We start from the raw sequence: 268218 nt of genomic DNA, 5'->3' as shown, positions 1-268218 counted from the left end.
CCGAGCCTGTCCCAGCAGCCACGCCCTGCCCCGTGCCCGCAGCAGTCACGCAAGCCCTGCACTGCCACGCTCCCATTCACGGCTCTGCCACTTCATCTTGCTTTTCAAGCTTCGGGGAAGATTTGGAATGAGTGACCTGAGGTCAGGATCTCTCCCAACATCATCTGCTAACCCCAAACAGGGAGCTCCCAAACTTTGTCTTTGCTCCGTCTGAACTACCCACAAATTCCCTGCTCAAATTTTGCACCATCTCCCTGAACTAGAAGGACAAACCAGGAAATCTCTACTCTGTATGCACCAAATTTAGCCCAGATCTTCTCTGTACCCTCCACATCCTTCCCTCAACCTGCAGCTTTAGGAAAACTGCATTTTCTACGGGCTGGCTGCCACCAGTGGGTTAATCCCGGGGGGTTACTGGGAGGCAGTGATGAACTGGCATTTAGCACGCCAGTATGTCCTAATTGCTCCCTCTCAGGAGCAGGCTGAAATGCCAAGAGAACTTCCCTTCTTCGCCCTCACGCAAGGTCCAACCAGTCAGACTGGCTCATCAAAAGCAGGCCCAGGGAGTTAAATAAACTCTGGCAGAGAGTAATCACGGAGGCGACGTGTAAACCCACAAACAATAACACCACTGCCACAAAACTGAAGCCCTGCCAACTTTAATTATGTTTGGGTTGGACAGGGCATCTTTATTGTTAGCTAATGAAGGCAATAAAATAAATTAGCCCAGGCCTTTTAATATTAAGTAAATGTATTTTACAGCTGCCTGGGAAAAGAAAAAAAAAAACAACCCACAAGGCAGATATAGACTAAACAGTTTTGTGACATGCAGGGCGACACTGGGTGGATAAAAACACCCAATAGAGGGCTGAGCTAACTGTCCAGAAGTGAAAGAATGAGTTTTTCCCCCAAACAAGCCCTGTAATGCTGCTGGGATGCCCAAACGCTTCCCAAGCTTGCAGTGGGGCAGGGAAAAAGGAGAGGGTTGATGTTAGAGGTGCTCAGTGCTAAGGTGTAAAGCCCCATCTTTTCCCTTGGCTATTTCAGCAGTTCTGTAGTTCTGGTTCTCTGCTAAAATAAATCCAGGCAAGCTACAGGAGTGCATCAGATAAAACTAGACTCAGGATCTCCTGAAAGCTGTCCTGACATCATTAACTCTTTCCTTTGGCAATAAATAATGCCAGGTGCCAGAGCCTTGCAGTCTGACACTCTGTTACTCTTGCCCACACCAGGCACATGGGGCATTCACTGCTGCTAAAGCTGGAACCACCTGCCTGCAGACTCAGCAAAACACACTTACTGCCCCTCAGACACCAATGATTTTCTCCACAACCTTAAGGGTTGTTTTTGCTAATCATCATTATTTTTAATTACAGCAGATCCTGCGGGTGATCTGGCTGACCTTCCAGTGAGCCTCTCCCAGCATTAGTGCACAATTCCCTCCAGCTGAGCAAAAAAACTGCCAGAGGGACAAAGGAAATCTGCCCCATGCCCACTTTGTTTGCTCCTGCGGGTGGATAAAGCAAGCTTCATTTGCACTCTCCTCAAGCCAGCCCTGAACACTTCACACACTCAGTACAGCCAGGGCACTCATCCAGCCACTCCAGAGCTAAAAGCTGCAGAGAGGAGAAAAGTCACTCAAGGACAGGGTGCTCCAAAGGAAAAGCCACACTGAGGGCATCATCCTCCCAGAAAACACCCAGCCTCAGTTCTGAGCTCTGATCCTGGCACAGAAGCTCTGCCTGCTCCCATTTTCTTTCAGCATCTCCCTGTTGTGAAGAAAAAGGGTTGTTTGAAGGACAGACCCTCCTGCAAACTCCTCCGAGCTCCAACATTCCCGCAGAACGTTGGCTTTGCTGAAAGAGCTGATCCCAAAACACAGTGATGGTCAAACACGGGAGTTTTAGTGCCAGCAGGAGGAACAGAGACAGACCTGAGCCAACACACATGCAAATTCTCCAGCTGCACAGCTCTGCATGTAGAAAAAGGCAGCTCATGCAAGGATCAGCCTTTCCAGGGAGGCAGTTTTTGCTAAACAGTTGCATTTCCCAGTAAATAAAGAGAGAGGTAAGAGCAGCCAGTAAAGATCAATGATGTATTTAGGAGGGATTCACGTGTGGAGCCCCTGGGATGGACTCAGCTCAACCGTGACCAAAGAGCTGGTAAGCTCTACTAGCTCCAGGTTTTCACTTTTGATTGGAACAGATTCCCACCTTCTTCATTCCCTGCTTACTTCCAAAACACAGGGTTGTGCCTACTCGACAGCCTGGCTCCACAAAACCAGCTCTCAGAAAAGCATCCCAGTGGGCTGCAGTGTTTATCCTACACACTCCAACTTATTTCAGTCAGCAATAAAATCCCAGGCTGTGAGTCCTGCAGATGAGTCTTCTGGGGAACTCAAATAACTGACTCAAAACTGACATCAGCAGTTCAGTTTTTCCTCTGCACCGTGCTGGTTATTTCCTACCTCCATGGCATAAAAAAGCAGGCAGGGATCCAGAGAAAGAAATCCCACAGTGACAAGAGCTGGATATGAACTCCCTGCCAATCTCCAGCATCAGTTTTGTGCTGGTGCAGCAGACAGAGAATCACTGTCTCAGTCAGGGCTCTATTAACACAATCATCTTTCAGACTTGCCCAGGGTGGAAAAAAAAAATAGGAGAAAGAAGTGCTTTGTCACAACTAGGAAGTGCTGTTTGCAAGTGGAGCTTCCCTTAGGAAACCAGAGAAAACTCTGGAGGGAGAATCCTGCCACAGACACATCCAAAATCAAGGCTTTTGGAGCTCTTGGCACTCATTTAATTACAGCAGCTGCTCTTTAAGCCACTAAGAGGCAGGCTGCCTACAGCTCAGCATCCTCCTTCCAGCTGCTGGACAAAGGGATTTGGGATGGGTTTTTTTCCAAGAGAAGTCCATCATTACTGCAGGCACACTGTCCCTCTGACTGCCAGAACAGCAGGCAAGCTACAACCGTTTACAGGAGCCTCTGCTGGATGGCCAGCAGCATTCCCTGAGCAAGAGGAAACTTCCTCAGTGGACACAAAGGAAGTCACCCTGTGTGGGAAAACATGCCGAGGCACAGCCCTGGGACACTTCTCACTGCCGGGCCTGCGGACATGCCAGGCTCTGCCCCTGGTGTGACACGCCAGCCTTTCTTCCAAACAGACCTACAATTCCATGGGGGACACTCATCAGCTAACAGCAGCTAATGAGGCCAGCAGGACACTGCAAGGCCTGGGGGGAGTTGCTGACCACCCTCCCTGCCAACAGCAAAACAAGACATTTTTCCTTTCACCAGGCTCCCCTCAGCACGCTGCAGACCAGGAGCTCAGAGGAGAGGATGATGGAGCTCAGCAAACAGCATTGGGTTTTCACCCCCAAATTTCCTCACTGCTGCTTACTGCATGGCAGTTTTCCTCCCAGGAATTCTGCTAGAATCCCCTATCAGCCATCCTGCTCAGACTGGCTGCCAACAGTGGCTTAGCTTTTGTTTCAGACTAGACATCCACAGAGGCCCTGTCTCCTCTCAAACAAGCCAGCTGGAAGATGGATTGACAAGTAGGAAATTTAAAAAAAACTCCACAAAACAGATAGGAAATCACACAGAAAATGAAGAGGTGCTCATTCACAAAGCACATGGGCAATCAGTGCAGCTTCTTCCACAGAGAGATGCTGAAAGCTCGGGAAGATGTAAAAAGCAAGAGGTTAAATTAAGCAGAAAAAAAGAGCCATTAATACTGAACGTGCACTGCTGCCACAGGAAGCCTTAAAATTGTGAAAGACAAAGCAGTGGGGGAAAGTCTCACTGCACGTTTCTTTCACTTTTCCTTAAGGATCCCTGGAAACTGAGCTGCTACAACCCACGATGTTTGCCTGTCACTCGAGAGCAGAATGGAACAATAGGAAGAGGAATGACAGAAATGGAGAACTAGGACACTGTTAAATACCAGAACCATTAGGAAAAGGACTTTTCAAAACTGAAAAGCAGCAAATCATTACAAATCCACCAGCTTCCTCCCTGAAGCATTTCACACCCCAGATGGAGTTCCCAGGCAGAGGATGAATGACAGCCCAAGGAGCTGCTCACACTTCTGCTCAGGCCACCAGCATATCAGTTGGTTTGTGTCCCTGCAAGAAGAGCTGAAATCTGCTTTTATTCTGACATGGAAAACGTTCCCAGAATGCCGAATTTCCTTCACCCCTACATTGTGCAAGTGCTTAAAATCAAAGGCAAGACATCCCGAGGAGACTAAAGCTACCTGGAATTAGGAGCTAAATGTGCCATGAGTTGTTTCCACATGAACTGTATTTAAACCCGTGCAGAAATAGAGAACTATGATCCAAGGACTAGCAGAAGCACAACAATCTCCTGGAACCACAAACACACAAATCCCGAGACCATCCCTCTGCCCATCTCCAGAGCCAATTATTGAGTCCATGCGGGTTCACCAGGCTGCTAAAATCAAAGCAAGGATTCAAACACTTCTCATTCAGTTCCCAGCCATCATCTTCACTCCCTACTGGAACACTTACCTTGCTGCCCTCTCTCAATATTTGTTACCTCAGAAACCCTGCAAATAAAGGCTGTGTGTAGACACACAAATCCCACCTTACATGAACAATAATGCCCTTGCTTGGACCACATCAAGCTGACAGACACCCCCAAGAACAAAAATCCACCAAGCATGCCCCCCAAAAAGCAGCACTTTGGGTCCTTATCAGGAGGGGAGGTGGCATACCCGTGCAGAATTCCTTGTTAGGGTTCTGGGGTACCACAATCCTTCTGTAGACGATGGGCTCTGACTCCAGGATGTTCTCATCGTGCCGGTAGCGGGCGGGTTTCTCGTTGGGGGTCCCTCGGGAGCGGGTGCCACTCCTCCTCTCGTAAGTCTCAATCTCTTCAAACACAGCTGCCTTGTCAAAAAGGGCCAGGTTGCCCTCAAAATCAAAATCAGTGTCCGGGATTTCGTCGATGTCGTCCCCGAAGCACTCGTCGTCCTTGCTCTTCATCTGCCCGTTCTTCAGGCCACTCTTCTTGGGGGTCACCTGGTTTGGGTGGCGGCTGCTGGATGACCCTAAAGCAAAAGGAAAGCAAGTTGAGAGTGTGTCCTAAATGGAAAAAGGCACTTTCTCAGCAAATTTTTGAGAGAGGGGAGCTCCTGCTTACAGTCTCCCTACTCAAGGGATATTCCTCCAGGAGCTCATCCCTGGTATTTCTCATGCCCAGCTAAGTCAGCAGAAAACAGAACAGGAGCATCAGCACAGAGACTTTCAGGGACTTCCCACCAGCAAGGTTAGAAAAACAAGCTTGCCCATAGGAGCATAAGAGGTGTCTCTCCACGTTTGATTTAATCCCAGCCAGTGTCACACCAGTGGCAATCAGCTGTGACCTGGGAGCTCATGTTCGTGCAGGTGTGCGGCCCAAGCCCTACTTTAGAATTTCCCTAAATTTCAGAAGCTACTGTAGGTGTTTCCTTCCAGGTTAATGATCTTCAGAGGAGAACTTCAAGCCCTGAATATAAAGGATCTCTTTTTCCTCACCCTTGATATAATTTCTGCGATGTGACACAGTCCATTCCCTCATTCCTTATTTTATTCTCCTACTCAATCATCACCTTGCATGTTGGAATACCCTTCCTTGCAATCACAAGTCGGTGGGAAAGCCCAAATTCTCTGGAGTGAGACTGAGAAAGTCTCCTGCTTATGGCTGGAGACTAAGAAATCATGTAAATAGACAATCATGAGGTCAACATACCCTTTACTTGCTTATTTCTTCTGTTATTCTTCAGTTCCAGACAAGATTAATCTGTTTGTCAATCCTACTGTTACATTTGCAATTACTAGAAAATATTTCAGGCCAATTCCTGCAGTTACAGGAATCACCTACAGCGTCCAACAGATGGAGTAAGTTATCAAGCCAGAACTGCTTGCTCTACTAAACTATTTCCTGTTGTTTAAGATAATCCCCTTGGTGAAGGATTTACACAAATGAGTTTCAGAGAATCTGTTTGATAACACAGAAACTAAGCATTTCAAGCCATCTAAGGAGACTTAGCAAACATCCCAAAAGATTTGCAATAGGCACAAACTCCATGAGCACCCTTTAAGTCACCTGTCTCCTTTCTGAGTGCAGCCAAGTCCAGTTTCAGCATGTCTAACTTCAGTCAGGCTGAAAGGTGATTTGCTAAGGATGTGCACTTGGTTTATTCCCAGTCAGGGATGCATTGCCTCAGCAAGGATTTATTTCAGACAGTGTGTGACTTGGTTTTTCTAGAGAACTGTTTAATGACTAACCTAAAAGCTTTGCCAGCCCCCACTGCAAGATGCCAAATCTTCCAGGCTTGGCAGAATAACCATTCCCCATAAAGAAAAAAACCCAAACTTGAAGTCCCTTCAAATGAGAAGGGACTGTGATAATACACCTTCTGTCTTGGAAGGACTGACAGCAGAATTCCAGAATCATGGTGACAAAATAGGAATTAGGAGAGGGGAAGGGCAAGGCTCCCCAGTAAAGAAAATTCCAGTAGGTACACTGTGACCACTCACTGATGTGCACAGTTTTGAAAGCTTTTTGGTAACAACTTCCACTCTGTCCTAGATCAAGGGTTCCCAAACCAAAGGTGACATATAAACCACCCCAAGGTTGGACAGGACCTGGTATGGAACTAAACTGCACTGCTGAGGGAATCACAGCCACAGCTGCTGCTACAAATGAGGAAAATAAGAAATGAAAACAGAACAGGCAGAGTTCTCCCAACATGCAGGAACTGCAGTCAAGCAAAAGCCAAGGGACTCTCAAGGTTCAGATGAACAAGCTGGAGCCTGCACTGTCACAAAGGCAGACCAAGCCTGCTCCTTGTGTCAGTGTCAAGTGTTTGGCCAGCTCCTGTCACACTCCTTGCCAGATCCCTCTGCAAACAACTCCACAAACAGCTCCCCTCAGCTGCCCTGAAACTCAAAAAGTGGGGCCAGACCCTGCCGTGCAGCAGGACAGGAGCAGCTGATGTGAGCAGTGTGTAAATGCTGATGGAATAAAGAGCTGCCCCAGAAAAGCTGGAGAACAATGGCTGGAAAGCTCCCTGCAGCCACAAAGAATGGGAGCCAGGAGTGTACCTCACCAAAATGGGCCATTGTGGGGGGCAGCTCCCTAATCCATCCCAAGGGGTGCCAGCTCTGGAATACTGCTGACCCACACAGCCTTGCCCTGGCTGCCCTACAGCCTCCTGACAGGAGCTGCACAGAACATTGCCTCCAACAAACTGGAAACTCCTAACTCCAAAGTTAGGAGTTGTTCTTGCTCAAGCATCGACCTCTAGACAGGCAAAAACAACAGCTGGTTCTGTTCAGGGAAAAGAGAAGAGCCAAAGTAAGGGCAAGGGGAGGAAAGAGAAGCCAGGCTACAGAAAGCCAGATCTCCTATTCCAGCTGCTTTGGGATCACAGCTTCCAGTGCCTCTGCCCTGCACCAAGCTTGCTGAGGAGAGCAGCTCCACTCCAAGCTGGCAGCCCTGTGCCGCACAGAACAGCACCTCCCTCACAAGATAAACAATCCTTCCCGGGCATTTTTTGTTTCTAAGGAATAAAAACCCTTTCATGTATGGCACACAAGCAAACAAAGTCTGCAGCGAGCTGGCTGCCTTCCTGAGAGATCCCTGTGGGAGTGTTTGCTGCCAGCCCTGGCACGAGGAGCGCGGTGCCAGCACGGCACCGGAGCCATTGCTGGGAAACCTGCGCTGGAGTTTGTTGTTTATTGATTCCTGCCACACCAGTGCTCCAAAGGGGAATTCTGCCCCTCACTTGGCACGCTAGGGGCCAACAAGAGGTCAGCTTTAGCTGTAGGGCTGCACCTCTAGATGACTTCTCAGTCCATTTTTCCCTGCACTGCTGCACCCACCACCTGCACAAAGCCATTTCCATCCCCCTCCCAAGGCTCACACATCATTCCCTCCTCTCCCTGCTCTCCAAATACACACATTTTACAGGGTAAAACATCCCTTCTCCACCTCCTTTACTCCAAAACGAACCCAAGCTAACAATCTACAGCTAGGACCTTGCTAAACCTGCCTCAAAGCTTGTGAAAGTGACTTTGTTGTGCTCATGTAAACCCAACACGAGCTATGTGTGAGTTAAAGCACACTCTGCTCACCCCAGATCTACCAGACACCATGGAAGGAGTGAAAATAACACAGCTGGTAGTGAGGGAGAAAGAATTCCAGAGAGATAGGGATTTCTCCCCAAAAACACAGCCTTGGATCTTTTATACTGCCTGGCTCACCTTTGTTTTGTTTCTTTTCTAACTGCAAGGGGGGAAAAATGAAGTCATGGAATTACGCTGGATGCATACTGAAGCTTCAACAATTAAGTCATGGAAAAATGTTGGATATATCCTGACATTTCATGAATTGGATGGTGAGGATCTGAAAGGAAGATAGCTCAGGGGGCTTTGAGAAAAAAAGTGAACAAACCCAGTTTTGGCCAAATTTTGAAGATTTTATCAATAGAAAATAACAAATGTTTGACTTTGGGATGCTCTGATTGTATCTTACATCACCCTCATTAACTTGCATTTTCAACAACACAGCCAAAAACCATTTGTGATTATGTACAGGGTGATGTTGTGACAGGTTATGGGTATACAGGCCTTAAATAGGAAAGCTTGATATGACTGCAGTTTGTTTCCAGCTCCTTTTAGAGGAAAAGGCTGGAAGCAGGGCAATCTTCAAATAGCAAAATGAGGAAATCTTTAGAAGGGGCACTAGACATTTTCTATGTGTGCAAAAATATATTCTGTTTCAGAACAACACACAGGTGGCACAGGGAAAGTTTCCAGCGCCACTTGCAAAGCTCTTGCAGAAGAAAGGAAGCCACTGGAGCAGGAAAGCTGCAGGATAGCCCAGATACTCACAGGAGTTGTGCCTCCGACGGAAGCCTTTGGATTGGGTCAGCGTTTCCATGTGTCGGTCCATGTAGCTCTTGGAGCACTGCTGCTGTGGGGAGATGACAATGTCCTGGTTCTTCATGTCTGTCCTCCTGGGGATGTTCTGGGGGGCACTGCTGGACATGGGCTTCTTGAGCACCTTCCCAGTGCCATTCTGGCTGGGTCCCACCTGGCACCCGACCCCAGGGACGCCAGTTTCCATCTGCTGCGAGTCCCCGCATTGTCTGCTGTCCCCTGGGCCTGGGATCTCCAGAATCTTCAGCTCAGTGATGTCACCTGCCCTGAAAACAGCACGAGAAAACCACGTGGGAATTTAGCTAAAGTTCTGAGGAAAACCATCCAGCCTTTTGCAGTGGGATTGTTCTGATGCTGTTATCGATAGAAACAAGGGAATAAAAGGATTTTAATACTCAAACACACAGGGCGTTTCCACAGACATCAAAATGCTAAACTGAAATGGCAAATCTTCAAAATAACCACTTCAGTATTCCTACAATGCACCTGGATTTTGCTGGAAAGATTCTGTTCCCAGCTGAAACACGTACCAGTTGAGCAAAAAATGGAAGCAACTGGCCCAGACCTTGGCAGAAATCTGCATTAACAGTTTCTTGCTAATTAATTCTCTCAGCCTTGAGGCTACTATTACTTTTAATCCATTTCTGCAGAAAGCTACCATTGGATTAGTGGAGTTCATGCTCAGACAAGGATGGTACTTCCCATTTCCACAAAAAAAAAAGGATAAAGAAAACTAATCTAGCGCTGGGCACGAGCCAAAAGGAAACAAAGGAGTGATTATAAAGACCTCCATTTGCACTGACTGCAAGAAATACATCAGGAATTAGACTCTTCTAGTTTTAACTTAGCATTTGTCCAAGTGGGATGTGAAAGAAGAGAGATTTCCACACATCTCCTGCAAGGATGTGGTGGTTGTCTTTCCCCAGTGTGTCTCTACAAAATCCAAGGCAAAAAAATAAATTAAAAGCATTGGCTTTGTGGACTCAATCTTAGTGTAAAATGAAAGACTCAGAGCCTTAACCACAATATTCCAGGGAACAAGAAAATGTCCAGTGACGAGTGCCTCTCATTTATATTTTTTAAGCAGTGTTACCAGGAACTGGTGGGAAAGAACTGCTGAGGGCAAAGCTTTTATGTCAGCCCCCTCTGCTATCCAAAACCCAACAACAGAACGTATACACACAATAATATATAAATATATATTTGTATATATACACACAGCCTGACCCCCACATAACCTCCCAGGCTGAGCCACCCCTCTCTAACTCCAGAATCCGAGCCAGGAATTAATCTCCTGCACACAAACTAACACAAACACCAGAGGCACTCAGCAGCAGCAGCAAGGAAATTTAGGGCAAAGAGGTCATGTCTAAGGGAAAAAAAAACCATCCAAAGCATCCCCAGCCCTTGGCTGGGAAAAGTCAGGGGGAGAAAAGGCAGGCACTAACCTGAAGGTGACTTCTGGCACGAGGCATTTGACCCCGTTGTGGAAGGGCCGCGTCAGGGAGATGGTCTGGCTGACCTGATCCACGGCAGACACCCTGCCTTGGTAGACTCCCAAGCTCTCTCCACAGTTAATTGACACAATGCTGCCCAGCCAGTCCGTGGCCATATTTCTGGCACTGAGTTGCTGTGAAGAGACGCAGGCCTGGCTGTAACGAGAGGCACACAGTGACAACCTGAATCAGCATCAGCCGCAGCCCCCAGCCCTGGCTCCCTCCCAGGCTCCGGCTTTGTCAGCTCCTCTCTCCTTTGTGGGGAGGAAACAACATCCCTACGGACACCAGCGATCCCAGCCAGAGTGTAAATCCCTGGATGGGGCCTTGCCTTTCCCATTGTAGCACAGAGCTTTGTTTGACTGACTGAATGCAGGACTCACAGCTTCCAAGAGATGTATTATTGAGTGTTTAGTATTTAGGGGAGATTCTCCCTGTGATTTCAAACTGGGAATTTGTCTTCACTTCCCTTTTTAAAGTGTGGGCATATGGACACTGGGGCAGAACAGTGAATATTCAGCAGTGAGAGGATTGATCTCTGCATGAGCAAATGAAAACCAAAGCTTTAAGGCAACAGAGAAACAGGGCAGGAGAGGAACCCCAACCAACACCTTTGAAGGAACACAGAGATACAGGAGGGGTGAAAATCCCAATCACTGGAGTCCAACACAAAAGTGCCCAGGCTCTGCAGAGGCAGGATTAGTATCACTGCCACAACTAAATAAATAAATTTAAAAATAATTGCTCTCCTTCCCAGCACTTGAGTCCTGTCAGAATCAGGGAGGAAAAACTCCAATTTGTTAAGACAGATGTTTCCAACACTCCTGGAAGCAGCTAAACAGCTCCTTTGATCCGAGATTTCCTAGTGACAGGCTCGTGAGCATCACGGAGAGCGAGAGACATGACAAGCTCCTAAATGTATAGATTTGCCTTTCATGCTGCAATCAAAGAGGGAGAATGTCTGATATTTGCTGTGAGCAGCACAAAGAAACACAGCAGACAACCCGGGGAGATCAACACCCATGCATAAATCACATTGCTGGGAGAGGAGGTTGGATTCTCTGCAAGCTGAGCCTCTTGGAAAAAGATGCAAGGAGAAAAGAAAACCTGGATGAGGGAAAAAATCTCACTTCCCCCAGCTTTCACAGGACTGGAAACAGGGGATGCTTCAAAGGGAAGAAAACACTAAATTTGGTCACTAAGCTGTAAATTCACCAGGAGCAGCCTCCTCTCCTTCCTGTGGCTGTGTGTTTACATTAACCCATGATGACAATGTCTGCATTCCAAGGAGATGGCTGATAAGAAGCACTCTCAAAACACAGATAACACATCCCTGAGCAGCCACAGGAAAACTACAACTTCGTTCCATTTCCTGTTTTCTTTTTAATCTCCCTCAGGAGATAAGGGAAAGAGCTCAGCACACATCACCACCTTACAGGGATCCTTTCAAAAAACACGAGACTCCTTTTAGCAAAACAATCCCCCAAAAATCTATGTTTGAGTACAAATATAAACTGAACTAGCCCAGGGATGGATTGGGGTGGGCTGTGTCCAGCCTGATCCCCACAGGAAAACACAGGGGACTCCACAGGTATACACAGGGACCCCAATATGTAAACACATGGAGTTACTACAGGTAAACATATGGACCCCTAAGGTAAAAAGAGAGACCCTCAATAGGTAAACACAGAACCCCCACCACAGGTAACACATGGCCACCCCACAGGTAAACACAGACACCCCCATGGGTAACACAAAAGCCCTCCATAGATAAACACAGGCCCCCCACAGAGCCCCCCAGTAGGTAAATGCATGATCCCCATAAACACAGACCCCATAGGTAAACCCAGCTCCCCCCACAGGTGAACACAGACCCCCAGGGGTACACACAGGGCACCCCATAACACAAGACCCCCCCGTAACTAAACACAGCCTCCTCCCCACCGCCCCGACAAACACAGGGCATCTCCACAGGTAAACACAGGGAGCCTCCCAGGCAAACACAGCCCCCCGTGAGTAAACACAGGCTCCCCCACAGGTAAACACAGGTTCTCCCCGCCCCAGACAAACACAGGGTCGCCACAAACAAGCACAGGCTCCCCACAGGAAAACACGGGGAGCCCATAGTTGAACACAGGCGCCACACAGGCCTCCCGCCTCCGTGGCTCCCCCGGCCCCACCTCCCCACCGCGGCCCGTTCAGGCCGGGCAGGGCCTGGCGCCGCGGCCGCGCCTCACGGGAGCCCGGGAGAAGGCCAGGCCCCCGGGAATGCGCCACGCCAGCGCAGCCCGCTCCCTGCGGACCCCCGCAGCGCCGGGCCCGGTCCGCATCGCCCCGTACCCTCAGCGCCGCCGCTCCCGCCGCACCGCGCTCCGCCGCCTCGCCGACGCTCGGCCTGACGCCACTTCCGGCCCCGCCCCGTGCGCGCGGCGCTCCGGCCGCCGGCGGGACCATAGAGACGGCGTGGGAGCAGCGGGGCGCGCATGCGCACTGCCTGCACCCCCGCGGTGGGCGGGGCGGGGCCGAGCCTTCCGGCACACCTGTCACACCTGTCACACAGCTGTCAGTCACCTGTGACACCTGTCACACCTGTCACACAGCTGTCAGTCACCTGTCAGTCACCTGTCAGTCACCTGTCATACACCTGTGCCACACCTGTTACACCTGTCACACACTTGTCACACCTGTCACACACTTGTCACACACCTGTCACACATCTGTAACACATGTGTCAGTCAGCTGTTACACACTTGTCACAGACCTGTCACACCTCTCACTCACCTGTCACACACTTGTCACACCTGTGCCACACCTGTGCCACACCTGTCACACACCTGTTACACACCTGTCAGTCAGCTGTTACACACTTGTCACACCCGTCACACACTTGTCACAGCTGTCACACACCTGTCACTCACCTGTTACACACTTGTCAGTCACCTGTCACACACCTGTCACACACTTGTCACACCTGTCACACACCAGTCACTCACCTGTCACACACTTATCACACACCTGTCACACACCTGTCACTCACCTGTTACACACTTATCACACACCTGTCACACACCTGTCACTCACCTGTACACCCTTGTCACACCTATCACACACATGTCACACACCTGTCACACCTGTCACTCACCTGTTACACACTTGTCACACAACTATCACAGACTTGTTACTTCTGCCCCTCCGTCCCTCCGTCATCCCTCCATCCCACCATCCCCTCCATCATCTCCATCATCCCTCTGTCACCTCTGTCAGCTTTCCATCCCCTCCATCCCCTCCATCACCTCCACCCCCTTCATCCCCTCCTTCATATCTCCATCACCTCTGTCACACCCCCATCACCTGTGCCACCTTTCCATCTCCTCCCTCAGCTCCTGCCTCTTCATTCCCTCCAGCCCATCTCAATCCCCTCTGCCACACCTCCACACCACCTCCACCACCTCTGTCTCCTCCATCCCCTCGCTCTGACTTTCCTCCGGCTCCCGCTTTTTCCAGGCTCCATGAGCTCCGGCGGCTGTTCTGCTCGTTCCCGGCAGGAAGGAGCTTCTCTGGATCCCTGTGCCGCTGACCTTCCCGAGGCTGGGGACAGTAATCACAAACAGAATCATTCTGATGGCAGCCGGTGACAACCTGCAGGTGAGCGGGGTCATGGTGGGAGCAAGGCTGCTCTGCCCCACGGCAGCTTTCCACACCACAATACCAAAATTAACGATAATTCCATGGTCTGGCAGGGCTGGAAACCTTCGAGGGCTTATCCCTGAAGGGATGCCACTTGGGGATGCTCAGACCCCAACTTTCCATGTTATTTCCATGGGAATTTAGTATTTATTGCCTTTTTTTGTCTGTTTTTTTAAGGGAAATTGTGAAAAGCTTTGGATTTAATCGTGCTCCGGGATGAGGATGAGCAGAGCAGGTAACAGCATGATAAACATCCCCCCATGGATGGCTCCCTGAAAGGCTGGGTTTGACCTATTGATTCCATTTTTTCAGGGATACAAAGGTTCCTTCTGGTTTTTAGTGAAGCCCTGAACTGGTCCAGAGCTTGGCAACGTCATCCTGTCTATCCCAGCTGGGACTTTAGGAAGGACAAGAACCAGAATCAGCTCCCATTGGGACTAAAAACTTCCCCCAATGCCATTGGGGTCACAGCCTACTCCTTTCCCATCGGAAAAACCCTGATCCAACACACCAAGTCAGATTTTTAGGGATGAGAGAGAGGTGTAGGGTGCTTTCTCCCTCCCCCCAAAAAATTTTCCCAGTGGAATAAGACCAGAAAGAGACTTTAAAAAATTTCATATAATTATTTATTGGGTTAGAAATATTGTGTGGCTTCCATCCCAGCACACAGCTGCATTCCATACAGACACAAACAGGCAGGAATTGCTGCTCCATTTGCCATGAGGCTTCACCTTCCCACTGGCTAAAGCTGAATGCAGCATAAGGCACCTCCTGCAGTGCTCAAACCCTTTAACCAGTCTGCACACAGAAATCTATTGCTTGATAAGGTAAAAAAACCCTGATATTAAAAAAGGCAGCAAATACACAGTTAGTCTGAAAGCCAGGAGTGTCCTACTGTTCCCTGTTCCTTTTTCCCAGCCCTTTGCTATTTTCCTGGAGGCTTCATGGTAGGAATTTATTTAATATCTCAGTTTGTGAGCAGCACTGCTGGTGGCTTTTTTTTTTCTTTTAACTGAGAGGAACACTCAGGAACTCAATCCATGAGTTTACATTCAAGGAATTCATATGTGTGGGTGCACCCAGGATGGGTCCCTCAAGGTGGGTGCTGGCACAGCCTCGAGAGCCCTTCTGAAGGCAGTGGGAAACACCCATTCCCATTGGTACAAGGAGCTGGAGGCTTTGGAAAAGAGGCTTTCAGCCCGTAGGATAAGGCTGGTCAGGCATCTCAGAGAGAAATCCGTGGGTTTATTTATATTTGGATGGAGGGAGTCGCCTGTGGCAGGTGGAGGACATCCCACCACATCCCACCCTGGAGCATCCTCCTCCCTTCTCCGGGCTGTGATCCCCCTGGATCTCTCCAAGAGACCTTGGTGAGCCTCCACAGGGAATGGAGTGATGAGGCTAGTTCCAGGGGCTGGATAAAGCCAGCTTTATCCCTCCCTGCTCCCATTCCCAGGAGGGGAACAAGCCTCCAGCAAAGCAACACAAGGAGGGGCTGTGCCTGAGCAAAGCAAGGCTGAGTGTCCGACTGCAGGGCTGGAGCTACAGAGAGGATTTCATGGGAAAACGCTGCTTGATCTGGAAGGCCTCACACTTCCTGTATTTCATGGTCAGTCCGTACTGGGGGGTGATGTCCACCGGCTCCCCTGGCCGCAGGCTGAAGTGCAGCTGCTGCAGCAGGGTGCTGAGGAAGAGGAAGATCTCCCAGCGGCCGATGGTCTCCCCAAGGCAGCGCCTCTTGCCCAGGCCGAAGGACAGCACCTTGTCGCTCTCGGCGCGGTTCAGCTCAGTCCCCGTGGCGTCCAGGAACCGCTCGGGCCTGAAGGCTGACGGGTCCTTCCAAAGGGTCCTGGGGCAGAGGGGAGACACTCCTGAGGGTATTGTTTCATCACAGGATCGCAGAATGGTTTGGGTACCTTAAAGCCCATTTCATCCCACCCCCTGCCGTGGCAGGGACACCTTCCACCACCCCAGGTGGCTCCAAGCCCTGTCCAGCCTGGCCTTGGACACTTCCAGGGATGGGGCAACCACAGCTTCTCTGGGAATTCCATCCACCCTCCCAGTCAGGAATTTCCTCCTAATATTTAACCTAAACCTGCCCTTTCCCACTTTATAGCCATTCCCTGTGTCCTGTCCCTCCATCCCCTGTCCCCAGTCCCTCTCCTGCTCTCCTGGAGCCCCTTTAGGCACTGGCAGGGGCTCTAAGGTCTCCCCAGAGCCTTCTCTTCTCCCAGCCTGGCTCCAGAGCAGAGTGGCTCCAGCCCTGGGGCACAGTGACAGCTTTCACCCCCTGCCATGGGGTCAGTGACCAAAACCTCTCCTTGCAGAGAGAAGCTGTGCAGTGCTGTCTCATTCCACCATCCCAAAACCCCTGGCAAGCTCTCTCCCTGATCTAAAAGGCCAACTCTGTGTCAGACTCCATCAGCTCAGTCTATTGAAACCTCTGTTTCAGACTCGGGCTGTGCTTGCCTGGGCAGACACCGGAGATGGATTTAATTCCATGTACAACAGCCAGAGATCCTGCAGCCTCAGCAGACAGAGCAGTGAGCAGCCCTTCCAAAGGGAAGGATGGAGACTAGAGGGTTTTCCCTCTGAATCCTCTCAGCAAAACTTGCCAGCCTGTCCCAGACTGGCTGCTGGGATGTGCCAGGTGGGATTTAAATGGAAATTTCTGCTTGGATATGTGGAATCCTCTCTGTCCTAAGGACAACATTCCCACTCCATGCTCACCAGAGCACGCAGGAGCAGGAGTATTGGAAGGTTTCTGGGCTGTATTTGGATACAAACATCTTGATCTTTGATCCAAAATGCCCCATCTGGTATCTACCTCCTGTATCAACCCTAAACCAATTTGCTCCACCCTGGAATGTCTGTGCTGGGAAGCAGTGGAGGGCAGGATGGGGCTCTGGTTTCCAGTCTCCCTGTCCTTCCCAAAGCTGATTATCAGCAGTCACAACACAAGCCTGTTGAGTCTAACAAAGTCACATCACAGCATTTTTCTCCCTTGAAAAGGGAAACAGGCAATTCCCACTGAGCACATCCAGAGCCACCAAGCAGATCACAGGATCTGCTTGGCAGGAGGATCAGCTGATTCCTGATTATCCAGCTGCCTGAGCTTTCACATAAATTGAGTAAGCCCCAGTGTTGGGGAGCTGCTGAACTGGTGGCCGAGTCAGACCCAGCTCCATGGCCAAGGCTGGGCTCAGCATCAAACCCACACCATTTTAAGTCTGATCTGCCTTTTCCTTTGTGATCCATTCAGGTTTTGGCACAATGATCAGCACCATCTCAATGCCAAGAGAGCCCACAGCAGCCCAGTTGAGCACAGGGGGCTGGAATATTGGAGTACTCACTCATCGTGGTTCACTTGCCACTGGTTGATGAATACACAGGTGTCCTTGGGGATGTAGTAGCCGTTCAGCACAGTGGCTTTTGTGGTGCTGAAGGAAACAGGGGTGGAAAGGGATGTTAGACCCACAGCTCCATGGGAAGTCAAAGCCTGGCAAGTCCTGAGCGGGTTTCATCTTCAAAGCCCTGCTTGTGCTTTTAGAACTGTCTAGGAAATACCCCAGATTGTATTCGGGAGATTAAATAGTCTCGGTTACACTTTATTCCAGCAGAAAATTCCAGTTTCATTTCACAGCTCATTCCAGATGAGTTGTGATGTGGTTTCTCCCAGGGCAGGAGGATTTATAAACCCAGGGGCTTTCTGCCAGCAAAGGCTTTTGGGGTGAAACTACCCTCAAAACAAAGCATTCAACCCCAGAAGGGCAGCAAGCTGGAATATTTAGAATATTTTCCCCTTCCAGGGATCAATTCCTTGCCAAAATGGCACCTCCCAGAGAACCACTCCAAAAAAAAAACCCCAAATAAGGCGCCAGCCGCTGCAGCCCGTACCTGTGTGGGATGGTGAAGGGCACGAAGGAGGAATGCCGGAACATCTCCAGGATGAAGGCTTCCATGTAGGGCAGCTTGCCCCGGTCCGACAGCCGCGGCCGCCTCTCCCGCCCGATGGTCTGGTCTGGGGCAGGTGGAGAGCAGGAAGAGGGTCAGGGTCAGGGCTGACCAGAGAGGTTTTGGCCCCAGAGGAAGGTGGTTCAGGGACTCACCCAGTTCTTCCTGGATCTTCCTCTGGATGTCAGGGTACAGGGCAACGTACATGAGGCTCCAGGACAGGGCAGTTGTGATGGTGTCAAAGCCTGGATGGACATGGAGAAGGCACTGAGTCACCAGAAGACGACAGGTGAGAGGGTGTTACAGATTCCACCACTCCAGGTGTTCTTTCCCCCATCAGCTGCCGCCAAAGAGCTCTGCTCACTGCTCAGGAGGGCACCTGACAGCAGCCCCATGTACCCAAATGTGACCAAGGCGTCACCCCAGCAGCTCCACATCCCCACCCAGGCTCCAGCTGTGCACTCAGAAACATTCCCACCTGCCCCAAAGAGATCGTTGACGATGTTGATGATCTTCTCATTGGAGAGCTGGACATGGGTGTCCTCCCCAACACTCTTCTCCTGGCAGTGCCCGATCAGCGAGTCCGTGATGTCCCGGATGTTCTCCTGGGGAAGAGCCAGGGGCTCAGGGACACCATGGACACTCAGGGATGGGGAACCCACCCCCAAATAATGCTGGCTGTTAACTGCAGCCCTGAGGGCTCCAAGGGGCTTTCCTGGGCAAGGCAGGGGGACACTCGCAGGCATCTCCACCCACTCAGAAGAGCATGCCGGCCCTTACCTTATCAAAGCTGGTGTAATGCTCCTGCACAATCTTCTCCACAAAGATGCCGAGGCGCCTGTTGACATCCTTAAAGACCTCCATGGTGCGGCTGGGGAGGTACCGGAGCAGGGGGATGAAGTCAGCAGGGTTGCCATTCCCTGCCACCTCCCCAAATTCATTGCCGAGGTTCACCAGGCTGAGCAGCTCCTCGTCCTCATGCTCGTAGCGCTTCCCGAAGCACATGGCGCAGATGACATTGGCCACTGACACCACCAGGTACCTGTAGGGCTCAAACCTCTTCTCCTCCTCCATCAGCTGCAGGAACTTGGTGACCAGGTACTCAGCCTCCTTGGTGACGTGCTCCTCCAGCAGGCAGGAGGAGGACGAGGTGGGGCTGGGAGCGATGGAGAAGCTCTTCAGGGCTTTCTGAGCGAGCTTCCTGAGAGCTTTCCACACCTCCCCGGAGTCGGGGCTGAACGACATGCTCTGCCCGTTGGAGATGTAGTGGAAACTGGGCAGGTCTGGGCGCCCCATGAAGTCCTCTCCTTGCTTGACCAGGGCTTGCTTGATGGTCTCCAGCCCGCTGAGCACCAGCACGGGCCGCATGCCGATCCGCACCTCCATCACGTCCCCGTACCGCCGGCCCAGCCGCGTCAGCGCCAGGTGCGTGTCCTTGCGCAGCTCCAGCACGTTGCCCACGATGGGATAGCCTCGGGGGCCCGGCGGGCTGCGCAGCCCCTTGGGCACAGGTCGGTGCTGCAGCCACTGCAGCAGCAGGAACACCAGGCAGAACACGGCAGCCGCCAGCAGCACCTCGGTGGCCGACAGCACCCCGGGGCTGCCCATCGGTGACAGCACAGCCTTCACCATCGCACCAGGCACGGAGCGACCCTAGCGGAGTGAAGGAGATCCGGGGGAGAGCCGCGATCAGCGAGGGGCTGAGTGCTGCGGGTGTTCCTGACACTGAGATGGGGAGAGAGAGCCCTGAACCAGCTCGGGGGATGGAGGTGCCCGTGCAGCACCGGGGCTTTCACGGGGCACAAGCTGGAGACCTGGAAAGACCCCAAACACACCCACCCATCCCTAAGGGGGCATCTCAACCCCCCGGCGACTTTGTGACACCCCTTTCTGCTCAGCAGACCCTTAGACTCTCTTGCAGAATCCTAAGGAATAAACCAAAGAGGTGTTACGAATCGAGGGAGGTCTCTAGGTTGAGACGCTTGGAGCAGTGACAGCACAGGACAGGACAGCAGCAGAGATGGGCTTCACTTCTGATCCACAGCTGCCACAATTGTCTGCACTTTGGGAAACTTCTTGCACTAAAAAGCAGGTTTTTTGCTAGCCAGGAGTGGAAGGAGTAAGTCCTTCAACTTTTTCTCCAGCTTCCCATGGAAGCAAAGGTGCTCTGTTAACAAGAATATGTCCCTTTTCTCCAAGTCTTTTCCCGAGGGCTTAACTAGAGGAAAGCTAATCTTGATTCGAGTCACCCGAACCTCCCCTTGCCGGGAAACTAAACACAGCAGTGGAATCATCCCAAAAAGTCGATGGCCACGAAAGACAGCCCTGGCTGCAGCGGGAGGCTAGCGGGATGAGTGCCTCCCACTCCCATCTCTGTCAGAAATCACAGAATCAGAGAGTCCCTCAAGTTGGAAGAGACGCATAAGGATCATCGAGTCTAACTCCAGCTCCTCGCAGGACTAAATCCTTCAGAAAACCCCGAGCGGGGGTGGGAGGAGGTTGGGTGTCAAATCCCACCTCCCCCTGGGTTTGGCAGGGTGCGGCAGACCCCCACAGGACACCCGTGCGGGGAGCACTCTGCGGGGCTGTAGCGACCTCGCACCGCAATGGGTGCAGCCCAGCTGGGACCCCTTCGCAGCCCTCGGCAGCGGAAAGACCCGGGAGGGGAGAATTACCCGCGGGACCCCCCAGAAATCACCTTCCGACAGGTGGGGAAGGATGCTGCTGGGGTCGGAACGGGGGGCCAGCCCAGAGCGGGGCTGTCCATCGCCCGGGGGTGCTCTGGGGCAGTGGAAGTGCCGGCCGGCCCCCGTCCATCGCGGTGCGGGCTCTCTGGTACTCACCTCGGCGCGGAGCGGCGAAGAGCGGAGAGGAGCGGAGCGGCGGGAGGGGCCCGATCCCGCGGCAGGTGCCCGCTCCCTGCAGCTCCTGCTTTATATGCATCGCCCCGCGCTCTGATTGGCCCGGCAGCCTCCCGTCACGTGACCCCCAACTCCCCAAGAACTCCCCTGACCCCCCCCAGGCCCCCCCACCCCCGATCCCCCCATTTCCCGGGGCTGCCCCACGCGTGGGCTGCGGGACCCCCGCTCCCCGCGCATCCCTGGAGGGGAGCCCGGGAAGCGGGCGGAGAGGGGGTCCCGATGGGTCGTGGCGTGGGGTGCGGGGGTGGGGGGTGTCGGTGCCGCCCGTGGGTTCCAGCCCGGGGCGGGCATCGCGTGCGAAGCGGGCGGGATGTTTGGGCAAACCCGCACCGCCCCGGTCACTCCAGTCACGCTACCGGCAGGATCTTAAAGGCGCCGGTCCCGCGCCCCGCTGCGCCCCAGGACACCCCCGGGGGGCGCCCCGGCTGCCCTGCTCCCCCCCAGACCCGCGGGGTTCCGTACACCCACGGCCGCGCCCCCCGCCCCGGTGCCCGCAGCGCCGGGCTACCCGCGGTGTCCGGAGCCGCGGGGACAGCGGCAGCGTGGGAAAAGCGCCCCGGGGCGCGCGGTGCGGGACAGGCAGGGGGATTTGGGGGATTCGGCCCCCGCGGGGCTCCGCGAACACGCGGGAATGAGCGTGGACCACCAGTCGCGGGGCTTAAGCGATCGCAGCCCTCCACCGGGGCTTTGCCCGTCCCGCCGCCGGTGCTCCCGGTAAAGTGGGGCGGGGGCCGCCGGCTCCGTGCCTGTTCCCCCAGCTTACGCCGAGGGACCACCCCACAGCTCCACAGGGTCTCCGAGGGGACGTGGGCGGCGGGACAGCCCCGGGGGTCACGGCCCTGGCTGCCCCGGCCCGGTTAAAGATTGTCCAGGTTCGCGTGAGAAGCCGCCGTGCCCTCTGTCACCTCTGTCCCCTGGGGACAGGGCGGCCAGGGGGCGAGGTGGGGCTGCGATGGGGCAGAGGGTGCCGCCGGAGGGAGGGGCTGCACGTCGGGGCGGATGATCGATGTCCAAAGCGGGTCTCAGGCGGAGTTTGCAGCCCCCAGCCCCGGTCCCCGTGGGGGGACAGGCCAGGTCCTGCCCTTCAGGGAGGATAACGGGGACCAGCCCGCTCCCAAAATCTCCCCCCTCCTCCTGCATCCTTCCCAGCCCAGCTGCCAGGAGATGGGAGATAGGCCAGGGGGTCCCGCCCCGCCGGGGGGTCCCAGAGGTGGCATTAGGGACATCGCGTGCGAAGGGGCTCCGGCCAGACCCGGAGGGCCGCCCCGGTCACTCACAGTCACGCTATGGGTGGGTGGGGGGGGAAATGGTTTTTAAAGGACCAGGGCGGTGGCCTCACGTCCAGGAGCCTGGCCCAGGGTCAAAGCGGCGCCGGAGCAGCTCAGGATCAGTTCGAGATCAGCTCCCCCACGGCTGGCTGGGGAGGCTGTGGGGGTCCCCAGCACTGGGGACATCGTCGGGGTTAACACGGGTGCCCTCTGACACAGGGAGCTGCAGCACCTGCGAGGGGACAGCAGTCCCCCTGTCATTTGTGTCCCCCTCCACAGGACAGAGCCATCCCAGCCCTTTCCAGCCACGGGGAGCGGGAGAGAGGGGAGTGCCAAGCGGGGAGGTCCCAGCCGTGCCACCTGAAATGTCCCCTCTTAGCCCCACGCAACACCGAGCGGCGCCCCACACCGCGGGGCTGACCACAAACGTCCCAAATATGCCCCACGGCTCAGGACACGCTTCAGGGTGTCCATAAACCCCGGCCGGGGATGTCCCTGGCACTGTTTACCACACCTGGCACAACGCGCGTGGGCACGCCGTGTGTTTGTCCCGGTGTCCCTCACGCGAGGGAATATTAGCAGCGAGCACCCTGCTAATATTCCTGCTAATTCCCAGGAACGTCGCAGCCCTCCCAGCCCCGGCTGCAGCGGCAAGGCAGACCCTTGGGAACGCTTTTGGGGAGGCAGGGCTCGTTCGGCAGGCTGGATCCCGCCAGCCTTGCCCATCGCTGTGGATCTCCCCGGTTCCACCGCACGGGATTGGGTGGGGAGGGGGCTGAGTGACCCCCAGCAGCACAGCCCCGCAGGTGTGTCCCCGCACGGCCAGGCTGCGCACGCACCCCGCACACGCGGAGCCGTGTCCGTGTGCAGGGACACTCTCGGGGATGCCAGCACCCTTCGTGTCCCTCGCAGATCCGCGTCCCTCGTGGGCGTGCACGTGCTCTTGCCACACACGCCGTGCCACACGTGCGCGCGCCTGTGGGCGCTGTCACTCTCCCGCTGTCGTCTGTCCTTGCACGCACGGCCTGGCGCGGCCGATCCCGCGGGATGGCGACCCGCGGAGGGGAACGCGACATCATCCACCGAGGGAGGGCAGGGAGCCCGCAGAGTCCCCCCGGCTCCTCCCAGGCAGCTCCGCGGGCTCGGCGCGGGGCGGTGGCCGGGGGTGAGGGTGTTTTTGGGGTGTGAGGCTGCCTGGCACGCAAGGCAGCAGCTCTTAACGCTGTTCTCATCGGGAGGCACCCTGCCCTCGCAGGGCTTGGCAGGCACCGAGAAGACGGGGAGGGCTGGGAAGGGGTGAGAGAGGGGCAGCTGGGTCCTGGGGAACCTCTCCGGGATCCTCCCAGCTTCTCCAGAGCTCTGGGGTGTGATGGATGAGGAGTGGGTGGGTTCCCCATCAGCGCAAGGGCCACCAGAATGCGGCTGGGGGGTCACTCAGCCCCCTCCCCATCCAACCCCGTGCAATGGATCCGGGGAGATCCATAGGGATGGGAGACGCTGGCAGGATCCAGCCTGCCGAGGAAGCCCTGCTCCTGCAGCCTGCCTCCCCAAAAGCATTCCCAAGGGTCTGCCTTGCCGCTGCAGCCGGGGCTGGGAGGGCTGCGGCGTTCCCGGGAATTATCAGCAGGAATATTAGCAGCCGGGGTTTTGTAACTGTTCTTGCCAAACATTAATGAAAGGCGTCATTGCTATTAACGAGCCCGATTAGACCAGATGTTGAAAGCCTTTATTAAATATTAGCTCAGCTTTTACCTGGGCCAAATTCCCACTGGAATTTTCAAAGATTGAATGAAACTTCGGGCCAAACCCCAAAGCTCTGGCTCATTCCTGCTCATCCTAGCCGCACTTCCCAAACTCCCCCGAATTTTGCCCCGCCTCGAGCCACAGCCCCGCTGGCTGGAGCATTTCCCTGTCGGGTGTCACCCTGCGCTTTCAGAGGGATGAGCTGCCCCAGCCTTGCCCCGCGCTGCCCCTTCACCTCTCCTATCTGCCGGGCTCACCTCCTCCCCTCTGCCCCGCCACTCCTCCTCCTCCTCTTGCTCGCTGCCTGTTTGCCCCGGAGGAGCCTGGGGAAGCGAGCCAGCCGCCTTCTCACGCAAACCTGGGCAATCGTTAACCTGAGCCTGGCTCTGCCCCTGGCCCGGATGATCCTGCTGCCACCGCTCCCGGGCCATGGGATCTGCCGGATGATTCCCCAGGGATAGGGCGGGTTGTGGATGCATTGACACAAACGCCTCCCCTGACTTGCAGCCTGCAGCTCCCGGCACCTCCAGAGTGTCCATGGAGGTGACAGCTCTCTCTGGGTGCTGGGAACAGTCTGGCCAGCCCAGAAAAGTTTTTTTTTGGGAAATGCTGGCACTCACATTCCATAGGGAAGCAATGCTGAGAGCATGTCCTACATCCCCCCCAAGGCAGGGCTTAGGGACCTTCTTCCTCCCTGTCCCAGGGACCGTTCTGCCTCCCCATTACAGGCTCTGGGGCCCTGGGCAGGAGGAGAAGTCACCATTCATCCCCCAGAGCCTGCTGGAGAGGAGAAAGGCTCTTCCTGGTTTCCTGGGCTGGCTCCAGCCAAGCTCAGCCCCGTTTGTTAATGGGTAGCTATTCTCAAGGGCTTTTGCAGTATGACCCTCTGGACATAAATTCCCAGTAGTGCAGTGAGGGGACAGCTTAGAGGGTTGTGGTCTTTCAGGTGGCAGGAGAAAGATCAGGCAGAGCAGAACGAGGTGCAGGTGACAGGACAAGGTCCAGGAGGCAGAGGAAGAATCCCCCCTGCTCCTGGAGCCAGACACCCTTTGCTAATCTCTGCTGGGGAGTAAAACCATCCCAAGGACCTGCAGGTAGGAGACAGTGGGTTCTGGTGTCTTCTGTAGGGAAAGGGGTGTCACAAAGTCGCCGGGGGGTTGAGATGCCCCCTTAGGAATGGATGGGTGTGTTTGGAGTCTTTCCAGGTCTCCAGCTGCGCGGGCAGCTCCATCCCCCGAGCTGGTTCAGGGCTCTCGCTCCCCATCTCAGTGTCAGGAACACCCGCAGCACTCAGCCCCTCGCTGATCGCGGCTCTCCCCCGGATCTCCTTCACTCCTCTAGGGTCGCCCCGTGCCTGGTGCGATGGTGAAGGCTGTGCTGTCGCCGATGGGCAGCCCCGGGGTGCTGTCGGCTGGTATCGGTGGTGTCACCTCCCTCGGGTCGGTGCTGCTGGCGGCTGCCGTGTTCTACCTGGTGTTCCTGCTGCTGCAGTGGCTGCAGCACCGACCTGTGCCCAAGGGGCTGCGCAGCCCGCCGGGCCCCCGAGGCTATCCCATCGTGGGCAACGTGCTGGAGCTGCGCAAGGACACGCACCTGGCGCTGACGCGGCTGGGCCGGCGGTACGGGGACGTGATGGAGGTGCGGATCGGCATGCGGCCCGTGCTGGTGCTCAGCGGGCTGGAGACCATCAAGCAGGCCCTGGTCAAGCAAGGAGAGGACTTCATGGGGCGCCCCGACCTCTACAGCTTCCGCTTTGTCGCGGATGGGCAGAGCATGTCGTTCAGCCCCGACTCCGGGGAGATGTGGAAAGCACGCAAGAAGCTGGCCCAGAGCGCCCTGAAGAGCTTCTCCATCGCTCCCAGCCCCACCTCGTCCTCCTCCTGCCTGCTGGAGGAGCACGTCACCAAGGAGGCTGAGTACCTGGTCACCAAGTTCCTGCAGCTGATGGAGGAGGAGAAGAGGTTTGAGCCCTACAGGTACCTGGTGGTGTCGGTGACCAATGTCATCTGCGCCATGTGCTTCGGGAAGCGCTACGAGCATGAGGACGAGGAGCTGCTCCGCCTGGTGAATTCAGCGCAGCAGTTCGATGATGTGGCTGCTGCTGGCAACCCTGCTGACTTCATCCCCCTGCTCCGGTACCTCCCCAGCCGCAGCATGAAATTGTTTATAGACTTCAACAGGTACTTCGTCAGCTTCCTGCAGAAGATCGTCAAGGAGCACTATGAGACCTACGACAAGGTAAGAGCTTGCAGGATGCTCACCCGCACCAGAGGTGTGTCCCTACTCTCCTCCCCTCTACAGCAGCAAGGTGTTTTTGTTCTTGCAGCCAAGCAGAAATGGCTACTGTCCCCAGTCCTCCTTCTCATAGAATCACAGCATATTGCACAATTGTGGGGTTTCCTAAATTGCGAGGGGTACCAGGATCATTAGGTCCAGTTCCTGGCCCTGCACAGACATCCCAACAATCCCACCCTGTGCCTGGCAGTGCTGTCCAAATGCTCCTGGAGCTCTGGCAGCCTTGGGGCTGTGCCCATTCCCTGGGGAGCCTGGGCAGTGCCCAGCACCCTCTGGGGGAAGAACATTTTCCTGATATCCAACCTGAACCTCCCCTGACTCAGCTTTGTGAGCCTCTCAGCTTCTCCTCCATTCCCTGAGAGATGGGGCCAGTCTGGTGGTTGAACATCTGCTCTATGCCTGAGGTTCCTTGGGGAACCTCTCCTTGTTCCCACAGGAACCATGGGAGCTGAAGGATGATGCAGGGCTCCCCCAGCACCAGCCAGGGCTGCTCAGGAACACCCCCTCCTCTGCCAGCCCTGCCGCCCTTACCTTGTCTGCTCTTCCTCTCAGAACAACATCCGGGACATCACCGACTCCCTCATCGAGCAGTGCCTGGACAAAAAGGAAACAAACACGGCCACGCAGGTCCCTAAGGAGAAGATTGTCAACCTTGTGAATGACCTCTTTGGAGCAGGTATCCTTGCCCACCTCTGCTCAGATGTTCTCAGGTTTCCTCTGTCTCCTCCTGTCTGACCCTTCCCTGTCCAACACCTCTAGAGACCAGTTCAGGACATCGGCACTGGGAAGAGGCTTCAGGGACAACAGAAGGGTTTATAGCTCAGCCAAGCTTCTCAAACCAGGGTGGTTTTTTCTGGCTGAGGGAGATGTCTGTGGCCTGATTCACCTTTCCATGGAAATTCCCCCAATTCCAGAGGAGTTGTGCAAACCTGACACAACCCAGGAGTGGGACAAGATGAGGGAGCATGATATATTAGCAAAGTTTTCTGTGCTAAAATGAAGCCCAAAGCCTTGCTGTGTGTCCAGGATGTTTCTGAGGGCACAGCTGGAGCCTGGGTGGGGATGTGGAGCTGCTGAGGTGACACCTTGGCCATGTTTGGTTACATGGAGCTGCTGTCAGGTGCCCTCCTGAGCAGTGACCAGAGCTCTTTGGTGGCAGCTGATGGGGGAAAGAACACCTGGAGTGGTGGAATCTGTAACACCCACTCACCTGTCCTCTTCTGGTGACTCAATGCCTTCTCCATGTCCATCCAGGCTTTGACACCGTGACAACTGCCCTGTCCTGGAGCCTCATGTATCTCGTGACATACCCCGACATCCAGAGGAAGATCCAGGAAGAACTGGGTGAGTCCCTGAACCACCTTCCTCTGGGGCCAAAACCTCTCTGGTCAGCCCTGACCCTGACCCTCTTCCTGCTCTCCACCTGCCCCAGACCAGACCATCGGGCGGGAGAGGCGGCCGCGGCTGTCGGACCGGGGCAAGCTGCCCTACATGGAAGCCTTCATCCTGGAGATGTTCCGGCATTCCTCCTTTCTGCCCTTCACCATCCCACACAGGTACGGGCTGGGCTGCCAGAGCTGCTCCAGGGATGATGTGGCCTTGAGGCACCTTGGTATGGCCCATAGAGGACAGAGCGACCCCTCACAAAACCACCCCTGTGGGACTCAGCAGCCTCAGGAGCAGCCTGACAGTGTCCTGAAGATGCAGAAGAACCTTCTGGCTCACCAAACTCTGTGTCTTTTCTCTCCCCAGCACAACCAAGGACACAGTACTGAATGGCTTCTACATCCCGAAGGATCGCTGTGTGTTCATCAACCAGTGGCAAGTGAACCATGACGAGTGAGTACCTTGTGAGGCACAAACCATCCATGGTGACAAACAGGTCCCTTCCTGCACAGTTCTTCTAGACAGGAGTGGGGCCAATGTGCCTGCAGAGAAAAGGGAGCAGGCTAGGGACCTGCTGAATCCAAGGATGTTCTTCCTGACAGTTCCCTCCTTCCAGTGTTCCCCCTTGCACCCACGACCAGGAGACACCTCCTCAACACCTGATGCTTTCCCTTGCAGGAAGCTTTGGAAGGACCCAGAAACCTTCAACCCACAGCGTTTCCTCAGTGCTGATGGGACCAACGTGAACAAAGAGGCCGGGGAGAAGGTACTGGTGTTCGGCCTGGGGAAGAGGAGGTGCATTGGGGAGACCATTGCCCGCTGGCAGGTGTTCCTCTTCCTGGCCACCCTGCTCCAGCAGCTGGAGTTCAGTGTCTGTGATGGCCAGAAGGCTGACTTGACCCCAATCTACGGACTGACCCTGAGGCACGTGAGGTGTGAGCACTTCCAGGCCAGGCAGCGCTTCCCCATGAAGGGCGGGAGCTGAGCAGTGGGGTCAGACATCTCCAGGGTGTCCTTGCTGCAGAGCTGGGTCTGGGACAACTTTCAGTAATAAACTGAAACCTTCGGGACTCCTGTTGTATCTGCTTTGCTTTGTAGCAATTCCTGCCTTTTTTGTCTTCCAGTGTAGACAAAAACACTGTCTATAGTGTTGGATATTGGATACACTGTCTATGGTGTTGGATATTCTAGTGTTGGATATTCCATTAAATGTTGGCTATTCCACCACTTCTAGTCTTAGACTGTATCCTTTTGGAATCGCTCTCTGATAGAGGAAGGACAGCCAACCCATTCCACAACCCCACAGCTTCCATCAGTGACTCAGAATTACAGAACTATAGAATTGGTTGGGTTGGAAAAGGCTTTAACATCCCCAAACCCAGCACTGCCAAGGCCACCACTCACTCATGTCCCCACGTGCCACATCCCCATGTTTTTCAATACCCCCAGGGATGGTGATTCCACCACTGACCACCTTCATGGTGACAAAATTTTTCTGAATATCCAAACCTCCCCTAGTGCAACTTGAGCCTTCAGCCACCTCCTTCACCATGGGCAGTGCTGGCCCTGAAGGACACAAGACAGGACACGAGGAATGACACAAGGAAGGACACCCTCAGCCCTTGGTGCTGAGAAAGCCAAGCCGCTGCTGTTCCGGGCTGGAACAAAGGTGTTTTCACAGCAGGAAGAGAATGAGGAGAGGAATTGCTCCAGCTCAAACCCAAGAGTTTACATTGGCTGCCAGTCAGGCCATGCTGGCAGAGCCAGATGCCTCCTCTTCTCCAGCTTGCACGCAAGGCCACCCCAGCCAGCCTGGCAGGGATGGCACGGGAACAAGCACAACCCCTGGTGCCACACGCTCTGCTCCCAAACCCATTCCCAAGCAGTGGGGCTCCAACCAGAGCTCCTGGGACTTCCAAATGCCAATCACTCATCACACATTGCACAAAAGCTTCCAAGAAGAGGCAGAAACGAAAGCGTGGTGGGGAACAGAACGGGGAAGCCGATTGCCCAAGACTTCGGGGAGATTCCAGCTTGTCCAGACCCGCTAAGTCAGCCTGAGGGAAAAGGAGTGACTCTGCATGTCCAGGTCCTGCCTGGTCACCAGTTTGTGATGGAACACTGAGGTGAGGCAGCCTCAGAGCCACCTGAATCCTTTGAACCAGCAGGAGCAGCTTGGTGGTGTCACTCCAGCTTCGTCTTCACTGTTTAATATCATAATCCCAATATTGTTGGAAAAGCACCAGAATGGAGGGTCCAAACCTGCTGAAGGCCATCAGATGCCTAGGGAGAAAAACGGAAGGATGCTTTAGGACAAGCCATGAGGTCCACCAGCCAGATAACAGCTCCACCAGCTACGGCAAGGACACAGGTCAATGCAACAAAGTCACAAATGCACTTCCCACAAGGGACACTCCAAAGCCAGCATTCACCTCTCACAGGGGAAGGTGGGATCATCCACTGCAGGTGGATCTCAGGGCCTAACCTGGGCACTCAGAAGAACAGCAGGACTGCTAGGGACTCCTCAGTGCCACGCTGTCCCCGTGGGGGGGACTTGGCCCGGTGACCCTGCTGCAGTGGGGACACGCTGTGCTGGCCCCTGTGGGACCACAGACCAGGTTTGCTGCAGCCCTTGCGTGACTCCCTTGCCCTGAAGGCTGGGTGTGCTGATAAGGCTGCAATAAGCAGGAGCAGATAGAAAGAACAGCTGGAATTTTTTCCCCCCCCTTTGGAAATAAGAGTTTTATAACCCTGGGGCAGATAAGCAGCTTAATATTAACATTAGTGGGGTGAAACAGCCTCTTGCTGGTGGAAGGTCTCCCCAAGATCTGTTTATCAAGGGCTGAGGAAGTCACCCCTGTGTCGGGATGGAGCAGGGGAAGGGAGGAGGCTGCAGGGGAGAGGGATGGGCAGGCACTTATTGTTCCCTTCTCTTCAAGGGGCTGGAGAGAAAGCACCCACTTTGTAACTCCCCATCTGCATTTAGCACCTCTCCCTCTCTTGATGCCAATGGAAGACCTTTCCAGGCATTTTGCAACAGCAGCAGGGACACCTGAGACCCTGGTCTGATATCCCTGCAAGCTTTCCTCTCCTTGGACATCCTGTCTAACAGCCTAGACCCCAGGTGAGGCCCCAGTTTTCCTGCTGGGGTTCACAGAATCATAAAACAGAATAGGAGCTGGAAGGGATCACCGAGTCCAGCTCCTGGCCCTGCACAGACACCCCAACAATCCCACCCCGTGCATCCCTGGGGTCCAAACACTCGTGGAGCTCTGGCAGCCTCGGGGCTGTGCCCATTCCCTGCTCAGTGCCTGACCACCCTCTGGGGCAGGAACCTTCTCCTGATATCCCACCTAACCCTCCCCTTTCCATCATCACTGCCGTGAAAGCCTCAGTGGCTCACAGGAGGTGAGAGTCTCCATCTCCCCTATCCTTACCTGCCCCTAACGACCTTCCTCAATTAAGCCCTCCAATTACTCACTGGGCAGTCTGCAAGCGCTGTGATTTCGTTACTGGAACTGGGGCTGTGATAAGCCAGGGGAGCTTTGATCGCTCCGTGGCAAATTGCTTTTATGGTCGGTTTTAAAATGAGTCATGAGACCAGTCCTGGCAGCAAAACACCTTCCAAAGTGGAACAGGGCTCCCAGCACCCTCATTCCCACAGGAAAAGGTTTGGGCACATGCACCTTCTCCCTGTAGCTGAGACATCTGCCCTATGCCAGCATTCTGGCTGGTGACATCTCCTCACTGGGAAAGTCAGTCCCCAGCCTCAAAACAGGGCAGAGGAACCATCTGTGGCTCTTCCTCATGGATGGAAGAGAGGAGTTGCTCTAACATTGAATGGCCCTCCTGATTTAAAAGGGAATCCTGCATTTCTGATTTCTTTCCTTTGGCTGTTTGAGATCTGGTATCAGGAACCATCTCCCCGTGGGGATTAATGCTTGTGTGCCTTGCTTTTGCTGCTTGTCCCCAGCACTGGTGACAGAAGAAAACCCCCCAACACCATCTTTCTCTTTGCATCTCCACTGGGACAGAGCTGGGCTCTCCCATGCCTTGGACTCCATGCTGATTTCTGCCTTTATGGGGAAAAAAAATCTCTGCCCAGCTCCCATGAGCTGGTGGGACCTTCTGCTGGTGAAGTGTCCTCTGTTGTGGGTGAGGAAGATGCTGGTTCTCCAAACCATCCAGGCTGAACCTGTGGGTGGAGCAGAGTTTGAGCCAAAGGAGCTGGGCACATCAACCCTGGCACATGGCTCTGTGGGGCTCCCAAATCTCCCTTTTTCTGCTCCCTCTCCCCAGTGGGAAGGAGGCTGTGTTTGGGCTGATTGATCACCCTGTGCTATCGGAAGCACAAGGTACCTGTGAATCAGAGGGCAGCAGAGAGGGTGAGGATGGAGTTTGTCCCCAGGCTGAGAAGGGAACAGCAGAGATGCAGAGATAACTCCTCCCTGCACGCAAAGCCCTGCTCAGGAAAAGCTCCAGGCTCCTGGGAATTCCCTCAAACCCGGCTGTACACCAACCTTGGCAGGATTTTCCATGGGAGCAGGGGCCCTGTGGAGCTGGGGGCCACCAGGTCACGCGAGCACTGGCAGTGTGAGCCAAAAGCCTCTGGGATTGGGGATGCTCCTCAAACTCTGCCCTGGCAGCAGGGTGTGGTCTGCAGAGCCAGGATATATTCAGGGCTGGCTGTCCCCTGTATGTCCCCAAGGCCAGCCCTGGGTGTCCTGGTGGCAGCATAGCAGTGGCTCCTGCAGGGGAAGGGTAAATCTGGGGGGCTCTCATCGCCCCCCCCCCCCAACTGGCCCCATCATAAGGGGTCCCAGTTGTCAGCCCCACTGCCACACCCCTGAAATCAGCTCCCTCAACCCCAGCAGGGTGCTGGGGACACAGCTTGGTCCCAGCCCGGAGGTGAAAAGCCACCTGCTGAGAGGCAGTGTCCCCAGCCTGCTCCCCTTCGACTGAAAACATCCTGGGAACCACGATGAGCCCCGAAATGAGGCTTTTCTCCACATTCCGGGGGTTTTGGGGTTGGCGTGGGGGAAGAGGCCCCCCGAGAAGCAGAACTGGGATGGAGCGAGCAGGATCCCAATTCACTGGAGCATTGCTGTCCCCTCCCGCTGGGACCTGCGACATGGACGCCCTCCGGTGGCACCTGTGACACCAGCTCCGCCGGCGCCTGTGGCTGCTGGGCACGGGGCAGCGCCGGCTTTTACCGCCGATGGGAGATTTTTGGGGGGAGGAACATCTGGGGAGGGGATCTGTAGGAGACTGTCCCTCCTGCAGAGCATCCGCATCCCTCGCCTCCCCCGGAGCCCTGGGAACCGCAGAGCCATCCAGACCCGGCTCCCTTCGGGGGTTTTCAGCTGGCAGGTGAATTCTCCCGGGCAGACGATTCTCCATCACTCGCTCCGTCGGGATTGCAATCTCAGCTCCTCCTCTGTTGCGTTTCCCCCCGTCTTTTCTTTTCTTTTCCCTTTTCCTGCTGATCCCAGCCGGCTGAAGGGCCCCCTCTCCTGGCGCAAGGCAGGGACATGGCCATCCATGCCTCCCCAGCCGTGGACAAACCCATCCTTCCCTTCCAGCCAGAGGACCACCCACCCTCAAAGCAGACTCTCCCTGGGAAAAATTCCAGCCGGACATGGCAACAGCTGTGCCCAGAGGATTCCCCTCTGTGTCTCCTGCATGGACCAGCTTCAGCCAAATCACTGCATCGTCCTTCCAGCCATCCCTGGGGATGCTGATGGTCTTGGGGCTTCAGGGGGGAGAAAAAAAAACCCATGGCAGAGTATTTCCCTATTCCTAGGTCAGATGGGCCGGGAAAACGTGGGATTGGGCACTATTCCCCACCAAGCTGTGTTCATGCCAGGTTTGTCCACCCAAGAGCTGAGACTCACCAGCCTCCTGCTGCTCCCCAGCCCCGGGGAGGGGGTAATCCTCACCCCAGCGGTGCTGTGCTGGGGATGTCTGTGGGATTCTGGTTAACAATCACCCCGAAGAGCCCGTGAGCGAGCAGGGCAGCGTGCAGGGCCGGGTGGGTGCACCGGGGCGTGCATGGCTTTGTGGCTGCGGCTGCACTTCTGGGGCACGAGCTGCTTTCAGTTCCTCCCGGCACGGCTCTGCTGGAGCCTGGGAGAGGATGAGCCCCTTCCCCGCCTCCCCGAGGCTGAGGGAACACGCCAGACCTGGAGGGGAAATCGGGGCTGTGAATGAGTGCCTGACTCCAGCAGCGTGTCCCGGAACTTTCCCACGCACTCCTGGAGCAAGGATGTGCTTCCTGAGAACGGGCTGGGCTTTGCAGCCCACTCCCGTGGCTGGTGGGACCTCCCTGGCTCTGCACCCTGACTTTCCGTGTCCCCTGCGGTCCCTTTGTCCCCTTCAGATCCATCTCCATCACCTCTCCCCAGTCGCCTCATCCCCTCCAGGTACCAGCCATGCAGACCCAGGGCTCAGTGCTTGTTTTTGGGTCCTCATCCCTTACCCATGGGGACACACATCCCCAGGATGGTGCTCGCACAGGACACAACCTCTTCCCATGCCGTGGCATTCTGGTTGGGATGCTGAAGGATGGTGAGAAGCAGGGGACAGCCAAAAAACAGGAGTAGGCCTGTGAGTAAGACTTCCTGCTTTGCAGTACATGAAGCAGGTGCTGGTACCAGAGCAGGAAGTGCCCAGTATTGTTACTATTTTCTTGCTGTTGATGTTATATTATAGAACCATGAAATCAAGCAATGGGTTAGGTTGGAAGGTACCCTAAAAATAATCTATTAATTCTATTAATCCCATTAATTCTATTCCATATTATCATGTTATATGGCATTATATGATGCTACGCTCTCTGATATGTTTATGTGATGTCATGTTCTATACTATTGCTTTGTTATTTGAGAAATTTTATTGTATTATTATTGTTATTGTTGCTGTTACTATTATTGATATCTTCCAGAACCACAGAATCAGAGAATGGTTTGGATTGGAAGAGACCTTAAAGATATTTTATTATATTTCTATGATGTTGTGGGATATATCATTGTCATTTGACCGTTTTATCATCATTTCCGGGTTTGCAATGATTTTTATTATTTTATTGGGTTTTTAGCACCATTTCAGCACTATTTTGCGTCCATGTGAGCACACACCGAGCGGGCAACCCTGCTCGGGCAGGAACTGTGGGGTCTGTCCCGCTCCCAGGAGCGCTCCTGGTGCGGCGCCGCTCCCAGTGCAGATCCCGGTGCCGGTGTCGTTCCCGCTGCTGGAGCGGGTCCCGTTACGGGTCCCCATACGGGCACGGTGGCAGTCCCGTTGCTGGTGTCGCTCCCGCTCCCCCTGTAGCTCCCGCTCCCGTTGTCAGTGCGGCTCCCGTTCCCGCTGCAATCCCGGTTCCAAGCCCGGTCCCAGCGCGGGTCCTGCTCCCGCTGCCGCCGCCGCTCCCATTGCCGGTGCGGGTCCCGCTACCCGTCCCGGTGCGAGTCCCGGTGCCTGGGGGGTGCCAGTACTGCCGCGGGTCCCACTGCTGTTGCCGCTGCCGTTCCCAGTGAGGGTCCCATTCCCGGTGCGGGTCCCGCTGTCCCCTCTGTTAACGCTGTCCCCTCTGTCCTCTCTATGCCCCCTATCCCCTCTATCCCCGCTGTCCCCTCTGTACTGTCTATCCCCGCTGTCTCGTCTATCCCCGTTATCCCCGCTGTCCCCGCTGTCCCCGTTGTTCCCGGTCAGCGTCGCGCTGCCGGTGGCGCTGCCGGCGGTGACCGCCAGGTGGCGCCGCGCTCCGCCCGGTGCCCCCGCCCCGCTGCCGGCGCGGTGCTCGCGGCGCATGCGCGCTGCTCTCGGGGCGCTCCGGTTCCGGGCGCCGCTCCCTCCGTCCCTCCGTCCCTCCCTCCCTCCCTCGGTCCGTCCCTCGGCCCCGCCGCCCGGGACCCCCCGCGCCCCCGCCCGCCCCGCGCCCCCCGCGCCCCCCGCGCCGCGCTGGGCCCCGCCGCGCTCCGGCGGCGGCGGCGGCTCCGGCTTCCCCCGCCCCTTCCGCCCCCCCGCGCCCCCCCGCCGGCCCAGCCGAGCCCGGAGGCCCCGGCGGCGCCGCATGGAGCAGCCGGCGGCGGGCTGAGCCCCGGCCCGGAGGGAGGTGAGTGACGGCGGCGGTGCCGGGCGGGGGCAGCGAGCGGGGCGCGGACAATGGGGCGGGGGGTGCGGGGTCCGGCCGCGCCTGACCCCCGGTGACCCCGGCACTGCCGCTCCCGCCCCGCCGCGCTCCCCGGGGACCCGCGCCCCGCTCCCCGTGCTGCGGCCGGGCGGAGAGACACCCCCGCAGCATCCCATCCCTGCCCGGGGCGGGGGTCCCACCGCGCCCGAACCCCGCCGGGGGTACCGGCTGCTCCTGCCGCGGCATCCCCATCCCGTACAAAGGCCCGTGGAGCGGCGGGTTTGGGGAGAGCAGGGCGGCGCGGCTGTTCGGAGGGGTTGGCGGCGCATTGTTGGTTTGAATGTTTTAAAATTTGGGGCTTTTTCTTTTTTTTTTTTTTTTTGGGCAATAAGGCGGCGGCGGGTTATTTATAGCCGCGGCTGTTGCTCGTTGGTTTAGCGAGAGCGAAAGGGGCTGTGCCGTCGGGCGGAAAAAAAAGTCCCAGAAAAATCAAAATGCGGGGCAAAAAGTCCGAAAAAAAAAAAGGCCAATCGAAAGGCTGGGGAGGGGGAGGAAGAGGATGGCAGCCTTCCTCCCGGGGCAGGGGTTTGTTCCCAGCGGACTCACGCACAGCCCCATCCTGGAAAGGGAGGGAGTGTCCGGAGAGGTCCCTGGAGGGATGCGGGAGGTTTCGGGAGCATCCCCATCCTCCCTCATGGAGCATCAGCGGGGTGGGAGCGATGGAGCCGTGGGATAACCCCTGCAAACCCGTTTTGGGAGTTTTGGGGTGCTCTCCGCCCTGTGACCGCTGCCTCCCCCCATCTTTCCGGTTTTGAGTGAGTGTTTGCCAAAAAAACCCTTCCGTGCCCCACTCTGCGTCACGTGCCCGTCCCCGGGGATGCTCTGACAACGTCCAGCACCTGGGAAAGGGATCCTGGGGTGATTTGTGGTGCCCTGATGAGGTTTTTGTAGGATAAAGGTGGACCATGAAAACCTCTCCGCAATGGGGGGCACCAGGAGCAGCTCCTCTCCAGGCCTCCACCTGTCCCCCAGGTGCCTCCTGCAGTCTGACCAGCAGCATCTTCTCTTTCTCTTCTGAAAGAACTTAAAATCCCTGCAGAAAGCAGGAGGGCTGCCCCCCTCAGCCCTTTTTTGCAGCAGGGCACCTGACTGGGGCTGGTTTGCGGGGAGCAGCTCCGAAACGCTGCGAGCTGGCGGGTGAGACAAAGGAGGAACGTTTTTCTTTCGATTAGAGTAATCGTAGGTGTTCGTTGTAATAACAGGAGATAAGATCGTTCGGAGGCAGGGAGGATGTTGTCTGGTTTGGGTTTTTTTTTTTCTTGTGAAGTTTGAAGGACTTCATTGGGAGATGGATGAATGGAAGGGGGTGGATTTGGATGGTGCCCACACACCTGTTTCCACTGGGAATGAAGGTTCTCTGCCATCAACAGCTGAACTTCATTTAAAACAGAGTCATCCTGGTGCTGGGCAGGTGCTCTCCCCTCTCCTAGTAGGGCTTGAAACGGAAATGCAGCATCTTTCACCCACCCCATCCCATGGTGATGGTGCTCCTCAGGTGGGATGGGGTCCCAAAGGGGTCCCAAGTTCCTCTTCCAACCTGCCTGTGGGTCTGGCACAACTTGAATTGGGCTGGTGATTAATGAGAGGAGCAGTGTCCCCGGCTCATTTCCCTGGTGCCCTTTGGATTGTCAGGGTGGCAGAGGTGCTCGCTGTACCTGCCCTGCCCACCTTCCCCGGCTGCTGGCTGCCGAGCTGGCCTTCCCACAGGGCAATCCAGGAGCAGGGCTGTGAGGAAGGCCCTGGGGATGGAGCTGGGGCGCAGCACTGCGGTGAGATCCAGCACTGAGGTTCCTGCCTCTGAGGATGCTCGGGTGGGGAGCAAAGGGCTTTGGGGGTTCACCTGAGCACATCCTGAGCCCCAGTTCGGGAATAGGGAGCTTCCAGAGGGAACAACCCCTGGAAGGGGTTGGAAACACCCAAGCCCAGCAATCAGCTCTACCCAATGGACCAGGCTGCTCCCTGGCTAATTTCTTTAATTATTATAAATTTCTTTCATCTGCTGCCGCACATCCTCCTTGAGGAGAGAAGGGGCGATGCCCGTGTTTTCCCGGAAGGCAGAGGCTGCTGCTTTTAAGCTGTGGATCCACTCCAGCAGCATCTCCACGTCCTTCTCCCAGCCCAGCATCCCACAGGGATGTGCGGGGCTGGCGGAAGCAGGCGCGAGGCCGGGGCTGGCCCGGGTGACGCGCGGCAGGAACCACTGGCTGTCACATGAGGCCTTCGGGGGGCTGCTTGGCAGCTGCCCCGTGTGGTTTCCTCCTCCTCCTCCTCGGAAAGTCTTGGCTTTGAGGCAGAAATTAGGTAACGATTGAAGAGGAGATGAGGCTCAGAGGAGGAAGGTCTGTGTCAGGGTGAGGGGCAGCTCCCGGTGTTGTAAAGACCTCCCCTTTAAAACCGAAAGGCAAATTTGCTGTGTGTAATTATAACAATGCCACAGTCCAGTGCCATGAATATCCATAATCTGGGAGGATAAAAAAGCCTGGAGCAGCTGGAGCATGTTCTTGGTGGGTTCACTGGGGCAGTTTCCTCTTTAGCAGGGGAAAAAATTCTCTTTATGAAGGCAGGCTATGAATTTTGTATCCTCCCTGCATTTATCAAATATGAATGCTGGTGACATCCGTGAGCTGAAAGCCCAAACAAGCAGCCTTTGGGATTGGGCAGATGCAGCTCCTGCATGGGGCGAGAGATGGCTTTTCCATCGTGTGGTTGTGGGATGAACCTCTGGGCATCCCTTTGAATCCTGACCTGGCTCCAGGGATTCCCAGCTGGAGGCACACCTCGGATGAGACCTCCATCGTGCTGATGTTTGGGTGTTTGAAATAAGGCCTGGCCGGTGGGAAGCGCTGACTCAGGGCTTTGGGCAGGAGCTGCTCCTTGAGCAACAGCCGGAACCAACTTGTGCTCGGTGTCCCCACAGCCTGCTGGATGGGGAACGGGGCTGAAAGCCCCAGCGGTGGGAAATTCCCTTCTTAAACCTCAGCTAAATCCCTCCCCAGACTGAGAGAGTGTAGTGTATTCCCTGCTTTTCTCCCTGGTGGGGAGCTGGGGCTGTTCTGGCGGACAGCACTCCCAGCCGGTGCTCCCCAGGCCAGCATCACCTGGCTCTGCCCTCCCCTGGATCCTGGCACTCTGTGGCAGTGTCCCCAGGTGCCATCAGCTTGGATTTGGGTGTCATCTCCACAGCCTTTTTCTGGGCTGGCTGGGAAGGAAACCAACCCAACGCCATGATGATGGAAACCCCTCCAACCCCTCAGTCCCCAAACTGTCCTCAGGGTGAACGTCCCAGCCTCGATTCATCCTCTCTGCTGCCAAAAATAGAGCGATTTGTGCCCTGTCCCCACCCTGGGGGAAGGTGAAGAAGGTGGCTGGTGGCAGCGTGACGCCTTTTCCGGAATGCTCCGGGCATGTGGTGGAAACAGGGCCACATTCTCACTGCGCTCTTCCTCCCCGCAGTTCTGCCCCTTATCTTCTTCCTCCTCCCGTCGCTCAGCCTTGCCCCCCGTTTCACTTCCTCCTTCCCAAAATACTCCCAGCTGCTGACGGCAGGGCTGGGAGCGGTGACTGCCGATGGCCCCGTGGTGAATTCATAAATATGATGAATTCATAAATATTTGGGTGGGTTTTGAGGGTTGCTCTGCCCGTGTCCCCCTCTGTGCCCCCAGCCCAGCACGACCCCGCTGCCCCAGCCCAAGAAAGCCTGGTTTGATTCTGGGGCCGGTGACTTCATCCCTTCCCGGGGGCTGGAGCGGCGGGAATAAAGCCGGGTTTGTTCCCCTCCCACACACCCATCCCAGAGCACAGCACCCCCGGTCAGTGCGTCCCCCTGGGGCTTTAGGAGCGGCGCGTTCCAGAGTCCCAGTGGTTTTTAGCCTGCAGGGAGCAGATTTGGTTTATTTCTTTTGGATGCCGGGCCTGGGAAGCTCTCAGGGCTGGATGTTTCCATGCGCGGGTCACCAGGGAGAGCAGGGCTCTGGCTGTGCAGCCTGGGAGAGGAGTGGGATGGGCCTCCTGGAGGTCATCCCTGCTCCCTTCCCTTTCCTGGGCATCTCCATCCATCCATGCCGTGCTGGATTTTTCTTTGGTGCAGATGCTGCACTCAGAAACTCTGTCCTTAAGAAGCTGTATCCGTGCAAATGCCTCCTAATCCGGGTGAGCAGCTCCGTGCTGCTCCCATCCCTGACTGCAGGGGCTGAGCAGACCCAGAGTTCCCACTTCCACCTCACTTTGGGGATATTTTGGAAGCAGCACCTTGGTCAGGTTCTGTTCTTGGAGGGAGAAGAGATGCTCACCTGGCATGAGAGCATCCTTTGGGGCAGGCTGCTCCCTCTGCACCTTCCTTGTGTGTCATTCCCGCCGTGCCCAGTTCTCAGCCATCCTTCCCCCCGTGCAGGTCTCATGGTACCCAGTGACGTGTCCCCCCTGTGAGATTCGTGCCCAACCTCCTGAGAAGATGTCAGGGATGCAGGTAAGCTCTGGGTGAGGACAGGCAGGGACAGAGCCATCCAGAGGTGCTCAGGAGGGACATGGGGACACTCGGTTTGAGTAGATCCCATTTGGGTTCTCATCTGAGGGAGGTCCCTGAGGGTCAGGGGGTGCCAGGGGTGGGTGACACACCCCAGCCAAGGCTCTGATGGCATTCCCTGTTCCCTGCCAGGCCGTGTGGCCGTCCGGTACAGAATGTATCGCCAAGTACAACTTCCACGGTACCGCCGAGCAGGACCTGCCCTTCAGCAAAGGAGACGTCCTCACCATTGTCGCTGTCACCAAGGTAAGGTGTCCCTGCCACCCCCCGCACCAGGAATTCCATGGGATGCCATCCCTGCACCCTGTGACGCATGCTGGGATCCCCTGGCCCTGGCAGTCCCACTGGGCGGGAATGGGGCCACACGCTCGGGTAATTAATTCATGGCCTCGTTAGTTAAGGTTTCTCCAGAATGGAAGCGCCTCCCGGGATGTGGAGGAGGGACGGGAGAGGCAGCGGTGCTGGGCTGCACTCCGGGGAAGGAAAAGAGGGGCTGTGGGTGTGGGGGCTCCAGGGTGCCCAGCAGGTTGGGAGGGGGATCACAGTGACCACCAGCACTGGGTTTGCTGGTCCCAGCACCGACCTCAAGCCCCCTAAACCAGGAAGGAGGTACCAGGGTGCTTGGGGTCCCCCAGGGCAGCACTCACACCCCCATGGGCTGCTTGGGTGGGATGCAGCTATCCCCAGAGGCCACGGGCTCATGGTGACGTCCCGCTGTCCCCACAGGATCCCAACTGGTACAAGGCGAAGAACAAGGTGGGCCGGGAGGGCATCATTCCTGCTAACTACGTCCAGAAGCGGGAAGGGGTCAAAGCTGGGATCAAGCTCAGCCTCATGCCGTGAGTACCCAACCAGGACATGAATCCAGGGGAGGTGGCTTGAGCTGGAGCTCACCTGTGGCCAGAGCCATGTCCCAGCAGAAGGGACGTGGCTCACAGGGTGTAGTGAGGTCAGAGGGCAGACAGGACAGCAGCTGGGGCTTCCCAGCAGTGTGGATTTGGGGTTGGGATTTGCTGCTGGGGAGAGCTCTTGAGTGCCTGGGGAGCTGCCTGCAGGGCTGGGAAGGTGATGGATGGTTGGGTTGCGTTTTAAACTGGATTTTTTACCCAAAGTCAGGGTTGTAGAGGCTGCTGGGAGGAAGAGGGCAGGTTGGAATGGGATGTGTACAGGAGGGGAGGGAAGCAGATGGACGTATGGATGGTTTTGTTGTTCGTGCTGCATCCCAGAGCTGCCAGTGACTCCCAGTCTGGAGGAGCCAGGGGAGGAAGCTCCCAGGAGTGTGCAGAGGGGCTGAATCCCAGTTTGGGGCCCGGAGGAGGGAAGCAGGATGCCATGGAAGGAGCTGTGTCATGGAGTGGGTGGGCACAGTGAGGAAGAGCACGCACAAGAGGTCCCCAGGCAGGCAGGGGACAGAAGCTGCTCCACATCCAGACACAGCCCCCCAGGGTCCAGGCAGCACCCCCAGCCCTTACCCACCCCCTGTTCCCTGCTGCAGGTGGTTCCACGGGAAGATCACGCGGGAGCAGGCGGAGCGGCTGCTGTACCCACCCGAGACGGGGCTGTTCCTGGTGCGCGAGAGCACCAACTACCCTGGGGACTACACCCTGTGCGTCAGCTGCGAGGGCAAGGTGGAGCACTACCGCATCATCTACTCCTCCAGCAAGCTCAGCATCGACGAGGAGGTCTACTTTGAGAACCTCATGCAGCTGGTGGAGGTGAGGCCCGAGCTCTGGTCACCCTTGTCCAGCCCTGGGGGACATACAGGGACATCAGAACTTGCTGGTCTGGAGCTTGGGAGGTGGTGGGACCTTTTCTGCTGACCCCCTGGGGTGGGGATGCTGGGGACAGAGCCGTGGGGACAGGGGTGGGATGTGCAGGTGACAGGGACCAGGAGGAGGGACAAGAAAGGATGTGCAGGTGACAGAGGGACCAGGAGGAGGGACAAGAAAGGGATGTGCAGGTGACAGAGGGACCAAGAGGAGGGACAAGAAGGCCCTCGGGCCACGGCCAGGCCCATCGATGGCCTCGTGCTGCCACCTGGTGGGATGTCAGAGCCCGGCAGCGCCTCGGCGTGACCCCCCGTGCCAGGGTGTCACCCAGCCCTGCCAGGGTGTCACCCAGCCCCGCCGTGTCCCCCCAGCACTACACCACGGATGCAGACGGGCTGTGCACCCGCCTCATCAAGCCCAAGGTGATGGAGGGGACGGTGGCGGCGCAGGACGAGTTCTCCCGCAGTGAGTGGCCGTGCCCCCTCCCCGGCCCCTGGGACCCCCCAGCACCCCCTCACTGCCCTTTCCCCCCCGTGCAGGCGGCTGGGCCCTCAACATGAAGGACCTCAAGTTGCTACAGATCATCGGCAAAGGGGAATTCGGAGGTGAGCCCGCTGTCCCCAGCCGCGGTGGCCCTGAGTGGGGGGGTGATGGTGGGGCCCCAGGAGGCCGGGATGCTTCCCAGTGCCTCCTGTGCCTGTCTCTCCTGGCCTGCAGACGTGATGCTGGGGGATTACCGGGGGAACAAAGTCGCCGTGAAGTGCATTAAAAACGACGCCACAGCGCAGGCCTTCCTGGCGGAGGCATCCGTCATGACGTGAGTGTCACTGTCACCGTGGGGACAGCCCCAGGGAGGGGGCACCTCTGTCCCTGTGAGCGGGAGGGTGGTCCCTGATACCTCATGGGGGCTGTGGGGAGCTCCCCTTGTCCCCAAAGCCCTGCCCTGAGCTCTCCTATGCCGCGCAGGCAGCTCCGACACAGCAACCTGGTGCAGCTCCTGGGGGTGATTGTGGAGGAGAAGAGTGGCCTTTACATCGTCACCGAGTACATGGCCAAGGTGAGACCTCCATCCTGGCCACCTGACCTTTCACACCATCCCTGGGAGACCAGCTGGGTCATGCCAGCTTGGGTGACATCTCCCTGAGGCCACCGTGGTGGTTGGAGGTGGCATGTCCCATCGCTGGCTCCGAGGGAGGGATCCTGCCCCGTGAGGAGGGAGGGAGGGACATCATCCCTGGGTCCTGCCCTGTGTTTGAAGGGACATCATGCCTGGGTCCTGTCCCATCTTAGAGGGACATCATCCCTACCAGGAGGGACATCATTCCCACATCCTGCCCACAAGGGAAGGGACGTCATCCCCTGATATTGCTCCATAAGGGAGGGACATCACTTGATCCTGTCCCACAGGGGAGGGACATCACCCCCTGGTCCTGCCCCACGAGGGAGGGGACAGCAGGTGGGCTGCTGGCCCTGATGGCCCCATGTCTCTGTGCATCTCTGCATCCAGGGCAGCCTGGTAGACTACCTGCGGTCCCGCGGGCGGTCGGTGCTCGGGGCAGACTGCCTGCTCAAGTTCTCCTTGTAAGTACCAGCCCATCCCCACCACCCTGACCCGCCCCACCCATGCTTTGGGGCCACCCTGCCAACCCCCTGCTGCCCCCCACCCCTGGCAGAGATGTCTGTGAAGCCATGGAGTACCTGGAAGCCAACAACTTTGTGCACCGGGACCTGGCGGCGAGGAACGTGCTGGTGTCAGAGGACAACATCGCCAAGGTCAGCGATTTCGGGCTCACCAAGGAAGCCTCCTCCACACAGGACACGGGCAAGCTGCCGGTCAAGTGGACGGCGCCAGAAGCACTTAGAGAAAAGGTGGGTGAGCAGAGAGGGGCTCTGGGCTGCATGGATGTGGTGGAGGCTGTGGGAAGGGGGAACATTGCAGGGTGCTCCGAATTTTCCTTGCAGAGATGGCGCTTGAGCGTACCAGCAAATCTGCTTAAGTAGTTTCAAATCTGAAAAATCAATAGGCAAATCTGTCATTAAAAAAATTCTGAATGAGAAAACATTAAATAAGACACTCCACATCACGAAACACTAGAGAAGGTGTGCCAAAATTTATCCCAAAATTGATCACATGCATATCGGGAGAAAAAAAATGTTACCCAACTCAGGAAAGCTAGATAACTGATCATTTTAATTCTTCAGCTATAACATGAATATTACAAATACACTGTATAAATCTAGGCACAGTGTTGGGCTCCAGCTCTTTGGGGAGTTAATTACAGAAATTGAGTCTTGTGCAGGAATGGGCATTTGCTCTCTCCCTATTTCTCAGTTAACTTCAGAGTTGCTATTCCCTATAAAAGTGTGAATGTCAGCTGAGGTGACATACTTCACGTAGCGCCACTTCCCACTGTATGACCCCAAAACCAGCTGCCCTGAGGTGGGGAAGATCTGCTGCCCCCCATCCCTGCCTGAGCCTGCTCACAGGGCTTCTCTCCCTCCCTCCAGAAATTCTCCACCAAGTCGGACGTGTGGAGCTTCGGGATCCTCCTCTGGGAAATCTACTCCTTCGGGCGAGTGCCTTATCCGAGAATTGTAAGTGAGGGCTGGATTTGGGGGGAGCCAAGCCCTGGTTTTGGGGGATCCCTGTCCCTCACCCCCCGAATTCCCCGCAGCCCCTGAAGGACGTGGTGCCCCGCGTGGAGAAGGGCTACAAGATGGATGCTCCGGACGGTTGTCCGGCCGTCGTCTACGAGGTGATGAAGAAGTGCTGGACGCTGGACCCCGGGCACCGGCCGTCCTTCCACCAGCTCCGTGAACAGCTAGTGCATATCAAAGAGAAGGAGCTCTACCTGTGAGGGGGGGCTCTGCCACCCCACAGCCGGAGGGGACCCACGCTGGGGGGGACCAGGGTGGGGGCAGACCCCGTGCCCCACCCCGGCACCAGGAGGGAGCCCCGGGGGTGTCTGCCCCCCCCACTTCCCCCGGTTGCTTCCAAACTTCCAAATCTGTCAGTTTTTATTTTTATTTTCTAGGTTTGGGTATTTTTTGTTTTGGTCTCCCACGCTCTTTTTTTTTTTTTTTTATTTTTGTGGGTGTTTTTTTGTTGTTTTCTCAGTTTTGGGGGGGTTTGGGTTTTTTTTTTGTTTTTTTTATTATTTCAAGCAGGGCCCAGCTGAGCGTTGGGCGTTTTACTAAAGTACGAATCTTATTTTTTAATGTAATTAAAAGAAAAAAAAAAAAAAAAGAAAAAAAAAGGAGAGAGAAAGCGAGAAGAAGGTTGTTAAAAGGAGAATAATAATAAATAAACCAATGAAACGGACACATGAAAAGGAAACCCCCAGCGACAGAAGTGATGGTTGACGGGGAGACGCTGGACTCGCCGCCCGGTCGGGAGAGCGCGGCCGCGTCCCCGCCAGACGCTTTTTTTTTTGGGTTGTTTTGCTTTAAACTCGTTGCAATGTTTGCATGCTGTCTCCAGAGGCCTTTTTTTCCAGTCCTGTCCAGTGCTTTATTCTCATGTAATGCTACCGACTGTGAGATTAAAAACTGTAATAAAAAAAACCATTCCATACGGACGCGGCACATCCCGCCTCAGCCCCCCTCTGTCACCCTGCGGGTCCTGAGATCCTCTGGCATGGGAAAATGTGGGGATGGATGGACCCCCATCTCTGCCCAGGGCCCCCAAATAGGTGGGGATGAGTACCTTGAGCTCCATCCTGCCCATGACAACTGGAAGGTTGTGACAGTGGTGAAGCTGTTGAATGATGCCAAAGCTCCCCTATAGTCCAGGCTTTATTTTCTGATGCTGTGACCAGGCAGGGAATGCAGTTTGGGGCTGATTCCTGCACCTCGTGGGCCTCGTTCCCCTCCTTGCTTGTCTCAGCCAGAGGGTTAAAGCCATCTATGCAGCAGGACCCCCATGTCCTGTGTCCCCGACCCCAAAAAGGAGCTGTCCCCTGGAATCCCCGGAGGGAGCTGGGTGGAGGTGCCGTCTGGCACGGCAGGTTTAGAATAGCTCCCCTCATCCCCAGGGAATTATTCAGCGTTAAACTGAATCATTTGAGTTTATTCAGCCGGATCTGCCGGCTGCCTGCTTGGCAAGCCCCAGTCGGGAGCTCTCCGTCTGCTTTGGACCGGGATTGAGACCGAGACTCCTCTTGGAGAGGGGTTAAAGGGAAAATTAGGGAGTGTCGGGATGTGGGGACAGCTCAGGGATGTGTGGGAGGGAGCACGAAGGGGGAGATGTGCTCACACCCCCTTCCCCCGAGCCCTCGGGCTGTCCGGATGTGCCGAGGCGGGAGGACAGGGATGAGGGATGCGATGTGGCTTTATAGGGTTTCATCTCCCCTGGACCAACCCCCTTCCTCTCGTCCACATTCGCCCCGCTCCTCCCAGTGCTCCGGCAGGGCCCAGCCGGATAAGCAGCTTTACTTTTTGGGCTTATGAAGATTAAAGTCATTTACAGGCAAAGCCTGCAAGAAACGGCTTTGGGAATGGCGAGAAATACCCAGAACATTCACGTGATGGGAGACAGCGGGGAGAGGTCTGCTCCTGTCCCTGTCCTCTCCTGTCCCCTTGTCCTGAGTTACTGCTGGGGCAGACCCCTGCCAGCTGTCAGAAAACGGGGGAAAACTAACCCAAAACTCGTTTAGACCTTTGATTTTTCTCCAAATGGCACCACACTTCCCATTTCTGAGACTCTGCCTGGTCCCCGGGTGGTGTTTGGTGCCTCAGCATCCTCCGGGATGTAGTTGGAGGATACTGAGAGAGAACTGCTGGAAGAAATCCCGTTCTTCATTGCAAATCAGGGAGTTTAACCCTGCCCGGCCCCTCTGCCACCACCGTGCCTCAGTTTCCCCACACAGACCGGGTTGCTCCTGTGGATCTCCTTCGCTTTGGGCTGCTGCCTGGAGCTGCTCATCCTGGATCCCAGCTGGTGATTTCTCCCGAGGGATTTTGGGGCTGCTCCCATCAGCGGCAGTGTTGGGCAGAAGGGGACAGGCTGAGTGACACCCTGGGGCTCCTGAGTGTTGGCTCACATCACGTCCCCTTCCTCCTCCTCCTCCTCCTGCCATGGGCAGTGGGGTGGGCTCTGGGCCCAGTTGTGTCAGCTCCCATCCTGCCTCAAATTCCCGGCGTGAATCATCCGAGTTATTCCCGCTGCCAGCGCCGCGGTGTCCGTGTGATGGCACACAGGGACCTCTCCCTCTGCCTCTGCCACACGGGAAGGGAGGGAACAGGGACACGGGCTTTAAAAAAGCTCTGGAAAATCCAGCTTTCTGTTCGGGCAGCTCTCCTGCCTCTCCCCTCCGCACTGCTGAGCGGGATCCCAGCTCGGGCTGGAGCTCGGTGTCCCAGGCGGGTCGGGACAGGGCTGGACAGAGCTGCGATTTGCTGTGTGGAACCTGCCAGGGGGGTGAAAAGACCATCTCCATCTTTGCTTTTCTGTCCCTCCCCATCACCTGCACCCCACACGGATTCTGCCGAGCCAAAGCATCCCTTCTCGCACTGGCCCAGGCTCTCCCAGCAGAGATGCTCTCTCTTCCTCATTAGGGCTCCTTCCACCAGCTCCGGCTCTTCCCTGTGTCCCCACACCCTGCCTGCCCTCTCCCTGTCACCCCAGAGCTGCAGTGAGCCTTCCTCTCCCTGAACACCCCAAAATCCCAGTCTCCCTTCAAAGAGAACCAACTCCAGCTGCAGCAGCCGCTCCGTTCCCTTTTCCCAGGGTGGCAAAACCTCCGTGCCAAGAGGAGGGGGTGCAATGAGCCCCCCACGAGCTGCTTAATTCCCCCAGTGCTGCCTGGGGCTAATTACCAGCTCTAATTACGGCCCTTCTGCTCCATCCTTGGAGCACGGGCTTCCCAACCCCTGGCATCCCTCGCCGGCATCTGTGCGCTGCCGGCGCCTCCTCCCCCTCCGCGATCGACTTTATCACAAGGACTATTTTTAGCGCCATGTACAAAGCCATTCCCATCACCGTTCCGTGTCGTTCACCTCTCCAGCTCCTCTCTCTCCCTCTCTCTCTCCCCCCTTTTTTATTTTTTTTTTCCTTCTGAGCACTCCAGGAAATGAAGGCAAGGCCGGGAAGATCCCCCGTGGGAATGCTGCGTGTGTGTGGCCGTGTGTGTGTCGGAGCTGGCGTGTGCCTTTGCTCGGGGCTTGCTCTCCACCACCGGCACGAAGCAGCACATGGTCTCCCCATGTGCCTGTTTACATGCTCTGTATGTCTGTCCGGCTGCATTTGTGTCACAGCTTGGGTGCAGACTCTGCCCTGGGAGCCCCCCCGCCGCCCCCGGCGTCTCCCTCTTCTTCCTCACCTTCCTCAGCACCTCTCCTCCCGGCAGCAATTGCAGCCACCCGGCTCTCTGCTGCGACCTGCTTCTGCTCCTCTTCTGCCGGAGCATCCACAGCACCCCAAAACACCCAGTCTCTCCAGACAGGGGTCCTATTTCCGTATGACAGAACCATTCCCACCCCAAAACCCCTCATCCCCTGCGACGGGGGCTGAATGTCCTATATGACCATTCCCACCCCACATCCCCATCCCTCGGGATGTCTGTCCAGTGTGACCGGACCATTCCCACCCCAAACCTCCCAAAACCCAGCAATGACAAGTCCCGTGCCCAGTGACACAAAGATGAGAGCAGGGGATTCCGAGGGAACTGGGGGGACATCCCAGCAGCATCCTCACTCCTGGCTTCCCTTCCCGGGGACCACTCAGGGGGTCCCAGGGGTTGCTCTGCCAGGGCATGTCAGGGCGAGGAGGGTGTGCACTGGGATTTTTTCATCCTTTGGTGATGATGACAGATTCTGGGAACTTAAAGGCTTTCCATGGGAATACCTCCCTAGGTCAGGGAAAGGCATCTTTGGTTTCATTCCCATCCCAAGTCGTCCTGCAGTTCTCCCTCAGCCAAGGCAAATTCCAGCTTTATGGAGTTCTGTTCAAGTAACATGCCAGGAAGTAATTTCATTTGGTAATTTACAACACTCTCATCGTAAACTTTCTTTATTCCCTCTGCTAGAGACACTTTGATCCCAATAAAGGATCTCCCAGAAGGCATCTCGCTGCCTTCCGAAGGGATATTTTTCTCAAGACCTTCAGGACATTTTCCCTCAAACTCCTGAGAGGTGGTGGTCCATGCCAGCGGTGGGACCCTCTGGACAGCTGTCACCGTGCCTTGTCCCCAAGCCCGAGGGGCACAGCAGGGTGTCCCTGTCCCCATCCCATCGGAGCATCCCCAGCGGCAGGTGGGAAAAGCGAAGGTGACTCTGGCGCTTCCCGGGGTCAGGGCTGAGCCCGGCGGTCCCTGCGGTGGCGGTGCCTGTCCCCATCACCACAAGTGACAATCAGCTGCCAAGTGCCGGCGTGACTTCCCCCGGCAGCCGCGGGCTGCCTGCTTGCTTTGGAAACGCCTTCTCATTTCCTGCCCGTCGCTGCTCCGGAGAGCACACACCCGGCTTTCCAGGATTCCCTCACCTACTCAGGGTCCGCAGGGGTTTGAACCTTCATGTTCCCTGGATTTCAGGCTGACAGGGATCAGGTTCCTGCCTTCTGATGGCCTTACTGCCGTGGCACTGCCGCTCAAGGTCACCGAGCCTTCCCCTCCCCTCCACAACCCACGGGATCCCTCCAGGATCCAGCCACTCCAGGGATTCTGGAGCACCGTGTGGAACCCTGGTTGTGGTAACTGTGCCTTTGGAGCCAGCTACCTGGAAAGAAGAGCTGGAATGATCCCTCTCAGCATGGCAGAGGGAGCTGCTTGCATCCAATTTAAATCAGGTGTCAACGCTGAGAGAGGATCCTCTTAACTTCCACCGTCTTGTCTGAGGCTGCGACGGGGGGACGTCTCATCTCCCTCCCGTCTAATCCATGGCGATGTGTGATATAGCATAAGCTAATATAATAGGTCATGCAAGGATTTACATCTCATTACGGCAGGTTAGAGTCCTGGCAGGAAGGATGACTCATCCTTACTTGAATATATTTCAGGGATAAGGAGCGGTTCAGCTGCCCAAGGAAAAGCAAATGGGGAAATCAACCACCTTGAAGCATCATTTACCAGCTCGCTGCACCCTCTGATTGTCCCCGCAGCTCTGCCTCCAGGTGGGACACCAGCCTCTCCAGGAAAACCAAGGGGCTGGGAGAGCAAAACCTCTCCGGAGGTCCTTTCCTTTGCCTTCTGCTCCATCCCTAGAGAACCTGGGCTGCAAGAGGCTGCCCAAGCTGGAGGGCGAGCATCCCTGCCATGAGGGACGGGATCCGAGGCGCTGCCGACAGCGCCGGGCTTGTTTTCACCTAGTTGCCTTGGCCGAGTGTTTCTGCTCATCAGGAGCTGTCTGCTCTTAGTTCCTCAGACAGGGAGGCTCCGAGGGAGCTGGCCCATCTAACCCAGCTGGAAAAAATCGGTCCTGACTTCCAGTCTCTTATTGTTAATGGATGCTCACAGCGAAATCCGGAGCGAGCCAAGCTCCCGGGACCAGCCGCACCCCAAATCTGCTCTGAGCCCACACGAGGCTCAGAGCAGCACCCAAGAACACAACCAGGGGTGCTTTTCCTTCTCGCTGCCCCTCTTTTCAGCCAGACTGACAGCCGGAACGTGACCGCGCCATTGGCAATGGGACATCTGCGGAGCGCCCGGGGCTGCCAGCCTATTTCCCAGCAGGCTGTGGCAGCTCATTGTGGGTTAAAATTAATTTTCCATGGGTTTTCCATGGGAAAATGCTTACGGGGGCCTGCAGATCGGTGTGAAAAGCAAAAATCATCACTTCAAAAAGCTGTTGAGGCTCCTGAGCTGCCAGCTCGGGGTGAGCAGCAGGCACAGGGGCACCTGCCGGGTGGGGGATGCTGTGGGTGGTGCTGGAGTTGTGCCAAACGGTGCCTCGGCGGGACCTCCCTCATCCCAGCGTCAGTTTGCACATTTGGATGGGCTCAAGGGAACTGTTGGCATCAATCGGGGGGCTCTGCCCCACCAGGACAAATCCCCTGTTGTCACCTCCAAAAGCGTGTTGCAATCCCTGAGAGCAGCAGTCACTGCCCAGCGGCTGACCGGATTAATACCCAAGAAAAATGCATTATTTTTTAATCTGTTTTCCTCTTAAGACATAATTTTACCTTGGAGGGGGGGTGGGATGGGAGGAGATGGGCCGATTCCCCCTCCCTCTGTCACTTTGTTCTGTCGCTTCACAGCTGTTCCATCATTTTAATCTGCAGAGATTGTCTTTATATTTCGGAAATGAAATGATTTCCCGCAAGCCGGGATTGAGGTTTGGATCCGCGCTCATTTTTCATGAGCGGAGAAGAAAAAAGGGAGAAATGTCTGTTAAAGCCAGGCTGGCCATCTGGAAGGGAGGTGCGTTGCTGATGCCATTAATTGCTCACTCCCCAAGGCTTGGAATGAGGCTGCAGTCAAAGGGAAGAGCAGGAGTGGGAGTGGGGTTGGAGAGACCAGGGGAATGATGCAACAAAATCAATGCTTCATCCTCCTGATTTAGGTGATCAATGAATCAGGCTTTCGTGCCCTGGTTCTGGGGACTGAGAGCAGCTTTAGTATTAATTAATATCATAAAATCATGGAATCACAGAATCCCAGAATGGCTAGGGTCAGAAGGGACCTTAAAGCTCATCCAAGTTCCACCCCCTGCCGTGCGCAGGGACATCTTCCTCTAGAGCAGGTTGCTCCAAGCTGGCCTTGGACACTTCCAGGGATGGAATACTTCCATGGATATCATTAATAGGATGAAGAGGAGGGAAGTTTTGGGCACACGAGCCCTTGGATCGACGAGCAAACAACAGTTGTGACCGGTGCCTGGTACATACGGCTTGTTCCGAGTGTCAAGCCGGCTTTTCCTCCTGCCAGACCCGAAGGATGGGGAATAGAGTGGGGAAAAGGGCTCTGGAGTGGGTGTGCTCCTCGGTGGGATGAAACAGCAGCGAATCACGGAGGGAGGGGTATCCGGGGGACCCCCCGCCATGGCTCCATCCACTCCCTGTGTCCCCTGGGGGCTCTGGGGGCTCCTTCTTCCCGCGGGGCTGGCGGCACTCGCGGTGCCCCGGGGCGGGTCGGGACGGCGGCGGCTCCGCCCGGCGGAGGGCGGCGGGGCCGGGGGGAGGTGGCGGGGCCGGGCGGGAGGCGGCGGGGCCGGGCGGGAGGCGGTGCTGCCGCCGCCGTGCAGGGACACACACACCGGAGCTGTGCGAGCCCCGGTGCTGCAGCGCCCGCTCCGCTCCGCTCCGCTCCGCTCCCGGCCGGGACCTCTCCGCCATGGGCGGCCGGGCGGCGCGGCCCCGCTGAGCCCCGCGCACCCCGGCAGCAGCTCCGGCATCCCGCGCTCCGACACCCCGGCTACTCGGTACTCCGGCACCCCGGCAACTCTGCTCCGCTAACGCCGGCATCCCCGGAGCTCGGGACTCCGCTGCCCCGGGAACTCACCTCCAGAGCATCCTCGGGAACTTCGGTCCGCTGACCCCGGCTCCTCCATCTCTCAGTACTCCGGCTTCCCGGGAACTCCGTACTCCACCGGGCGGGAACTCCGCTGCGCTGACCGCTGGTCCCGGCTCCTCGGGAATTCGGTACTCCGGCATCCCGGGAATTCACCTCCGCTGACCCCATCTCCCCCATAACCCCGTGCCCCAGCTCCCCGGGAACCCATCGCCCCCGTCCCTGCCTCCTCCGCCACCCGGTACCCTGCCATCCCGGGAACTCGGTACTCCGGCATCCCGGGGATTCATCTCCGCTGAGCCCATCTCCTCCACAAGCCCGTTCCACAGCTCCCCGGGGACTCAGCTCTGCTGACCCCGGCTCCTCCATCACCCGCTATTCCGCCTCCCAGGGAATTCAGCTCTACTCATCATCCTGGCTCCCCAGGAATTCGGTACTCCGACTCCCTGTGAGCCTGGCTCCGCTGATCCCGGATCCTCCATAACCCAGTATCCCAGCTCCCCGGGAACTCGACTCCACTGACCGCAGCTCCTCCACGGGAACTCATCTCTCCTGTTCCCAACTCCTCCATAATAACCCAGGGTTCCCCAGGAGCCCAGCTCCGCGGATCGCGGCTCTTCCATCCCCCGCTATCCCAGCTCCCCGGGCACTCTCCAGCTGCCCCACAGCCAGGCACTCCGGCTCTCCCGGAGCTCCATCCCCAGCATCCCGGCTTCCCGGTAACTCCCTGCTCCCCGCACCCCAGCACCGACCATTTCTCGGCTCCCCGGCGCTCCAGCTCACCCTTAGCGCCTTTCCTCTGGGACTCCTCTCATCCCACATCCCCATCCTCCCCACCGCTCGCTACCCCAGAGCCCCCAGTGACCCGGCCTGTCCCCGCTGCAGAGCCGCGCTGCCCCCCGGCCCCCCGGCCCCCCGAAGGCGCGGCCATGGCGTTCATGGTGAAGAGCATGGTGGGGGGGCAGCTGAAGAACCTCACGGGCGGCCTGGGCGGCGAGGAGAAGAGCGAGGGAGAGAAGACTCCGGCCGAGGCGCAGGGCATGACCCGCGAGGAGTATGAGGAATATCAGCGGCAGCTGGTGGAGGAGAAGTGAGTGCGAGTGGCACCGGGCACCGGGCCGGGCTGGACCCCCGGGGGGCTCCCGCTGCATCCCCCATCCCGTGCATGGGAGCTGGGGGGACCCAGCGTTGGGGACAGCAGGACTGTGAGGGAGTTTAATGAGCCCCCTAATCCCTTAATCCGCTTCCTCGCCCGGGAGATGGATTGTTTTCTCCTTTCAGGCTGTGCTGGGGGGAGGAAATTGTGGAGAACCGGGACTTTTCAGAGAAAATGGGGGATACTGAGGTTGGGGGGAAGTGCAAACGCAAGGGTGGGGGGCACGGGCTGTTGGTAAGTGCCCCGTGTGCTTCGCAGGATGGAGAGAGATGCCCAGTTTGCCCAGCGCAAGGCGGAGAGAGCCACGGTCAGGTCCCACTTCCGAGACAAGTACAGGCTCCCCAAGGTACGGCTGTGCCGGGAATGGGGGCCACAGGGGAGCCGAGCTTCGGCTGGAGCTCTGGAGCGTGGGGAAGGAGCAAGGACCCCTCTGGCTGTGTGGGGTTTGAGCCACAAAGCCCAAATGCAAATGAGTTCCCCACAAAACCATCCTTCTCCCCAAACTTTGGCCGCTCTCCTTCCCCTCTGAGCACCTCACACCACCGGCCCGAGACAGTGGGACTCCCAGCCTTGCTTGATCCCCCTCTTCCTCATTTTTGCCCCCTAAATCCAGCTGGGTGAGGAAAAACCACCTTCACCTCAGACTCCCTGGAGCTGGGAGTGAAGCCAAGGTTACACCTTTCTGCCTGGATTAGCCAGCTCCTCTCCCCGGATTATTTGGCAAACGTCTCCCACCAAAACTCCAGTTTTGGAATTTCCGCACGATGAACGATTCACTAAAAACAATTTAATCAAGGGATAATTCAGCCGTTCTTGGAATTGTCACAAGCTCCTCTCCCTCCAAACCCACCCTTTATTCAGGAAGAGCTTCTCAATGGTGAATACTCCAAATTGGAGCCGGGCTAATATTAGTTCCGAAGGGTCAGTTAAGCCAAGTGAGATTGTTCTGATTGTTTGGCGTTGTTCAGCCAGCCTGGATTCACCCTCCCCCTGCTTCCCACCCACCTTCTATAGCCAGGAAATAAACAGCTGGAGAATTTCTTTTGCCCCCTGCCAAAAGCCAGAAAAGGCAGAGAAAGAAGAGATAGAGATTTTTTACTCTCCGGGGGAAACTGGGATTTGTTTGGATCCGGCCCCGCAATCCCTTCACTGCCTTCTTGTGCTTGAGATGTCCCTTCTCATCTCTTGACAAGTTTCTTCTACTCATTACTGATCCCGCTTGGCAGCCGGGTTGCCTCATCCCGAGTCTGCCCGTGGCTCCCGGCGCGGAGCTGATCCCGATCGCCGGTGGGAGCAGTCGTTAAGCATACGCGGAGCTTAATTAGGTGCCTCACCCCCCGCGACGCGAGCTGAAAACCAGTTTATACTGGTGCTGCGCGTGGGTTTGCATCTCGGCTCTTGCTGTGAGCGCCCAGGCTCTGCTCAGCCTGGATCAACATCCCACCCTCACCCCCAGGGACCTTCCCGCACCGTCCTTAAAGCGGGAAGACAGCCCAAAGCCCCTCCTGCGAGGCTCGCACATGCTTCCAGGAGCCCCCTTCCCGCTGTGACATCCCCCTCCTGACTCTCTCTCGGCCCGTTGCAGAACGAAACGGATGACAACCAGATCCAGCTGGTGGGAGGTGACGTGGAGCTGCCCAAGGAGCTGGCCAAGATGATCGAGCAGGACAACGAGGAGGAGGAGGAGAAGAACTCAGTGATCGGCCAGCTCAGCAACATCCAGAACCTGGACCTTGATTCCTTGAAGGACAAAGCTTCGGCCACGCTAGAGGACCTGAAGCAATCGGCGGAGAAATGCTCCGTGATGTGACGGGGCTGAGCCCCCTCGCCGCCGGCGCGACGGTGGGGGAGCAGGGAGGGGACGCAGCGCAGGGTCTGGCGGGGGCTGCTGCCTGCGGCGGGGACCCCAGCGACGTTGTCACCCTTGCCGTGTGTCACTCGGGTCCTCCTGAGCCGTGTGACCCCTCGAGTCCCTGACCCAGATGTCCCTGATGTGTGGTTTTCGTTTCGTTCTCCGGGCTGAGGTTAGAGCCAAGAGCCAGCATGTCCCCCCCGTACCCCAAGGCCTCCTCCCGTGCCCGCGGCAGGGGGTGTTTGTAGCCAGGGAAGGAGAGTGACCTTGGAGTGTTCTTGACCCACCAGCGTGGGAAGGACGCTGTGTGGTGGCCACACGCCGTGGCTCTGCCTCCACATTTCCGCTCAGCCTCCTAGAAATGACCGGGAGGCTCCGATTCGCCTCGCAAGGACGAGGCAGGGTGTGGAGCACCCCCCTCCCCGCGTCCCGTCCCCATCACCTGAGACACGACATCCCATCCCTGCAAGGAACACCGACCCCTCCGCCCTTGAGGGCCCCTCTGAAGGAGACAGCCGGGAAGGACCTGCTATCCGACCTGCCATATGATCCCGTTCGTCCCTGTGGGAAGGGGGGTGCTGAGGACCAGAGGGCTGAAGCCTGAATTGACACCAGAGAGGAACAAAAGCACTCCCTGGTGCTGAGCTGAGCCCGCGCCAGCCCTTCCCCAGAGCAGCGGTGTCCCTCGCCTGGGGTGGGATCCACTCCTGTCCTTGCTCCTTCCAGGAGAAGAGCAAAGTGCTAAGGGAACATCTCCCCGTCCTCCTGCTCTGTCGTGCTGTAGTTGTGCGCTGTGCTCGGTCGAGTGTCCCTCACCTCCTGTGCTGTCCCCGTGCCATGGTACTGTTATAACCGGTGGAATAAATACCAGGAGATGTCTATGCATTTATTTTTCTCCCCGAGCTCTGTTTTCCTGAGCAAGGTTTTGGGATGTCCCTTCCCGAGGCAGGGATGGGAGCTCCGAGGAAAACTCCCTGGCAGCAGCATCCCAAAGAGAGCATCGCTCCTGTTATGGTCACATTTGGGACCAAAGGGATGCCACGAGCAGCTCATTGTCAGCAGCTGGGTTTAAAAGCAAACAAAATTCCCATTTTCCACAGATTTTTGGCTGTTTTAATACAAAACCTTCAGAACACTCAGTCTCACTGTCACTGTGGGATGTCCACAGCACTGCTCCAAGCAAGGACAAGTCTCTGCAGGGATGAGCCCGTGGTAGCACAGGTGTGACTCCCAGCCCTGACGGCATCCCGGCAGGCAGTTGGCTCCTGCGGTGAGGCTTCCTGGAAAAACTTGGCATGGGCTGGGAATTTATCGCTCCAAATCCCATGGGAGCTGATTAGCTGCAGTTTGGTTTTGAGGGGAGAGGTGGGTCATCCTGGAAAACACAGGACAGGGTGCTGGGAAGCTGATCTTGTTGTTATTGCTGTTATTATGATTAAGGATGCTAGATCAGGCCATGGCTAGGGCTGCTGGGCCAAGAGATTCCTTTCTGCCCCCAGCCCCTGATAATCCTTGTGCCAGGACCAGTTCTGGGAAACTCCTGTTGTCCATCCCTGAGAGGACAGACAGACAGACAGAGGCAGCTCAGGTGTGATGCTCTGCCAGTGGGGACACACATCTTCCCAACCCTCCAGGGCCTGGGACCAGGAGAGCTGCCAGCATCTCCAGGGACATCTGTTCCCATCAGATCCCCAGCCCAGCCCCACACAGCACCGGGAGCTGGGGAGAGACGAGGGGAGATTGGCAGGAGCAGCTTTAGCTCTGGGAGGGGATCATACCTGATGAGGATCAGCCCGAGCTGATCTAATCCCCCATAGGAAAGGGATAGCAGGGAGAGGCACGGACCAAGGCGAGCCCTTGCTGTTTAAATCCCAGGCTAATGGCAAGGAGTGACCAAAAGCATCCCACGGCAGAGCGAGATCCCAGCCGGAGCGAGAAGCCATGGGGCTCGGGGATGGAACCCTGCGGTTCATCCCCCCACAGCCAGCCAGAATCCTCTCCCGCACCTTTCCCCCAGCCCCCCTTCCCCTGCCCGCCATCCCCGACCCCCGGGCTGGCTCCGAGCTCCCCGTGGCCCACGTGCCGCCACGCAAAGGCCGCGTGAAGCTCGGCGGGTTTATTTTGGGAGGCACCATGACCCCCAGGCATGTGAAAAGCCAGGCAGCACGCGCTCCCCCCGCCCGGCTCCGCGCGACGTGTTAAGCCTCAGCAAAGCGTTCCCGGCAAAGCGTTCCTGGCAAAGCATCGGCAGCTCCGAGGATGCTCCCAGCTCGCATCCCTGCTCCCAGCGCTGCATCGCTGCCTGTAGCGGGGAGGAGAGGCTGGGATGCGGGGAGCAGCGGCAGGCAGTCCCCCTCCTGCTCTTTCCCTGCCCACCGAGGGATGCATCCCGGTTTCCAGTGGTTCCCATTGCTGTATCCCGAGCATCCCTGCAGCCGAGCATCCTGGCTGCCTCCATGCCGTGCGACTGCCCCGGGCATCAACACACAGACTAAAAATCTTAAAGCAAAGAATAAGTGTGGATTAAAGCAGAAAATGTATTTTTTTTTCTCTTTTGCTGGCCCAATATAATTTCCTCACCTATGAGGCCAGGATTGGGGTGCGTTTGTCCAAGCAAGCCCTTACTGGCTGCTGGAAGATGCTGGCAGTAGGGAATTTTGTTGATAAAATTAAATAAATTGTATTGATCAAATAACATAAATTTTATTGACAAAATTCCTGCCCCCCTGCACCAGCTGCTCCCTCAGCCGGCTGCAGGATCTTCCTCCTTCCCACTGGTGAGAGTGGAATGAGCGAGTGGTTTCCCCAATGGATAAAGCATTAAATGAGCAATTGTTAAAGCACTGAAACAAATGAGCCGCCATGGAAGGCCGGGGAATCTCCCTTCTTCTTTTTGCAGACAATTAAACCTCCCTGCTAGCTGCTGTGGGAAGGGATGGCCCATCCATCCACCCACTGTTGGCCCAACAATCGGGATTAATCCAGATTAGAGAGCACTGGGAAAGCCCAAGGTTGGCTCCACACACTGACCCAGCTCTCCCCAGTCCATCGCATGTGTAACCTCACATCAACCCACGAGGGTGACAACCCATCTGCCACTCACATGTCCCTCGCTGGGTGACAATCCAGTCCCAGGAGCCGCCCTGTGAGGGTTGGAAGAGCCCTTTGGGAGAGCTGGGCGATGGGATGGCATGGACGGGACTGGAGCAGAGCAGCTCCTCCCTGTGCAGCCGAGCGACAGAGGCCACGCTTGGTGCCACCTTCCCTCGGTGACATTTGGGCAGCACTGTCGAAAAACCCCGGTGCAGGAGACACTCACATCCACCCCGACACAAAGCCGGGCCACCCGGGCTCCATCACCCCCGGGGGAGCATCCGGAGCCTCGTCCTGCTTCCGAGGGCTGGGGAACGGGCCGCGCTGCGGCCGAGCGTGAAGGCAGATGCGATTGTCCGCGCCGCCTGCCGCAGCCAGCCGGTGCAGCCGTCCCCAGCGGCTCCGCGCTCGCCACGGGCTGGGGGAGGACACGGGCTTGGAAAGCACTCTAAAGCCTCGGGATATAATCTCTGCTTGGAATAATAAAAATAAAAAGATATAGAAATGCCCTGTCGCATCTGCCTGGGAAGCTGTGCGCTGGTTTGAGCGCGGAGCAGCCGGCACGGGGGTAGGATGTGGGGGGGAAGGCTGTCTTGGGAAGAGGTCACAGCTCAGAATATCCGTGGGACACCCCAAAAATGCCCCATCGCTTGCTCCAGCCCCTCTGCCTTCCCTCATGGTCCAGCCCAGCGCTTCCTCACCCGCCACAAAAACCTATTGGAGAAAACAGGATTTTACGTAACGGCTCGTGTTGTTCTGCTCCGTGTTTTCCACACAAAAAATAAAAAGATGGGAAGTGAAAACAAGGTCAAACCTTGCTTTGGCTGCCTCGTGTCCCCGGGGAGCACAGGAAGGGAGGGCACTGCTAGAGCAGAGGAAGGGACACCCCGGCTCTGCTCCTGGGGGAACAGGAACAAAGGTCCCCAGCCCCCCTTGATGGCTCCACAACCCTAGGCTGGCTCTGGGTACTGGGCTTGCCTGGGGACACCTCTTTGGGCTCATATCACAAACTTGAGTGCAACGGTGGTGGAGAAACCAAAATTAGAGTTTATTAAAGACAATAAATTACATTCCCTTGAGATACAGTAGATTTTGAGACAAGTACCTTGTTTTGGAGGACAGGCCACCTCAGCACCCCAGAGAAGTGACTCCTGGGAACATGATTTGGATCTTGGGGTTGTCAGAGCCCTGAGGTGTGGAGCAGAGCTGGCAGGATGCTGAGGGTGTCTCCCTGAAGGTGATTGATTCCCGCTCATGTCCAGCTCAATCAGTCCCCGCTGAGCACTGCTCACGCCCGTGACAGCGATGGTGCCATCAGTACCTGCCACCCTCCAGGTTTAGGGAGGAAAAGCCTCCTTCCCAGTGCTCCAGCAGTGAGAGGGACGTATGGCTGGGCTGGGACAGTGCAGTGGGGTGCTGGAGGCTGGACGAGCAGCGGTGGATGCAGAGGTAGATGCTGGGCGAGGAAGGCACAGCAGAGCATCCCTGTTCTCCCTCACCTCCCGGCTGGATTCATGGACCTGGGCTCTGCAGGCTCCCCCAGAATTTAGGAAGTGGAAGAAACACCCAGCCGAAAAAGCAGGGGATATCCTGCCAGAGCCCAGTGCCAGGATAAAAATACCCTTCCTGTGGCAGCCAGTGGAGGGAATTAGAGTGGAATAACCCGCCCGCTGTGGCAGGGGAGGCTGCAGCGGCAGAAGGTCGAGGCAGGGCTGGCAGGCAAATGAACCAGTGCCTGGGAGAAGGGCAGATGGCCCTGCAGACCCCCCGGGGCCGGCAGCCCGAGGGTGACCCCCGAGGTGTCACCCCGGTGGTGGGGACGGAAGCCTCGTCTGTGCGCCGGAATCTCCTGGCAGGGCAGCGAGCAGCATCCCGCCGGGCAGCTCCCGGGAATCACTGCAAGGTACAGGCTGTGCAGGGGACAAGGGGACTCACCGGGCTGCACGGCCACTGCCACCCCCTCTGCACGGGCTCCCAGGCGGGGATGGCCCTGTGCTGGGGGGAGACGAGGGTATGTGGGGTTGGGATCAGCAGGGATATCCCCATAGCAGCTGGAGGGACACTCCCCAAGTCCCCTCAGAAGAGGGGCACTCACCGCTCCGGACGGACTCTGCCAGTGCCTCGTTGCCCATGGACTGTGCCTCCCGCATCTGCCAAGGGAGAGGAGGCTTTTCCAGCCTTTATCCACCCCCAGCACATTGTGGAGAGCCCCCCACCATCCATACCTTGATCTGATCCTTCAGGTACTCGGCTCGGGCCATCAGGGTCTGGATCTGGCAGGAGAGAGACAGAGGACACAGTTCCTTCGGAGCCAGGCCACAGGGAACAGGTGGGTGTCCCAGGGCTGGCACTCACCTCTGCGTGGAGCAGCTCCCGGCGCCGCCCCGCTGGCTCCGCTGCAGGGGGAAGAGGAACAGGCCATGCGGTGAGGGATGGGAACAGGATCCATCTTTGCCCTGAAAGCCCTGCCACAATCCCAACTCACCGGCCAGGAGCAGCAGCAGCTCCCCCAGGCTCTGCTGGTACAGCTCCAGGGTGTCACTGTCATCCCTGCCTTCCTCCTCCTGCAAGAGACCCCGGGGGCTGGCAGTGGCTGGGGGGATCCACCAGCCCCCTCCTCTCCAGGTCTGCACCTTGCCCTTCCCTCGAGGGATGAGGGGACCCCCAAGGCCACCCCTCACCTTGGCGATAGCAGCTGAAGCCACTTCCAGTGCCGCGCAGAGCCGAGGTTTGTCCTTGGCCATTTCTGCAAGGGGAATTGCCCAAAACCTTCACCCTTCAGCCCAAAAACCCACCACTGTCCCACTGCCAGCTCGCACACTGGGGGATCCCCAAACAGCTCTACCTTTAAGGAGCTCTCTGGCCGGATTCCCTTTCTCCAGGATGTTCTTGTTGCTGGAAGTGACCAACACCTTCAGCTCCTCTGCTCGGGAGATGTACTGCCCCACCTGTGCACATTTTGGGGGTGAGGAGAGCCCTAATATCGGGTGCAGAGGATGGGGGTGCTGCCCCCCACCTCCCCAGGGGTTTTGGCTCACCTTGGCCCGGATGGCTTCTTTGCGCCGCACATCGCTTTCATCTGAGGGGGAGAATGACCAAACGCTGGGGTGGGTGGGCTGAAAACTGGCCTCCCCTGGGGTGCTGCCCCCCAAAAATACCCCCAGGCCCCACACAGCCCCCGGGGGGGGACTCACAATGCAGTGCTGGCACGAAATACTCCAGGGCTTTGCAGTAGAGGGAGAGGGCGGCATTGGCGTCCCCCTCCTGATCCTTCTTCACCGCCTCCACCACCAGCTTGGTCTGGGGAACACAGGGGGTTCTCAGGGCTTGGAACTCCCATTCCCAGGGAGCAGCCCCCCATTCCCAGGGAGCAGCCCCCAGGCCCCTGCTCACCGCCTTGCCGAGGCTCTCGGGGCCAGGGACGTGCTCCATGTCCACGAAGGGGTGGGCAAAGAAGCGCTCGAAGGAGATGCGCTTCAGAGGGTCCCTCTCCAGGAGCTGTCCCAGGAGATCCCGGCATTCCTGAGAGAGCTGGGGCCGGCTGGGAAGCTGGGGAGGGAAGGGGCTGAGCCCACTGACCGCACTGAGACCCCCCCAGCCCCATCCCACCCCACGTTACCTCCACAGCCCGGTCGCTGCGGATCTTCTCCTCCAGCTCGGCAAAGGAGCGGGAAGCGAAGGGCGGCTTCCCAAAAAGTGCTTCTGTGGGGCGAAAAAAGGAGCGGTGGTGGAAGATGGAGAGGAAAACCAACCCTGAGCAGACACCCCAGGGGAATAAAAGCCCAACCCACCATAAAGGATGACGCCCACCGACCACAGGTCCACGCGGGCATCGTACTGCTGCCGACACACCATCTCGGGGGCCATGTAGAGCGGGGAGCCCCGCAGCACGTGCTTCTCGTCCCACGGGGACATGTACTGAGCAAAGCCAAAATCTGCCGGGGAGAGAGCTCGTGGGGGCACGAGGAGAAGGGATTTGCCCCCTCCCAGCCCCTCCCAGGGAGCTGCCCTGACCTGCCAGCTTCAGCTGGGGGTTCTCCGGGGCGCTCAGGAGGATGTTCTGTGGCTTCAGGTCCAGGTGGGAGATGTTGCGGTCATGGAGGAACTTCAGGGCGCAGGCTGGGCAGGTGGATGGGCACATGACAGCACAACCCTGCACCCCAAAAAGCCCGGGAAGGCTCCCCACTGGAGCTGGAGCAGTGTGGGGTGTCCTTACCCAGCTGCTGCAGGAAGATGCGTGCCACCTTTTCCGGGAGGATCCGGCGCATCCGGATGAAGCGGGAGAGGTCTCCCCCGGCACAGAACTCCATGATCAGGTAGATGTGGTCACTGTCCCACTGCGAGGCAGAAAGACCCCATGGTGCCATCGCAGCCAGTCCCATCCACCCGCACAGGTTCGCCTGGACCAGTTTGCCCAGTTGCTGGCACCAAGCCCCATGGATACACCCTTGGGAAGCGGGAATGGGTCCAAGCCAGAGTACTACCGGCTCAGAGCTCCCCGGGAAGCCCCCAGCCCACCTGGAAATCCTTGAGCTCTACGATATTGGGATGGCGGATGGTCTTGAGGATCTCGATTTCCGTCAGCAGGTTCTCCACCGATGCCCGGTTCAGGCTCCTCTTGTTCACGCACTTGACGGCCACCACCTCACGCGTGTCCCTCTGCCAAGGAGGGGGGAGAGCCCTGGAACCCCTCACCCAAACAGCCACCCTGGGCTGCTCCCCCAGCCCCCGGATGGGGAGGGGAGGGAAGGAACCCCTGCAAGGGGGCTGCAGGTGCCATGCGGGAGTGCAGGGGTGGTACCCCATGTGTAGGGCTGGAAAGGGGGATCCCAGTGGAGCAGACCGGGGAGCAAAAAGGGGACCCCGCGGAGGGCTGGGCCCTACCTTCCTGTAGGCCTTGTAAACGGTGGCGTAGGTGCCGGAGCCGAGGCGCTCGGTGAGGATGAACTCGTCGAGGCGCGGCGGAGCCCAGCCGGCCCCGGCCATGGCTGCCCTGAGCCCCGCTGCGGGCACTCGGGGCCCGGGAGCCACTTCCGCCTTCCCGGCGCGCCGCGGCCCTGGCCACGCCCCCAGAGACAAACCACGCCCACCCGCCATGGCCCCGCCCAATCCCTGCCCGCCCCTCCATCCAGACCCCGCCCCCCTCTGGCCCCGCCCCAATCAGCCCGAGACACAACCCAGGCCCAGCCCCGCCCCCTCGCCCTGACCACGCCCCCTCCGATGGCCGAGGCAGTGTCTGGACCACATGAACATTTTTTTATTAATAATTTTTTAAACATTAAAAGATCAGACGCGGGGGGGGAAAAAAAACCAATAGTACAAGAGGAAAAGGGTGTAAAAATGCTGATTTCTGCATCCCAGCCCCCCCATGCTGCCCCTCACCAGCAGAGGATGGGAGTCTAACACAACCCCCACCCTGGGAAAGGGGCACCACAAAGCCAAATCTGCATTAAACCCCCTCCCCGACACCCAAACCGCGGGGCTGAAGGAGGGCGAGGTGAGAATTTACCCCCATGCACCTCACCCGCGTCCCACGGGACATCCCATCTCGGGATGCAGCTGAACACACATCAAACCAGTTCCTTCCCAGCTAAAAAAAAACTAAACTCGTGAGGAGGAAGGCAGGGAGGAGCCTTCCCCAGAGAAAGACTCATTCAAGGTTAGTTGGAAAAGGATGTCACAGGCACTGTGTGACCCAGTGTCTTCAGCTGCCCCAACCCGGAGCTGGGAGCCAAACCAAAATCCCTTTTCCCCTCCCTCCCTTGGTTTCAAGTCACTGAGAACACTCAGCCCCCACTGATCATTTCTCCCCCTCTCCGTGCCCAGCGCTGTCGCCTGCAGGATCCTCATGGAAGCAAGGGATGTGCCCTGGGGGACCAGGAGAAATACATCCCCCACACACTCACCCCTGCTCCCAGATTCTCCTTCATGCCACGTTATCCTGGCTCTCAGGCAGCCAAGCAGTTATGAGGTCAAAATACAGCATTGTGGGAGTGTAATAAACCAAAAGTACAGTTTCCGTTCTTAAAATTAACGCCATAAACCACATGCACGTTACAAAACCCTCCCAAAACAGCAGATAATCAAATTCTTCGTAGCAAAGGCCAAGAGAAGAGAGAGAGTAAAATCGAAAACCTGCTTCCCCTCATCTTCCTGCTACAGACAGAGAGACAAATACCCAGAAGGTCCTGGAGAGAGGAATATTTGCCTCAGAGAATGTCTTCCCCCATCTCCCCACACCCTAAAACAAGACAGGGAAAACTAATCATCAAAACCGTAGCTCAGCTGAAGCTAAGAAAACCTCTTCTCATCAGGAGTCGGCATCACAGAGCTCACATGGTACCCCCAAAAAAGTGCATTTTCAGAAAAAAAACAAAACAAAAAAAAAGAAGGTTGGGGTGATGAGGGCAGAGGAAGCGAGAGGGTGGCAGCCCGGGCAGGGCTGGTTTTCCTGGGAAGGGCTAGTTTCCCCGGAAAGCACTCTGTGCAGCTGAGGAGGCTGCCCCGGCCGCTGCGTTCTGGAAGCTCCTGTTGGTGAGGATGCCTTGGGAAAACTCCTCCTGGGCCCTTTGGAAGCTGGCTCCTGTGCGCCGGTAGAGGGAATGCACCTGGAACACGAGGGGAGGGAGAGAATCCATGAAATCAGCGTGGGATTGCTGCACACACCTTGCTTTTCCTCAGCTCCACCACTAACCAGGATGGGCTGGAGCCAGTGACTCCACTGCTCCCAGCATGGGATGCTGCAGATTTCAGGAGATCCTCCTTTGCTGTAAAATGTGGAATTCTCAGCAAAATTGCTGATTTCAGACCCAAAATTCCCCACACTGCAATGGTACTGACTTCACCCAGCATTTACTGCAGGGCAGAAGGTGCCAGAGGCACCAGGTATTTCCTCCAAGATAAATGTAGGAGAAAAGAAGGAAGCAGCAATAAAAACAGGATCAGTCCAGCCTGTCCTTGCCTTCCCCCAAGCTCAGTTTCTGCTGTTCCTGCAGAAATCCAGCCCTGCTGTGGTTGGGCAGGAGGAGGGAGGAGGGTTGCATTTCAGAGCCAGTGGGAAGGCTCTCCTTGGGATCCCACCAGGCTTTGAAAACCCCACAATGTTGTGGAAGTGATGATTGTAAAGCCCTGGATACTAAACAGAGCCATGGCCACCTCTGCTCTGGCAGCTCTGGGCAGGACAAAGGGGAATGGCTTTGAACTGCCAGAGGGCAGGGTTAGATGGGATATTGGGAAGGAATTCCTGGCTGGGAGGGTGGTAAGGCCCTGGCACAGGGTGCCCAGAGCAGCTGTGGCTGCCCCATGACTGGAAGTGCCCAAGGCCAGGGTGCATGGTGCTTGGAGCAGTCTGGGACAGTGGAAAGTTCCCTGCCCATGGCAGGGATGTGTGACTGGATGAGCTTTAAGGTCCCTTCCAACCCAAATCGTTCCATGATTCTGTGATTCTAAAGGAAAGCCACTTCCCACTTCAAGAGTGTCCAACAAATTTGGCATCGATGCAGGAAGCACAAGCTAAAATATTTTCCTTGAGACCCATTGACCCACCAGTGCCCTGATCCCGTCATCATTCCCAGACGGGCAAAGTGAGGCATCAAACCCAGGACCCCTGGGAGCAGCCTGAGCTCTGCTGGCCTCCGAGGCACTCACCTGCTTGAGGAGGAAGAGGGAGAGGACAGCGCAGAGCGTGAAGAACGCTGCCACCACCATCATGATCACCACCACGGCCAGGTTCCCTTTGACCTCCGACAGCGCCGCGATCCAGCCGCTGACAGGGAGAGGAGAGCAGGGTGAGCGTGGGCAGCATTCCAGCACAGCTCCAGATGGAGCAGAGCAGGGACAGGCACCCACATTGGCTTTAGGTGAAGGTTACAGGGGAGTACAAAACCAAACAGAAGCCTGGAGCTCATCCAGGCCCTTGTTCTGGGGATAGCATTTCCATTAGCATTTCCAGAGGAGGACTGTGCTCATCCCACCCATGGTTCCAGCCCTGTGCCCTCCCCTCAGCCAGCAAAATCAATACCCTTGGCGCCAGCAGTGGTTTCATGGGCACCTTCTCAAAACTTAGCCAAGTGGGGTAAAGATAAGCTGGAACAGCTAAATTGGAAGTGATCAGCTGGCAGGTCTGGAGCCTGGACTGCTGTCACCCTGACAGGGATGTAAGGGTTGGAGCAGCAGGAAAAGGCAGGAAGGCAAGGAGTTGGGCAAACCCTGGCAGAGGGTGCCCAGAGAAACTGGCTGTGCCATCCCTGGCAGTGTCCCAGGCCAGGCTGGACAGGGCTTGGAGCAACCTGGGATAGTGGAAGGTGAAGGGCGTAAAATGAGATGAGCTTCAAATTCCCTTCCAACCCATATCATTCTGTGATTCCACAGTTCAAAGTTCCACACACTGGGAGTTGTTGAAGGGATGGGGCAGGGAGAATTCAAGGAGCTACCAGCGCTTGGCTGTGGCTGAAAATCCCAAGACAGCTCACTGAGAACACCTTCCTGAGTGCTGCAGAAAGGAACCTTTCCAACTGCTAAACCATGTGCCACCAGGAGAGAGGGAACAGCGCGAGCCCGAGGGTCCCACCCGCCGTGTGGCACCGCTCCTCGCGGCACAGGGAAGCGGAAAGGCACACCATGCACTGCAGCCAAAAATATCCGCGCTGTCTGGCGGGAGGAAACGGAGCAGAAAGCTCCAGGCAGCCTCTCCGAGCCAGACTAAAGCCAGAGTGCCCCCTCCCCATCCCCCGTGACTCAGGCAGCAGCGGGGGAGGCTGGGGACAGCTCTGCCCATGAGCCCTTCTGCAGGCAGCGGGCAAAAATAGACAGCAGCTCCCACCTGAAGGCTTCCCCTCGGGAGAACCACCACGGGCTGCTAACCTTTTCCCTGCGCTCCGTAACTCGGGAATCGGAGCTGCAGCCGAGGCAGCAAGGCGAAAGGAAAGGCTGTGCTCTCCCTGCAGGGCACAGCTGCTGACACGAGGCTGCTGGAGCTGCTCCAGAAGCTCAGGCTCACCCTTCTGGACAATGTCACCGAGAAAGGGCGAGGCTAAAACCTCTCTGCTTATCTCAGCCCACCAACAACACACTCCAGAGAAATTCAGGAAGAGTTTGGGGACAGAGCCAGGCTGGTGGCAGTGGTATCAAACCAAGCAGTACCCAGATTCCAGGTCAGAGATCCCTCAGCCCCACGCTACCTCTGCCAGGGAAGGTTCCAGTTTAAACAAGGCAGATCTGGTCCTCACTAGAGGTGCAAATATGATCTGCACTGAGTGAGGGAGAAGGCAGCAGAAGAGGATTGGGAGTTATCAGAGATTGACAGAATGGTTTGGGCTGGAAGGACCTTAAAGCCCGTCTAGTGCCACCCCCTGCCATGGACAGGGACACCTTCCACTGTCCCAGGTTGCTCCAAGCCCTGTCCAACCTGACCTGGAACATTTCCAGGGATCCAGGGGCAGCCACAGCTTCTCTGGGCACCCTGTGCCAGGGCCTCACCCCCTCAGAGGGAAGGATTTCTTCCCAATATCCAGTAATTCCCACACAGCCCTCAGCACCAGCTTGCAGCAGCAGCCTTTACTGGGATTGGGATGAGAAAAGCAGAGGAGAGAGGCAGCTCAGCTGGGACCTGCCAAGGCTGAGAGAGGAAACCACAGGAGAAAGAACAGGCAGCTGTCAGAAACAGACCCCAAAGCTCCTGCCAGTCACAGCCCTGGTGAGAAAAGGGAGCTGTGACACGGCAGGCAGCGAAGCCAAGCTTACCTGTCTCCCCAGCCAGGAATTCCGACAGCCTGGATGATGTAGATTGCTATTTGGCAAAAGAAGATGAAAAAGAAGACGAAGAAGCTGAAGGAGCTGTCAGACCTGCGGGAGAAACGGCAGCAGGAGTGAAACCTGTGATCCCTGCACTGAGTCTCTGCTCTAAGAGGAGAGGAACAACTTCAATGAACTCCTTTCTCCAGGGAAGAGCTGCTGATGGAAGGTGATTTGGGGAGGAATTTGGGCACCCAAATGCAGCCACTGCAAATCCAGTGCCCTGCCCGGTGCAAGATGGGGTGAAGGCAGCTCCCTCAGCACATGCAGTGTGCTCGACATCAATGTACCAAACAGTGTCTCAGAAATCAAAAGTGAATAAAAAATGAATTAAAAGTGCCCTATGTCTGCCTAGGCTTGGATTTCAGGATGAAAAAGGATCACCATAATTAAGTTCTATCAGACAGATAGATCTAATATGTTTAGTAACATAGTCGTTTGGGTTTATCTAACGATGCAAAGAGCTGGAAAAATCCTGCAGGCAATACACGATGGGAACAGATAAGCCCAAAGCTCCTCCCACCAAGAGATACATCCCCGTTACAGAAAAAAACGCACTACTTGCCTGAAAGCCTTGTAAATTGGTCGGTACCAACAGAGAAAGGCACAAGGGGTGAATAAAATTAACCACAGAATCGAGAGACCAAAGTCTACTCCTCTGTTGCTGTCGACTGTGAACCACGCTAGGCAAGCGAGCAGGTTTAGGAGCAAGGTGATGGAATGCACTGTTTGGGGTGGGACAGAGAGAAAGAAACATCAGCAACCTCTTGGAAACTCCAGAGCATCCCTAATCTCTCACTGAACACACAGCTGCAGAATTTCAGGTGACTTTGGGCCATTTAATTTCCCTGCCTCCCTTGGAAGGGAAACAGAGCTTGACCTAAGCTCATCTGATCCTGTCGCTTACGGCCAAATCTTAAATAGCTGTTCAAGCCTCCATTAAACAATTAAAATTCTGCTATGAATGCCATTCCCAAAGCATCAGCTTGGGGTTCTTCACGTTTACCTTCATAGAAAAAGGAGGGAAACACGATTTTAGCCTTGCAGACGACACCGACAGAATTTACTGTGTGACAATGCTCAGCTTTTCATGCAGAACCTCCTTAGAAAGAATTCTGACTGCAGTTCAAGTCATTACTTACACATCCACAAGTAATAGAGCATCTTGCATATCCGCTGGTAGTCAGCTGGGATGTCTGCAGAAAAATCCTGATAGAAGCACGGCTTGATGGGACAGTTCTTGGGAAGAGGCGGCCAGTTGTTCTGCCTCGCTGTGGAAGGGAGGAAGGAGCAGCTCTTCACTGGCTCTTCTCTCATTAAAGAGTAATTCACACCCCAGAATTTCCAAGCAGTCACTCAGCTATTGTTTAATTCATACATTAAAGCCTTGGCAGAGCCCAGGGTTGGTCAGTTCCTAACTTTGAGCAGGAATGGGATGAACTGCTGGCAGAGCAAGGCAGACCAGCCTGGTTTGGGGGTTTTCCCCTGTGGAAGGCAGAACTCCCCCTCAATGGCCAAAGGGCCATCAGAACCCCCATCACTCAGATGTGCAAGCCTGGATTCAGCCACTTAAAACCAAGATTAGGGGGAAATATTGGGTTACTGTGGTTAAGAGAGCCTTGAGACTGAAAAGCTTTGCTGCTCTCAGTGAAAAGCCTCAGTGTGGCAGTGTCACTCACGGCTACACACTGGTGTTTGAGAGCTTTTGGTGGTGAAATGCAGCTGCTCAGAGCACACTCAAGGGCAGGACCCACCCCAGCTGGCCCCCAGCATCCCACCTCAGAGCTGCCTTCCCCTTTGGAAGCTGTGGGATGCCAGGCACTGCTCCAGAAGAGCTGCCACCACTGTAAGAGGACTGGAGTTTTCCTAAAATCCTGGCAAACCAAGTGATCCTGGCTGCCCTGGGCCCCCCAGGGAGGACAGGCAGGAGTCAGTACTCACGGTCAATGCTGGCTGCGTGGCTCTGCAGTTCCCTTTCCTTCTTCTCCAGCTCAGCTGCCTTCCTCTCTAGCTCTGCCTGCTGCTGGAGCAGCCCTGCCTGTGCCGCTGCAGCCACAGCCTGGAGAGGGGACAGAGACATCAGCCCTGCCCTGGGCTGGGCTGGGCTGGGAGGGAAGATGGGCACAGGGTGACATCAAAGTTCAGCCTGAGACATCTTGATTCTGCCACTGGAGGACAAAATCAAGTTATCCTGCAGGAGGATAGGGCTGGGAGAGCCCTCAGGAGGCTTATCCACTGCTTCTTCTACCTCCCAGTTCACCCCAGAGCTCCAAGCACCTCACAGCAGTGGTGAGCAGGGCTCCTGGGCTGACCAGGACAATTCCCTTCAGCTCAGAGAGGAAGGACAAGACAGCTGCCTACCACACCTCTTAAGGATCTGTTCTACCTGTTTTGTATCCTGGGAATGGAGCCTTTCTGCCAGCAGCCTCAGTTCTGTGGCTGAGGTGGTCCTGGCAGTCAGGTACTTGCATTTATGCTCCTGGCACCAAGTGTGTCTGACCAGGCACCAAAACTAAGCTAAAAGCATTAGCAGGACACATTCCAGGGTTTCCAGACAGAAGCCAGAGCCAACAGGACACAAGGCAAAGCAAACCAGAGGGAGAGGGAAAAGGCCCCAGAACTGCATGTATTCCCTACAAAGATCTGCCTCACAAATGCAAGTTGAAAAGACCACCTGCAGCTTCCCAGTCACCACCCCAGGGAATCCCACTGCCCTGTACTCCCAGAGGTCCTGGGAGCTGGTGGAGGCTGGGAAGGCAGCAGAGAGGGGCTGGCATACCTGCGGGGTGGGCTCCACGGATGTCTGCAGCACGGCTGGCTGCGAGTGGCCCGAGGGCTGCACGGCCGGCGTCGTCCGTACCGCATTTGTCTGCAGAGACCACGGGCAATCGGGTGAAAACAGGGCAGGGGAAACACAGCGGGGTCTTGGTCAATTGTCTGACCCACAAATCTCGGCTTCCTGTCCCCCTCCTCCCACCCAGCTCGTGGCAGCAGCCAGGGAATGACGATGAGGCTCTCCCAGCCAGCACTACCAGGGCAGCTCTGCTCCCGACCCATGGACCAAATAAATCCTGCTGTGTCCTGCCACAAACCATCTTCCCCTTCACACTTCATGAGGCTTCCCTGTGAGTCAGCAGCAGCTGGAGAGGAGCTGTTCCATGCCAGTGGACAGCTCCAGCTGGGAGCTTGTTAGTGCTCCAGTGCAGCAGCAATTGCTCACTCCTGCTCGCCATGAGCCACATTCCATGGGGAAATCAGCTGAGAATTCCTCTTTTTTTGAGCTGCACCTATCAAGGGAACTTCTACACCACTAAAACCACCACAAGGTATGCAGAGCACAGAGACACGTGGCACGTACCAGCTGGGAGCTCTCGGAAAAGGGATTGAACTCATCCAAGCCACTTTGGCTGGTGTTTGTGAGCTGCGTCACTGAGGGGTCCTGGAGGGAGAGAGCACAAGGATAAATCAGCATTGGGTAAAGGGCATCATCACTTATAGCATCGAGTCATTCAGCTTGGAAAAGGCCTTTAAGAGCATCAGACCCATGTTATCCATGCTGCCTGCTTCCCATCTGCTCATTCGCTGGGAATTGGAGGGGGTGAAACACATTCCTGCCACAGGAGGATGGCATGGAATTTAAATATCCAAGGAAATGACTACCAATAAGGCAAGATTTGCAGGCAGAAATTATCTCCTGTTCATTCAAGAGGTTATGTCTGAACAACCACAATGTGCTTTCGGCACAGGAACACTTCAGGCAGGTAATTCACTACCACTTACCTACAGTGAGTTATTCCTAACTTCCAGGGATTTGCATTCATCCACCCATGGTCAGAATGTTGCTGGGCCTCACAAAGCAAGCATGGAGCCACAAAGTACAGCAGAGCCACACAACATGAAGTTTTAGATATGAGTGATCCTGGCTGAGAGATGCCAGCAAGCTAAAATGCGAATGATTGCTGTGGAAAAGTGAAACACTCAGGAAAATTGAGCTGGAGGTGTGACACCAATTATTTTAGGAGGTTTTAATGCTGCTGGCATAACAGCTCTCACTTGTACTCACAGCACCTCCCACTCGTCTCCATCAAACGCTCTGATGTTTAAAAACAGGCTTTCTGCACCTCTGACAGACAACACTTCTCTACCTGCAATGCATGCAGCTGTTTTTATCTTGTTTTTTCTACATACTTCTTTCCATGCAAAGATTCCTCCTGGACAGCCACATGTTTCCCTCTGGAGCACTCCTTTCCCCAGCTATTTCAGGAACAAGGCCCTTTCTGAACTCGGAAATTCTCCTGCCCGGCCACCTGACAGCTGGGCGTGGGTCAGAAAATTAAAAAGCGACTTCTGACCCCTCCCTCGGCAACTCGTGTGCCCAGACCAGTCCTTCTAATTTGGTGCTTAATGGGGCGAGAAGCAACCGAGGCTGCGCCGGGGCTGACGGAGCCCGTGCGCTGCAGGAAAATCCCTCTGGAGCCATTCCCGGGGTTCTAGCGCAGCCTTCTGCCCAGCAGGATCCACGGGGAGCAGTTAATGAGTAACTCCAGCTCCTGGATGGTGGCACTCCCCACCAACAGGTTGCACTGGTATGTGAATCACCCCAGGCTGAGGCATCGCGTGTTCGGAGCGCTGGACGCTGCTCAGGGAAGTTCACCTCCCCAGCAAGGAAGGGCTGTGAAAAGTGGGAAGAACCAGCAGGACTGCCACGCTGGAAGTAAAACGTGCTTTTGTTTCACTCCTGACTCCTCTGGAAGGTTCAGCTGTGCAGGGATGAGGGCTGTCAGCACAAGTGTACACTTCCCCTCACACACCATAGTGCTGCACATCAGCACAAACCCTTTAGGCAGGAGCACATGAGCCCCAGCTGGACTAAAGTCCAGCAGAAAACAACTGCAGGAGGAAGAGGAACTCCCTCCATGCATGAGGAATGGAAAGTGAAAGCTGCATAACCCTCTGGAGAGCCTGGGTGGTCAGGCTGGGAGGAGAGTACTCAGGAATAAGGAGAAATGCTACAGTACCACTGTAAAACACAGATTTTACTTCCCTTGGCTCATCTCCACCCCTAAAGCAAGCTGGAGGCTTTCCAAGGGCAGGGAGAGCAGCACCAGCGCTTCAGTTGCACCACAGTTTGATTCCCAAGGCAGACAAGCTCTCATCTTACTGCACAGCTTTCAAAAAAATCACTTAATTAGGCCGTAAGGCCAAGGCACAGCAGCTCGGCTCAACTCGCCTGCTATTGTGCAAGTGTGTCTAAAATAGGAACCCAAAGAGCAGGGAATTTGCAACAAAGCTGAAGTGTTTGGACACGTGCCTGGGCAGGGCAGGAAGGAAAGCAGAGGGTGATGCACAGCCAGCAGCTTCCGCGAGCCTGGAGAAGGCAGTGTGAGGGATGAGCGAGCACCAGGAATGCACAGATCAGCCAGGAGCTGCACACAAACTTCATGTTTTACAGTTATTTTCTGCCAGTGCTGCAGCAATAGGTGGCTGACCCTCCTGAAACAATCACAGGCCTGGTCCTTGGACAGGATCAGGAGACAGGGATTTAATTCAGAACCACCTGGAGCCACAGTAAGCATGTCCAGCCACAAAGCTCGTGCTCACAAATCAATGGGTGGCTGGACCTGCAGGATGCCAGTGAGCAGATCCCGTTTGCTGCCCTTCCAAACGTGGCTTCCTCAGGTGCCAGGGATGTGTGATGTCATTTTTCATGGCTCCAAATGCAGAATAACTTCCCATCTCAACCAAACTGCACCGCCATGAATATTAAAAATATTTTCAAATGCAGCTTAAAGAAAGTACGAAGTTGCTGTCGCACTGCTGAAAGGTTTGGATACAACAGGTTTGTGCAAGAAGTTCTATTTTTTCTTTTCTTTCTGTTCCCACAGATTAAAGAAACAAAATGAGAGGCCTCTCTAGATGAGATCAAGGAAAAAGAGCTCAGCCTAGAATCACCTGGAACTTAACACAGTTGTCAAAATATCACAGTATTGCCCCAAATTTCACCAGTCCTGCAGGCTCAGAGTGCTGCCACTGTCTGGAAGATGCACTGAGAGAAGTCTTGAGGATTTTATTATTGGCATCTCTGAGAAAGATGGAAGTTTCCAGCTCTGTCTGAGGCTTGGATCAAAGTTTTGGAGGCAGCTGCCACTTCCAGCAGGTTACTAGATAAAGGAAGTCAGTTAATCATCTCTCATTAACTGGTTACAATAAGTAACAGAGAAGCCAGAGATATTTTTAACAGGACCAAAGCAGCTTATTTTACACAAAGCTTAGCGAACATCATGAACAAAGTCTCCTGAAAAGGCAAAGATCGCGGTCACAGCAGGATTTGAAGAGGATGAAGCATTGAGCTGGGATGCCCAGCAAGGAGAGACAACCCTGGTGCTGCAGCCAGAGATCCACAGGGGCTGGGAGGGTGAGGATGCTTCTGCTCCTGCCAGGGCATGTGCAAGGGGGTGTCAGTGGGACACTGTCACCCCAGCACGGAGCCAACACCTGGATCCAGCCCCTGCCAGGGAACAGGCTGTTCCACAGGCTGGCATTCCATTTCCAATCAGACCCACAAGGCTTCGAGGCTCCGGGAAGCAGCAGTGGAAGATTCCTCACAACCAGCTGACTGGGGAATTTTTCTTTAAAAAACAGGCAAGGTGAAAGCTCACAGTCCTGAAAGGAGGATATAGAACCTGCCATGAGGACCAGATGAGCTGTCCCAGGGGAATCCATGGTGGGACTTATGCTATTCCTCATCAAGTGAGCCTGACATGGGAGTTGCCGGCTGGAAATCACCTTCAACCTTTTTTTGTTTGAACAGCGAATTAAGAGAGAGCACGGCCTTGTTCTGTCAGATACCAGGACAGCTCTAATGTGAACAAAGCAGCTGAAGGGAGGTGACAAGAAAGACGGAGAGGGACTTTTTACAAGGGCCTGAGGTGACAGGACAAGTGAGAATGGCTTCAAACTGACAGATTAAATTGGCTATTAGGAGATTCTTCCCTGTGAGGGTGGGCAGGCCCTGGCACAGGCTGCCCAGAGAAGCTGTGGCTGCCCCTGGATCCCTGGAAATGTTCCAGGCCAGGTTGGATGGGGCTTGGAAAAACCTGGAATAGTGGAAAGTATCCCTGGCCAAGGCAGGGGATGGGACTGGACGAGCTTTGAGGTCCCTTCCAACACAAACCATTCAGTGATTCTAGGAATATTCACTTCCTCAATGCTGAAACAATGAATGTCAGCATGAACAGCAATATATTTCCCCCCACGGAACGAATATCAGAAGAACACAATTGTCCCAACCCTTCCCATTCCTGATATTATTGTGAGCTCATGTTAAAATGGAAGTGAGAAAGAAGAGAAGGAATTTTTTCACTTTGATTCCTCAAAAGACTCAGCTTAATCCAGAAACAATTTCTGTTTGGCTCAACCCTGAAATCCAAGGTCAGGAAAACACTCCTCCCTGTGGATCACATCTCAGCCAAGCAGCGAAGGTGAGGCTGAGCTCACAGATGGAGCCAAAGGCCAGACACTGATTTTCACACCACTGCACAGGCACTGGGTCCCAGAGGCCGTTCCAGGCCAACTCCCTGCGTAAATGACCCCAATTTTCAGAGGTTAATCCCAGAGAGGAGAAACCCAGAGAACACAGACCAAGTCCTCAGTGACCTTAACAGGAATCCCCTTCTCTGAGCCCTGAAATCCACAGCCTTGCCTTGGGAACTCAGTGTTAAGAGCTGAAGCACCTTAAAAACAGACCCAGAGAGACCCCAGCAGACAACCAGACCACCAGCAGCACGGCCAGGAGAGCTCCAGCAATGGATTATTTTTAATAACCCCACAGATTAGGCATTCACAGCTGTTGTGCATCATCCTGAGAGCCAGGAAACCCCCTGCCCTCTGCCCGGGGAGAGTGTGCCTGGCAGCACAGCGCGGTGGGAGACCCCTGCTCGAGGTGAGGAGCAGCCTGGCCCGGGGACAGAGCGGGAGGGGCACCGGGGGCCGTCACAGCGCTGACGGGTGACCTGCGGGGAGCTGGGGAAGGGGTACGGGGAGGGGGCACGGGATCCCCGGCCTGAGCCGAGCGGGACCCTCTGCCCCGGCAGGGGATGCAGGGAGGGGGACAGGACCCCCGGCCCGGCCGGGGGATAGGGAACGGAGCGGGATCCCCCCCGGCCCGGCCGGGGGATAGGGAACCGAGCGGGATCCCCCCGGCCCGGCCGGGGGATAGGGAACGGAGCGGGATCCCCCCGGCCCGGCCGGGGTTTCGGGCAGCGGGTCCCAGGCCGCTCCCGGGCCGGAGGGTCGCGGCCGCCGCACGCCCCCTGGTCCCGCCCCCTCCTCCTGATTGGCCGCGGCGCGGAGGAACGGCGGCGCCATTGGCCAGCGGCGCTTCAGTCAGTGCCACGTCCCGGCGTGCGGGGCACGGAGGGGCCGAGCCGAGCCGAGCCGAGCCGAGCGGAGCCGTGCCGGGCCGGGCCGGGCCGAGCCGGGCCGGGGGGAGCCGCCCCCGCCCCGTGCCCACCTGGAAGGGGTTGATGTCCACCGGGTCGGCGAACGGGTTGGTGTCGAAGCCCGACATGGGCGCGGTCCGCAGCGCTCCGCTCCCGCCGCCGCCGCTCCTGGCGCTTCCGGGGCACCCGCGTGACCGGGAGCCGCGTGACGTCACGGCGGCGCGCACAGCTCGCGCGGGGTTAACCCTATGGGCGTGGCCGCGTGACGTCAGAGCGGCGCTTATAGCCGGCGGGGCAGGGGAGGGGGCAGGGAGGGGGGCAGGCCCTGCCCGGCCGAGCCATGGCGGAGATCCGGGGTGAGCGGGGCACGGGCACACACCGCCCGCCTGGGGACGGGGGCCCTGCGCTGGGCCACAGGGACGGGACCCCCTGCGGGACCCCCCGGAGCCACGGGGCGGAGGGATCGTGACTCCTGCCCCCAGCCCGAGCACCCCCAAATCTCCGTGTGGTGGTTGAAAATCGTCCCCCCGTATACTCTCCCCTCCCAAGCCCGTGGTCCCCTCGCTCCCTGCCACCCCCTCACCTTTCCCCGGGGGCGCTGGGGGTGCCCAGAAGGATTTTGGGGGTTCTTTCTGTGTCCCGCTAACATTTGACTTCCCTCCCGCAGTGTTCCCCCTGTCCTGCGTGGTGCAGAACTATTCCTGGGGGAAGGCGGGTCTGGAGAGCGAGGTGGCCAAGCTGCTGGCCAGTGGTGACCCCCTGGTCCAGATCCAGCCTGACCAGCCCTACGCCGAGGTGAGTGTGTCTATGTGTCCGTTCTGTCCGTGTCTCCGTCCCGTCTGTGTGTCCATCCGTGTGTTCATCCCACCCGGCAGTGCTTCTCACCATCCTGTGTCCTATCAGGATGCTGTCCCCCAGCTGTCCCGTGTCCCCAATAGCCCTGGGGGGCGCCTGTGTTGGAGAGAAGCCCAGAGTGACTCAGCCCCCGAGGGAGCTGCCAAGGATCACCTCCGGGGCCGGGCAGCCTCTGGAAAAGCCCAAGTCATCCGCGCTGGCTGCCCGGCTCAGGGTGCCGTCTGTCTGTCTCGCAGCTGTGGATGGGCACACACCCCCGGGGCGATGCCCTCATCCGGGATAACCGCATCCCCCAAAAGACCCTGGGCCAGTGGATCGCCGACAACCCTGCCTGCCTGGGGGCGAAGGTGAAGGATGCCTTCCAGGGACAGCTGCCCTTCCTGTTCAAAGTGCTCTCGGTCAACACTGCCCTGTCCGTCCAGGCGCACCCCAACAAGGTAGGGAGAGCCCTGCATGGGCGGCCCAGCCGGACCTTGTGTCCCTGGAGAGGTCACCCAGCTCCTTTCTCCCCCTCTTCAGGAGCTGGCCGCGAAGCTCCATGCCCAGTTCCCTGAGCACTATCCCGATGCCAACCACAAGCCAGAAATGGCCATCGCCCTCACTCCTTTCGAGGGCATGTGTGGCTTCCGGCCCGTGGAGGAGATCGTCTCCTTCCTCCAGAGTAAGGATGGAGGGTGCATGGTCAGACTCTGGAGTGGGGATGGTGGCTGTGCTCCCTTGGGATGCGGTTTGGGATGGATATGGTGCTCCCTTGGGATCGGGTTCAGGCTGGGGACGGTGGCTATGTTCCCTTGAGATCAAGTTCAAGGTGGGGATGGTGGCCAAGTTCCCTTGGGATCAGGTTCAGGGTGGTGATGGTGGCTGTGTTCCTTTGGCATAGAGTTTGGAGGGTGTGGATGGGGTTGTGGTCCCTGGGGACGGGATTCAGGGTGAGGACAACACTCCCCAGGGATGGGATTTGGGGTGGGGATGGTGACTGTGCTCTCCTGGGATGGTGGTGCCGGCTCTGACTGGGGCTGTTCTCCCTGGGCTGTGTTCCCCTGGGGTGGGGGGCTGGCTCTGACCGGGGCTGGCCCCACAGATGTCCCCGAGCTGCGGGCGCTGATCGGGGAGGTGGCGGCGGAGCAGCTGGAGCGCAGCGGGAGCGATGACCCCCGCGGGGTCTCGGCCGCCCTCCGCGTGTGCTTCACCCGCCTCATGAAGAGCGAGAAGAAGTTCTTCGTGGACCAGCTGAACATGCTGGTGAAGAGGATCTCCCAGGAAGGTGGGTCCTGGCTGTGACACCCCAAACCGGATCAGGGGGCTGTGTTTAGGGGAGCGGCCGGGGCACCCCCAGCTCCCTCCCCATGTTGGGCCTGATCTCTTCCTGCACAGCGGCAGAAGGGAAGGACACATCAGGCAGTAACGGGGACCTGCTGCTGCGGCTGCACTCCCAGTACCCGGGGGACATCGGCTGCTTCACCATTTATTTCCTGAACCTGGTGAGGCTGGAGCCAGGGGAGGCCATGTTCCTGGGGGCTAACGAGCCCCATGCCTACCTGTATGGAGGTGAGGGTCACTGGGGGCTCTCCTAACCCAGCATCCCATAAGGACTGGCTGTGGGGATGGTGGAGGAGCTGGGGTGGACTAACAGCACTGCCTCATCCCTGCAGACTGTGTGGAGATCATGGCGTGCTCAGATAACACGGTGCGCGCCGGGCTCACCCCCAAGTTCATCGACGTGCTCACCTTGTGCGAGATGCTCAACTACACACCAGCACCCAGCAGCTCCAAGATCTTCCCGGCTGTGCAGAGCCAGCTCGATCCCTATGTCTACCTCTATGACCCGCCCGTGCCAGACTTCACCATCATGAGGATAGAGGTGAGTGGTGACAGATCTGCGCTGGGCACCAGGTGGGACAGCCCAGTGCTGGCTGGGGCTGCTCACCTTTGTCATTAGTGTCCTGGCGAGGAGGGAGGGATGCTTGGGCATGATGTGGTGTTTGTCTCTTTATCTGTCTCCTGTTCCCCTTGCCTGGAGCTCGTTCACCTTCTCCAGTGGTTCTGGATGGAGGGAGAACCAGGAAGAGGTTTTGGGTGTCCTCAGCCAAGCCAAGGTCCCTGGGCTTGGGCTGCTGCAGGCACAGCAAAGGGGTGAAATGGGGACAAACTCCTTCCAGCTCTCCAGAGAGGAGGAAAGCTGAGGGGGACTCCAGCCACAGTGACATTTTCCTTGGCAGATTCCTGCCTCCATCAAGCTGTACCTCGTCTCTGCCATGGACTCTGCCAGCATCTTGCTGGTGATCCAAGGGACAGCTGTGGGCACCTCCACAGCCGCAGCCTCCGAGATGTCCCTGCACCGTGGCTCTGTGATCTTCATCTCGGCCAACGAGAGCATCTCCCTCCACCTCTCCTCACCTGATGGGATGCTGCTCTTCCGAGCCTGCTGCCTCCTCTGAGCAGGACCTGGGACACTTCCCCCACGTCACTCCATGTTTGAGTAGATAGAAACTGCTATGGGCAAAGTCTTCTCGCTTGAAAGTTTTCCCTCTACCTATTAAATCCCCAAACCAGCCCTTATGTATAGAAAGAGCAATTCCATGGATCTATTCCTTGGACATGGTACAGATCAGGGCAGGCTGAGGCTTTCTGCTGCTTCTGGTGGGCTCTTCCCAAGCCTGGCTGATGGCAGCCAGTGTCACCCTTCCCAGGCTGTAGAAGGGGGCTGCATGGGGGGTGATGGAGCAGGAGAGCCTCCCGTGCTGTGAATAAAGAGGTGACTTTGTTCCTGGCAAAGGGCAGCGTGGTGGGGGGAGCCGGAGGATGTGAGGGGCCAGAGGAGAGGCTGGGAGCAGTCCCAGCCTCCTCCCAACACTGGCTGTACCCCCTGTTGCTCCTCAGGCACAGGAAAGGGGTAAAATGTGATGAGGGAAAACAGGAGGCCCTCCTCAGCACCAGCATCTCCTCTGAGTAATGAGATCCAGTTTATTGAGTGCTCCCTTTTACAAGTAAAATACAAAAACAAACAAACATGCCCCCCCCCGCAGTTCATGTCTCTTGACATGAAATATTTAAATAAGGTTTCTGTATAAGAAGCTGATTGTCCTCTGTGTCATAGAGCAGGACCATGGTTTAAGGCAGCGTTTATGGTTTGCAGCAGGGAGGCTCCCCAGCCCCCCAGATCCCAGCCCTGTGCAGAGCTGGTGTGGGGGGTCTGTGCCTCACCTGCATCAAAGCAGCGTTGAGGAGAATGGAAAAAGCCATTAGCTCCAACCCCAGAAACTCCTAAATCCTTCCCTTTATACCCCTATGGAGGTGCTGGACTCTGCCTCTCGTCCCTCCCCACCCCAGCCACGTGCCAGGTCCCATCCAGGTCACCAGAACGTCACTGTGCCACCTCTCCCTGATATTGCTGAGTGTAAGGAAAAGTCCTTTGGGATCAGTTGGTCTCTGCCATGAGCAGCATCATTCAGTCCTTGTGTCATCATCCTGGCGTGGGATCCGGACACCCGACAGCCATCCCACAGGACAAAGAAAGTGCTAGGTTTTGACCTGTTCTTGTGCAGCTACTGGATCACGCAGGAGAGGTTTTCACCAAAACAACAGGGGCAGGAAGAGGAGGTGACCGGTTTTGGGGGGATGAGATCCAGGTCTTCATCATCGGGGACCTCGTCGAGGTGGTAGCCATCCTGCAGCAGCTGCCGGCTCAGGTCCTGGTTCACCTGCTGCGGGGGACAAAGTGGGGCTCTGCGGGATGGACACACATCCACGCTCTGTGGGGTGATCCTTCCAGCCCCTGTCCAGAGCCCTGAGGGGTCAGGGGAACAAGGGAGCCCTTGGGGACCCCGCAGTGTCACAGTCAAAGCCCCGCACTTGCCTCGGCGGAGGAGTATCCTGAAGAACACCTGGATCCTGGCTCTCCATCACTAAGGGAAAAGGGAAACAGAGTTGGCCAGGAAACAGGGTCTTTGGGATGCAGGTGAGGGAAATTCAGCAGGGAAAAGGAGCTGGCAGTGCAACCCCAAGGGATATTTGAAATCTGCGACAGCAGGAGCATTTCACTGCTCAGAGGTGCTCAGTGCCATTGCAAATGCTCTGCGAGTGAATAGAAAAATCAGCCCCCAAAAAAGCCAGCTGTGAGAACACCCCACCCCCAAAATCCTGAGATATTTGCCCAAAATCCTGGGATATTCACCTGTCTGAGTCGAGGGAGACCAGGTTTTCATCAGCTGTCTGGCTGAGTGCCGTGTAGCCCTTGTTAAACTTCACTGACCTGGCCACAAGCAGAGGAGTGAGACCAGGAGAGATGTTTTATGTGGAAACACATCTGTGAAGCTGATGGGCTGAGGAGCCAGGGCAGGAATCCCACTCCTTCCCAGCCAGGCTCTGTCCAGGGCCACCACCAGCTAAACTCCACGATACCCAAACAAATCCATACCACCCAATCATCCCCAAAATAAAAGAGAAAAACGTATTTTATTACACTGGATGTTCCTGGCCAAACAAAGCCCGCAGAATAAGGTCCCAAACTCTTATTTTTAACCCCCTGAGTTTCCCAGTCTCCCCAAGAAAAGAGAAAAATACATTTTAGGAATAGGAAGAGGGGATCAGACCTTTTAGGAGTCGGTTTTGGGGCGGTGTGTCCCCCCAGCAGCCCCTGCCTTCGCAGCACTGCCTTTGCCAGCTCCCGTTGCCTCTCTGAAAGCCAAGCACAGGGACAGAGAGAAAAATTCCCAAGTGTTCCCAAAGGGTTTATTCTTTTGGGGAATGGGTGAGGAAAGTGTTGCAGGTGAGCATGGGGGCAGTGCAGCGCTTTCCAAAGGCATCTCTGTGGGTTTTTTGTTTATAAAGGATTTAGACCACCAAGGAATAAAAGGGCTTTTGGTAACTGCAGCCCTGGGAGAGATTTGGAAATGATTCCTGAAATCCCAGCAGAGTCCACCAAGCATCACTTACTCAGCTTGGCCTGAATGGAGGGAGGTTTGCTCATGATGTATGGACCCCTCTTCTCCACCACATCTGTCCCCTTGTTCAGCTGCTTCTTTTCAGCCCAAATATGCTAAAAAAAAAAAAGTGAAAGAAGCACATTTAGCATCTCTCCATGGGGATGAAGTAAAGCAGAGTCATCTTGGAGCATCTGATCATTCCTGGGAGCTCAAGGTCAGCAGGGAAATCTGTCTCCAGGTCAGCTGGGGAGGCACAGCTCCTCCTCCCCAGCCCGGGAGGAGGGAGAGGAAAAGGAATAAGCAGATCTATTAGCAGATGAAAGGATTATTTGGAAATGGTGATGCTGAGTTAAAAGCACAGGTAGTGACCAGCAGTTCCTGTGCAAGCCTAGCTGCAGTAATACTTGGGAAAAGGTGGTGGAGGAGATTTACTGACAGGTTAATCAAATACAAATATAAGGATAGTTTATTTTAATTTCTCCACAGTGTTTGAGCCTTTCAAGTTTCTCCTTTTATCCAATTATTGTCAAGGAGAACCAGCACCCCTAAGGGTGAGGGAGAGGAAAAAACGTCCACAAACAGAAAGGATAATGAAGAAAATAGAGAGAAAAGCAGAGAGAGTCAGTGCAGGAAGGATGTGGAATTAAAGGAACAAGGCAGAGGACTTGGGATGGTGATTGGAGAGCACAGCCAGGATTAGCCTCAGTGTCTTAATCCAGAATTAGCAGGGCAAAGCCTCATCGTGGGAATAACCATGCAGGCAGCAGCCCCCCAGATCTCTGGATGTGCCAGAGCCCTCCCTGGCCAGCTGGTGCTATGCTGATACTCCCATGTGTGTGTATACATACATATATCTATACACACACACACACATATATATGCGTATATACCCACACATAATAGATACACTGCATACAGTACTGTGTCCCCATGTGTGTGACCCTGAAAGACGAACTCTCCCACTGTATTGCTCCTGTACTGCCCCCTACACACACTCCATACTGCCCCATGGACACACCCCAGCCCTATAGCTGCTGTACACATACCCCGTACTGCCCTGCAGACACTCCCCACCCCAAACCATCCCCGTGCACATACCCCATACTGCTTTACAGACACTCCCCACCCCACACCATCCCCACGCACATACCCTATACTGCCCCATAAACATACCCCAGCCCTATAGCCGCTGTGCCCATACCCCATAGTGCTTTACAGACACTCCCCAGCCCCATACCATCCCCACGCACATACCCCATACTGCCCCATGGATATACCCAACCCTATTCCCCCTGTGCACATAGCCCGTACTGCCCTACAGCTACCCCCCAGGCCCTATGCCATCCCCACGCACATACCCCATAGTGCCCCATGGACACACCCCAGCCCCATACCGCCCCTATCCACGTACCCCACACTGCCCCACGCTCCCCTCAGCCCCATACCCCCACGCAGATATCCCGTACAGCCCCACACCCACGGTGCACGTACCCCACACAGCCCCACGCCCAGCTCGCAGCCCCGCGCCGCCAGCACGCCCGCACCCCGCACGTACCCCCGGGCCCCGCCGCCCGCCGGCTCCGCTCGCAGCGGGAGCGGGAGCGGCACCGGGAGCTGCCCCGGCTCCGCCGCCGGTCGCCATGGCCGCCTTGGCCCCGCCCCTCCGCCCGCCCGCCAATGGCAGCGCGGGGCTGGCCGGGCTCAGCCAATGGGAGGCGGCGAAAGGGCGCGCCCCTCTGCCGCGCATGCGGAACGGGACGGGGCGGCGGGACGGGGCGGCGGGACGGGGCGGCGGGACGGGGCGGCGGGACGGGGCGGCGGGACGGGGCGGCGGGACGGGGCGGCGGGACGGGGCGGCGGGACGGCAGAGCGTCCTGCCCTACACAACCCCTGCCCTGAGGCCGCTGTGCAGCAGGGAACCCACAAATTCCTGTAAGCTTCAAACCCTGAAACTTCCCCTTTTCAAGGAAGAAAATAATGTAATTAAGAAATATCTGTTCTCCCCCACCCCAGTTTTTTTTCCTCTTTCCCAAATCCCTGCACTAGAGCTGAGGTGGCAAACAGGTGCCACATCTATCCCAGAACAGATCCCCTCCCAGCGAGGGCACATCCCCTGCAACAGGAGCTTCTAACCCGTGCCTGAGGCCTTTCGCAAAATGCCTCCTTCAAGTCCTCCTCCTCCTCCCAAAAGCTGTGCATGCAGGAGGATCACCATGCTCTCCAAACTGCTCCTTTCCTCCCCAGAGTCAGGTGCTCGGGAAGGCTCTAGACACAGACCTTGCAAAGTAAACAACAATTTATAAGCTCCAACAAGCACATTTGTGATTTGTTCCTTCTTTTTCCCTACAAAAGCAACAAGAAATAACCACACGAGCCACTGATACCACATCAGTCAAACCAGTTTTTCCTTTATTAGGCCCAACTCCACAACACTTACATTGTGACTCAATAAAGGAAGAAGTTATTTCAGGTAAGATTTAAAGTTTGTGTCTCCAGGTGACTGTGTACAATCAGGTAGCATCAGTAAAACGCTTCAGTAATGCACCTGGAATAGAAAAGAACAGGGAAAAAAATAAGAAAAGCCAATAAAGCAGCTGCCCAGTATCTCCACAGAGTTTCCACAAGGTCCCAAATGAATTATTTGCATCCTTTTACCCTCAAAGACCTGTTTAAACATCCTCAGCTCAAAAATGCAGATATGCATTCCCAGCACAGCTGATCCAGGACCCCGGGCACCAAGACATCATATCCCAGGGCAAGGAGGAGGAAAAGGACTTACAAGATCCAGAATCAAGTACTATTTGCAGCAGTCTGACACACAGTATCTCTATTCTACACATAATGTTTAAAAAAAGAATATGACACGGGTCTTCTCCTGAGGAAACTGAGTTTAAAGGCTTCACTTCCACGAGGATTTTTATTTAGGGCTTAGTTTTATTCTGGTATTAGGCACATTAGGTCTTGCCTACACTCTGTCTTTGCCAGGGGTTTTGGGGTACAGGAGTCCCATGCCAAGAGTCTGGGAAGCAACATCAAACCTTACCAACAAAGTTTATGCTTTGTCCAGGCCCAGTTCCTCTGGAGTGGAGATTCCAAGTTCACTCAAAGTTGGTCTAAGCTCCTGGATAACATAGGGATAAATATCCTTGTGGGGTCCTGCCTTGTCCTGAAAAATATTCCAAAAAACAAATAATGCAATTATTTCAACATACAAAGAAATGTCTCATGTCTCCAAAACCTCCCTGCTTGCGGAAGAGCAGAGCTGGTAGCCTCTTGGGCTGAAATAAAAGCCCTGGCTTCTCTTAACTCCCTGGGGAGGCTGGATTCAGGTTTCAAGGAGCTGGTTTAAGGTGTTTTCCAAGCCTACACAGCGTTCTGAGTTATTACTCCCAGCCAGCCCAGCACTCAGTCCTTCAGGAAGCCAGTAAGCTTTGCATTATCATGAAGCCACTGATTCTGGCAACAGGAAAGAGTGGTTTCCCTTTGCAGCAGGAAAAACCCAGAGAAAACTCCTCTGCTGCCAGGCTCTAGCAATGGGGAAAGAGCAGTTCCACCCACCTTTACAACTTCTAGGATGCGGACAGCGCTGGCAAAGTCATTTAACCGTCTGCAGGCCCTCAGAGCCGCGTCAATGATTTTGGGCTCTGGGACCAGGTCGTAACCCACCAATGTGTTTATGCCTGGGGAGACAAGGAAACATCAAGGAAAACCTGGAATCACGTTGTCATGCTCTCAGAAGGAACCCCTGTCTATTCCTTTCCTCTCCAATAGAAAAACCCAACACCTCATCAGCCAGGTGCTGCTAGAATGATCCCTCTGGCTGCAATTATCTGCTTATGCAATCACATTTTTAAGGCCTAATTGGGCAAGTTTAATAAAACTTGGCAACTCCACAGAAAACAATTGGAGAAGAATTGAAGAAGTCTGCAGGGAGTTATGGCCAAGCCAGTAGTCAAAGACCAAAGAAAAATGAGTGTAGTAGAGCTCAAACACACTTTGCTTGGAGCAAACGTTACTCTCCCTCCCATCCAGGTGTTAAAACCATGGAATTATGGAACAGTTTGGGTTGCAAGGGACCTCAAAGATTGTTTAGTCTACCCCTGTGCCATGGGCAGGGACACCTTCCACTATCCCAAGGTTACTCCAAGCCCTGCCCAACCTGGCCTTGCACACTTCCAGGGATGTGGAGTCCACAAAATGCCAAGTGAAGTTGTTATTTCTGGTCACAAAACTTACATTTACTCCGGGTTACTGTTCCCTGTTCCCCAACGTACCTTTCCTGAGCTCCCAGGCATCAATATCTGGCTTGTTGAAATACGTCACCCAGCGAGCATCAAATTCTTCATCTGACTCTTGTGACCCGTGAGAGTAGCAGCGGGCAGGAAGCACAGCTGAATCCAGAAAAAAAAATGGAAAATAACACTACTTTAGTCCTGGCCAAGAGGCCAGAAGCCATAAAATATGCATTTCACTGGTTAAAGTCGCTGTGGATCAGTCCTGGATGCGCACTGGATGGATGTAGCTTATTAAATATCGTGGTTTGTGTTGTGGCAAAGTGTCTTATTTTTTTCCACACCAGACTTCCAAAGCGTTTCCAGAGCATTGGTCAGAGCGGGGAAAACAAGCAAAAACCACCTCTGGATAACCAGTTGTCTGAAATTCCTATTCTTCTCTAAGATACAGGAATTCTCCCTCTTCCTAAAGCCAAGTGACCCAGAGAAGCTTTAACATGCACATCCTTCATCAACAAAATTCCATTAAATTCCTACAAAGGCTCTCAAAGGCAAAGGCATGAGATATTCCTTAAAACAGGCTGCTGAAGGGTTGAAGGAGGCAAAAAAAAAGATCACTCTGTGTCTATCCAAGAGAAAATTCCAAGGTCTCAAGGTTGCAATTGCATTAATATTTGATAACTAATAACAAAAGCAGATTGTATGCTAATGCACAAATTACTTTGATATGATTATTAATTCATTTCTTCACTCAACACTATCACAAATTGCTGGTTTTTTGGATTAACTTGTCTTTTTTTTAACCACAAATGCTGGAACAGTTTTCCAAGGGAACTAAACTAAAGGACCACAAGCCTGGTGCTTCCTTTCCCCACTGCTAATCTCACTCCACTAATATTTGCAGAGAGGTCACACACCAGAGACGACCTTGGAGCTCAAAGCTCTGCTTCACAGATGTCAAATTTAGCTCCTGACTTTTTCTTTCTTAACCCAGCATGAACCATTCACACTGATCAACTACAGAGTTTTGTTTAAAAGAGAAAAAAAGCCCAGAACTGGCTTGCATTTTTGCTGATACACTTCTCTTTGATCTCATTAATGACAGCCCAATTAGTATACAGTCAGTTCTTTTATCAAAATTTGATGTGGTCCAACATTTCAGCTGTAATTCTGGTTTATGCAACGGAAGCATGAAAATAGCTTTATGTACATTAGCTGTGGAAAAGTAAATAACAGACCATGCCAGAATTAAAATGCTCTTTTGGCTTCTGTAGGGAAATTCCCCCTTCTTTCCCCAGCTCCAAAGCAGCCCTTTGACCCCACTTTCTGCAATAAATCACCTGCACAGCTGAGCTCAGAGCAAGTGCAGAGCTCTGTTAATGCTCCCACACCCAGGACCCTGCTGAAAACCCTTCAGATTTCAGCTGATTGAAGGAGAATCCTTGTTTTTCCTAAACAAAAAGAAAATCCCATGGAGAGACAGCAAATCTCAGATGGAGAAAAGCCTAAATTGAAGTGCTCCAACACAATCTTTAAGTCAAAATCTGAAGTCTTTCCTCAACAAAACCATTCCCTGGATCCAGGAGGCAAATATAAACCATAAGAATTAAAACTCTGGACTTCCAAGGTGTGTTTTTCAGTTGCTGCTACATTTCTTTTCCCCCCTGTGTTTTCCACAGCAATGTTTACATCTGTATTTTAGAGACTGGACTCTGTGAGTCCCTCTGCCCTGAGTTTCAGAGGGGTCCATCAAGGTCACTGTCACACACATGACGTGTGTGTGACAGCCAAACCACGCCAGCCCATCCATGCAGAGATTCCCAACTCAAGGAAGAACCAAAGGGCAAGTACCTTTACTTTCAAGAGGACTCAACATCATGAGCCTGGAGAAGCCTAAAATCTCTTAATATCACACAAAAATATGTTAAAGCTTCTCCACAAGGACTTGAATTGGTCAGTTTTCTCTGGTAATGAGCACAGAAGAAAAACACACATGAAGAAAAACGTTAATTTAGTGAATATCTGGCAACGAGGATTAAACAGGGATTAAACAGGGAAAGTTGTGCAGCAACACAGCCCTCGCCAAGGCCACCCCGAAGGCACAGGGGTCACAGCAGTGTTCGGTGGGGTGTCTGTAACACAAGACCTTGGAAAAGCAGAACACGGAGCCTGCTGGAGATGAGGCCCACGAGCAGCCAGGGCTCAGCAGCTCAAAGGGACAGCGAACAAAGACTTTTAGTGGATTTAAAATAACAAAAGAGCAAGGGTTTTAAGTAGCATCCAAGGAATCTCTGTGCTTATTATTTAAAAAGACGCAGCGACAAGCTCCCTAAGGCAGCTGTTTAATTCACACGTGCCGCAGCAGAGGCACACATAGGTCTCCCAGCATTATTAGTGTTTGTTAATTAGCTATTAATTGCGATGCAGAAGTTAATTAGCTATTAATTGCGAGGCACGGGCAGCATGTTCTCCGCAGTCTGTCTTCCAGCCCTGCCACCCTGGCCACCATCACACCACGCTGCCTGGGGCTGGTCCTCCTCCTCTCCCCATTAACTGGGGCCTTAATAAGGTGTTAATATTATAAACGAAATTAATTCGGGTGTTAATTAGGAGGGTGAGGGCTGGCGCGGAGCTGGAGCTGGCCCGGGGATGGCCGGCGCCCCGGTGCTGCGGAGGTCACCGCCGCCCTCCATCAATGTCACCTTGGCGGGGAGCACGGGGGAAGCGCCGCCGCCCCCCGCTGCAGCATCCGGGAGGTGCTCGGTGCCCCCTGAGGCGGTACGGGCGGAGGGGTTCCGGTGGCGGCGGTGGGAGCGGCGGAGCGGCCCGCGCTAGGCCGCGGGGTCACCGCAAGGACACGCCGGGCCGCGCCGCCTCCCACCTCAGCGGGTCGGGACGCCGGGGGAGAACCGCGGCGGGATCGCGGCCGGAGGGACGGAGACGCGTGCAGCCGCTCACCTGCGGGACCGGCGGGCCGGCGGACGGCGGCGCGGAGGCCGGAGACGGCGCAGCGGCGGAGGAGAGAAGCGCTGGCGGCCAGCATGGCGGCGGGGCGTGAGGGAGGGAGACGGCACCGGGCACCGGGGGCGCGCCGCTGGCTCCCGCACCGCACCGGGAAGGAGGGACGGAGGTGAGGGTCGGGGGGGCCGCGGAGGCGGGTACGGCGGCGCGGCGGGGACGGAGCGGCAGCGCGGGAGGGCGGGAGGGAGCGGGGACGGGCTGGGGGCGCGGCAGGGCGGGGCCGCCGCCATCTTGGGGCGGGGCCGGCCGCCATTTTGTGCGTGAGGGGAGCGGCTGCGGGCAGTGCTGCGCTTCGCCGAGCAGCTTTTGGGGAGTGTTTGGGCTCATTTTTGAGGGGTTCTGGTTTGTTTTTGAGGGGTTGGGGCTGCTGGTGCCTCCCGTTAGCTGAGCCCGCGCAGCCACGGCCCCATTGCAGCATCGCCGTCTCTGTCAATGGACGCCCGCCCGACTTGGTCCCTGTGAGGGGAAGAGGCTCAGAGCGCCTCGGCTGCCGCCTCAGCCCGTTACCAGCTCCCCTCATCGTGTCCCTGTCCCCACACCGTGGGCTGCTGCCCTCAGCCACCATCGCACCGATCCGGGCACAAAAATCGCCCCAAAAATCGTCCCTGGCGCTGTACTGCCTCAGCAGTGCCGTACAAAAACATCGTGGTAATTCCACTCGGCATGTTCGCTGATATAATTGTCCTGTTTTAAATAGTTAGGGTTTTTTGGGTTACGTTTTTTATTATTTTCTCATGTAGGAAGCCCTCAGTCATGAGCCCTGCCCTCATGCACGAAGCCAGCAAAGTAAGGTGGGTGAGATCCCCAGTGCTGCCTCCGTGATTGAAAACTACCGGCCTATAAAATCAATGAAAAAAGTTCCGCACATTAAAAAAATGAGAAATAAGTCATTTTTATTTTTTTCCTTGCTCGGAGAAATGTGAAGTGGCAGCCGTGAGCTGTCAATGTTCAACTGTGTGGCTCCCACAGTCTTCAGGCTCTAATCAGTGTGTTTACAGAGGGATTTATTAATTGCAGGTTTATTAATTAATTTTATTCGTGATTTTTAGTGCATTCGGGGTAGAAACCTGTACCCTATGCTTCTGTGTGGGGTGGAGGGTTGATCCTGAATGGGGTCTGCACTGGAGAAAGGAACTGGGAAGAGCTGAATGGGACAGAGCCCAAAGCTTTTCCAGCCCCAAACCCACAAAAAAAAGATCATTAACATAAAGAAAAAAACCAGTTGGAAATTAATGTTCAAGTGAATGGAATCAATCTGCAGCAGGGTAGATAAGCACAAGTCTCTGGCTCGAGGAGCAGCTGCCTGCTGAGGGAGATAACAAGGTCATCGCCACACAAAACAGACCCTCTTCCTCCTCCTCCTGCTCTCCTTTCATTCCCACTCCCAGCCAAGCAAGCCCTTGACAAAGAGGGAATGCTGGCTGTCCCCGGAGAGCGGGAGTGAGGCAGGGAGATAAGGCAGCTGCAGTCAGAGCAGCCTCTCACGCGTGGATTTTGGGACGGGTTAGCTCCCTAGTACGGATTAATTCATCCCGCAGTGCTCCTGGGCGCTGGGCTGAGGGAACCAGGTGGATCAGGGCTTGGCATCCCATAAGCCATCCCCCAAATCTCCCCTGTCCCCACTGGAACAGTGGCTTTGCCAGGTGCTGCTGTGCAGGACACCCCAATCCCATTCTTCCAAGGGACAGGGTTTGGCTGGCATCTCCTTGTCCTGGGTTAGCAGCAGCCTTCACTGTGCTGATCCGTGCTGTCGCCAGCAGCCAAGATGATCCCCCCATTTCCCCACAGACATATCTCAGCTATTTCTGAAGAGCTTTTATTTTCCATTCATTTCCCTTTACCCCCTGGAGAAGCAGGGATTTTGCTCCAAAAGGCTCTGTAGCCAAGGCATGACCCCAAAACCTCCACGTCCTGTGCTGGGCACTGCATCCAGTCACAATAACCACCCACCCAACCCTCCCATTGCCCCCAGCTCCCCACACCATGGTTTCCCCAGACTCCAGACCAAAGTAACCAATGCTGGTTGTTCTATTTCCTTGTGTTGTCCCACAGGCAGGCAGCACAGTGCAGTGTAGGGAGAGAGCAACCCCTGTGCTTGTTTGGGTGGCTTTTTTGGGATGAATCGCAGCCCTGCGGGATGCCGAGCCCAGCATTAAAAACCCTGACAGCTCCTCAGCAGCGGGTTTGATAATGAAGGTTTTATTCCAACAAGCTTGGGGCAAACCCATCTCTCCTGATGGATGAGGCATTGCAGTGGGGAGCGATGGTGGTGGTCCGGGCACCCCTCGGCTGCTCTGGCTCTGTGGAAGTCACTGCAGGACGTGGCTGGTGGTCACGGTGTCCCTGGGTGGCTGAATTAGAGGTCACCAGCTCCGCCCCCCCCCATTTCCTCACCGGCTTCAATCCATAACCAAGAGTTGGTGGGTTTAGCCCTTTAATCCTCATCCCAAATCTGGGGACCCCCCCATCCACAGCGGTCAAGGAGCAGCAAGTGGGGACAGGTCAGGGGGAGCCTGCAGAACACTGGTGACCCCTGAACAAGTGTATATTCCTGCCTCGATACCTGGCTGGTGGGGTGGGAGGCAGTGGGGTCAGTGGTCCAGGTGGTCAGTGGTGGTCCCCGAGCCCCTGGGTCTGTCGGACACCTGTACCTGCAGCTTTTTGGGCAGCAGCTCCTCGCGGGGAGGCGGCAGCGGCCGCTTCAGCCCCTTGGCCGAGGATCCCGATGTGTCTTCTCCCGCCTCATTCTGGGGCTCCGGGGGCTGGTAGCCAGTCTGGTTGGGATCCAGGGGATCTCGGGAGAGCAGGATGCAGATGGAGGGGACGTTCTTGTGGACGGTCAGGTTCTGTGTGGGGCCATCACGCGGTGGGTCCTGGTTCTCCCAGACCTCCAGCACGGTTTTGTAGCGTACCTTGGTGACCTGGTGGAGCCCTCCCAGCTTGCGCTTCATGATCTCCACGCAGGTGATGGTCTTGGTGACCGCCCTGCCACAGCCGCTGAACACGATCTGCCGCCTGCCCTTCAGCTCCATCTGGGCCATGGCGAAGTTCATCAGGTTCCTGATCTTGCTGCCCTCCTTCACTTTCATCTGCACCACGTCCGGGGGCAGGTCTGGGAAGGGCAACGGCATCTCCTCCTCCGATGTCCTCACCTTTCGGAAGTTCTCCATCCTGGACTGGGCGACAGGCTTGGTTCTCCCTCCTTCGGCAGCCATCCTTCAGCCCTTCCCGGTGGATCCACACAGTCTCCTAGCCCCCCGGGACCATGGCAGGGCTGACCTCGCTGTCCTCCAGCCCAGCCCTGCGTCCTGCAACTACCAGCCCCTTCCCTTCGGCTCTCCGGGGGCTGGCAGTGGGCTCGGTGGCAGTGCCAGAGGCTGTCTCCTGCGGGAGACAGGGCTGCAGGATCCCCCGGGTGCTCCCAGTCGCTCCCAGCAGGGATAACAGCCGGCTCTGTCTCTCGGTGATGCTTGGGCTCCTCCGCTCCCACTGCAGCACTCGCTTCTGCTGCTCTTTGCTTCATTCTGGACTTCAGCAGCCCCCAGAGCTGTTCTGTGTAATTAGCAGATCCTCCCCCTCTCCCTCCCCTCCTCCCCTCCTCCTCCTCCCCTGCTCAGCCGCCCATCCCAGCACCCAGCTCCTGCCTTCATCCCTGCCAGGTAAAGGGGAGGGCAGAGAACCCAGGTCTCCGTCCCGGAACAGGGAAGGGAAGGAAGGAGGGGAGGGTGGAAGGCAGAGGGAGAAGCTCACTCTTGCCTTCATGATGTTCCCAAAGTCCTGCCCCCTTAAAGAGAACCTGGTCCCTTCTCTCGGCGCTTGCTCCCCTCAAGGACACCCACTGCTAGCTGCAAATGTCACCCTTCCTGCCTGCCCTGCAGCATTCCCAGAGGGATGAGGAATCCCAGCCACGCTGTGCCCAGGCATGGCACAAAGATGCAGCAGGTACTTCGGGAAGTACTTTGGAGCTCAACCCTTCTTAGCCATCAGAGAAGCCACTAGGACCCGCAGCCAGGAGAAAGCCTGGCAGATGGCATTGCAGCCGGGCATGCATCGAGTGTGCCAGGGCTCTACTTCCCCCAACACCCCGCGTCCTCAGCCCCAACTCTGCCGGCAGGAAAACCTCTGAATTCCCAAAGCTCCGAGGAGCAGATGCCGTGGCAGAGCTGGTTTTCACGGGCGATTTCTCTCTCTCTCCCCCACTCCTCCTCCCTCCCCATCTTTCCCTCTCCCTGCTGCTCTCCTGGTCCCTGTCCTTCACTCATCTCCACATCCCCAACGTGGAGCTGCCCAGTGTGGGCTCACCATTACATGTACTGGAAACAAATCCCAGAAGATCCCTACTGCAGGCCAGGTGATGTCCCCTTCCTGCCCCCAATCCCTTCCCGGGACAGAGGCGATGTCCCTGCCCCATGCTGGCCCTCTGCCCGCCCCTGTCACCTGCCTGTCCCCTCCCGCCCTGCTGGCCGAGGGATCATTGCACGGTGGAAAGACATGGGAGTATTGACTTGCAGTCAAATCTTATCGGCCTCTGGAGGCCCCTGGATTGGTTTCACTCCGAGCAGGGCTTGAAAAAATACATGAATAAATCAATCAATTGATCCCCTACCCATGCAGGTGAAGGCAGGATGTGGCTGTCACCTCCTATTTGGGGTGAATCCCACATCCCTGTGGTCCCCAAAGCAGCTTTCTGAGGGTACCACTGCCTAAATGGGGGTGGATATGGGACACCCCCTGATTCAACCACTGGATTGGGGTTTGGGGAGCTCTGTGGGCAGTGGGATGGGATGGGATCCTCCTTCTATGACCAGTGTGCTGGAAAACCCCAGGAGATGTAGAGCATTGTTTCCTGATCCATCTAATCCTCCCTGAGGGCCCTTGGGCACAGAGAGGGAAACTGAGGCAGGGCAGGCAATGCTCCCAGGCTCAACCCCAGCCCCAGATCCAGGCTTTACCCATTCCCAAGTCCCTTCTGGTGCTTGGCAGTACTCAGCATACCTATTCCCTGTGCTCCCACTGTAGATTCCTTACTCCTATGAGACAAAACAATGACATTTCCACCCCTCTCCGCTTGACTCTTTATGGCATCCTTGCAGAAGGCACTTGGCTCCTTCCTCAGGCAGGCAGGGATGAATTAAACCCCTCAGAGAAATTTCTGCCTTCAAAAGGTGCTAAACCTCTGGGAAAATAATCAGGAAGGATTTTAGTGACTGAGAAATCCCTTGGGATATCTAGGTAGCCTGGAGGGTTATGTGGGCCAGAGGGCTGACAGCTCCAGGGCTCTGGGCAAGCCACGTGAATCCCTGGTGCTGGCTGAGCCATCCAGCCCTTCTTTCCTGGCCCAGAACCAGCTCCTGCCTCCCGTGGCCCATTTTCCATGGTGTTGTGGTGCTTCCCCACCATCGGATGATGGAAGCAGCAGCAGCTTCTCCCCCCATCTCTAATTGCTGCTTAACGAACTCTGCTTATCGCAGCCTCCGAAATGGAGGCGGGAGAGGTGCAATCACAGAAAGGCTTCCGGAGGGTGCACTCCCCCCAAGGCCAAGGCTGCACTGGGAGCAGGGGGGGCATTAATGACAGGGGCTTATTTTCCCTCTGCAGCGCTTAAAATGTAAATGAAATTCATTATTAGCAACTCCGTTGCTAATTACCATCCAAAGCCATTCATTAGCCTGTCAGCTTATTTGTTGGAGGACAACAGAGTGGATGGGTTATTCCAAGCCAAGGAATAGCTGAAATGAGCTCAGCAGGGTGGGAGAGGAAAAGCAGGGATGGGGGGAAAAAGGCACAGACAGCTCCAGCCGTGGGGGAATCAGGGAAACAAAAGCTGGAAAAGCGGATGGAGAGTCCTTTAAAATGGAGAAAAAGCAAATGGGAAAGGCAGGAGGGGTGAAAAAATAAGAGTAAAGGAATTACACCCTGAGTATTGTCTGTCTGTCCTTGAGCAGCCACTCTCGTTACAGTGGGACCCAGGGAGTGGTTTCTTCCGCCCTTTTCCCATTATAGTTTCTCTCTGAGTATCCCAGTGTCATCCCAACCCCATGCTAGAGGAGTTCCAAATCCTGCAAGGCCCTCTTGCCTCGTCCCAATCCCACAGGAGGTGTGAGCTTGGAAGAGCCATTTGGGAGAGAAGCCAAGAGGAGAGCTGGTGGTGGCAAGGATGGAGAGGGCTGCTGGGCATGGCAAGGAGCCTAGCCAAACCTGGAAAAGTGGGGAAAAAAATCCCCAGAAACATATTCCTAACAGAGATCAGGGCAGCTGGAGAGGAGCAGTAACCCGAACCCCTGTCCTTCACCTGCCCTCTCTATATTTTCTTTCATCCAAGGTGTCCCTGCTCGGGAACGGGATGGAAAGTGGAAGCATCTGATACAAGGAAAGTGTTGGTGCCATCGCCCATCTCTGCGTCACATCGGCCCGGCTCAGGTCTCAGCCTCTCATCACGTTGCACTCGGCAGCAGGCTGATGCCAGGGCTGATTGTAACCCCAGCAAAGGGGGTGCAGAGAGACCCCCAGGATGCCACAGGCCCCAGGATCCCCTGCCCCAATCCTAGGCAGGGTTCTAGAGCTGCTGCTTCCCCGGAGCAGCCCCCGAGGATGCACCCCAGGGTGCATGGGCTGCGTCAAGATGCCAGAGGAACCCTCAGAACATCCTAGGATGGCACCAGCTCCCTGCTGAGCCCTTATCCCTACCGTAAGCAGAAAATTACAGAGCTCAAGATAATCCTCGTTTTGAATAGCCAGACAGTAAAAGAAAAGGGAAAAATCCCTTTTATAAGACAAATCCCTTTGCAGAGCTCCAGCATGATGAGCAGAGGGATGTTGTAAGGCCCCTGAGGCCATTAATAAACCTGAATGTTCTTGACCAACCCCACCTGGGACCCCAACCCAGACCCTGCCCATGGCCCAGGAACTCTTTTTAAGCTCAACCCAGGGGTCTCAGTCCTAGTCTGAACTGTGTCAGGACTGGTCTCTGGGGCAGCAGCAGCTGGTCTGGACTCCAACCCACAGACTGACCCTAAACTGGACCTGTGGATAGATTTCCTTGGTTTTGAACCTGTTTGCTTGCTTGGAATTTGCTGCTTGATCCAGCCTCTTCTTTAAACCTGCCCATCCTCCCTAGCCTGCCCTGCTTAAGGAGTGCGGGATGGGCAGGGAGGCTCTTCCCTCTGTTATTCCCTTGGTTCCACAGGCATTCCCTGTGAAGGAGGAGAGCATACATCCCTTTGATTTCTGAATCTCCCTGATTGGAAAACCTGCAGGCAGACAGGACTGTGGTAGTGGTGAAGGCAAGGATCAGCTCTGTAGTTGCCCATTCTCAAAGCCTCAATGACTGTGAAGGTGCTGGGGGACCTGAGCCAGCAGAGATGCAGGTGGAGAGGCAATTTAGCTGAGAGAAAGCTCAAGAGATAAGAAATAAGGGAGAAGAAATAAGCCCCAAATCCCCGGGGTGCTCAGGGGCTCTCCAAGGCTCTGAGCACCCCCAGTGCTTGGCAGGAGTGGGGATCCATGACCCACCCCATCCCCTCCTCCCTTTCCCTGGGGCTGGGCAGGGGATGGAGCTGGATGTGCAGGGGTCCCTGCTCTCTGTGGGGAACAGCTCAGGGTCCAAGACCCAGAAAGGGGTCAGAGTGGACAGCTGGGCCCCCTGCTATGGGGTCATCTGTGGCACGCTGGCTTTCCTGCTTCCCTCTATTTTACCATCTGTGAAGCAGGCATTTTCCCTTTGTCTGCCAGGTTTCCTTCCTTGCATCCCCACAGCAACGCCGTTCACATGCCGAGGATTTTTGGCCACCAGGGCTCACTGGTGTAAAAAGATTTTGCTGCTTCCTTGCCCAGCTGTTCACATCTTCCTGTGGTGGGATGTTGTGCTTGCTGCCCCTCTGTGATGCTCGAGGTTGGGCCCTGGGAATGGAGGATGATTTAGTTGTTAAATAAAGTAATTTTCACAACACTTCACTGATATTCTCACAAGCACTAAGGCAGGAGGTCCAAGTGGTGTGCAGAGAACTCTGTGATGACATTGAGGACAAGGGACACAGCCTATGATCCTCAGGCTGATTTGGGATTTATATCCCCTTTAGGAGCTTTTGTTCCCTGTCCCATCTGAGAATCAATCCAGTCCCTTCCCCTGCCCTCTACATCCCAGCCTTGGCACCACTGGCAAAAGCAAATGACACATCCTCTGACCTTCATGCAACCACTATTTAATTACTGCTCCCAGAATGAAGCACAGCAGGGTGTGGACATGGAGTACCCCAAACTTGGCCTGGCTGGTGAGACCTGCTGGCTTCCCATTGCCTACTGGATACAGGGAGCCTGCATGCCCTGCCAGGGGCTGTCCCCCAGAGCCTCTGCGCTACTGAGGGTGGTCTTCTATCCATGTGGTGCTTGCCATGCCCCGGGATGGGGTCACTGCATCCCTGCCCCACAGAGCCCCCACCCCTATAAAGCCCCCAAGGCCCATAGAGCACTCCCAACCCCATGTAGCTCCCACTCCTATAGAGCCCCAGCCCCCTAGTGCCCCCACAGCCCTATATAGCCCCCACTCCCATAGATCCCTCCCAGCCCCATAGAGCCCCCATCCCTATGGAGCCCCCCACAGCGGCCCCGCCCCTTCCACTTGATCACGCCCCATTCCCCATGGCCCCGCCCCTCCGTCCGGCGGCATCAGGACCCTGGACAGCGGCGGGCGCTCTCGCGAGATCCCGGCGCTGCCCATAGCCCGGGCGGCGGCGGCGCCGCAGTCTCGCGAGAGCGCGGTCGCTGCGGCAGGAGCAGCACCGGGCGGGCGGGCGGCCGCCGCCACCCGCCGGGAACCGGACGGGACGGGACGGGTCACGCCACGTGGTGAGTCCCGGGGCTGTGGAGAGGGGAAACGCTTCGGGGGGAGGGCGCTGCATGCTCCCCCCGAGGGGATTGACCGCCGTTTGCACCGACCCCCCCCGCTCCGCACCCCACTTGCGGGGGGGGATGCGCGGCGTGGGGGCAGCCGCGGTGACCCTGCACACGCGTGGGTGCACCGGGGACCCAGCGGGGGGCGGGCCGCCCTTCTCCCGGATCCAGGCCACTGCCGGGAGGCTGCGCCCGCCTTTGAGGTGGGGATGCGTGGGGCACACAGCCCGTCACGCGTGGAGACCCGCGGGCAGCGATGCCCGGCGAGGCCGAGCCCTGGCTGCCCTCCCCAAACCCACCCCACGCACCAGAGGGGTTTCTCCTCGGTGCCATCACCCCTGAAATGAGCCCCCCCATTTTCCAACCACTCCACCATATTCCAACCCCTGCACCATATTCGTAATTTTGCAAAAGAAACCCCACCCGAATTTATCGAAATCCCGGTGTTTTGGCCCCGCGGTTGGGTCGGGGGCCGCCTGGTCGGGTGTCCCCGCTCCCGGCACACGTGGGTAGGGGCGGCCGGGGGGACGTCACCGAGCCCGAGGAGCTCGTATTTATAGCACTGGCGGGATGGAAGCATCCGGGGGCTGCCGGCGGATGTCGGGAGACGGAGAGCCCTGGGGGTTCGCTGTGCCTGGCCTGTGTCTTTGGCGCTGGGCAGTGGTTGGAGGGTGGGAAAAGACCCCTAGAGAGAGCCCCCCAAATCCCCCCGGGAGCCCCAGGCACCAACTGCTGAGACCTTTGTCCTGGGAAATGTTTTGGCTGCTGCCAGCTCTGCCCGGATAGCTGGAAGAGGGCAAAACCTGCAGGCAGGTAGGGATACGCCATCTTCACGCTTCTATTTAAAACCCCAGCTCTTAATTTTTGCTTTAATTTGTCTTAATTTTCACTTCTGGCAGAGATCTGAGCATTGAATGGTCTGGGATGGTCCTGGGATGCTGAGCTCCTGTCTTTTGCACCTGCATGCTCTGGAATGAGGTGCCAAACGACATGAGTAATTGTTAAGCCAGGCACTCAAGTGACTCATTAGTGACAATCGCCACTGATTTATTTTTTTTTCCAGCTGATTTCTCTGCTCTGATTTCCCTGCTCCCTTTTTGGCCTTGTTTTTGGCTTGGGCTTGCAGAGATGGCAGCTACGAGGCAGACAGGTAGTCCCCTGTGCTGGAATTCCGCAAAAATAATATTTTTTAAAAATTGTTTTGGGGCCAGGTAATGAACTTGAGGGCTTCAAACTACCCCCAGCCACCTCCTTTCCCTGCTGTCCTACCTGGCCCTCTCCTGGATGTAGGTCAGCCAGGAGTGGGAGGCCCCACATCACTGGATCCTCTCGTAATCTTCTGCCTTAACTGGTACATAAGCCTCAGCTAGAGGAGCCAGGATTTATCCCACTGCCAGCCAGGTGCCAGCCTGGATGTGTGATAGTTCAGTGTCACAGAAATGAAGCAAACTGTGCTGTCCTTGAGTTGTTTGGGAAAAGGGGGGAGGTGAAGGCTCTTGCAGAGATCCCTGACCACTTCAATCACCTTTTCTCTCATTCTCCTCCAGCTCTGCTAAAGCTCCCACATTTTCCCCAAGTATTTTTCCTGAGGAGCAGTGAGACTGAGCGTGTGCCGGCATGGCAGGTATGGGGGGCTCTAAAGCCCATCAGGGGCTTTACTGGCCATAATGTCACCTTGTTAGTTGCCAGAGGGGTGGTAGTTGTCCATGTCCAGGATCTGTGTGGCCAGTGAGGGCTGAATTTGATCCTTTTGGGTGGGTTGCTGGTGCTTTCCATGGGAAATCCTTAACTCCTGTGTAAAACTTGTCAGTTCTTGGGGCTATTTAGGAAGCCTCTTGGTTTTTGTTCAGCTCTGGGCGGTGCCTGACACCAATGAAACTTCTCCTTGCAGAAAAGGTGAACAACTTCCCTCCCCTGCCCAAGTTCATCCCCCTGAAGCCATGTTTCTACCAGGACTTCGATGCGGAGATCCCGCCGCAGCACCGGACCATGGCCAAGCGGCTTTACTACCTCTGGATGCGTGAGTGGCTGGGTGGGATGGCTGCAGTGGGATTTGTTTGCCTCTCCAAAGACTGCTCCTCTGGGAGATGCCAGCTGAAAGAGCAGGGCAAGGTCAGGGGAAGCCCTTCTCCCCCTCCAGGCCTTGGTGTCTCCTGTTAAAACCCAGGAATGGAATGTGGGCTGCAGCATCCCACAGATCCCAGCCCTTCCAGCCTCCAGGATGGAGCTGTGGAGCTGGCTTAGTGTCCCAGGGCCATTGATGGTGATGCTGCAAGGAGGAGATGGCTCAGACTGGAGGGCTGGTGTGCCTGCTCCCCAAAACGTGGAGCTGAAGGCTTCCCAGAGCTTGCCTGTTCCTCTTGCATGCCTCTGTGTGCCGTGCTGTGCTAACAGAGCTCTCACCAGCTTCCAGCTCTACAAACTATCCTGGATCTCTCTTCTTCACCAACCCCAGGCAGGGAATAGAGCCAGGGGGACAGGTCACACCCTAACATAGGTGGAAACGTGCAGGGCAAGCTGGCACCAGCATTTCATTTCTTTATAGAAGAACTTAGTTCCCTTATCAGGCATTTCCCCTGAACTTTGGAAGCATCAGTGCCCAGGGAGTGCCTTGTGCTTTTGAAATGGGTTAGGAGGAGCTGAGGTGACACCTGAGAGGCTGGGTGTTCCTGCTTTTGGCATAGCACCAGGCTGGCACCCCCAGGCTGTGTCCCGTCAGGAAGGTGGCCCTGGGGCAGCTTCATCATGTCAGGAGGGTTAGCTTGTTTAGGAATGGGAGGAAAAAAGAGCTGTGCTTCCCTGGGGAAGCTGTCTTGGGGGTCCCTGTCCCAGTCAGGCTGTTCTTCCTCTTAATGTAACAGAGCTCAGTTCTTGCTCCACAGCACAAGCACCAGCTCTCAGAGCCAGTTGCTATCCCTTGTTTCCTGCCTCCAGAGCTCCTCTCTGGGTCATTTTCTCCCCAACAGCTCCTGAGACACCCAGCACAGAGTGGCTGGAAGGTCCCTCCGTGTCCTTTAGGGCAGCCCAGGCAGCTGAGCTCCTTCCCTTGCCAGCTGCAGCTCTCAGGCAGGCGGCGGTGGGAGGGCTTTCGTTCTCGTCGAAATAATGAATCATTCTCCGAACTCGGAGGCGTCAGAATGCAGCTGAGCCTTCTCTGCTTTGTCCTGTGTCTGCTGAGCTGAGATTCATAGTCGGAGCCCTTGTGTGGCCTCTCCCCAAGCAGGGGTGGGCGAGGGAAATGTGTCACCCCCTGAACTGGCGAGGCGGGGTTGGGAGTTCAGGATTTTGGCTCTCAGTGGTGCTCGGGGATCTCCTGCACAAGCTCCTTCAGCAAAGCTGTATGTGGAGCAAGCGAGAAAGCTTTGCTTTGATTCCTCCAGTTTCCTTCTGTTAGTGGAAATGTGTCCTGGCTCGATGGGAGAGGGAGGATGTGACTCCTGCCAATTCTCAGATGCCTGGATCTGCTTAGGGGATTATAACTCTAAGTGATACATTGATTTTTCTCCTGTTACTCAGCTGAGACTTGTCCCCCTTTGGCACAGCCAGCCTCGGAATATGCTCCCAGCTTAATTTAGGGGAAGTCCAGCTAGGGCAAGACTCTGAGGCCACCTCCCTGGGGTCGGGGTCCTTGGTGTCTCAGTGCCACCCTTGCGTCCGTGCTACTCTGCTCTGTGTGTGTGTGTTTGCAGTGAACAGCATCACCTTGGCGGTGAATCTCGTGGGCTGCCTCGCGTGGCTCATTGGAGGCGGCGGAGCTGTAAATTTTGGACTGGCAATTCTCTGGCTCATTCTCTTTACACCCTGCTCCTATGTCTGCTGGTTTAGACCTATTTACAAAGCTTTCAAGTAAGTGGTTGCACCTGAGCCTGGCTTCCTTTTGCCTTTTTTTCCTTCATAAACGGTCAGTGTTTAGCTTGGGGCATTGCCAAAATAACTGGGGGAACTCCCTTCTGTGCAGCCCTTTAGCTTTACTTTCTAACCTTCAAAACAAGGGTGTTTGGGATTTCCTGAGGGCCAAGCCCCCAATCAGCTGATGTAAGGACACTCTCTGTGCCTCTGCGCAGTGGTGAAGATGTGGTTGGGGTGCCACTTGCCCTCTCATGCCTGAGGCATCTTTTATATTTTGCCACAAGTCTTCGAGGTGTTTGTATGGATTATCCATGGTGCTGAGGTCAAACCCCTAACCTAAAGAACTGGGGGTGTATTTATTCCCCATGTGGGATGCTGTGAGCTGAGAGCCATATCCCAGCACAGCTGTCCTCAAGCCCAGCTGACTGAGCCATGGGGAGGGTCTGGTACCCTGTGGCTTTCCCAGGTGCCCCGTGACCACCTCCAGCCTCTTGCAGTTTCTCCTTTGCCTTTAATTGTGCTTTTCATCACCCTCCTTCTAAACCACAGCCATGTCTGACACATGGTAACATCTCCCTTACCTTGGAGTACAGCAGGGATGGAGGTGCAGGGAGTGACTGAGCTTTCTCTTGCAGGACAGACAGTTCCTTCAGCTTCATGGCCTTCTTCTTCACCTTCATGGCGCAGCTGGTGATCAGCATTATCCAGGCAGTGGGAATCCCTGGATGGGGTGTCTGGTAAGGAGAATGCTGCTGTGTTGGGTACAAGGGTGGTCACCGTGGTGCTTTAGCATCTTCAGTGGTTCTCTCCTTGGGGAAGATGGTTTGAGGAGCTGGGAGGGCTGCTAGCAGTTTGGGAAAGCTGGTGAATGAACTGGTTGTTTCCATCTCCTTGCAGTGGCTGGATTGCAGCAATTTCCTTCTTTGGGACCAACGTGGGCTCAGCTGTGGTGATGCTGATCCCCACCGTGCTCTTCACGGCCATGGCAGTCTTCTCCTTCATTGCTCTCACCATGGTACGGCAGGAGTAACAGGGGTGCCAAGCTGCTTTGGGGAGCTCTGTGCCAGCTGCAGGCGCTCAGCCCCTCTGGATTTCACCTGCAGGTGCACAAGTTTTACCGGGGCAGCGGCGGGAGCTTCAGCAAAGCGCAGGAGGAGTGGACCACGGGGGCGTGGAAGAACCCTCACGTGCAGCAGGCGGCCCAGAACGCGGCCATGGGGGCGGCGCAGGGCGCCATGATGCAGCACGAGACGCAGTACTCGGCCACCCCCAACTACACCTATTCCAACGAGATGTGAGCAGCAGCGGGACTCTGTCCTCGGGAGGAAGAGCTGGGGGGGGGAAAAGGGAGGAGGAAGAGGAGGAGGAGGAAGGCTGAGCCGAGTTTCTGCAGCTATCTCAGAAAGTCAGAGTGTACCATAATGGTGGTTCTTTTCCTGTCTTTGTAACGAGATCCTCTGGGATTTTTTCTTTCTTCTTTGTTTTCTTTTTCTTGTCTTGAGCTTTTCTTTTCTCCTTTCTTTTTTGTTCTGAAGAGGCCATGAGTTGACCTGCAGGGCTCTTGTTGTGCGTGGTAGTCAATGTCCATTCACGTGTCTTCTTTTTCCCTGTGGAATAGTGTACGGTGGTGGTTTTTTAATTACTGTGGTGATAGGTGTGTATTAGAACCTCATCAGCCAAAAGCCCCCTCCACGCCCCCAAAAAGGGAAAAACAGCAACCAGCACCCATCTTCCCTCTTGGAATAAGCCCTGAACAATGGGTTTTTGATGTGTGTGAGTTTTCTTTTTCAGTTGGTAGGTCCAGCCACTTGCCACTGTCTCAGCAAGGGCAAGCAATCCTGGGAATTCTCCTTTTTCTTTTGCTTTTTAACTAGCAGGTGGCTGGCTGATTTAGCATTAAAAAAAAAAAAGAAAAGAAAAAAAAAAAGGGAAAAAAAAGATAAGAAACCCTCAATCCTGCTGTTGATATGCTGGAAGCCAAGAGATTCCTAATCTACACCCTGGCTCAGGATCTACAACTTCTCTCAGTGTGTGGTGTTGTAAGTGAGTAGTTTACACTTTGACGTGGAGGACCAGTGTGTGTGTGTGCGTGTGTGTGTGTTGGGGAGCAAGGACAGGTTTTCCCTGCGGGATACAGCCATCCCATTCTGGATTCTGCATCCTGAGTCTGTTTTTTTTTAAAGGCTTCTGTTTTGAAAAGCAGCTGTAAAAGCGGCAGAGCGTTCCTCAGAGGACCTACTCTTGGGCAAGGCTGCGGGTCAAATCTTGCCACCCTGTATCCCAGCACATCCAAGCAGTCTCCCTGATCATGGAAATAGCCAGGCCAAGATTTGTCCCTGTTTGCTTTGGAGGTTTGTGCTAATTTAAGGCTCTTTAGGAAACCTCCAGGCTGGAGGGAAGGACTCCTGCTCACTTGTGCTCCTAAAAAGCATGGTGAGATGTGGCCGTGTGTTTTCCTGGTGCAGGAATCCCTGTCAGGCTCTAATCCCTGCCCAGTTCAGGGATGTTGAACATTAAATAATGATCCTGCACCCTGGCAGGAAGGAGGCAGCTGAGCTCAGACTAACACCTCTAGGGGAAGGTGACTGGCACACCCTGGAAAAGATTGTGAGCGGGAGCATAAATGGGATGGATGCTGCAGGGCAGGAGTAGGGAAAGCTACTTCTCTGAGATGCTTTTCAACTCTAAATGCACTTTAAATAAGCCAAATTTTTCTCCAATTCCTCGAAAAGCAGCCCAAACAGAATCCAATCCAGCTCCTAGGCTCCAATATCTCCTGCTCGGCATAGGGAAGGAGCTCAGTATGCCACCAGCCAGGACTGTGTGAGTCCCCAGCCCCATCTGTCCTCTCCAGCCCTCCAGTGATGCTTGGATGTGACCCCTACCCCTGAGAATCACCCCAAAAAGGACCTTCTCTTCTCCAGCAAAGCACACCAAGATTAGTTTCCTTTTTGAGGGTATCACTCCAGTCATTCTGCAATAGGCAGTCATCTCTTGACCAGACTAAAATGCAGCTACTGATAAAATGCCTGTCTGTGTGTGTGTGTATATATTTATGTATAAAATGTCAGGAGAAAAGTAATCCTTTGCTAAGCCTATTATGTACTTAATCAGGTTAAATATTGTGCAATCCATTTCTAGCTCGCCTAAAACTTACTCTGCCAAACCACGTGCTCTGTCATCCGTGTCTGAAAAATGATGGATTAAGTGACTTCACCTTTTGCATTGACAATTAGATGCATCAATAATAACTGTAACGAGCTGTAACTAACAGACATTGCTTCAGCACCTAACCCTCCTCTCCAATGTGTCTCCTGAGTGTGTGAGCTCTGAAATGTTGCCTCTGTGGCTCCAACCAGGTGGGAAACCCTAGCCCCTGCTCTCACCTCGGTTATTTGTAAGCTGTCTCTGCTCCAGGTGGGGCTGATGTGGTTGTGATCAAAGCGTGGTGCTCCTGAAGCCCACAGGGTGGGAGAGATGGGATGTTCCTGCTGCTGGGCAAGAGGCAGCTCATCATAGAACACACCTAGTTTTCCTGAGGTTTCCCTGTTGGTTTCCATGTCCTGCAGGCAGCAAAGCAGAGCTCTCTGCTTCTTGCATTCCTTGCTGCTTGTTTGTAGCCAAAGGATGTCCAAATAACTGGTGCTTTTGAGCTGTATTTGCAAAGGGCTACCACAGGCTGCCCCAGATCTGTTATGCCTACATAATCAAGGAATGGTTTGGGTTGGAAGAGACCTTAAAGCTCATCCAGCAGGGACACCTTCCACTGTCCCAGGCTGCTTCAAACACCACCCAACCTAGCCTTGGACACTTCCAGGGATCCAGGGGCAGCCACAGCTTCTCTGGGCACCCTGTGCCAGGGCCTCCCCACCTCACAGGGAGGAATTCCTTCCCAATATCTAACCCAGCCCTCTGACAGTGTGAAGCCATTCCCTCTTGTCTGTGCCTCAGACAATAAACATTGAGTTCTTTAACCCACTTTCTCCAACCAGCTCTGTGTGGGTGCCCTGAATCCTGCAGAAAAGGTTTCACTCCTGGTCTGTAGCACTTTCCTGGGCTCAGATATCACCCCTGTCACTTGAGGGGCCCTCAGACCCTCTCCTCCACCCCGTTCCCCACACGCCTTCTGCGCCGAGTTCTGTTGCCCTTTGTTCCGTTCCAAAACCTTGCCACGAGCCAGAATCCCCCTTAAGACAACTTCCTAAGCAGCCTGAAACCACCGGCCTGCCTTTGGCGAGATCCCTCGCGTAGGCGCGACCGGGGCACCGAGGGGCACAAAGCCCTCCGGGGTGGCAGCGCCACCGCCATACCCCCGTGAGGGGCCGTGAGGGGCCGCCATGACACCCCTTCCTCCCGCCCGCCGCGCGCGCTGCCCGCACTAATCACCGCCGCGGGCGCGAGCAGCTGGCACCAATCAGCGCCGGGGGCGCGCGCTGCCCGGACCAATCAGCGCCATCTCCCGGCACCCCCTGCCGGTTCCGGTCCGGCCGCGGGCTGTGGCGTCATTCCCGCCCGGAGCCTCAGGCCGGAGCTCTGTGCTCCCGGAGCTCTGCGCTCTCGGCCCTCACGGCTTTCCCAGCCTTCCCGGCTCTCCCGGCCCTCACGGCGCTCCCGGCCCTGCCGCGATCGGTATTGGAGCGCTGTTGCTTGCGTTCTCGGAGCCCCTGGGGTTTCTAGGTGCTGCCGTGCCGCCTTTTGGAGCCGTTTTCAGCATCGCTACAGCATTAAAAATCGATTTAGTTAATCCTTAAGGGCCTGTAAAGTACTTGTTTTCTAGTGGCTGCTTCCCCACAGCTGTGTTTGGGTAAGAGGAAAGCGCGGCCCAGCACTTTTTTATCGTTATATTACATACATCTTTATATATACAGCTTTTATTACAAGTCTGTGCCGTTGTTTTATAACTTTTACCACTGTTTTGCTGTTTTTACCATTATTTTTTAACTTGTACCATTTAATTTTTTTTTACCATTTTACTATTTTTACCTTTGTTCTACCATATTAACAATGATTTTATAATTATGAACAATTTTTAACAATTATTTTATTATTTGTAAGCATTTTGTAAATTTCCCGCTTGAAAACTTCCGTTTTAATCCCCAGGCTTTAATTTGTGGATGTTTCAGATGAACTAATTGTCATTTAGAAATCTCAGGGGAAGTTTTGGAAACATCCTAAGGATGCTGTAACTAGATAATAATTTTAATTATTTTTCAGTAATAATAATTTGCAGATTTTAATTAGATACAGATAAATACGTGAAGTGTGGTGGTAGCATTGAAATCTACCAGTCAATGTGCTGCTGCATTTCCTCAGATCTTAATTACCCTCGCTAATCAGCAGAGCTGAAATTGGCCTTTTATCCTGGCAAGGTCTTTGATAAACACCTGAGAAACCTTTGGGGTTGGAGTTACACACAGCTCTGAGCAGAGAACGGAAACAGAAGGTTGTGGTGGTGGTGTGAAGGGTTAGCAGGGGTGTTTGTGCTGGGTTAATTCCTCTCTCTGGGTTATCCAGCCCCTCACTCCAACCTCTGAGACGATCCCACAAATCAGGGTAGCCTAAACATATCCATCTTTTTCTTTCCACCAAAAGTGATTCCAAGCCATTTAGTTTGAATAACAGCAATGTCACTAAAATGGAATAAATTTTACTGAATGTAATGTTTTTTCAAGAAATAAATTCACTGCTGATTACTGATTAGTTAATGATATTTGAGCTATCTGTGTTAATTCTAATGATTTTCTCACCAAAACATTAATTTCTGATTTTTATCAGTGTGGCAGCAGAACAGGGAAGCCAAGAGGAGACTTGAATTAAAGCTGCTAATTTCTAGTGCTGCTGAAAATATTTAGGAACACAGTAAGAAATAAGATGGTTGTGCATGCAGTGAGGCCCCACATTTTTAATTATTAAGACATCTCTGTATTTATTAATCACCAGAGAGTGCAAAGGGAAGGCAACTCAGCACGGGTTGTGTATCTTTACAGAACCTGATGTAAAATTTTTTCCCAAATTTATTCATTTATCTATCCTACATTCTGGACCATGTTCAACGTGTGGGAGTCTTAATTTTGAGAGGCGTGAACTTCACAAGGCTACACTTTCATAGCCTGTCTGCTCAAGTTTTAGGGGTCTGTTTGCCAGTATCTGAGAGACAATTGTAATGAAACATAAGGCTGCCCTTAAAGTTCTGCTGGTGCTTGAAAGCTTTGTAGGATGAGTGTTCTGGATGCCTCTGGCTCTTGCAGAGTCTGGGATCAGATCTGTGCCCTCGGGAATATGTTGGGGTTGGAGAGCTGCTGTGCTTGGAGGCAGTGTTAGTCCAGAGGCTCTGTTTTTCTGTGCCTGCAGTGTTTGATTGGAGCATGGAGCCCACCTCCCTGCCAGAACCAGGGATTCCTGCAGGAAACAGCTCATCCGTGCCGCAGAAAAAATTCCATGTCCTGGTGGGAGTGACTGGAAGTGTGGCTGCCCTGAAACTGCCCCTGCTCGTTGCAGAATTGCTGAAAATCCCTGGGGTGAGTGAAGCTGTTGGTGGAGCTTTGTAAAGTTGGAGTTTTCCTGGTTCTGAGGAGAGATCATGTGGCTTCTGCTGAAATGAAAAGTTCCTCCTTGGGGGCCCTTTAGTTTGAAAATTTCTGTGAGGAGGATTCCTCCTGTTTTAAATTTATGTATCTTTTTGTTTTGCTTATCGTTTCATACTTGAAAAGGTCTTTGCTTTGGGTGTTTTTTTTCCTGGAATTTGTCCTTGTCAGTCAGGTTATCAGAGGTGGTTGCAGACAGAGATGATGCTTCTGAAACTTGGAATCTCCAGGACATTGTAGTTTCCCATGGGTAGGATGTGGATTTTCCAAATATAAATGCAGCTGTCTGACCCAGAAAGGGAAAACTGATGTTGTAAAACCAGAAAGAGAAAACACAAACTGCTGTATGTGTCTGTGTAGTATTTTTTTAGTATTTGTTTTCTGGAGTAACAGAGATGCCCAGCAGAGGCCACTGGTGACTGATCAGGGAGGGAAACATGCTCTTTTCTGCCGCAGAATAAAGTTAAACATAGAAAACTTCCAGGATTTTAGAAATGGAGGAAATATTTTGGAGCGGTGAAATAAAAGAGTGGTAGGTGCATGAGGGTGCACTTTAATCTGCAGATTTGTTGGTTAGGTTGCTTCATGACTGTCCTTTGGGGTAATTTAGGAGGCTTTACCTTGTGGGTACATTGAGTAGAGGCAGAGGAGGTGCTGATTTATGTGGTTGCTGTTGATATCCAAGCTGGAAAGGGTACTGAACTGAGGCAGAGGTTGCAAAGTGAGGCCTTAGTGAATTTATAGCTTGACCTGACCTGTTTAGTGAGGTCAAATGTCCCAACCTGAAGTAAGAAGGACAAAGAAAAATGACACCAAGGAATGGGGTGACCAGCCCAGAGCCAGAGATAGGGATCTTTTAATCCTCTCCCTCTTGGATTAGCTTGGCTATCATCCATTTTCCTTTGCTTCTGGAGCTTGCAACATTCTTCTGTGCAGGTGACAGGCAGAATGCAGATGACCCATGATGGGAATGTGGGTCAAACCCTTTCCTTTTCCCTGAGTGTTTGTTTCATAATTAAAAGCTGCAGACAGCTGGACTCAAACTCTCTGTGCAGGCCCAGAGGTCTGTAACATCCTGTGCAGACTTTGTGGCCGCTGGTTTTAAGGCAGAAGAACCAAAAGTGAGACATCCAGGAGTTTCTAACAATTTATTAATCAAAGTTATTTATTTACTGTGATCTCAAGGCCTGCTGAGTCGGTGTAACTTTCCCATTGAATTTGTTGAGTCCTGCACAAGGCTGTTTCATTAATTTCTTTACTGCTGGAGCAGAACTTTACAAAGCAGACAGGGCAGGAGCAGAGGAAAGGCTTTTATACCAGAGGAGATGGTGGTTACAGGCTTGCACCCAGAGTGGTTAGTTTAAATTGATGTTTTGCCTGAAATGATCTGTGGTGAATGACTTGGCAGAGTGATTTTTCTGCTCATTAAACTTTAACACCTCCTCAGAGGTGCCAGAGGATGTGACTACAGCTCACTGCCTTATCTTTACAGACCTGGCAGTCTGGTTATTGCCCTTGCACCTGGTATGGGAGGAGACAGCAGTGTCTCATCATCTAACTCACTTGATTCCTAGAGTTTTTCAGTGTCTGGGCAGGAACACTGACAAAATCATACTGGCAGGATATTGATTAGCAATAGGCTTTGGAAAGACCTTAGTGCCTCTTCCAGTGCCTAAAGGGGCTCCAAGAGAGCTGGAGAGGGATTTTGGACAAGAGATGGAGTGACAGGACACAGGGAATGGCTTCCCACTGCCAGAGGGTAGGGTTAGATGGGATACTGAGAAGGAATCCTTCCCTGTGAGGGTGGGGAGGCCCTGGCACAGGGTGCCCAGAGAAGCTGTGGCTGCCCCTGGATCCCTGGCAGTGTCCAAGGCCAGATTGGGCAGGATTTGGAGCAACCTGGGATAGTGGAAGATGTCCCTACCCATGGCGGACGGTGGATCTGTAACATCTTGAATTTCCTTTCCAATCCAAGCCAGTCTGTGACCCTATGATAAAGAAAGGCAAGGACAAACTTTTCTGTGGGCAAAATGTTTTGCTTTTGAAGCTCCAGGATGTCACCTGGACTTCAGGTTTATAAATCACACCCTGTTGCTTCATTGTGCACCTGCCAGGCAGCCTCTGCCTCAGTTTGTAGGTGCCATTTCACAGAGGAGCTGCTCATTCTCTTGTGCTCAGGCTGTCTGTAAAGATTTTGCTGTCAGAAAGGAGAAAGTAATTAAAAAATAATCACATGGACCTCTTTACCCTGAGTAGAAAGGGCTGTGCCAGGAGAATCCTCTATCAGAGACCAACAGTGTTGCCTGAACACAGGAGAGCAGTTTTGTGGTAAAGTTTGTTTTGGAGATTTGGCTTAAGCTAAAGACCTCTAACTAATCTAAACTGTCTCCAGTGAGGGAGTTTGAGTGTGGCCAGACTGCCTTTGCTGTTTAAGATATCCACAGGCAAACAGAGGGTGTGCCAGGTAAATAGAAAGAATAAACTATGTAGGCTAAAGTGATCTTGAGAACACTGATCTCTTTCCAATGTAGCCAAAGGGACTTGAAGGACTTGCTGAGAAGGAGCGAGCCAGGAGCCCACCCCAGCACAAAACCTTCATTAGGGAGGGTATTTTTTTGGGGCTGGTGGGATTTCAGCCACCAGCACCCAGACTCCTTGATCATCCCTCTGGAATGTTCTGGTCTGGAATGGTTGGATGCAGTGCTTGATAGCCAGAGCTCTTCCCTAGTCCTGGGCTTACGCTTGGAAGAAATAATTTTTAAAAATTTTTATTATGGCACCATCTCAGAGAGCAGACATCCTCCTTCAAACTGCACAGTGCCCTTTAAACCCCACAAATAAATATTCTCGTGCAGACTGAGGTTAACACCTCACCCCAGGCCCACAGTGCAGCGGCGATAGCACCTTTGTGGGTGTTGCTGCTTGGCTCGAGCAGCTTCCTGTGGGGTGAGGTTAGCATGAAATAATACAGTTAGTTCGTGCCTGTGAGTGTGATCTTCACACTCAGAAACACTGCAGACACCTGTGATTCCAAGTCAGGGGTGCTTGGAGAAAAACAGACCTTTAGGAGATGAAAAAGCAAGCATACAGTACCAAAAATGTGCAGCTGTATTATCACATCACTTTTCTTTCAGGAAACAAGGAAAAATACCAATGACCACAGTATGCTAGGGCTGGGATTTTCCACTGCTCCCAGCTGTTATTCTAGTCACACAGGATGCAAGGAGCCAGCACTGCCTCATTCCCAGTCGAATAAGTGGTGTTGGGAGTTGGGTTATTGTGCTCTGTCTCATCTCTGCTGTTGCAGAGAACTTCTTGGGTCTTGGAGGTTTCCAGCAGTTGGTTGTAGCAAGGAGTGCACACACCAAGTGCCTCATCAGTTTTCTGCCTCAAGGCACAGTTTTCCAGCAGGAAGGAGCTGCTTGTGGGGCTGGTTTCTCCCCATCTCACTGTTGGATCAACAGAACTGGGCAGTGGGTTCTGTGGGCTGCTGGAAGGAGCAGGCAGTGGCCAATACCATGGAAAAGGAGTATTTTTCACTGTAATCAGTAGCCTGAGGTTCATCTTTCTAATTAACAGCGTTCAGAGTGCTCCATCCATGCGTTGGCCTGCCTGGTGACTGGTTTAAGGAATATGCTTGGGAAGAATTGCAGCTGGGAATTCAGTTCCATGTTGCATGGGCAGCCAAGGCATGCAGAGCCACTTGGACACTGCCTGATCCTGGTATGTGCAGGGTGCCTCTGGTTCACTGCCTGTGGCAGGAGCTGTTCACAGGAGCAGGCAACATTTGTCAGAGCTACAGAACACACAGAAACCAGGGAAAACCCCCCTTTTTCCACTTGTGAAGATTTCTGTGGGAGGAAATGAGGGGTTCACCTTAGCACCTTTTGTAAGTGTGTGTGTCAGATAAATATCTGAGGGATGGGATAGAGTTTCCCCAGTAGATGCCAATAAATGAAGGTTCCAGTGGCTTAGCAGGTTTATCTGAGATTTCAGAGAGAACCTCAGTCCTTTCACCCAGTGTCTCTTTGTGGAAGCCACTGGTTTGCTGCACAGAAACCCTGTGCTATGAGCATACCTACACAGAGATTTGTCTCTTTGTTTGGCAAACGTGCCTGCTTTAGGTTGACATGAGTCTCTGGCTCTTGTGGATGCCTGTGGTGGCCTGGCCTTTCAGCTGTGAGTAGGGGAGACCCTCTGAGAAGCCACAAAACTTTCAAAATTGTCCTCAAGTCTAACCAGTGGTATTTTTCTTTCTGCTTAGCTCGAGGTGAAGGTGGTCACTACTGAGAGAGCAAAACATTTCTACAATGCTCAGGAGATTCCTGTGACCCTCTATGGTGATGAAGAAGAGTGGCAGGTGAGTTCTTGCAAATATAAGCATTCCTTTAAGTTTCCTTGCAAGACACCACACTTAGTTCTTTTTTAAATGTGGGCCAAGACTCCCTCCTTGGTCTAGTAATGGATGTTTGGAATGTGGCTTTTGAAGGACATGCTGTAAATGAGGAGGAGGAGAGAGGCTTCCCTGATGGATTGGAGGATTTTGTCCTGCAGCAGACAGGGAGGGTAGCAGTGGTCTCTCTCCACCGTAGGCTCAGGGCTCTAAGAGGAGTGTCAGGAAATGTCAAGACAGCCACTGCAGTGCCATGGTGAGCATGTTTGGTGCTTGTCATGAGTCATACTTGTCAGGCACGCAGCAGCTTCATTCTCCTTAGCTCAGCTGTCGGGGCTGTGAACATCTCTGCACCCTGTGAAATGGCTTTTTCTCCTGACTGCAGTTTTATTGACACACTTTGAAAGTCCTTGAGTATGAAGAGGTTGGTTGTGTAAGCATCAAGATTTGTTTTCCCATACATTTCATCCCTGCTTTGCAGTACTGATCCGAGCACAAGGTGATCTCTCCTTACCCCTTCTCCTGCCAATGCACTCACAGATGAATATCACTTTTAAGTGGATGAAACATGTCAATGGCAGCAGTCAGGAAACTTTATGGCTGCCCTTGGGGATTGGAGACCTACTGGACCCCAGGGTGCTACAGCTCCAGGCAGTTATTTCTGAGGAACCCTCAGTGGGGTGATGGAAGAGGTGCAGGTCAGGCTTTGAGGTCTGCTGGCACACTGGAGAGCAGGCACAGAGCCCTTGTGGTGGGAAATAATCACAGAATGCTTTGGGTTGGAAGGGACCTTAAAGCTCATGCAGTTCCATCCCCTGCCATGGGCAGGGACACTTTCCGCTATCCCAGCTTGCTGCATCCTGGCCTTGGACACTTCCAGAGATCCAGGGGCAGCCACAGCTTCTCTGGGCAACCTGTGCCAGCACCTCCCCACCCTCACAGGGAATGATTTCTTCCAATATCCCATTTTACTGTGCCCTCTGTCAGTTGGAAGCCATTTCCCCTTGTCCTGTCATTCCAGGCCCTTCTCCAAAGACTCTGTCTATCTTGCTGGCTCCTTCAGGCACTGCAAGGACACACTTGGGTCATCACTAAGCCTTCTGTTCTCCAGGCTGAACTATCCCAATTCTCTCAGACTTTGCTCACAGGAGAGGTGCTCCATCCCTCTGATCAACTTGATGGCCTCCTCTGGATTCGCTGTGACAGCCTGCTCAACCTGTCTTTGTGAGATATTTCACTCTGGCAATAAAACTACGAGAAAAAACAGAAGTGAGTGGAGGAGGTGGGAAAGGTGTTCAGGAAGCCTCGGCTTTCCGGATGCTGCCTTTTTGTTGTGGCTTCCCATGACTCAGAGAAGGAGCAGTTTGTGGCCCTGGTGCACCCAGTGCTGGCCTGTGGTTGGGTGTCCTCTGGGGAATAAGCACCTGATGCTGTTTGCTGCTTCTCAGGACTCTTTCCCAGTTAACTGAGTTCTTAAGAGCAGGGTTCTTTTGAGCAATTCAGGGCTTTAGTGAGAACAGAAATACTCACTCAGGAGTGAATATGTCAAGGAGAAGCTGTGGCTGCCCCATCACTGGAAGTGTTCAAGGCCAGATTGAATGAGCCTTGGAGCAACCTGGTCAAGTGGAAGGTGTCCCTGCCCATGGCAGGGGGTGGAGCAAGGTGAGCTTTAAGGACCTTCCCAACCCAAACCATTCTGTGATTCTAAGAGCCAACAGAGGAAGGAAGTGCCCAGCTGGCTAAGCCTCATCCATCCTGTAGGAAGCCAACAGGACACTGTTCCCTGCAGTACTTAGGAGGCTTTCCTTTGCTGCTGTGAGTGGTGTTGTGCATCCTAATTAAAAGTAACTTGTTCACTTAGGGGTCTGTACCTTGTGAGAAGCCAGTGGGCAGCTTCATTTCAGTGTGAAGCTTATAAATCACATGGGTTCCCCAGGAAACATGTCCCTGTTTTGGGCCTGCCTGGCTTCAGCTGCTTGTAGGATGGAGCTCTTAGGAATAATTCCAAAGCTAAGGGATGCTGTGGATGGGGACAGGTCTTTCCTATGAGTTGAAACCCCTGGTTGTCAGATGTGTGAATTGTCTTTGTGGGGAAAGGATCCCGCCATCCACTGATCCGCTGCCATCCCTTAACTGTGCTCTGGAGGCACAGGAATTGTGTTTTCTGAGGTGGGATTGATGAGGTGTGTGAGGTTTGTGCTCCCCACCTTATCTCTCCCGCAGCTGTGGAAGGGCCGCTCGGACCCCGTCCTGCACATCGAGCTCCGGCGCTGGGCTGACCTCATGGTGGTGGCACCTCTAGATGCCAACACGCTGGCAAAGGTTGCCAATGGCATCTGTGACAACCTGCTGGTGAGTAACCGAGCTCTGCCTGCTAGTGCTGCCACCCCTCAGGACTGCCTGACCTTACCTTCATGGAGACTTGGGCTTCAGCATCACCAACAGTGACATTTGCATGTGCTGCTGCCACTCCATCTGCTTGTCTCTCTTCCCCAGCATGGCTCCCCTGCTCCTTCTCTTTCCTTCCCTGACCTGTGTCCCTTCCCACTCCTCAGCTCTGTCAGTCTCTTGTCTTATTTCCCAGTCCCTGTTTTGTGTCTTCCCTGCTTTTTCTGGAGGGTGGTATTTCTATCTGCCTCCACCTTCTCTCTGTCATTCGTACACTCACTCACTCTTGAGTTCCTCTACGTTTTTTCAATGCAATCTGGAAAGACACCTGTGAGATCAGATAAAACTGTTTACTTCCTGCTACTTCACCACCTCCCTCACCTAACATAGCACAGACTTTCAAACATACTCATGCCCACTTACCTCCCAGTCTCAGCTACGGAGTATTTTGCTTGTCCAGACTTGTTTTTTTGGTATTTAAAGTGCTCTTGAGGCTCTTCAGGCTAATCAGAAAGTGTATTAAAAGAGAATCTGCTTCTTTGTTGGGTGCTGGGGACCTTCAATGGGGCTGAATGTTTTGTGGCCAGACATTAACCACACAAAAGGTCTCAGGCAGCTGCAGATCTGCATGACTTACAGCCTTTCGGGTAAGAAGTGCCTATAAATGAACAAAATCCGCCCAGAGCAGATCACTGGGGATCTGAGAGAAGCCAGAAAGAGCTGTGGGAGGGACAAGCAATGTCTTGTCCTTCTGGGTCTTTTGTGGGTGTGCTGGTTTAGCAGAGGGAAGAGCTCAGGAAGGATGTCAGGGATGCATGGCTTCACAGACTCCTGCCAGTCCTTTTGGAGAGCCTTGGGAAGGGAAGAGGCAGCTCCAGGAAAGGGAAGTGAATGCTGGAGGTGCTGGTTGGCAGTTCAGAACAGGTTCCAGCAGATTTGGTTGTGCTAGGAAGGGTTGAAGTCACAGGGTATAAAAAAGGATGGGCAGAGTTCCTGTAAGGAGAACTGAGCTGTGCCCTTGGAAGCTCCTTTGTTTGACTTAAATGCAGCAAGGCCTGGAGAACCTGATGGACACTGCACTAAGAACAACCAGCATTTATCTTTTTGTGGGGATGAGGTGATCCTGGGTTATCTGGAAATGCTGAGGAGTCAGATTTGATTCCCTGTAGCACACAGGAGCTGCCAGGTGGTTTGTAATCTGCCAGCATCTCCTGCCGCAGCCCAGATGCGCTCATGTTCTCCTCTGCTTGTATCCTGGAAGCACCAGTGCTTCCCCTGTGGGGAGTTACGGATCCAGTTGGCATTTCATTTCAGGAAGACTCATTGCCAACTTTCAGTGTTTAGCTTTGCAGCTGGCTTATCTGAAGTGTTGCCCTGGGGATTTCTCTGGAGCTGATAAGATCTGTGGCCACCTCTCAGCTTCTCTGTCTCCCACACAGTCTGTGTAAGTCCTGTTCCAGCTTGGTTTGCTCCAGCCTGGGCTGCTGGCTGGAGCAGGGTGGGATTTATCCTCTGGGTAGCCTACCTCATCTTTCCTGCCTGTCAGAGATGAGCTTGGCTGGAATGTGATACAAATTAGTCTCAGCCCATGGGTTAGTCCAGCTGTGCTGACAGATTGAGGCTTTTGGCCTCAAAATGACACCCAGGCTGGGAAGGCACTTCTGTGCAGCAAAGGGATGGGAAGGAATAAGGAAATCAAACCCTCTCTTGGCTTCTCCTGCAGACTTGTGTCATCCGCGCGTGGGACCTGAGCAAGCCTTTGCTCTTCTGCCCGGCCATGAACACGGCCATGTGGGAGCATCCCATCACAGCTCGGCAGGTGGAGCAGCTCAAGGGCTTTGGCTACACGGAGATCCCCTGTGTGGTGAAGAAACTCGTGTGTGGAGATGAAGGTCAGTCCTTTTCCGTGGCTCCTGCCCCTTTCCCTGTCTGAGTGCTGCCCTCATGCTGGAGGGATGTGCTGCCTTTTGCTGTGCAGCCACAGAGATGTCAAACTGCCACGGTTTGTACAAACAAGCTGAAGCTTTGCTCTGTATTATCCCTCTTCATTAATTTTAAGTAGTCTTAAGACCACTTTAAAAGGCTACTTAAGACATCATTTCACATCAGCCTGCTATTGAACAGAGATGCTCATTGAGGAAGAGAGGAGATCACAGAGGGGAAGTTCTGTGTTGAGCATTCTCAGCCTGGGATTTGGGTGTCCTGACTTTGCCTGCTGCTGGGACTGGGGTCTGTTTTCATCGCGCCTCAGTTCCGTCATTGGGATTGAATCTTGTCCCTGAGAGCAGACAGTGAGAAAAGCCCTTTGCAGATGTGGCTGGGGGTGTAGCTGGACACACATTTAACATTTGTTGTTGTTGTTGCCTGGGTTACTTTTTAGCTTCCCAAACAAGTTTTGATTTGGGCTTTTGACACCAGAGTTCTGTGAAGTGAAAGAAGGGTGTGGAGGAAGTTCAGATTCAACACATCTAGCTTGCAGTGGTAAAAGAAATAATGGTCTCATTTGAGTTTTAGGAGCTGCATTAAATGGGGGTATTTTGACTTTTGAGAAAGGTTTTGGTGCAAACCATTTGGGTGAATGGATTTGCTTTTTTATTAAAATTTTATTGGGCAAATCTCTGTAAAATGTCCCCCAGTTCCAGCCATAGCAGCTATTACCTGCACAGTACTATGCTCCTGCTTTTGTGTGACAACCCCAACTCCAGCAGGATTGTAACCACCCTGTCAGTGCAGTAAACAGTCTGTAGAAAACACAGGATGTTAAAACGTCCTTCATAGTTAAATTTTAGGCCTGGCTTAATTTTGGAATCCTTAGGTAGGTGAAATGCCTCTAAAGTTTTTAACTTTGAAGTGCCTGTCTAGTATTTTTGGAGCTGAAAACGAAGAAATATTTACAATTAGGTAAGTGTAGTCAAGTAACTCAGGCATCAGTTGAAATGTCCTGGATGATTATCCTTCCACTGGGATTTTAGACACGATGACATCAAGTTTTTTAATATCCAGCTCAGCTGTCTCAGCTGTGAGAGTGAACTGCTGAAGGACCTTGGAAGAGAGGGATGGAGGGATGACAGGAGTAGCCACATCTGACTTGACTCCACTTGTGCTTGTGAGTCAATCCACAGCAAGATTTTCCCGTTGGCAAACACCAGGATTTTCCTGGCAGTTTGTAGGGAGATTATGGCAGGGCCCTAATGGATTCCATCTCTCTGAATATCCAAACTAGTCTCCACAACTGACTTGTTTTCACCCCTTCCCCTTTTCTCAGGCCTTTCACCCCACAACTTTTTCCATGTTCATTTTGGTTTGGTGGCTTCCATCCATGCAGGGGTTTCCCTGGTTTCCACACAGGCAGCACATAGCAAAGCTCACACATCTGGTGCAGGAGACATTTGGTTTTCACCAGTTTTGTCTGTTGACACTGTGGTTTGTTTTGCTCTGGGAGCTTTCTCTTCCTCACCCCATGTGGTTGGGTCTCACCTGAAATGCACCAAATCCTCACTGCCATCAAGTTTTACCTCATTAGTTTTTCTCCCTTAGTAAATGGGTGGGTTTAGACAGAAAGTCCAGCTTAGAGAGTTAGAATAACAAACTGAGTTCCTTGGTTGGGTAGTTTTTATTCTGCCATTATCTTCATCCTCCTTAGCTGGATTTCTAGAGCCTGGCACACGGGAAGATTTCCACCCATAGGTGTGAGCTGTGCTGTAAGAGTTTGCTTTGCTAAACCTAAAAATCCAGCTGTGAATTGCCAGAGGTATTGAAGAATTGAGTGGTAGAGGAAGAAGGCAGGCCTTAGAAGTGTTCTGGAAGGGTGTAGCTGTGCCAAACCATGCAGAGGCAGTCAGGGAATGTCTCTTGTTGGGTGCAGCACTTCTCCTTGAGATGAGGAGAGCTGAAGGGTCCAAATCTGCCTGCAGTTTGTCCACAGGATGCTCCAGACCTTCTGGGATTTACAGGTGTGAAAAAAAGAAAAACAGCACCTCCCAGAACTAATTTCTGCTGTGCAATAAGGCATATATTTTAAATTATGAGAGCAATTAGCCAGCAGGACAAAATATCAAGAGAGACTCCTTTTCAGTCTTCCAAAGGAGACAAATACCTGTGGGAGAAGCAGTTTTCCTCAGCTCCAAGCAAATGAGAAGAGTGGATGGTCTCAGTTCCCCGTGCTAAGTTCAGCACTCAAGGTTAGACAAGGTGATTTAATCATCTCTGGCTTTAAAATTCTGAACCTGAATTTAAAAACTATTTCAAAGGGAAGCAGCAGCACAGCATGGAGTAGATGTTCACCTGGTAGACAACCAGGCTGAAAGGAATCTCCTTTCCATTTTGTTCTGTTCAGCACTCAGCCTTCTCCAAGAGTTGCTCCCAAGATTCAGGCTGGTGGGAATCCAGGACAGCTTTCTCTAAAAGAGGTCATTTCTCCAATGCAGAGTCTCAGGAATGGTATGGATTTGGCAAATCTTGTATAGGCAAAGACCACTTTAAAAAGATACTAAAAAACCACATTTACCCTGCAGAAAGGAGGTGAAATAGGGAATTTTGCTCTACACATGCTGTTTTGGGACAGTTTTGCCCTCACCCTGGATTTCACAATGTGGTTTTGCTCTTGCCCTGCAGGCCGAGGTGCCATGGCAGAAGTGTGGACCATCGTGGAAAGAGTTAAAATGATCCTTGAAGAGCGAGATGTGCCAAGGCAGAGCTGATGTTTTGGCATGTAAATGGTGGTTTTGTGCCTTCCTGATGGTTTGGAGATAAACCCAGCAGGAAGCTGGGCTGGGCTGCCCTGGTACCCATGGCATGCATACCTTTAGCTGCTCTTCAACAGAAGGAGCCAACGGTTGTCCTCCAGCTGGTGCCAAACTGAAATGTGGTACCTCACCACAGACTTTTAAAAACCAGAGCCAAGAATGTGCTGCTTTAGTGTGGAAAACCCTGTGGTATCTTGCAGAGAGGGAGTAACTGTTCCCAAGGCTGCTCAGTCCCCAGTACTTCACACGTGTTCTGTTCTGGGGATGCTGCAGAAGGTGTTTGAACTCCAGTGGTTCTAGAGAGGAAAAAAACTGGAAAATTCTGGTGATGGGGTAATTCCAGCTCCTTCCAGCCAGTGTGTTTTGGACCATCCCTGCGGTTCAAAGCCTGGTCCATAGCTGTGCTGGCTGCACATTCCCAGCAGGAGTCACTGTCCAAAAAGCATTTTCCATCCGGGGACTTAATAAAAAAGAGTTTTTAATCCTGCCCCTATTGAATTGCCTCTTGTGACTGCTGTGGGAGGTGTTCCCACCCAGTGTCTTTGCTAAGTTGTTGTGTCTGCTTATGTTTTTTTATCAGATATGGAGAAAAATTGCCTGAAAGGAGCTTTCCAGTCCTTTTGCCCTTTTGTAGTTGTTGTCTGGAGAGGGATGCAGGCATCAACTTTTTTCCAAAGTGCCTCCTGCCCATCTGGGTACTCCAGTCAGGAAATGAACAGGCCAGGCCCTCATGGAAAGCCATGGGTGGGTGTTTCCCAAGGGAATGAAGTCAAAATTCACCTTTGATGACCTTTTCAGCTTGAAAATTAACTGCCAGGCATGAATAAATTGGGAAATCCTGTGCCATTGTGGGCCAGACCAGGCTGAGGTCCCCCTGTCCAGCCTTTCCTTGGGAACACAATCTTGCTCCTGAGAGGAGTGGGAGCTGTGGAACATAGCACTGCTGATCCACAGAGTTCATTTTTGACTAAACCCAAACGAATTAAATGCCTTGGGTAAAGCATGTGCATCCTGCCTGTAGGGGAAACCTCCAGCCTGCTGTGCACAAGGGAAGAGGTCAGCAGGTTAGGTTGGCTTGACTTACCCATCCTGCACAAGCAAAACCTCTGAACATTCCCTGTTTTGGCTCTTCCACTGACAGAGATTAAGTCAAAGCTTCTGAGAAGGATCTTGGTGTTAGCAGAGCTTGTGGTTCTCACAGAGGGCTGTAGTGGTGTTGCAGCTGTGACCTTCGCATTTTGCCAGGATTTATGGAGTGACCTGCATCATTTGCTTGTGTTCTTACACAGTGAAAGCTCTCAGCCTCTCAGAGGACCTTACCTTAAGCTCACTGACAGTAGAAGAGATGGTTCCTGGCTTCAGTGAGTTTTGATGGTGAATGTTGGTTTTCCTGCTCACAGGGAAATGTGTGTTTTGGCTGTTACAACTGACATTCATCCTTGGGGCTCTGCCATGTGTACCTCCTGTGGCTGGAGCTGTTTATCCTTCCTCCTGGTCCCTGACTTGGCAGCACAGAAAATCCAACAGAGATCCCCCATCCCAGGACAAAACACCATTCCTCCCTGATAAGAGCCTTCCTCTCTTCAAAGCCTGGTTTGCTGCCTTAAGCTGCTCCAGAAATGTTGACAAACGATGCTCTGCGTAATTGCTGTGATTTTTTAATGGTAAGCAGGTTGTGATAGCATTCCAGGCTGGGATAAATCCATGCCCAAACCACCTTCCCTTCAGGGCAAAAAGAAGAAACAGTTATGTTCTTTCTGGGAGGCAGGAGCAGCTTCCAGCCTGGTGCAGGCACAGGTCCCCACCCATGGCTAGGGAGGTGCGGCAGCCGGTGGGCAGGAGCTGCTCCCTGGAAAAAGGGATTAGGAATGGAAGCTGAGGGAAACCCTGTCTGCTTTAGGATGTGACTTTGGGACAGTGTTTTCCTAGGATGAGGCTTGGGGTGGTGATGAAGGACCTGATTCCGAACCAGGGCACTGTGCCAGCTCGGAGAGTGGGCACTGCCAGGCTCGCCTCAGCCAGTGAGGTCACCAAGAGATGTTGAGTGATGGATCCCTCACGGCATTCAGGCTCCCACCTCCATCCCACACAGCTCTCTGTGTGACTCAGGTTCACAGGGCAGGCCTGAGACACTTCCCATGAGCTTTTTCTTTTCCTTCAGCTCTTCTTTTTAAGCCGCCTGCTGATTTTTTGTTTCACTTTCCCATGCAACTCTCGGATGACCGAGGCAGCACCCCCACGAATCCTGCCACGTTGCAATTTCATTCATCCTGCTCAAAACTGTTTCTCTCAGCATGGCTTGGGAGTGATAAAGAGCTGGGACAAAAGCTCAGCGAAGGCAGCAGCCCACCTCCTCTCCTGGCTTGGATGTGCCTCTCAGCATCCCTGTCTCCAGCTGCCTCCCCCCATCCCAAACTCTATGGCATCCCTTTGCTGCTTGGATTTGGGGGGCACTGGAGGAGGATGGGGATACTGTGATGCTGCTTTGGTCTGGCTTTGATTAGGAGTTGGCACCCCAGCTATGACTTGGGGTGGGAATTGCATCGTCTCATGTGCCTGTCCCATTCCACTCCTCCATCTTGGGAGCCTGTAACAGGGAAAAAAAACCTCTTAAAAAAGTGACAATCCCCCCCCGTATTTAGGCTTTCAGCAGCAGTCTGTCTGTGATGCACCTGGTGCAGCAGCTTTGCACCCCGGGGCTCCGGATTTGGCACCTGCCCCCCCGGGAGCAGGGATGCCACCCACTCTGGATCCCCAAAGCACGTGAGGTGGCAGGAAGTGGGTTTGTTCCCCGACCACATCCGAGCTGGGCGCTGGGAGAGGCCGGGGGCTGCCACAGCGTGACAAATCGGCGGTGGCAAGTGAGAACTGGGGGTGTTTGTTGGTTTTTTTCCTTTCCTTGCCCTGGCAGGATTCAAAACAACACCATGAGACACAAATCTTCTTCCTGTAAGATTGCAGTGACAGGGTTGTTTGTGGAAAAGGGAGATAATCCAAAGGGATGGTGGTGGTTCTGATGCCTAAGCAGGCTTCCCTAAAACAGAGGCTAGACAAAGTTAGGAGAATAAAAAGCAGTTAAATTTATTGAAGGGCCTTGAGGTGCATTTAGGGCAGTCACAGCCCACCCAGGGGCTACACCCTAAATGGGGAATGGGTCACGAGTTTTTCATATTTTATAAGTTCTGTTCATTTGCATATCAGGGTTAATCCTCCAATTACAGCTTCAGGTAATGAAGTCAATTGCTCCAACTTTGCTCCCCCCAATTCACTGTTGTTTACATATCTTGGGGCCTGAGACAGTAAGGTGTCCTTGAGTTTTGGGCTTAGAGAGGAATTGTTTTGTCTAAAAACGCTGAGGACAGCAGCTTAGCACCCGATATGGAGCCTAGAGTTATACACTACAGGATTACAGACACATGGAAAAATACAGAAGCTAAAATCCTAAGGCATCAGTTCCAACCTCTGCCCTCCTGTTTTGCTTTCCATGTGCTTAATTTTTTTGTCTCACCAGCCCTCCTGACTTGGGAAACATTGGGAGGCAGCTGAATCACCCTGACTGGTGATAAGGCTGCTGCCAAAAGACCCAGCACGGCTCGGCACAGACTCCTTGGCAGCAGCAACACTGATAGCTTGGCTTTGGTGGGACAACCTCCCAATTAAAACTTGCAGGTGCAGTGTTCTTCCCCTGGCCACCTGTCTCCCTGGGTGCTTGAAAAATTGTTTCCAGGAGTAATTGAGTGTAATTAGAAGCTTGAATTCCCTGGAGCTGGGATGCTCAGAGATGCACAGGGGGTTGAAATAATCCAATGGGGCAGTTCCCTGCTAGGTCTCATTCTGTCTGGGGTTTTATTTTCTCTGCTATGTCTCACCCTGTCTGGGATTTTAATAATGGAATCTCATGTTGTCCTTTAGTTGGAGACAGGGATTTTTCTCTGGGAAAGCTGGCTTTGGTGTTGTACCTCACTTTTCTGACTCTCTGGGGAAAACCGCATAAAGGGGATGGAATAACCAAAAAACCTTTGTGCTGTGCATGGCGATGAGGAATAAAGGTTACTGCAATCATCACAGTGAAGATAAAATGAATGTACTCTTGACCATAGGCTCCTGAAACCTAAAGGGAAATGGGCTCTGCATGGAGACTCCTAAAATCAGGCTTAAAATCAGGCTCCATCACGTGTGATTGCAAAGACCCCTCCGTGTGAAATTAGGGAGTGCCCAGGATGCTTTCAATCCCCAGTCCCATGGCATTCAACCCCTGGCAAGTCATGGATGGCCACTGCCAGCTGTGGAGGGGTGAGCACCTCAGGGGCCCTTCATGCCCCTGGTCTGTAGGAGTACCCAGAAAATCCCCCCACATCCTGCTTCCAGCGCGGGGCAAGCATGCCAGGACAGGCAGCGCCGGTTTCCCAATGCCAAAACAGGCTGGGGGAGGGTCAAACACAGTGATAAAAACTTTATAAAAGGGATTTATTCCTACATGGCTCCTCAGATGGCTGGAAGAGCCTTTCCCCAGGAGAGCTGTGCCCCCGGAGCAGCCTGAGCCCCCAGGTCTGGCTCTGCTCTGTCTCGCTTGATTTACATGGGGTGCTTGGGTGGTTTATAGCTTTGGAGAAATATGATTCATGAACTCCAGCGTGATAAGGATGAGGGAGGAAAGAAAAGCCACGTCAAGCTGAAGGAATGTGGCCGGTACAGAGCCCAGCCTGCGGCTGGCAAAAGCCCTGGGAGAGGGGATCAGGCGTAAAAAGGGACAAGATGAGAACATGTGCCTGAAAAAATGGCTGAAAGTCTCCCATCCCTGCTGCAGGGGCTCTTGTCCCCCAAATCCACTGCAGCTCTGAGGCCATGAGATGGCTCCAGATAAACTCCATGGAATGGGTCAGCCAAACTTCCTAACTGGGAATAATTTACAGCCTGAGCTGTTGTGTTTGCTTAGGGCTGCCTGTGCTCTCGGGGTTGCAGCCTCCCTCCAGAACACTGCTCTGCTTCCCCAAGGATAAGGAACAGGTGTGGGGGTCTGGAGCTACGACAGAGCCATCCCAGCCATCCCAAAGCGAGCTCCTGTATGAGTGGCAGGTGAGGGAAGCATTGTCCCCTCGTCCCCTTGCTCTGCTGGGCAGCACCATGTGGCTGCTGGGCACGTGGCTATGCCGAGGTTTCCTTCAGCAGTGGGCATGAGGGTGGCAGGGAAAGCCCTGACCTGGTTCCTGCTGCCCCCTGTGCAAACACATCATGTTTGCCATCCTGGCAAGCACAGCCCCTTTATAAAGGCAGCAAAATTTGGCTGTGAGGAGACAACACAGCCAGTATCAGAGAGAATTCCAGCTGTGGGATGGGCACAGGCAGACCTCTGCCCCTTGTTCCCCTCCAGAATATCCTTCCTGAGGGTGGGGAGCTTCTGCTCTTACAGCATCCCCAGGGAATTTGCATCCTGCATATCCTCAGGGTAAGTCTGCTCTGAGATGCTCTGGGTGGATGTTCTTTCCAGCAGCATTTTTCCATCCATAGGAAATCGCTCTTGGAGCCAGGGAAAAAAGCTGCTGAGGTGGTGGCAGGGTGCTGGCAGGGTGCAGCAGAAGCACCCAAATGCCTCCAGCCCATGAACCCTGCCAGTTGCCTCAGCAGAAAATCAATATTGACCCTCTGTCAGGGCTTGCATGCACCAGCACTCCCACTGCCAAAGCAGAACAAAGCCCAGCATGTCCCTCCAGTGCCGGCTGTCTGTGCTAGCTCTTCAAAAGTAATCATCATCAAATAGTGGGGTTTGCTGGGGTTTTGTTGGAAGTCAAATACCTGGAAAAAGTCATGGAGAAAGAGAGCCCCAGCTGCTCTGCTTCTTACTCCTCACCCTTCTCTCCTTCCCCTGACCCAGCATCCATCCTCCCCCAGAGCATCCATCCAAGCTGGATCACTGCACAGGAAGGGATGTCACCTCCCATCCCCATCACATCCCCAGCTCCTCAGAGGGCACTGTGCTGATGGAGCTGGGACATGGGAACTGGCAGCACCTCGGGGAAATAAAAGCTGAAGTGGTTTGAAGGCTTAGCCTCCGAAGGGGGAAGGTGGTGGGGGAGCAGAGAGGAACCAAAACCCGGTAGCAGAGGAATGGGTGGAGGGCGAAGGAGAAGTGAAAGCAGCTGTGATTACTGAAAGCCCAGATGTGAAAGAGTGGGAGCACTATCTTTGGGGCTCTCACTTCCTTGTCTGTGCAGGTTTTCTTGGCTTAACTCTTTTCCTGTCTTTGCTCATAAATTCCGCCCTGGGGTGGGTGAGGTTGGTGTCCCTGGGGGTGGGTGTCACATGTGCCATCGGAATTTGGAGTTTGGGGACTGCCAGCATCACTGCATGGCGGGGTTGGGGGAGGGGGAGTCACCCAGCATCCGCATGTGTTGAGTTTTAGACCATCCACTCCTTGCCAGGGATGCAGATACATCCAAGCTGCATCACCCCCCTCCACCCCTTTCCATCCCATGGCATGTGGGCTGCATCTGCATGTTTGTCTTCTGAATAAGGAGCAGACTCCCAAATATATGGCTCCTGTCCCCAAATATTTTGTGCAGGACTGGGCACCTGGTGGTGGGGCAGAGTGTTGGGGTACGTCAAGCACCTCAGTAAAAAGCCATTTTAAGATGAAAGACTGTCACCAAGGGTTGAAAGAGCTCCTAGCCTGGTGCCAAGCAAGGGTTTTCTTTCTCCAAAAATTAGCGATGCTTCCCCTAAATGTTCCTTATCCCTGCAGCCTCCACACTTAGCTTTGGGTGACAAAATCCTGCAGGTGTGTGTGTGTGTGTGTGTGTGTGTGTGTGTAAGCAATTGAACAGCTCTAATTAAAACAGTGCACCCCCCCCATCCCTGGAAAGAGTCAGCATAACTAGGCCATGACCTCGGCTGGGCTGTGTGACTACTGTCCTCTGCAGGACCCCAAACCTGGGCTTAAAGTTAAGCCTGGGATTAGAGGCTGTGCTGAAGCCAGCGGGGTGAGCCCCTCGCTGTCCTGAGTCAGCAGAGCAGCTCCACAGGGAAGCCCCGGAGCAGGCGAGGGGCCTGGCAGCTCCTGGGGTGTTGGATGCTAAAAGGAGGGAGCTGGCTGAGGGTCCCCTGAGCTGTCGGGGACAAAAACCTAAGTAAAAACAACACCCCTCCCACACACACCTGTCGGGTTTAGCCTGCTTGAGCCTCCGTGCCTTGTCCTGCTATGGAAGGAGCATCCTCATTATCCCAAAACCTCCCCGGGGCTGTCTGCCCTCCATTTAAAGCCTGGCTTTTCTCTTCCCTCTTCTCCTTTAATGCTGCTGGGTCAATTTTCCCCCATTTCCTCTATACTGGCCTCACATTTCGTAGTTAAGGAGTCAATGCATCAATCCTATTCCAGGGATGGGGAGGGAGGCAGGTCCTGCTCCATGCCGAAAGGGGATGCAGAAGGAAACGTCTGGGGGCTTTCCCGCTGAATTAGACCAACACAGGAAAGAAAGGATAATATAATTAGGTGGGGAGAAAGGCAGAAGAAAAGTCACTCCCTGAAACCCAACCCCTTTCATCCCGCAGCATCTCGGCTGGGAGATCACAGGCAAAGCTGGGTCAGATGCTCTGGAACTTTTCCAGGCCTCGAGTGTTTAAAGAGAAAGGTTATGTACCTGGGAGATTTATTTCATCTCTTAATTGGTTGTTTGTTTACATGACTCGGGAGCTCTTTGCTCATGTTTGCTTTGCTGGCTCACTCAGCCGCTGAAAATCCCGGCCAGCCAGTGCCGGGCTGGGGCTGCCCTTCGGCTCCAGCTCCTCCCAGTGCTTCCCCATGACCCTTCCCATCCCCCGGAGCTAGCAACCTCCCATGTGCCGCTGGGACGCTCCTGGTGAGGTTCTACCATGGAAACCAGGAGATGGTGGCGATGGACCCTTCTGGGCCACGATTTGGGGCTCCCTCTCTCCCGAGCATCCCGCCAGGCCCAGCGGAGGATGAACTGCAAAACACCACGGGTGTGGGTTTGGTTTTGCCCCTTGTGAGAAAGGTCCTCTCACTACTTAAATTTTGAAAGAATTTATTCACTCATTTACATAATACAGACAACGATAAGAGGCTTAGAATGGCTGTCTGCCGTTACACAAAGCGAAGTGCAGCGCTGGGTGCTTAGCCACTGATGGGAGAGTAGCCAGAGGCACACCCTCGGGCTAGGGGGATACAGTCTTTATAACCCCCTAACCCCGCCTCCTTCAGGTGCTCCGATGGACTCTGTCTTTAGTCCTCATTGGCACTTCGTTTCTAGGGTCTTCTGATAGCTTAGCTGCTTGCCCAGCTCTCCCCTTTCTTAACCATAACGTTTAAGTTAGCCACAACAAATTAACAATTAGACATAACAAACCTATAGAGGTAACCATAACATTTATCAGTTAACCCCACCAAATCTATAGAGGTAGCCATAACATTATCAGTTAACCCCACCAAATCTATAGAGGTAGCCATAACATTATCAGTTAACCCCACCAAATCTATAGAGGTAGCCATAACATACACACAAACATTAACAAATAACCATAACAAATACCTCATAACCCTTTACAAAAGCTAACTCCACGACTTCATTTATAACACCCCTGGTCTTGGTTGTCTGCTGGCCTCAGCCTGCACAAAATTTTGGAGGAAAATCAGTTTTCTTCCACTGTGGCTCTGTAAAGGAGAGCTTTGGAAACACCTGGAAAAGTGCTACAGCTTCTCTCTCATCCTCCTCTCTTGGCTGTATATACAGTTTATGTTAATTTTCTCCTGGTTTTATCTCGGTTTATGTTAATTTTCCCCTTTCCAGGTGTTCCCTGGGGCTCTTTGGCCCAGCGGGTGTCCTGATGGGATGGTCCCCTCCACCTCATCTTGGATGGGACAACCTCTTTCCCTCCCCCTCCCTGGAGCCAGTGGATCCTTATCTCGGCCTGGCATGCATCCCTGGAGGGGAGAGGGCAAGCTTTGCTCCTGGCTCAGGCGATAACGAGCTGCCACCCAGATGGATCATTGGGAGGACCTTGGGAGGAGCAGCCTCCGGGCTGATGGGGAAGCCGAAGATGGAGGGGGGATCATTCCCAAAATGAGCTGGCACTGCCCTTGAAATGAGGAAGGTGTTTCCAAAACAGGCAGGTTGGCCCCGAAACACCTCCCAGCCCCTGCGGCTCTCATGGAACTGATGTCAGCAGTGGCCACGTGTGTTCGGGAGGAGCTGATGGGTGTCAGTGTAGGAATGTGGGGATTTGGGCCTTTTTGCATGGGTTTTTGGGTTGCAGATGTGTTAAATTCTGGGGTTTTTGGTTTTTTTTTCGAAATCAATCCCTTTCTCAATCTTTGCTCAATGCAGACCAATACACCTTGCTAAGGGATAAATCAAAGCTGTCTCTCCTCCTCACTCCCCTTCTCTTCGATCGAAGTCTGCATCAACACTGATAATTAAAACCGTATTTGGGGGAAGTTTGTTGATTTATCCTCTGGGATTTGTTTCTCCTCCTGGAATTTTGAACTGCTGACATGGAGGAGGATGTCCCCAGGTGCTGCCCACACTTTTTTGTGGGGATTTTAGGGAAGGCACCATCTTACAACCATCCCAGGCCGTGATGGTGTCTCCAAGCTTTGAGGTTGTGAGGGCATCCTGTGCTGCATCCCCTGTCCATCCCCAATCCCTCGGAGTCAAATCCAGCAGGACACAGCCACCCAGCCATAGGCCATCCACTGAGCCACATGAGATGTTTGGAGCAGCAAGGAGGTCAGGAAGCTCCAAGCTGATGCTGTCCTGAGATGGTGGGATGGGAGGACCAAAGGCTACGGGGAATTTTTTCCTCTTGCTTCAGGGTGTTGGGGAAAAAATGTATAAGGATGTGGTGATGGGATGGCCACAGCCATGGTGGGTAAAGGAGCCTTTTCTAAAAATTCATCATTGCATGGGGCTGAAAAGTCCTTCTGGGGCTAGAAGGTCCAAGGTGGACTTGTGAGCTGGGAATCACCTTCTGGAGAGCAGATGGGACCCTGCACTGAGTGTAGTTCTGCTGGTGCTGACTTTGATTGGAAAGTGCTGTGGTTTGGGACTGTGGCAACCAGGGAAGGCTCATCCTGGATTTTCCTGGGCTGGAATTTATGTATGCCACTGGCCAGCTGATGAAAAGTCTGGAAAACCCAGGACTTGTCATGTCTTGCAGAGCCACTGGCTTGGCGTAAGCAAAGGCCAGGTCACTAATTACCTGCCTGAGGACAAAAAACTTGTGGATTTGTGTTTTCTTAGCATCTGATCCCAGGAGGTCCCCATCCAAGTGGCACCAAGAGTGCCCCAGGGAGATCTAGCGTCCTTCTGGAGAACAGGCAAAGCAGGAAAAACTTTGAAAGCAAGAGAAGGAGGAGATCCCTGGGTGTCACTGAGCAGCTCTTCCAAGCCTGGCTGATGCAATGTGAGCCATTCCAAAGGCTGGGAAACCCTGGGAAGTCCCCAGGAACTTTGGTGGCATCAAGGCCAGCTGCCAGAGGGGGCTGGGGAGGCCCCAGCCTGGGGGCAGATGCTGAACTGGGGCCAAGCTGTGGTTCCCTGTGGGAAGAGCTGATCCAGCTGCTGTGGATCAGATGACAGCAGGTACACCCAAGGGATGGTCAGCCAGGAGTGAACCTCCTTCTAACATATTTCCATGAACAGCAAGATGATGAGGATGTGGGGTTGGGATGGGGAGAAGTAGGGCAGAGGGTCATTTCAGCCCTGAGCAGCTGTCTCTCTCCTCTCCCTGGAGTGGTAAAGCCATGCCTGAACTGGCAGCATAGTTTATCCCAGCACCATCTCATTCCCAGACATCTTTCCTGGGGGTTTCCACCATAAAAGCGCTGCTGAGGGACCAGCAGGTGAGCCCCAAAGTTGGTGTCCCAGTATGAGAGGGATGGGAAAGGACAGCTTGTACGTCCAAGGAATCAGCTGGTGGGATGTCCTCTCCCACACCAGGCTGGAGAAGGTCCTGCAGCCCCATCCAGGAATGCTGCAGTGGGCACAGCCAAGAGCTTCACTCATTTATTATTTTCTTTTCCTTTTCAGGCACTGAAAATTGCTGCGTGGGAAGAAAGGTGTCTGAAGATGATGAATGGCTTTGCTATGTTTGCCAAGCAAATGTTTTCCTTTGATGGGCACCAAAATACCTGGGCTTGCCCTTTGTGGCTGGAAGAGTGCAATTCCCTAAAACTGCTCACAAATACAGGTCAAATTGGTAGTTTCAGGAGAAAAAGAGGAAGGCTGGAGGTGCCATGAGAGAGGAGGAGAGAGGCCAGGCTCAAGGCTCTGAGGTATGTGATGTGCATGTGCTGCTTCTCTCCCAGCCAAGGGGATTTTCCATTGACCTGGATATGAGCAGGGCATGCTGCATCCCTCCCACCAGTCCTGGCTCAGAGGAACTGGGTTAGATGAGCATCCCTGAGTCTGGAGGTGGGGAACCACACTGGGATGGATGCTCCCAGGGATGCAGCACCCCAGCCTCAGCTCCTTGGTTTGTGTGTTGAAATCGGGGATTTCCCATAACAGGAAGATTGTGGTGTTTCCCTCTGCTTCTTTGGAAGAGCAGCATGTGGGCTGTGAATCATGCCTTGGGTAGCAGAGATCTCCCGGGCTTGCTCCCTGCTCCTCTAAATATCCATCCATCCATCCATCCATCCATCCATCCATCCATCCATCCATCCATCCATCCCTTCCCAAGTCACTGCACCATACCAGGTGGTCCCTGTCATCCCAAACTCTCTGTCACTGCTTCTTTCCTCCCTGTGGGTGGGCTCACAGGGATTTGGGGTTGTGGATGTTGGTGCACATAATTTATCCTGGTTTATCTGCTCCATTTGGGATGTATTTGTACTTTCTCAAGGTAAATCTGAGGAGCAGACCCTAGGCAGCTGTTGTGCTACAAAAACTTCACTCCAGTGGGCTGGGATGGATGGATCTCATCAGAAAAACATTTTTAAGCTAAAAAAAAGTATTTATTTATTTATTTGGAATAGCTTTTCTTTTGGTTTTTAAAACTGCTTAGCTGGTTCTTCAAGGCATTCCAGCCTCAGCAGCATCCCATGGTGAGAAGTTCCCTGGATGAATGCACAGCCTTAGCTCACCTCTGCCAGGGCAAGGATCTGGCACTGCAGCATCACCAGTAATTTTCCACCCGTCTCCACACTGTGGAAATACACCCAGGCTTGGAAAAAGCCTAGAAGGGAATAAAGAAGACACTTGGCCAGTAGAGCTTGGCCAGCTCCCAGCTCAAGGAACAGCCTCAGGTTCATCCCCAGCTCCCCGGCACTTGGCAGGCTCAGCTGCCTCAGCTCCTACAAATGGGACAGACCAGCAGCATCCCTGCCAAAACCCCGGGTGCTCTTGCTCCAGCAGCTCCCTGCGCCCACGGGTTTGCTGCAAGAGAAAAAAGGGGGAAAAGTGACCTTTTTGAGGGGTTTGCTTGGGATTTTTTCCTTCATTCTCACTGCAGAGCAAAGGAGAAAGGGAGAAGGAAAAACTTGACACGGAGGGCACAGCGAGGGGGAGGTTGGGGACAGGGGGGATGTGGTGGTGGGAGGTGAGGTCCCTTTATGAGGCTCTAATTGCTGCAGCCAAAACCCATATTAGCCCGATGAGTGAAATTAGGTTTTTACAAGGGCAATAAGGTGTCCCAGCCTGCCGGGGCAGTGATTGCCAGCCTGTGGCCTCGGGCTCTGAGAGGAGCCACTGGTGCTCCTGCTGCAATTCCACTCCAGCTTGGCAAGAGAGTCCAGCCCGTTTCCCAACCTCGTGGTGCTAATCCATTTTACCTCAGTGGTGCAGCAATAACCCCCAGAGCCATCACCACCTCCCACTGCCGGCAGCTGGAGAGCACAAGACGTTCCCAGACAAGGCTCCTCACACCCTGCGTGGCCCCGGCAAACAAGGGCAGCTTCCCAAATCCCACGAGCATCCTTCCCCCTGTGGCTTTCCATGGAAAACACCTTCCTCGGAGAGTCACTGTCCCCAGCCCACCTCCTTGAAAACTCAGGTTCCTGTGCAAAGGGTGGTGAAACAGGCTCGGATGGGGACACCAGGGGCAGACATGGCCGAGGTCTGTAATGTCCTGATGAGTCCAGAGAAGATAAGTGATGAGAGGGTGATGACTCACTATTTCTTGGGCAAAACCCAGGACCATCCAATGCATCCAGAATGTCTGAAGATGTTTCTCCATAGGATTTCTCCTGACACAGGAGGTTGAGGGCGACTTCACAAAGCAGTTCCTGGAAGAGGAACTTCCTGCACATGAGGACCATCGCCAGCTCACTCTGCTGGGTGTAGAAGTTCATCAAGGCCTGATGTTTTCCCTGGGTCCTCTGCTTCAGCCGATGGTTGTGGAGGAAGAAAACCCATCCACAAAGTGACGCTCCTGCATCCAAGGCAAAGCGCAGCAGTTAATCCCTGGGGACAGGCTGGCCAAGGGTTGGCCAGTCTCCAGGGTCAGGACTGGCAGGCCTGAGCAGAATCAGGAGGAGAAGGTTATTTGGTGGTGATGGACATGAAGTAAAGAAGATATCCCTGTTCCCAAGGTGGCTGAAGGGAGCTGGAGTCACCAGGATTTCACCCCATGGGAAGAATGAGTCAGAAAGAGCCAGTCACAGGGGCAACCACAAGGATCTGTTATCACAAGGATCTATTACCGCAAGGATCTGTTATTGGTGGAAAATCTGTCTCATGAGGACATCAAAGCAGCTCCTTGTGTGCCAAAACGAAGGGGGAGGGAAGACAAGAAGGACAAAGATCCTCTGTGCTGGGCAAGGAGGGTTCTGTGGCCCCCAGCCCCTCTAGTATGGTGCAAGGGGACGTTCAAAGCTCCAGGTCCTTCCATTTGAGAGCTTCTTCTGCCCATGCTGACAGCCCAAGGGCTGGGGAAGCTGCGAGGGGAAGGTCTGGGCTGAGAGTGTGTTATTCACCTTGAAACTATGTGAGTAAACACAGAAGGCTCCTCTTCCTGGTCCCACCTCAGCAATGAGGATGCAGACTGGAGCAGACGAGTCTGAATCCACATTGGCAGATTAAGGGGATACACTACTCTGGTGAGTCGTCGAGCCAAACCACCCAGGAGAGGAGGAAGGTGAAGCTCCAGTTGCCCTCCTGGGACACCTGCTCCAATGTGGAGCTTCTTGGAGCTGTTCCACCAGGTGGAAAACATTCCTCTCCCACTCTGGAGTTTTTATCACCTGTATCACCCTGGTTTTGTCACTGAGCAGCAGGGACATTCACAGCTCACTCTGACACAGCAGGAGTGGAGCCCACTGGGGAGAGCCCAGTTGAGAGAACCAGCACCAGCTGGGAGGAAGAAGAGATGATCCCGCAGGAGAGAGACCTCCCTGCTGGCACAGCAAAAGCCTCTGAGCTCCAGGGATTTGGTGGCCACTCCTGCAGCCATGAGTCCCATCAGATCCTGATGCCTTCCACCTTGGTCCTTGGCGTTTCAGCAGGAGCTTTGGCTTTTATCTTTATCATCCATTTTGGTGTCCTCTTCCACATCAGTGCCACATGCTGAGTGTTCCTAGAGGAAGAGGGGAGACCACTCTGGACCTTGCTAGAGGGAAAAGAGCAGCCTCCCCAGTGGGACTGGGGCCCACCCGGAGCTGGGTAGCCTTGCAGAAGACTGAAGTGTTTCCAGCATTGACAGTGGTTTCTGCAGGCAGGAGAGGGAACAAAATGGTCAAATTAATCACAATTCCATGCCTGTCCTCCAACACAGAGTAAAGGAATGTGGGAGATACCACAGCAGTGCCATGCAAACACCCTGGAGAGCTGAACCTACTCTTGACCCCAGTCAGGAGGGAAAAAAATGGGTTTAAAGACTTCTGGAACGTCTCGGTGCATCCATGGCTGGATGGATGGGAGGCAGCTGATAGGTGGATAGTCTGCAGGAACACTGAACACACGGACATTGGAGATGACTGGTGGAGAACAGAGTCCAGAGGTGTTAGTCTTGTAGCCATTCCACACTGCAGATCATGTAGAAATAAATTAATTAACCATTCCCGAGCTTTAGGTACAGGCGGCAGCATCTGTGCTGCCACAGATACAGAATCCCCTTGGGAGCAAAGCCACAAGTGGGAGGAGAAGGGGAAGAAGGTCTCTGTGTTGCTGAGGTTCAAACTGGATGGAACCTGTGGGAGACTAGAAAAGTCTTGTGGAATGAGTAAAGGGCCTTTGCTCGCTTTTGTTTGGGAAATGTACAGCTGACACGTAGACAAGAACAAGTTCTATAAGCTTCACGTGAACAGTGCCTGCTGAAAGTGCAAATTGGTTGAGGGAGCACGTGAAGAGTAGCACAGGAGGTTATGATAAGGGATGTGGCAGGGGGCCAGCATGTGTTTTGGGATTTTGTTTAGTTAACAAGAATGCTAACAAGAATATTTTTAGCACAGTATAAAAAGAAGAATGTTTTTAGCACAGTGTAAAAAGCCTTTGCATAGTTGTAATAAACATCTCTCTTTGCAGGAATCACTGAGAGACCGTGCCTCATTTGCTATGGGAACCAGAGTGGGAGAAAAAGGGAGGAGAAAAAACAGAGGTAAGAAATTGCAGCTTCCTCAGGCTGATCCCTTGCAAGGCTCACTCGGAGTTACATCATGGTGCTTCTTAGGATGCAGATCCCTGAGAGCCACAGCTCCAGAGCCTCTGGAAGGGCAGCCACCTTCACTGGTGATGTGGAGCTCCCCTGTCCAGCAGCCAGGGCAGGAGGGGTGGCACCCCAATCCCAGCCACGCCAGTGAGGCCAGCTTCCCAAACATGGACACTGCTGGTGTCCCCACAGAAGGACTTGGCTTCATTTTGGAGCCCAGGGAGGTTGGACATGGGGTTGGCTCCTGTCCCTGCTCATCCTGGTGATTCTGGGAGCTACACACGTGCTTCTGGCTGGAGCAGAGGGCAGCTCACCAGCTTCCCTGGCTTGGCTGTCACCACATCCAAGGCTTTTTCAAGACCACAGGTCCATTCCTTACCACACAGCACCGAGCAAGGTGCTTTCCCTGCCCTGCCTGCCCTCTTCCTCTTGCTCCGAACCAGGAATGCTGGGGTGTCCCTGGAGGTGCCCAGGGAACAAATCTGGGCAGGGGACTGCTTCTCAGTGGAAGGGCAGGATGTGGAGGTGGCAGAGAGGGGAAGCTCACAGGGGAATCCCAGCCCAGGGATCTCTGCTCCTGGGTATGAGATTCCTGTGAAAAGCCTTTTCTCATGCCCCAGGATGCTCCTCCACTCTTGGTGCTGGGGAGAAACTCTGCTGTGGGACTGCCCTGGATATTCCATGGGTATCCTTGGGCTTGGGGGTGGTTCCTTCCTGCAGGTAGGGAGTGGGAGAGCCAACCCAGTGCCTGCATCCTGCCCACTGAAAGAGCAGGGAGAGTGTCAGGGGCATCGCCAGGGCTGCCACGGTCCCAGGATTTCCCACAGATGGAGCATCCCAACATGCCAAGCTAAGCAAGTCTGGCTGTGGAATTCAGCGCTGGAGCCATGGACTCCAAGCCCATGTCCTGATGCCTGAGTGGTTTTCCACAGCTTTGGATGGGTTCCATCAGCTTGTGGGTTGCTCCAAGGGGCTTCTCCCTCCCCCCATCCTCCCCCGGGGTTTCACAGGATTTCACCTCCCATACTGGGAAACAAAAGCAAAAAGAAACACCAAGGCATTTTTATTATTATTTTTAAGTGCAGGAACAGCGTGTGAATGCTGGAGCAATAATTCAAGTGGGAACATGGAGCTGGAAAGCTTTCAGCTCCCAAACTCGACCCAAGCCTCGGCAGTTGGCTTTGTGCTGCTCATTCATCCACAGGGTTATTTTTGGATTCCTCCTCCTGGGAGAACAGGATTCGTTTTGTTTTCAGTGTTCCTTGGAGAGCAGCTTGCTGAGGGAATGATTTAGCAGAGAAAAGCTCTCTTGGCTGGTGGGGTCCACTCAATTCCATGATTCCGGCTGGGAAGGTGATGATGTTTCATGCTCCTTGGGAGTTTATTTCCCCCTCTACTCTTGCTGGGGCTCAGATATCTCATTACCTACAGTAATTATCTAGAGATAATGAGGTACCTGCATCTCTGGGTTACTGGGCCTTGACTTTATTGCTTTCCTGGAGCAGCAAGCTGTGCAGGTTGAGATTTTTATTTATTTACCAATAACTATTGGCCCTGATGGGATCTAAATCAAAGTTTTGAAGGAGATAAAGCTGGATAAAGGTTGGATGAGCAACCAGACCTGCCCATGCCATAATTTTTTAGAATCATAAAATGGTTTGGGTTGTAAGGGACTTCAAAAATCATCCAGTTCTAGACCTAATCTCCTAGTTCAACCTAAAAGGCGGTCTTACCCTGGGTGGAAGGAGACCCAGAGCAGGGAGGAGTGGGAGAAGCTCTGAAGACCTACCCCAAAAAACCTCAGAGCATTGGATCTGACTTCAGGGCAGGGATAGCTGTGGGAATGGGTATTTCAGAGGATGTTTGGGTCTCCTTCCCTCACTGCCAGCATTCACTGGAGGCTTGGAAGGAGCTGGCAGCTTCCAAGGCTTCCACCCCTTCTTGGCTCCAGAAGAAGTGAGTGGGATGAGGAAACCCTGATTGCCAGATGACTTGAGGAGTGGAGAGGGGTTTTCTGGTCCCTAGGAGCAAACCCAAGGTCTTTTTGGAAGGGTGCTGTGTTTAAAACCTGGGAAGCTGTGGCATTTGTGGCAGGGGGTGAACTTTAAATCCCACCTCTCCCTGTCACCAGGGGATCAGTTGAGTAGCTGATCTCTCCAGAACCTAGAGCATGACTTTATGGGGAAGCAAATCAAACAGAAAAGGGAAAAAAAGAGACAAAATGAATGCAGGTAGATGTTTCTGGACAGGAAGAGGAGACAGACAGGTAGGTCTGTGAGCTGGGGACCGCCCACCCTTCTCCATCACTTGAACGCCTGGCCAACATCACTCTGGGTTCTTCCTTCCTAGAGGGGGTTAAATCCTCCTGAGGGGCTTAATTAGCACGAGAGCAAATTGTGGAGCAAAAGCTGGGACAAGAGCTGACCCTTTTTGGGGTTTGGGAGAAGTGGTGTGGCTGAGGGGCAGCAATGAGCTCCAAGTGCTGCCTGGAGAGGGGAACCTGATGCCCATACTCCCACCTGGAGCACCCACATCCCTGTGCCTGCCAGGGTGAACTCCAGCATGGCTGTCCCAGCTTGGACATGGGTTTTGGGGACCCTGGAGGCAGTGGCAACCTGCAACCAGCAGGTTTCCTGAGCACTTAGAGGGAGCCACAGCCCAACAAACCACAGATCGAAGATAGATGCTGATGCTGAGAAGCCTCAAAAAGAAAATTGAAAACCACATGGCCAAAATTGACTAAGTTAGTCAAATCCTCCTCAGGCCCACAGCAAGCCTGTAGTGTTGCTGGGGCTGGTCCCCATCATTGGGTACCAAACACAGTGGATGCTGATGGCTGGAGGGGCAAAGAGGGTGGGAATAGCCATGCCCTGAGTGGGAATCACCACCCACTTTTCCCCAAAAGCCCCATTTCCAAGGGTTTATGTCTTCCAAAATTAATATAAAAATTAAAACAATAAAATAAAAATTAAATAATGGGGGGTTTGTTGAGCTTGGTGTCTCCTGAGCTGATGGTGCCAGCAGGTTTGATGCCTCAGCAAGGAGCTCCTCAGATGATTTGAGTTGGTGACAAAGACAAATCACACAGGAAGTGGAGAGAAGGCAATTCACAGGAAAAAGGACAAAACAGAGCAGGTTTTTGTTGAGACTTCAGGTAGAAACTCCCCTCTGTGTGCCAGAGAAACGTAAGAGTGAGAAAATGTTGTTGAAATTTAGTTGTCAGCGTCCAGCTGGATGCCTGGCAGCAGGGATGTGGCCAAACCGGGATGAGGAAAGATATTTCTTGAGTAAAGTTATGTAAATGTATGAGCCAACTCAGGCGTAGAGGGATTATCTGCCACGTCGAGGGAATTGTGATTCTGTTCAGTGAGGTGAAAATTAACACTGATAGTTTTAATGCCCATAACTCCAAATAACAAGCTGTATTATCCACCCATTTGCTCATTTTAATTCATAATAACTATTCTGTGTTGCCTGCTAATATATCACATCTTGTAATTAAATGTAACAACTATTCTCTAATTGCAGTACCATTTGACCAAAGAAAATATTAATGGCAGCACCTGATCGATGAACTCCAGACAAAGCAGCGGTGTGTAAACTTCAGAGCCGAGGGACTGGGAATTCAGCACCAGCTCCTCCCAGATCCTTATTTTCTTTGCTGCTGCCACAGAACTGCTGTAAATTAAAGCTGGAAGGGGAAAATAATGCTTGTGAGGCCAGGGAAAGGAGAATTCAAATCCTGCCTTCTCAGTCTTTGTTCAATAAAGTAATAAAAAAGTGGGATTATTTATTTTTCACTTGAAAATTTTTATTTCTCGCTGCCTGAGGGAGCTGAGCCTCTGCCACTGCTTCACAGCCTTGGGCAACACACTTAACTTCCCGGGATCTGTGTCACTGGGTTAATCATATTTACGTGCCTTTTATGAGGGTTAATGATTACTCTGGGAATGTTTGCACGGACTTTTCCAGACGCGACTTCTTAGATAAATGCTACGTGTCAATGCTTGGGGCTGGCGGGGGTTAAATCCAGGAGGAGGGGTTGGAGTGACTCTGAGGGGGCTCAGAAGCCATCCCCAGCCCCTCGGAGACTGCCAGCGGATCCCTCAGCTTCCCTCTGTTCCTGCATGCGAGATGGGAAAGCGATATTTTGTGGACAGCTGGATATTGTGTCCGGCCAGACCCGGACCTCCGGCCACATCCCGGTGGGATCAGCCTGGGAGAGGCTTCCTTGTGCCGAGAGTCCTCTGTAAGGAGTGTCTCCTGTAATGGGGGCTCCTCTTTCACGGGGGATCTTCTCAATGGGGACTGACTGTGGCACCGAAATTCGGGAATAAAACTCCTCGACACCAGTGTAGCGTTGGGAAGCAGACATTATTATCTGCCCGGATACAGGGCGGGTAACCCCGCCCTAGGTGCACTCCTGGCTCAAGATGATACACCTCTTTATTAACCGCTGGGCAGCTCCTCAGAAATGTTACATATGAACTTGTTCCCTGTCTGGGGGAGCTCTGCACGTGTTTTTGAACTACTTACTGAGGCGGCTACGCAGCTCTTAAAGTTGTCGCTAAGCCCTGGACGTTCCACAGTCACATCACGTTCCATGCCTGCAACGCCTGCACTGAGGGGGCTGGGTGGGGGTCCTCTCTTGCGGGGACTGCCTGTAAGTAGGGCGTTCTTAATGGGGGTTCTCTCTAATGGGGCTGCCTGTAAATGGGGCGGCCTTAATGGAGGTCCCTCCCTAATGGGGATTGCTTGTCCGTCCTCCATAATGGGGTCTCCCCTTAATGGGAGGATACTTCCAATAGAAACTGCCTGAAATGGCGGTCCTCTTAATGGGGGCTCCATACAATGGGGGCTTCCCTTAATGCGGCTCCCCCCCGGCCTGGGCTGCCCATGCGGCCCCGGGGGACTCACTGCAAGGGGGGCTCTTCCGTACAGGGACGGCCGCTGCGGGTGTCCCCCGTAACGTGGGGATGTCCCTATCCCGAGTCGTCCCCGCTCTAAGCGCGCGGGCAGAGCCCCGACCAGCTCAGCGCACATGTGGCTGGGTTGTCCCGTCCCGTCCCGTCCCGTCCCGTCCCGTCCCGTCCCGTCCCGTCCCGTGCCCTCCCCTCCTCAGGCCGGCCCACACGCACACCCAGCCCTCCTCCTCCTCCGCCTTCTCCTCCTCCTCCTCCTCCCACTTCCTCCGCACAACGCGGGCTGCCGGCCGAGGAGGGGCAGCGCCCCCCTGGTCCCCCCGTCCGCGCCGAGCCCCCCAGCCGAGCCCGGAGCGATGCGTCGGGGGAGGTACCGCGCCGCTGCCGCAGGTGAGTGCGGGGCCGGAGGGATGCGCGTCCCGCAGAGCCGCGATGGAGCGCAGGGATGCGGGGGGCAGCGGGGCGGGGGAACCCCCAGCCATCCCCCCGCTTGCCTCGGGGCTCTCTCGGCGGGTGCAATGCTCGAGCAGGGAAGGGATCCCTGCACGCCTTCCTCGGGATCATCCGCTTCTCCTTGGGCCATGCAGGGAAAAACGAGTTGCAGGCTCCGGATCCCGGGATTTTACCCATTTATGGACACTTTGGATCATGCGGCTGATTTGGCAGCGTGAGTGCGCTCAAGCTCCTGCGAGAGGTTTATTTTGGGGGTCGCCGGAGTGTTGCCCACGTGAAAGCGGTGGCTGTGGGTGTGCGGAGCGGACAGAAGGACGGATAAGGCCACCCACTCCTGCCACATCCGTACCTCGTGTCCTGGCAAGGGCCGGCGAGCACCGGGGGGGTCACAGCCGTGACCGTGGCCAGCCTTGGATGTGACATCGATGGGTCGGAAGGGGATCGATGCGTTTTGGAGGGGTTTTAATTCCCCAAGTAGAAAGGGACGCAGTCATTGAGCCCTTCTGGCGACTGCTCAATGCTCCGTGAAGTTTTTTGTTTTTTTTTTTTTTTTCTTTTTTTTTTTTTCTTTAATTAAAGTGAATATTCCTGCAGGGGGGCTTCAGCCTAATTCGCTGGTAAGCCCTGGCTTGCTCCATGCATTGCATGAGGATACTGCCTTAAAAAGCAGCTGCCTTGGTCCACGGGAAAGCTCCGGCTGGGCTTTTGCCCGCCTGGAAGAAGCTCGGGAGCTGCAAACTTTGTGGAATAGGGACAAGATGTGGAATGAGGGAACCGGGACCGCTGCGGCCTCCTGTTCTGTTCCCCCGAATGACCGAATCGGGGGGGAGAACGATGCCGGTGATCTCATCCAAACCCGCCGGCGATGGGAAAGGTGACCTCCTCGGCAGGGTCCCAAAGTCCCCGAGATTGTGAAACCGGGACTGCAGCCGGCTGGAATCCGCGTCCTTACCGGTGCAGAAGTCCATTGGTTTCGGGGAGAGCCCGGCAACTCCCCCCCTGCCGCAGCACCTCGGGGGTGGCTGGCGGGGGCTGGGGATGCTGGATGCCAGCGGCTTTAGGAGATTTTATTTCTCGATTCCTGCGGGTTGGCCGCGAGTTGGCGGCTGTTTCTTGGCATCACGTGGCGATGGAGGAGGCGGGAGATTGCGGTGAGAGCCTCCCGCTCCGGGCATCGCATCCCGGGGAGGAAATTCCGGGGAGCCTGCGTGCCGCGCCTGGCTGCCCCGCTGATAACAAACACGGGCACATTGTTCGGAGCTGTCGGAGCAAAAAGACGTGTCTGAGGTGTTCCAAACAGCCTTGGAAGGCCCAGGAGCCCCGCCGAGGAGGCTCGGGAGCGTTCCTGTGCCCTTTGGACACCCGAAAGGCGGCAGATAAGGTTTTCTGAAGCCCGCGGGAGCTTATCGGAGAGGTTTCGCTGCTGGTAGCACGTGCTCCTCTGCATTTGGTTTTACTTTTACTCCCTCCCGGCCAAACGGCCCCTTGTGGGAAAAACCCCTGAGAAGAAGGAAGGGGAAAAAAGAAAATAACATTAAAAAAAAAAAAAAAAAGGAATAACGGGTTGTGTATATTCCACCCGCTGCTTTTCCGAGTTGTGGGGTTTTGGAATTACTGGCTGCATGTGTTGGGGTTCTTCCAGGCATCCCCCCAGCCCTCATTCCCACGAGTACCTCTCCTCCCCCGCTGGCTGCAAAGGGAAGGGCCCCAGAGGGAAAAAGCTGCTGGTGACAGCAAAAGCAGAGCTGTTTTCCAGGGATGGCACAGGTGTGGGGATGGCACTGACTGGGCAAAGCCCCAGCGGATTTCATGGAAAGAGGGAGCCCATGAGTGCCCTCACCCTAATGAGGTTAATTTGCTGAACCCTATCAGACAGTCCGTGTGTCTGGCTCTGGCCGCTGCTGTGGGATGACTCGTCCTGTTCTGCATCCCTCCAGCAGGAATTTAAGTCAGAGGTGGGTGAAAGAGGGCGGTTGCATCGCGTCCCGGTGGCGTCACCCGATCCCGTGGTGACAGCAGGACCCGTGTCACAATATCCCCGCGCTGGGGAGTTGCAGATCCTGGAGATTCGGGGAAAGGGGAAGAAGCAGTGGGGAAATGTCAGGACTCACAAGATCCTGGATTTCTGTCCCGGCTTGTCCACCCCGAGCATTGTCACAGCTGTGAAAGGATGCCATGCCTGCATCTCCCTCCCACACAGCATCTCCCAGGGAGATGGGTTTAAACACCACCCTCCTGAGAGATCCCTTTTGCAGGAAAATATCCCAGTCTGGGGGTTTCTTCAAGCTTTTTTCAATTTGAAGGGAACTATTTTCCCTGGATCTAACTGCTGGCAAGTTTAATTGGCACTGCATATCTTGGACATGACCCCAAGGGCTTATCCTGAGGATAAAGCTGCTGGGAATGATGTGGGGGAGCTGCTTCCAAGGGTACAAGCGGGAAGGGAAGCACTGACCTTCCCGTGGGAGTTTTCAGAGGATTCCAGAGGATTGCTGTCCTTCCTGGAAAGCGAGGAGTTGTTGAAGCTTGCGTGAGAAACCCACTGGGAAAGCTCAGTGAGGGGTGCAGCCTCAGTTGTGCAGTTTTGGGGTGAGCTGGGGCTGGGGAGAGGCAGGTCATGCTGTGGTCCCCTTCGGGCAGAGCTGCACACCACCACCAGCTCCCTTATCTCCCCCCACAAGTTCCCCCCCCCCCCATATCTGCTTTGTTTCCTCTGCTGTTGATGTGGCTTTTATCTTATCTCCACGTGCTCTTCCTCCATTTCCTCCTTGGCTTCTCTGCTAACTCTGCCACAAAAGGGAAAAAAAAAAAAAACCAAACATGGAGGAGATCCTACTGCAGAGAGTCCATCTCTGGGCTTGGGGTTGCTGGGCCGTGCTGGGAGACACTGGGTAATGTTTGGCCGTGCTGGGAGGATGCTGAGTGATGCTCAGGTGTGTCCTGGGACTGCCTGGGTGATGTACAGGATGCTCACGTGATGCTGGGGGGATACTGGTCGATGGTCCAGTGGTGCTCTTGGGGCTCAGGTCATGTTTGGGTTTCTCAGTGGGATGCTCAGGAGATGCTGGGGATACCAGGTGATCCTGGGAGAATACTTGGGATGCTCAGGGATGCAAGACTGTGCTGGGACAGGCTGCCAGCTCCACCTGCTGGCACCCACCACCTGTCACTGCAGGCCAGCACCCACCCCACAGCGGCCCCAAATTACAAGGCGCCCTAAGGGAGAGGGTGAGCTGCTGCCTTGGGGCCAAAACCTCGAATTACTTAAAAAGGTGGAGCTGGGAATGGGAATTTTGGGCACTCTGCGTCTGTGTCTGCTGGCTCCTCACCTGAGCTGACCCAGCTTTGCTCCCTGCTGCCTGCAACAGACGCTCATTGAGGTTTTGGAACCAAAGCAGCCAGAGCTTTCCAGGGCTTTTCCAAGGAGACAGATGGAGAAATGCCCAGCCAGCCTCCCAGGATTCCCCCTGATGGTGGGGAGGCTTGGATCCCATGGAAAGGGGAGATCCCAACACAATTAAAGCCCCATGATTGTAGAAAGTGTACACAAGACTGTGTGTTTCCAATTAACTCACACACAATTATGGACACGCAGTGACATTCCCTGGTGGAAATGGAGGCGGATCCGCAGAGATTCTCTGTCTTGATCTGAGGCCTGCCTGATGCACTAGAAGTTAATGCTGATATTATCAGTTTATTTATAGTTGTTTTGTCTGTGTTTTCATCCAAAGTAACTTGTTTGGAAACCAGATATTAGTCAAACCATTTTTATACATTGTTAGTTTGATTTTTGTTAAGTTTATTTTGTCTTTTTTACTGGGAAAATAAATTATGTGGGAGAAGCTTTTTATCTTATGGATGTATAATTTTGTCTCAGCCAAACTTAGCCTGGGAGTTAGTATGAAGATTTATATATATTTGGAACAACCAAAAAAAAGTATTAACCTTCCATGTTATACCTTGTAAGGCTTTAAATTTATGATGATGTGGCAAAATTTTCCAGAGGTATGAACAGGAGAACTAAGTGATTTGGGCAAAACAATAGAAAATGTCACATGGTCGTCTGTCCCATTATATGGAAATCACCACCCTCGAGGAAGGTTTGGAGTGGGCAGCAGCAGCAGCAGAGAACTGCTGGAATGAGTCACGGGGTGGTGTAAGAGGCTGGAATGTTGATGGTTAATGACTCAAACAATCGCCCATTCGCAGTGGCTGCCCAGGTGCAGAGGGGGTGCACACCCGTGGGAGGCCACAGTTGCCTGTTGAACAAGATAAGGGAAGAGGCTGATAGGAGACAAATCCTGCGAAGTGGGATAGTGCTGCTTTATCCTGCCAGTGTCCATACACGAGTGGCTCAGCTGTGAAAAGTCCCCTTACCAGGACATTCACAGATAGCCTGCAGGTATTCATCCCCGCTGATGGGCCATAATTGGCCTTTCAGCTACATTGACACGTCTTAAAAGGTGTCGTGGACAAACAAATGCTCCGAGGTGTCCCGTGATCCACAGCATTACATCATCCAGTGTAAAACTCCCTGCCGCAGGGGAGGTACCTGGGCGTTCCCACAGCGCCTGAGCATTATATTAACTCATGGAACTTTGTGTTTCCTGGGCTTCCCCACCCTAGAGGGATCAACACTGCCAGCATCACCGTGGAATTGCAACGAACGAGTCTTGCTGCGAGATCCACACGTGGTGGGATCTTTCTACTCTTTCCTTCTCTTTCCTTCTCTTTCCTTCTCTTTCCTTCGCTTTCCTTCGCTTTCCTTCTCTTTATTTTCCTTAGGCGTTTTCTGAAATGTTGTTTTTATGCTTTTATGTTGTTGCGTTATAGTAGATAATAATCAAAACGGCTTGCTATGTGTTCTCCATTGCAGCCAAATTGTTCTAAAATAGACTCTGTATATATTTATTTATAAACACTGGTCATTCAGCGTTGTTAAATCGGCCCCAAGGGATCTATTAACAAGAGCCTGGGTTACCCTCACCTTATGGGGCAGGTTGTAACTCTGTGTCACCCTGTGCCAGCACAGGCTGCTGACTGTGGGGACTTGCTTTGCTCATAGCTTATTCTCTCTCTTATCCAGGAAGGCCAGCTCACCTCTCCCGTGGGGACACTGGCAGCAACGTATAAATGGCCTCAAAACGGTACTCGGAGTCTGCGGACCCCGTGATCTTCAGCAAGCTACCTCGTCTGGAGTCCACCACCGCCTTCCTGCCCAGCAAAACCTCCAGCCCTGCGCCTCACCCTGGCTCTGAAAGCCATTTCAACTACAAGGGCTCCTACTTCTCCTGCCCTCTGCAGAGTCCCGAGCAGCCCGCGGCCCACTGGAGCCCTGCGCCTGCTTACCTGCACTACGGCCCTGGTGCCATCAACCAGCCTGTGCCGGCCGAGGCGCCACTGCTGAGCTTCCTGCTGTACCCACCGGAGAGCCCCAGCGCCAGGCCGCAGCCCCCGGACACCCACAAGAGCAAGGACAGCCTGAGCCAGGAGCAGCTGATGGCCAGGAAGAAGCTGGACAGCCCGAGGTGCCCCTTGCCGGTGAAGAAACTGGTGGGGGTGAACAAGGCAGTCCCGCTGGCCCCCAAGCCGGTGTACGGAGCCCCTGCCTGCTTCCTGGCTCCCAGGATGGCTCTGCCCCTGGGAACACCAGTGGAGAGCCTGCAGCAGAGTGCAGGGGAGGCAAGCTGGGCTCTGCCCCCTGCCACCCACCCTCTGCACCCCAGCGAGCCCCACAAGAGGGGTCCCTGCTCCGACAGCAGCCTCCCGCCGCTGCCCTCCAGCCTGGCGCTGCCTCCCAAGGAGCAGCTGGCCTCCCCCATTGCCTTACCCCACTACTATGCCACCTCTGATAAGTACAGGCCACCCCCCAGTGCCCCCTTCCTGGAGGCGAGTTGTCCCACCGCCCAGAGCCAGAAGAAGGTGCCAGAGGTCCCCAGGCTCAGCCCGGACCACTGGCCCAAGCTGCAGCCACCTGATGGCAGCCTGGTGAACAGGGAGAGGTCAGCCATGTGCTACCCACCCCCCCGCTATCCCCTGTCCCCACCCAGAGCTGGCCCCCTCTACCACCCCCCGGCTCCTGCTGTGGGGGAGCCCAGTGCCTTGCCAGGCTTTGGCTATGTGGGAAGCAGGGAGCACTTTCCTGGCACCTACCTCAAGGTGCAAGCCCCAAGGAGTTACTTCCCCAGCCCCTTGAATCCGTACGGTCTGAGGACAGCGGGTGCCACAGTGGTGGCATCACCTCCTGCCGGGCCAGGGGTGGTTCTGAGGGATGCTGAGCCACCAAGGGATGCTGAGCTGCCCAGGATCCCTGGGTACCCAGGTTTTGCCGTCAGCCCAGGCAATGCATCCGTGTTCCACACCTCGTTTGCCGGCACGGAGCTGGGGGGTGAGCAGCACGAGGAGGACAATCCACAGTGGCGAGCGGCATCCAGGCACAACAGCGCTTTCCAACCTGTCTGCACCTCCGAGAAACTTTCTGGGACCTCTGGTGGGCACGCTGAGACATTTCCCAAAAGAGAAGGGAGCTGTGAGAAGCCCAGGCAAGGGGAGCAGGAGCCCCTGTACCCAGGGAGGAGGAACAGCAGCCCGGCCCTTCAGGACAGCCCCCGTGGAGGACCAGCGAAAGGAGATGCCCGCAAGGTCAAGGATCCAGCCAAGGAGCTCATCTGCCCTTCTCCATCCGTGACCCCCACGAAGGGGCTGGAAGATCCAAGGGACACCAAGGCTTTTTCATCTTCCCCACCGATGCCAGTGATCCACAATGTCTTCAGCCTGGCACCTTACCAGGAGTACCTGGAGAGGGCCGAGGGCTCAGACCCTGTGCTCTTCTGCAGGAAGCACCTGTGGGCAGACTCCCCACCCCAAAACACGGGTGGCAGCCAGGAGCCTGCTGCCCTCAGAGACATCTTGGTGGTGTCCAGCCCGAGGTCGGACAGTGGTGCAGTGCAGAGCCAAGGGGAAAGCTGTTACAGGAGCGTCCCTAAAAAGCCAAAGCCTGCGCCCCAAGAGCCAGAGTCTGAGGGGGACAGCCCTGATGGGATGGACAGTGAGGAGATGCTCCCTGAGGACATGGCGCTGGACCTCAGCTTGAAGAAGAGACCAGTGGAAGCTGGGGAGATGCAGGGACCCATTGGCTGTGCGGAGGGGACACTGGACCAGGGGGATAAGGAGGAGCAGAAAGAGGCTGCAGAGGAAAAGGTGGGAGTGGGAGAGAGTGTACAGCCCCAGCTGCCTGAGGTGAACTCTGGGGAGAGGAGCAGCTTCCAGAGCTCAGCCACCTTCATCTTCCAAAAATACAAGCTCCTGCCCCCTCCCCTGCCCAGCACTGAGCCCCCCCAGCAGGATGGCAGCCCGTATCCTCCCCAGCCCAGCCCTCCCAGCAGCACCCCCACGCCGACTCACCCAGCCTCCTCCCCATCCAGCAGCCCCCCGGTCCCACCGCCTGCCCCCCAGCTCGGCACCATCTCAGGCCCAAACCCTCCCCAGACTCTACTTCTCAAAGCCCCGTCCACCCCAGGAGAGGAGAAGGTCTCGGTGGTCAGGCAGGTTGGTGGTGTCCCTCCACAGACCCCCTCCAAGCAGTACTTCACCACCCTGCACACCTGGCTCTGTGACACGATTTCGGGCTCCGTGTCCCGCTCGTCCCCAGAGCTCCTGCAGGAGTGGCTGAAGAAGGCAGAGACGGCAGAAGAGCGGGGAGAGATGCCCAAATCCCCGCGCAAGCCCAAAAACGGCTCCAAGGCTCCCAACCCTCAGAAGCCCACCAACGGCAAGGAGATCTGGCTGGCTTTCCAGGACGTGGCTGTGCTCCTCGCCAACCTGCTTTCCCAGCTGGAGACCTTCATGTTCTCTTGCCCTTTCCCCCACGTTGTTCGGGCAGGAGCCATCTTCATCCCCATCCATGTGGTGAAGGAGAAGCTCTTCCCAAAACTCCCCGGGAGCTTCGTGGACCAAGTGCTGCAGAAGCACAAGGTGGAGCTGCGTCCCACCACCCTCTCCGAGGAGAAGCACCTGAGGGACCTGGAGCTGAAGAGCTGCACCTCCCGCATGCTGAAGCTCCTGGCGCTCAAGCAGCTCCCTGAAATCTACCCTGACCTGCTCAACCTCCACTGGCACAACTCCATCCGGCAGCAGCTCGGTAGGTAGCCCAGCATCTCCCGTGGATGGGTCCCTGGGGCTCTCCCAGGGATGCTCCAGCTGCACCTGCCTTCCTCGTGCTTCTGTTCTTGGGGAGCATCCAAAGGTGCCTCAGCATCCCTGTCCTAGCAAGGGTTCTGCCCAGCTTTTCCTCTGTGGGTTGTGGAGGGAGAAGGTTTGAGCTGAGAGGGAGAAAACTCATCCTGGGGTTGTCAAGGAGGTTTCAGTCACCTCCAGGCCAGCTCTGCCCATCCGAGGGCACTGTGCCAGACCTGCTACCCACAGTTGTCCCATCCAGCTGGTGACTCCACTGCTCTGTCCAGATAACCTTTTGTTGCCGCTCAAGGCCATTAACAGCAAATTTATTTCTTCCAGATTCAAGCTTGCAGACCGACCAGCACCCTTCCAAGTAGGTAACTCTTTTTCCTTGGGGGTTTGTAGGAATTTGCAGGATTTGTGTGATTTTGTGGAGGTGTATGTGTGGATTTGATGTGGTGATGAGAAGCTTGAGTTGGCTGGGGATGTTCCACTCCCTGGGCTGGGCTGGAGCAGGGAATATTCGGGATGTGGTGTGCCCTCCCTAACCACTCCTTCCTCTCCCAGGTAGCCCTGTCATGAAGGCACTGAAAGCTGATGGCAAAGCAACAGCCACGGATAAATCAAGGAAAAGGAGGCACTGAGGAATGTGCCAAGGGCAACAGACAAATGATGATGGGAATGGGAAGGTCCCTTGTCCCTCATTCACAGAGCTGTGGATGTTGACATCACCAGCAACCCTGCAGGAGATGCTGGGCTCCCACCAGCATCAAGGATCCTCCAGGATGCTGATACCTGGCCAGGGAGCCTCTGAGGATGCTGCTTAGGGTGAAGAACAGCTCGGTGGTGCTCCAGGGACACGAGGGGATGCTGGCAGGTTATCCGGGCCTGCGGGGATGGGCTCGAGCTCCTCACGGCAGCTGTGTCATCTTCTAGTGCATCTCCCACCTCCATCCGTGACTGCCCTGGTGAGCTGTGAGGCAATGGCTGGAGTTCCAGTGGAGCTGGAGCAGGAGGAGCATGGAAATGGGCACAGCACCATCCTCAGCCTTGGAAAAAGTGGACTGCAGGGATGACATCTCACCATCTTCTCTCTCCTCTCAATCCCCTCTCTTGCTTTATCCACGCCATTCCCAAGAAACGTCCTCTTCCTCCAGGATTTTCATCTTCAAAGTGCCACAGAGACTTGATGCAACATCAGGGCAAGGGAGTTGTGACTTCTGTAGTCCCAAGACTAGAGTTTTTTGTTTTAAATGAAGACATTTTACAAATGTTCTGGATTTACCTTTATAAGCAGCTGCTGTTTTCAGGTTATGTGTTTTGGGTTTTCTTTAAATACAGTAATTTATAGTTGTCCTTTTATTTGAACAAAAAGGCTGTGAGAATGATTTAAAGAAAAACAAACCACTTTACATCCCAGATCCTGTCCCAAAGGAGAACGTGGGAGATGCACATGTAAGGATCACCGTGATGGAGCCTAAAAGGGCAGAGAGGGGAGTGATGCTGCCAGACCTTGGAAGGAACGATCCTTTCCATCCCAAGAGGGATGTGGGCATCCCAGGACTAATGGACATCCCCTCACCACGGGGGGCTGCAGCAGGGTGCACAGCAGAGGCCTTAAAAACTCTAAACTCAGGTGTTCTTCAAGCTGCTGCAAGGCGTGGAGGAACAAAACAAGGGTTATTAGTTGTTTTTTGTTTTTTTTTTTTTTTAATTTCACTACAGGGGGTATTTATTTAAAACTAAAAAAACAAAGGAGAAAAGAAAGGGAAAAGAAGACCCTACACAAACTGTACTTATGTTAGCCAAAAGGTGTGTTTGCTGCTGGGGGATTTCTGTGGGTGCCTTCCTGGTTTTCTGAGGGGATGGAGTGGCTGTGGATGGGATGGGTAAGGGGGATGCTGCTGTTGCCCTTGCTCCCCCTCACACCACTCCATGTCTGTGCACAGCGATTTGGAAAGCAGTGTTTGTTAATAGTGTTGTCATTTTTGTACGTATATGAGGTTCCAGGGAAGAAAGTTCCTTCCCTTTATTTAATTTTTTTGTAAGAATATGAAGAGTTTCCTCACCTAGTTAAAAAAAAAAAAGAGTTTGGTTTGTTTCCAGATATGCCCTGCTTCTGTCTCTGCTTCCCAGCGTGGGCACAACAGGACCTTCCTGGGGTTGGAGGGTTCCCAAATCCCCCATCCAATGCACTGTTTGTCCCTGCAGCAAGCCATTGTGCAGTGCCCAGCCCCTCTGTCCCATCACCCGAGGGCTGGATGGGGTGTCCAGCATGCCATCGTGGATCAGGGGAGCATATCCCAGCACCCATGAACCCCCTGGATGGCAGCCTGGGAAGGGGGTGCTGGTGGAAGTGTCTGAGCATCAGAAACGGGGCAGGAGAGCGTGGGCTGCTCAGGGATGTACCCTGGGCTGATCCAATGGGGACCCCAAAGACACCCTCCCCTTTGTGAGCCTCTGTCAGGCACAGAATCTGACTAATCCCAAAAGCCAATCCACATTTTTCAGCCCAGATTGCTGCAGCCCAGCAGGTGAACAGCAGTGCCACAACCCACTCCTCACAAACTGGGTGCTTTGGGGAGCATCAGCAGGGTTTGGGGATCATCCTGCCTGGAGGGACAGGCACACCCCTTTCTTCTGCTGGCAAAGGCTTAATGAGGAGCGCCTGGGGGAGTGCAAATGAGTTGGTATGTTAATTGGGAGCAGGTGGAATGGAGCCACATCCCCTGGGAAACCAGATAAAAGCCAGAGTTTGGGTGGGTTTTGGTACTCTCTTCTCCTGGGGTGCTGCCAGGTGAGGTGTGCTGGTGAGCCTGGTCCTCCCTGGGGAGGTTACTGGGGGTAAGGTGGGTGTTTGGGGCAGCGAGTGAGGTAATGTCTGGGGCTGATTACAGCCCTTTGCTGCAGTGGGAGCTTCCTGGGACATGCTGAGGCTTGGCACAGGCTTTCCTGAGCAGGAAGGCTGCTGGAGAGAAGGAAGGGATTTTAATAAGGAGCCCTGGCTCTGGGGATGGGATGCTCTGAGAATGGGCTACTCACTGGGCTGGGCTGTGGTGGGGAGCTGGAGGGACCCACCCTAAATCTGCTGTCCCTCTCCACAGCTGAGCTCTCCCCATGGCCTCTCCCAAGATGAGCCGAGGGGTTGGACCACCAAACCTTCCTGCCTTGCAGCCAGAAATGGTGCTCTGTGGTGAGAAGGAAGGAGCTGCAGGCATGGCCCTGAGTCCTACTGCCTGTGTGGCTGTCCCTGCCTGCAGGCTGTGGTGCAGAGCCTTCTTGGTGCTGGCCATGTGTGTGTCTGCCACTGCTGTCCCCTACAGCCTGGGCACTCTGGCTGCTGTCACCCGAGGTCCCCCAGGCTCATCAGCCTCCCAGCAAGAGATGGGTGACAGTCTGGTGACAGCATGTGAGGATCCCCTCACCTCAGGCTGCTTCCCAGGGGTCCAAGGAGATGTGACCCAAGGGACAGGTGCTGAGGGATGGAGCTTGGGGACACAGACTGCAACCATGCCAACATCTCGGACCTCCCTGCAGTGGCAGCCTGGATCTAGGGCCAGGGAAGGGCTCAGGTTGGGCACAGCAGTGGCTGTGACACTGTCCCCCACACAGTGGCTTAGCAAAAGGGTGCCTCCTACCTCAACTCGGCTCTTCCAGACTGAGGGTGACTCCAGCCCTGGCTCCTGGCGTCACTTTGCTCGGGAAAGCCTCCATGGAGCAGGACCAGGCTCAGGTGATGCCACACAGATGCCAGCAGTGACTTCAGCTGGTGACCTGGGGCAGCCAGCAGGCACAGCAGAGCCCCAGGGCCCACAGTGGGGTTCTGAAGGCACCCTCAGAGCTCAGGGTGAGCCAGCTGCCAGAGCCCCTGCCACCTCCCAGGTGTGGCTGCATCCTCCTTCCTTCCCCACGGCTGCTTCTGGCCCCTCTGCAGGGGCTATAGGGATGCAGGTGGCACCCACCCAAGTGGTCCCACCTCAAGGGGCTGTTGGGGTTGCTCAGGTCCCACCTGATGTCCCAGCGTGGACACTGATGGATGCTCACTCCCAGAGCCCCAGTGCAGCAGAGCAGGTGGTGGCCTCTGCTCTGCCAACACAAATGACAGCGAGCTGGGCTGAGCTGCACCCTGGCACTGTGGGGGTGCTCCCTGCCCTGACACCTGAGGGGCTCTGGGGCACTGCTGACACTGTCCTGCCTGGGAAAGCTGCTCTGGTGGTGGATGCTGCGTTGGCCCAGGCTCCAGCAAATGGGTCTGGACTCCTGGATCCAGTCCTGGCTGCACTTCCCACCACTGCAACGGCTCCTGGTGTCCACAATCAGCAAGTGCTGGCTTCCTTCTCTGCCGTGGTGGAGTTGGGGGGTCCTGCTGTCACCTCGGGGAAGCAGAGTGACCTGCCATCCACCCCTGCACAGCTGATGTCCACTGAAGTCTCCCCAGCTCAGACCAAGGCTCCCAGCCCTGCAGGTCCCACTGTGACTGGGAGGAGCTCCACAGCTGCTGGGGTTGTCCTAGAGCCTGAGCAGATGTTTGTGAGGGAAGAATCCAGGCACAGCAAGCCCAGGACAGCACCACTGGGCCTCACTCCAACAGGACCTCCTGGGCCCACCCCTGCCAGCCCAGGCTCTGTGCCTCCCCCAAGCTCCACAAACCCTGCTCTGGAACATGGCTCTGAGACTGGGCACCACACTGCCACCACTGGTGTGACATCTCCATCCTGCCTGCCCACTTCTCCTGGAGCTGGACACGCAGCGAGCTCCCTGCTCAGCTCCCAGACCCTGGCTATGTCCACAGGAGTGACCCTCGATGCCCAGTCTGTGTCCAGCGGCTCCATTGCTTCCCAGCACTCCTCCACAGCCACAGAGCATCTCCCTGCAGCCACCAGAGAGGCCTTCAGCCCTGCTGAGCTGGTGATGGAGGGCGAGCCTGACTCCACAGAGATGAGACCCCATGCATCCCACCCCTCCAGGTTCCCCTTTCCCACACAGCCTGTGCACGTGCTGCCCTTGCAATTCCGGCTGCTGGGCATTGCTTACACCCCAGCTCTGGGCAGCAGGAATTCGGAGAGCTTCCGGCAGCTGGAGGGAGATGTGAGACTGATGGTAGGTGCTGGAGCTGGTTGGGGCAGATATTGGCACTTTGGGGTGCAGGGTGGTGCCAGGCCCTGCTGGGGTGAGAAGCCTGTGTGCTGCATCACCCCTGGCTTGGTTTATTTCCTGCCTGAGCATGGTGGAGATAGGTAAATCCCTGTCACTGCTCTTCTGGAGCTTAGTTTGAGGGGAGACTGGACTCCCCTCAGCACTAACAGCCAACAGGCCCATGGCACACGGTTGTTTCTGGGGTATTCCCCCCCAGGAATGTGGGTGGGTGCTCTAGGTATCCCAGCTCATCCATGGGCATTCCCGGAGGGCTGGCACTCCCTGGGCTACCACATGTCCTCCCCTGGGCAGTCTGAGTTGACTCCCCTCTATTGCCCACCTGGTGGTACATTTCCCCTTCACACGGGGGAGCTTGGAAAAGCTTCTCAGTTACCAGGTGCTTCTTCCTTCCAGCTGAACCAGATGCTCTCCAGATATGAGACCTTCCTGCATGCAAATGTCCTTGAGTTCATGTGAGTGTGCAGCTGATGGGGAGGGGTGGGTTTGGCTTGGAGGGAAGGCTTTGCCTGGGAAAATGCTCCAGATGGGTCATTGTGAGGGACTCTGCTCCCTCCCTGGTATCATCATTCTGAGGAATCCCTGTCTGAATACCTGGATAAAGGTACATGAAGAAAAAAAAAACCAAAGCAGGCGTGCTGCCCATGGTCTCCTCTCCCTCACAGGAATGGCTCAGTGGTGGTGCGAGGGGAGGTTCTGTTCCGTGGGGATGCTCCTGCTCCCTCCAACTCCCACCTCATCCGGACAGTCCTCACAGAGGCGAGCAAGGGAAGGAGCATCTTCAGCTGGCAGCTGGAGGCCCAGTCTGTCCAGTCTGGTGGTAAGTCCTGAAGGTCTTCTGTCAGCAGAGCTCCAGCCACCAGGAGCCTTCCTTGTGCATTTTTCAAAGCCAAAACCTGTGCAGTTTGGATTCTTCCTTAACATCCCTTGTCCCGACTTGTGCAAAGTCATTTTAAGGATGTTAAGGATGCTGGAGGGCACATCTGAAGCAGCTGGACCTTTGTGGGCCAATGCTTCTGTTCTACTCCCTGTCCTTGACACAGCTCTCTGGTGCTGGGAAATGGTACATCCCAGCCCCTTCCCACATTCAAAGGAATTCACCCTCTCTCAGCTGCCCTGGTGGCTTCTGCCTGTGGTGTGTGGCAGTGAATGAGCTCAAGGCTGAACAAGATCTCCCCAGGAAGGTGGAGGCACAGGCAGGAGCATAACTCTTCCAAATTCCCTTAGGCTTCAGCCTGGAGAACCTGGACCCAGAGAAGCTGTCCATCTCCCTCACTGGCTCCCAGCTTGGCATGAGCAGGATAGATCCTCTGGAGAGGCTGGTCAGCAAGGTATGCCAAGCCTTGGGGGGTCTCCCGAAGGGTGATGCTGGGAAAATTATCACAGGCTGCCTGGGTGACGGGATAACCTGTGCTAAACGTGGGAAAGTGTGAGCTGCTTTCTTCTCTTTACCCAGGTAATTTCATCTGTCAATCCCTTCTACCACGTGAGGAACTTCACCATCTCCCAGCTCAGGTACGGGACACAGCTACTTGTCTGCCAAGATCTTCATTTAATTACTTTCACTCTGTTATGCCCTCTGCAGCTAGTTAGCTGTGCAGCAAGGGTGGAGAGGATGGGAAAACCTGGGAGGGGATGTGCAGCTGGAGCAAACTGTAACTGAGCACATTTCATGGACTCTCAAGGAGAAAAACACCAGTAAAGGTGCTAGAGTCTGGTCCTAGCCCTCCTGCCTTGCTCAGAGCTCTTCTGTCCCCTCAGGAACCTCAGTGGGAATGTGGAGATCACTGGAGACCTCTACCTAGACACAGCTGTGCATGCTGATGTTACAGAGGTTCTGGAGGCCCTGACTACACTCTCAGCCTTCCCCATGGACCTGACATCTGTCTCAGTGGAGAGTAAGGACAGTCCTCATGTGTGGAGTGGTCAGGGTTGCTGCCAAATCTGCACCCCCAGCACTTGTCTCTTGCTCCTTTAGGGTCCAAGCTTCGTCTACATGTGTACCCCCTCTCCTTCCTCGTCACCAACAGACTCTTCAGCCAGAAACTTCAGGATCCACTCTCTGTAGAGCACCAGAATCTCTCCAGGGAGCTTGGGGATGTGGTAGGAATGGGGCTGGTGGGAGGAGGGCATGAGGGTCCTCCCAGGGGGGTGAGAAGAAGAGCCATGGGAGGAAGAGGGGCTGTTTTGGGGTGTCCAAACAGCCCCAAAAGTTTGTGGGGAGCTGAGCACAACCTCTCTTCCAGGTGGTGAGAGCCCTGAGGGATTACCCAACCTTGCTGAAAGTGATGATAAGAGAATTTCTGTGAGTGGAACAGGGTTCTGCTGGGGCAGGGAGGTGTCCCTTCAGATGTCAGCCAACAGGTTATGGCTCTGGCTGCAGAAGGATTTGCAGAGGAAGCTGAGGTCAAGCATTAACCCACTGTGTTAGTGGTGACTTGCTGGACCCCCAGGGATGTCCCTTCCATCCAGTGGCTCCCTGAGTGCAGAGACCTCTTCCTACTGAGCAAAACGCTCTGGGAGGCTGGGTGTGTCCCCCATCCCACTGCGGGGTTATGGTGGGACTGGCAGCTGCTGGAGCTCTTCTCTTCAACCCTGTCTGCAGGCCTGGCTCCTTGCTTTGCCACGGGAACATAATATTCCATCACCCTGCTCCAACCAGCACGGAAGTTTTGGAGACACTTGTGCTCTCAGTTGCGCCAAACCAGGCTTTGGCTGACTCTGACATCCATGTGGATCCATACTCAATTTCTGTGGGAGGTAAGCTCCTCTCTGGGACATGGGTGTCTACCAGCTCCACAGGGTCCATGCCTGCAGTGTGAGCAGCATGGATCCACAAGTGACCAGATCCTCATCCCTTGTGTGAAGAGAGGGTGAGGTGAGCAGAAATTAAATTTTTAGTAACAGTTGTGCCCTCTCCCTCTGCACAGCCTGGGGGGTTGGGGTTGGAGACCTTCTGCTACAGGCTGGTGTAGGATGGGAGGATGGGGTGTGGAGGGTGTGTGTGGAGCAGATGTTATTGTATCCTCTGCATTTGTCCTGGAGTAGAGTGGCTGCAGAGCCCCAGGCTGCTCCAGGCTCTAAGTGCTCTGCTCTGCTCCAGAGGACACCCTGGAGCCTCCCCCAGCCCAGCCAGGCTTCCCAGCCTATGGAGTGGCCTTCATGGTCATAGGTGGCCTCTGCATCATCACTGCACCCGTCGTGCTTGTGGTAAGGGCAAAGTGTGTCTGCTGGGCTGGACAAACAGCCCTGGTCCCTTGTGTGGGGTGGGCTGAGGGACCCTGTGGGGCCAGGCAGGGCTGCCAGTCACTGTGCTCTCCTCCCCAGTGCCTGGGGACCAAGAGGCTGGGCTGGCAGGATGGAAGAGCCCTTTGGGACAGAAGAGACCATGAAGTGGGGATCCAGACGCTGGAAATGGATAATCAGGGCTTCTGGACAGAGGTGAGAGGCCCTTGCATGCCTTGGATTATTTTCTGTGGCTGGGAGCTGGTGTTTCTGCAGGTCACAGGTCCTTCTGCTACCTGGTGTTGACCTGTGTGGTTGGAGAAACCTGTGGGGAGCTGTGGCTAGCACAGGTCTTTCCCATGAGAACTTCTTCTGTGTTTTATAAACAAAGATAAAGTTTGGATGTTGTTAGAACAGTGTCTCGAAATTTGGACAGTTCAGGCCTGGGGGAGGTTTTTGACTGACCAATCTGGGTGACCTCTGAAAAGTTTATATAGGTTGGATTCAAAATAATAAAGTTCCTTTTTTCTATGCCACGCTGAGAATCTGGGTTTCTTCTCTGCTAGCGGCTCAACAGCGACAGGGAGCGACCCTCATTTGGGAAGGAACCCTCATTTGTACCTTTGCTGGAGGTGTTGACAGTGACTTCTTCCCTCTCCCCTCTCCCCTGCAGGACCCTGAGGATGGTCACATGGAGTGGCGAAGCACTTCTGCCTGAGGAGAGAAGCAGCAGCAGCTGGGGCAGGGGGAGCTTGCAGAGGGGCTGTAGGGGGGAAGGAGGTGCTGAGAAGCTGTCCCTGCTCATCTGGCAGAAGTTGCCAGGTGCTCCCTGAGCAGCAGCATGCAGACTCAGGTGTGTATAGAAATAATTTTGTATCTTAAATAAACTGCTTATAGACCGTCAAACCCAGTTCTGAAGGCAGTGTGTCTCCTGCATGGGTGGTGTTGAGCCCTTCTGCCTGGGTGGGCAAGCTTGCCCTGGGCTCCCAGTACTACCCCTGCCATGTGCTGCTGGTCTAACTGGTGCCAATGAGCTGGGCCTGGTCCTCTCCAGCTCCGGGATAACTCTAGACCCTAGTGTGTTAGGGAGTTACAAAAGCAAGAATGTGCATGCCACCCCTACAGTGACTTTTCCAGCTCCCCATTGCTTTCTGTTCCAGCACTGTTTTTTATCTGAGATGCTGCTCTGGAGTGTTTGTTCCAGCCCTGACCCTGTCTCAAAGGGTTTCTGCTGGGTCCCATCCCACACCATGGCTTGCAGCTCCTGCTGTCCATACTAAGCACCCCAGAGTCTTTATTTCAGATGAAGCTCTGTGCTGCTTTGCCTCTGGCTCTGTAGTCCCTATTCCAGCCTCAGGCCCAGACTCTTTATTTTGCCTCCAGCTCTGCCTCGTCTCATCTCCAAAGCCACAATTTTTATTTCACCTCCAGCCCTGGGGTCTGTATTTCAGGCAAGCCAAAGGGTTTTATTCAAGTCCCTACTCAGAGTTTCAGCCTCAGGTCAGCATCATTTCCCCACAATCTTTATAAACACCGCTGTGACATGCTAGCCTTCCAGTCAGCTATCCCAGCTCTACTCTGATTCTAGCTCCAGCCTGAAAGGAGCAAGAGGGAGATGTCTTTACAAACAAACTGTGAGGCCTGCTGCTAGATAAGGCCACATAGTGATAGGAGAAAGAAGCAATGGGAGGAACCATAGATGCCATAGGAATTCCATTAATTGACACAGACTTACTCACTCAAGACCGTGTGTAATCCCTGGACTTAAAGAATGGAGACACAAAGAAAACAAAAAGTGGGGGAAATGTACAGTAGAAGGGATCTGTATTAGGTGATTTGGGAAGTCTGTACCTCTTGAGTACCTTAGCCACTGGGGAAAGACAGAGGGAAATGCAGCCGGGAAATTAGGATGAAAAGAGGCTGCATCCTCTAACAGTTTGAGAGAGACACCATGGGACATGCCCATGACCTCTCCCCTTATTTGAATAAAGTTACGGGATACCTCTGTCTCCTTTCTGGACACAAAGATCTAGTGTTTGCAGATTAATTTTCCCGACAAGTTGCACAGAGATTTATTATGCTGCCAGCTCTGCATCTCCCCACTAGGGCCAGCTGAAGCTGCTCGGGCACCAGAACAGGGTCTTTATTTCAGGCTGAGGTCAGTGAAGCTTCAGCCTCAGCTCTGACCTCCCATCGGCTGCAGCCCCTTACCCTGGGGCTGACAGCGACTCCAAAACTGGCCGATCCCGGCCCGCCTTTCTCCGCACCGCCCAATATCAGCCAATCACAACCGCGCTTTCAATGCAAGCGCAGTCCCGCCTTACTCAGCCCTCAGCCCGGCCCCGCCCCCCGGTTCGCCTCAGGCGCCAATCCCGCTGCCGCCGCCGCTTCGGGAGCTGCCGCAGCCCCGGCATGTGGTGTCGGGGCCTGGGAAGGGCATGCGGGAGCTCCCCGTTCACGTCTCGGCCGGGAGTTCTCCCAGAGAAAACGGAGTGGACGGCGGGAAGCGGAGCGATCGAACGCCGGAGCGGCGGCTGCGGGGCCTGAGGGGACAGCGGAGGCGGGGCGCGAAGCCGACCGTGGCGGGAACGGGCGGGCTGGGATTGGTGGGGCCGGCGCTGTCTCGGGTTGTGATTGGCTGGGCTAGCCCGGCCGTGGGGTATAAATAGCGGGTGCAGGGAGTCTGAGCGCGTCAGTTCGGCGGCGGTGAGGTTGGGAGTGTTGTCTGGAGTTGTTGGTCGGCGGTTCGAGGAGCAACGCTGCGGTGAGAGGGAGGACCTGCGTCAGCCGCTCCGGGGAGCGCCGGTGAGCACGGACGCGAGTCCCGCGTCAGCCTAGGCCGGGGCCTGGGGCGGCGCTGTCCTGAGGCAGCGGTGCTCGGCTGCTGCTACTGGCGGCTGGGAGAAAGCGTGTCACTAGTGTTTTGGCTTTAGAGTAATGTCTAAAATAGAAATAATAAACATTTTTGGTGTTTTTTTGTTTTGTTCTTTTTTTTTCTTTATTTCCGCGTGTTATTTTCATAGTTGTTTGGTTGTTCTATTCATTCTATTGCTTTAACATATCACTGTGGTACTGTACTATAGTAATTCTAGCCGTCTTAATCTTTTACTATATATCTGAAGATTAAATAAAGGTTATAGGTCTGGGGCTGAATTACTGAGGCCATAGCAGAGTTAAAGCCCCCCAGGGTGTGGCATAAGGACCTTGGGACTAGAGTCAGGCTCCAAGCGACGGGGAGCAATGGATATGCTGGGCGCAGCGGGATAAATGCCATGGGAGGAGGGGATGGAGCTGCGGCTCAGGGGCTGCAGGAGACATGCCATGGGGTTGCCAGCCCCTGCCCGGGGGTAGCAAGCACAAGCTGCGGTTGCCGGGCCTGAGAAGCAGTACAAGGGCACGTTTTGGGATGATGAAGCAGAGGCCCAGTGGCCATTCCCAGCCGCTGGTGCTGCCTGGGGGAGGTGGGGGGGCCTTTTGGGCAAGTGCTGGGGGAGACCCAGGGGCAGAGGGGAGAGGTGCTTGTTGGTGTTCAAGCCCCATCTGCCCCCAGAGTCGGAATGCCGTGAGGATGAGTGTGAGAGCTTTTGGAGACACTGAAGTGATGCCAGTAACTGATTTGTGGCTTTATCAACAGCCCCGGGCTGCAGTGAGGAGCAGGAGCAGCTTTTAGCTGGAGCAGTAGGAGGCTGAGAAGCTGGAGCTGAGGCAGCAGAGCTGGAGGAGACAGAAATATGGTAGGGCTGGGGGTGAAAGCCCTGTGGGGCTGGGACAGGGACACTGGAGTAAGGCTTGTCAGGCTGGGGCTGGAATGTGGTTTCAAGAGCTGAGCTGAAAACACACAGAGCTGAAGCTAAAACAAAGGTGCTGCCCTGAGCACAAGGAGCAGCCTTATGTGGCATTGCTGGGAAGATGTGGAGCTGGAAGTGAGACAGAAGAGCTGGCAGCGAAATAAAGCTTGTGGGACTGGAGCTGAAATCACAGGGGCAGGGATGGGGACTGCAGTGCTGCAGCTGAATCCTTGTTCCACTGGGATAGTGCCTGTAGATCTGGGAAGGAACTGTAGGATGCGGAAGCAAGCTGAAGGGCTGGAAGTGCAATAAAGACTGCTGGGCTGTGGGTGGAATATGGTTTCTAGAGCTGGAGGTGAAAGCTCAGAGAGCCAGAGCCAGAAGGAAGACCCTGCGATGTGAAGCTGGAGCAGCTTGACCTGGCGGAGGCAGAGAAATGTGGATGGAGAGCTGGAAGAGCAGAGGTGGCAGTGCAATAAAGCTTGTGGGTCTGGAGCTGAAATCACTGGGGCAGGGGAAAAGACTATAGGGCTTGCACTGAAATCGCTGTTGGGTTATGATATTGATTGTGGGGTTGGAATTACAAGTGAGAATGGCATAGAAAGTAGGTCTGGAAAAGGGAATGTAATATTGCATCTCAAACCATGATGGTGTGGTTCTGGGCTATTGAGTGGTTCTGTGATAGGTGCTGTAGCGCTGAGTGTGAAATTGCTGTGGGGCTGTGATCTTGCCTGTAGGGCTGGGATTGTGACTGAAAATGGGATAGAAATTGTAGAGCTGTAAAAGCAACTCTGGGGTTGGAGTTGAAATAGCTGTGGCACTCTCATGGTGAGTCGGGGGCTGGGGTGCAGACTGCAGGTCTGGAGGTAAAATTCCTGTAGAACTGGAATAATGACTGGATCTGTTCTAGCGACTGTAGGATTGGAGCTGAAATCACTGTAGGACTGGGATAGTGACTGTAGGGTTGGCTTAGAGACTGTGGAGCTGCAGCTGAATTGTTGCCTTGCTGGAGCCAAGATGAAGATCCTGCTACATGAACCTGGAGCAGCTTGAGCTGGTGGTGCTGGAGAGATGCAGACATGGAGCTGGAAGAGCAGAGGTGGCAGTGCAATAAAGCTTGTGGGTGTTGAGCTGAAATCACTGGGGCAGGGAATAGAGACTGTAGGGCAGGAGCTGAAATCATCTTCGGGCTGGGATTATTCATTGTGGTTTTGGGATTACAACTAAAAATGTCATAGGAAGTGTAGGTCTGAAACAGGGACTGTAAGATTGCGTCTCAATGCAAGGTAGTTCTGTGCTAGTTACTGGTACAGTGATAGGCACTGTAGGGCTAAATGTGAAGTTGCTGTGGGGCTGTGATCTTGCCTGTGGGGCTGGGATTGTGACTGAAAATGGGATAGGAATTGTAGAGCTGTAGAAGCCACTGCGTTTGGATTTGAAATGTGGATCTGTTCTAGCGACTGTAATATTGGAGCTTAAATCACTGTAGGGCTGGAATAGTTATTGTGGGGTGGGCTTAGAGACTATGGGGCTGCAGCTGAATTGTTGCTGCACTGAAGCCAAGATGAAGATCCTGCGACTTGTACCTGGAGCAGCTTGAGCTGGAGAAATGCACATGTGGAGCTGGAAGAGCAGAGGTGGCAGTGCAATAAAGCTTGTGGGTCTGGAGCTGAAATCACTGGGGCAGGGGAAAAGACTATAGGTCTTGCACTGAAATCGCTGTTGGGCTATGATATTGATTGTGGGGTTGGAATTACATCTGAGAATGGCATAGAAAGTAGGTATGAAAAAGGGACTGTAATATTGCATCTCAAACCATGGTGGTGTGGTTCTGGGCTATTGAGTGGTTCTGTGATAGGTGCTGTAGAGCTGAGTGTGAATTTGCTGTGGGGCTGTGATCTTGCCTGTAGGGCTGGGATTGTGACTGAAAATGGGATAGAAATTGTAGAGCTGTAAAAGCGACACTGGGGTTGGAGTTGAAATTGTTTTGGTACTCTCATGGTGAGTCTGGGGCTGGGGTACAGACTGCGGGTCTGGAGGTAACATCCCTGTAGAACTGGAATAATGACTGTGGATCTGTTCTAGCGACTAGGATTGGAGCTGAAATCACTGTAGGACTGGGATAGTGACTGTGGGGTGGGTTTAGAGACTGTGGGGTTGCAGCTGATTTGTTGCCTTGTTGGAGCCAAGATGAAGATCCTGCTACATGAAGCTGGAGCAGCTTGAGCTGGCAGAGCTGGAGAAATGAGGATCTGGAGGTGGAAGAGCAGAGGTGGCAGTGCAATAAAGCTTGTGGGTCTAGAGCTGAAATCACTGGGGCATGGATAGGGACTGTAGGGCTGGAGCTGACATCATTCTCGGGCTTTGATGTTGGTTTTGGGGCTGGGTGTGCGATTGAAAATGGCATAGAATGTCTAAGTCTGAAAAAGGGACTGTAAGGTGGCATCTCAAACTGGTAGTTCTGTCCTATTTACTGACTTTGTGAACGGCACTGTAGGGCTGAGTGTGAAATTGCTATGGGACTGGGATTGTGACTGAAAATGGGATAGAAACTAGGGATCTGTTAGAGGGATGGTGGGACTTGAACAGAAATCATGGTGCCGCTGTCATTCTGGCTCTGGGGCTGGGGTAGTGAGTGTGGACCTGAATTGAAAATCCCTACAGGGATGGGATAGTGACTGTGGGACAGGGTTTGTAACTGTATGGCTGGAGCTGAATTGTTGCCTTGCTGGAGCCAAGATGAAGATCCTGTGACTTGAACCTGGAGCAGCTTGACCTGGCGTTGCTGGAGAGATGCAGACATGGAGCTGGAAGAGCAGAGTTGGCAGTGCAATAAAGCTTGTGGGTCTGGAGCTGAAATCACTGGGGCAGGGATGGAGAATGTAGGGCTGGAGCTGAAATCACCGTCGGGCAGGGAAAGAGACTGTACAGCTGGGGATGGAATCACTGTCAGTTTGGGATATTGATTGTGGGGCTAGAATTGCAACTGAGAATGGGATTGGAAGTTTTGGACTGAAAAAGGCACTGTAAGATTGCATCTTACTCCAAGGCTGTTCTGGGCTATTGACTGGCGCTCTGATAGATGCTGTAGGGCTGAATGTGAAATTGCTGGGGGGCTGTGATCTTGCCTGTGGGGCTGGGATTGTGACTTAAAATGGGATAGGAATTGTAGAGCTGTAAATGCGACTCTGGGATTGGAGTTGAAATAGTTGCGGTGATCTCATTCTGGGTCTGGGATAGAGACTGTGGGGCTGGAGGTAAAATCCCTGTAGAACTGTGATAATGACTGTGGATCTGGGCTAGTGACTGCAGGATTGGAGCTGAAATCACTGTAGGAGTGGGAAAGTGACTGTGGGGTGGGCTTAGAGACTGTGGAGCTGCAGCTGAATTGTTGCTGTGCTGGAGCCAAGATGAAGATCCTGCTACATGAAGCTGGAGCAGCTTGAGCTGGCAGAGCTGGATTAATGAGGACGTGGAGCTGGAAGAGCAGAGGTGGCAGTGCAATAAAGCTTGTGGGTCTGGAGCTGAAATCACTGGGGCAGGGATGGAGCCTGTAGGGCTGGAGCTGAAATAACTGTCAGTTTAGGATCCTGACTGGGGCTGGGATTACTACTGAGAATGGCATAGAATGTGTAGGTCTGAAATAGGGACTGTAAGATTGCGTCTCAAACCAAGGTAGTCTGGGCTATTGACTGGCTTTGTGAACGGCACTGTAGGGCTGAGTGTGAACTTGCTGTGGGGCTGGGATTGTGACTGAAAATGGGCTAGAAACTAGGGATCTGTACATGGGACGGTGGGACTTCAATAGAAATCATGGTGGTGCTGTCATGCTGGCTCTGGAGATGTGGTAGAGAGTGTGGGCCTGGAGTGAAAATCCCTGTGGGGATGGAATATTCACTGTGGGACGGGGTTTGAGACTGTATGGCTTGAGCTGAATTGTTTCCAAGGTGGTGCCAAGACGATGATCCTGCAACCTGTACCTGGAGCAGCTTGAGCTGGCGGTGCTGGAGAGATGCAGACATGGATCTGGAAGAGCAGAGGTGGCAGTGCAATAAAGCTTGTGGGTCTTGAGCTGAAATCACTGGGGTGGGAATAGAGACTGTAGGGCTGGAGCTGAAATCAATTGGGCTGCAGTAGGGATTGATAATGGGATGGAATCTGTAGAGGTGACAACAAAACTGTTGGGCTGGAGCTGACATCATTCTTGGGCTTTGATATTGGTTGTGGGACTGGGGTGCGTTTGAAACTGGCATAGAATGTGTAGGTCTGAAAAAGGGACTGTAAGGTTGCATCTCAGACCATGGTAGTTCAGGGCTATTGAGTGGCTCTGTGATAGGCACTGTAGGGCTGAGTGTGAAATTGCTTTGGGACTGGGATTGTGACTGAAAATGGGATAGAAACTAGGGATCTGTTAGAGGGATGGTGGGACTTGAACAGAAATCGTGGTGGCACTGTCATTCTGGCTCTGGGGCTGGGGTAGTGAGTGTGGACCTGTATTGAAAATCCCTACAGGGATGGGATAGTGACTATGGGACAGGGTTTGTAACTGTATGGCTGGAGCTGAATTGTTGCCTTGCTGGAGCCAAGATGAAGATCCTGTGACTTGAACCTGGAGCAGCTTGACCTGGCGTTGCTGGAGAGATGCAGACATGGAGCTGGAAGAGCAGAGTTGGCAGTGCAATAAAGCTTGTGGGTCTGGAGCTGAAATCACTGGGGCAGGGATGGAGAATGTAGGGCTGGAGCTGAAATCAGTGGGGCAGGGATGGAGACTGTACAGCTGGGGATGAAATCAGTGGGGCAGGGAAAGAGACTGTACAGCTGGGGATGGAATCACTGTCAGTTTGGGATATTGATTGTGGGGCTAGAATTGCAACTGAGAATGGGATTGGAAGTTTTGGACTGAAAAAGGCACTGTAAGATTGCATCTCAATCCAAGGTAGTTCTGGGCTATTGACTGGCTCTCTGATAGATGCTGTAGGGCTGAATGTGAAATTGCTGGGGGGCTGTGATCTTGCCTGTGGGGCTGGGATTGTGACTTAAAATGGGATAGGAATTGTAGAGCTGTAAATGTGACTGGGATTGGAGTTGAAATAGTTGTGGTGATCTCATTCTGGGTCTGGGATAGAGAGTGTGGGGCTGGAGGTAAAATCCCTGTAGAACTGTGATAATGACTGTGGATCTGGGGTAGCGACTGTAGGATTGGAGCTGAAATCACTGTAGGGCTGGGAAAGTGACTGTGGGGTGGGCTTAGAGACTGTGGAGCTGCAGCTGAATTGTTGCCTTGCTGGAGCCAAGATGAAGATCCTGCTACATGAACCTGGAGCAGCTTGAGCTGGTGGTGCTGGAGAGATGCAGACATGGAGCTGGAAGAGCAGAGGTGGCAGTGCAATAAAGCTTGTGGGTTTGGAGCTGAAATCAGTGGGGCAGGGATGGAGACTGTAGGGCTGGAGCTGAAATCAGTGGGGCTGGGATAGGGATTGATAATGAGTTGGAACCTGTAGAGCTGACAAGAAGATTGTAGGGCTGAAGTTGACAACACATTTTTGCTGGGATTTGATTGTGGGGCTGGCACTGTGTGTGAAAATGGTATAGAAAGTGTGGAGGCTACAAAGGGACTGAAAGATTGTGTCTGAAATTCCAGTCGTGCTGGGCTATTGAGTGACTCTGTGATAGGCACTGTATGTCTCAGTTTGAAATTGCTGTGGGACTGTGATCTTGCCTGTGGGGCTGGGACTGTGACTGAAAATGGGGTAGAAGCTCAGGACCTGTTAAAGTGGATGGTGGGATTTAGGTAGAATTCATAATGGGGGTTTAATACTGGCTCTGGTTCTGGGGTAGAGACTGTGTGTCTGGAGGTAAAATCCCTGTAGAACTGGGATAATGACTGTGGATCTGTTCTAGCGACTAGGATTGGAGCTGAAATCACTGTGGGACTGGGATAGTGACTGTGGGGTGGGTTTAGAGACTGTGGGGCTGCAGCTGAATTGTTGCCTTGCTGGAGCCAAGATGAAGATCCTGCTACATGAAGCTGGAGCAGCTTGAGCTGCTGGTGCTGGAGAGATGCAGACATGGAGCTGGAAGAGCAGAGGTGGCAGTGCAATAAAGCTTGTGGGTCTAGAGCTGAAATCACTGGGGCAAGGATAGAGACTTTAGGGCTGGAGCTGAAATATCTGTCAGTTTGGGATCCTGATTGTGGGGCCAGGATTACTACTGAGAATGGCATAGGAAGTGTAGGTCTGAAATAGGGACTGTAAGATTGCATCTCAAACCAAGGTAGTCTGGGCTATTGACTGGCTTTGTGAACGGCACTGTAGGGCTGTGTGTGAACTTGCTGTGGGGCTGGGATTGTGACTGAAAATGAAACTAGGGATCTGTACATGGGACGCTGGGACTTCAGTAGAAATCATGGTGGTGCTATCATACTGGCTCTGGAGCTGTGCTAGAGAATGTCGGCCTGGAGTGAAAATCCCTGTAGGGATGCAATATTCACTATCGGATGGGGTTTGAGACCGTATGGCTTGAGCTGAGTTGTTTCCAAGGTGGTGCCAAGACGATGATCCTGCAACCTGTACCTGGAGCAGCTTGAGCTGGCGGTGCTGGAGAGATGCAGACGTGGATCTGGAAGAGCAGAGATGGCAGTGCAATAAAGCTTGTGGGTCTTGAGCTGAAATCACTGGAGTGGGAATAGAGACTGTAGGGCTGGAGCTGAAATCACCTTCGGGCTGGGATTATTCATTGTGGTTCTGGGATTACAACTAAAAATGTCATAGGAAGTGTAGGTCTGAAATAGGGACTGTAAGATTGCGTCTCAATGCAAGGTAGTTCTGTGCTAGTTACTGGTACAGTGATAGGCACCGTAGGGCTAAATGTGAAATTGCTGTGGGGCTGTGATCTTGCCTGTGGGGCTGGGATTGTGACTGAAAATGGGATAGGAATTGTAGAGCTGTAGAAGCCACTGCGTTTGGATTTGAAATGGTGGTATCAGGCTCACAGTGAGTCTGTGGCTGGGATGGAGACTGTGGGGCTGGAGGTAAAATCCCTGTTGGGCTAGAATTATGACTGTGGATCTGAGTTAGTGACTGTAGCATTGGAGCTGAAATCACTGTAGGGCTGGGATAGTGACTGGGGTTGGCTTAGAGACTGGGGCTGCAGCTGAATTGTTTTGAAGACGGAGCCAACACCATGATCCTGCTACATGAACCTGGAGCAGCTTGAGCTGGTGGTGCTGGAGAAATGCAGACGTGGAGCTGGAAGAGCAGAGGTTGCAGTGCAATAAAGCTTGTGGGTCTGGAGCTGAAATCACTGGGGTTGGGATAGAGACTGTAGGGCTGGAGCTGAAAACACTGGTGTTGCAATAGGGATTGATAATGGGATGGAAACTGTAGACCTGGCAACAAGACTATAGGGCTGGAGTAAACCACACTGTTGAGCTGTGATATTGGTTGTGGGGCTGGCATTGCATGCAAAAATTGTATAGAATGCAGGCCAAAAAGGGCCAGAAAGATTCTACCTGATAGTCCAGTCATGCAGGGCTATTGAGTGATAGGCAATGAAGGGCTGAGTGGTAATTTGTTTTGAGGATCTGATCTTGCCTGTGCGTCTGGGATTGTGACTGAAAATAGGGTAGAAACTAAGGATCTGTAAAGGGGATGGTGGGACTTGGGTAGAAATCATGATGAGAGTTAAATACTGATTCAGACTTGGGTAGATGTTTTGGGGCTGGAGATGAAATCTCCAGGGCACAGATAATGGCTGTGGGTCTGTTCTAGCGACTAATATTGGAGCTGAAATCACTGTAGGACTGGAATAGTTACTGTGGGGTGGGATTAGAGACTGTGGGGCTGCAGCTGAATTGTTGCTGCACTGAAGCCAAGATGAAGATCCTGCGACTTGTACCTGGAGCAGCTTGAGCTGGTGGTGCTGGAGAAATGCACATGTGGAGCTGGAAGAGCAGAGTTGGCAGTGCGATAAAGCTTGTGGGTGTTGAGCTGAAATCACTGGGGCAGGGATAGAGACTGTAAGGCTGGAGCTGAAATCACCTTCGGGCTGGGAAAGAGACTGTACAGCTGGGGGTGGAATCACTGTCAGTTTGGGATATTGATTGTAGGGCTAGAATTGCAACTGAGAATGGGATTGGAAGTTTTGGACTGAAAAAGGCACTGTAAGATTGTATCTTACTCCAAGGCTGTTCTGGGCTATTGACTGGCTCTCTGATAGATGCTGTAGGGCTGAATGTGAAATTGCTGGGGGGCTGTGATCTTGCCTGTGGGGCTGGGATTGTGACTTAAAATAGGATAGGAATTGTAGAGCTGTAAATGTGACTCTGGGATTGGAGTTGAAATAGTTGTGGTGATCTCAATACTGGCTCTGGGGCTGGGATAGAGAGTGTGGGGCTGGAGGTAAAATCCTTGTAGAACTGGGATAATGACTGTGGATCTGGGGTAGCGACTGTAGGATTGGAGCTGAAATCACTGTAGGGCTGGGAAAGTGACTGTGGGGTTGGCTTAGAGACTGTGGAGCTGCAGCTGAATTGTTGCCTTGCTGGAGCCAAGATGAAGATCCTGCTACATGAACCTGGAGCAGCTTGAGCTGGTGGTGCTGGAGAGATGCAGACATGGAGCTGGAAGAGCAGAGGTGGCAGTGCAATAAAGCTTGTGGGTTTGGAGCTGAAATCAGTGGGGCAGGGATGGAGACTGTAGGGCTGGAGCTGAAATCAGTGGGGCTGGGATAGGGATTGATAATGAGTTGGAACCTGTAGAGCTGACAAGAAGATTGTAGGGCTGAAGTTGACAACACATTTTTGCTGGGATTTGATTGTGGGGCTGGCACTGTGTTTGAAAATGGTATAGAAAGTGTGGAGGCTACAAAGGGACTGAAAGATTGTGTCTGAAATTCCAGTCGTGCTGGGCTATTGAGTGACTCTGTGATAGGCACTGTATGTCTCAGTTTGAAATTGCTGTGGGACTGTGATCTTGCCTGTGGGGCTGGGACTGTGACTGAAAATGGGGTAGAAGCTCAGGACCTGTTAAAGTGGATGGTGGGATTTAGGTAGAATTCATAATGGGGGTTTAATACTGGCTCTGGTTCTGCGGTAGAGACTTTGTGTCTGGAGGTAAAATCCCTGTAGAACTGGGATAATGACTGTGGATCTGTTCTAGCGACTAGGATTGGAGCTGAAATCACTGTGGGACTGGGATAGTGACTGTGGGGTGGGTTTAGAGACTGTGGGGCTGCAGCTGAATTGTTGCCTTGCTGGCGCCAAGATGAAGATCCTGCTACATGAAGCTGGAGCAGCTTGAGCTGACAGAGCTGGATTAATGAGGACCTGGAGCTGGAAGAGCAGAGGTGGCAGTGCAATAAAGCTTGTGGGTTTGGAGCTGAAATCACTGGGCTGGGATAGAGACTGCATGGCTGGAGCTGAAATAACTGTCAGTTTGGGATCCTGATTGTGGGGCCAGGATTACTACTGAGAATGGCATAGGAAGTGTAGGTCTGAAATAGGGACTGTAAGATTGCATCTCAAACCAAGGTAGTCTGGGCTATTGACTGGCTTTGTGAACGGCACTGTAGGGCTGAGTGTGAACTTGCTGTGGGGCTGGGATTGTGACTGAAAATGGGCTAGAAACTAGGGATCTGTACATGGGACGGTGGGACTTCAATAGAAATCATGGTGGTGCTGTCATACTGGCTCTGGAGCTGTGCTAGAGAGCGTGGGCCTGGAGTGAAAATCCCTGTAGGGATGCAATATTCACTGTGGGACAGGGTTGAGACTGTATGGCTTGAGTTGAGTTGTTTCTAAGGTGGTGCCAAGACGACGATCCTGCAACCTGTACCTGGAGCAGCTTGAGCTGGCGGTGCTGGAGAGATGCAGACGTGGATCTGGAAGAGCAGAGGTGGCAGTGCAATAAAGCTTGTGGGTCTTGAGCTGAAATCACTGGGGTGGGAATAGAGACTGTAGGGCTGGAGCTGAAATCACCTTCGGGCTGGGATTATTCATTGTGGTTCTGGGATTACAACTAAAAATGTCATAGGAAGTGTAGGTCTGAAATAGGGACTGTAAGATTGCGTCTCAATGCAAGGTAGTTCTGTGCTAGTTACTGGTACAGTGATAGGCACCGTAGGGCTAAATGTGAAATTGCTGTGGGGCTGTGATCTTGCCTGTGGGGCTGGGATTGTGACTGAAAATGGGATAGGAATTGTAGAGCTGTAGAAGCCACTGCGTTTGGATTTGAAATGGTGGTATCAGGCTCACAGTGAGTCTGTGGCTGGGATGGAGACTGTGGGGCTGGAGGTAAAATCCCTGTTGGGCTAGAATTATGACTGTGGATCTGAGTTAGTGACTGTAGCATTGGAGCTGAAATCACTGTAGGGCTGGGATAGTGACTGGGGTTGGCTTAGAGACTGGGGCTGCAGCTGAATTGTTTTGAAGACGGAGCCAACACCATGATCCTGCTACATGAACCTGGAGCAGCTTGAGCTGGTGGTGCTGGAGAAATGCAGACGTGGAGCTGGAAGAGCAGAGGTTGCAGTGCAATAAAGCTTGTGGGTCTGGAGCTGAAATCACTGGGGTTGGGATAGAGACTGTAGGGCTGGAGCTGAAAACACTGGTGATGCAATAGGGATTGATAATGGGATGAAAACTGTAGACCTGGCAACAAGACTATAGGGCTGGAGTAAACAACCCTCTTGAGCTGTGATATTGATTGTGGGGCTGGCATTGCATGCAAAAATTGTATAGAATGGAGTCCAAAAAGGGCCGGAAAGATTCCACCTGATAGTCCAGTCATGCAGGGCTATTGAGTGATAGGCACTGAAGGGCTGAGTGGTAATTTGTTTTGAGGATCTGATCTTGCCTGTGCGTCTGGGATTGTGACTGAAAATAGGGTAGAAACTAAGGATCTGTAAAGGGGATGGTGGGACTTGGGTAGAAATCATGATGAGAGTTTCATACTGATTCGGGCTTGGGTAGATGTTTTGGGGCTGGAGATGAAATCTCCAGGGCACAGATAATGGCTGTGGGTCTGTTCTAGCGACTAATATTGGAGCTGAAATCACTGTAGGACTGGAATAGTTACTGTGGGGTTGGATTAGAGACTGTGGGGCTGCAGCTGAATTGTTACTGCGCTGAAGCCAAGATGAAGATTCTGCGACTTGTACCTGGAGCAGCTTGAGCTGGTGGTGCTGGAGAGATGCAGATGTGGATCTGGAAGAGCAGAGGTGGCAGTGCAATAAAGCTTGTGGGTCTAGAGCTGAAATCACTGGGGCAAGGATGGAGACTGTAGGGCTGGAGCTGAAATCACTGTCAGTTTGGGATATTGGTTATGGGCCTAGAATTGCAACTGAGAATGGCATAGGAAGTGTAGGTCTGAAATAGGGACTGTAAGATTGCATCTCAAACCAAGGTAGTCTGGGCTATTGACTGGCTTTGTGAACGGCACTGTAGGGCTGAGTGTGAACTTGCTGTGGGGCTGGGATTGTGACTGAAAATGGGCTAGAAACTAGGGATCTGTACATGGGACGGTGGGACTTCAATAGAAATCATAGTGGTGCTGTCATACTGGCTCTGGAGCTGTGCTAGAGAGTGTGGGCCTGGAGTGAAAATCCCTGTAGGGATGCAATATTCACTATGGGACAGGATTTGAGACTGTATGGCTTGAGCTGAGTTGTTTCCAAGGTGGTGCCAAGACGACGATCCTGCAACCTGTACCTGGAGCAGTTTGAGCTGCCAGTGCTGGAGAGATGCAGACGTGGATCTGGAAGAGCAGAGGTGGCAGTGCAATAAAGCTTGTGGGTCTGGAGCTGAAATCACTGGAGCTGCACTGCCAGCTGTCATTGAGAGAGGAAATACAGGTCAATTTATGCATTATCAGGCTTCAGTTGTTATTACTTTAAACCTGGGTCATTGAATTTGGGGCTCAGATTGTGCTTGTTGGTCTGTTATATTGACTGCAGGAGAGGAGCTGAAATTACTGTAGGGCTTGGATAGCAACTGGACATTCAATAGGAGCTGAGGGCTTTTTTAGAGACTGTGGGGATGCAGATGAAATCTGGGTAGGTCTTCAATACTGACTGAAAATGCGATAGAGTCTAGGATTGCAAAAAGGTCTGTAGGATTTGAGCTGTATCTCTTTGGGTAGTGAGTGTATGGCTGAAGCTGAAATCACAGTAGGGCTTTGATAACAGATATAGAACTGTGTTAGACACTGTAGGTCAGGATCAGAAATCACTACAGGGATCAGATAGCAACTATAGAGCTGGAAGTGGGACGGTATATCTGGAATAGCAAGTGTAGGGTGAGAGCTGAATTGTTGCAGAGCCCTATATCCCACCCTCATTAATTTCAGCACCAGAACTACCAGATTTATTTCACTGCAAGCTTTTCAGGGTCAGCCTCAGATCCACAAGTCTCCACTACCTACATGTGAAGCTACTCCAGGTTCAAACTACATTGTTTGAACCTGGTTCTTCATTGGGGTCCCAGCTCTACAACAGCTCAGCTCCAGTCATTCAGTTGCTATCCAGAATCTACAGTCTTCATCTTCGCACTACAGTGATTTCAATTCTAATGCTCCAATCCTTATATCAACCTAACAGATTATATCTTAGTTATAATCATTGTCGCAGCGGTAAAGTGAATTCAGTTCTACCCCTAGAGCCCCAATGCACTTCCAACTATTGCAATTCCAGCCCCACAATCAGTATCAAAGCCCGACTGTGATTTCAGCTCCAGCCAGTCTCTATCCCTGCCCCAGTGATTTCAGCTCCACACCCACAAGCTTTATTGCACTGCCACCTCTGCTTTTCTAGCTCCACCTCTGAATCTCTCCAGCAGTGCCAGGTCAAGCTGCTCCAGGCACAAGTCGCAGGATCATCGTGGTGGCTCCATCTTGGAAACAATTCAGCACCAGCCATACAGTAACAAACCCCGTCCCAGTCAAAATCCCATCCCTGCAGGGATTTTTGATTCAGCACCTCAGTCTCTACCCCAGACCCAGAGCCTGTATGAAAGTGCTACCATGATTCCTGTTCGAGTCCCACCATTCCCTTTACAGATCACCAGTTTCTCTCCCATTTTCAGTGACAATCCCACCCCCACAGGCAAGACAACTGTCCTAAACCAACCTCACACTGAGCCAAGTGCCAGACTCCACCACTTACACTGTACACTGGCCTCTGGTCTTGGTTTAATTTCAGAAGGACTGACAGAGCAGTGCATCGTATCAGGCACAAGTATCTACTACACAAAGATGGCTCCTATGTGTCCTGAGTGTCCTGAGTGAAAGTTCTGTAAGTTTTTAATCAAGTCCAGCAGAGCCAATCTCTGATGGCTCTGAAGGTGATGGACATGCTGCTGGCCAAGCCTGGGCCAATTAGAGGTGCTAGTTACACCTCTGTGAAAACATTTAAGAAAAAATCAAAACAAAAATAGTCACGCACTTCTTTTTAGCTAGAGGAGGAGAAGGAGGTAAAAATATGTGAAGGGAGAACAGCATGGAGACGCCAAGGTCAGTGAAGAAGGTGGGGGAGGAGGTGCTCCAGGCGCCAGAGCTGAAAACCCTCTGCTAGCTGTGGTGAAGACCATGGGGGGAGCAGGAGGTGCCCCTGCAGCCCATGGAGTACACAGGGGTGCAGAAATCCACCCACAACCAACGCCAGAGGAGCAGGTGGATGCCTGGAGAAAGCTGTGATCCAGTGGGAGTCTCATAGCTTTAACTCTTTATGTTAAAGCTACAGAGGCCTTGCAAGGGAGAGAAAGGCCTTGCTCCTGGGATGAAAGCAGCGTGGCCTTGGCTCGGAAGAGTCTCCACCTTATGGATGAGAGGACTCCTGTTGCAGCAGAATTTGGGCAGGATGTTGCTCGTGAGATTGGACCCACACCAAAGAAGTTCCCAGAGGAACTTCTCCAAAGAAGTTCCCAGAAGTTCCCAGAGTTCCCAGTTCTCCTCTCATGGGAGGTACCCTGTGGCTAAGTAGAGGACTCCTCTCCCTGATGGACTGAGCAGAGAACAAACCCCTCACCCTGCCCCCTGCCTGTGTTGTTGGTTTGGAAAGAGGAAGTGGGGGTGAATAGAGAAACAGCTTCTTAAGAGGGAGGGGATGAGAGCAGAGAAGCTGTCATAAGAGAGAGAGAATGAGCAGAGATAAACAGTATTTGTAGTAGAAGAATTGTGATGATGAATAGATTTATGGACTTGGTCTACGGACTAAGAAAATAACCCACACCCTGCCCACTACCCAAGCTGTTGGTTAGAAGGAGGGAGGGGGGGTGAATAGAAAACGAATTCTTAAGAGGGAGGGGGCTGAGTGAACAAGTTGTGTATGAAAAAACCTTTCTTTCACTTCTCATTTATTATTTTTTATTTTTACCTCTCATTTATCCTCCGACTCGGTTAGGTAATTAAATCACTTTGCAATTTTAAGTTTGGAGCCTGTTTGCCCTTTTTCTGTTCCATGCATCCCCTTGTCAATGTCCTAACTCACTTAACTCATGAATTTGGTGAGTATTTAAGTTTTTTCCTTTCCCCTCTCCTGCACGACTGCAGCAGGAGAGAGCAGGGGTGGCTGGCATATGGTGTAAGGGTCGATCCAAGAATCGAGTTCTGTCTCAACATTTCTCATCAGAAATTACAGGTGCAGGACTTAAACAGAGAATGCTGTGTACTTACCTAAAGCTGGTGCGGAGTGAATGCTTTGTGCCTGCCTAAGGTAGTACGGAACGAATGCTTTGTGCCTACCCAAAGCTGATACGGAGTGAATGCTTTGTACCTGCCTAAGGTGGTACAGAACGAAGACTTTGCACCTGCCTGAGCTGATACAGAACAAAGGCCTTGTGCCTGCCAAAGCGGGTATGTGACGAAGGCTTTGCACCCGTAGCCCTGACACCCATTGTGAAAAACCCGCCGACCATGCCTCGGACACTCCTCCCTTGAATTAAGGGGGAGCAAAGGCGGGTGGCAAGGAGGGCCCAGGTGTATGGACTAGCATAAAAGACAGCTCTGGAGTGGCTGAACTCCGAAGATCTTCCCCACCGAAAGATCACATCGATCTTTGCAGAGGCCAAGGAACGCCGACTGGACGGGACTCCAGGGACGCTGGACGTCTGTGGGCCCGTGGTGGTAGCTATAGCCCCCTTTCCTTCCCTTTCCTCCCCATCTTTTCCCAATTTTCTCTCTTTCTCTCTCTATCGCAGGCCACTTTACAGGCCAAATTAATAAAGTTCCCCCTTGGATTCAAATTTAACTCCCTTGACTTGTTGCATTTTGTGTTTTCTTTTCTTTTTGCACTCTGAGATCGGAGCTGGTATGAACCATCACGCGTCTGCTTATGAGTGGACTGTGACATATGGTCAAGGTCAAACCCCGACAAGTGTCTATCACGGAGCCAGTCAATAGCCCAGCACAACAGCAATTTCAGGCACAATCTTTCAGTCTCATTTTTGCCACTACACTTACTATGCGATTGTCACATGCAATGCCAGCCCCACAATCAATATCCCAGTTCAACAGTGTTGTCAACTCCAGCCATACAGTTTTGTTGTCAGCTCTACAGTTTCCATCCCATTATCAATCCCTATCCCAGCCCAACAGTGATTTCAGCTCCAGCCCTACAGTCTCTATTCCAACCCCAGTGATTTCAGCTCCAGACCCACAAGCTTTATTGCACTGCCACCTATGCTCTTCCAGCTCCATGTCTGCATATCTCCAGCATCGCCAGCTCAAGCTGCTCCAGGTACCAGTTGCAGGATCTTTGTCTTGGCTCCAGCGCGGCAACAATTCAGCTGCAGCCCCACAGACTCAAACCCTGTCCCATAGTCACTATCCTATCCCTACAGGGATTTCTGCTCCAGGCCCACAGTCTCTACCCCAGACCCAGAATGACAGCGCCACCATGATTTCTGTTCAAGTCCCACCGTCCCTTTTAGAGATGCCAAGTTTCTATCCCATTTTAAGTCACAATCCCAGCCCCACAGCAATTTCACACTCAGCCCTACAGTGCCTATCACAGAGCCAGTCAATAGCCCAGAACTACCATGGTTTGAGACACGATCTTACCGTCGTTTATGCAGACCTCCACATTCTATGGTATTTTGAATCATAATCCCAGTCCCACAATCAATATCAAAGCCTGACAGTGATTTCAGCTCCAGCCATACAGTCTCTATCCCAACCCCAGTGATTTCAGCTCAAGACCCACAAGCTTTATTGCACTGCCATCTCTGCACTTCCAGCTCCAGGTCCTCATCTCTCCAGCACTACCAGCTCAAGCTGCTCCAGGTTCATGTAGCAGGATCGTTGTCTTGGCTCCAGCATGGCAACAATTCAGCTCCAGCCCCACAGTCTCTAAGCCAACCCCACAGTCACTATCCCAGCCCCACAGTGATTTCAGCTCTGATTCTACAGTCACTATCCCAGATCCACAGTCATAATCCCAATCCTACAGGGATTTTACCTCCAACCCCACAGTCTCTACCCCAGCCCGAGTCAGTATGAAACCCCCATCATGATCTCTTCTCCAGTCCCTCCACACCTTTTACAGATCCCAAGTGTCTATCCCATTTTCAGTCACAATCCCAGCCCCACAGGCAATATCAAAATCCCAAAGCAATTTCACACTCAGCGCTACAGTGCCTATCAGAGCCACTCAATAGCCCTGCATGACTGGAATTTCAGGCGCAATCCTTCAGTCACTTTTTTGCCCCCACACTTTCTATACAATTTTCACATGCAATGACAGCTCCACAATCAATATCCCAGCTCAACAGTGTTGTCAACTCCAGCCCTGCAGTCCCCTTGTCAGCTCTACGATTTCCATCCATTATCAACCCCTACTCCAGCCCCAGTGATTTCAACTCCAGCCCTACAGTCTCTATCCCAGCCCCAGTGATTTCAGCTCAAGACCCACAAGCTTTATTGCACTGCCACTTCTGCTCTTCCAGCTCCACGTCTGCATTTCTCCAGCACCACCAGCTCAAGCTGCTCCAGGTTCATGTAGCAGGATCTTGGTCTTGGCCCCAGCACGGCAACAATTCAGCTCCAGCCCCAAAGTCAATATCCCAGACCTACAGGGATTTCAGCTCCATCCTACAGTCACTATCCCAGATGCACAGTAATATCCCAGCCCAACAGGGATTTTACCTCCAGCCCCACAGCCTCTACCCCAGCCCGAGTCACTATGAAACCCCATCACAATTTCCGTGCTAGTCCCTCCATCCCCTTTTACACATTTCCAGTTTCTACCACATTTTCCTTCACAATCCCAGCCCCACAGGAAAGATCACAGCCCCACAGCAATTTCACACTCAGCTCTACAGTGCCTATCAGAGCCACTCAGTAGCCCAAAACTACCATGGTTTGAGATGAAATATTATAGTCCCTTTTTCAGACCTACAGTTCCTATGCCATTTTCAATCACAAGCCCAGCCCCGCATTCAATATCCCAGCCCAACAGTGATTTCCGCTCCAGCCCTACAGTCTCTATGCCAGCCCCAGTGATTTCATCTCCAGACAAGCTTTATTGCACTGCTACCTCTGCTCTTCCAGCTCCATGTCTGCATCTCTCCAGCCCCACCATGTCAAGCTGCTCCAGGTACAGGTTGCAGGATCATCGTCTTGAGTCCATCATGGAAACAATTCAGCTCCAGGCCTACAGTCCCTATCCATGCCCCAGTGATTTCAGCTCAAGACCCACAAGCTTTATTGCACTGCCACCTCTGCTCTTCCAGCTCCAGGTCCTCATTTCTCCAGCTCTGCCAGCTCAAGCTGCTCCAGCTTCATGTAGCAGGATCTTCATCTTGGCTCCAGCGCGGCAACAATTCACCTCCAGCCCCACAGTATCTAAGCACACGCCACAGTCACTATCCCAGCCCTACAGTGATTTCAGCTCCAATCCCACAGTCGCTAGAACAGATCCACAGTCATTATCTCAGCCCTACAGGGATTTAATCTCCAGCCCCACAATATCTACCGCAGCCTGAATCAGTATGAAACTCTCATTATGATTTCTACCCCAGTCCCCCCACCCCCTTTAAAGATCCTTAGATTCTACCCTATATTTAGTCACAATCCCAGCCCCACAGGCAATATCACAGCCTCAAATTCCCACCCAGCCCCTCAGTGCCTATCAGAGCCACTCAATAGCCCTGCATGACTGGAATTTCAGGCGCAATACTTCAGTCCCTTTTTGGCCTCCATTCTATACAATTTTCAAATGCAATGCCATCCCCACAACCAATATCCCAGCTCAACAGTGTTATCACCTCCAGCCCTACAGTTTTGTTGTCAGCTCTACAGTTTCCAACCCATTATCAATCTCCTATTGCAGCCCCAGTGATTTCAGCTCCAGCCCTACAGTCTCTCTCCATGCCCCAGTGATTTCAGCTCCAGACCCACAAGCTTTATTGCACTGCCACCTCTGCTCTTCCACCTCCAGGTCCTCATTTCTCCAGCTCCGCCAGCTCAAGCTGCTCCAGCTTCATGTAGCAGGATCTTCATCGTGGCTCCAGTGCGGCAAAAATTCAGCTGCAGCCCCACAATCTCTAAACCCACCCCAGTCACTATCCCAACCATACAGTGAATTCAGCTCCAATATTACAGCCACTAGCCCAGAACATCCCAGTTCTACAGGAATGTTTCCTCCAGCCCTGCAGTCTCTATCCCAGCCCCAGAGGCAGTATGATGCTGCCACCATGATTTCAAATCCAATCCCACAGTTGCTTCTACAGCTCTACAATTTCTATCCCATTTTCAGTCACAATCCCAGCCCCACAGGCAAGATCACAGCCCCACAGCAATTTCACACTCAGCCCTACTGTGCCTATTGCAGAGCCACTCAATAGCCCAGAACTACCATGGTCTGAGACCCAGTCTTAGAGTCCCTTTTTCAGACCTACACATTCTATGCCATTTTCAATTGCACCCTGAGCCCCACAACCAATATCATAGCCCAACAGTGATTTCAGCTCCAGGCCTACAGTCTCTATCCCTGCCCCAGTGATTTCAGCTCCAGACCCACAAGCTTTATTGCACTGCCACCTCTGCTCTTCCAGCTCCACATCTGCATCTCTCCAGCACCACCAGCTCAAGCTGCTCCAGGTACAAGTTGCAGGATCTTCATCATGGCTCCATCTTTGAAACAATTCAGCCGCAGCCCTACAGTCTCAAAACCCGTCCCATAGTAACTATCCCATCCCTACAAGTATTTTCGCTCCAATCCTACAGTCACTAGAACAGATCCACAGTCATTATCCCAGGCCTACAGGGATGTTACCTCCTATCCCACTTCTCTATCCCAGCCACAGACTCACTATGAGATTGCCACAAGTATTTCAACTCCAGTCCCAGAGCCACTTTTACAGCTCAACAACTTCTATTCCATTTTCAGTCACAATCACAGACCCACAGGAAAGATCACAGCCCCAAAGCAATTTCACACTCAGCCCTACAGTACCTATCACAGAAGCAGTCAATAGCCTAGAAGTACCATGGTCTGAGATCCAATTTTACAGTCCCTTTTTCAGACCCACACTTCTTATGCCATCTTCACTTTTAGTTCTTGCCAAACGATCAATATCAAAGCTGGACAGTGATTTCAGCTCCAGCACTACAGTCTCTATCCCAACCCCAGTGATTTCAGCTCAAGACCCACAAGCTTTATTGCACTGCCACCTCTGCTCTTCCACCTCCAGGTCCTCATTTCTCCAGCACCGCCAGCTCAAGCTGCTCCAGGTTCACGTAGCAGGATCTTTGTCTTGGCTCCAGTGTACCAACAATTCAGCTCCAGCCCCACAGTAACTATCCATGCCCCACAGTGATTTCAGCTCCAATCCTACAGTTGCAAGCCCAGATCCGCAATCATTATCCCAGTCCTACAGGGATTTTATCTCCAGCCCCAGACTCTATCCCAGCCTGAGTCAGTATGAAACCCCACCATGATTTCCGCACCATCCCACTATCCCATTTACAGATTCCCACTTTCTATCCCATTTTCAGTCACAATCCCAGCCCCACAGCCCCAAAGCAATTTCACACTCAGCCCTACAGTGCCTATCACAGAGCCACTCCATAGCCCTACACAACTGGAATTTCAGGCGCAATCCTTCAGTCCCTTTTTGGCCTCCACACTTTCTATGCCATTTTCACACACAATCTCAGTCCCACAACCAATATCCCAGCTCAACAGTGTGGTCAACTCCAGCCCTACAGTCCCGTTGCCAGAGGTACAGTTTCCATGCCATTATCAATCCCTATCCCAGCCCGAAGATGATTTCAGCTCGAGCCCTACAGTCTCTATCCCTGCCCCAGTGATTTCAGCTCAAGACCCACAAGCTTTATTGCACTGCCACCTCAGCTCTTCCAGCTCCATGTCTGCATCTCTCCAGCAGCGCCAGGTCAAGCTGCTCCAGGTACAGGTTGCAGGATCATCGTCTTGGCTCCATCTTTGAAACAATTCAGCTGCAGCCCTACAGTCTCAAATCCTGTCCCATAGTGAATATTCCATCCCTACAGGGATTTTCACTCCAGGCCCACACTCTACCACAGCTCCAGAGCCAGTATGACAGCACCACCACGATTTCTATTGAAGTCCCACCGTCCCATGTACAGATCCCTAGTTTCTAGCCCATTTTCAGTCACAATCCCAGCCCCACAGCAAGTTCACACTCAGCCCTACAGTGCCGTTCACAAAGCCAGTCAATAGCCCAGACTACCTTGGTTTGAGACGCAATCTTACAGTCCCCATTTCAGACCTACACTTCCTATGCCATTCTCAGTAGTAATCCCAGCCCCACAATCAGTAATCCAGCCCGACAATGATTTCAGCTCCAGCCCTACAGTCTCTATCCCAACCCCAGTGATTTCAGCTCTAGACCCACAAGCTTTATTGCACTGCCACCTCTGCTCTTCCACCTCTAGGTCCTCGTTTCTCCAGCACCGCCAGCTCAAGCTGCTCCAGGTAAGAGTTGCACGATCTTCGTCTTGGCTCCAGCGCAGCAACAATTCAGCTCCGGCCCCAGTCTCTAAGCCCACCCCACAGCCACTAGCCCCACAGTCCCAGTCTCTCCTCAAGCCCCAGAGGCAGTATGAAACCCCCAATATGACTTCTGCTCCAGTCCCACTGCCCCTTTTAGCGATCTTGTTTCTACCAACTTTTCATTCACAATCCCACCCCCACAGCAATTTCACATTCAGTCCTACAGTGCCTATCACAGAGCCACTCAATAGCCCAGAACCACCATGGTTTGAGACACAAGCTTACATTCCTTTTTTCAGACCTACTTTCTATGCCATTCTCAGTTGTAATTCCAACCCCACAATCAATATCATAACCCAACAGCGATTTCAGTGCAAGCCCTATAGTCTTTTCCCCTGCCCCAGTGATTTCAGCTCCAGACCCACAAGCTTTATTGCACTGCCACCTCTGCTCTTCCAGCTCTCCATCTGCATTTCTCAGCCTCCGCCAGGTCAAGCTGCTCCAGCTTCACATCGCAGGGTCTTCCTTCTGGCTCTGGCTCTCTGAGCTTTCACCTCCAGCTCTAGAAACCATATTCCACCCACAGCCCAGCAGTCTTTATTGCACTTCCAGCCCTTCAGCTTGATTCCGCATCCTACAGTTCCTTCCCAGATCTACAGGCACTATCCCAGTGGAACAAGGATTCAGCTGCAGCACTGCAGTCCCCATCCCTGCCCCTGTGATTTCAGCTCCAGTCCCACAAGCTTTATTTCGCTGCCAGCTCTTCTGTCTCACTTCCAGCTCCACATCTTCCCAGCAATGCCACATAAGGCTGCTCCTTGTGCTCAGGGCAGCACCGTTGTTTTAGCTTCAGCTCTATGTGTTTACAGCTCAGCTCTTGAAACCACATTCCAGCCCCAGCCTGACAAGCCTTACTCCAGTGTCCCTGTCCCAGCCCCACAGGGCTTTCACCCCCAGCCCTACCATATTTCTGTCTCCTCCAGCTCTGCTGCCTCAGCTCCAGCTTCTCAGCCTCCTACTGCTCCAGCTAAAAGCTGCTCCTGCTTCTCACTGCAGCCCGGGGCTGTTGATAAAGCCACAAATCAGTTACTGGCATCACTTCAGTGTCTCCAAAAGCTCTCACACTCATCCTCATGGCATCCCGACTTTGGGGGCAGATAGGGCTTGAACACCAACAAGCACCTTCCCCCTCTGCCCCTGGCTCTCCCCCCAGCACTTGCCCAAAAGGCTCCCTCACCTCCCCCAGGCAGCACCAGCGGCTGGGAATGGCCACTGGGCCTCTGCTTCATCATCCCAAAACGTGCCCTTGTACTGCTTCTCAGGCCCGGCAACCGCAGCTTGTGCTTGCTACCCCCGGGCAGGGGCTGGCAACCCCATGGCATGTCTCCTGCAGCCCCTGAGCCGCAGCTCCATCCCCTCCTCCCATGGCATTTATCCCGCTGCGCCCAGCATGTCCATTGCTCCGCGTCGCTTGGAGCCTGACTCTAGTCCCAAGGTCCTTATGCCACACCCTGGGGGGCTTCAACTCTGCTATGGCCTCAGTAATTCAGCCCCAGACCGATAACCTTTATTTAATCTTCAAATACATAGTGAAAGCTTAAAACGGCTAAAATTACTATAATGCAGTACCACAACGATATGTTAAAGCAATAGAATGAATAGAACAACCAAACAACTATCAAAATAACACGTGGAAATAAAATCAAAATAAAGAAAAAAAAAGAACAAAACAAAAAAACCCACCAAAAATATTTATTATTTTTATTTTAAACATTACTATAAAGCCAAAACACTAGTGACACGCTTTCTCCCAGCCGCCGGTAGCAGTAGCCGAGCACCGCTGCCTCAGGACAGCGCCGCCCCAGGCCCCGGCCTAGGCTGACGCGGGACTCGCGTCCGTGCTCACCGGCGCTCCCCGGAGCGGCTGGCGCAGGGGCTCCGTCTCACCGCAGCACCGCTCTTCGAACCGCCGACCGCCAACTCCACACAACACTCCCAATCCCTTCGCCGCCGAACTGACGCGCTCAGACCCCCGGCACCCGCTATTTATACCCCACGGCCGGGCCAGCCCAGCCAATCACAACCCGAGACAGCGCCGGCCCCACCAATCCCAGCCCGCCCGTTCCCGCCACGCTCGGCTTCGCGCCCCGCCCCCGCTGTCCCCTCAGGCCCCGCAGCCGCCGCCGCTCCGGAGTTCGATTCCCCCACTTCCCGCCGTCCACTCCCGTTTCGCTGGGAGAACTCCCGGCCGAGACGTGAACAGGGAGCTCCCGCATGCCCTTTCCGGACTCCGACACCACATGCCGGGGCTGCGGCAGCGGGGGCCGTGGCTGCGCCACCTCCCGAAGCGGCGGCGGCGGGATCGGCGCCTGAGGCGAACCGGAGGGCGGGGCCGGGCTGAGGGCTGAGTTAGGCGGGGCCGCGCCCCACTGAAAGAGCCGCTGTGATTGGGCGGTGCGGAGAAAGGCGGGCCGGGATTTGTAGGCCTTGGAGCCTGTGAGGCTGCGGCCCCGAGACGGCGAGGCACTCCTTTCGGGGGTGCGAGGGGCGCTTGAAGGGTCCGAGGTCTCCCTGAGTCCCGCTCCCGAGACTCCCGTCTCCTTCCACGACCCTCTCTCGGACCAAGTCCCGGCCTGTAGCCCCTCGCACAGCCTCTCCCGGAACGCCCCATCGGCACTCGGGTAGGGGCGGAGCGGCAGCCCGCCCGGGAGTGGTTCCGGGTCGCAAAGGCGGACTCTGCGGGGGCACAGTAGGCCAGGGAGCGGCGGCGACATGGTGGGGAAGGGGGCGGCGGCTGGGAGTGGGGAGGGCTCTCAGAGTCCGTGGTGGGCTCTGACCGCCTCTTCCCCTGCAGCGATTCCGCTTCTGCGGGGACTTGGACTGCCCCGACTGGGTGCTGGCCGAGATCAGCACCCTGGCGAAAATAGTTAAGTGCCCGCGCGCTCCCGCCTCTCCCTGCCTGCCCCCCCGCCTGCTCCAGGCCCGCTGCTCACCATTCTTCTCCCCCGCAGTCCTCGGTGAAGCTGAAGCTGATCTGCGCCCAGGTGCTGCGGGACCTGTTGGGGGAGGCCATCGAAGTAAGTGGGGCTACCGCTGTAGAGACCAAGTTTCAATCCTACAATGGCATAATCAGTAATATTAATTAATGTCGTGTCCTTCATGCAAGTCTCAGCGTTAAGAACGCTAGCAGCCGCTACTAGTAGTAATAATATGCATAGTAAGTGTTATTAGTATTAACATTAAGGTAAGAATTATTTTTGTTAACACTGGTAGCGAGTGTGTTAGCTGTTTACCATGACACTCTGCTCTCCCACAGTATGACAAGATCCTGAAGCTGACCTCAGATGCAAAGTTAGGTGAGCACTGGTGTCCTTACCAGCATCCCCTGATGGAGCCATGCTCTGGGGATGGGCAGCGATCCATCTGGGGATGCCTTCCTAAGGTGACAGAGCTCACTCCATCTCGTTTGCAGAGTCAGGGGATGTGAAGGCGACCATCGCTGTACTAGGCTTCATCCTCTCCAGTGCAGCAAAGCACAATGTAGACAGTGAGTCTCTGTCAAGTGAGCTGCAGCAGCTGGGGCTGCCCAAAGGTAAGGTAAACGTTTGGGATTGCACCATGGTGGGATGCACCTGACAGTTCCCAGCCTTCCCTTCTTCACATGCAGGCAGAGGGCAGGCTGGCTGCTGTGCTGTCCTCCATCACCTCCCTTCTGTGCCATCAGTCCCTGGGGGTTTCTCAGGTGCTTTGGTGGGGTTTGGCAGCTGCAGGTCTGCTGTAAGCAGAGGGATTCTTCTCTTGTCTCCCTACATGAGCAGAGCATGCCAGTGGGTTGTGCCGTTCCTATGAGGAGAAGCAGAGCTCCCTCCAGGACAGGCTCAGGGCCTGCAGCCTGCGATGTGAGTGGGGTGTTTGGTCTTCATAGGGGTTTGGGGGTCAATGTCAGTCACCCTGCTGGAGTGAACCAGGATGCTGATACCATTCCACTACCCACCCTAGTGAGCCAGCTGGGCTCAGTGTGCTGGCGGGTGGATTACACTCTCAGCTCCAGCGAGCTGCAGGAGGTCAATGAGCCCCTGGTGCACCTGACCTTCAACGTGCAGGACAGAGAGCGTGAGAAGATGACAGCTATCCCTGTGACACTCTCAGCCAACAAATTTCGGGTGCTGCTGGCAGGTGAGGCTCCAGGAGGGGTGGCAGCAGGGACTTCTGTGGGGGATTCTGCAGGGAAAAATGCTGTGGGAGGCATGCTGGGAAGGTGATGCTGGGAGGGATGCTGCAATACCAGCAGCTCCCCCACATCTTCGTCCTCTCTCTGCAGAGCTGAAGCAGGCCCAGACCCTGATGAACACACTTCTCTGAGGAGCCAGAAAAGGGCCGTGGCGGGAGGCACCGACACTGAGTTGTGACACTGAGTTGGGGGACCAGACTAGTGCTCCTGGCTGGGGAGGAGGACGTTTCACTGCCCTCCTTGTTTCCCGGGGTCTTTGGGACAGCTCCAATAAAGTCCCGGTGACAAAGCTAAACCGTGTGCCGCTGTGTCCCCGCGTTGCGTCTCGCCGGGGCCGCCTCGGCAGGACAACAACCTCCGGCATCAACTTGCAGCCAATGGGAGTGCGCACCGCCCACCGCGCAGCCAATGGGAGTGCGCACCGCCCAGGTGCAGCCAATGGGGGCGTGCCGTGCCTTCAGGCAGCGGCGGCGGGTCCGGGCTGTGCGAGTGCGGTCGCGGCCATGCCCGAATGCCCGGAGCTGCACCTGGCCGGGCGCTTCATCAACGGGGCATGCGGGGGGCTGGTGTTCGGGGGCGGCGTGGAGCGCTCGGCGGTGGGCCGCGGCCCGGAGGTGCCCTTCCGCAGCGAGGCCTACCGCATCTCAGCCATTGCCCGGGGCAAGGAGCTGCGGCTGACGCTGAGCGCGCTGGACCCCCCTGCCGCCCCCCCGCAGGACCTCGTGTTCCGCTTCGGCATGTCGGGGTCGTTCCGGCTGTGTCCCGCCGCCGAGCTGCCCCGCCATGCCCACCTTCGCTTCCTCACCCGAGAGAGCCCGCCGCGCGCCCTCTGCTTCGTCGACCCCCGGCGCTTCGGGTCCTGGCGCCTGGGGGACGCCTGGCAGCCGGAACGCGGGCCCTGCGTGGTCTCCGAGTACCAGGCATTCAGGTGAGCGTCGTGAGGAGTGCCCCGTTCTCGGTTTTGGATGCTTTTCCTGCACTGACATGCCCAGGTGACTCTTCTTGATGCCCCGTGCTCTCTTGCAGGGAGAATGTGCTGAAGAACCTGGATGACAGGGCTTTTGACAAGCCCATCTGTGAGGTCCTGTTAAACCAGAAGTATTTCAATGGAATTGGGAATTACCTGCGTGCTGAGATCCTGTACAGGTAAGGTGGGTTGAGCACCCACTGACCTGCCATGAAGGTTTAGTCTCAGAATTTGCTGGAGCGTGACAGCTCCGTGGCTAAGCCAGCTGTGTCTCCTCACCTGGTAGACACTGGAAGTGCCAGAACCGAGGGTTCAGGCTTACATGTAACTCTCTCAGGTTGAAGATCCCTCCTTTTGAAAAAGCTCGGACTGTGCTGGAGGCCATGAAGGATCAGGAGGAGGAGAGGAGGAAGAAGGTGGGGAATACCGGGTGCTTTCACAGGTTCAGAAAGCAGCAGGTTTCCAGACAGATGCCATAAGTAGGGGTTTGGTTGCCCATGGCCCTGCATGATGAGCTCTGCCAGTCTTCTGACCTAAGGAAGTCTACAAGTGTTTTTGGGGTGGGTGAAGAAGAAAAGGTGAGGGAAACAAACACCTTGCAAGCTTAAAATCTGCAAGGAGAAGGCTGCAGTAAAGCCTTGTGACCTCAGGGGAGAGGAAGTGGCTATTTTAAAGAAGTCTGAAAACAAACTACACAACTTGCTGCTGATTTTGTGTGTTTGTTAGTCCTTTTCCATGTCTTTGTAGTTAAGTTGGAAGTCTACTGTGTGATGAGCTCAAGGCTGTTGAGTGGAGACTTTGGCAGCTCATCCTCTGAGGGCAAGAGATGGGGAAGAAGACAGGAAGAGAGAACCTGAGGAAGCAGAGGTATCTGGCACACGACTTCTCTCATTTCTCCATCCCTGCAGGATCCTTCCCTGACACTGAGCAAGAAGGTGAAGCTGATGCAGGAGAATCCAGATCTCCTGGAGCTGTGCCACACCGTGCCCATGGAGGTCATCACGGCAGGTGAGGGGACAGGGCAGACAGCTGGGGGATGGGTTTGGCAGGGAGGCTGGGGCTCTGCATTCTCAGCATCAGGAGGTTTGGGAGGGCACCCTGACACAGTGTTCATGGCTTCTGCTCTGTCCTTTCCCTTTCTCCCTTCCCAGAGAAGCAGCTCCTTGACCCTGAGCACCCAGATAACTATGCTGCCTTCAAGACCTGGCTGCAGTGTTACTTGGTGCCTGGCATGAGCTCCATGCGTGACCGCAATGGCAGGACCATATGGTTCCAGGTAGGAGCCTGGGGCTGCTCTCTGGAGCTGGGGGGCCCCCAAAGCACTCCTCCAAGGGGACACCAGTCTGTTTTCTGCTTGCTGAGACTCCCATTACACTTTGTGGCTGGGGGTCTCCCTCTTCATCAAGCTGCTGGGCATGGAGGTGACAAGGACCTGCTGTGTGGTGGGCAGCTAGCTAAGGGATGGTGAGCAGTCTGGAGCAGATGGAGGGAATGAGGGGCTCGGGTGGTCTGGCAGCCCTGTTCTTTCCTCCTGTGCCCTGTGCCTTGCAGGTACAGGGATTGACAGCAGAGTCCACAAGGCACAGGTAGGCAGAGCAAGTCTAACTCCCCTGCCTTCCCAGAGAAATGTAGCTGTTTCCCTATCACTGCAATGGCTGCAGGATGGAGAAGGGGCAGAGATTTTGCTGCTGTTGCCTGCAAAATGACTGCACCCTGTTCAATGCTCTGTCCCTTCCTTACAGGGAGAGCCTGGCCCCATGGCTCCCAAAGGTGAGTGTCCTCTCCCCTTCTGTGGGACCCACTCTTGTTCCAGGAGGGCTGGAGGCTGGGAAACCCTGTTCTTGCTGTGTAGCTCAAGGGCACAGGCAGGAGCAAAGCCATTCTCTCTAGGGTGCTGACAGGCGTTGGCACCAAGGGACAGAGCCCATTTGTCCCCAGGGTTTCCTACCAGCATCCCAACCTGCCTGGGTGCAGCTGTTGGATGGTTTTTCATCCTGCAGTTCCTCACATCACCCAGGACAGCACCCCTGCAAGGTCACTGTGCCATGGCCTGTCCCTTGGGGTGCAGGCTCTGCCTCATCCCCTCCTCACCTGGGCACATCTCATGCAGGGCAGAAACCCCGCAAGACACCCCGCAAGAAGAGCCCTCAGGTGAAGGCAGACCCTGAGGCACCGACCCCCAAGGTGAGCAGCTTTGTGGCTGTGTCAGGATGTTGTGTTCCCCATGCCTTGCTCAGGCTGCTCATGAGTTCATGGTGGTGATCCTACATGGAGTTTCTCATCTTGGTGCTCCAAGGACACTTCTGCTAAGCTCCAGCTCTGATGCCCACCCAGGTCACCTCACGTGCCTTGAAGCAGAGGCGCAGGGCTGCAGTAAACTCCCTGAAGTCAGAGGAGGAGGAGGAAAAGAAGGAAGAGGAGGCTGATGGGCCAAGGAAAGGACGTGCTCGTGGGAGGAGGAAAGCAACTGCTGCTCCAGCCTTGCCTGAGCCTGAGGTGCCTCAAAGCGTCAGAAGGAGCCGCCGGACATCTGCCCGCAGGGGCAAAGGTGAGACTGGCAGCCCCTGTGGCTTTGGTGCACAGCTGGGGGCTGTGGGAGAACTCCCTTGTGGCAAGGGGACTGAGGGATGCCAAAAGGCTGGACAGGAGCCTATGGGGCAGAGCCAGATATCCCCTTGCCCACTGAATCCTCATTTTCCTCTCCCTTCTCCAGGCACGGCCCCTGCCGTGTGATTGTCACTCGCTGCCACCTCCTGAGGGGCCAAGAGGAGCTCAGGGAGAGCCTGGCCACAGACCCGTGTTAGTGCTAAGGAAAACGGAGCTGGTCTGTACCCATGCTCACACTTACTTGCTACTGTTGCATCCTGCCAGTGTGGGAGGGAGAAGCTCAGCTTGGTGATGGGGCTTTTTCCTGCTGTCCACAGGCATTTGAGGAGAAAAGGGGCCAGGACCACATATTGTGCTGGACTTTGACTCTTACCTCTTCCCCTTCTGGCTGCTGATCAAATCACTGTTTTTAGCTAATAAAAGTATTTTGTGTAGAAATCACTGTGCATGCCTTTTCATGCTGTGGATAAATACCTCTGTGCCCAGCCTCTTCCCCACAGGGGCTGGAGCAGGCTTCCCCTCCACCTCGTCCCCCCAAAATAAAGATAAGCTTTGCCTTCCCAGTCCCAGCAGGAGTGAAATCCTGCTTAGGTGGACACTAGAAAAGCAACTACAACAAAGCCCCTGGGAGGAGGCAGGTCAGTGCAATTACCTGGAACTAAGTTAAGAAAACAGGCTGGAGCTTGTTTTTATGTAATTCTCTTGATTTTTTGTGTTTCCTTTTCTGCAAGGGCAGTGCAAGGGGCAGGCAGAGGGAGAAGAGAAGGAGTGGAGTGTGTTTTTACACTCGCTGCTAGATGAAGTTTGAGACACAGGAGTCACTGTGGGAGCTGCTGCTCCCCAAACCCCTAGGGCTAAAGCAGAGGCTGTGCAGGGCCACCAGCCTGCCTGCACCTTTATCCACACGTCAGTGAGCTCAGAACTCACTCAAGACCACCTACCCTGGTTGGGCAGTGGGCAGCTGTCCTCCTTCCCTGAGGAGCAGGGTTGTTCAAGCGCTGCCCTCCAACAGTTGGGTGCAGGACATGGGGACATTGCCCTTCCCTGACACTGCTGCCTTGCACAACTCTTGGGATCAGGGACAGCTCAGTCTGTGATTTGAGCTCACAGTATTGCTCCAAGTTGCTTCAGCATCAGCAAGGCAATGTTTGTGTCAGCGCTTCAGGACCAGGAGGACAGAGAGCACACGGAAGGGTGTGAAGGAAAGCCTCAGGCCCTGTTGCTCCATTGGCAGGTAGCCCTGTGCAGCTGGACGTTCCAGGAGGTCACAGCTGTGGGAAAAAGCACGAGGCTGAAAGGACTGATCTCCATCCCCATGCACCCCCAGCCCTCTGGCTTGGACTTACAGCATTGCCTCTTTAATGGGGAGGGAGGTCTGGAGCCAGGCGGTCACTGTGCTGCCATGAGCCTCGTAGAGCCGAACCACCACAGCCTCAGGTCTGTCCTCAGCCTTTGGGGGACAGTGCAGGGAGGAGTTCATGCAAATGAGACAGGCACAGCCTCTCTAACAGAAGTTGCTGTGCTCAGCTGAGCCTGACCACCACTCCGGGTGAAAAAGCAAGCGTTGCTCAACAACAGCACCTTAACCCCTCTGCCCTCCCCTCCTCTGCCCCAGCACCTGCCTGCTTGACAGTCTCTAGCACAATGGCAGGTGAGCTGACAGAAAAGGCACTCCAGGATGGGCACTGGGCACAGCTGGCTGGGACCACGTGGAGGGGGAAATTTAAGTTGTAGGCTTGCTGAATCACACCGGCCTCCTGGAAGGAACCTGCAGCACAAGAACCTCAGTGCAGCTTCTGCACCTGCACAGCTGGAGACACGCTCACCCCAAGGCTCACTGGGGCATCTCCCACCCTGCATGTCCCCACAGGGCCCAGCTCTGCCTGTCACTCACCCCGGTGAGGCATCACGGCATAGGTGAACTGATGGTGCCCAATGTCTGCTGTGGCATCGGGGGACTTGGGTGCTCTCAGCCTAAGGCAACATGAGGTTAGTGAGACCAGTGTCTTGACAGTACCTGCTGTCACACAGAGCAGAGCCAGAGCACTGTGACAAGACAACTGCTTGCCCTGCTACCTCGAGGCTGGGCCCTGAAGTGGAAGCAAACACACAATAGCAAACAAATCCTGGACAGTCCAAGAAGCTAAAAAACTGGGGTGTGTTCCTGTGAAAATTGTGGCTGACGGAGTCAAACTGAAATACACAGTTTCTTTTAGCTTAGTATGCATCCATAACATGAACACTCCTGTTCCTTTCCTCTCCTTGTAAGCCTCCCTTCCTGGGGTATGTTTTGGCTAGCAACAGAAAAGCTACCTGGTACAAATACAAATCTGATCTCTCCTGAATTATCTATGAGCACATTCCAGGTCACAGGAATTAGTTCTAATTGACTAAGATAATGTAAGTCAGCCAAATTCTCAGACAACAGCCACCCACCAGACTACCTCCTTCTTAACTAAGGTCATTTAGGTCCAGGTGTTTCCTTGACTTCCAAGAGACACCTCTGAAGGCAGAGTACATGCAGCAGCTCCCCCCTCACCCATCCCTAACTCACAGGGAGAGGCTGAGGACGTTCCTGTGGGCTGATGCCCCGTATTTGCAGTCGTTCAGCAGAGCTACCCCAAAGCCGTGCTCGGAGAGATCCAGCCACTTGTGAGCCCACACCTGCAGCAGGCAGCAAGGGATGTGTTCACCACACAGAACTAATGCCCAGAGTAGGAGCAGTTTGGCCCTGGCACCAGACCAGCTCCCCTCTCACCTCAAACCGAGCCCAGTCCCAGGATGTGTTCCAGTGGGTTGGCCGCTGCAGGTGTCCAAACTGGATCTCGTAGGTAGCGTCTGTGCTCCGCACCTGCACAGGGAACTCCACCTTCAGGAACTTGTGAGCCTCCTTCCACTCAACCTAAATGTGGGAGCAGAAGCACGTCACCTCTGACAGGCACAGACTGCATTTCCTGGTGTGTAGCAGCCAGTCCACATCAGCTACAACAAAAACACACCAGACTCAACATCAGTGAACTGGTGGGTCCCTCTTCCACCCATGTCCTGCGGGCCCCCCACCCTTGGGCTGCTTCCCACAGAGGAGGACAGGCAGCAGGGGACTCCAGGGAAGAAAACAGGGAGGAGGGATATAATTCAGGCACAAGGTTCAGCTCCCCAGTTCCCAGCTGCATAGAAATGTTGGTATCACACAGCAGCCATGGGCCAAACCTGTGTCAGGAAGCGGAGGAATGGGCACATGGCATCCAGGATGATCTCCTGGGTTAAGGTGCTGCTTTTCCCAACCTGCAGGGAAAACCTCACACTTCCCCGCAGGCCTCCAGCCAGGGTGATTTCCAGAGGCTTCAGCAGCGTTGTCACTGGCTTCCTAGAGAAAGGAATGAAGGCAGAGAGAATCTCAGCCTGGTAGATCCAGGTTCCCAAATCCAAATCCAGCCACCCACACCTCTCCAGAGTGAATGCTCTCTTACAGCTAGGACTGACAGGGAGGCAAGAGGATCAGGGCAAAGCCAAAATCCAAGTCCTGCATGCAGTGCTCCTCTACCTGGTTTGCAAGTGATAGTCCATCACATCCCAGGCATCCCAGTAGAGGGGAACATCATCAAAGAGTGCAAACTGGTTGGCATAGCAGCCATCTGGGACTGACTCTCTGAAAGAAAGCAGAACAGAGGAACAACAGCATCAGAAGGACTGGTTGTGGAGAAAGGCGTAGAGTGAGAAGTCTTGGGAGAGGTTTGAGGAGTGTGGGGCTAGGAACTGGGTGACACAGACCTCCCTGAGTCCAGCAGCTGAAGTGAGGTCAGGTGCCCCATCATGTCCAGGCAGACAGCAATTACCCCATTCTCCATGGTAATGGAGCCATCCTCCTTGGGAAAAGGCCAGAAACAGGTGTCACAGACCCTCACCTGTGAGAGCTAAGTGCCTCAGTTGCAAAATTAGTATGTGAATTTGCTGAATGCTAGGTTCCTTGGATTTCTCCTCAAAACAACCTTTGACACAGGGAATACAGATCTGAGGAAAACTGCCTTGTGCTTACCTGTCTCTTCACTGTCACAGGAGACACAAATGGTTCCTGCACCAGAGCATAGCCCATGCTGGGGACTGTCACCAGAGCTGGAAAGCAAAGAGGTTCCATTCCAACATTTGCCCCAGACTGAACCCCAAGTCACACTACTGTGCTGCCCAGCTGCTCTCATGTCAAACCTACCACCTCCTACCACACCCTCCTCTTCGTCCATACTTTAGGGGACTTTATCCCCTTTCAAGTTGTCCAAAGAACAATTCGAACAGTCAATAAAACCCTCCCCAGGGCAGGGAGAAGCAGAGTTCCCTGTTAGCTATCTCTGCCCCTGTAAGGAATTCTGATACTAGAGTTACTCCCAGGTCAGACATACCCAAAGTCTCTGTTCCATCTGGCCCAGGCCTGGAGATCACCTCGGTGCGTTCCCAGGGCAAAGTGTTCAACACGAGGGTGCTCTGGGTGCTCTGTGCCTTGGGCTGCAGCAGATCCCTGCACAGGGATTGCACAGCTTCCTCCTGCAGCTGAGCACCATCCCTGCGGATCTCTGGGCAACAAAAGGGCCTGAGTTGGATCTGAGAGAGCTTCTGGCACTCCCCATGCAATGTACACACACTTTATTTCCTTTCAAGCTACAATTGCTAATTATCATTAATTATTATTATCTATTAGTAAGTAATTCAAGTGTATAATTATTCTGAACTTTATTATTACAAGATTACAATGAGCTGTGCCAGCTCAGCTGCAAAATCCTGGTTTACAAAGCTCCTGCAAGCACCCGTGTGAAGGCAGAAGCAAACCTTGGTGGGAGTCTATCCTAGCATGCCAGCAGCAAGCAGAAAAGTCAATAAATCGGGATGGTTCTCAATCCCTTGGCACCCCTACTAATTTAACACTATTTCAGACATGCCTGCTGAGGCTGGCCCTGGCAGTCCAGGGTTGGAGCCCCAGCAGGCAGGACCCAGTGTGCTCCCACAGGTGAGTGTCCTCTTAGCCAAACTCCCTGCTCACCTGTGTAGTATTGCAGGGCATCCTCAACCACGAGCTGGATACAGCTGCCTGGCAGGACATCATGGAACTGGTTGAGCAGCAATAACCTAAAAGAGGGAGCAGAAACCAGGGAAGGAAGCTGTGAGAGCACCGGATTTGTGCTGGCTTAGAAATAGCTCTTCTCTCAAACAAAAGCTCTGTTTGCAAGACAGAGAAACTTAGTAACTGTTCCTTATTCCCCCCCATTACCCAACACTTGAGAGAAAAGCATTTTTTCCACAGCATCCTTTAAATTCCTTTACGTCAGGGCTTGTCAACTGTCATCTTAGTAAACCACAACCATGGGCAGGAAGAGCTATTTGTTTTTATCCCCTCAGGGCTACCAGATACATTGTTGCATACGCTCAAACAAGTCAAAACTGGGGAGGAACAAGCTCAGGTAGGAAATGAAGCTTCCAAACTGCAGAGTAGTGAGGGTTTGGAGTTATCTTTCAACCAGAGAATCAAGCAAAACAGCAAATTCTTTCCAGGTGGATTCCTGATTAGTTTAAGGCAGGGGTTGTGTACATGTACTGAACCATCCTGCAGTACCACCAGTGCTCCTACACATCTCACCTCCAGAGCCGCTGGAGCTGGCTGGCAGGGTACTGGAACACACTGTCCTGAGCCACAGCCAGGGCGCTGAGCACTTCCACGTCATGGAGAATTCGCTCACACTCCCGATTGCCCTTCTTTATCTGGTGCCAATTAAGGACAGAAGGAAGATGCTCAGGAAATGGGTGGCTGGGAGTGGATCTCTCCCACCAGCAGCAGAATCCTCACCTGGGCCTGGGTGGTGTAGGTGCCATTGTGCAGCTCGAGGAAGAGCTCTCCCACCCAAGTGCACAGCTGGGATGACTCCTTCTCCAAGACAGAAAAGAGCTGGTCAGGAGTGGAGGTCTGCACCCTGTGGGACAGACACACAGACAGTGATGAGCTGGGGAGAAGCCTATGACACCGCTAATGGTGCATCTAGGCTGGAAAGGTGATAGGCCTCAGAAACTGCAACACAACCATACACAGTATTCCCCTCACCCTTCTCCTACCCCTCTCCTGCTCCCCTGTCCCTCTCCTGTGGACATCCCACAGGCAGGGGCTGACTGCCAGGCACAGCTGCTGTGCTGGCCATTCACCCCACGGCTCTATGGAGGGGCCACAAGCAGTCCATGGGTGCCCTGTGGACCTGTTCTCACAGCTCTTGATGGTGGAGAGACTCCATCCCCCTGAAAATCCTTCACAGCCCTCTGCTTGCCCATCTCCTTGCCCTTCTCCCTTTCTTTTGACACTGCTGAAGGCCAGGCCTGGCTCAAAGCACGAGCCCCTGGCAGGAGAGAGGATGGAAGCTCTCCTCTCACCTTGGCAGCCCATCTGTGTCACTCATTCTCTTCATCCTATCCAGCATCTTCTGCGTGGGTCCCCCTCCTCCATCTCCAAAGCCGAAGAGGAATGCGCTGTGGTTCACACGGCCTTTGTCCTTGTTGTTCTTCACTGTTTTCAGCATCTGGAGAAATTATGGGCAGCTGCAATACCCTGGCACCCAGTCCCACCTCCCACAGCTCCATACAAGAAAACCAGGTCAGTCTTTAGGGTGCAAAGCCCAATCTTGCTCCTCTACCCCAGCCCAAAGTGCCTAAATCAGGCACAGGCACATCTTGGAGTCAGGCACCCCAACAGCCTTTGTCCAACAATGCTGCCAGGTATCCTGCACCTTCCCAGGCTGTGCCCTCTCCCAGGAGCCTCAGATCTGGCCCCAAGGGGCAGGCACTGCCCTCCACGTGCAGTTCTGGGAACCTCTCTCACCTCCTCCACTCGTCCGTGCATCCCATAGGAATCACCAGGGGGGAAATGGGTCAGGACTTGGGAACCATCAATTCCTTCCCAGAAAAAGGTGTGATGCTGGAGGGGAGAAAAGGGAAAATGTGGTGCACAAAGGATAGGCATTTCAGAGCCTCTTCACGATTCAAACTGGGTCTTCACTTTCCTTCCAGGGACGTGCAGGATGCCCTGATGGATCAGTTCAAGGAGACAAGGACAGGGAATGCCACGAGGGCAGGGGCTGGATTTGCAGTCTCTTGGATCTGAAAGTTACAGCTTCCTGTCTGGAAGCAGAAGGAATATCTAGGCCAGGGGCCCAGCTGGGATCTCGAACCATGTCCTTCCTCTCCCCTAAAGCCTCACAGGACATCGCTATCACCAAAACCCGATGGCTTCTGGAAGCAGAGCCTGTGTTAGCTGAACTGAAGGACTGTGGAACCAACAGGTCCAGCCCTGCAGAAGACTCCAGAATGCACATGTCAATCCCCTGAAGAGGGTAAGCACAGCTCACCGGGAAGGAGTTCACCAGGTTCCAGCTGAGCTTCTGCGTGAGGAAGCGCCGGATTCCACAGCCACGCATCAGCTGGGGCAGCTGGGCTGAGTATCCAAACGTGTCCGGCAGCCAGAACTGGGAGCACAGGTGACAGGAGCAGAGGGAGAGGGACACACAAGTCAAGCCAACATCACACAGAGCAAGGAATGGAAGGAGATGGTGTGCAAGAAAGGTGTGATGGAAACGAACAAGTACCTCCGAGCAGATGCGGCCAAACTGCTCCTGGAAGAACCGCTGTCCCTGGAGAAACTGCCGCACCATGGACTCCCCGCTGGGCAGGTTCCCATCCTGGGGGAAGGCACAGGGAGTCAGTGAGGAAAGCCAAGCACCAGGGAAGGAGAAATCTTGTAAGACACCCATTTCCACCCAGGTGACCTGGCACATTGTGGGGACAACCTGAACAGGGCTTGGCAGAGAGAAAAAGGAAGAACATACTAGGGAGTCCAAAGCTCCTTTCTCAGGGAATGGTTTGGGAGGATTGTATTTTTGCTAGGCTGGACACTTCAGACAGCTGCTGTTCCTACGCCTGGGGACCATTACCAACCAGAGAGGCTCAGAAAGGCTCTGCTCTCCCCTGCAGTGTCAGACCTAGTTCCAGAGGATGGCACAAAGAAGGCATGGCGAGCCAGGCTCACCATGCTACTCACCATTTCCACCCAGGTGCCTCCAACAGGAATGAACTGTCCCTTGGCCACGAAGTCCTGAATCCGTGCGTAGAGCCCAGGGTAGCAGCTCCGCACCCACTCGAACTGCTGCGCCTGCCAGAGCACAGGGATCAGCCCCAGCTCCCTCCACACCCCCTCCCTGCTCTCTTCAACAATTCTGGTCATCCCCCCATCTCTTTTTGCTGGAGAAGCAACATGCCACAAGAAGACGAGAGGTGTCCAGAGGGAGATCACTCACCTGGGAGCAGGCAAAAGTGAGTTCTGGATTTTGCTCCATCAGATGGACCACGGTGACCCAGCTCCGGGCGCACTTACGGATGGTCTCCTCATATGGCCACAGCCAGGCTGCAGGGACAGGCATGGCCCCACCATGGTTATTACCTAACACAAGCTCCTCATGTAGCTAGAGCCCCTCTGAACCCCTCCTAGGATGGGAAATCAAGGGGTGAAGCCCAACAGGTAAAAGACAACAGGCTGTAATTCATCCCTCATCCCCAGCCTCATCAGTGTTCCAAAGGGCACAGCCAGCCAGACCCACATTCCCACATTGCCTCAGTGACAAACCGGCTCTGTGGCAGCACAGAGGTTCCATTCCCTTCTTTCAAGGCATGGTACCCTGTGCCTGGAGCCCAAGGGCAGCCTGTTCTCCCCTTGGGCAGCACACCCTGGCCTCCAGGTGAGAGGAGAGGGAGCACTGTGCTGCTCTCACCAGAGTCAATGTGGCAGTGCCCCATGGCATGGATGGTGTGCTGGCTCTCGCCGTTCCTCTGGCTGAAGATGGCTGCAGCCAGGTCATGTGCAGCGGGGAAGGTGGAGGGGTCCGTAACATCACACACATTGATCATCTGGTTGGCAGTGTACAGTGCCTGGAAACTCCTCTGGTTCTCCTCCCCGAGGAGCTGGGGTTGGGAGGGATAAAAGTTTGACTCTGGCCACTGTATCAGATCAGATGTCACCTGCCTCAGGGAGCATCTGCTACATCCTTTCAATGTGTCTCAGTCAGTGGTTACAGGCAAACACCATGTCTCTGCTTCACAAACACAACCTTATGCCTTTTCCCACATGCCTTCCAAATCCAGGTTCCACATATGCCCATCCCACTGGACCGTGGTTAACACATCCCACTTTGGAGCAGAAAGTGGATGAAGAAACACCTGTGGCTTCTCTATTCAATTTTCTCCTACTCCTACTCAACTGAATATCAGTTGTGCTAAAGCAGGCAGGCACCTCCAAGCAGCAATCATTTTCTCCTCCAAGGTCTCAGGTCATGGAATAGCAGGAGGAGGAGATACTATGAAGTTGAGGAAAGGGTGAGAGAAGGGAAGAGGAGCTCCCAGACCTGAGCCATGTCCAGCAGTATTTCCAAATCCACCAGCAGTTCATAGACATCTCTGTTGAAGACGACCAGCTCAGCCTTGCTCAAGGTGACCCTTCTGTCTGGGTCTGGAGGGGCAATCATGCTTCCCTTGCCAGCTCCGAAGAGCCCATTGCAGGCCAGCTCCACGTACAGTGTCAGGCTGTGGGGACCAAGAGGAAACCATCAAGGAGCAGGTCACAAGCACCAGGACAGACCAGGATGTGCGTGTCCTTGGCCTCTTGGCTTCCAGCAATACCAAGGTGCCCCAGCGGCAGGGGACTCTGGCTCAGCTGACCACCCACCTGTGGGGCTCTGACTCTTTCAGGCTTCTAGTCAGGATGTAGCTGGTCTTCTCACCTTCCTTAGTCAATCCCTGCACAGGAAGATGGCACATTCAGCACATGTCATCAGAGGTCTGTGACTTAATGGGCAGGATATGATATGATACTGCAAAGTCCAGCTGGACAGAGGGGCTGGTCCCACATGCTGTGGGATAATTGCTGGCACAAGAACAGGAACAGGAACTGCTGCTGCCCCAGCAGCACCATGAACCCTCCACGCACCACTAGAGAACATGGCAGGGGTGCCAAAGGTCACCTGTACGCAGCAGGGCACCTGGCACACCCATGATCCATGTCTCTGTACCTGGACAGGCTGGGCATCTCTCCACACCATGCCCTCCCCATCACTCTCCCAGACGAAGTGCACTTCCTGCCCTGCCCATGCCAGGGGGATGTTCAGCTCCACCTTAAACCAGCATGTCTCCCATCTGGAAGATATCAAGCAGCAACCTCAGTCCACTGGGTGACTTTCTCCCGAGGGAAAGCACATTTCCTCACAGACTCCGTGGAAAAAGGACAGTGGGGACAGCCCACGAATTTGATGGGATTCACACACAAGGATGCTGCCTTGTCCATACACACACCTGACTTAACCTATGACCTTCTGGAACCCCAGAGAAACAGTCAGTAGCAGCTTGTCTGACCCCTGCTGGGATAAGAATCTTCTCCCAAACTTGACAAGCAAACACATCCCCCTCAGAAGCATCAGAGACACAACCACGGTCATAAGGAGCTCTCAGCAGAAAGGGGCAAGAAACTTGTTTGTTCCCTCATAAAATCTCCCTAAGGGCTTCTGGGCAGGCACCTCCAAGCACTCAGCAGGGAAGAGCATAATCTCATTTCTTCACCAGGAAGAGTTTGTGAGGTCTCACACACACAAATAAGTCTGAGACATAAGCTCCAGCCCCACCACAGTCACAGCACCACCAAAACCTAGTACTCACGTGGGGCCAAAGGACTCTCCCACTTGAGCCGGCTTGAATTCCTGCACAACAGCCTCCTCGTACGGGATGCGCCGCGGAGTATGGAAGTAGGAGAGCGATGCTGGTGAACAGCGATCCCCAAAGAGCCTGTGGTTGGAGATGGCAAGGACGCATTAATAACATCAGTCCCACACGGGCTAGCCCAGGGGTATGACAGGGAGCTTTCACAGCATGGCTGAATCGCCCTGCCACCACACTACACCCCCAATAATATTAACAGATCACTCAGTAATAAAGCACATTGTTGAAGGGGCAGGAGGCCAGGGCAGGGCTGGGGGGCTTTGCCGGGAAGCCCCAGGGCAGCGCTCCAGGCCGACCAGGCGGTGTGTGTGTATATGTGTGTACTGAGCCCCCCGAGCCCCCGCACCCACGGCAGCGTCCCCACCCTGAGGGGACACAACGGAGCTTGTCCCGGCCGACGCCAGCGCCCCGGGGGTGTCCCGCAGAGTCCCCTCCCAGCCGCCCACCTGCCCCGCAGGTTGCAGTCGGTGAAGTAGGTGTCGGAGATGAACTTCTCCACTCGCTCCAGGGCGGTCCGCCGGTTCTTGATCGCGGCCATGGCAGCGGCACAGCCCCGCCCGGCGCGGCACAGCGCAGCCGCAGAGCTCGCCCGGCCCCGAGCGGGGCGGCTCCGGGAGGCTCCGGGAGCTCTGCGGGCATCGCAGCCCTTGCTTCCAGCTCTCCCGCTCCCAGCCTGCGCGGCGCATCCCGGACGAGGAGGCTGTTGTGCAGGAATTCAGTCCTTCGGTTTCACGTGAGTAGCAGGTTTGGGTGGCGCTGTGCCCGCGCTGGGGTTGAGCTCATGTCTCAGAGTTACCCGTGTGGGTGGGACACCGCAAGCTCTCCTTGCTGAAGAAATGAGGTGATGCCCTTCCCTGCTGAGTGCTTGGAGGTGCCTGCCCAGAAGCCCTTAGGGAGATTTAAGAGGGAACAAACAAGTTTCTTGCTCCTTTCTGCTGAGAGCTCCTTGTGACCATGGTTGTGTCTCTGATGCTTCGGGGGGGATGCGTTTGCTTTGTCAAGTTTGGGGTAAGATTCTTCTCCCACCCTGAGCACTCCCTGGGTGAGGAGAAGGCAGATCCCCCCTCATCGCTGTCCCTCAGCCTAAGCAATCTTGCACCCACCTCTCCTCCTCCAGGCCCCGGCTTTGCCTCCAAATTGTCCCAAATGTCATTGTGTATCGTGGGAGGGAAGGAAGAATCTGTACACGATGCTCAGCCCTGATGTTTTAATGGAAATACTGCGCTACAGTCAAGTTTACAACATTGGTATAGAAATCACATGGGTTGTGGGCCGAGGATCACGTTACAGAATACAAAAAGCAAGATCGAATAAAAAGAAAATTAAAAAAAAAAAAAAAGCAAACCTCTGCTATTGTACAGGCTGGGAGCAGAAGTGGGATGTCATATGGAGCACCAGAGGCAGAGGTCTCCCCATGGTGTGTCCCATGGACCTGCAGCAGCCCCCCTGGCTCAATGACATGCAGACACAGGCTCCTGGGATAAGACCCCCAGCAAGCAGCAGCAGCTGGTACTTCCAAGCTGGTCAAAAGTCTAAATCACCCACGATTTTCCCTTCCAGATCACCTTGAGCATACACCAGAATAAAAAGAGGGGGGAAATAATAGGGGAGCATGCATGACACCTTTGGAATGGAAGAGGACACATGAGAGCCCCTTCCTGCCTGGTTACAGCGAAGGAGGAGAAACGAGACGGGTGATTTATTGCTGGCAAAGTGTGAAAATCCCCCCCTGGGCTCTTCCCTCTCTCCATAGGAGGCTCCCGTCCCAGACCTGCCTGCTGTGCATTGGCTGCCAATGAGTAGTGGCCCCTCGGGGCCGAGTGCTTCCACCCTGGCTCCAGGTCCTGCTGCAGCCCTGCTCCCTGGCCTCTCTCCACGAAAGAGAAGAGAGGTGGCAGGAGGAGAGAACCTGGAACAAGATGATATTGAAGGTCTCTTCCAATCCAGGTCATTCTATGAACCTGCTGTCTCAACATACAGTAAGTCCCTGGGAGAGGCTGAAGCCGCGGCAAAGCTCTGCTTGTGGCTCCCCATCCAGGGACGATGGAAGTCATTCCAGGTGCACAGGACTGGCAGCATGGGTTCTTGCAAGGAAAGCTGCCTCCTTTGAGGAGACACAGTGCAGTGGTGGCTGTTGTGACTTACAAAGTCTGTGCTGACTTCTTTATTTTTAAAATCAGAATCTTCTCCCATGTTTCAAATATCTGCCAGCGTTAAATTTCTCTACTTAAAAAAATATATATTCCATATGTGGATTCAGGAGTGAAATGCACTGAGACCCCCCAACCCCTCGTCCTTCTCTTGCACACACGCACACACACATGCAGAGCAGCGCTGTCAAATACTGGTTTGGTATTTCCCATGATGTTTTCTCCAACACAGAAAGACAAAAATACATCAGCACAATCAGCCCCGGATTAAGTTGCCCAGCAACACTTCCCAAAAGTGAAGATTCTTGGAGCTGGAAGACAAGGTGGATAAAAATTACCCACCATGAAGAAAAGCCAAAAATTAAAAAAAAATTAAAATTATATACTATATATTTATATCCTTTACAGGCTGCTTATACCTCAGTTGTTTAACCCACAAATGCACACACTACCTCTGCTGTTTCCTCTTGCCAGTCTTATAAAATGGGTTGGATACACCTCCCTCTTCCCTCCCCTTTCCCACCCCAAAACCTGCACGCTGCAAACAGTGCCTTTCAGACCAGGAACAGGGCTGTGGGTGAGCAAGTGTCTTCCTCCAGTTAAGAACAAAGACATTATTTTTTTTATTTACAAAAAAAGGAGAAAAAAGTTTCCACACAAAAGCACTACAATGGTAACTCCCTTTGGTAAAAAGTGTAATAAATGTCTCCATCGGTCTGTCTGTCGGTACTAATTCTCAAGCCACCTGGTACTATGGTACACAAGAAGCTAGTACAGTTATGCTAGCACATCAAGCATAATTCCTTTAATTAAAAAAAAAAACAAAAACAAAACAACAAACCAAAAAGAAAAAAAAACCAAAAAAAATTGACAATTTGTACATTTATTTACAAAAAAGGAAGGGAACATGTTAAAATTGTGTTGTTCTCTGCTGTGTGTGTGTACGTACATGTGTGTGAAAAGCTGGTGCATGGCACTAGGAGAGACTAGTAAACAAGCAGGTACAAAAAAAAAAAAAACAAAAACCCAAAATAAAAATAAAACAGTTCCACTGGCACTAGAAAGGACAGACCGATCTGCACAGGGTGAGTCCAGCCTGGGAGGGAGAGGAGGGAGCGAGAGGAACCTGGGATCCGCTGCCCCATGGCCCCGTGCCAGAGCCCATAAAGGGAGGAGAATCCGGTGGCGACAGGCACCTGGGGATTTTGGGGACACATCCAAGCGGTCCGGTGGTGGAGAGCATCCTGTTCCCCTCCCTCGCCGCTCAGGGCTCCGGGGAGTCAAAGCCTCAACGCTGCTGGTGTGTACGAGCTCGTTGCGTTTCTCTGGGATGGCTCAGTTCAGAGAAGGGTCCTTCCTGCCCACAAAGGGCCGGCGGCCTGCAGCCCCAGGCGGAGTTCCACATCCCCGCAGGGAATCCCGCTGGGGACGGGTTGTACCAGCCACGCACTAGTCAAGTGGCCATGTTACGGAGATACACAGTGAGGGGAGAAAGGCATCTTCCTCCTTCCCTGGATGCGCGCACACACACACATCTCCCGGGGCTCTTCGCTCGCCCCGGGCGACTCTTAGGGTGTCTTGAATATCGTGCCGTATTTGACGCGGTACTTGTTGATGCTGACAAAGTGCAGGGTCTCTGTGTCACAGGTGGTGGTGCAGGGCACCAAGCCCTCCAACCCTTCACCCATGAGCCACTTGTTTGTCTCGGCTGCCATTTCGCGGGGCACGTGCTCCTTGGTCCATTTGTCCACCCAGGCCTGGAACCGCTGGTGCAGCCGCTTGCTCACCCTTTCATGAGACTACAGAAACAGGGAGAAGTGTTAGGAAAAGGCAGATTTGGCCCCCAAACTGCAGCATAATGCAAAGCTTCACTACTGGTTGACATAGCCTAGGAGATCAAACACAGAGGGAATTTGTAATGCAGACACTGGACTAATGATAGAGGGAAAACTCTGATGAAGGTCCACCGGGTTTCCTCTCTGAGAAAGTTAATGGCAAAATGAGCTCAGAAATACTAAAAGGTTTATGCTCTTTGTTTAATAAGCAGCTGACGGGCTGGGGACATGGAACATATCCAGTGGGAGGCTGGAAGTTGCATGCCCAGCTTAGAGTCTCTTCCACATTGCCCGAAAGATGCTGCTGCCTCCTCTAGCAGTCAGGACCAGGCAAGCCCTGCTCTCCCCCAGCCTCAGGGTCTGTCTCCAGCCCCCACATGGGGACAGTCCCAGGAAAGAGCAAGTTCAACATGCATTACACATATTGGGGACATAACTGCTACAGAAGATTAAGACCCAAGTCAGGTCTAACAGGCTTCAGAAGCTCTGGCTTAACAGAAACATCAGGAGAGGAAGAACTGTGCACGTTTTTTAGTAAGAGCATCTGCCTAAAGAATGTAAAATCCAGGGCAGATGGTATAAAGCCATGGCTACAGTCATAATTGAAAACAGCCAATATAATTAAACCTCTAGACTAAAACGTACAGATTTTATTATTTGTTTGTTCTTCTCCAAGAGACTGACTGCTTTGTGGTGCTAACTGCTAAATCCAATAGATTTGTTTCCAAAATCCAATGTAGATTCTACAGCTCCCTCAGTGTATTCCAGTAACTAAGGGCTAAGTTGCACACTACATATTTAACACTCCAAGAATTTATGTTCAGATTCTCTGTGAAGAGCACTGGCATATAGCATCCTGCTTATAAGCTTACATTTCTTTGAGGTCTGTGCCAGTTGAATGGGATAGAATTCAATCAAAATCCTCAGTATCAGCATTTCAAAGAGTAATTATGCTGCAATAAAATGCTCTAATCTGATGTGGGTGCAAGTTTTAGAGAATTACTTTATAACTAATGAAGTAAAGCCATTATTTGTATCTCATCAGCAAGAAACATGGTAAGTAGTTGTTTTATAAATCTAAATACATAAGTGAAAGTGGATGGAAATATTCCCATAAGATGAGAAAAGGAGAGTGTCAAAGCATGATGTCAAATGACCAGATCAATTTCCTCCGGTGCAATCCTCCTGAATTTCACCAACCTGGAGTCACAAGCTCTTTTCATCTTGGATAAACCCAAACCTTTACAGCTCCCTGAACAGGCAGAGAGGCAATGCCTCCTTCCCTTCCCCTAGGTCCCAGGAAACACCAGCAGCCCACCCCGTTCTCTCACTGGCTCCTACCTGCTGAGCTCGCAGCAGCGCGGTCCTCCTGTACATGTAATCCTCTGACTTGATCACATACACCATCTTATAGGAGTTCAGCTTGAATTTACACTCCAGCTTGTCCAGGCTCTCCACGTTCTCCATGGACTTCTTACTGTTTCCCTCCTTCCCTTCCTTCTCCTGCTGCTCCCGACCACGCTGACACTTACGGATCCGCCTCAGATTCCTGCAAACCAGAGAAGCCCTCCTGGAATTAGCGCCCACCCTCTGGCACCACAAAGCTGGGTGTAGGTGGTGCATCCCAAGGCCAGGTTGGACAGGGCTTGGAACAACCTGGTCTAGTGGGAGGTGTCCCTGCACATGGCAAGGGGTGGAAGGAGATGAGCTTTAAGGGCCTTTCCCAGCACAGCATGGCCACTCACCTGGGCAGGAAGACGGGTTTCTGGGCCAGGTGCTCGCGGAGCTCAGGGGAGGTAGAATCGGAGTTGACGTACCGCTCCACATAGTCCGACCAGCGCTGGAAGCAAGCACAGGGCACACGTCAGCCACTGCCCTCCCACCAAACAACATGGCAGGGTTAAGGAGGCTAAGCTGGAAGTCATGCAGAGGAATACAACATTGCTTCTGAAGGCTCTGTGCATCTTACACCCAAAAAGGCAGGTACAACGTTTATGTGGTTTTGAGTATTTTCCAATAAAAAATAAACCAAGAAGGATTTGCCTGCTTACATCACTGGAAGCTTTATGGCATGTCGTTGATGTTTCTTTGTCTTGTGCTAATGGACCATACCACCAGTCAACAGAACACTCTGGTTCAGTGCAACCCTGACTATCACAGTCAGCTCTCTAGACAAGCTGCCCTTACCTCTGCTTCCACAGGGTCATCTGAGTTCTCCTCTTCTGTGTCCAGCAGCTCAATGGTTAACTGAACTTGACCTCTGCTCTGAATGAACATCAGCTACAATGCAAAAGCAGAAGGAACTTCAGTAAGAGGAGGTTTAAAATAGAAACAAACACCTTCACTTCTCACCAGGGAAAAGGGAGAATGAAGCAAGTTGGCAGAGCTCTAAGGGAAACCTCCTTGAGCCCCCAAAATAAGTTTGAGGGCAAGGGAAGAGATATTATATTCTCCAAGGCTTTTATCCAAAGTACTTCACTGGCTCAGAAAGGGCCTGACCACTTCCTGCCTCTTCAGCAAAAGTATGGATTTGATTAGGACAGGTTTTTTAGCAATGTATGCAGGCAGCAGTGATTTAATGCCCAGTCAGTAGTGGCAGATCTCCCCACAGTCAACAAAATTGAGACACCAGAGAAATGGGAGAGTTTGAGCTACAAATTAAAACCAGTGGCAGCCAAGCAGTCAGTACAATACAGCCCAAAGCTGCTGTAAAGCACAGGGGATATTCATTGCTGTTCCAGGAAATATATTCCTCCTTGAAACCTCATTTCTGAGGGGCCCTTACAGAAGCATTAACTTATGTCCCAAAAGCTGGCAGCATGTTTGCTGGTTTGGCTGGGATGGAGTTAATTTTCCTCATTTTTGGATACCTAAATAAGGCTCTTTTTTAAAGGACTGGTGCCTCTCCCTTTCTAAAAGGCATCCCCTCAGCTCTTGCTAGTTTTACACTGTGGTTCAGAGCCTGGCTTTACCTTGAAGCAGTTCTCCTCGGACATGAGCTGCTCAGCTTTGCGCTGGTACGCTGCCTCCAGGAGCGTGCGGGAAGACTGGGAAGCGAGGAGACCTCCTGTGGCTCCGTTGCTGTTCTCTGACAGGTACAGGTCTGTCACCTGCACACAGATCTCATCACTCACAATGTGCTGGAGCTGCAAACAGGAAGACAGCAGGATGGTGTTTATCAGGTAGGCTGCTACACCCCCATCAGAATAGAAAAAAAAAAGGATGTAACAATGGGATTTAGCTCAAGCAAAAAAAAAAAACCTCGGCTTCTTTCACTTGCAGATGATCTCTGCTACAATGTAAAAAACCCACAATATCTTTAAAAAAACTAACAGGTGGCAAAGCATAGCTACTCAGAGAAAAACTACAGGCAGGGAACATTCTGATCAGCAGCAGGGGAGGAAGGGCCAAAGCGCCGTGACACAGTGTGTCCTCTCCTCACCAAGGGGCTGCTGCTGTGTCTGAGGAGAGGGGTGGGAGGTTTAAGATCAAATCCATGTTTTGTGTAAGTTTAAAAATCAAAAGTCTCCCAACTGTCTTCTGAATTCAGTTAATCTCTGGACTGAAGGGCTTCTGAAGAGCAGCTTTACCCTTCTGAAAGAGGAAAGGCCTTTCAAGCTATTCCACTTCCAGCCCCTTGTGTCTGTTTTTGTTCTTTACGCTACAAAAAGGCACAAGAAGAATTTTTCCTTTGCTCATACATTCTTCCTACCAACCCAATAAAAGGACTGGAGTTTAACAGCCAAAATGAGCTACTCCAGCAGTCAGATAAAAGAGACAAAAGGTTTTTAGAAAAAGTGTGCACTCCTACAGCACTGATGGAAAGGAAGGGAATTATTTAGATGTCATTTCATTTTTTTTTTCAAAGGTAAAGCAAGATTAGCTCTGGTCATGCTTTGAATACTTATATCCTAAACCATCTGGAAAACAAAGAGAATTCTGTAGAGGATATTCTCAATCATTTGAACAGATCAGAAATCACCTTCTATCATTTCTCTACATGAGGGTTAGACAGCTGGGTGAAGAAACACCCTGAATTTACCTGCTTACCCCTGAAATTCCCCATTTAGGTATACAACGTGGCCTCCAACGTGAGCCTGGGTTCTCAGTACAGCAAACAACCTGTCTACTTTCTCTACCCCATCCCACCCAGTGCCCAGGTTGTGCTGGCAGTCACCTGCCGGACGATGCTCTGGATCAGCTTGTCCATGGTGAAGGCGATGTAGGCGTGGATGGTGAACATCTCGCGCAGGGAGTCCTCGTACTGCGACGAGTCCATGTTCCCATCCAGGAGGTTGCGCACCATGTCCAGGAAGGCTGGGTAATAATCCTCAACATCGATGTCCACTGCAACAGGAGAGAAGGGGAGAGATGAGCATATCACCCCCAGGGAGGGTCACTGGCAGTTTTGGTCCTCAGGTGACCCACTTATGCTGAGGGGTCACTTAAGCTTGTCTTTTATGGACATAAATAAGTCCTTTTGAGGCCACAGGTATTTTCATAATCTCTTGTTTTCTAGCTCTAGCCACCTCCATGAGCTTTTTATTACTGAAAATTTTTACTTAGGGAACTTGAGGATACTTCAGATATGCATGTGTAAAATGAAAGCTCTTATAAAATAACTGCTTCATACTATCTTTCTGCTATTCAAGTTCCACGTTCCCCACATCTTCCCATCTCCCAAGGAATAATAGAGGAGAACCCATCTTAAAGGGTCCCTGCTGTCACGTGCCTGAAGACACCAAACAAGCCCTGTCCACACTACAAACAGAAGCACTTTTTTCCCCCCAGCCTCCCACCAGAAATCACTCACTGGGCTCCTTCAGCCGCAGCTGGATGGCAGGACTGTCACTCTTGTCTCGCTTTATGCCCAGCACTTCCCTCTCCCACTCCCGTTCCCGCGTCTCCTCCTCGATCTGCCGCTCGGCCTGGGTGCAGATCCGCAGCAGCCGCAAGCACAGGATCTGGTGCAGCCTCATGAAGATGTACCAGTTGCTGTTCACGTAGAAGAGATTGTAGACCTCATCCATGCCCCGCAGCTTCTGGGCCGTCGTGTTGTTGAACATCAGCTTTGTTTTGGGAGGACTGCCCCCCACGCCATTGTGCTTTTTTGCAGCTCCAGTAGCTTCATCCACATCCATTTCTTCCTCTTCCTCCTCTTCCACATCCGAGAGTTCACCTCGCTGAGCAAACAGCAGGTCTGGAATGAAGTGATACATGATCTGCTTGATTTTGTATTTGTCCTCTTTCTGGATTCCCGTCTGCCGCTTCACGTGGTGGATGATGAGAGAGGCAGCATCTTCGAGGATCTGCTTGTCTTCGTAGGCTAGAGAGAGGTGTGGGCCTGTGGGGACTCCAGCATTGTCTTCTGAAGCCTGTTCTTGCCTCTACAAAGGAGGAACAGCACAAAAATCAGACTAAACAATCCTTCTCCACCACCCAAGAGCCTTCTAGAAAGCTCTGCCAGTGGAACAGATTTCATCCCTCATCAAGCTGTGAGGAACAGGAACTGAAACTGCGCTAGCAAAGTACATAAGCTAGAGGGAAGGAAACTACTGGTGACCACCTCACCTCATCATAGATGCTTTCAATCTCATTGAGGAGACTCTTTGACCTCAGGACCTTGGTATCATTCTGCTTGAAGTTGATGCCCTGGTGATCCAAGGATTTCAGGTAATACTTCTCATTCTGCTCTCGCCAGACTTTATTAAATCCTCTCTGGGCTTCTCGCCACTCTTCCTCTTTCATCTTTAACCTTGGATCAAGAAAACAAGGGTGAGCTAACAGGTGAGCATACATGAAAAGCCTCAGCCCATGGTTCTTGGTGAGTGTTCACAAGAGCTGAACTCCCGATGAAATGGGCATGGATCAAAGATATCCCACAGAAAGGAGCTTTCCAGGAGGTGTACCCTGGACACACTCTTCTGGAAAAACCACTGTGTTTCTTTCACATCTAAGTAAAACCATGCAGGAACAAAGCAGCCCCACTGTCCACAGCAGGGAGAGGAGATAAAGGGACAGGAAAGTCAGAAGAGCTGGCCCTGGTCTCTCAGAAATCCCCAGAAAGTCACATAGCTCCACCTGTGGAACGGGGCAGCTTAGTTTGGATGATGAACAAAGCATGGACACCTGGGTGTCCTGGGAATGGAGTGCTGAACCTCGACTTGGCATCCCAAGCAAAGCACCCCGATTTGGTCCAAGAAGAATGTCCTTGCAGCAGGCTGAGGAAACTGGGACTCTGCAGGTATCCTGGGAATGCTGCTACCCCCAGCTCTGGAACCCCCAAACACAGGACCAAGAGTCCCACAGAGATAAAAGAGTATCTACTGCTTACACAGTTCTCCAACCTTGCCCAAGGAGTTGCAGCAGCCACTCCCTTTTAACTGAGGAAGGTGAGGCTGACAACAGAAGCAGGACTAGGAATCTGAGGAGCACAGCCACCATGAGCTGGGCACATACAGCCATAGGATTTTGAAAGGGTTCACATTTAGCCCTGGCACAATCCACACAGCACAGTTTCCTTATCTTACACACAGTGCTGACACCAGGGAAGGAAAAAAGTTTAAGATGAGACAACAAAAGCTCTATATCCTTTCCAGCTGAGCTGTAAGGATTTTGTTTCAGAAGGGCAATTCCCTCGAGGTGATTATTATGGAATACACAAACCGTCCAGAATATAAATGAACTTCTTAATTTCATAGGATAATAGAATCACAAAATGTTTTGGTTTGGAAGGGACCTTATGGATCATCTTCCACCCCCTGCCATGGGCAGGGACACTTTCCACTGGACCATGTTTATCAAAGCCCTGCCCAGCCTGGCCTTGAACACTTCCAGGGGTGGGGCAGCCACAACCTTTTGGGGCAATTTACAGCCTTGTGGAGGTCACACTTGGGCAGAAATTAGCCACTTTTCCATAAATTTGGACGGCATACAGTCCGTTACCCTTTGGAAGGGAGCCTAGGGCAGGGTGCTGGGGCAGCAGTACCTTTTCAGTACAATGGGAACAGCCACAGATGGGTTCTTGCGGAGCCCATCGATGATGTCAGCTGCTTTGTCAGCATATATCCTCTGGAGGGCCTTGCGGTGGATCACCTCTGAGGTGCCCCCCAGGGTGTTGTCCAGCCGGAATTTGGCCTGCTCCTCGGCAGACAAGCGCGACAGTTTCTTCTGGATTGCCTCGAGAACACGGATCGTTGCCAGGTTGGTCTCCAAGACAACATCCAGCTGGAGAGAACAGTGCATTAGCCGTAGCATTTGAATAGACAAAACATGATACTTCACGGAGGCAAACATTCAAGTGACACGAAACAAGAAGCCGTGCCTGTTTAACAAGGTGTACTTGAGCACTTTGGTGTTCAGCTGCTCTAAAATAATCCAATTATATTTTATCTGCTACCTAGATAATAATGCATAAGAATTTAAAGGCTACCAGGACGATACTGTTTGGAAATTACATCTTCCAGCTTGGAATAGAACACAATTGACAGTTACTCTACAAAAGGACGTGCCAAATATGAGTGCATTCAGGTAATTGCCCAGCTAACTTCCATTTCCAGTCAAGATGTCAGTTGTTTAACACCCTGAACACACTGCTTTGCAGATGATTACAGGGGAATGCATGTTCTCATGTACTACATGGGCACGAAGAACAGAAAAGAAGCAGTGATTCCATGCAGGCCATTCAACAATTTCATGTGGAGTGGGGTGAACCAAGAGCTCTGCACAAAAGGTGAGGGGCAGGGGTGGCAGCTTAGTGGCTGTGCAGCCACTGCTTCTTGCATTAAGAGAACACAAGCTTTTATGCCAAAAACCAGGTGGCAGACACAATAAAAAGAGATTCTAAGATGCAGTATTAAAGGCATCATTACATCAAGCTCATTAACTGTTCACAGAACAGAGCTTTCTGGTACGTGAAACAAGGAAAAGCAATTTACCTCAAAACGCTCATCCTCACACCTGTAGATGTGCTCTTCATATTGCGTCTTCTTGGAGCTCACAAACGTGGAATCTTCAGACCAGGATGGGAAGGAGACCCAGGTGTCATTCAAAACCTTTGAGGGAGACAGAGGGAGAACAACATTAATAGTCAGTGCTCAAGAGGATCATGCCTGGCCAGCTCCAAGCCCAGTTTTCTGGTGGGACAATCTAATTCCCAGTGGGAAAAACTCTGTGCCCCTTCCAAAGCCCAGCATTCACAGGGCAACCCCAAACAGCCAGAAACCAAACAGCCAGGCAGCCTGAAAAATTCATTGGCTGAAACTGTGAGGAGAAAACTTGTGAGGGAAGAGGCAAATAAAGGTGAAAGGAGCTTTTCTGCTGCTTTGGATTAGTCAGCTGCAACCAGCTGGTTCCTCATGTGTGATTCACCATCAACACTGTGTGGTCACCACAGCAGACCTGACTGTTAGACATGACACGGCTGCTGCCTCCAAATAAGGCTACTTGGAAGTATAAATCCATACCCCAGCATCACCTTTCCTGACAAAATAGCTGAGCACCTGCAGCTTTCAACACAGGACATTAAAAAGCAAACAAACAAAAAGCCAACAACAACCTCAAAGAGGCCAAAGGCAAAGAAACAATGATTTTGGCAGACAGTCTTGAAAGCCAGGCCCAGTTTTCATAAACCCAAAGCATGAACATCTGAGTCATTAGATTCTCACAGGGAGAAAAGTTTGTAGCTGCATCACACAAGATGCTTTTGAGAGACGTGTCAGGACATGGATTAAAAATTAAGCATTTTAGGGAGAAAGAAAGACGCATCTGAGGGAATACGTGGGAGAATCTGTTTAAAGAAAACATTATTTTCTTTTAAAGTTGGCCTAGAGACAACTCTGAAAGCAAGCTAAGTGGGAATTTAGGTAAAAAGGTAGCAATAATCCTGAACTACATAACCTTGTAAAGGACCACTGAGATCACATTAGTGCCACACAGAAAACCAGTTCTGTCTTTCCCTATGTGGAGTGTTAAGTCTGCAATCTTAATGTTCCTTTCACAGGTTGTACCATGTAACACATCATAAATAAAATGTATGAGCATTAGGTATGTCAGTAATTAAACATCATAACTATTCAGTGAGTTTTTTTTCCAGCTGCCCCATAACGCTCCATGCAGCCCTTTCACAAACACCGCTGGAGAAGAGCTGATGCCAACCACCAAAGCCACATGGGTATTGCAACTCCCAGCCAACTTCCAGCATAAGCCAGTTCCTAGACTGACGCCTCACCCTGTACAATAGCTTCTGGATAGGATCCAGATGTTTACAGGAGTGCCACTAGGAACATCTCAGGTGTGCTCCCCTCGGGCTGCCACACATACCGTGACGATCCCAAGCCAGGATGGTGTGCCCACACACGCCTGGGTGCAGGAGCAGCACAGATCAGTGCTGAATCAGTGCCAAGCAGGCAGCTGCCCGGCCCCAGCTCCATGCCCACCATCACCAGATGTGCCCTGACATCTCCAGGAACCCTTCCAACAGAGGGATACAAAATAAATTCCCCATCCAGCTCCATTTTGCTCACCTTAGCTCCAACGCTTTAAAAAGGCTGGGAAGAGCCTTCCTCTGTGACACAACTCCCACCTTACCTCTTTACACAGCGGAGTCCGCCCTGTGCACTTGGGTTGCTGGTAGCTCTTGGGCAGGGCTCGGTAGCTGGAGCCCAGCCTCTTGCAGGAGGCATAATCAATCTCCATGGCAATCCCCTCCGTAGCCCGCTCCTTCGGATATGCCTCCATGTGAACAGACTCCTTATACCCCAGAAAGTTTTTAAACCAAGTGAACAGTTCTGGGAATTTCCTAAAATAAAAGGAATGAAGTGAAAAACGAGCTGAGCAGAAAGCAAACAGTGCTGAGCTGTGATGCTGAGGCTAGAACTGATTGCTACAGACAACCCCTTAAATTATCAATCTGGTGAGAGGACCCTCTCTGCCCAGCCCCACTTCCACAGAGCCTGACCAAAGGGGAAGCAAGCACCTGCTGTTGATCAGGTGGGGGATTGCCCTCTTGGTGCAGCTAAGGTGCTTTAGGATTAGTGACGAGCAAGGAACAGCTGTCAAAGCTTTCACTGCAGGGACAGCACTCATGGCACAGTCACATCTGGGTCTCTCCAAACTGCCCTGCCAGTGAACTCAGGACAGATTCCTAGATGTCTGTCAATGTTTTGAACCTTAAACTAGACCTTTTCTTTCCAGAAGCACCAAGAAGAAACTAAAAGGTAATTCTGTAACTACACAGCAAAAGGTTCCAGTGCTGAGCAATTGCTTCAACCAGACTACACAAAGCAGCATAAATAATGAAGAAGCCTTTGCCTGCAAGGCCCAAGTTCACTTGTTTGCAAAGTTTCCTGAAGAATTTATTAGTCTAAAATACTGAATTTGCTCAAGTCCTCTTATCTCATGCAAAGCTCCAGCAATAGGATGAATTGAACCTGCTACTGATTACATCACTGCTTATTCATTGCTTTTTCATTTTATGTCAAAAGATAATGTCCAACTTCAGAACAAAAAAAATTATTTTATCTTTCCCTACATTTAGGAGCACAGACAGTGGACAGGAGAAGCACAGATATTTTTTTGTCAAATACTGCACCTCTTCTACCTAAACTCAGGCATCCTGCTGATGCCTGACTAATTCCAGTGGATCTACAGAGCAAGTGGAAGCCCCTTGGGGCAGTTTCTCTGCACAGCAGCTACTGTAATGGGGTTCTGAACCCAATTTATGTTGCTACTGCCTTTTCCCTTGGAACCAGGAACTCAGTGACCAGGCAGAAGAAACATTAATCCTGCTGCCCAAAGTTGATCAGAGGATATCAATTGGTTTTAAGTGATTAATAGAGCTGTTCTGTATGCTACTGACAATCGCAGAAGTCATAATTCCTATTTGAAGTATGGTGTTCCTTAACATTTTTGGCTTTACAACAGAATTCAGCTGCTTTTTGGAAACGTTACTGAATTTATTATCAGCACCCCGCTTTTGTAGGGGATATTTCCTATGTAATTAGACAGCCAATCTTTTCTCAAATAACATAACCCATGATTTCAGAGCAAGAAACTGCAATAACAGGCTGCTAATAATTTTGTTTGCTCTGCTGGAAGAAACACAACAAGCAACACCTGCACTGCTCCTGCATGCTGCCTGTCAAGACACAGCTGGGAATCACTCTCTCTCTCTCAGATGAGGAATGGGAAAGGGCAGTGCAGAAGACCATGAAGGTTAGTGTTTCTTTCCTTTCCTGCTCCACAGCAGAAACAGACCAAGATTAAGCTTCTTGCCTTGTGTAAGGAAAGGGGCTGCACTTACCCCAGGAATGGAGAAACCAGCTGCACCAGCTCGGCCCGGGAGATCACCTCCTGGTTGAAAATAACCAGGCAGCGCAGGAAGTTCTCGTAAGCTTCTGTGCTACGCAGAGCTTTGCGGACCTGATGGAGAGGAGACAAAAGGAAATCAGGAGCTGTCAGGGTGATACCAAGCAGGGGGAGGTCTAGGAGACCTGGATTTGACACTGTGCTTCCCATCGAGGCACACAAATCTTTCAGTGAGCTGGACAGAGGGAACCTGCCCTGTACACAGGGCCAGACAAACAGGTACTGATGGGAGCCATCCCCACGCTGGGAATTCCCTGCAATACCAGCACTGGAGCATTACTCTGAGAAAGGAGTTGCAAGTGAAGAATTAAATCCTTCAAAGAACCCTGTAACAGCTGGATTACAAAACACTGGAATCGGGGACACATCAGTTGTAACTGCAGCACCACAAACCCACCCAGGCTGCCTTTAAACTCCAGAGAGTATTTCAAGTAGGGAGCAGGAGTATGAGACCCATGCCCTGGGTAACACCTCTCCAGCCTCTGCCTGCTTCCAGCGTGGATTATCCCAGACAATCCTCCTTCTGTAACCCCGATCTTCACAGAATGAGGAAGCCAAGCTATTCATCCCAACACCATTACCTTTCCCATGAGAACAGCTGGATCTACGCATCAGATTGAGATCTATCGTTGTTAAGTTATTCGTCATTATGGTTATAATTCCACAGCAGGGATTTCTAGGTTTACTCATGTTAACACCTACACATCCTCCAAGCAATAAATTGGTTCCCAGTTACCATTAGCTGCTCCACATCATGCTGCAAAATTCACCACATCAGCAGGGAGCAACCAAGACTGTCATCAATGTGTGAATATTGCTCAAAAGGGTTGTTTTAAGTTCGTTCCATACTCCCCTCTGAGCTATAACGGAACGTGTGGACATCTTAGAGAAGACACCAAGGTACCACTCAGAAACATCCCATATCTCCTTTACTTGATCTGTGTACTGAACTAGCAACAGGTAACAACCGTGCAATTAATTAGATTAATCTCTCAGGGAAAAAAAAGCCCAACCTAATGTAAATATGAATCAGCTGCTTTGTAAACTGAGCTCCCCCACTGCAGCCAGCTGGTTGTAGATGGGTACAAGCTGTGCCAACACAGCAAGACACGCCAGGCACATCATCAGCTGTACGAGGATTTTATAAAGGGGAAAACAATTTGGAGTGTGGGTTACAGGAAAAAATTCCCATTCCTTCAAATAAACTGCAGCAGCAGCGGATGGAAAGCTGGAGAAGGAGCTTTGGGGAAAAGACACATGTAAAAAATTTCACCAATTTTTAAAAATTTAAGTGGATCCAACTCAGAGGTGAAAGGATACATCTGAGGTCAAGCTGAGAAATGTTATCAGGGTGGTGTAAATCTCACAAACTTCACAGTGATAAAAATCCAGACGTGTATACAGAAAGGAGATACATCAAGGACATGCAACATCTGCATCCTGCCTCTCACCTTCTCAAAGAAGAGAGATTCTGTCCCCACACCATGCTTGCTGGCTTCTGCCAAAGACTGATCTTTTAAACCAAGCAGCTTCGGTTTCTTCTGTTATCAAAAAAAGAAAGGCAATTAAAAATAAAAGGAGTGTTCAGCAACTTGAGATAATCTGACTATCTATCAAGCATGAGTGCCAGCTCCCTCACCCAGCCATGTGCTTCCCACTAAAGGTAAGGTGGCTTTTGTCGAAGGAAAAATCCATTAAACCGTGTGCTACAAGTTAATTTACTGTATGTTAATAAGTAGCATGCCACTTCAAATATTTGTAATACATTGTTGCACTCTTTCCTGTAACTAGGTGATTGAAACAATCACACTGTGGCATATCTTACTTTGATAACTAGTTTGGGAAAATGCCAGAATAAATTATTTTCCTACCACTCATCCAGTTCTGTAAGTCTTACACCTCCCCAGAATAACAATTTTTCTCTCTGGCATTCTACTGCAAGATGCTTTATTTTCCCCATACCACCCCTGCACTCTTCATCCTCAGAAAGGCTGAAAGTTGCCTCCAAAACGTGCTTTATTTTGGTGCCCTTGATTTGAAGAGGAAGAGAAAGGGCAGAAGGGGACTGAAATCACTGGATTTAAATGATACAATTATGCCTGCTAATGCTTTTCATCACAAAAGAAGATATACTGCCTTCAAAAAAAGCAGGCAAATTTATCCTTCATGCACAAACACGATGCCACCTGGCCACAGGACAATTTTTGTTGCTCTACAAAACCTTGCTGCTCTCACAAATTGTGCATCATTTGAAAAGGGCAACTCTGCTGAGAGAATAATCGTTAATCAATGTATTAAAAGGTTTATCATTGGAAAGATGAGGAAACATGATTCCACTGCATCTGCTCTAAATTTTACTACAACAAAGCTTTCAGGCACACCTTTATCCTTCCCTCAGCTTGTCTTTTCCTTAGTGCCTTTGGAATATTTTGGACAACTTTATTTTGTGGCATTACTGAGACTTTTGTCTCCACACTCCACAACACCCCCCCATTAAACACTAATGAAACTACATATTTATAATAAAGTGATGAAAACTCTGTTTTCCCAAGCCACTAAAACTACTATATCCCACCCTCAGGCACAGATACCACCACCAGTTTGCAAAAAATCAGAGGCAAAGTCTTGTGCTTGGAAACAAGAACTTTTGAAAGCTTTAAAGACAAGCATTATGTTCCATGTTCTCAAGCTGCAAAAATCACAAGGACTCGGAAAAGACATCCTGCTCTGCCACAGCCTCCTGAGACAAGCAGGGCTCTGAAGGAACAGCACATGCCCTTACCTTCACCGGAGGGGTTGCTCCAGTGCCCGAGTGCCGTCGGATCTGGCAGCCGTTCTGGTTGGGTCTCTGCTGCTTGTTGTTGAGCTGTGGCTTCTTCACCGTGCCCCCGTGGTCATTCCTGACTGATTCCACTTTCTCTGCAGTTGTCTTACTTAACAGCTTGTTCAGAAACAAACCCGTGAGACTGTTAGAGCTAAGTTCCACACAAAATGTCACAGAATGGTTTGGGTTGGAAGGGGCCTTAAAGTTCATTCACTTCCAACCCCTGTCGCCATCAGGGACACCTTCCACTAGACCAGGTTGCTCAGAGTTCCATTCAACCTGGCCTTGAACACCTCCAGGGATGGGGCAGGCACAGCTTCTCAGGGTAACCTGTGGCAGGGCCTCACCCCCGTCACAGGGAAGAATTTCTTCCTAATATCTGATCTAAACCTATTCTCTCTCACTTTGAAGCCATTCCCCCTTGTCCTGTCACTCCATGCCCTTGTAAAAACCACCTTTCCTTCAGGATCTCTTCAGGTACTGGAAGGCCACAATTAGATGACCCTTGAGCCTCCTCTTTTCCAGGCAGAACCATCCTAATTCTCTCAGCTTTTCCTCACAGGAGAGGTGCTTCATCCTTCTGATCATCCTGCTGACCTCCTCTGGATTTGCCCTGAGAGTTCAGTGTCCTTCCTATGCTGAGGACCCCAGAGCTGGATGCAGCACTCAAGGTTGGATCTGCTGCTCCTCCTAGCTCTAGATGACCAATGGATTTTACTGCAGCTACAGCAGTCTTAGAACAACCCTTTTAGGCAAAGGAATTGCTTTTAAAAACAAGTTATTTAAGAGACAAGTTGTAGCCAGAAAACATAGTCTATTCCCCTGATTCAATTCCCACATCCCATGAAAGAAACAGCAAAAGCACATTTTTCTGAATGCTGGCTACATACAGAACAGTCTGCACTAGGTACTTCAGCCTATCTCCAAGAGTACTCACCACAGAGCTGTTGGCATCAGGCAGGAACTGCCCAAACTCTGAGAGAAGATCCTCCTGGTTCTTGAAGAGGCGAGCCACCTGGGCATACACCTCCTGCTCTGTCAGAGCTGGCGTGTAGTTCCCTCCTGCCTCCTTGGCATTACGCTGCTCTTTCTGCCAGAGGAAAGAGAAGTGTCAGAAGAAAGGACACACAAACTATTCAAAGGACAAAGGAAAAATAAACAAACCCTCAGTGATATAAATAATGAAACAGCAAAGGTCTCGGCTTCCTACGTAAAGCATCATACTACATTAATTGTATGACTCTTACATATTCTAAATATCTGTACTTATATATACTACAAATACATCCTGAATGGCCAACTGGCTCTGGAAATAGTAAGATGGTGATCAAGGAAGTGGTTTCTTTGCTTTTAACATAGAGCTATGGCCACATTGTCTCATCCTGACACATGCTCATGGAAAAACGCCAAATCCAGTTTTTACACAAGCATTTCAGACACTTCCAAACAACGATGAGGGAATGAAATCTACTACTTCATACTGCAATGTAATCTTTTTAACTTGCAAGAATTCTGCTTAGTTCAAGCAGAATCCAAGACCAGGCTGGACAGGGCTTGAAGCAACCTGACCCAGTAGGTGTCCCTGCCCATGGCAAAGGGTTGGACTAGATGGTCTTTGAGGTCTCTTGTAATCAAAGCCACTCTGATTATTTGCTGGCCACTGCTAATACAGCAGAAGACCCAAATACAAGTTTTGGACAGAGCTCCCCAAAGCAAAGAAAGAAATAACCATACAGAGACCCAAATTCGTATTTGTAATGCTCACCTGATACGTATGGAGGATCTCCAGGAAGGCTTTGTAGATGTCTGGCTGTCCCTGGAACCGATTCTTGATCTTGTTGACATAGTTGATGGCATGATTAAACTCGACGGGCTGATTGTTCTGCAGGGATGGTGTGGTGCCCAGAGAGATTGTCACAGGCGTGTGAGGCTGGACTGGTGGCGAGCGTGGCGATGCGTACGGCGGAATCGGAGGGGTTTGCTGGCTGGCAGGAGTATGTGCCTGCAACTGAGATGGCTGAGGAGAAAACAAGCTGTGTTAGGAATCAGCAGATCCCTTTATGGTCAGGATAAAGGCACTTTTAATCCACTTAGGGATAGATAAATATTTAGTGGGCCAGTGGAGACTAAACCCCATCAGGGAGGCAAAATGCCTGGACCATTCAAGCTGCTGTTATTAAGATGATTTTCCTTGCTAATTGCTTTGGACTGAAACCTGGCAAAAATTAAACAGAGCAAAAATGCATAGGTATGCCTGGCTCCAACACTCCAAGTTCCTTTGCCCCTAGTGAAGAATTCTGGGATGTAAAAAGGCAATAGCAAGGGAAAAGTGGAGTTTCTTCAGACAAAAAGCAGGCAGTGAGTAATTATTTTGAATACTCTTAATGGACATCAAACAGCTGGGTGAAAATTTAATTTTGAGGTGACAATTTTAAATGGAAATGGAAGTACTTATTCCTCTCATGTTTTAAATTTCGAAACTTGTATTGCACAGAGTTTTTGGGACTGAGAATGTAAATAACTGTCTTAGGATGGACATAACTATCCTGTTACAAGGTCCTGCCTCTCCCAGCTAGAGCTTTACCTGCCTGGGAGGGACATCTCATCTCATTGTCTAGCCTGTCTCTCAGGCTTATTTTAAAGTTTCAACAAAGATAGTTCACCATTTTGCAGGTAAATGGGGAGAAAACCACTTATCCCATGGTGCTAAGAAGGAGATTGCTACCTCTTCACTGAGAGCATGTACTACTTCTTCAGAAAAAAATCCTTGAAATCTGGCACAGGCAAGTTCATTCTGGAATGATCTGCAGTGTCCAGCTTTGCAAATCTTTTAGCAAATCTTTCAACATGTTTTTGTTTGCCATTTCTAAGCAGGAAGTTGCGTGTCCCAACAATGTTTGTCCTGAGATCAGCTAACTGCCACATTTTAAATTCTGCTGCTTTTTAACTGCATATTACCTTTTACTTTAGCTTTTCCAGCCAATTGTTACCCAACTGTTTAGGGATTAACCCTCGAAACTTTGGAGATTCCCCCCCTAAAGCTCTGAAATACTTTCATATTTTGAGGCTAAAACACATGGTATTTTATCTGGAGTAATCTCCTTAAATGTCTGTTATCCTGTTCTGTTTCACATAAAATACATCTTCTGGACAGTAGCATCTGGATTATATCTAAACCAAAGTCAAATTCCCATTGTTACTGAAAGGTCTCTGTTTTGAGCACACACACCAATACCTACAGACAACATCATGGTCATCTTGCCTAAGCTCTTGCACTTTAGATGTTGCCAATAACTCCTGCACCCTTCCAGCTGACAGCTGAACCAGACTCCTGTAAAAAAACCCTCCAATCTGAAAAGAAGACTTCAAGCAATGCAGAATCCACCAAATAACAAATGAAGGTTTCCTAAGGGCTCAATTGCCTCAAGCATTTGAAAGCACATATACACTTTCACACCAAGAGGAACATCTTTATCACAACCTCTTTTTTATGGGCAATTTCTTGAGACTTTAGGTCTAAGACAATATACACAAAAGCAGGAAGAGAATGTGTGCCCCATGCTTTAACTAGGAACCTATTTCCTAGGGCTGCTGGATCACTTCTTGAATAATGTGTGAGCCATTTACCAGATGCTCTGTCTTTCAGTTCCCCACTGCCAGCAAAAAGGCTTTTCCAAACCCTTAATGTTTTGGAAAAGCTTATTTGAATTGCTGTCAAATTAACTATGACTGCATCTTCAAGTTTGAAAACGAGAAACTAATCCAGCAGCAGAAAGGGAACACATGAAGGTTCACAGACACTGTGTAAAAGCAGGTGGAAGTTCATTTTTCACCCTCTAACTGCACACCAGCTTCAGCTGGAGGCAGCAGGATCCCCGTGCTCTCAGTGGTGGTCACCCAAAGCCTCTCACCTTGCTGATTTTGGCAGGTGTGGGCTGCGGCGCCGGCTGTGCTGGTGTTGGGGTCGACTGTGCCGAGGGCTGCGATGGGTGCGGCGGCTGGGGCTGCGGCTGGGGCTGCAGCCCGTGCGTGGGGATCTGGTGAACCTGCCCTGGGGTTGTCACGTTCACCATGTCGTTGGTCTGCACCTCAATCTTGTAGCCAGGCGGCAAGAAGGTGTTGAAACCCATGATCAAGTCTGGGTGGCCCTTGAAGAGCTGCGATACGCGGCTGATCACCCCCGGTGTGTCGATACTGGGGAAGGAATAAGATCACAATGTCACGATCCTCTGGGACCTTTCAGTGGGACAGAGTTCTCCACACACTAATTTTCCGTTAGTTTTTTTCCCCTTATCATCTCTGCCTATGAAACAATGCAAAACTGAGTCCTATAAACACGCTGCTGATCTCAAGAGTGACATTAGCATTATTTTATTAGCCCAGACAGCATTTTACATCTACGAGATCTAGTCCCAAGTCTGACCATTATTAATGGGCAGACAACCAGAGAGCCAGATGAATCAGCTATCAAGGCTGAACTTGTGAACTCCCACTCTAAGCAGAGACTTAATACAAATAAAGGGATGCATTTAATTTTCAGAAAATAAAGCACACAACTTCTTTTACATCATTGTCCAGGTGTGCTATTCTGTACACAAAGAACAGAATTTAGCTCCTGCCCTGTGCTCCCATGCCCACATACACTCCTTCTAACCTGGAAGGAAGAAGCAAAATGCAGTTTGTTACCTTTGAGATTTAAATTCCTTCATAATATCCAAGAAGTCATTGTAGACCTGTGGCTGGCTACCAAATTGTAGCTTCACCTGATCAAGGTAAGACAATGCATCCTCCACCTGGAGACAGACCAGACAGATTATATTAGCAGAGAAGATCTGATTTCACCTCCCATTGTTCAGTAAAACACTCATTATTTGAAAACACAGCTGTTAGCCCCGAGCCTGGGCAGGGAATTAAGGAGCAAAAAGCTCATGAGCCTGGTTAGTGTACTACCAGCACCATTTGAATAAGAGGTACTCACTCCCCACTCCTGGCCCACGAGATAAAACTGTACCAAAAAGAGACAAAAAGGAAAAAAAAAAAAAAGCAACAGAGATCAGCAGAATTACTCAGAATTTAAAAAAAAAAAAAACCCATACTCCAAATTTACCATCACTGAAGTGACTGCTAGGATAAACAGAACTAGACTGAATATTTTTCCTGCATTCATATGTGGAAATTATTATGGAAGTCTAAGAATAAGCAGAAAGTGGAAATGACATATTCAGTGTAGTAGATGTCTGCCAGGTACACGCTTGCACTTCTCTCAAAAAGCCAGACATTCCAGTTCAACTTAGAAGGGTTTCGAAAATGGCAACTGTGGGCGGCAAATTGTTTTACACCTCAAACAGCAAGAGGTTTATGATTCGTGTATCAACAGCCAATTTTCAGAGGTACTGGAAGAACAGCCACAGCCTAATATGAGGGCTCTGGGTCCCTGTGCCTCCAGCAGCCAGGCCACGCACTCAGCAGCTGTAAGAGCTACACACAGCACCTCTCTTTGGTCTGAAATTAAACAACAGCAATGGAAGAAACACTCATGTATAGCCCCAACCTTGCACTAGCAAAGGATTTTCCACGGATTTCACTGGGAGAAGGAACCACTCTTTTTGAAACCATTTTCAGAAGTCTGTAGAAATGGAGTTTCCCACATTCAGCAAAAGGATAGGGCAGTGGTTTCCACCAAAACTGGAAAAGACTCACACCGTATTTGGAAGAAGCTGAAACAGGCATCAATTTGTATGTATGTGCCTTCTCCAAATGTAGCTACTTAAAGGGGTTATTTTTGGTGGACTTTTCTCTTTGTTTAAGGATTTTACAGCACATAATCTGAGAATAGAGCCTTCCTTACTCCCAAATTACTCCCACACAACCACCCACATATGCCATGTGTTCAGAAAAGCACCAAATGTTTTGGTAATTTAACCCATTCATCCAAATACCCTAAGCAATACTTTTTTCCTTTTCCTCCCTGCCGCAAATCTTTTCCTAGCAAGTCCAATTTCTTTTTATTACGGTATTTGAAACAACAGGGTTTCGGCAGAAAGAAAAGTCCATTTCTGCATTCAATAGACTTCCAAACGAGAGAAGCATCAAATCCTTGTCGTGAAAGCTTTTAGGAGGTCACCAGCAGGGAGGTAAAAAGGATGGAAAAAGGGCTCTGGCCGCACAAAGAATTTTGGGAGAGGTTGGTTGCCTTCAGGCAGCGCTGTTTGATGTTACCTTGAGCCTCTGGAACTGCTGCTGGCCCTGCACGGGCACGGCGGGGGGCGTGGGGTGCGTGTGGCTCTGCACCACCTGGCTGCCGTGGGGCTGCACGGGCGCGGGGTGGTGGTGGCCGCTGTGCACGGCGGCGATGGCCGGCCCGTGGCTGCCCGAGCTCTGCGGCACGGCCGACACCTGCCAAGGCAAACAGCACGTCAGGCACAGCCACGGCGGTGTGGCACACAGCAGAGAGCTCCCCAGACCCGGGAATACAGCTAAGGAAGCAGAACACAGTCGGTTTGAGCTTTAACCATGACTGCTAACAACCTTACCCAACAAACTCCGGACAACTCTCATTCTGTGCTCCAAATACAGGAGAGCCCTCCCTCCAAACACATTCCAAACACAGCTTGTCCCCAGCCTGTACCCCCACTGACTGTCCAATATGTCCCCTGACATAAAAGGAGGATGAAATGGGATTTTTAATCTGACAAGAGTCAAGGTTCTCTCCTTTCCCTGTATGTCACAAGTAATAATCTGAGTGAATTAATCTTTATGGGCTGCTACTTTCTGGATATTCAGTTCCAGTACAGGAAGGCAAATTGTGGCTCTCTGGCATCAGCAGGCTCAGGGGAAAACTCAGCTTGGTATTTCCCCTAGAAAAACAGGGAAAGGAACAGAAGTCATGCACTTTTGGGACTTCTTCATACCATATACCAAGAAAGCTTCAATTTGGAAAATCATTTTCACAAATCCAGTTTTTCATTCAAGCCTCTTTTAGATTGGATATACTTTATTTAATCCTCATGAACAAAAAAAAAGCTGCGCTTGCTGGTCCATCCAAGTTCTTTTTAGGAAGGACTGCCAGCATCAACAAACCCTCTTCCAGCCCCTGCAAGGGTCTGCCTTCAGCTCTATGGCTGCCACTATCACTACGAACATCCCTTCTGGAGAAGCAAGGATGAAGCTGTGTGTAAAATCAGGTACTAGACAGGAGAACAGCTCACCAGCAACACAAGCATGGAACACTCAACATGCCAGAAATGTGGCAAAGACAGATATCACATAAATAACCTTTCCCTGCTCTTTCACTGAGAGCTATCTCCAGTGTACTCTTAAAAAGACATTTTCTTCCCCGTTCCCAACTGCCAGCTCCTTGTAAAGAAGGCAAGAGAGGGAAGAGTGCCACCTAATGACTCTGGGGTAATGCTTTCTGAAACATTTCAATTTTCCTGAAAGTCTTCAATCTAAATGCTGATCTAGTCTGTTAAGCTTAAGATCACCCAAGATACCACACATCTTTTACAATAGCAAACCTTTTCCTGATGAAAAACAGAAAAATGGAGGAAAAGCCCTCCATAAACCTGACTGTGATTCAGAGACCATGGTCTGAGAGAATCATTAAAAGAATCATGTTCAAGAAAGCCAAGTTGCACCATGCTGCTTCATGAATGAAGCCAATAAACCAAACATTGAAAATGAGATAGATATATTCAAATCGTCCATTTTTTAAAGGAAACCCTAGCTACCAAAACAAAACCTTGTCACAAACACAGAACTTTACGGAGCCATGACACAGTGCTGGCTGGCCACAGATCTAAGGGCTGAGCCCACACACCTGGTAGCTGGGAGTTACAGAGTACTGGATGCCCGTGGCCGACTGCATGGTGTCCGAAACCGCCTCATAGACCGGCGGGGCCGGGGCGAGCACGCGGTGCTGGTGTGGAAAAGCCTCGGTGCTGCTGGTGATACGTCTCTGCTGCGACGCATACACGGGTGACTCCTGCTCATCCAATCGCCGCTTCATGCTGAACTCATGCTCGGGAAGCACTACAAAACCTGGGAAAAACAGGCCAGTTAGCACAGGAATCAATCCATCGCTCCCGTCCCACAACACGGGTGATGCTCAGGTTGCTGCAAGCAGGTAGGGTGAGTTTCTGTCTGCTGTCTGTTCAGGTACTGGTATCTTGAATGGGAAAGTGGAATTAAAGATCCACAAGACATGCAGTCATGTCTTAATACAAAAAGTACAGCCTTATTGTTGTATGAACTTGGAAGTTAATGATTTCTTCAGTCTCACTTAAAGGATGTTGATAACTGAAGCATCTGAAGCACACACAGACCCTGAGCGATGCAAAGCTCATGAATGCAGTGTTTGAACACAAGACTGGGGAAGGATGTGTTGCCTACACACAGTTTATACTGACAACAGAAAGAACCCCTCTCAGAGAGAGTGAAGTCACTTCAGATTATGCAGTCCTAAAGTGTTCTGCAATTAATACACATGTATTAAACACGTTCCATGTGCAACCTCGAGAAAAGTCAGAGGTCCACTACACCAGGAGTCTTTTGGATACCACATGCCACACACCTGTGGTCCTGCCAGCACCCTGGCCCCTCTCAGCAGCTGGATTCCTGCCTGCCTGCCAGGGATGTCAGTGAGCACAGATCAGCAACTCTCTCACTTACTCCCCAGTACTTTTCTTCATGCTTCTGCCCAACTTCAAGTTGCTTTTATGCAACTTGATTTCACTTCAAATCTGACAGGTCATTCTGCCACTGTCCTGCTCCAAAATTCCTGGCTTTGTTGGATTGAACTACTCACCCCAGTACTCTTAACTGCAAGCAAATTCCAGAGCTGTTTTCTGTTCATTGATAGTTATTGCCATCCTTGAGATGTTATCTGCTGTTCATCAAAAGCACAGGCAGCCTATTAAGGTGTTTAAGGGACAGAAAACAGTGAAACCCACCCTATTCTGCTTCAGGACTGCTCCAAAGCAAGGCCCTTTCAGTCAGTTAAACACATTCATCGCTAAGGCAAACACACGGATAAACACGTTGTACCATTGACATTCCCCCAAAATAATGGTACAACAGCCAACTGAGCCAATCCCCACCTACCAAGTCAGGACAGCTCTTCACAGTCTAAATCTGTCATTAATCAAATAACCCAAAGATCATTTACTAATATCTCACGTCAAATATGGAAACAGGAAACAGCAGGACAGAGATGGAGATATCCCCCTCCATGACACAAAACATAGAAACTATCTGGATTGGAAGGGACCTTAAAGATCATCTCATTCCACCTCCTGCTATGTGCAGGCACACCTTCCACTATCCCAGGTTCCTCCAAGCCCTGCCCAGTTAGGGCCTTGGACACTTCAAGGGATGGAGCAGCCACAGCTCTGGGCAGCTTATGCCAGGGCCTCACCACGCTCACAGGGAAGAATTTCTTCCCAGTATCCAATCTAGACCCTCTACTAGTCCCTCCTTTCACTTGGAGAGGGTAAGACAACAAGGAAGATGACTTAATTTCTTTTTGAAGTTACTCATCCAGTTTAACCTCTCATGAGGTCCCCCAGTCACCTGGCAGGTCACAGATAGGAAGCAGAGGAGTACCCCTTGCACCAAGTAAAGGCAAAAGCTTGTCTATGGCATCTTAATTGCAAGTTACAAACCCTAAGTAAGCCTGAGCCCCAGCACACACTCAGCAAGCAGAGGAGCTACTCCAGGAGCTCACTTCTCTAATGGTGCCTGCACTTCAGTGGTTGTCTTTTCAACTGGTGTCTGCTGACGAACGAAGAGCCAGACAGGTTAACATGAAGCTACTCCCCTCATGGAGCTACTCTCCTCAGGCACAGACCACGTTCAGCTTTGCAAAAACATAGTTTTATGTTAATAAGGTTGGGACTAAACTGAGTAAATCTGGCCTCACACCATCCACCCACAAGCAGAGCCGGCCAGGATTTTGCATGACAATGGCTGAGTGCATGAGTAAAGTCTGGGCAAAGCTTTGGTGGCAGCTATTTATAACCCACTCACCAGCTTGGATACCCTTCTTCTCTAAACACTGGTCCCTCAGCCAGTCCTGCCACTTGATTTTGATCTCCCAGGCTGGTTCTCCCCTTATCTTTTCAATATCTGTGTATAGATATACATGGTGCATATGTGGTGTGGTGGCTGCTCAGTGTCCCACTCTTGGGTCTCACTTCCCAAAGCAACACTCCCCACTTGACCCTTCAGATGGACTGACCAACCCCTAAAGCAGAGGCTGCCTGAGGGCAGAAGATGGCTGGAAGACTCACGTGCCCTTATGAGGATTAAAATGTCACCTTAAGCTGCCTGAGAAGACTTTTCCCCATGAAGCCATCAAAATTCCCAGCATGTGAGGCTACGGGAATCATGATAGCACCAAGGATCCATCACCACACACACCCCAGCAGCATGAACACGGTTTTTGAAGCGCCTGATTCTTGCAGACCAAGTGCAGAATCTGCCAAAAACCTAGTTTGCTGTAAGGCTGATATTAAAACTTCTGTAAAGTGAAAATTAAAGCCGGTGCAGGTTCATCTTCCCTCTGAATTCCCCTCACCTTCACCAACTGAGCTTGGACTCTGCATCTATCCAAGCAGTGGAATTGCTTCAAGTGTGAAGTTTTGTATTATATATAGGCGTGTGTATGCATATATATATATATATAGGTAATAGTCAATAGCACTGGTCAATCTTCCTAGACAACACAACTCCTACCAAGGGTCTGCATCTCCGCTGAGTAAGTGTCTCACAGCAAACTAACCCTTAATGAAGATTGCTAATTGACGGGCTTTATTAACCCTAGCAGAGAGATGATCTCAAAGCTCTGCTGTACCTAGACATAGACTAGTGATGGTAACTCTGCATTCACCACCACCCAAACTCTACAGAGAGGGGAAAGCAAACCAGCACCAGAACAGTGATCAGTCTTGCATCCTGCAGAAGGAGATAAGATGCTGAATGGTCCCAATGTGCATTCATTTCCTCACAGAAGTCCTGCTAATCTTGACCTGGCATCTTCCACTGATCCCCTCCGTTCAAAAGCTGGAGAGATCTGTTGTGCGGCAAGTCCCACACCTCCTGCAGCCCACCAAAGAGCTGAGGAAGGAAGACTGAGACGAAACCCAAGACTAGACGTGTAATTTTGAACTGATTTAACCAAAGCGTGCTGCTCAAAGGGGCAATTCCACCCACTTCCACCCTCAGTGACAACTGATTTTTCCTTAATGATGGCAAAACTCAGCTAAGGGAAAGGTATTTTAAGGATAAATACACAATATCAAAGACTTGTACCAGGCGTTTTCCCTCCACATTACAAACAATACTACGCTTATGTCGTCATCTCTGAAATGTAGCGCACATCTCTGGCATCCCCTTATGGACTTTGAAGTGCAGATTTAGAGAGCCCCAATTCAAACCACAACCTTAATTTGAGGGTGGAAAAGCCCTGAAAATACAGCAGAGATTGAAAGTGAGTCACAAAATTCAGGTACTTTCCTTTGTTAAAAGCAGTAACAGGAGGCGTGTAGGAGAGCTTAGCACTACCTGAGCAGACCAAGTCAAGAATTGCATTTCCTTTCTCCAGCAGCATTTCTACCCAAACTCCCTTTTAACCCCACTTAGAGCACACTCCATTCTGTCTAGGGCAGGACAAAAACTATTTGGTTTCTTTTCTGAGGTTTTTAGTGCTCCCCTTCACAGGAAAAGGATGCTGCATGGGAACACACCTCTGGATCTTCCCACCTGTGCCATCTCCCAGCTCAGCAGCTCTGTGCCACAGGTAGGGTGCATCAGGCAGATACACACACACACAGGATCCTCAGCTGGTAAAGCAAGGGAAAAATTAAGAAAAAGTACATTGCATCTCAGTAACAACACCAAAATTATGCAATTCTACCCCGCCGACTTCATCAGAGGGTTTCCCCATCCATCTGCCTCACATAAGCCAGTGGGACAGATAAAGGCAAGTGGAGCACATCCCTTTCCCTCTGGTACTGAGGAAAGCAGAGGAGTGGCAGTACTGACACAGAAAGAGAAGGAACAAAGTGGGGACAAGGCTGGATTCAGCTGGTGGAGCACTGCAGGGCTCTCCTCCTGCCTGCTCACTGCTCCATGGGAGCAACACAGGCACGAGAGCCCAGGTGCTCTCCTCTTCCCTCACAAAACTGCCTCTCAAGTGGCAGCATTTTACCACATAATATCCCAAAAATCTCCATTATTTCTATTGCAGGTTTTCCCACCAAATAAGCAGTCTTCTGGCATAATAGATCAGCTAGTAAAGTAAAAAGAAAAAGCCAAGTAGAGACTAGGAAGAAAGCAAATTGGAAAGGTGTGCTGCCTCAGCACCTGTTGGAAACCCAACACACCTGTGGATAAACACCATCTTCACCAACAGGTTGTGAAAGAGCCACTGGAGAGGATTTTGGTCCCTCTGAAAAACTGCAGGGAAATTGCAGAGCTGCAGAGGATTTGTTTAACACATACAAGCGCTTTTTAAAACGTTTCCTTTCGAGGGAAAGAGGACTCAAAAGTTAGGAGCAGCAAGTGTAAGTCTCAGCTCTGATCCCGGAACAGCCACGGATGTCCTGCAGGACACATCCCACAGAGGATTACACAGGAGTACATCACAGTGCCTGCTGGAAAGCAGCCGGCTCAGGTTCCGGCAGCACTGCTAACCCGGCAACACGACTTCCAGAACATGACCCAGCTTGCTCAGCAGCCGCTGCTGTACTTTGTGCCACACAACCTGAATCCCTTGCCTGTAGCATGGGGATAACCCCTCGGTCACACTACAGAGAGGCACATCCGGGACCAGAGCATCATTCCAAAATGAAATGAGAAGCATCCTTAGAAAAAGGCATTGGAAAAGCACTACCTGAAGCTTTGGGAGAAGTTAGGAGAGTTTTCTGCAGGGTGACATTGTGCCAACTGTGCCAGCGCTCGTCAAGAGGCAGATGGGACATGAATAAACCCCACTCATCTCTGTCCAGATGGGTAACAAGTTGATAAGGCACCAATCCATGCTTTGCCAAAAATGGCCTGGGTGCCAAACCCCACGGCACAGACATGATCCGAAACAAGCCCTACAGAGCTTAGAGCATTGTTTGTGCTATTCCCTGACTGCACCTACCCCATGCACAGACAGAATGATCAGAACTATTTATTTATCCAAATGAAAAGAGACAAGACCCCAGCAGGGTTGGAGAAAAGTAACATGGCCCCAAAAGCACACCCCAGGCTAAAGTGACAGCTATTACGGGGCTCTTTTTTGCTTCAGCTCCAACAGCTATAAAAACTTTCCAATGCTAGAGAAGTCCAGAACAGCAATCTGGACAGAAAACGATTCATAAATCCTGGAAACGTAAATGATCCGCCTGCCAATTCCAACACGATGCTCCCGGCTCCAAGACCCACACGTGCCAGGAGCCTGTGCAGAGGTCTCCCCCGGCAATCCAGGCTGGGGCCAGGGGGAGAGCATCCCCCTTCCCCACACTGCTCACAAAAGCAGCCTGAATCACCCGGAGTTTCCCCAAACTTGAGCAAATTAGTGCCATTTTTTTAGGTGAATGATTACATTGCAGCGTCTCAAACAAATTCATGCTGAGACCATGTGTCTTCAGCAGAAGCGGAAGGTGGGAGGGATGAGAATGAAATACTTTGGGGTGAGAAAGCACAATTTCCTTTTGCAAAGAGCGTACCCATGTGAAAAACTGCTAACTTCACCTCAGCAGGGGAAAAAAGGACCCTAAAAAGTGGTTTTCTGTCCTTGCAGATCCAGCACAGGCTGCCACCAGGCTGCCAAGATACTTTATGCGATGAAGGAAGTTTTACAGGTGCTTTAAAATTACTATATTAAAATAAAATGCCATTTTAATTTAAAATACTCTACTTTTAGTCCTATGTTAATACTAATGGTTACCTCTCTGAAACTGTATTTTTTAAAATAATTACAAGTTAGGAGTGAAAGATGGCCAGTGCAGATACAACTGTACTGAATTAAGCGGGGCATTTCCCACTTGTTTACTGACCCTACACCTGTTAGCACAACTAAAAGAGACAAGTTAGAAGAGAAACATGAGGTGTTAGGTCAGCCTTAAGCTACACTTTAGCACACAGACCAGGTTAAGATTTCCCCGGACAGAGTGGGAGACTGAAAATCCGGGCACAGCTGGAGATGCCTTTGATAATTAGTTTAAAATAGAGCTGAGACAAGTTATTTTGCCCCATTCAGTGGTTCAAATAAATGGTTTTCTTTAGAGATGTAACTTTTCTATCTGAACACACATGCTATTCACACAAATAATGACTATTTAAATTAAATCTGAACCTAGGCCAGGAGAAGGTAGAAAAACCAGGATTTAGTTAAGCAGACACCAAGCACGGTCACAGTTTTCAAGCTACTTGAACTCCACCAGCCTCCTGCTATCAAAAAAAAAAAACCAAAAAAAAAACCCTAAAGTAGTTTCTAGGGATGTACAACAGCCTGAAGAAATAAAAAAAGGGCATGAAATACCAATGCAAATGTCTGCCAAGTTCACAGCACGGAGAGGACGAGCAGAGCAATCCGGCTCGCTACTAAAATCGGTGGAAAATTAATGGGTGCACGAGGAGCTCCCGGGTTTCCATGCATCTACACGTTGCTCCAACAGGTCCTTTTGGAGAGCTGCGCTATGGAGCTGGGAAACTGCGAAAAGCGACGGGGGAACCCTCGGCGATCCCGGAGCCGCCGCGGAGCGCCCACGGCGTGGCGGGAGGCGGCAGGGCGAGACCCCGGCGGAGGGCAGAGCCCGGCAAAGCGCTTTCATGGCAACTCCGCCGGGAAGTCGGGTGAGCACCGCGGCCGGGAGAGTTCCGTGCCCCCCGCCGGCTCTCGGAACGCCCCGCCGGGCGAGGGGGAGCCCCGGCGGCGGCTCCGGCGCGCGGTGCGGCCGGTACCGGGGCCGTGCAATGCGGGCGAGCGCTGCCGGGGGCGGTCCCGCCGCAGCCCGGGAGCGGCACCGGGCGGAGGGCGGGCGGAGGGGCGGGGGGAGGAGGCGGCGCCCGGCTCGCAGCGCGCCCAGCGGCCGCCGCACGCTCCGCCCGCCGCTCCCGCCATGCCGGGGCCGGGACACCCCGGCGGGGCGGGGCGGGGCGGGAGGACGCGCGGCCGCCCGCGCGGGCCGGGGCTCCCCGGGGAGCCGCGCCGCGGGCACCGACCGGCCCCCCCCCAACCCCGCGCCGCCGCCGCACCGGCGCTGGGCTCCGCCCCCTACGGATCGCCGGAGGGGGCCGGCCCCGGGCCCGGCGGCCTCCCGTCCCCGCCGCCCCAGTCTTCCTTACCTCGAAGCGGGCCCTGGCAGCGGCCGGGTCTCCCTCAGGGTCCGGGGGTGGCGGGCACCTCCCGGGCGGGCGGCGGGGGCGGGCTGTCCCCGGCGCAGTGAGAAGGGGGGGGTCCCCGCGCCCCTCCTCCCGGAGGGGGGGGCGGGCGGGGGCGGTGCCGGTGCCCCGGCGGGGGCGGGGGGCTCGGCGGGGGGGGTAAGATGGAGTAACCGTCTGTCGGCCGCCGCGGCGGAGCGCTGCCCGCTTCTCTGTTCCCCGGGAAATCCCGCCCCTCCTCGCGCAGGGGGGGAGCCCCGAGCGCCCGTTGGGCGAGACGCGCGCCCGTCACCCTCTTGGCCAATAGGCGCGCTGGCCCCGCCCACCAAGCCCTCCCCTATTGGCCGCGGCCCCCAGGAAGGGGATGTGGAGAGGAAGGGAGGGAGGAGAGGAGGAGGGGGAGCGACCGCCGAAGAAAAATGTCCGTATAAGCAGCGCGCTCCGCCCCCGTCCCGCCTCCCCCGCTATTCTATTGGCTGCGGGACCAAAGCACCGGCCAATAGACTAGCGGGGCCGCGCCGCCGTCACTGCGAGAAGCCCACCCACGCGGCGGATTGACCCCGCCTCCCACCGGCGACGCCACGCCCCCCTCTCTGGGGAGCCCTTTTGTGGAATGTTTACATCGCGGCCGCGGCCCGCGCGAGCGGCTCCCCCCGCCGGCCCCCCCCGGCCCCGAGCCCCGGCGCCAAGCGGCTCGGCGGCGGGAGGGGGGGAACTTGGCGGCGGGGCCCGGGCCCGGGGGCGGCGCGGCGCTGCCTTTTGTCCCCGACCCCTTCACTTCCGGGATGGCGGCGCCCCACGTGGGGCGGGTCGGTTACACGTGCGGGCGGGGGGACGCGGCACACACACACACTGGCTCACGCACACACCCCGCACACTCGCACATACTCACACTCACGCACGCACGCACCGGGGGGGGCGTGGGCGGTGCGCGCCGCGGGGGGCGTTGCCCGCCGCCGCTGCGGCCAATGGAGTGGCGGCGAGGGGGCGTGGCCAGCGCGGCTCTCGCCCCCCCTCCCCCCGCGCGCACACACTCAGTCACTCGCCTCCCCCCCCCGCTCCCGCCGCCCGTCGCGCGCTTCCCGCCGGCGGGAGCCGGAGCGCGCGCGCGCTTCTCTCCCCCCCAACCCCCCCACTTCCCTCAGGTTCCGCCCGCCCGGCTGCCCCGTGGGGAGCGATTCCCGTGAAGGGGGGCAGAACTGGGAAAGTGTGTGTGGGGAAAGCAGCTGTTACATACCCTCAACGCGCAGGCTAGCAGCCCTGAATGGAGGGGGAACTCCCCCCGGGGCCGATTGGCCCCGCGGTGCGGATCGTCACGGCCGCACCGCCCACGGCAGGGGGGGCGAGGAAGGGGGTGTGAGGGAAAGGCCTCACGGCGGAGGGCGCGAGGGAGCTCGGGGAGTCGGTACGCCGCGGCCGGGGCCAGCATTCTCCTCTGCTAAAACACGAGATGGAGAGGGGGGTTAATTCCTTCAATTATCGTGGTTTTCTCCCTTTACAAAGTTGTAGGGGGAGTTGCTGGGTTCTCCAGATGGAGGCTGGAGGAGCCAGGCCTGGCCGCCCCTTAGTGCTCATCTGGGCATCCAGAGCGTGCTCGGGAAAGGGTGAAATACAAACACACATGTTCCACACTTCTATTAAAAAGTGTATGTCAAGCATTTTTACTCAAGGTCTAAATCTCCTATTTTTTTTCTTTCCAGCTGTTCTTTCCTTTCTCAGACCGGGCAGGGAGCAGGCAGTGAGGTGCTGCCAGGACAAGCAGGAACAGCAGAGGAGGGTCTCTGTAGCTGGGAACTGCAGCTCGGTTTAACTCCTGGAAGGGCTCTCGACAGCAGGATTTGAGCCTGCACGGGCTGCAGTGCCACTGGAGATCGAGCCTGAGCCTTGGAAACCGGAGGCAAGGAAGCAGAAGGGATGGGAAATGAAGCGCGCTGGAGCCAGGCTCTTTCCAAACTCCCAGGGTTCAAAATTACAAGCACTAAAGTAATCGTAATTAGCGAGGCAGTGTGCATGCAGCCAAGAAAGCCAAATGAGACAGGTGGGCACAGGGATGGCAGCGCCGCTTTAGGATTCCCCTGCAACGGCTTTAAATCTGTTTCCAAACTCCAGCGGAACTTTGGATTTCGTTCTTGGAATTGTCTGTGCTGTTGCTTTTGCCCGTGGTGGCTGATCCCCATCTCTGGGCCATTCCAGCAGAGAGGAGATGCTGCAGGCATCAGGCTGCTTGCACTCAGCAGCCCATTTTTCCCACCACTCTCCGAACAATACAAAGGTTTTCTTTCCAGTAACTTTTGGCTGTCTGCATGAAGTGACCATTTCCAGAGAAATACATATTTCTGCTGCTGAGCAGGACCTGCTGGCACAGAAGGAATGGATGGAACAAAACCTTGTGTTGTGCAAGAGGACTGAAAATGCTGGCTTTGAGATGAAACACAGCCCTGGAAATAGTAAGGGAGGGTAAGTGTTTGGGTTGTTTTTCCATTGAAAAGGTTTACAACCTTTTCCTCCGCCTCCAGCACAGATGGGATCTTCATCCCTCCTCGAAGGGAGCAGCATATCCGAGCTGTTCCCATTCAGAGCCAGCATTGGTGATCTCCATCCCTCTCCTCTGGTTATTCCTACCAGACACCCAGGACATGGGTCTTCTTGGAAAAGTTTTGGTTCTCTGTGCCCACATCATATGGAATTGAGCTAGAGGACACAACCACCTTTACCTTGTGCACAGAACAGGCTTGGTTGGGGTTTCAGAGTCTGTGGAAGAGAGACATGGGGTGGGCATATTTGTGGAGCTATGTGAGACTCTTGGCATCACCCACAGCTTTTGGATCTGGACCCATTTGCCAAAAGCCCTGCTGAGCCACAAAGAGCTGCTGCTGACAGCATGGGATTAGCAACAAACTGCAAACCGCCCCTTTCTGCACTTGTGCCTAGAAGAAAGCCCAGCTGGGTGAATAAGTTTGGCAGCAAGGAGGGAGGGCCCTGGGAGCCTTCCTTCAGAGGACGAGGGCTCCCTTGGAGAAGCCACCTGGCAATGGGTGTTTGGAGGGAAACTCAGGACAGCCTAGCTGGAGGAGCCACTCTGCAGGTCACACTGCATGGGCTGATGCTGCTCTGGGAGAGAGCGGGGTGGAAAATGGTACCTGGAAGGATGGGACACTGCAGCTGAAACAGCAGCACTCTGCAGACAGGATGTGCACAGCTCCAGGGATGCTCTCAACACCCCCCTCTCGCACTCTCCTGGACACTGGGACGTGCAGCCCTTCCAGACAGATTCCCTCCTGCCTCTGGTTCTTTTCCAGCCTTACAGCACTTGTGTCTCACCTCGGTTTGGCACAGCCAAGCCCGTCCACACCCAGAACATAGGGGAAAGCTTCTCCCTGTGCTAGTCCCAGAAAGACACTGGCATCCCTCACTTTTTTAGGCTCCAGCTGAGCAAACACAGGTGCTGCTCTTCACACCCGCCAGCTGCCCTGCTCTGGGGCACGAGCTCTCTCACTGGCTCTAGGGCTTCAATTGCAAAAGCTGCCTTTTTTCTTCCCTCATCCTAAAGCCTCAGGCTGTGGCTGTTGCTCTGGGACTGGCATCACTTGCACCTGAAGGCACTGAGGCTGCCTGGCAACCCAGGAGTTCCCCCTAATTTTTGTGCCCTATGTGCCTGCTCAGAGAGGATCTAGAAGCACAGAGGCAATACCTGCACCACCAAATCCTGCAACAAAAGGCAGCAGCAGGCAGATACCACGGCCAGACAGGAGACTGATCTCCTGGGGCTTGTCAAGTCCCTGGGAAAAGAGGCAGGAGCTTGGAACAGGGTGGTTTGTGTCCCCCCTGACTACGCCAGCCCACTGTGCTGCCTTCTCTCCTGACACTATCCTGCCTGCCCAGGAAAGCTTGCTGCAGCCTGGTTATCTCTGTCTCAGCCTCACCCAGGCCAGGAGCAGCCCTAAACATAGCCCTGTGCTCCTCAAAGTCCATGTGTAGCCAGGAATGAGGTTGTTTTGCCAGCTTGTTTTTAGAGATCACAGCCTGTGCAAAGCCCTAAATTCCCTCCTTCTTCTGTCCTGCCCAATGCCCCCATGACTGCAAAGAGGATGGTCACTGGTGGTATATTTATATATCAATACAAATAAAAACAAAACAATTCCCAAAAAAGTAATGACAACAAAAAGATTTCTCTGAGAGCAAAATAGGAACATTTACAAATACTTCTGGCTCTGGCTTGGATCAAGTTAATGTTAAATACAAAAAAAGCAAACACAAAAAAACCCCAAAAGAAAACAAAACAAAACCTCCCAAACCTTGTGCCTCCCCCCCCACCCCAAGATTATAAAAAAATAAGAATATACACATTCAAAGAGCTTATTACAGTATAAAGCTGGGGAGGCCCAGGCAGTGGTGGGGGCTGGGGCCAGGGCAGAGACTTGTTGCCTCTCCAGGGTTTGGGGTTTATTCTTGCTCAGCGCTTTCCCAGCCCATGACTCAACGCAGGGCTGGGCCTGCGGGTTCCTAGTGGCAGCTTGGGAAAGCCAGGCAACCTGGAGAGCCGGTCGGTCCCCATGTCCCCATCACCTCGTACCTAGTGACTCCTGCAGTGACGCCCAAGGGGCAAGGGATGCCTATGAGCTAAGCACCCCCTAGACAACCCAGTCCTCCAGATCCTCCCAGGAACAGAGCTACTGTCTCCACGGGGAAGATGAAACAAGGAAATGGGGGACACCATCAAGTATCCTGGTGCCTCCAGTGGGATGGGCACAGGAGTGGGTACCGGGTTGCAATGCTGCCCATGAGGGAAAATAAGGGGAAAGGGGATGACAAGACAGAGCCAGGACCAAACTCACCGCTCCAGAGATCACAGCAGTGAGGCGGCAGGACAGCGGGAACCCTTAGGAACTGCTAAAGGGGAGGTTGTATATATGTATCTATATAATAGCCGGGGGGTCACAGCGGGGGTATATTATATATACACATACATACAGACACACAGATGGAGCGTCAGGTGAGACCGAAACACGTGCCTCTTCCTCAGCCCCAGGACTGGGAATACATTTCCTAGGACTTTGCAAAGCCCCTCTCTGGGTACAGCTTAGGTGGTCCCAACAACAACAACAAAAAATAAAATTAAAAAAAAACAACTTGAAGAGAAGACAAACCATGTCCCCAACCAACCAAACCCAACTGAAACACGACAGGGAGGAGCAAGAGCCCTTTCCCGTGCCGGCGAGTGGCAGCCACCGTTTGGGTTGAATAAGGCACAGTTCCATAGCAGTGCTGACAGCTGAGGCGCTCTGGCACCGCTGCTCCCACGGCTCTGCTGAGTCCCAGCGGGCGCCGAGGCGGCTCAGGCAGCCCCCGAGGATGGGCAGGGGGGTCTGCAGGAAGGTGGCAGGTCTCAGTGCCCCAGCGAGCTCTTCTCCTGGGCAGCCTGGCTGTGGTTGGTAAGCAGCAGGCCCTCACGCTGGGCGTGCTCGAGGATGGCGGTGTAGCAGAAATAATACTGCTCAGGGGTCTGGATGCTGAAGGCGCGCTGGGTCCGCATGCGCAGCACTGTTTGGTAGATGTTCAGAGTGCCCACGTCCTGCAGCTGTGATAGGCAGATGTCCAGCGCACAGAAGGTACCTGGGGATGACGATGGGGATGGCATCAGACACCAAATGACACCATCACTGCCCCTTGTGAGAACTGCAGTGGTGGTGCTCAGCCCCTCACTTATCTCCCAGGGGCATCTGGGGATTTTTCCCATGTCTGATGGCTGCAGGAAGTCTTGAGTACATGTGTGCCAGGTCACCCAGCTTGCAAACACACCCGTGGGTTCCCGGGATGCAAATGCCCCAGAGAAGCTGAACCTGACACCCCACCACCCCTAAACCACCCCCTCCATTACCTGTCCTGCCAATGCCAGCACTGCAGTGCACCACGACTGGGGGTCCCCCAGGGTGACCCTTGAAGCGAGGTCCCAAGGCGCTGACAGCCACCCTCTGCTGCTGCTTCACGGCCCCCAGAAAGTCAATGAGAGTGGCGGCGGAAGAGGGGACACCATAATCCGGCCAGCTCAGGTACTGGAAGTGGGACACCAGCCGCCGCTCCCTGGTCTAGGGAAAGCAGGGGGGTTACACCCTCTTTCCTCCTCTGACCCCAGATGCTCCCACATGCCATTCCCCCACCAGGCAGCTGTGGCCACGCACCTCTGAGCTGTGGATCTCCAGGATGGTTTTCTTGTAATGGTTGAGGTTCTCTACACCCAGGTTGGTGATGGTCAGGGCCCCGAAGCACACCTGGAAATCCTTCTCCAGGGGCCAGTACTGGCCGCATTTCCTCCTGCCTCCCTCCTCCAGCCTGGGAGCAGGATAAGGACAAGCTGGTCCTCCTTGCCATGCCTGGGACATCTCCCATGCCACCCAGCCTCGGTCCTTTGGGGGTGCCGCAGGGACCAAACACTCTGTCCTTGACCGAATGTTCCCCCTCTGTGAGGCTCTGGCTGGCACCACTGCTGGGGGATCACTGCACCGAGCCCAGCGCTGCTCATCGCACACCAAAAATGCTCACTTTGCATAAAAAAAGAAGGCTGTGTCCCTCCATGAGCACTCACCGGGTTGTCATCACAATCACGAGGACGTTCTGCTCCCACACCATGCGCCAGAAGTCACCATAGGTGTTTTCCAGAGGCCCTGCAGGGACAACCCACACATCAGTCCAAAACCTCATGGATTTCGGCAATCCCTTTGCCCAGCTGCGTCTACCAGCCCCTCATCACACCCACAGGGAACCACAGCCCCTTCCTGTAGGGGCCAACCCAGGTGTGGATCCACCAACCTTGCTGAGAGTTGCCACCGATTGTCCCCCCTAGCACCAAGTCCCTACGGCTCAGCGCTGATCCCACCTCTCTGCTCATCCCGGGGCAGATGGGGCAAATCCAGGCCTGGATAATGGCAGGGGGAGGGAAGATGGCACCCCTGAGGGATGCTAAGGGAAAGCATCCTCCATGCTATCGTAGATGGAGGAAAATGGATCCACTTGCTCTCTCCCAGGAAAAACTTCAGCCCACTGGCTGGAGACTGGAAGGGGAATAAATACAGCTGGGAAACCGGGAGGAGTAAATACAGCTAGAGAGAACGGGGACCTGCCAGGCAGTGCCCTAGTCCCAGGATGTTCCCCAGGGCTGGTGGGTGATACTGGGCAAGGAGGTGAAACCCACAGGTCCATCAGGAGCAGAACAACCCCTTGCTGGCTCAGCCATACCCTGAGTGCCAATGTAAGCGTTCCTCTGCTTGTAGCCATCCATGAAGCTCGCATTGATGTAGTCAGTCAGCTGCAGGGAGAAAGACACAGATGAGATAAGGCCTCCAGAACCCTGTGTCTGGGACAGCTGTGACAGCTTCCCACAGGACTGTGCGTTTCCATCCCAGGCTGGCTCACCTCTGGGCGGCTGTATGGTTTTGCCAGCTTGACACGGGTTTGGTCCAGGCAGGGCACATCCCCATACCGGTTCTTGTCCTGGTTGTAGGGTGCCCTAGGAGGCAGGGAAGAGGGAAGCAGGGATGTATTTCAGGCAGGCAAGGCAAAGGCAGCATCCCTCTCTCTGCGCAAGCCTCTGGGGCCTGTAGCCTGGGCTCTGCTGCCATCACCTGGCCAGAGCCTCGGGAAGCAGAGTCCCGGCCAGGTCCTGGTCTCTGCTACCCCCAGAGGCTGCAGGACCCACAAATGGGGCTCACACCATCCCTAGGCCGGGGTTCTCTGCTGCTAACCCAAAGCACCCCACACTAAAGAGGCCGATGGACCACCATCCAGGAGCAGAAGCGTGGGGAGGGGGGCACCCAGCTTTTTGGGGTGAGGCGGGCACCTCGATCCTTCCCCCTGACTCACAAAGAGCAGACGAAGGTGCCAGCCGGGCTCCTGCGCCGAATGTCTTCATACTCCTCATAGATGCCCCGTTTCTGCTTGTGGCTGACATGATCCAGCAGCTCCTGGAGGGTGATGGACTTGGGCCCAGGGACATGGACGGAGCCATTATCTTTGGGGGCTGCCAGCGGCACCAGGATGAGCTCGTCCAGGGGGTCAGGGTGCCCATTCTGCTGGGGCAGGAAGCGGCAGTTCCAACTCAGAGGGTCCAGTTTGAGGGACCCTCCGAGGTACTCAGGGAGGCATTCCCGGGGCAGGTGTTCCTTCAGCTCTGACATCTTCACCATCTGCACCTATGAGAGGAAGAGAAAAGGCAGGGGTGACTCCACGAAGGCTGGAGAGGATTCACTGGGAATGGAGACAGGGGTGCCAAAGGTCTGTTGATCAGCAACTTCCAGCAGATGGGGCTGAACGGCACAAACTGCTTCCACCACCCTGTCCCAAAGGGAAAGCAGCCAAGGGTCCTGTGGCAGGAGGGTCCCATGCCAGGAGGGTCCACACTCACCCGCTCCCGCAGCTTCTCCTTCAGCAGCAGGCTGATGATGGAGTAGGGCACGCGGAACCACATGGGTGCTCCCACGATGAAAACCTTCTTGAGCCGAGCTGGGAAGGCACCCTGTGGGCATGAGGAGGGGTCAGATCCACTCTGCTGTGCCAGGGGACACATCCCAGCAGATGTGACAACCAGCAAAGGGACCTCATGATGGCAATACCACATCTGAAGTGTGCCTCGCACACTCACAGCCGCGCTGGCTTTTATGAGTCGATAAGGAAACAAATTACTTCCTTGGAATTAGGTAGGCAGAGGGTTTGGCTCCGCGGGGGAGAGGTGAAGACTGGGAACTGGGATTATGCAAAGAACACACCCCAGCCAGTATTTACTGTTATTGCTTTTTTTTCCGGAGAAGGGAGGAGGCACCAAATGCCAGCACGATTAAAAAATAATTTGCATCTGTTTTCCCAAAAGCGCTGCCAGCAGCTGTGAGAGGAATCAAGCCCGAGGACAGCTGATCCCTCCCACCTGCGTGACACCACAGCCACAGCCGGGTCCAGCCTGGCAGGCTCCTAGTGCCTTCCCGAGGTCCTGCACGGCTGGAGCTGCTGCTCCTCGGCTGAGACGTGGTCAGCGTGGTCTGGTGTGAAAATTGATGCCAAAACCACAGGACTTTGGGTTCTTGGTGAGCAAGAGGCCCACACACTGTCCCCAGACATCGGTAACTCCCAGACACCACCTTGAGCAGATTGAGGATCTTCTTGCTGAGGTCCAGCTCGAAGTTGGTGTACTGCGACCCTGCCATGTCGTAGATGAACACCAGCCCGTTCCTCTGCGTCTCAAAGCTGAGCAGGGAAAGAGCAACGTCAACCCCACAGCATGCAACCTCTTGGCTCCTGCATCAGCACCTCTGCCCCCCACTGACCTCCAAAAATCCCTTCCCATGCTTCCAGAAGGACTCACAGACCCAAACCTTGTTTCTGCACTTCCCAGCTGCTCCACCACCCCTTCCTAGAACCCTCGTTAAAGCCTGCCTTGTGCCTTAAACCTGCCTCAGCAGCATCACCCATGATGGGTAAGGTCAAAAACAGAAAGAGGCCAGCAGGATGAATGGCGGGGGAATGTCCCGGGTTTGTATTTCTGGCAGGGCTCACGTTACGTCTGGCTGATGGCGGGGCTGCCTCCTCCCCAGCTAAAGCCTGCAGGAATTTGGGGCTTCGCTAAACTGAACCCAGGGCGTGGACACAGCAAGGCTCTCAGGGCACGGGGCATTTTGTTCCCCTGCTGAACAACTCCACAAGGAGGACCAGCTGGAGTTCAAACCAGGGAATTTCAAGCCATCGGGAGCAGTGACCTCCCAGGGAGGGAAAGGGCACTGCAGAGACCTGCTGGTGTGAGACAGGGTACCTCAGCAGAGGTGGACTCACCTCTCCACAGCTCGGTCCAGCAGATAGAAGAGTGCCTGGAGCACCACATGCTGCACACTCTTGCTGGGGTGGTGCAGCTTGGCTGTGAACAGGGCGATGGAGGCTCCTGAGGGGTCCCGCACACTCTGCCAAGGAAATGGGGTCAGGCTCTCACCACATCCATGTGGAGCAGAGCTGGGATGAGCCACCCAGCTGGGACAACTCGGGGGGACCATCACACCTACCAGAATGGTGAACTTCCCGCTGAGCAGCTCTGAACGCAGCGGCTCCTCATGTGGCTTCAGCTTCACAATTCCCTCCTTCAGCCGTGTCTCCTATGGGCAGGGAGCAGTGTGACAGGGGCACAGGCACAGCCCACCTCTGCCCCACAGGGCACCCAGCCTCCACTCCATGGGATCATTGTCCAGCACACCCCCCACTATGGGGAAGAGCAGCTTTGCAACACCAGGTTGGGAAAGGTATATATGGATCTATCTATATCCTTAATATACAGGAAAATGCACTATGGGCAGCACACATCAGCCAGAAGAGCACCCCATGAGCTGCTCCCAGAGGACGGGAAGGGATTGGGACCGGCAAGATCTCCATGGTGACCCGCCTTGGCTGAAAAAGGATTTTCCAGCTGAATAAAACTTGTAAGGGAGAGGGAAAAAGAAAAAAGAGCAGGGGAGGGTGGTCCTAGGGAGCAGGGATCTCCTGCAGAGCAGGAAGCCCTTGGCTGGGGGATTCTGGCCCCTCTCACTTACCCGGTAGGAGTGGAAGAGCTCGATGGCCCGCAGGACGTCAAACTTGCGGGCCATGAGGAACTTGACAGCCACGTTCCAGGAGAGCGGGGACACATTGTACTGGCCCGTCCACTTGTTGATCTCCTCCAGGAACTGCTTGGTTGCCTGTGGGAGAGATCAGGGGCGTGTGGTGAGACAGGGTGAGAAGAGGAGGAGGAGTGCCTGAGGAGCATCCCTGGGATACAGTCCTCAACAGACCCAGCAGCTCCTCGGGGTGAAGGGGGGAGCTCCACAGCAAAAGGGGTAAGGCCAGTGGTGATGGAGACAGAGAAAATGCCACATGGGAAAACGAGCAAGTGGTGGGGAAAAATGGCCTGGAGGCTGCAGGACACTTACGGAAAGGAGAGGGGGAGCATAAGGGGGATTTTACAGGCAGCAAACTCCCATTTAGACACAGCATCCCAGCAGAGCCCCATCAGCTGGCACAGGCCTCCTGGGGCTGCAGTTCTGCTGTGGAGCAATGCACCTGGCTGTCAGAACACAGGTAATGAACATGGAGGGCCGACACTTTGACCACATGGACCAGCTCACCCAGTAACACCAGTTTCATGCAGATAGAGAAGACCAGGAGGGTCCCAGGATGCAGCTTTGCCTTCTGCTGCAGATTGATCCCCTGTGCCACATAGAAGCCCCAAGGGAGACATGGCAGCACAGCCCAGCTTTCCACCACATCCTGCTTAAAGGATCCAGGCAGGATGGAGGGAACCACCAAAATGCCTTGCTCCCACCCAGGCACATCCCAAAATGAAGCAGTTTCCATCCTCCCTAGAGCGGAGGATGGCGATGCCATCCAAGGAGAAGGAGGAGGGACAGGGAGTGCTGAAGGCTGGCTCCGGGAACAGGGAGCGCAGGCAGGCGGCGGTGTAGGATGTCAGGCAGCAGCACCAAGTTACTGGGAGCTATTCAGAGTTACTGGGAGCTATTGAGCCAGAAAAGCTTGTCGGTGTTAATGACTTCCGACAGGAGGAAGCGAAGGGCTTGGGTTTATCGGCAGCGTGAGGCTCAGCAAGGACAGCAAGCCCCTCTCACGGGATGAGCCTCAAGGAGCCCAGCTCATCCCAGGGGTCTCTCTCCCAGCACACTGCAGCCAGGAGCTCCCTAACTTGGTCCCAGCGTCCTCCAGAGCAGCTGGGTGAGCACCACGGCACAACATATGGGGCAGTACAGGAACCATCTTCAGCCGTAACACAGCAATATATCATACCCAGCAATATATCCTATTCTAGGATATATACAGCAATATATCCTATCCATAAACATATCCTACCCACTATCTCCTGGCCACACCTCCACTTTGCCAGGGCATCCCCTGAGGCACCCAGTTGCCCAAAATCCAGGGCTGGAGATGCAAACCCAAAATAACAGTGGAGATAATCCTTCCCCATCCCCGGTGTAGGATGGTCCGGGGATGGGGCTGAGTGTCAGGCACACTCCCACTGCCATTGGACAGAGACCAGAGCCAACACCGCAGCCTGAGATGGCAATGATACCCCAAGATCATGGGAAGTGGGTCCCCAGATGATGCAAAGAGGGGCCCAAAGGGCATGATGGCAATGAGAAGAGGATGCAGTATGTATTTTGGGTCTCCTTCCTTAACATCTAACCCGTCACACTTCACACAATCCCATTTCCAACAACCACCACGAGGGATGCCAGGCTTTTTGCAAGGGGAAGACGTGCAAGAACAAGCGCTGGCTTTGCAGGGCAGCTCAGCCATGAATTCCAGCTTTCCCTGGGAACAAAACCAAATTCCAAACTTACCAGTGCTGCTATTCAACAGCAGGGAGCCAGGCATTATGGAGCGGAGCATCAATGCCAGCCACAGCTCTGTCCCCTTCGTGCTCCACTGGGTCTCATCATCATTCCTAGCCCCAGTCCCCCATGGATTTATACAGGTGTCAATCCCAGTGGAGCAGGGATTGCTCCACGTGCCGAAAACAAAGCCCATGACCCCGAGCTTCAGCAAGAAGGTCCATTTCGGCAGCACTGTGAGTGAAATTGTCCGTGGCCAGGCGTTTGGAACAATGCTGGCCTTTGGAATGCTGGCGTCATCTGGGTCCCTGCTCCGCTGCGCCGGGGCAGGGTGGTGACAAAGCCACTGCTGCCAGAATCCAGGGGCTCTTCCAGCCCTCCTCCCCCAGGTAGCAAACCTACCCTCCTTCTTCAGCACAGGGAAGCGGGGGATAAATCCAGGAAAATTGCAGCTGGGCTGAAAACCCTCAAGGAAAATTGGTTTGGCTCCTCAGGGATAGGCTAGGGAGGGAACTGCAGAGAGCCAGTAGAAGAGATGTCCCAAGGCTGGCCTAAGAGGAGAAGGGTGAATTTTCCCCTGGCTTGCTGTCAGTAATGGGGGAGAGTGGAGGAAATCTTGATGGTCCTGAGAAGGACGAAGGGGTGGCAGGAAGATGTTCCAGCCCAAACTACCGCTTACCCATGAAGAGAGGGAAACTTCCACTATTTTGTCTTCCAAGCCACCAAGGGCAGTACCAAAGGCAGCCTTCCCCACCCCAGGCTGATGATCCAAACCTGGAGCCAATAATTATAGCAAATATCCCTTCACCTTCTCCATCCAATATTCCTGCACAAACCAAACATCTCAGATCACTCTCTCAGCATGCTGCTCCCGCTGCAAACCAGCCTTCCCTGCCACTGCAGAATCTCCTAAAAGCCCTGTTTCTGGAAGCTCTGCCCCTTCCATGACACAGGAGAAACGCAAATGTCAGGCACCTGTGGGGACAGAGGGCAAGAACACTCCCCATTCCTTGGGATTTTATCACCCTGGAGATAGCAATACTGCTCCCAGGAGGAAAAAGCCTGGTAGCTCTGCATTTGCTGAGCACCAGCACAGGCTGCAGGAGGGGCTCTTCCATGAAGGTTTTGAGACCTCGATATCTCAGTCCCAACCCTCCTAAACCTCCCTGTAGAAATGAAGGATTTTTAAAGGAGAAAACCAACCAGCCAACCAGGTAGAAAACTGACCATTCTGGAAGGAAAACAGGAGCTTTTGCCTTCTCACTGCAGCCCCCAGCGCCACCAGGGTGGCCAATGTGACAGCCCGAAGGGGGCAGAGGGAGCCCGGCAGCTCGCCCAGTCCCGCTCCCAGGCTCCACATCCCCAGCCAGAGGGAAGCCGAGCGGCCGCGGGTGGGCAGCCCTGGGGAACAGGACAAAGGAGGGGACAGGCAGAGATTGCTCCGGCCACCCGAGGCGCCCCGGCCGGCTCCTGGGCCCCGTTCCCCGAGCCCGGCAACATCCTCCCGCGGTGACGCAAGGCCGGCGGAGGAAGCCGGGACGTCACGGGAGGCCTGGGGCGTGGGAAGCGCGTGCACACGCATCCCCACGCATCATCCCCACGCCAGCCTGCCCACGGCAGGGCGGCCTGCCAACACGGACACGCTGCTTTGGGGATGTGGGACCCACGCCCCAGCACCCACGGCACGGGCCTGGCGAGGGCTCCTGGGAGCGGGAAGGTTGGGTGGATGGGGGTCGCAGGATGGGCGCTGCGCGGGCTGGGAGGCTGCGGGTTTGGGGGCTGCGTGGGTGGCTGGGCTGGGGGGGGCTTCCCATCGGGAGAACCGCCTCGCTGGGAAAAAACAGCCTTGCGACCCGGGGTAGGCAAAAAATGATGGGAAAGGAGCGGTGGGGGGAAGGAACCCCCGGGGTCCTGCCCAGCCCGGCCCGGGGAAGGGGAGCCCGGCGGGACCTACCTGCTCCTCCTCGGCGCTGAGCTCCGCGGCCATGCTGCGCGCCGCGCCGGGCCGGGCCGGGCCGAGCCAAACCGAGCCGAGCCGGGCTAAGCCGAGCCGGGCCGGTCTAGGCGGAGGGCGCCCCGGCGGAGCCCATCCCCGGCGCTGCGGGCACCGGCCCCTCCCGGCAGCGAGGGCGGCTCCGCCCCGGGGCCCCGCCGAAAGTGCCGAGAAAATTAAAATAAAATGGAAAAAAAATTTAAATTAACAAATATATATATGTGTGTGTGCGTGCGTGTGTATGTCTGAGACCCCCGCGAAGTTTGGCTTGGCCCGGGAGCGCCGCTCGGCTGGGCCGGGCCGAGGCAAGCTCCCGCCCCGCTCCGCTCCGCTCTGCCCCGGCGGGGGCGGTGGCAGGAAGCGCCCGCAGCCCCCGGTCCCTCCTCCCCGTCCCCTCCCCGCGGCTCGGCCGACCCCGCAGGGCGGGCGGGGGACAGGAAGCGCTCCCCGGCGGGGGGGCGAGCGGGGGGCAGCAGCCGGGATGGGGCCGGAGGGGTTCGGTCACCCCCTCGCTCCGCGCCGGCTCCCCCCAGCCCCGGTTCCGGCCGCGGCGGGCGGGAGCGCCGCCGCTAAAATGGTGGCAGCATCCTCCTCCCTTTGCTGGTGCTGGATAAAATTCCCGGCAGCAGCATCCTCCCTTGCTGTTACTGGATAAAATTCCCGGCACAGCATTCTCCCTTGCCGGTATTCCAGCCTCGCAGCCTTCCCCCCACGAGCAGGAGTCCGGGATTTCCAGGCGTCTCTTTCCACTCCCTCTACGATCCCTAAATTGCATTTCCTGGCTGAGCGCAGGTGTCAGCGCCTGGATGGAGAGTCCCGAATCTCCTCCGGGAATGAGCGGGGATCCCGGGAAGCACAGCAGCGGTCGTTCCAAAAAGTCAGACCCTGGGACAAGGGGACATTTTGTTCAGCCGAGGAGCACTGTGCTGGCAGCGTGCCCGCAGCCGGAGTCTGTGCACCTAACTGGGAGAAAATGGAAGAACGGCAGAGGGAAGGGGCTCAGCCCCGGCTGGATGAGGGCTCCAACCCGGCTCTCTCCCCCAGAGCCCCAGGCCATGTCTTCAGGTCGAGCTGCCCGCTCAGCTCTCCTGCCCCGGGCCAAATTTTAGCCCCCGGTGGGGTGACTCCTCCGGTGGAGCTGCTGCCTGTTCCAGCTGGGAGTGGGATCGCACCCAGCAAACACAACAGTCGCGGCACCAAACTGTGCTGGCCCCTGCGACTTCCGTTTGACACCCTCTCTCCAAACACAGCCTTTCGTTCCCAACAGGAATTATAACGCAAATATTTATTTCTCCAGCCCCAGCTCATGCTTTTAAAAGGGAAACTATGAGGCATCATCTGGAGCCAGCGGGAAGCTGCAGTCGCTTCCCTCTTGCTCTCTCTCCTCCATCCATCAGAGCACACGGCCCCTCTTTGGCTGTATTTCCTCTCCTTCTCTCAGCTGGAGGACCTTGGAAGGCTGCTGGAGGGCAGTAACCTGAGCTGCAGCTTTCTCTGCCCTCAGGGATGCACAAATCTTCCATCCAGATGCCCACCTCCGGGTTTAATTGCCTGATGGAAGGAAAACTGTGCTGACAGGAGGCTGGATGCGGTCTCCTGCTCAGCACTCTCCCTGCAGATGTCTGCCAACCAGAGAGGCTGAAGGTGGGAACCTTTGAGGGATGAGGAGGTTAAGGCAGTCCAGGTGCTCATCCTCTTTCCCCAGGGCAGTTGCTTCAAAATATGCTAAAAAAATAATACTGAAAACAGTAAAATAGGCAGCTGTTTGAGAGAGGCGGCTCCGAACACTGCGGGGCCAGGGTGCCACTTCCCTCCCGGGGAAGGGGAGCGGAGGGCAGCCCCCTCCCACAGCCAGGCCAGTTCCTGCTGCCCGCTGGTATCATCAATAGCGGCTGCACAGCCAGCTGGTCACACATAGCCCACACACTTGGCACAGAAACCCTTCTTCTGGGAAAAACGGGGGGTGCGAGGGCAGGATACAAGTGCCCCTGCTCTCTGCAGGTGGCCATCCCTGCTCTCAGCATCTCCTCCAGGGGCATTTCATAGAGAGCTGGGAGGAGAGTCTTCAAAACTGCCTTGAGCCTGATGTTTCATCTCCCTCCTTTTTAATCCCCCTCTGGAAACCAACTTAAGGATAGCGAGAACAATTGTTTTATCCCCCTAAAACCAGGGAGGGAGAGCAGTCACTGCTTAAAAAGTGGGACTGAGCTGGGATGAGAAAGACAGGAGAAGGGACTGAAGTACCTTGGTGTGCAGAGAATTAAACCCACACAAGCGTTTCCTCTGCTCCAGTCAGCGCTGGAACCAATTTTTCAATCCCTATTTGGGAGGCACAGCACGCATCCACCCTTAGGTAGCAGGAAGACGCTCAAGAATTTGTCTTTCTGAGAAACCTTTTATTTGGCACGATCAATGGTAGCGTTTTTCAGAGCGAAACCATTCCTTCCTCCCCCCACTGAGAAAAGCCTCGAGGAGAGAGAGGCTTCTGCCGCGCTTGCACTGCACAAAGCCCTGTTCCAAGGCAGGTCCTGCTGCAGTGCAAGGAAATTTAGATTTTCCCAAGAATGTGTGGGTGTGGAAAGCCCAGCCTTTGGATTTACAGCAGCTCACTGCAAACTTTTTGTTAGTAACTACTTTCATTGCGAAGGCCTCAGAAAACAGCTGGATCAAAGGCTGAGAAGCCCCAGTTTCCAGAGCTGGGAAGGTGGGGCTGCTGCAAGGGTCACAAGCAGCAGCTGCACCTCAGAGGTCCAAGCACTGTTCCTATGCTGGAATTTTGCCAAGACTTTAACAGAAGCAGGGTCAGGAGCTGAACTGTATCCCTGCACTACTGGGACAGATCATTTCCCAACACACGCCTGCCTTAGCGAAGAACCAGACAATCCTGTTAAGGCCTCACAGAAGTCCTGGCAAAAAAAATGTAGTAACAACCAATAAAAAAAATCCAGCAGCACTTGGGGCAAGATATGCCACTGTCATGCCCTTTAAACAAAGCCATCCTATCATCATTACTCTGCCCCCTCTCAGGAGCATGAGGCACAGTGAGAAGCTGAGAGCCTTTTCCCTGCTCCCTGCCCAGCCGGCCTGTCCCAGCATCTCAACTCTCCATCTGGCTCACTGCTCCATCCCGGCTCTCCAGAGACTTTTCTGGCTGAGGGGTGGACAAGTGTTCCAGCTCATAGTGTCCATTGCTCGCAGCCGCCTCGCCGCTCGGGTGGCCCTTCTCCGCCGCCAGCTTTTTACTCCTCTTGCTCTCGATGATCTGCTGGAGCTGCCGCCCGGCGTAGTCCGGTTTGGCTGTGAGCAGGGTGGCGGGCACAGTGAGCCCCAGGATTTCGGGAACCATGTATGGCCGGAGCCAGCCCACCAGCGGGGTGCTGCCGGGGGTGTAGTGGGTTTGCTTGTGGTAGAAGAGCAGCCCGTCAACCTGTGGGCAGGAGAGAGAGTGAATGAAAGGAGCTGAGGCTCCTGTAGGTGAATGAGCAGGCACCAGACGACAGCTCTGCTCTCTGTTTGCAGGCCAAAACCACCAGCTGGATCATTTTTCTCAAGCAGTGCAATAAATAGCGGAAGGGAAAGAAGAAACCTGCAGAGCTCCTGCCCTGAAAAATCAGCGACTCCCAGATGGCTTTAAATTGTCAAAGGCAAGCAAGTCCAGCCCGGTATCAGCACAGAGCACTGTCCTCTGGATGCTTTCATTCCATTCTGCAGAAAAGGCAGCGGGTTTCTGAATAAGGCAGCCCACTTTACTGGATTAGGGTTATTTTAAATAATACATTTGGAAAGTAATTAGTCCGAGTGTGTGACGCCAAGGAGCCCCGATTCCTAACAGCTCTTTCAGCTCACTTATGCCAAAAAAATTCTTAATGTTTCCCAGGAGAGAACTTCTCCAGCAATCAATGACAGTTAAGGGCACTCAGGACTTTAAAGGTTTAGGCCCTAACTCTTGTGCTACTATTTCCACACTCTGCAGTGCTGCAGCTGGCTGACATTTTCCCCACTTCCCCGCCGTGCTCAGGGATTTTCATCCCCCCTCTTCCCACGCTTCCCAGGGGTGTGCTCGGTGAGGTTGGATCCTGCTGTCAGGCTGACTAACGCTGGAGGTGGTGCTCCTCCTAGCTCAGCTTCACAAGTTCTTAAAAGGCCATTTGGCTATGAGGAAGAGAGGCTGAGTGGGCAGAAGAGAGAAGAACAAGAGCCCACCTCGGGATGAACTCCCCAGTCCCACAGCCCCCAAAACAGACACACTGGCTGAGCACAAAGCAGCATATATCCACTTCTGCTAACCTCTGGAAGAGAAGGCAAAGCTTCTGGCAGTTTTCTATCTGTAATTTTTAGTCACTGTTAACATCTTGCAAAATAATCCCAGAAAAAGGGGGATTTCTGTGCTAGGAAAACATAAAACCAGAACAGTAAACATCATGATGAGCTTTTGCAACCCCTCTGGATATGTAAAGTGCAAAGCTTTTCCCTCACCCTGCCTCCTGGGAAGAGGCAGATTCTGCAGCACTGCAGTACATCCAGCCCATTCCTGTGGGTGCATGGCACTTGATGAGCAATGGGGATTCTCCGGCACCCACAGGAATGTTTTGGTAAAGATCACAGCCCGGAAAGGCCTTTCAGACCACTCCAAATATCTTCCCCATGCTAGAGAATTCAAAGGAGCTCAGCCTGGTGAAGTTAGGTCATGTTCTCCATTCCCCGATTTAAGCGACTCCCATATTCCTTCCCGTTTATTTAATGTGCTGGCTGGGTCCCTACCCTGAGTCACCACAGTGACAGTGGTCACATCCGAGCAAGGACTGAAACTGTCCCTAAGTGACCGAACCTGAGGAGAGACTGGCCTGGCAGGATTTAACATTCCACAGCCACACTTTCCAGCTTTTAGGTGCTTAACAGTCCTCCCATTCCTTCACACCAGGGTTTCTCAGAGGCTTTGGCTCCCCTGCCTTTGTGGAAACCTGAGCAGTTTTACTCAGATCTGTGAGGACAGTAGCTCTTAAGATCCACTCCAAAAGCCACTTGAAATTCATAGCCAGGCAACTGATCCAAAGTCTACTGAATTCCAGGGAATAAAATTCCACTGAATAGAGTGCATCAGGCCCTAGCTCTGAGGTCACAGATTAACTCCGAAGACCCAGATCTGAAAGCACTGGCCACTCCTGTGGCCACCACACACATGAGATCCCTGTCTGGATCACAAGATGCTGGGCCCAGACCTAAGACCACCTCTGTTACCCTTCATCCACAGTCAGCATGTATTTTGCCTCCTGCAAAGTTTGTTCTGTTTTGTGCCGGTGGTGGAAGGTGTTTTTTCGGATTTTTGGGCTCCCTCTTGTGGCACACCGCAGAGACCCATGGCACCCTTCATCCTGGAAGCAGCACCACGGCTCCTGTGATGCTAGGGCTGCTTTGAGCCAATGTACACCACATTTTGCTTCTTGGGGTCACACCCTGATATAGCAGAGGGCCTGGGGGGAAAATCACAGCTGGATTACACAGCTGGAGTCTGTTCAGCTCCATCTCCTGCTCCAGAGTTTCGCAATGGCCACCTCTGTAGCCCAAAAGTTTGCTGCTCTGACTGCAGTGGGCAAACACTCCTCAGCCTTTCCTCATGGGACAGCCTTTCCTCATGGGAACAGATGCCTCAAGAAAGAACGGAGATTTTACTCAGGAAAGCCAGGAATGACTGTTTCTACGGAGGCACTTGGAGCACTTACTATTGAGCAAGCCAGCTGTAAGAAAGCTGGGAAGTCTCCCCAGTCCATGTTCAGAGCAGGGTCTGGCAAGCCCAGCAAGGGGTTGGGACTTTCCAACTTGCTGTGATGACTGTCCTGGCTTTCACAAGCAGAAAGCAAAGTCAGCCCTCACAGCCAAATTAGTACCCTTAATTTAAACCTACCCATATGTTAATGGCTAACTCGGGATGGGAGAGCACAAGAGACACTGTTACATCAACGTGGCTTTTGGCTTCGTGGGACAAGAAATCTCCGTGGAGGCTGTTCCTGACTTAGGGCTGAGACTGGGCACTCCCAGGAACAGCTGCAGCCACTGGAAGAGCTTCTGGCTCCCAGATGTTGTCACTGTCACTGGGTCGGAATGCCACTGCCTCTTCCATCCTATTCCCCTGCAGTGACAAGTCAGCCAAGGCAGGCAAAAGCAGCCAGAGCTGATTCTGTAAGGGCCTGCGACCCACTGCTCACCACATGGAGCTGACCTGGGTGGCTGTCATGGATCATAACAGTGCTACATGGATTTGCCTGTCCTGCCCTTCCCCGAAAGTCAGAACAGCACAACAGCTGTGTCAGGGGAGGTTTAGAGTCGATATTAGGAAGAGGTTCTTCCCCAAGAGTGGCCAGGCACTGGAATAGGCTCCCCACGGCAGTGGTCATGGCCCCAAGCTTCCCAGAGCTCAGGGAGCCTTTAGAAAATTCTCTCAGGCCCATGGTGGGATTCTAGGAGATGTCCTTTGCAAGGCCAGGAGTTGGACTTTGATGCGACAAGTGGATCCCTTTCCACTCAGGATATTGTATGACTCTATGGTTCTGCTTCTAATGCTGATGATGAAGCAAACACAGGTGTCTTGCTCAGTCACTTCTGTCACAGCCACCTGCCCCCAGCTCCAGTACACCTCAGGTACCCATCATGCACCCAAACCCCTCAGAAACCATTGAGATCTCACCATCACGCTTCTCCTTCCTCCCCACAGAACCGCTGGGTGCCTTGGACATAGAAGATGGAAACACCAACACCACAGGAACAGACACAAGCCTGCCCAGGGCAGTGGTCAGTAACAGTTTTGGCCCTAAAAAGGTCAGCTGTCCATCACACTGCTATGTGAACCTGAGTTCTGCTGCTTCTGGAGGCAGCCTGAGTGTCCACATTAACCCTCTCATCCCAAAAGGCTCTTTCAGATGCAGCCAAAGGCAGCACAAACACAGGGAGTTAACTCTTGCTTATTTGTGCAGTTGAATGAGGTGACAGGGCAACAGATCAGCCGTGGGCATAAAAGCATCCATCACACACACAGGAAACAACACCTTGGCAAGCTTCCTGTAGCCTCAGGAGAGCAAATTCACAAACTCACAAGTGCACCTCTCTCCTCACTGGCAGAGATGTGGTGGGGCTCTCACTAAAGCTGAGGTCCAGGCCCCAACCTGTGAGTGCTCACCTCAAAGGGAAAGTCCGTAGCCAGCAGCTCACACAGGCTGTCCGAGGAGCAGGGGAAGTTCTTCAGGCCCACAAATTTGTACTGGAAGAGTAAGAGACAGTTAGAAGAGGTAACTGCATGGCCTGCAGGAGAACAAGTTGCTGAATCCAGCACTGGTATGGAGGCAGCTAAGAAGGAAGGATTCCTCTAGTGCAGGATCTGGCATGAGAGGAAAAGGGTGAGGAAGAGCTCCAACATACTCATGATACCTTTTTTCCCAAGCACCTAAGACTGCAGGAAGGACTTTTCAGGAGAGCTGACCCAGCGATGCTCTTTTAACCAAAATAGAAAATGATGACCTCTGGGCAGGATGCAAAGCAGACAGACGTCTGCTCCAGGCTGCTGCCTCAGCCAAGCCAATCTTTCCACCCAGGAAATGAAAGCTGAAATGACATCCCCCCGCCTTCATTAGGTAGTTATCTTCTGGATATTCCTGTTGGAGTCAGAGCAGGATGTTCTCTGAACACAGACACCCTCACTGCAGTCAGCGCCATTTATCACTGAGATGCTCAGCTCACGGGAGCTGCTCTGCTTGGCCATGTCTGAGCAGACAAATCTCTCATGTCTGTGCCGAAAAATCACGTTCCAAGCTGCTGCAGGCTCTAGGTCTGACCCCCATGTGTAAGTCTTCAAAGGAAAGCTTTTTATCCTAGCCCAGCAGGGACTCTGGGTGGCAATTCAGCATTCATCCCAACAACTTCAATGATCAGTTTGAACAGAAGGAAGGCTTAAAGCTTTACAAACCCACAAGACTGCAAGAATAAACCCCATTGTAGTCAGGCTGCCAACCAACACTGCTCCTGCAGAAACCACACTGGTTTTCCATCCCATTACAAGGGAAAGCTAAAAACAGCATGGAAGTTAGCTGATACCCTGCAGTGTGATCCCCCTCAGCACTTTGGACGGGGGGAAAAAACCCCACCGAGCTCATTTACAATATGCAGTGGCTCTATTTACATCCTGACCACGGCATCCCATTTCACCAGATCTACACTTTGAAGCCTGATCCGTGAGGGGAAAGGAAAAAAAGTGAAAAAGCTTCTGCTTGTGAAAGAAACTGCTGAAGCCTGCTGAACAGGAGAGCTTACCCCCCCAGCCTCCTCCTCAGTACAAAAGGACTTACTGGATTAATCCTGCTTTTCTCTCCCAGCCCTTCCTCCTCTTGGATCTTGGAAGACAACCAGAAGAATCTGAAGTCAGTCTGTAAAAAGAGGCAGAGTTAGTGACTATTCACCTGACAGCCCCTGCTGAGTGTCTTTGTTCCTCTGCTCTCACCTGCGAGATTTACAAACTTGACTTCACCTGCAGAACCCCAAACCCTGCAACTCCCCCCCAAAACCTGTACACAGCTATTCCAGCAGCCCTAGAGCTGTAAAGATGCTGCTGCTTAGGAGAAAAATCCACCTTGTGCAGAGTGAGCTGCATGCAGTGCTGGGGCACAGCAGCTCAGGGAATGAGGCAGGGCAGGGACTCAGTACCTGGCAGTCATAAACTGGGTGTCCTCTCCAGCACATCACATCCAGGATATAGTAGGTCTGCTTGGCCTCGTTGTAGATGCAGTCCAGGATGCTGTACACTGCAGACACAAACACAGGGAGCTCCAGACCTGCTCCAAACACTGCCCAACCCAGCTGGCAAACACCAGGTCACAGCTCTCTGACATTAATCCTGCCCTGATGTGAGACTGCAGGGTGCAGAGGGATCCCCTTCTGCCAAAAGAAACTGCCACCACAAAAAGCCTCGAGCTCGAGGAGTCCCACGAGGCTGCAAAGGGACCAGTCAGAGGCACAGCAAGCAAGGCCATGTTTCAGAAAATGGCACTTGCCAGACAATAAGCGCTTTCTTCAGGGCAAGAAAAATGAACTCCAAGAGGTATCAAGGAAGATGACACCAAACAGAGGTCTCAGAGGACAGAGAGGATGTTGGGGTTTAAGAGCATCAGTCAAACAGGCAGCTAATTAAAAGATGTGGCAGGACAACGGGCAATGGTTTTAAACTGGAAAAGGGCAGTTTTAGATTAGATGTTAGGATGAAATTGTTTCCTGTGAGGGTGCTGAATCCCTGGCACAGGTCACCCAGAGAAGCTGTGGCTGCCTCATCCCTGGAAGTGTCCAAGGCCAGGTTGGACAGGACTTGGAGCAACCTGGGATAGTGGAAAGTTCCCTACCCTTGGCAGGGCAGTGGAACAAGATGAGCTTCCAACCCAAACCATTCTAGGATTCTATATGCATATCTAGCACAAAGGCATCTGATATTTTCCCCATCTAGTTATCTCCAGAGGTACAGAAACAGGCCTGAAGCTGACTACCCCCAGCACTAAAAAGGGGCATAGCTCTGGGACTTGGGAGAGCTGGAGGAACAGCACTGGCCTGCCAGCACACACACTCCCAGGGAGAAGCAAGCAGTTCCCCTCTCTCCATCCCAAATGCCTCCTCACAGCTGTACCTTTGTCACTGGTTGAGTTATGCCGATTTCCCCCTGGCAGCAGGGATGGGAACCTGTTGACACAGAAGCCACTCTTGGTGTAAGCTGCTGTTGTGCCCTGTGAGGAAAAAAGGAGAGCAAAAAACCCAGTCAAGCCAGTTTTATGTAGCTGGAAACAGGTACAGGTCCTTTAGCAGCTGGTGGGACCCCACTTACCCTGGAGGCCACGACAAGAGCCCTTTTCCCGACAGGACACACCACCACAACCCACTCCTGCTCCAGATCTGAGGGGACATCCACCAGCCACTCTGACAGCATCAGCTACGGAGAGTCCAGGGAGAAGAACCAGTCAGCAACAACTCTCCTGAAGTTATGGACAACAAACTGCTCAAGCATAAAGCAAGGAGGTTTTGACTTTGCTTTGACAGCTACACTGGGTGCTTTAGAGACAGCTGGCACTGCTTGTCACCCTCAAAAGGGCTCCTTCCCTCCCTCTAATCACGTTCAGCCTGCCTAACACATTCCTCCCCAAGTCTTTCTCTTGCTTCCCAGCTGCTGACTGAGCTTCACACCACAGCACAGGGCTCACAGCCCTTGCATGGGCACCCCACACTGCGCCACGGGGACTCAGGGGATCCTCACCTGATTGGCGTAGCGCTTGGGCAGCTTTTTGCCAGCATCCACGTCCATCGCCTCTTCCTCCGCATCTTCCCCCTCCTTCTCCTCGTCCTCGCTCTCCACCCCTGCCCAGTCGTCCTCCGCCAGCCTCCTGGCATGGTTCACGTAGTCCAGCCGCCTCCTGGGGTCGAGGAAACAACCCGTCGGGGAGCAGGTCACCCAGGTCACCCACGGCCCACCCAGCCAGGGCCGCTCCCCACGCGCAGCCCCGGGGCGGCCTAACGCGCCCCGCGCCCCATCCCGGCTCCCGCCCGCTGCCGCGCTCACTCTCTCTGGATGCGGAGGAGGCGCTGCCGGCGCTCGGCCTGCCCGGGGCCGCCGCGGGGTTTGTAGGCGGCCAGGCGGGGGTGCGGCGCGGCCGGGCTGCAGGGCCCCGCCAGCCCCACGCCCGCCGCCAGCGCCGCGCTCAGCTCCTCCATGGCAACCCGCGCCCGACGCGCTTCCGCCCGCGCCGCCGCACAGCCCGCAGCGCCCCCGCGCGGCGCGGAGGTCCCGCGCAGCCCGCGCGCCTCGCTCGTCCCGTGCCTCAGTTTCCCCCGCTCCCGGGCACCGGCACGGGGCGCTGCGGGCCGGGACCGGGCACGGGCGAGGGGGACATCCCGGCAGGGACGCGGGAGAAGCCGTAGCCCCCGCGGGCGGGGATTCGTGCCCCCGGGGCCGGCTGCCTGCAGAGGGCAGCGTGCGGCTGGCCGGGCCGGGCCGGGCCGCTCCCCGCCGCGAACCGGGCGGCGGAGCGGGGAGCGCGGCGCTGCCCTGCGTCACGGGAGGCTGGCGGCCGGCTCCGCCACCCCTTCGACAACAGGACCAGCCCCGGCAGCGGCACCGGCGGCGGGAGCAGCCCCGGCACGGCCCCGTCATACCCAGTGGCAGCGGGACCAGCCCCGACACCGACACCGACACGGGCACCGCCAGCGGCGCCGCCTCCGTCCTGCGTGAGATTTACGGATTTCAGGGAAAAGCCAAACCCCACCAACCACCGGGAAAGTCGGCCCGGAAAGGAATTGCAAAATCCCGGGATCACCGGGAGGTTGGGCAGGGTTTGGGGTCGTTCCCGGCGCTCTCCCAGCACCCACCGACGGGAAATTTGGGGTGTTTTATCCACAGGAGCCCCGAGAAAAGTCGCTTTGGATATATTTCCTCGTTGGCAGGCAGGGGTTTTCCTCCCGGAGAGTGAAACCTCGGGATCAGCCTCCCAAGAGAGATAAACCCTGCGTGGACATGGCAGAGCCCGGCTCTTGGGCCGGCCGGGATTCTCATCCCGGAGGAGCCAGGGGAACGCCGCTCGCCTGACTGGGAATCTTGTTTTTATCCAGGGAATGTCGTTTTTAAACGGGGAATGTTCTTTTTAGCCGGGGCGCCGGGATCGGGGGGGTCACTTGGACACACGGACCTTGGCGTCACCTCGTAAGGGATTTCTTCTCCACCTTTTCTTTTTTTTTTAAATTTCCCTGGGAAACCGGCCAAGCCGTTTCCCACAGCGCGTGGTGGTGATCCCGGAGCAGAGCGAGCCCGCGGTATTGCCGGGGGGGTTGTTTTGGCTGGGGGGATTGCGTTCCGCTGGCTCCCCCCCCTCCTCCCGACCCGGGACCGGCCATGGCGTTGAAAGCCAGAGCGCTTTACAACTTCCAGAGTGAAAACAAAGAGGAGATCAGCATCCAGGAGAACGAGGAGCTCGTCATCTTCAGCGAGAACTCCCTGGACGGGTGGTTACAAGGCCAAAACAGCCGTGGGGAGACTGGCCTCTTCCCTGCTTCCTACGTCGAGATCCTCCGCTCCCGGTCGGGCTCCAACTACACGGACTATTCCAACAGCCCAGTCGGCTCCCCTGGGCATGATTCCTCCTTGTACTCAGCATCCCCCAATCCCGGCATCTCCTACCAGGGCAGTTTTGAGGATGACGATGATGATGATTGGGATGACTGGGATGATGCGTGCACGGTGGTGGAGGAGCCCAGGAGCACGCCGGGCACCAATGGGCACCCCTCGCCCAGCCTGCAGTACCCGGTGGCCTATGGCCACCACCAGCACGCTGGCTACCGGCCCAAGCCGGCACTGGAGAGGCAGGACAGCATGAGCTCCTCCAAGAGGGGCAGCGTGGTGGGGAGGAACCTCAACCGCTTCTCCTGCTTCGTCCGCTCCGGGGTGGAAGCCTTCATCCTGGGTGACGTTCCCCTGATGTCCAAGATTGCCGAGACCTACTGCATCGAGATGGGCTCCAGAGGCCCGCAGTGGAGGGCCAACCCACACCCCTTCATCTGCTCCGTGGAGGACCCCACCAAGCAAACCAAGTTCAAGGGCATCAAGAGCTACATCTCCTACAAGCTGACCCCCAGCAACATCAACTCGCCCGTGTACCGGCGGTACAAGCACTTCGACTGGCTCTACAACCGCCTGCTGCACAAGTTCACGGTGATCTCGGTGCCCCACCTGCCCGAGAAGCAGGCCACTGGCCGCTTCGAGGAGGACTTCATCGAGAAGCGCAAGCGGCGGCTGATCCTCTGGATGGACCACATGACCAGCCACCCTGTCCTCTCCCAGTACGAAGGCTTCCAGCACTTCCTTTCCTGCCGCGACGAGAAGCAGTGGAAGCTGGGCAAACGCCGGGCAGAGAAGGATGAGATGGTGGGCGCCAGCTTCCTCCTCACTATCCAGATTCCCACGGAGCACCAGGACCTGCAGGACGTGGAGGACCGCGTGGATGCCTTCAAGGCCTTCAGCAAGAAGATGGACGACAGCGTCATGCAGCTGACCAATGTGGCCTCGGAGCTGGTGCGCAAGCACGTGGGGGGCTTCCGGAAGGAGTTCCAGAAGCTGGGCAATGCCTTCCAAGCCATCAGCCATTCCTTCCACATGGACCCTCCCTACAGCTTGGATGCCCTCAATAACGCCATCTCCCACACGGGCAAGACGTACGAGACCGTGGGGGAGATGTTCGCTGAGCAGCCCAAAAACGACCTGTTCCTCATGCTGGACACTCTCTCCTTGTACCAAGGGCTCCTCTCCAACTTCCCAGACATCATCCACCTGCAGAAAGGTAAGGAGGCATTCTTGTCCCCAGGGATGGCCCTATGTGAGTGGGAATGGTGTGGGGAGTGGGATGGGGATGCAATGAGGAAATCCTGTTGGGCCACGAAGGGAATGGGGAATGGGGGTGGGAACCACTGCCTGTGCCTCCTAGGGAAGCAGCATGGTCCCCACTGGCATAGTTCTCCAATCACCCTAGTCTGGGAGTCTGCTAGGTAGGGCTGTTGGGTCCAGCGTCTGCCCAAGTGATGCCATGGATTCCATAACTGCTGCTGGTGCTTTCCAAAGTGCTGCTGTGGAGGTCAGCATGGGTGTCACTTCCCCCAGACCATGAGCAGGAGCTGGCACTGCTGCTGTTGGCTCTGGGGTAACAGGCCTGGCATCTCTAGTTGCATCCCCACCCACTGCCACTTGTCCCTCTTCATCCTCCCTCCCTGCCAAGGCAGTGGATGGGTGTCCAGCAGGGATGCTGGAGCTTGCACCCCCAGGGATGGGACATGGCTGGACATGGCCTTGGGTGGGTCAGAGGGGCCGAGGGGGCCGTGCAGGGCAGTGGGATGGGGGACACACTGAACCTCTAGGGACAACCAGGGTCACACTTTTCAGGAGTATGTCCCTGCACCTCCAAGCCCACCAGGAGGGGTTAGCACCCCCAGGTTGTCAGTGCTCCCCGCATCCCATTTGTCCTGGTTCCCTGGATTTGGTGGGATCAGAGGGGGTGAAAAGTGTCTGCTGTGCTCTCCCTGGGGCAGGTGGCAGGCAGGGCGGGCTTGGTGTCTCTTTGCACCCAGGCAGCCACCGAGTGTGAGAGTGAGGCCAAAGTCCACACACTCCTCCCAGCCCAGCTGCCCACAGCAGGGAAGGGACACCCACACCAGTGTCCCCAGAGTTTGGGGGACAGGCTTTCCCCAAAGTGAAGCCAGGGCTGTCTGTGTCCAAGCATCTAGGGATGTCCGTGTATCACTCCACATCCCTGGGGGAGGCTGGGAAGGCAAAGGGGGCAGGGAGGATTCAATCCTGCCCCGGCAGCTTCCTTGCCTTTCCTCCCAGTGTTGTTTACCCATGGAGAGGGGCTGGATCCTGTCCGGAAGCGAGGCCGCGTGGGCAGAGCGGAAGGCAGGATTTGGCCTCCAACCTTTGCTTCTTCCTCCTCCTCCTCCTCGCCTCTGGGAGCAGGGCTGGCGCAGCGGGAGCACTGTAACCCCGGGTCTGGTGCTCCCGGCAAGGGGCAGGGAGAAGGGAAAAAAGCCCAATGCGGGCCAGATCCTGTTTTTAGTTTTTTAGCCTCTGCGCTAATGAGGGGGAGGAATGCAGGGCTGGAGCCAGGCAGGATTCTTTCGAAACCGAGCTGTAAAAAAACATGGAAGGAGAGGGAAAAACTGGTGTCAGAGCATCAGCTGCCTCTGGGAGTGGAGATGCTTTCCCAGCTAAGCTCCAGACAGCACCACATGCCCTTCCCACATCCTGGTTCACTGCTTCATGGGCTGGGGTCTCCCAGGGCTGCTCCTGACCCCCATTCATGGAATGGCATGGAATATTTGGAGGGCAGGCTTGGCTGGGGTGCTTGACTGTGCTAACACTGCCCCGTGTCAGCTTTGCACCGCAAGCTTTGAGTCACAGCACTCCAGACCCCCAACACCAGCTAAATATGAGGCTGACTGCCCAGGGGTGGGATAGAAAAGCAGCTGGGAACACCGGAGTGCAGAGGGAAAAGCTCCTGGTCTTGACCTGCCTGGAGGAGAGGGATGGCTTTGATGGGCATGGGGAGATGCAGGCAGATCCCTCCCTTACATGGAGCAGGTCTGTGCCTCTGCTTTGGGGCATGGGGGCAATGGGACCAAGCAGGGATGCAGGGGAAGGGGGCCCAAGGGTCACTCAGATCCTCTCACTCTGCTCCCTGCCTCGCCAGGCGCCTTTGCCAAGGTGAAGGAGAGCCAGCGGATGAGCGACGAGGGCAGGATGGACCAGGAGGAGGCGGACGGGATCCGCAAGCGCTGCCGCGTGGTGGGCTTCGCCCTGCAGGCCGAGATGAACCACTTCCACGAGCGGCGCGTCGCCGACTTCAAGAGGATGATGCAGTCCTACCTGAGGCAGCAGATCGTCTTCTACCAGCGCGTCAGCCAGCAGCTGGAGAAGACGCTGCGCATGTACGACAACCTCTAACGCCTCCTCCCGCTCTGCCCGCAGCCCCCCGGGCCTGCTCTGCCTGCCACGGGCTGAGAACGGACGGGAACTCATCACGCTAGTGACCAAATGACTTTGGGCTTTCTTCCCCCTTCCCAGGCCGGCAGGGAAGGGCTTGCCCGTGGGCTGGCCGTGCCACCTCTTCCTTTCCCTGGGGACCTCCCAGCCTGCCACGGGTCTGGCGGGAGCATGGGGGTCACAAGAGGGATAGACGAGGAGCTTACGGCGCTGGGGTCTCTGCCCAGCGATCTTTAGCTTTCTGGAAATCCACTCTCCTGGAGCAGAAGTGGGTGCATCCCAGCCCACTGGGAGAAGGAATCCAAGCGGTCGACATTTTGCACACTAAAAGCTTTTCTGATGGAAAAAGAAAGAGAAGAAAAGAGATCTTTATTTGGAAGAGATTTTTTTTTTGTTTGTTTGTCACGAGATATTTTCAATATTTTCCATTTTTCTGCAGCATTTTTACCAATCAGTTTTTAACTAGATGCACAGAGGCAAAGAGAAATCTTTCTCAAGCATGGCTGCTGACTGGGAAAAGGGAGAAAAAAAGGAAAAAAAGGGAAAAAAAAAAGCCCCACAGCCTTTTCAATAAAATCGTTGGTAGAAAAAACACCCACCTCCTTCCCAGAGATGTCTGTGGAAAACAGAGCTGCTCCAGGATCCCGGGGAAAGGCTCTGCCTCTGAGCATCCCCTGGCTTCCAGCCAGCTTTGAACATCCCTGTGCTGTGGGGGGAATGACCCCGGGAGGGGATCCCGCAGCAACCACCCCCTTATTCTCCAAACAACCCACCAAGGGGCAAATCCTGCCCCACTCTGCCCTGCCCGGGACAGTGTGCTGCTGCCTGGGAGACAGCAGGGCTGGCACGAGGGCCTTGTTTTTGAAGGGAAATGGCTGGGATAAATCACAGCGAGGAAAGTTAGGGCCGCCTTGGCCTGGCTCCAAGGATAAAATTAGCCCCGGCATGCAGGCCAGCGGGGTATTGTTAAACTAACAGCGACGCTGGGAATGCTGCGGGCTGCGCTCCATCCTCCCGGAGCCCGGCCGGCCCCAGCCTGCAGGGACGAGCACTCCGAGGTACAGCTCGGCACGCAGCCTCCATCCAGGCAGGACGTGCTTCCTCCTGCATCCTGCAGCCAGGGCAGGCCCCTTTGCCATGGCCCCGTGCCACCCTGGGTCCATCCCACACCAGTCCCATCCTACCCCAGCCTCATCCCACCCTGGCCGCATCCTGCCTTGGCTCCATCCTGCCTCATTCCCATCAGGCCCTGGTACCATCCCATCCCATCCCATCCCATCCCATCCCATCCCATCCCATCCCACCCCGATTCTACCACAGCTGCATCCTACCCTGGTCACATTCTACCCTACCCCTGTTCCACTCTAGTCCTATCCTACCTGGGCTGCATCCTTACGTGGCACCATCCCACTCCATTCCCATCCCAGCCCCATCCCACCCTGGCCCCATCCTAGCCCAACCCCATCCTACTGCAGCTCCATCCTACCCTGGCCCCATCCCACCCTGGTCCCATCCTGCCCCAGCCCCATCCCACCCCAGCCTCATCCTAACTGACCACAACCTTCCTTGGCACCATCTCACCCCATTCCCTCCCCATCCCAGCCCTATCCCAGCCTGGCTCCATCCCAGCTCAGCAGCCGTGGGAATGGTGTCTAACCCTGTGCTAATCCCACAGGAGTGACAGGTCTCTGGCCCTGCTGGCCATGCTCTGGATGACCATGGTGGCCTTGGCCCCACATTGAGGCCAGAACGTGTCCCTTCCCCCAGCCCCACTCCCTCAGGAGCACAATGGGCACTGGGATTGAGCCTGCCACCGCCGTCCCCAGGCAGGCAGCCAGCCTCTGGCACTGCAAGCTGCCTCCAGAGCTGAGCCAGCAGCCCAGCTCCCCTGGACCTGGCTAGGCAAGGGGAACCCCTGCCTGGGGTGCCCTGTGGCTGCTCAGTCCCTGGGATGTCCTGAAGACAGGGTATGCTGCTGGAGCAGGGAGATGTTCCAGCACCCCAGGAGCTCTGGTGTCCTGGCATGGGGACAGGGATGGCGTAGAGTCCCTGTGGGCTGCATACACACTCTCAGAAGGCTGTGCCTCAGTTTCCCCAAAGTTGGACCTGTGCTCTCTGTGGTCCTTTGGCACCCACAAAGGTCTCCCTGCTCCACCACGCTCTGGACCACACTGTCAGGGCACAGCAAATCCATTGGCTAGGAGAATCTGTATCCCATTAACATTCTTGCCTTTTCCCTCTGCCACCTGGGCTCTCCCTGCCCACGGGTGGGCATTTCTGCCTTGGCCAGATGGGGCTTTGAGCATCCTGCTGCTGCCCCCTACACCTCTGACAGCATCCTGCAAACGTGCCAAGGCTTGGAGCATGGAACCAATTTTGAGCATTCTGCTGGCTGTCCCAGGGTGCAGGATGATGGTGGAGAGGGGCCTGGGGGTGCACACAGTGCTCCACATGCCACACCAGTGTCTGTCACTGCCTTTATTATCTGTGACACAAGCTGTTCCCTGCTCCCACAAGAGAAAAAAAATCAGGGCATAGAAGGCTGAGAGGAAACACCGGGAACATGGAGCAGATCCGTTTCCTCCTCCCACTTCCCAAGGATGCTCCTGCGTGGGAAAGCCAAGGCTGCGAGTCCCACCAGCATTGACAGCAAGGTTGGGAGGTGGCAGCAGCAGTGGTGGCTGGAGCATCCTCCCTGGAGAGCACTGCAGCCAGCACTGGAGAGCCTGTGACTGCCTCTGTTCCTGTGGGTGGCTTCCAGGAGCTCTTGCCTTGCTTCTTCTCTTTAGGCCTCCCTCCAGCATGGGAAGAAAACCTGGCATCCTTGTTCTGAGCTCTGGGAGACCAGGGTTTGTGTGTGGGCTGGACATCAGGCTGTAGGGACAACCTGCATGTAGGGACCCCTGTGGATGTATCCTGAGACCAGCAAGATGCTCCAGTGGGCAGAATCAGCTGGGGAGCAGCCGAGCAGCTGGAGGGTGAAGGATGGCAATGCTGGGACAAGCAGAGCTTGCCGAGCAGTTCAGCCACATGGATACACCCACCACCAGTGCTCAATAATCTGCTATCAGCCACCAAGG

General features: G+C 53.7%; 22 protein-coding genes and 4 long non-coding RNA genes across 55 annotated transcripts in view; 13 read left to right on the top strand and 13 right to left on the bottom strand.

Annotated features, from left to right (window-relative positions):
- Positions 1 to 12898, bottom strand: part of EDC3 (enhancer of mRNA decapping 3) — a 20707-nt gene extending 7809 nt beyond the window's left edge. Inside the window, exons 1-4 of one of the 3 annotated variants that reach the window (XM_085071034.1) lie at positions 12789 to 12898; positions 10401 to 10604; positions 8905 to 9218; positions 4740 to 5075 (exon numbers count right to left, since the gene is read on the bottom strand). In XM_085071034.1, the coding sequence (XP_084927160.1) occupies positions 4740 to 5075; positions 8905 to 9218; positions 10401 to 10564 (814 nt within the window). In that variant the 5' untranslated portion in view covers positions 10565 to 10604; positions 12789 to 12898. The remainder of the gene's footprint in view (positions 1 to 4739; positions 5076 to 8904; positions 9219 to 10400; positions 10605 to 12788) is intronic. The other 2 variants (XM_085071036.1, XM_085071035.1) reach the window with 2 other exon arrangements.
- A 1840-nt stretch (positions 12899 to 14738) lies between these two features.
- Positions 14739 to 21070, bottom strand: LOC146432892 (cytochrome P450 1A4-like). 2 transcript variants are annotated; one of them, XM_085071030.1, is made up of 7 exons: positions 20957 to 21070; positions 18870 to 19744; positions 18568 to 18694; positions 18245 to 18334; positions 18033 to 18156; positions 17489 to 17575; positions 14739 to 15984 (listed from the first exon to the last, which is right to left on the bottom strand). In XM_085071030.1, exons 1-7 carry the CDS (start codon positions 21030 to 21032, stop codon positions 15678 to 15680), a joined length of 1686 nt encoding a protein of 561 aa, XP_084927156.1. In that variant the 5' UTR covers positions 21033 to 21070; the 3' UTR covers positions 14739 to 15677. The 2 variants fall into 2 exon arrangements, with proteins under 2 accessions (XP_084927156.1, XP_084927154.1); XM_085071028.1 differs by having other exon boundaries at positions 18870 to 19742; positions 20933 to 21017.
- A 3853-nt stretch (positions 21071 to 24923) lies between these two features.
- Positions 24924 to 28772, top strand: LOC146432891 (cytochrome P450 1A5-like). Its single transcript, XM_085071027.1, has 7 exons — positions 24924 to 25115; positions 25363 to 26259; positions 26869 to 26992; positions 27571 to 27660; positions 27749 to 27872; positions 28069 to 28155; positions 28381 to 28772. The coding sequence occupies exons 2-7, from the start codon at positions 25384 to 25386 to the stop codon at positions 28685 to 28687; spliced, it is 1608 nt and encodes a 535-aa protein (XP_084927153.1). The 5' UTR covers positions 24924 to 25115; positions 25363 to 25383; the 3' UTR covers positions 28688 to 28772.
- Positions 28773 to 31497: 2725 nt separating this feature from the next.
- On the bottom strand, positions 31498 to 33750 carry LOC146432890 (uncharacterized). The gene is made up of 2 exons (XR_014854367.1): positions 33597 to 33750; positions 31498 to 33215 (listed from the first exon to the last, which is right to left on the bottom strand). It is a non-coding gene; the product is annotated as an uncharacterized LOC146432890 (long non-coding RNA).
- Positions 33751 to 35557: 1807 nt separating this feature from the next.
- On the top strand, positions 35558 to 45769 carry CSK (C-terminal Src kinase). Its single transcript, XM_085071037.1, has 13 exons — positions 35558 to 35815; positions 40284 to 40358; positions 40548 to 40661; positions 41142 to 41254; positions 41911 to 42130; positions 42556 to 42649; positions 42724 to 42789; positions 42902 to 43001; positions 43151 to 43241; positions 43692 to 43765; positions 43858 to 44053; positions 44693 to 44779; positions 44860 to 45769. Exons 2-13 carry the CDS (start codon positions 40344 to 40346, stop codon positions 45040 to 45042), a joined length of 1353 nt encoding a protein of 450 aa, XP_084927163.1. The 5' UTR covers positions 35558 to 35815; positions 40284 to 40343; the 3' UTR covers positions 45043 to 45769.
- Positions 45770 to 52326: 6557 nt separating this feature from the next.
- Positions 52327 to 56519, top strand: CPLX3 (complexin 3). The gene is made up of 4 exons (XM_085071026.1): positions 52327 to 52757; positions 53512 to 53716; positions 54041 to 54128; positions 55368 to 56519. The coding sequence occupies exons 2-4, from the start codon at positions 53556 to 53558 to the stop codon at positions 55590 to 55592; spliced, it is 474 nt and encodes a 157-aa protein (XP_084927152.1). The 5' UTR covers positions 52327 to 52757; positions 53512 to 53555; the 3' UTR covers positions 55593 to 56519.
- A 3232-nt stretch (positions 56520 to 59751) lies between these two features.
- ULK3 (unc-51 like kinase 3) lies at positions 59752 to 63803 on the bottom strand. Of its 2 annotated transcripts, XM_085071025.1 has the most exons (16): positions 63612 to 63803; positions 63246 to 63386; positions 62944 to 63064; positions 62742 to 62846; positions 62519 to 62662; positions 62347 to 62429; positions 62121 to 62276; positions 61922 to 62027; positions 61766 to 61806; positions 61573 to 61675; positions 61409 to 61473; positions 61213 to 61291; positions 61083 to 61123; positions 60953 to 61000; positions 60823 to 60877; positions 59752 to 60637 (listed from the first exon to the last, which is right to left on the bottom strand). In XM_085071025.1, the coding sequence occupies exons 1-16, from the start codon at positions 63711 to 63713 to the stop codon at positions 60621 to 60623; spliced, it is 1407 nt and encodes a 468-aa protein (XP_084927151.1). In that variant the 5' UTR covers positions 63714 to 63803; the 3' UTR covers positions 59752 to 60620. The 2 variants fall into 2 exon arrangements, with proteins under 2 accessions (XP_084927151.1, XP_084927150.1); XM_085071024.1 differs by having other exon boundaries at positions 59752 to 60877.
- A 161-nt stretch (positions 63804 to 63964) lies between these two features.
- Positions 63965 to 77190, bottom strand: SCAMP2 (secretory carrier membrane protein 2). The gene is made up of 9 exons (XM_085071021.1): positions 77032 to 77190; positions 71878 to 71958; positions 71299 to 71388; positions 70461 to 70578; positions 69662 to 69790; positions 69085 to 69244; positions 68469 to 68570; positions 66375 to 66492; positions 63965 to 65335 (listed from the first exon to the last, which is right to left on the bottom strand). The coding sequence occupies exons 1-9, from the start codon at positions 77086 to 77088 to the stop codon at positions 65189 to 65191; spliced, it is 1002 nt and encodes a 333-aa protein (XP_084927147.1). The 5' UTR covers positions 77089 to 77190; the 3' UTR covers positions 63965 to 65188.
- On the top strand, positions 76922 to 80590 carry MPI (mannose phosphate isomerase). Of its 2 annotated transcripts, none has more exons than XM_085071020.1 (8): positions 76922 to 77067; positions 77628 to 77755; positions 78052 to 78252; positions 78335 to 78476; positions 78897 to 79079; positions 79190 to 79363; positions 79468 to 79676; positions 80035 to 80590. In XM_085071020.1, the coding sequence occupies exons 3-8, from the start codon at positions 78058 to 78060 to the stop codon at positions 80251 to 80253; spliced, it is 1122 nt and encodes a 373-aa protein (XP_084927146.1). In that variant the 5' UTR covers positions 76922 to 77067; positions 77628 to 77755; positions 78052 to 78057; the 3' UTR covers positions 80254 to 80590. The 2 variants fall into 2 exon arrangements, with proteins under 2 accessions (XP_084927146.1, XP_084927145.1); XM_085071019.1 differs by lacking the exon at positions 76922 to 77067 and adding an exon at positions 77205 to 77316.
- Positions 80591 to 80756: 166 nt separating this feature from the next.
- Positions 80757 to 84399, bottom strand: FAM219B (family with sequence similarity 219 member B). 2 transcript variants are annotated; one of them, XM_085071022.1, is made up of 6 exons: positions 84296 to 84399; positions 82751 to 82853; positions 82408 to 82492; positions 81990 to 82067; positions 81672 to 81720; positions 80757 to 81519 (listed from the first exon to the last, which is right to left on the bottom strand). In XM_085071022.1, exons 1-6 carry the CDS (start codon positions 84380 to 84382, stop codon positions 81361 to 81363), a joined length of 561 nt encoding a protein of 186 aa, XP_084927148.1. In that variant the 5' UTR covers positions 84383 to 84399; the 3' UTR covers positions 80757 to 81360. The 2 variants fall into 2 exon arrangements, with proteins under 2 accessions (XP_084927148.1, XP_084927149.1); XM_085071023.1 differs by having other exon boundaries at positions 81378 to 81541.
- Positions 84400 to 85128: 729 nt separating this feature from the next.
- Positions 85129 to 90167, bottom strand: COX5A (cytochrome c oxidase subunit 5A). Its single transcript, XM_085071016.1, has 5 exons — positions 89931 to 90167; positions 87015 to 87131; positions 86299 to 86420; positions 85784 to 85906; positions 85129 to 85285 (listed from the first exon to the last, which is right to left on the bottom strand). The coding sequence occupies exons 1-4, from the start codon at positions 90013 to 90015 to the stop codon at positions 85793 to 85795; spliced, it is 438 nt and encodes a 145-aa protein (XP_084927142.1). The 5' UTR covers positions 90016 to 90167; the 3' UTR covers positions 85129 to 85285; positions 85784 to 85792.
- A 2002-nt stretch (positions 90168 to 92169) lies between these two features.
- RPP25 (ribonuclease P/MRP subunit p25) lies at positions 92170 to 94419 on the bottom strand. Its single transcript, XM_085071017.1, has one exon. The coding sequence runs from the start codon at positions 93206 to 93208 to the stop codon at positions 92585 to 92587; it is 624 nt and encodes a 207-aa protein (XP_084927143.1). The 5' UTR covers positions 93209 to 94419; the 3' UTR covers positions 92170 to 92584.
- A 4286-nt stretch (positions 94420 to 98705) lies between these two features.
- On the top strand, positions 98706 to 106024 carry SCAMP5 (secretory carrier membrane protein 5). 2 transcript variants are annotated; one of them, XM_085071008.1, is made up of 7 exons: positions 98706 to 98837; positions 100430 to 100506; positions 100774 to 100902; positions 102572 to 102728; positions 103367 to 103468; positions 103629 to 103746; positions 103835 to 106024. In XM_085071008.1, the coding sequence occupies exons 2-7, from the start codon at positions 100500 to 100502 to the stop codon at positions 104027 to 104029; spliced, it is 708 nt and encodes a 235-aa protein (XP_084927134.1). In that variant the 5' UTR covers positions 98706 to 98837; positions 100430 to 100499; the 3' UTR covers positions 104030 to 106024. The 2 variants fall into 2 exon arrangements, with proteins under 2 accessions (XP_084927134.1, XP_084927135.1); XM_085071009.1 differs by lacking the exon at positions 98706 to 98837 and adding an exon at positions 100014 to 100032.
- Positions 106025 to 107208: 1184 nt separating this feature from the next.
- On the top strand, positions 107209 to 140791 carry PPCDC (phosphopantothenoylcysteine decarboxylase). Of its 7 annotated transcripts, XR_014854365.1 has the most exons (8): positions 108452 to 108590; positions 109083 to 109249; positions 113580 to 113675; positions 115932 to 116060; positions 117820 to 117988; positions 131884 to 132128; positions 136315 to 136387; positions 139967 to 140791. XR_014854365.1 is itself a non-coding variant. In XM_085071012.1 (6 exons), the coding sequence occupies exons 2-6, from the start codon at positions 109097 to 109099 to the stop codon at positions 120261 to 120263; spliced, it is 639 nt and encodes a 212-aa protein (XP_084927138.1). In that variant the 5' UTR covers positions 107209 to 107535; positions 109083 to 109096; the 3' UTR covers positions 120264 to 120704. The 7 variants fall into 7 exon arrangements, 6 of the variants coding, with proteins under 6 accessions (XP_084927138.1, XP_084927139.1, XP_084927141.1 ...); XM_085071012.1 differs by lacking the exons at positions 108452 to 108590; positions 131884 to 132128; positions 136315 to 136387; positions 139967 to 140791 and adding exons at positions 107209 to 107535; positions 120172 to 120704; XM_085071013.1 differs by lacking the exons at positions 108452 to 108590; positions 131884 to 132128; positions 136315 to 136387; positions 139967 to 140791 and adding exons at positions 107212 to 107360; positions 120172 to 120704.
- LOC146432879 (uncharacterized) lies at positions 139556 to 144454 on the bottom strand. The gene is made up of 3 exons (XR_014854366.1): positions 143925 to 144454; positions 142163 to 143313; positions 139556 to 140129 (listed from the first exon to the last, which is right to left on the bottom strand). It is a non-coding gene; the product is annotated as an uncharacterized LOC146432879 (long non-coding RNA).
- Positions 141575 to 152095, top strand: PRMT2IP (PRMT2 interacting protein). 6 transcript variants are annotated; one of them, XM_085071002.1, is made up of 4 exons: positions 141575 to 141750; positions 146900 to 149953; positions 150328 to 150365; positions 150560 to 152095. In XM_085071002.1, the coding sequence occupies exons 2-3, from the start codon at positions 146947 to 146949 to the stop codon at positions 150363 to 150365; spliced, it is 3045 nt and encodes a 1014-aa protein (XP_084927128.1). In that variant the 5' UTR covers positions 141575 to 141750; positions 146900 to 146946; the 3' UTR covers positions 150560 to 152095. The 6 variants fall into 6 exon arrangements, with proteins under 6 accessions (XP_084927128.1, XP_084927127.1, XP_084927132.1 ...); XM_085071001.1 differs by having other exon boundaries at positions 150556 to 152095; XM_085071006.1 differs by lacking the exon at positions 141575 to 141750 and adding an exon at positions 141770 to 142027 and having other exon boundaries at positions 150556 to 152095.
- A 647-nt stretch (positions 152096 to 152742) lies between these two features.
- LOC146432877 (uncharacterized) lies at positions 152743 to 159331 on the top strand. 4 transcript variants are annotated; one of them, XM_085070999.1, is made up of 13 exons: positions 152743 to 152785; positions 153093 to 155088; positions 155539 to 155597; positions 155808 to 155962; positions 156370 to 156473; positions 156599 to 156657; positions 156904 to 157040; positions 157121 to 157245; positions 157389 to 157447; positions 157748 to 157902; positions 158246 to 158352; positions 158470 to 158583; positions 159041 to 159321. In XM_085070999.1, exons 2-13 carry the CDS (start codon positions 153106 to 153108, stop codon positions 159083 to 159085), a joined length of 3102 nt encoding a protein of 1033 aa, XP_084927125.1. In that variant the 5' UTR covers positions 152743 to 152785; positions 153093 to 153105; the 3' UTR covers positions 159086 to 159321. The 4 variants fall into 4 exon arrangements, with proteins under 4 accessions (XP_084927125.1, XP_084927123.1, XP_084927126.1 ...); XM_085070997.1 differs by having other exon boundaries at positions 152763 to 152790; XM_085070998.1 differs by lacking the exon at positions 152743 to 152785 and adding an exon at positions 152815 to 152837.
- Positions 159332 to 185654: 26323 nt separating this feature from the next.
- On the top strand, positions 185655 to 187648 carry COMMD4 (COMM domain containing 4). Its single transcript, XM_085070994.1, has 8 exons — positions 185655 to 185897; positions 185977 to 186048; positions 186134 to 186199; positions 186439 to 186478; positions 186595 to 186714; positions 186941 to 187021; positions 187122 to 187298; positions 187444 to 187648. The coding sequence occupies exons 1-8, from the start codon at positions 185895 to 185897 to the stop codon at positions 187482 to 187484; spliced, it is 600 nt and encodes a 199-aa protein (XP_084927120.1). The 5' UTR covers positions 185655 to 185894; the 3' UTR covers positions 187485 to 187648.
- An 82-nt stretch (positions 187649 to 187730) lies between these two features.
- NEIL1 (nei like DNA glycosylase 1) lies at positions 187731 to 191365 on the top strand. Of its 5 annotated transcripts, XR_014854361.1 has the most exons (10): positions 187731 to 188281; positions 188380 to 188499; positions 188658 to 188736; positions 189229 to 189328; positions 189472 to 189596; positions 190063 to 190090; positions 190389 to 190504; positions 190655 to 190868; positions 191034 to 191144; positions 191245 to 191365. XR_014854361.1 is itself a non-coding variant. In XM_085070990.1 (9 exons), the coding sequence occupies exons 1-9, from the start codon at positions 187731 to 187733 to the stop codon at positions 191051 to 191053; spliced, it is 1311 nt and encodes a 436-aa protein (XP_084927116.1). In that variant the 3' UTR covers positions 191054 to 191365. The 5 variants fall into 5 exon arrangements, 3 of the variants coding, with proteins under 3 accessions (XP_084927116.1, XP_084927114.1, XP_084927117.1); XM_085070990.1 differs by having other exon boundaries at positions 190431 to 190504; positions 191034 to 191365; XM_085070988.1 differs by having other exon boundaries at positions 191034 to 191365.
- Positions 191366 to 191610: 245 nt separating this feature from the next.
- MAN2C1 (mannosidase alpha class 2C member 1) lies at positions 191611 to 202410 on the bottom strand. 2 transcript variants are annotated; one of them, XM_085070985.1, is made up of 26 exons: positions 202156 to 202290; positions 201650 to 201775; positions 201010 to 201133; positions 200667 to 200737; positions 200347 to 200524; positions 199717 to 199906; positions 199246 to 199352; positions 198990 to 199100; positions 198538 to 198630; positions 198301 to 198417; positions 197775 to 197870; positions 197330 to 197475; positions 196758 to 196881; positions 196551 to 196672; positions 195957 to 196042; positions 195322 to 195492; positions 194964 to 195040; positions 194699 to 194793; positions 194472 to 194576; positions 194138 to 194294; positions 193686 to 193829; positions 193482 to 193591; positions 192822 to 192901; positions 192550 to 192695; positions 192274 to 192377; positions 191611 to 192198 (listed from the first exon to the last, which is right to left on the bottom strand). In XM_085070985.1, exons 1-26 carry the CDS (start codon positions 202245 to 202247, stop codon positions 192081 to 192083), a joined length of 3090 nt encoding a protein of 1029 aa, XP_084927111.1. In that variant the 5' UTR covers positions 202248 to 202290; the 3' UTR covers positions 191611 to 192080. The 2 variants fall into 2 exon arrangements, with proteins under 2 accessions (XP_084927111.1, XP_084927110.1); XM_085070984.1 differs by lacking the exon at positions 201010 to 201133 and having other exon boundaries at positions 202156 to 202410.
- Positions 202308 to 203910, top strand: LOC146432873 (uncharacterized). Its single transcript, XR_014854363.1, has 2 exons — positions 202308 to 202442; positions 203270 to 203910. It is a non-coding gene; the product is annotated as an uncharacterized LOC146432873 (long non-coding RNA).
- An 816-nt stretch (positions 203911 to 204726) lies between these two features.
- SIN3A (SIN3 transcription regulator family member A) lies at positions 204727 to 236535 on the bottom strand. 3 transcript variants are annotated; one of them, XM_085070983.1, is made up of 21 exons: positions 236495 to 236535; positions 227705 to 227925; positions 226105 to 226281; positions 224572 to 224678; positions 223797 to 224079; positions 221651 to 221902; positions 220823 to 220975; positions 219844 to 220002; positions 218513 to 218602; positions 216997 to 217115; positions 215283 to 215493; positions 213632 to 213748; positions 212683 to 212921; positions 211266 to 211449; positions 210508 to 211081; positions 209872 to 210041; positions 208667 to 208840; positions 207882 to 207974; positions 207440 to 207534; positions 207036 to 207243; positions 204727 to 205658 (listed from the first exon to the last, which is right to left on the bottom strand). In XM_085070983.1, the coding sequence occupies exons 2-21, from the start codon at positions 227891 to 227893 to the stop codon at positions 205428 to 205430; spliced, it is 3825 nt and encodes a 1274-aa protein (XP_084927109.1). In that variant the 5' UTR covers positions 227894 to 227925; positions 236495 to 236535; the 3' UTR covers positions 204727 to 205427. The 3 variants fall into 3 exon arrangements, with proteins under 3 accessions (XP_084927109.1, XP_084927107.1, XP_084927108.1); XM_085070981.1 differs by lacking the exon at positions 236495 to 236535 and adding an exon at positions 235222 to 235612; XM_085070982.1 differs by lacking the exon at positions 236495 to 236535 and adding an exon at positions 234416 to 234765.
- On the top strand, positions 236425 to 240386 carry LOC146432871 (uncharacterized). The gene is made up of 2 exons (XR_014854364.1): positions 236425 to 236464; positions 236958 to 240386. It is a non-coding gene; the product is annotated as an uncharacterized LOC146432871 (long non-coding RNA).
- PTPN9 (protein tyrosine phosphatase non-receptor type 9) lies at positions 239345 to 250553 on the bottom strand. Its single transcript, XM_085070986.1, has 13 exons — positions 249562 to 250553; positions 245817 to 245960; positions 245295 to 245384; positions 245071 to 245195; positions 244383 to 244488; positions 243656 to 243766; positions 243115 to 243443; positions 242668 to 242761; positions 242491 to 242560; positions 241841 to 241919; positions 241437 to 241587; positions 241136 to 241343; positions 239345 to 240870 (listed from the first exon to the last, which is right to left on the bottom strand). Exons 1-13 carry the CDS (start codon positions 249592 to 249594, stop codon positions 240644 to 240646), a joined length of 1767 nt encoding a protein of 588 aa, XP_084927112.1. The 5' UTR covers positions 249595 to 250553; the 3' UTR covers positions 239345 to 240643.
- A 1422-nt stretch (positions 250554 to 251975) lies between these two features.
- On the bottom strand, positions 251976 to 260485 carry SNUPN (snurportin 1). Of its 2 annotated transcripts, XM_085070992.1 has the most exons (9): positions 260180 to 260485; positions 259877 to 260033; positions 259451 to 259555; positions 259256 to 259352; positions 258289 to 258386; positions 257934 to 258011; positions 256772 to 256852; positions 253804 to 253889; positions 251976 to 253027 (listed from the first exon to the last, which is right to left on the bottom strand). In XM_085070992.1, exons 1-9 carry the CDS (start codon positions 260329 to 260331, stop codon positions 252715 to 252717), a joined length of 1167 nt encoding a protein of 388 aa, XP_084927118.1. In that variant the 5' UTR covers positions 260332 to 260485; the 3' UTR covers positions 251976 to 252714. The 2 variants fall into 2 exon arrangements, with proteins under 2 accessions (XP_084927118.1, XP_084927119.1); XM_085070993.1 differs by lacking the exon at positions 253804 to 253889.
- Positions 260486 to 260623: 138 nt separating this feature from the next.
- Positions 260624 to 265732, top strand: SNX33 (sorting nexin 33). Its single transcript, XM_085070987.1, has 2 exons — positions 260624 to 262946; positions 264846 to 265732. Exons 1-2 carry the CDS (start codon positions 261506 to 261508, stop codon positions 265097 to 265099), a joined length of 1695 nt encoding a protein of 564 aa, XP_084927113.1. The 5' UTR covers positions 260624 to 261505; the 3' UTR covers positions 265100 to 265732.
- Positions 265733 to 268218: the final 2486 nt, after the last annotated feature.

Source organism: Lichenostomus cassidix, chromosome 10 (assembly GCF_008360975.1).
Source record: "Lichenostomus cassidix isolate B80296 chromosome 10, HeHo_3.0, whole genome shotgun sequence".
Taxonomy (NCBI): Eukaryota; Metazoa; Chordata; class Aves; order Passeriformes; family Meliphagidae; genus Lichenostomus; species Lichenostomus cassidix.
The sequence above is the reverse complement of the archived record's forward strand: the minus strand, read 5'-3'. Positions and strand labels throughout refer to the sequence as shown.

Coding starts and splice junctions, on each gene's coding strand:
- LOC146432892 (XM_085071030.1), bottom strand. CDS start 21,032: ATGCATATAAAGCAGGAGCTGCAGGGAGCGGGCACCTGCCGCGGGATC. Junction 18,695..18,869: donor ATTACACCAGCTTTGATAAG/GTAAGGGCCGGC, acceptor GCTCTTCCCCAG/GAGAACATCCGGGACATCAC. Junction 18,157..18,244: donor GAAGATCCAGGAAGAACTGG/GTGAGTCCCTGA, acceptor CACCTGCCCCAG/ACCAGACCATCGGGCGGGAG.
- LOC146432891 (XM_085071027.1), top strand. CDS start 25,384: ATGGTGAAGGCTGTGCTGTCGCCGATGGGCAGCCCCGGGGTGCTGTCG. Junction 26,260..26,868: donor ACTATGAGACCTACGACAAG/GTAAGAGCTTGC, acceptor TCTTCCTCTCAG/AACAACATCCGGGACATCAC. Junction 28,156..28,380: donor TGGCAAGTGAACCATGACGA/GTGAGTACCTTG, acceptor TTTCCCTTGCAG/GAAGCTTTGGAAGGACCCAG.
- CSK (XM_085071037.1), top strand. Junction 41,255..41,910: donor ATCAAGCTCAGCCTCATGCC/GTGAGTACCCAA, acceptor TCCCTGCTGCAG/GTGGTTCCACGGGAAGATCA. Junction 44,054..44,692: donor CAGAAGCACTTAGAGAAAAG/GTGGGTGAGCAG, acceptor CCCTCCCTCCAG/AAATTCTCCACCAAGTCGGA.
- CPLX3 (XM_085071026.1), top strand. CDS start 53,556: ATGGCGTTCATGGTGAAGAGCATGGTGGGGGGGCAGCTGAAGAACCTC. Junction 53,717..54,040: donor CGGCAGCTGGTGGAGGAGAA/GTGAGTGCGAGT, acceptor TGTGCTTCGCAG/GATGGAGAGAGATGCCCAGT. Junction 54,129..55,367: donor ACAAGTACAGGCTCCCCAAG/GTACGGCTGTGC, acceptor GGCCCGTTGCAG/AACGAAACGGATGACAACCA.
- ULK3 (XM_085071024.1), bottom strand. CDS start 63,713: ATGGCCGGGGCCGGCTGGGCTCCGCCGCGCCTCGACGAGTTCATCCTC. Junction 63,387..63,611: donor TTTACAAGGCCTACAGGAAG/GTAGGGCCCAGC, acceptor CCTCCTTGGCAG/AGGGACACGCGTGAGGTGGT. Junction 61,001..61,082: donor GGGAGCTGCTCCACGCAGAG/GTGAGTGCCAGC, acceptor CTCTCCTGCCAG/ATCCAGACCCTGATGGCCCG.
- SCAMP2 (XM_085071021.1), bottom strand. CDS start 77,088: ATGTCGGGCTTCGACACCAACCCGTTCGCCGACCCGGTGGACATCAAC. Junction 68,571..69,084: donor CCAATTTACAAGGCTTTCAG/GCAAGTAGTGCG, acceptor TTTCTCCCGCAG/GTCTGACAGCTCCTTCAGCT. Junction 65,336..66,374: donor CCCTCTTCCTCCTCAAGCAG/GTGAGTGCCTCG, acceptor CTCGTGTTCCAG/GTGCATTCCCTCTACCGGCG.
- MPI (XM_085071019.1), top strand. Junction 77,756..78,051: donor CTGACCAGCCCTACGCCGAG/GTGAGTGTGTCT, acceptor TCTGTCTCGCAG/CTGTGGATGGGCACACACCC. Junction 78,477..78,896: donor GATCGTCTCCTTCCTCCAGA/GTAAGGATGGAG, acceptor CTGGCCCCACAG/ATGTCCCCGAGCTGCGGGCG.
- FAM219B (XM_085071022.1), bottom strand. CDS start 84,382: ATGGCGACCGGCGGCGGAGCCGGGGCAGCTCCCGGTGCCGCTCCCGCT. Junction 81,721..81,989: donor GTCTCCCTCGACTCAGACAG/GTGAATATCCCA, acceptor CTTTTCCCTTAG/TGATGGAGAGCCAGGATCCA. Junction 81,520..81,671: donor CAGGATACTCCTCCGCCGAG/GCAAGTGCGGGG, acceptor TGTCCCCCGCAG/CAGGTGAACCAGGACCTGAG.
- COX5A (XM_085071016.1), bottom strand. CDS start 90,015: ATGCTGGCCGCCAGCGCTTCTCTCCTCCGCCGCTGCGCCGTCTCCGGC. Junction 87,132..89,930: donor CCGGCCCGCCGGTCCCGCAG/GTGAGCGGCTGC, acceptor TTCTGGATTCAG/CTGTGCTTCCTGCCCGCTGC. Junction 86,421..87,014: donor TGCCTGGGAGCTCAGGAAAG/GTACGTTGGGGA, acceptor TTGTCTCCCCAG/GCATAAACACATTGGTGGGT.
- RPP25 (XM_085071017.1), bottom strand. CDS start 93,208: ATGGCTGCCGAAGGAGGGAGAACCAAGCCTGTCGCCCAGTCCAGGATG.
- SCAMP5 (XM_085071008.1), top strand. Junction 100,903..102,571: donor GCTTTACTACCTCTGGATGC/GTGAGTGGCTGG, acceptor GTGTGTTTGCAG/TGAACAGCATCACCTTGGCG. Junction 103,469..103,628: donor ATCCCTGGATGGGGTGTCTG/GTAAGGAGAATG, acceptor ATCTCCTTGCAG/TGGCTGGATTGCAGCAATTT.
- PPCDC (XM_085071010.1), top strand. Junction 109,250..113,579: donor AATTGCTGAAAATCCCTGGG/GTGAGTGAAGCT, acceptor CTTTCTGCTTAG/CTCGAGGTGAAGGTGGTCAC. Junction 117,989..120,171: donor ACTCGTGTGTGGAGATGAAG/GTCAGTCCTTTT, acceptor ACTCCTTTTCAG/TCTTCCAAAGGAGACAAATA.
- PRMT2IP (XM_085071007.1), top strand. CDS start 146,947: ATGGCCTCAAAACGGTACTCGGAGTCTGCGGACCCCGTGATCTTCAGC. Junction 149,954..150,555: donor CTCCATCCGGCAGCAGCTCG/GTAGGTAGCCCA, acceptor TTCCTCTCCCAG/GTAGCCCTGTCATGAAGGCA.
- LOC146432877 (XM_085070999.1), top strand. CDS start 153,106: ATGGCCTCTCCCAAGATGAGCCGAGGGGTTGGACCACCAAACCTTCCT. Junction 155,089..155,538: donor AGGGAGATGTGAGACTGATG/GTAGGTGCTGGA, acceptor TCTTCCTTCCAG/CTGAACCAGATGCTCTCCAG. Junction 157,448..157,747: donor GTGATGATAAGAGAATTTCT/GTGAGTGGAACA, acceptor CCCTGTCTGCAG/GCCTGGCTCCTTGCTTTGCC.
- COMMD4 (XM_085070994.1), top strand. Junction 186,049..186,133: donor TCAGCACCCTGGCGAAAATA/GTTAAGTGCCCG, acceptor TCTCCCCCGCAG/TCCTCGGTGAAGCTGAAGCT. Junction 186,200..186,438: donor TGTTGGGGGAGGCCATCGAA/GTAAGTGGGGCT, acceptor GCTCTCCCACAG/TATGACAAGATCCTGAAGCT.
- NEIL1 (XM_085070988.1), top strand. CDS start 187,731: ATGGGAGTGCGCACCGCCCACCGCGCAGCCAATGGGAGTGCGCACCGC. Junction 188,737..189,228: donor AGGAGGAGAGGAGGAAGAAG/GTGGGGAATACC, acceptor CCATCCCTGCAG/GATCCTTCCCTGACACTGAG. Junction 190,869..191,033: donor ATCTGCCCGCAGGGGCAAAG/GTGAGACTGGCA, acceptor TCCCTTCTCCAG/GCACGGCCCCTGCCGTGTGA.
- MAN2C1 (XM_085070984.1), bottom strand. CDS start 202,395: ATGCGCCGCGCAGGCTGGGAGCGGGAGAGCTGGAAGCAAGGGCTGCGA. Junction 201,776..202,155: donor GACTGCAACCTGCGGGGCAG/GTGGGCGGCTGG, acceptor CTCCAACCACAG/GCTCTTTGGGGATCGCTGTT. Junction 192,199..192,273: donor CCCATTAAAGAGGCAATGCT/GTAAGTCCAAGC, acceptor TTTTTCCCACAG/CTGTGACCTCCTGGAACGTC.
- SIN3A (XM_085070983.1), bottom strand. CDS start 227,893: ATGAAGCGGCGATTGGATGAGCAGGAGTCACCCGTGTATGCGTCGCAG. Junction 226,282..227,704: donor CTGTAACTCCCAGCTACCAG/GTGTGTGGGCTC, acceptor TTGCCTTGGCAG/GTGTCGGCCGTGCCGCAGAG. Junction 207,975..208,666: donor CCGAGGAGAACTGCTTCAAG/GTAAAGCCAGGC, acceptor TTTGCATTGTAG/CTGATGTTCATTCAGAGCAG.
- PTPN9 (XM_085070986.1), bottom strand. CDS start 249,594: ATGGCCGCGGAGCTCAGCGCCGAGGAGGAGCAG. Junction 245,385..245,816: donor AGCTCTTCCACTCCTACCGG/GTAAGTGAGAGG, acceptor CCCTGCCCATAG/GAGACACGGCTGAAGGAGGG. Junction 244,489..245,070: donor CTGGACCGAGCTGTGGAGAG/GTGAGTCCACCT, acceptor TTCCCTGCTCAG/CTTTGAGACGCAGAGGAACG.
- SNUPN (XM_085070992.1), bottom strand. CDS start 260,331: ATGGAGGAGCTGAGCGCGGCGCTGGCGGCGGGCGTGGGGCTGGCGGGG. Junction 258,012..258,288: donor ACCCAGTTTATGACTGCCAG/GTACTGAGTCCC, acceptor CTCTTTTTACAG/ACTGACTTCAGATTCTTCTG. Junction 256,853..257,933: donor AGAAAAGCAGGATTAATCCA/GTAAGTCCTTTT, acceptor TTACTCTTCCAG/TACAAATTTGTGGGCCTGAA.
- SNX33 (XM_085070987.1), top strand. CDS start 261,506: ATGGCGTTGAAAGCCAGAGCGCTTTACAACTTCCAGAGTGAAAACAAA. Junction 262,947..264,845: donor CATCATCCACCTGCAGAAAG/GTAAGGAGGCAT, acceptor CTGCCTCGCCAG/GCGCCTTTGCCAAGGTGAAG.